General features: G+C 50.0%; 18 protein-coding genes and 3 pseudogenes across 55 annotated transcripts; 14 read left to right on the forward strand and 7 right to left on the reverse strand.

Moving 5' to 3' along the window:
* Nucleotides 1-852: 852 nt before the first annotated feature.
* Fcna (ficolin A) lies at nt 853-4258 on the reverse strand. Of its 3 annotated transcripts, XM_063284644.1 has the most exons (11): nt 4183-4258; nt 3874-4077; nt 3561-3674; nt 3403-3456; nt 3197-3232; nt 2868-2903; nt 2471-2506; nt 2194-2321; nt 1625-1754; nt 1404-1538; nt 853-1262 (listed from the first exon to the last, which is right to left on the reverse strand). In XM_063284644.1, exons 2-11 carry the CDS (start codon nt 3959-3961, stop codon nt 1012-1014), a joined length of 1008 nt encoding a protein of 335 aa, XP_063140714.1. In that variant the 5' UTR covers nt 3962-4077; nt 4183-4258; the 3' UTR covers nt 853-1011. The 3 variants fall into 3 exon arrangements, with proteins under 3 accessions (XP_063140714.1, XP_008759836.1, NP_112638.2); XM_008761614.1 differs by lacking the exon at nt 4183-4258 and having other exon boundaries at nt 853-1272; NM_031348.2 differs by lacking the exon at nt 4183-4258 and having other exon boundaries at nt 3874-4054.
* An 18619-nt stretch (nt 4259-22877) lies between these two features.
* On the forward strand, nt 22878-25862 carry Lcn8 (lipocalin 8). 2 transcript variants are annotated; one of them, NM_001128183.1, is made up of 7 exons: nt 22878-22992; nt 23878-24008; nt 24432-24502; nt 24804-24908; nt 24989-25078; nt 25171-25196; nt 25750-25862. In NM_001128183.1, the coding sequence occupies exons 1-7, from the start codon at nt 22900-22902 to the stop codon at nt 25759-25761; spliced, it is 528 nt and encodes a 175-aa protein (NP_001121655.1). In that variant the 5' UTR covers nt 22878-22899; the 3' UTR covers nt 25762-25862. The 2 variants fall into 2 exon arrangements, with proteins under 2 accessions (NP_001121655.1, XP_006233694.3); XM_006233632.4 differs by having other exon boundaries at nt 22900-22992; nt 25171-25862.
* A 2277-nt stretch (nt 25863-28139) lies between these two features.
* Lcn5 (lipocalin 5) lies at nt 28140-32152 on the forward strand. Its single transcript, NM_024136.1, has 8 exons — nt 28140-28279; nt 28500-28636; nt 30139-30218; nt 30709-30813; nt 30968-31069; nt 31158-31183; nt 31456-31481; nt 32051-32152. The coding sequence occupies exons 1-7, from the start codon at nt 28184-28186 to the stop codon at nt 31474-31476; spliced, it is 567 nt and encodes a 188-aa protein (NP_077050.1). The 5' UTR covers nt 28140-28183; the 3' UTR covers nt 31477-31481; nt 32051-32152.
* Nucleotides 32153-36574: 4422 nt separating this feature from the next.
* LOC108350548 (60S ribosomal protein L34 pseudogene) lies at nt 36575-36944 on the forward strand (annotated as a pseudogene).
* Nucleotides 36945-38949: 2005 nt separating this feature from the next.
* Lcn6 (lipocalin 6) lies at nt 38950-44514 on the forward strand. The gene is made up of 7 exons (NM_001001519.1): nt 38950-39072; nt 39247-39386; nt 42850-42920; nt 43510-43620; nt 43822-43923; nt 44159-44184; nt 44361-44514. The coding sequence occupies exons 1-7, from the start codon at nt 38980-38982 to the stop codon at nt 44361-44363; spliced, it is 546 nt and encodes a 181-aa protein (NP_001001519.1). The 5' UTR covers nt 38950-38979; the 3' UTR covers nt 44364-44514.
* Nucleotides 44515-45717: 1203 nt separating this feature from the next.
* On the forward strand, nt 45718-49271 carry Lcn10 (lipocalin 10). The gene is given in 6 exon segments (NM_001128137.1): nt 45718-45841; nt 46510-46649; nt 47073-47143; nt 47349-47456; nt 48103-48201; nt 48677-49271. Coding segments are annotated over 6 exon segments (549 nt in total). The 5' UTR covers nt 45718-45739; the 3' UTR covers nt 48706-49271.
* Nucleotides 49272-60840: 11569 nt separating this feature from the next.
* Nucleotides 60841-64208, forward strand: Obp2a (odorant binding protein 2A). 4 transcript variants are annotated; one of them, XM_063284543.1, is made up of 7 exons: nt 60841-61017; nt 61544-61677; nt 61923-61993; nt 62366-62476; nt 63031-63132; nt 63601-63627; nt 64045-64208. In XM_063284543.1, exons 1-6 carry the CDS (start codon nt 60931-60933, stop codon nt 63624-63626), a joined length of 531 nt encoding a protein of 176 aa, XP_063140613.1. In that variant the 5' UTR covers nt 60841-60930; the 3' UTR covers nt 63627; nt 64045-64208. The 4 variants fall into 4 exon arrangements, with proteins under 4 accessions (XP_063140613.1, XP_063140614.1, XP_063140612.1 ...); NM_001128139.3 differs by having other exon boundaries at nt 60900-61017; nt 64042-64206; XM_063284544.1 differs by having other exon boundaries at nt 63601-64208.
* A 3297-nt stretch (nt 64209-67505) lies between these two features.
* Nucleotides 67506-68265, forward strand: Bmyc (brain expressed myelocytomatosis oncogene). Its single transcript, NM_001013163.2, has one exon. It carries the CDS (start codon nt 67722-67724, stop codon nt 68226-68228), a length of 507 nt encoding a protein of 168 aa, NP_001013181.2. The 5' UTR covers nt 67506-67721; the 3' UTR covers nt 68229-68265.
* A 15734-nt stretch (nt 68266-83999) lies between these two features.
* On the reverse strand, nt 84000-84675 carry Eif4e-ps5 (eukaryotic translation initiation factor 4E, pseudogene 5; annotated as a pseudogene).
* A 1393-nt stretch (nt 84676-86068) lies between these two features.
* Paep (progestagen associated endometrial protein) lies at nt 86069-89409 on the reverse strand. Of its 3 annotated transcripts, NM_001135809.1 has the most exons (6): nt 89238-89363; nt 88500-88636; nt 88191-88264; nt 87395-87496; nt 87127-87228; nt 86069-86182 (listed from the first exon to the last, which is right to left on the reverse strand). In NM_001135809.1, exons 1-6 carry the CDS (start codon nt 89334-89336, stop codon nt 86163-86165), a joined length of 534 nt encoding a protein of 177 aa, NP_001129281.1. In that variant the 5' UTR covers nt 89337-89363; the 3' UTR covers nt 86069-86162. The 3 variants fall into 3 exon arrangements, with proteins under 3 accessions (NP_001129281.1, XP_063139012.1, XP_063139011.1); XM_063282942.1 differs by having other exon boundaries at nt 86069-87228; nt 89238-89409; XM_063282941.1 differs by having other exon boundaries at nt 86069-87496; nt 89238-89409.
* Nucleotides 86072-167214, forward strand: Paepl1 (progestagen associated endometrial protein like 1). Of its 7 annotated transcripts, none has more exons than XM_063284817.1 (9): nt 86072-86202; nt 87371-87498; nt 88478-88645; nt 163874-164057; nt 164659-164795; nt 165031-165104; nt 165797-165898; nt 166065-166166; nt 167101-167214. In XM_063284817.1, exons 4-9 carry the CDS (start codon nt 163959-163961, stop codon nt 167118-167120), a joined length of 534 nt encoding a protein of 177 aa, XP_063140887.1. In that variant the 5' UTR covers nt 86072-86202; nt 87371-87498; nt 88478-88645; nt 163874-163958; the 3' UTR covers nt 167121-167214. The 7 variants fall into 7 exon arrangements, with proteins under 7 accessions (XP_063140887.1, XP_063140890.1, XP_063140889.1 ...); XM_063284820.1 differs by having other exon boundaries at nt 163897-164057; XM_063284819.1 differs by lacking the exon at nt 86072-86202 and adding an exon at nt 87008-87212 and having other exon boundaries at nt 88467-88645; nt 163886-164057.
* On the reverse strand, nt 94668-97914 carry Lcn3 (lipocalin 3). Its single transcript, XM_063284814.1, has 7 exons — nt 97634-97914; nt 97158-97279; nt 96907-96977; nt 96566-96694; nt 95923-96024; nt 95718-95743; nt 94668-94824 (listed from the first exon to the last, which is right to left on the reverse strand). Exons 1-6 carry the CDS (start codon nt 97736-97738, stop codon nt 95718-95720), a joined length of 555 nt encoding a protein of 184 aa, XP_063140884.1. The 5' UTR covers nt 97739-97914; the 3' UTR covers nt 94668-94824.
* Obp2b (odorant binding protein 2B) lies at nt 117192-140211 on the forward strand. Of its 18 annotated transcripts, none has more exons than XM_063283195.1 (7): nt 117192-117376; nt 117938-118062; nt 137932-138057; nt 138659-138769; nt 139370-139471; nt 139685-139711; nt 140040-140211. In XM_063283195.1, the coding sequence occupies exons 3-6, from the start codon at nt 138021-138023 to the stop codon at nt 139708-139710; spliced, it is 276 nt and encodes a 91-aa protein (XP_063139265.1). In that variant the 5' UTR covers nt 117192-117376; nt 117938-118062; nt 137932-138020; the 3' UTR covers nt 139711; nt 140040-140211. The 18 variants fall into 18 exon arrangements, 16 of the variants coding, with proteins under 16 accessions (XP_063139265.1, XP_063139266.1, XP_063139262.1 ...); XM_063283196.1 differs by having other exon boundaries at nt 137945-138057; XM_063283192.1 differs by having other exon boundaries at nt 117202-117376; nt 117915-118046; nt 140035-140211.
* On the reverse strand, nt 117203-126702 carry Obp2bl1 (odorant binding protein 2B like 1). The gene is made up of 7 exons (XM_063284822.1): nt 126556-126702; nt 119618-119709; nt 119346-119416; nt 118637-118747; nt 117943-118044; nt 117703-117729; nt 117203-117374 (listed from the first exon to the last, which is right to left on the reverse strand). Exons 2-6 carry the CDS (start codon nt 119683-119685, stop codon nt 117704-117706), a joined length of 378 nt encoding a protein of 125 aa, XP_063140892.1. The 5' UTR covers nt 119686-119709; nt 126556-126702; the 3' UTR covers nt 117203-117374; nt 117703.
* Nucleotides 119993-122323, forward strand: LOC134486059 (von Ebner gland protein 1-like). Its single transcript, XM_063284823.1, has 4 exons — nt 119993-120119; nt 120324-120394; nt 120848-120954; nt 121976-122323. Exons 1-4 carry the CDS (start codon nt 120067-120069, stop codon nt 122072-122074), a joined length of 330 nt encoding a protein of 109 aa, XP_063140893.1. The 5' UTR covers nt 119993-120066; the 3' UTR covers nt 122075-122323.
* On the forward strand, nt 122619-129555 carry Prknl1 (parkin RBR E3 ubiquitin protein ligase like 1). 2 transcript variants are annotated; one of them, XM_063284813.1, is made up of 6 exons: nt 122619-126708; nt 127223-127356; nt 127565-127635; nt 128089-128199; nt 128799-128900; nt 129208-129555. In XM_063284813.1, the coding sequence occupies exons 1-6, from the start codon at nt 126622-126624 to the stop codon at nt 129231-129233; spliced, it is 531 nt and encodes a 176-aa protein (XP_063140883.1). In that variant the 5' UTR covers nt 122619-126621; the 3' UTR covers nt 129234-129555. The 2 variants fall into 2 exon arrangements, with proteins under 2 accessions (XP_063140883.1, XP_063140882.1); XM_063284812.1 differs by lacking the exon at nt 122619-126708 and having other exon boundaries at nt 126745-127356.
* Nucleotides 167215-168582: 1368 nt separating the features above from the next.
* Eif4e-ps4 (eukaryotic translation initiation factor 4E, pseudogene 4) lies at nt 168583-169207 on the forward strand (annotated as a pseudogene).
* Nucleotides 169208-170824: 1617 nt separating this feature from the next.
* Nucleotides 170825-175650, forward strand: Lcn15l1 (lipocalin-15 like 1). Its single transcript, XM_063284811.1, has 6 exons — nt 170825-171099; nt 171792-171928; nt 172675-172748; nt 172946-173053; nt 174296-174391; nt 175107-175650. The coding sequence occupies exons 1-6, from the start codon at nt 170953-170955 to the stop codon at nt 175160-175162; spliced, it is 618 nt and encodes a 205-aa protein (XP_063140881.1). The 5' UTR covers nt 170825-170952; the 3' UTR covers nt 175163-175650.
* Nucleotides 175651-182839: 7189 nt separating this feature from the next.
* Nucleotides 182840-193827, reverse strand: Glt6d1 (glycosyltransferase 6 domain containing 1). 4 transcript variants are annotated; one of them, XM_006233671.5, is made up of 5 exons: nt 193324-193827; nt 191181-191266; nt 187734-187781; nt 184093-184230; nt 182840-183699 (listed from the first exon to the last, which is right to left on the reverse strand). In XM_006233671.5, the coding sequence occupies exons 2-5, from the start codon at nt 191258-191260 to the stop codon at nt 183030-183032; spliced, it is 936 nt and encodes a 311-aa protein (XP_006233733.1). In that variant the 5' UTR covers nt 191261-191266; nt 193324-193827; the 3' UTR covers nt 182840-183029. The 4 variants fall into 4 exon arrangements, with proteins under 4 accessions (XP_006233733.1, XP_038960647.1, XP_038960648.1 ...); XM_039104719.2 differs by lacking the exon at nt 187734-187781 and having other exon boundaries at nt 193324-193469; NM_001106559.2 differs by lacking the exon at nt 193324-193827 and having other exon boundaries at nt 182842-183699.
* Nucleotides 193828-198526: 4699 nt separating this feature from the next.
* Lcn9 (lipocalin 9) lies at nt 198527-207494 on the forward strand. 3 transcript variants are annotated; one of them, NM_001106560.1, is made up of 7 exons: nt 199358-199467; nt 199784-199920; nt 200207-200280; nt 200641-200751; nt 200872-200973; nt 201114-201159; nt 201486-201712. In NM_001106560.1, exons 1-6 carry the CDS (start codon nt 199369-199371, stop codon nt 201128-201130), a joined length of 540 nt encoding a protein of 179 aa, NP_001100030.1. In that variant the 5' UTR covers nt 199358-199368; the 3' UTR covers nt 201131-201159; nt 201486-201712. The 3 variants fall into 3 exon arrangements, with proteins under 3 accessions (XP_063139536.1, XP_063139535.1, NP_001100030.1); XM_063283466.1 differs by having other exon boundaries at nt 198527-199467; nt 200872-207494; XM_063283465.1 differs by having other exon boundaries at nt 198527-199467; nt 200641-207494.
* A 10589-nt stretch (nt 207495-218083) lies between these two features.
* On the reverse strand, nt 218084-222405 carry Sohlh1 (spermatogenesis and oogenesis specific basic helix-loop-helix 1). The gene is made up of 8 exons (NM_001413659.1): nt 222201-222405; nt 221758-221892; nt 221234-221381; nt 220676-220800; nt 220318-220415; nt 219506-219692; nt 218945-219021; nt 218084-218450 (listed from the first exon to the last, which is right to left on the reverse strand). Exons 1-8 carry the CDS (start codon nt 222263-222265, stop codon nt 218248-218250), a joined length of 1038 nt encoding a protein of 345 aa, NP_001400588.1. The 5' UTR covers nt 222266-222405; the 3' UTR covers nt 218084-218247.
* Nucleotides 222406-236917: the final 14512 nt, after the last annotated feature.

The following is a 236917-nucleotide window of genomic DNA, read 5'->3' on the forward strand; positions in this document are numbered from 1 at the left end:
TTATTATGGGGCTACAGTGTAGTCTCCTCTGAACCTTCCAGAAGATAGAAATTAGTTTTTTAAGAATGAGCCAAGGGGGCTGGAGAGATGGCTCAGTGGTTAAGAGCACCAACTACTCTTCCAGAGGTCCTGAGTTCAAATCCCAGCAACCACATGGTGGCTCACAACCATCTGTAATAAGATCTGATGCCCTCTTCCGGTGTGTCTGAAGACAACTACAGTGTACTCATATATAATAAATAAATCTTTAAAAAAAAAAAAGAATGAGCCAAGGATGGTTCTCAGTAACACTCAGTCCTTTGGGCCTCAGTTTGCTCTTAGGTATGGTGTGACCATCTGCCCAATGTGAGCACCTGCCTAGGAGCCTCTGGGGCCTCTGGACTCCTGGCTGAGCCTCAGGCTCCCTAAGGCTTCCCTGTATCTGTCAACAGGACCCCTGTTCAGCCCACTGTCCTCCCAGAGTTCCTGAGGTCACCATCCTCCATCTATCTGCCTTTTGTTTTCTGGGACTAGACTATACTCAGCACTGGTCACTTAAATCTATGTCCCCTGTGCCCAGAGTGGCCATGGAGTTGCTGTGGTAGAAGAGATTCCAGGCCCTGTGAAACCCTTGCTGCACTTCTCTGTTCAGGGCTACAGCAGGCACTAAATCAGTGCCTTGTTGACCTTTCCTCTCACTAATGTGTTGCTGGAAGCAGGTTTTGTGAGGCTGTGCTGACCCCACCCCAACCCCCAGTGCTGCTGTACTGGTGGCTCCCTGCGCCTCAGCTTCAAGGTGGCCATGGATGTGGGCGCGTCCCTTGCCTGCTGCCCTTCCATGCTGCAGACCCTCTCAGCGAACAGGCTTTCACCTCTGCTTCTCTGACCTTTATTAGTGCATACTGGTCAGTGCTGGACAGTGTCCAGAGCACACGACATACAGCCACAGACCCCATCTTCTCGTGACCCCTTCCTTCAGTGTCCCCACATGGCCTGGGCATGGCTGCAGGGGTGGGTGGAGGCTGGGGCACCTTATGATGCCCGGATTTTCATCTCAGCAACCTTGTAGGAGTAGCGGTGGCCTCGGCCACTTAGCCAGTTGATGCCATCCGCATAACTTTCATGGGAGCCAGGCAAGTAGCGCCCGTTGAGGTTGGACTGGTGACAGTCGTGGTACCACCAGGCTCCGTGGAACAAAGCTGCACAGTTCTTCCCGCCATTCGTATCATTATCTTGGTCATGAGTTGAGAATGCCATGTTGTTGTGCTTTGTCAGGGAGTCTCCTGCAAAGACCTGTCAGCCCTCAGGACGAGGCAGAGCCCAGCCCTCAGGACGAGGCGGAGCCCAGCTCAGATGGGCAGGGACGGCTTGTGGGCCCCCTTTCACATCCCCACCAACAGCCTCAAGCTTTCTGTGTGATTTACCTGCAGTGCCCTCCAGAAACTGCCCCAAGGTCAGCTTGTATTTCTCCTGTTCTCCAGATACCTGGAATGAGCTGTATTTGGCAAAGGAGGTTTGACCTTGGAACTCTCTTAAGTCAACCCGGAGCTCTTGGTTCCCTAGCAGCATGGGTAGAAGGAAGGAAAAGGCTCAGGCCAGGCAGAGTAATGGAAGGCAGGTGATGGCCAAGAGGCTGCTTCCTCACCATTGGCTGTGAGCAGGTGAAGGTAGTCATTACCCAACCAGAACTCTGTGCCCAGGTTGCCAAAGCCTCTTTTATAGGAATCCCAGTCTCGGTAGAAGTTGATGGACCCATCCACTCGTCGTTGAAAAACCTGTGGGGTGGGCAGGGCAGTCTGTGGGTGTCACGATCCTAAGAGCGGGAACCCGAGGGGTACGTCCAGGTCTGGTTGTTTTTGTTTGGTTTTTGTTGGTTTGTTTTGTTTTTCCCACTCCTATAAAGAACTGAGTGAGAATGAGGTTTCAGGGGCGGGGGATACAGGGGATTGAGGGGCAATTGGCTGATGCTAGCGGCCCAGGGCTGACATGTTTCGATGCATCTGCTGTGACTGGGGTCCTGTCGCCCACTTAACTCACTTCATAGAGCTGTAGATCTGGCCTGTCAGTGCTTAGGGTGTCCTTGGAGGGCAAGGCACCACATTTTTCTTTTTTCTTTTTTTTCTGGCTACTCTGCCGCCTCTCTGCCTTTGGCTCTCCAGAGTGTAGCTGCTGTGTGCAAACTTCTTATGCCCCACACTGAGCCTCCTTACTCACGGTCCAGCCCCCACCATCCACATCCATGTCACAGAGCACAGTCAGTGGCCGGCAGTCAGGAAGATAGATGGTGTACCAGCCAGTCAGGAAGATCCCCCGTGTCAGCAAGTCTTTGCAGCTCCGGGGCCCTGTACCATGGGGAGGTGGGCAGGATTGGCCTGTACCTGGGGTATGCTCTGAGGTCAGACCTCCAAGCAGGGGATCCAGTAATGTGGGTGGGGTCCTGCTGTATTCTTGCTAGCAGGAAGTAGGAGGGGCCAGCTGGGAGGTCACTTACCTCTCCGGCACAGTGCGTCTCCCAGCTCCTTCTGACCTGGGCAGAGACTTGAATGTTATTTTCTTCCTTGGTCCCTTCCCAGCACATATAACTCCCCTAGACTCCATATTACACATGACATAGTCAGTGCTGTACCCCCCTGCTAGGGAGCCCAGCACACCCATCTGGGTTGGCCCCTGCTGGCTCAGGCTCCTTTGTGTGTTGGGCTGCTGCATATGCTTTGTCCGGTCTGTGACTGTATCCAGAGTTGGGATAGGTCAGGGTGCTGGCTGGGAGGCTAGCTGGGCCCACAGACTACTGACCATGCTACTCAGCCCCCAAAGCTCACTCTCCTTTACTAACAGCCAGAGGGAGAGAGATGCTGGAAAGTTTAGAAGAGGCTTTAGGGTGTACTCACCCAGTGGTGATGCAGTTCCTCTCTCTCCTTTCTCCCCTGGAGGAATACAGCATACCAACCTTGTCCCAGAGCTGGAATCCTGCCACATCCTCTCCTGTTCACCCCTCCCCCAGCTTTTAGCCTCTCCCCTGGTCTGTGAGCCCCCAACATTTTGCTATGCATAATGAGCCAGGGGGGCTTTGGGGATCATTTGGGGATGTTTCTGGGAACATCCACCCTTCTTTGTATTCAAGGCTCCCCTTAAGCCAACAACACCCTAATCCCATATTGCTCCTGGTGGAGCAGCCCTTTCTGGTCCCTTCCTCAGAAGCCTTGATTACCAGGCTCACCTTTGACTCCTGGGGGCCCCATGGTTCCTGGCTCTCCTGTAGATAGAAGGGGCGTTCTCATAGTGCCGGCCTCCACAAGGGAGCAATTGGGCTCCCTTGTTAGACAATTCTTAACGTGTGTGTGTGTGTGTGTGTGTGTGTGTGTGTGTGTGTGTGTGTGTGTCTGGACCTCAAGCAGGTAAACCCATGGGAGAATTCCCTCTTACCTTTGCTGCCGGCGGGTCCCATCTTCCCTGGGCTGCCCTGTAAGCCCCGTTCCCCTGTAAACACAAGGATGAAACTGGATCCCATCTCCTAGGTAGGATTGGAGAAAGACTGACCAAGGGGAGGTGAAGGGGGATCCCTTTCCCATCCAGATTGCTACCTCTCCCAGCAGGACTTCCAGGCTCCCCTTTGGGTCCAGGTGGGCCAGGAAAGCTAGGGCAACTTTGGATGACAGCCACCTTGTCCTGGGCCCCCAGACCTACGATCTTAACATCTGCATAGACAAAAAAAAAAAAAAAAGAGGGGTGGCTTTGAGTAGCATTAAAAAACCCACAGCTTTCTGTACCCACGAACACTCAAGCAGCCTCGGATGTGGCCTTAGGCTGCCCTCCTGAAGTGTCCTGTTCACTGCTGCCACATGTGCAGACACACACAGAATGTGTTTGTCCACCTTCCCGAGTGGACCCTCTCACCTGGACAGGCACCACTCTCCTGACCCAGGGCCTGGGAGGAACAGAGACAGAGCAGTACTGGAAAGGCCCACAGCATAGGCCACCACATTGCTCTGGACACAGCGGTCACTCCTTGGCGCCCTGGCTCTGGGCTGAGAGGCTGGTGAATGATGTATGAAGCAAAGACCCTCGCTGCCTGGACTCCTCACCAGCTCAGCTTTTCTCCTGAGAAGGAGCCCAAGTTATAAAACCAGGCGCACTTCCTGTGTGTCACCAGATGGCCAGCACCACACCCCGTAGTTCCCTGTAGCGCACGAACGCAATACTCACAAACTCAGCACACTTTCCCACCCCCATTTCTCAGCACGGGGGATCTGGGGGCACGAGGACGCCACCTCCTTCTCTTCCTTCTCCACCTTCCTCTTCCTCCTCTCCCTTCCTCTTTTGTTTCTCACCAAAGAAGTAGCTCAGAAAGCCAAAGCTTGACAAAGGGTCCTTGGAGAGTCACCTACTAAGCCCCCCAGAGCCACATGCTGGGCCTCCCAGCCCCCCAACCATGTGCATGGCAGACTTGCTGAGAGAATATGAGGCACTAGCTGGCCACTGGGCCATGAAAGAGCTGGGCCTGGCCCTCTGGGCCAGCAGAACCCTCGTTCTGACTGCCCTGCCTACCTTTTTTAAAGATTTATTTATTTCATGTATACAAGTGCTGTATCTGCATGCACACCTGGATGCCAGAAGAGGGCATCAGATTATTATAGATGCTAGAAGCCACCGCGTGGTTGCTGGGGAACCGGGACGTCTGGAAGAGCAGATAGTGCTCTCAACCTCTGAGCCATCGCTCCAGCCCCGCCCTGTCAGCTTAATACCTACCTACTGCAAAGTCTGGCACTGGCCTGACTAGGGCTCAGTAGTGAGCAGGGTATCCATGGGGACCTGAGTGGCTGGCATGGTCAAGGAACTGGTGATAGGAGAAGGGTGTAGTCAGGTGATGGCTACAGCTGGGGTGTAGAGTCCAGGTGGAGGCTGCTCGAGGTATGGCACTGAGCTCTGGCTAGCAAAGCCCTCTCTGCCAGGATCGACTGCCTGGCTCCAGTGCCTGGCTTCACAGACTGGCAACTATTGTGTCTGAAGTTCCCCAGGAGCCCCTGTATTTACTTCTGGTGATTCTCAGAGTATCTCCTCCTGTCTCTGGCTTTGTGTCCCAGCCACTAGAGGAGTTTGTTTGCCATTATTAACCCAGGAAGGAGCCAGGAGATTACACCACCAATACCCTCAGTCATTGGAACCAGCCAGGCCAGGTCTTCTCCTCTGGTGGTCCCTTACTTGCTGTGTGATGTCCAGGAAGTGCCTTTGGCTCTCTGTGTCTTAGTTCTCCATCTACTAAAGAAAGCAATAGAAATGACTAACCCTGACCTGATGGCTCAGCCATCAAAGGCTAGGCTCACAACCAAAACTGGAAGCCATCACTGCCTGTGCTCAGTGTTTGTCTGTGCCTATCATCGGTGGGACAACCCAGGGTCCGGGGTAGAGTTCTCATTGCCAACACTGTCCCTTTATAAAAGAACTTATTTTCTTCAAGAGCAAGACAGACCTGTGTAGCTGAGTTAGAAGATGCAGCAACACACAACGGCTGTTCTTAACTGCAGAGGAAGGTGGGAGGCTGAGTCTCTTTTTTGCCTAAGGGCCCCTTTCTTCTCCATTCCTTGAGAGAGATCCTTTTGCAGCTTCCTGCCTGCAGGTCAGACCCCTCAGCTTCATTCCTCGCCCCAGCATGCCTCCAGGCCACTGACTTCCTTCTTCTCTGTCCTCACTGGCACCAGTTCCTGCAGAATGTGCTCTTTCCTGTCCCAGGCCTGACCCCTGAGGCCCATCAAAAAGCCAGCTCTCTAACAGAGCAGTACCTTTCCCCCCATCTCCAACTGCAGCAGGCTGAGGCTCAGGCTGAGCACAGCCCAGTCCGTGGGTCTTTCAAAAATAAAAAGTCTAGGATTGTAAGTAAATAAATACTTGCTTTAAAAGCCATTAAACCTAAAAAGTCTAATGTGGAGAACATTTTCCAGTCACCTCCTTTCAGCCAACTTTACACCTGGGTCTTTTTTTTTTTTTTTTTAGATTTTATTTTTATTTCTGTTTAAAGATTACTATTTTATGCATGTGAGTGTTTTGCCTGCATGTGTGTCTGTGCACCATATGCATGCCAAGTGTCCATGGAGGCCAGGAGAGGGTATTGCATCCCCTAGGACTGGAGTTTACAGATGGTTATGAGCCTTTACGGTCCTCCGGAAGAGCAGCCAGTGCTCAGCTGCTGGCTCCTGCCTCTGGATTTCTGTTTTTTGGTTCTTTTTTTTTTTTTTCCCCGGAGCTGGGGACCGAACCCAGGGCCTTGCGCTTCCTAGGCAAGCGCTCTACCACTGAGCTAAATCCCCAACCCAGGATTTCTGTTTTTAATTGTGTGTGTGTGTGTGTGTGTGTGTGTGTGTGTGTGTGTGTGTGTATCCATCCGTCTGTCTGTGCATGTGTCTGTGTGCATGTACAGTGCCGGAGGAGGCCAGAATAGAGTGGCCCCCTGAAGCTGGGATTTCAGGCAGTCCTGAGTCACCTGACTTGAGCACTGGGACCTCTACAGAAGCAGTATTCACGAGCTGTCTCTTCAACCCTGCTAATCATTTTTCTTTCTCTCTCTCTTTTTTTTTTTTTTTTGGTTTTTGGAGACAGGGTTTTTCTGTGTAGCCTTGGCTGTCCTAGAACTCGGAGAGATCCACTTGCCTCTGACTCCTGAGCGGCGAGATTGAAGGTACGCATCAGTACCGCCCAGCTGCTAGTTGCTTTTCTACACTGTACAGTTGAATTTTAGTTTTTTAAATTTGGATAGGAATGGTGGCATATGCTTTTAATCCTGAAACCGGGGAAGCAGAGGTAGGAAGATATGTACAACTTTAAGGCTAGCCTGGTAGACATAGTGAGTTTCACGTCAGTCAGGGCTAAATAGTAAGACTCTATCTTAATTTTTTTAATTGGATTGGGAGTGTAGCTCAGGGGAAGGGCGTTCACTCAGGTACATGAGGCATTGGCTCTGCTCCACACTATTTCTAAAATAAGACAAAAACAAATTAAAAGCACCTCCGGAAACCTGTGAGAAGAAATTCCTTCCCGCTCGAGTTCTATCTACTTCATTTAGTGTTGGACGGTTCTAAGATCACCGTGGCATATTTTTCTGTAGTTGATGATTCTGTGTGTGCACGTAGGTGTGTGTGTATGCGCACATGTGTGTGGAGGACAACCTTGGGTGTTGTTTCTTCCCACATTATCAATTATTTGTTTGTTTTTTTTTTTTTGTTTTTCTGCGGCAGGGCTTCACTATGTAGCCTGCCTGTCCTGGAACTTGCTCTGTAGACCTTGAACTCAGAGTTCCGCTTGCCTCTGCCACCCGAGTGCTGCGATTAAAGGTGTGTGTCACCAGGCTCGACATCTGTCTACCTTTAAGATAAAGCTTACCGTCGTCTGTTTGTCTGTTTTAGTGTATATCTCTGTGTGGGGTGTGCTAAGGGATGCACATGTCATTATTCATGTATGGTCAGACAGCAGCTTTTGGGACTCTCGAGGTCACTCGTTTCTGCAGTGCTGTGTGCTGCAGGTGGCCTTACACTGCAGCAGCTTCCGGCTGATGCTCCAGCTCCCGGCTCCTTGCAGAGGCACTGGGACTGCAGACACATGCACAACTGCTTCTGGTTTTCTATGTGTGGGGCTCTGGGAGTTGAACTCAGGTCATCAGGTCTGCTGAATTGACTGGTTTTTGTTTTGTTTTGTCTTATTTTTATTTTTGAGAGAGGTGGGTGGATGGTGGGGTAGAGGGGCTCTAGAACCTGCCGAGTAGGCTACACTGGCTGGCCATTGAATCCAGGGACCTACCTGTCTCTGCTCCTCCAGTGCTGGGGTTGCAAGCACACATTACTTTTCTGGTGTGTGAGTGTGTAGGCCTGAGCCCGATATCCACATCTTATTTAATTACCCACTATCTTATTTTGGGGTGGGTTCTTATGTATTTTCCTCACATGTATATTAAGATCTCAGAATATAAACCTGTTGTTATACAAGAATACTTATCTTACCTTATATTTTGAGACAGGTCCAGCGACTTTGAAGATTTGGCGACAGACCCAGGCCTGTTTGCCACCTCAAGGTCAGGGTGGCAGGTGCTACTACAAAGAACCAATGTGTGATGGAGACCTGGGCATTGAGGCCCAGCCCCTGGCATAGCTGTAGCCATTTTGTTCCGTGCCCCCAGCTATTTCATATTGTTGCTGTAACATGCCTGCCAGTCACTGACACAGAAGTGACTTGACTCAGAGCAGGGTCATGCTGACCACATGCCCTGATATGTTCTTTATGTTCTGAGGTTTGTTAATCTTAAGAAATTCCAGAACCACAGGCTTCACTTAGGACCCATCAAAGTAAAGGTCAATATGAATTTTATGTCTAAAATGGCTTGAGCCAGGCCCGACCACTGGGTAGCACTTCCAGCACCTGCATATGAGCTCACTGTGCGTTTCAGTTGTAGCCTTTTTAAGCCCTGAGAAATGTCCAGTGCTCAGCTTTTGTCTCTCCAGTCTGCGCTCTCATCCTGGTTGATCAGTCTTGAAGTGTGCATTCAGTAAACCATCCCTGGTTAGCTGAGACCTGTGTTCTGTGGTTTGTGGGGCGACTCCTGGACCTCAACAGTGGGAAAGAGAAAAACATAGCTGTGCCTGCACTACAGAGAAAGGAGGGACTGGAGACGTGAAGGCAGGGACAGTGACAGTGACAGGAGGATGGTGACAGTGACACACAGAGAGAGATAGTGACACAGAGAGAGAGATGGTGACACAGAGAGAGAGAGATAGTGACACACAGAGATGGTGACAGAGAGATGGTGATAGAGAGAGAGAGATGGTGACAGAGAGAGATGATGACAGAGAGGTATGTGTGTGTGTGTGTGTGTGTGTGTGTGTGTGTGTGTGTGTGTGTGTGAGAGAGAGAGAGAGAGAGAGAGAGAGAGAGAGAGAGAGAGGTGGGGGAGGCGGCTGACGTCACTCATTGCCCAGCAGGATGGGTAGGATGTAGTGTAATAATTTATGAAGATGCCTTTGCTCTGCCCCAACAGGCTGCATGGCCATGGGATCCCCCTGGCAACAGAGCACCACTGTGGTCCAGGAGGCCTTGTTGGCATCTGTGGTCCACACTGCTGCCCCAGCAGTGATGAAGCCTGACCTCCATGTGGACAGCCCCTGCCACTGAGTGATGCCTTCATGATGTCCTTGGGAGACCACAGTGGAATCTGTCTGTTAGGCACCTCTGGCAGCAGGCCTCTGTGTTTTGTGGTTCTAGAGGAGGCAGGGGAAAGCTCAGAGGTTGAGCGGGTTGACTTCTAGAGTTGACCACCTCCCAGTGTGTCCTCACACGGCCTTCCTTGGTGGAGCCTATCTTGTGCCTGTCTGTTGTGGACTCTGGGTCTGCTGGCCTACTCTCATGTCATCTCCTGATGGTCAGCTCCCTGCAGACCGTCCCCACATGCGGCAGGGTGCTGTGGCCTCATCCAAGGACCTGGGAGAGCGCGGTTTGTAACACTGTCCTTCAGCCAGCCTAGCTCTGGCCCTGGGCAGGGAGGCCTTAGATGGTAGATGGTGTATAGTCCAGCAGTGCTGTTGAGTGGCGAGAGCTGACTGTGAGTTAAGCTGGCCCTGGACAGGGAGAAGGACTGTAGTGCTTTCTTGTTTTCAAGATTCCTGGCTACCAATAAATGGCGGCCAGACCCCTTATGACCTGGTCTTGGGGGTTTTCCCCCTGTTGGGGGGCTATCACAGGACACTCCAGAAGTATCTAGACCTACCTCTAGGGTGGGCCTCACAGAATTCCCATTGCAGCTCAAACAATCACAATTATGGCATGTCCCAAAGGTCCAAGGCACACAGTTCATACTTAGTTCTTTCTTCCTGTGAGTGATGGGAGGCAGGGAGAGTCAGGAGGTGGGAGGAATGGGGATCCCAGAAAGAGAGGCAGGCCAGAGAGCTAGAGGCCTGGAGCAGGCACTGCCTTTTTTCTCCATGCCAGAAGAGGGCACTCGTGGCTGGAGGAGTGAGGTGTCCTTTAGGCTGAATAGCTACCCGCCCCTCTGCAGAGCCTTTGGTCCGGCCCTGGCTGGCAGAAAGTAATGCCCTGGCACTTGTTGCACCTCATGAAGAGCCATACTGCATGGCTCACAGAGACCCATGGCGTGTGCTCCATCCAGTCTGTTCCTGTACTCAGCTTCCTGTCAGCAGGACTCCACCGGGACGCCCAGGACAGAATCCAGGGAGGTCTTTCTCCATCCTCCCAGAGATGGCCTCCTCTCTCACTACAACCACAGTGTCAATATTGTTTCGGTTCAACATCTCCCTTGGTGAGAAGGGAGTTCTTTTTTTTTTTTTTTTTTGGTTCTTTTTTTCAGAGCTGGGGACCGAACCCAGGGCCTTGCGCTTCCTAGGTAAGCGCTCTACCACTGAGCTAAATCCCCAGCCCCGAGAAGGGAGTTCTTATCGTTCGGGTTACTGCCTGTTCCCACATGAACCCCTTCCCAGTGGATCTGGGGGCAGGACTTTGTGCGCCCCTAAAATCACTGTCAGTCTGTTGTCTCCGCCTTTGTACATACAGCCCTTGGCTGCCAGCACAGAGGCTGTTTACAGAAAACACCCACTGAGGCTCTTCAGGTCCAAGTGTCTCCCACTCTGGCCCTGAGCCCTGCCTGCTGACCTGAGGAGAAAGCTGGCTTGTATCACTCTTCACTGCGGAGATGTGGCCATAGAATATATTGGAGGCCCTGTCTGTACCTCATGACCTGTGCTGGACACCAAGGAGAGGGTGCAGGGCTGACTGGCAGGGCTGGTGCTGGGGTCTGTAACATCATCTGCTCCGAAGGACAAGGAAGATGCTGCCACATCTGTCCGGTCCACTGCAAGTGCTACTGTGCTATAGAGACCCTAGACTTCAGCAACAGCAGGCAGCATCGCTATCCATCTACTGTCTGTCTGTCTGTCTGTCATCTGCCTGTCTGTCACCTGCCTCTCTGTCTGTCATCTGCCTGTCTGTTTATCTATCTGTCTGTCTGTCTGTCATCTGTCTACCTGTCATCTGTCTGTCTATCTGTCTGTCTGTCTCATCTGTCTATCTATCTGTCTGTCATCTGTCTATCTATCATCTGTCTGTCTATCTGTCTGTCTGTCTGTCATCTGTCTATCTGTCTGTCATCTGTCTGTCTGTCTGTCATCTGCCTGTCTATCTGTCACCTGTCTGTCTATCTGTCAGTCTGTCATCTGTCTGTCTGTCAGTCTGTCATCTGTCTGTCAGTCTGTCATCTGTTTATCTATCTATCATCTGTCTGTCTGTTTATCTATCTGTCTGTCTGTCAGTCTGTCATCTATCTATCTGTCATCTGTCTGTCTGTCTATCTATCTATCGATCGATCGATCTATCATTTGTCTTCTTCACCTGTCAGATTAGTGACTGGGGTCATGAAAATTCATTTTCAGGTCTATGGTGTGTGTGTGTGTGTGTGTGTGTGTGTGTGTGTGTGTTGAGAGAGAGAGAGAGAGAGGGAGAGAGAGAGAGAGAATGAATACAGAGTGCATCCAGAGTGAATTTATCACTCAACTTCCAGATGCTTTAAGCTCCTGCAGTCCTGACTCATGTGACTTCCGTGCCTCGATAGGCCTAACCCTTACGCTGTGAGTCAGATAAGCCCTTTCTTCTTCCTTAAGTTGTTCTTTTCAGGTTGCAGCTGTGGGAAACTTCCAGGGTGAAATGGCACACAAGAAAATGATCTCACTTGCTTTATAAACATCGAGACATAATTTACAGACAGCAGGACTTGCCTACCTGCATGATCCAGAGATACAGACAGAATCATGGAAGCATTGTTCTCAGGCTTGCAACAGCTCCCGCCCTTCCAGAGCTTCCTCACCCTTCTTTTCTCTCCAACCGTCAACGTCAGCAAGCCATGTCCCATAGTCCCTGTGGCTTAGCCTATTCTAGAGTGCCATATAAAAGGAGAAGGGCGATTGCAGACTTCTCAAAGTGGCTCATTTCCCCCAGAAGAATCATTTAAGATGCTGTACTGGCTGTTTTTTTCTGTCAACTTGACATAAGCTGGAGTTATCACAGAGAAAGAAGCCTCCTTTGAGGAAATGCTTCCATGAGACCCAGCTGTAAGGCATTTTCTCAGTCAGTGATCAAGGGGGAGGGACCCAGCCCACTGTGGGTGGTGCCTTCCCTGGGCTGGTGGTCCTGGGTTCATAAGAAAGCAAAGCTGAGCAAGCCAGGGGAAGCAAGTCAGTAAGAAACATCCCTCCATGGCCTCTGCATCAGCTCCTGCTTCCTGACCTGCGTGAGTTCCAGTCCTGACTTCCTTTGGTGATGAACAGCAGTGTGGAAGTGTAAGCTGAATAAACCCTTTCCTCCCCAACTTGCTTCTTGGTCATGCTGTTTGTACAGGAATAGAAACCCTGACTAAGATGGCCATGCTGCCATGCTGCCGTGCTTGCCAGACCGCCATGCTGCCCTGTTGTAGGGACTCCCTTGAGCAGCCTCTGCCACAGGGATGAACACAGTGCGGTCACTGTGAGGGCATCCAGCTGCTCTAGTTAAAGTGACTGTTAATCGGCAGTGTGCGATGGTTTGTTGTAAACTCTAATTCTCGTTTCGTTTTGGTAAACTCGCTGGAATTGCTGCTTTAGGGCTTAGGGGTTTCTCACGGCAAGTTTTCTGAATGTGACCATCTTGCTTCCCTCCGCAGCATGGGAGAGGTCCCATTGGTCCTCATCGTCACCAGCACCAGGCATGTCTTAGAAAGCATTCTGAGGTGTGCATCTGGCTCTCCCACTAGTGTCCACTTCCATGTCTCTGATGATGGACAGTGGGCATCTTGCCATTTGATCATTTCTCATCCAGATGTTTTCCTCGGTGGAAGGTCTTTGCAAATCTTTGGCACATATGCATGTGAATGTATTGACATTATATGTGTGTAGATATCTATGTATGTACCTATGCATTTGTATGTGTGTGCATGCAGAGACCAGAGGTTAATGTTGGGTCTCACCACCTTGCTTTTGGAGGTGGAGTCTTTCATTGAACCTGGAACTCACTAATGTGCCTTGGTCGGCTAGCCATGGAGTTCCACAACCCAGCTGCTTCTGCCTTTCTGGTGCTAGGACTATATGGCCCCTTACTGCTGTGACCAGTTTTTCATGCAGACCCTGGGGATCCAAATCAGGTCCTCATGCTTGTGTGGCAAGCACTTTACTGACTGAGCCATCTCCCCAGCCCTCAAATCTTTGACTTTTTTCGGTGACGTGCTTTCGGCTTGCTTTTTATTATTGAATCTCATGAGTTCATCATAGCGTCTGATCCGACTTCAGTCCCTTGGTTATCCTTTCCTGGAAGGCTTTCTCTGCTCTATCCTGTGACATTGGTGATCTCGTACCTCATGAGATGTCTCAGAAGTGTCAAGCCCTTGTCCCTCTCCCTCCATCTCTTAGGGTCACTGAGGGTCTTTCTCTGATCCAATGCTTTGTCTGCAGTGCCCTGGATGACTTACGGCTCTGGTCTCTCTAATGGACCCTGAATCCTGATTAGAGGGTTCTGGGTGGTGTGCTTGAAAGGTCACTTAGAGAGACCTTTCCTGGTTGCGGCCTTCACCAGCCCCGTGCCTCCCTGATGTTCATTTCCACATGCACACTTCTGAAACTAGTGATAAGGTAGCCATGGATACCACAGTCCACTTTAAGTGCTGCCTAGCCCCGCCTGCTTGCAGGAGGTCCAGCATGAGGTATCTGGAGGGAGGCTGTCCAAGGCTATCTCAGGGCTGTGCTTGTACAAGCTCTGCCCCAGAAGCAAGCCCAGAAGTGACCCCAGATATGAGAGAGAGGGGGGGGGAGGGGGAGGGGGAGAGGGAGAGGGAGAGGGAGGGAGAGGGAGGGAGGGAGGGAGAGAGAGAGAGAGAGAGAGAGAGAGAGAGAGAGAGAGAGAGAGAGAGAGAGGCAGGGAGGATCCGATGGTACCCAACATCCTAGTGGTAAGCACTGGAGCACTGCCAGGGCAGACCCACGCCTGATTGTTTCCCAGCAGCACCCTGAACCTAAACAGGCTAGAGGATGGACAGAGGTGTGTGGGATATACGTCCTGACAATATGAGAGAGCCTTTGCCATCTCTGTGACCTCAGCTTCCAAGGTGCCTTCTGCTCATTCCCCAAACCCAAATCCAAACCCAGGGTTGTGCTGGTCTAGAAAGCTGGTGCCGGGGTTGGGGATTTAGCTCAGTGGTAGAGCACTTGCCTAGCAAGCGCAAGGCCCTGGGTTCGGTCCCCAGCTCCGAAAAAAAGAAAAAAGAAAAAAGAAAAAAAAAAAAAAAGAAAGCTGGTGCCACTGGGGCTGGGCGACTTGGGTGCCAGGGCTGGAGAGCAGGTGTCAGGATGGGGGTAGTCCTGATGAGCTGTATACCGTTGTTTTTCTGAGGCTCAAGCTGAGGTCTTACTGCAACCTAAAAGGTACTAAGCCTCCAGCTGTGCCCAGGTTGGGAGGGACCCAGCTTCAGCTGAAGCTAGTCAAAGAAAGCGTTAGACCTGGACACAGGCCATCTGTGGGCCACTCTACAGTGAGAAATAGAGGCTCAAAGTGATCAGTGGTACCACCCTGGCAGAGACTCTCACTGTGCGACCTCACACAGGCCCCTGCTTCTCTGGTCTTCTGTTTGTCCCTGGGGTTTCTGGGCAAAGAGGTCTACGTGCAGTTACTGGCCTGTAGTCACAGAACCACCCTGAGCTCCGCAGGCCTTCAGTATGTCATTGCCTTGCTATTCTACTACAACGTCTTCCAGGACCCAAGGCTATGTGCTCATGGGGTTCCCAGCTTGTGGGCTGGCTGGCTGGGAAGGGGCCAAATACTCCAGCAGGAAGTGTGCCTCTATGTCCTTCTAGGGTAATGGCTATAACTAGGTTGAGGTTAATACCTGAGGATTAACCAGAGACAACTTCTGAGATTCAGATAGGTCTTGTTGGGGATCAGGAAGCCTTCTGGGAGTGTAGTAGGTTGGCCTAACACTGCTTGTATTCTAATGCTGAGTGCTGGCTTCCAAGATTTGGAGTCAGCAGTAGCTTTGGGAACCTGCCTCCAGTTCATTCTGATTGGTAAATAGAGACGCCAGCAGCCAATGGCTGGGAAGGAGAGACACATCAGGGGTTTAGGGCTCCCAGGCTTGGGACCAGGAAGAGGAGGAAGGAGGGAGACTCAGAGGTTGCCATGGAAGGGTAATAAGGTATAGGAAGGAGAAGCAGAGCCTTTCTGTAAAGGGACCAAGAGAATGTGGCTCAGAGGGGTCAAGGGCAGCCAAGATGAAACATAGAAATTAGAATGTAGTAACTTGGATTTATTGGTGGGAGGTAGATTCCAACAGCATTGAGGTTAGGCAGTTGCCCAGCTGTTGTGTTGCTTAAGGCATATTAAATATGAAGGCTGTGTGTGTGTGTGTGTGTGTGTGTGTGTGTGTGTTTCATTCATGAATGTAAACCATGGAGGTGGGTAGTAACCCTGTACTGGGCTTTATTTAAACTGTTAATACTACATGGGAACATCTGCTGGGCTTATATCAGGGACCCCTCTCCAGGGTCTCACTTGTGCGGTACAGCAGGGGTGGATCCAACTCCTGTCCACATCTTAGCTACCTATGCCACACCTATGCAGCCCTGGACTACCTGGATGTGTGCGTCTCTGATACTGACTGTAGCTCCTTTGCAGTGCTCTATATAATGAGGGGCTGGAAGGCATGCTTAGAACCATGGTACAGCTCTACAGCGAGAGGCCTGCATTTCCCCTGGGCCCACCTCACCTCTCTGTGTTCCCACCCCCATTGAACCCACTGTTTTCCCAGAATCCCCCTCCCCTCTGGCCGCGTTCAGCTTCTCCTCACTCCTTCCTTGCCCCCTGTTTAGGTCATGCTTGGGATTGTCCCACATCTCATCCATCTGGGACAGGCTGGCTAGGACAGGCATGGTGGGTGGTAGGTGGAGATGGGTGATACAGAATGCCAGGGGAAACTCCCCTCAGCTGTTTTCCAGGAAGGGTTTACTGCCAGGGGTCCCTGAGGACCAACCACACAGATACCTCTTTAGACTGGGAATCCTTCCTTCCTTCCCTAACACTGAGGCTGATTCTACTTTAATTTTCCCCACTTCCCAAACTGGAGAGAGGAGAGCTGGGGGCTGGAGGGTGTGTGGAACACTGCAGGGAAAGATATTTGAGGAGACAGGGCTTGGTGTAAACTGAGAGACTCTGGCCTCCATTAGGACCTTGTGCAAAATGAGAAAAGGCTGTGCAACATGAGTGTGTGTGTGTGTGTGTGTGTGTGTGTGTGTGTGTGTGTGTACACGTGCATATGTATGTTGACATAAGCCTAACCTGGAAAGGTTTTGGAAAGGGACAGTACACAGTCAACAGCCTTGTTGTCAGGGCTCCAGGAAGTGATATGAGGCTAGTAGACTCTTTTTTTTCTTCATTTTTAAAGTTTACTTTACATCCTGATCATCTCCCCATCCCTCCTTTCGTCCCAGTCCCACCCTTACAGGTCCCTCCTCCATTATCTCCTCCCCTTCTCCTCAGAGAAGGGTATGTCCCTCTTAGGTCCCCCACCCCACCCCACATCCAGTTGCAGCAGAACTAAGGGCATCCTGTCTCGATGAGGCCAAACCAGAAAGTACAGCTCGGGGAAGGAGATCCGATGGCAGACAACAGAGTCAGAGACAGCCTCTGCTCCAATTGTTAAGGAACCCACATGAAGACCAAGCTGCACATCTGCTACAAATGCGTAGGGGCCTAGGTCCAGCCCTGCGTGCTCTCTGGTTGGTGGTTCAGGCTCTGGGAGCCCCATGGGTCAGTTGACTGTAGTTATGCTTGTGGTGTTCTTGACCCCTCTGCCTCACTTAACTCTACCCCCAAGCTTTCCACAAGACTCCCCTAATTCTGGCTGATGTTGGATGAAGCCTCTCAAGAGACAGTTATGCTAGGCTCCTGTCTGCACAGTGGAGTATCATGAATAATGTCAGGACTGGTTCTGTCACATGGGGTGGGTCTCAGGTTGTGCCAGCCGTTGGTTGGCTGGTCACGCAGTCTCTGCTCTGTCTTTATCACTGCACATCTTGTAGGCAGGACAGATTCTGGGTTGAAGGTTTTGTGGGTGGGTTGATGTCCCCCTCCCTCCACTGGAAGTCCCTCCTTGCTACAGGAGGTGGCCACTTCAGTCTCTATATGCCCTGCTGGTAGGAGTATCAGCTAGGTTCACCCCCATAGACTCCTTGGAGCTTTCCCCTCCTCCCCTGCCCCAAGTTCCAGGTCTTCAGCTCATCCCAGAGATGCCACTCCCGACCCACCTCTCCCCACACCTGATAGCTGTACCCATTACTCTCCTGTTCTCCTCTCCCACCCAGTTCCCTCTCTCCATCCACCTCCGATGAATATTTTGTTTCCCTTTCTGAGTGAGATTCACACATCTTCCCTTCGACCCTCCTTGTTACCTAGTGTCTTTGGGCCTGTGGATTGTGGCGAGGTTATCCTTCCCTCACTTTATCACGTATGAGTGAGTGTATAGCACACGTGTCTTTCTGGGACTGGGTTTCCTCACTCAGGATGATATTATCGAGTTCCATTCATTTGCCTCCAAAATTCATGATTTCCTTGTTTTTGATGGCCGTGTAGTGTTCCATTGTGTAAATGAACCACATTTAAAACAATCCACTTCAGTGGAGGGATATCTAGTGTGTTTCTAGTCTGGCTATTACGAATAAAGCTGCTGTGACTGTAGTTGAACCAGCATCCTTGTGGGATGGTGGAGCGTCTTTTGGGTATATGTCTAGGAGTGGTATAGCTGGGTCTTGGGGTTGAAATATTCAGTTTTTTTTTGGGAAACCACCACATTGATTTCCAGAGTGGTTGTACTAGTTTTTACTTCCACCAGCAATGGAGGAGTGTTTCCTTGATCCACATCCTGATCACTTGAGGTGTTTTTAAGATTTTGTGTGAGTACATGGTCATTGTCCTCAGACACACCAGAAGAGGGCATCGGATCCCATTACAGATGGTTGTGAGCCACCATGTGGTTGCTGGGAATTGAACTCAGGGATTCTGGAAGAGCAGTCGGGTGCTCTTAACCGCTGAGCCACCTCTCCAGCCCAGCACTTGAGCTTTTTGATCTTGGTCATTCTGACAGTTGTAAGATAGTTGTTTTATTTTTTAGTGCACTAATTAGTTTAATGAACAAAGTAGACCAATATGCAATAGCAGCAGAGCAATGCAAGGAGAAAGATGGAAATACAATTAAAAGATCCCAGAGTCCCTTTGACTTGCATTTCCCTGATGACTAAGGATGCTGAGCACTTCTTTAAGGGTTTCTTGGCCATTTGCAACTCTCTTTAGCTCCGTACCCATGGCTAGGAGACTCTTTACTCACTCCTCTCTTGCCTCTGCCACAGTCACTGTGAAGGGTGCACACATAATCACTTCTCTGCAGCAGGCAGGTCTAAGACCTCAGTCCCCAGGTCTGGAAGGCCCTTTGAGACTTCTACCCAACAGTGGGGCTCTTGGGTAGCATGATGGTAACGCTACCCAAATCGGGTACTAGTTGAGCTGGCCCTCCAGACCACGTGCCTGGGCCAGCCCTTCAGTTCTGGAGAGTGTAGGTCTACATCGTCTAGGCCCCCTTCTACCTCCAGTGCAGGGAAGGGGCTCCTGATCCTTTAACCAGCTCTGTGGGGATTATAGGGGTGAATAGAACCCAAGCACCCAGGGGGTGTGACTGAGGGGAAGGAGGAAAATCAATGACCTTCTCCTGTGTGCTCCCATGGGCAAGGAGGTACTCAGACATCCCAAGTGACCAATGCCAACACATTCAGGCTAGGTGCAGGGTGAGTTCTCTTCTGAGCTTGGGACAGCAAGATCCTTGCTGCCTTTATCCTATCCTCGAAATCTGCTGTCGCTACTACCTCTCATGCTGTACACTTATGACTTTAGCTTGGATACGTCTGGTAGAAGAAGCCATCCTGGTTTCCTGGGACCGTCACAGTAAGCCAGGGCAAAGAGACAGAAAGAATTCTCTTCTGCTCTAGGAGGGTGAAGTCGGGAATCCAGCTGTGTGGAGTCTGGAAGAGGGCTCTTGCCAGTCCTTATCTTGCAGCTTCTGATGCGTCTTCTGTTCTGGATAACCTTAGTCTTGGCTGCATCACTAATTTCTGCCTCTTTCTTCTGCCCATCTGTGTCTGAATTCTTCCATCCGTAAGGATGCTTGTCTTTGGGTTAGGGTCACCTGAACCTAAGGATCATCTGAGATCCTTAACCAAGGTTTTTGTAGACAGTAAGATATTGTTTGGAGGTTCTGGGTGGGGGATACTGTTCAATCCAGTGTACCCCATGTTTTCCTAGCCTTTGGGTCTCCCCTTCCCAGGGCTTGTACCGTATCTTAATTGTATCATCCTTTTCCCACAGACCCTGAGAGGGCAGAGCTGCTTCTCATCTACTGCCCCACTACAGGGTTGGGGTAGAAGTCCTTAGGGTCTTGATACAGGCAGGTTTGTGGGGAGACCTACCCAACCAAACCATGGCAGAAAGCTGCCCAGTTCCACCCAAGCTCATTGCTAACAATTTTGGCATTCACAAAGTCACACTAGTAGATGGCATGTGAATGTATAAATGTCCTGGATAGTGGGGGTAGGGGAGTCACCTCTATGGTTTATCCCGGGATGGGGAGGGTTTGTAGTGTTTCTTCAAATCGGTAGCCCTGTCTTGTTCTCTTCCTAGTCTCCTAGTTCTCTGCATGTTGGTCCTTTGCTGGTCATGATGGGCTCTTCTCTCTTCTTACCCTCTCCTCTTGCCTGCTCACTCTGATGCCTGCTGCTTTGACTGTCCATGGATGTAAACATCTGTGCTGAACTTGTGTATTCTCTGCCATCAGGTAGTTTTAAAACTGTAAAAGGATGGATCAATGCCAAATCACCCTGTCATTTTTCCTATTACTACGGTCTCGGTCTCTCTGCCCAGGGCCTGACAGGGCCTAGGGGTTACTAGTCCTGTAAGAGCTAGGGATTCAGAAGTGCAGCTGGGGTCTCCAGGAAGCGCCTTAGAGAGGCATCTCTATTCAGGGGTTAGGGGCAGTGTAGGAGGGTTTTACTGGTTTGCAGAAGCTTTGGTGACAGAATTATCTTTCCTTGCCTTTGTGGGTTGGCAGCCTTGGAGGCAGTGTCTAGCTTGTGGGGAGTATGGAGGATGTTTGACAAGGGAGTGGCGATGGAGTGATTGCGTCCTTTTAGTGTAGGAAGAACTTGGGGCTGCCAACCTCAAGAGTATTGATCTCACTGTGATCTTTAGGAGCTGAGAGAGGCCCTCTTGGGCCCTACCTCCTTCCTTCCTGTGTCCCTACTCTTGTCCTGTTCCTTCTACCCAATAAACAGATTCAGCATCCACATGGCTCCTTGACTCTTTGGAGATGCCCTTGGGCGGAGCATAGTGGACCCTTTCTTCATCCCAGCCCTCTGGCCACTTAGGGTTCTTCTGGGAGAGTGGGCAGGATGTTTGATTCAAATTTAATGAAGGAAAGTCGCTGAATCCACGAGGAGAATTGAACATAGCACATGTGGCATCCATGGCTTCACAGTGTCTTTGGTGGAACTGAGATGCCTTGTAAGGGATGGTTTTAGGCTCTAGGCTCCCTTGGGTCTCCCTGGTTGGCTGTAGGAGCTGGAACAGCAGGAGGGCCATAATGCTGATCTTGTCTGGGTTTCAATTCCCATTCCGCCTATGATCTCAGGCGAGCGGGTTGGATCTCTGAGAGCCTGAGAAATAGGTTAGGGTAATGGCCGCTGTGCTCAAGAGACCTTGTTAGGTTAGCTGTCATGTGATTTCCATGACAGACCTCCTGGATACATATACACTCCATCCATTATTTTTTCTGAGATTGAGACACCGAGGCACAGAGGCTGGGCAGGTATTCCAGGTCACATGATGGGCACGGTGTAGTCTCTGTGCTGCTCTTGAACAAGATGTGGGGTACAGGGGTTCCTCTCCAGGAACCGCTCTTGCCTTCATGTCACAGAACTCCCATTCTTCTAGTGGGTCTTGTTCTACTTCAAAGGCGGGCGTGGGGATCAGGAAGGGGCTGGTTTTGCTCCATTGCTTCTCTGTCTGTGGTCCTCAGACAACAAGAACCGAAAGCAATTAGCCCTCACAGCTGCTGCCCGCATCCTGTCCCAGCCACCCAGAGAGCCAGGTGCTACCCACGCCATTTCCCTTTCCTTTACTCTAACCAAACCTGTCTCTGTATCCCCAAGGACCCCAACTTGTCAGCTTGTTGTTGGGGCCAGTGGGTCCTCAGCTTCCCTCCTGATGCCCTGATGCCCTGAGGTCTTTGGATAGTTCCTACTGGCACCCAGTGTGCTTCTTCTCCTAACTCATCCCTTACACCTTCCTTGCTGCCTACCCTGTTGTCTTCTGTAGTCTGGTTCCCTCTGGAGGGTGGGCTTCAGAGGCCACAACTTTCCTGTGAGCTGTCCAAGGCTTAGGCAGCTCCAGGTGGGTCCCAAAGATTGGAGACCATTTCTGCAGGAGGAGGGATGCTGACCTGGGTAGAGCTGTTTTGGGATACCCCAGGGCCCCGTCCCAGGCAGTCGGAGCATGCCTCTCTGCTGTACAAGCCGGGAATTAGAGATTTGGGTTGAAAGGTGACTAAGCACGCTTGGGAGTGTCAGTCAGGGAGGGCTTTGCATCCAGGGTGTTTCATGGTCCCAGTTTATCCTGTTGCTTTCCTTTTTATTTGGAAGAAATAGATAGTTGTGAGAAAAATTAATATTTTTAGCTTTTTTCCTAGAGAGTGAGAGACTTTGTTTTAGTATTAATCACAAATAAAGTTGATTTTAAAGATAAAAGTTGTCTGCCTTAAAAAAAATTCTCTGGGGCTAGAGAGATGGCTCAGTGGTTAAGAGCACTGACTGCTCTTCCAGAGGACCTGAGTTCAATTCCCAGCAACCACATGGTGACTCGCAACCATCTGTAATGAGATCTGATGCCCTCTTCTGGTGTTTCTGAAGACAGCAACAGTGTACTTATATATAATAAATCTTAAAAAAAATTCTCTGAGGTATTTGTTTCATATACTGAAAAACTGTATCATTGGGGATGGGAAGATGGTTCAGTTGGTAAAGTGCTTTCTTCAGAACGCATGTAAAAAGCCAGGCATGGTGGTGTGTATTTGAAATCACATGGTGCAGTGCTGGGCAGACAGAGGTAGGGGGATCTCTGGGGTTCACTGGTTGGTCAGCCTAGACTACTCAGAATGCTCCAGGTTAGTGAGAAACTCTGTCTCAAAAAATAAGTAACCAGCCAACCAACCAATGAACTAACTAACTAACTAACTAACTAACTAACTAACTAACTAACTAACCAAGGAAAATACAGTGACTTGTATTGGAGGAACAACACCTGAGGTTGAAATCTGGCTTCCATATCCATGTGAATATATGTACGCCTTCTTCCAACAAGAACAAAGACATGGACACTACCTACACAGACACAGACACGACACAGACACAGACACACACACACACACACAGACTGGAGGGTGGTCCTGGGAGTGCAGGATGTTGCAAGATGTGAGGTTCCTGGTCAGAGTCAATCCTCCTTGTCCAGTTCACTATTTTGTCATTGTTTTAAAGTTCTTGTAACAAATGGAGAAACCGGGATGAATAGTGGGGTGCCCAGGTCACAGCTCAGAGGGTGGTGCCGGATTTGGTTGGTGCAGTCTTACTGCATGGTCCACATGCTAGGACGGAGACAGCTTGACTACTGTCTTCGCTTGGTCCGATCCCTCTCTGGATGTGGGTTGATAGCATTCGAGCAGAATCTGAGTCTCTGAGCATTGCCCAATGGCATTGTCTGGGTGGTTGCACACTCTCCAAATATAAGCTCCTGCCTTCCATAAACAGAAGCCACAAGCCAGGCCCTGAGATGGAAGCCAGGCTGCTGGTTGTCGTCTGCAGACTCGTCCTGGAGTTCCTGCTGCAGGCAGAGTCTACCAGGGTGGAGCTGGTTCCAGAGAAGGTGGCTCTTTATTCTTGCCTCGAGGCACTGCTGGGGCTTAATGGGAAGTTGGACAGGGAGGGAACAGAGTGCACAACCATTGGAAGTCTCTCTTCCCTTCCACCCAACTCCTAGCTGGCAGGGGCTGGACCCAGTCTTGAGGCCTCCATCCCTAAGACAGCAGTCAGAGTGAGTCCTTAGTGAAGCTCTGAGCTCTGTGGATCTCTCCCCTCCCTGAGTTCTCTCATGGGCCACCTGTCCTGAGGCAGTAGTTGCTGTCCTCAGGCCGGTCACCTCAGGGTCCTTGGTGATTTACAGATTTGGCATCCCTTCCTGCTTCCTGGTTCTAGGGTTCCTAAGAGGGCTTCTCCAGAGCAGACAGCTCGTTGCTTGAATTCCTCCTTCTATGCTCCAACCCCCCATCCTTCCTGAGATTTCCAGACTCACACTCTAAACTCAGAGGGGTCAGGCTTTGGGGGACACAGATTCTTTTCTCTTTTAACAGCAATGAGTTTCTAAAAGTTTCAGGTGATGTCCTGTGCTCTGAGAACATTGCCACTCTGGGAGGTCATGATCTCAGGGAGCCTGAGATTAGTAGAACTGTGCTTCATTCAGTGTGAAAGCTGGATGCCGGGATACTTGCTCCCCACACACCTGTTGGAAAGCTTTGTCAGGAGTGACAAACCAGGAGCAAACCTTGTGTCAGCATCTTCTGGAAGGAACATTGCTGTCTGGTGTCCTGGAAGGTCCCTGGGAAGGAAAACTCGGCCGAGGACTGTGGATTGCTCCTCAAGCCCATCCACTGCTGCCCGAGTGTCCCTCAAACGCCCTCTACAGCCCAGGTGCTGGAGACCTAGTTTGGCTTGGTTGTGCAGAATCAGGGCTACCTCTAGTTCTGTTCTCTAGATCGCAGGGTTCTGGAAGGAAGTAGCTGTGGCTTCTGACCAAAACCTGGTGCTGAAGGCTCAAAGGAGGGTAGAAGGCTTGTTCCTTACCTTCAGTGGGAGGAATGTCACTGTGAAAGCCGTGTACAACAGGTAAGAGGCGTGGGTCACTGGGGGATGTGGCCTGCTGGGAAGGAAGAGCCAAATACGTAGTTGAATACAGACAAAGCTATACCTCTTATAGTGGTGAGATCATCAGTATGTGGGCTAGCCTTTTCCATGTCTATGTGCTTGGGTCCTCCAGCCCCAAAGCTAGATCTCAGGCTCCTGGATCTGCCTTTCTGCCAAAACATAAGCAAGGACTTTAGATAAAGCCCCATTGCTTTACAAGAGAGTGTGACTGGTAGTAGTTACCTGACTCTCTGCAGGTGAGAGGCTGGGGCAGTTCTGCCCCATGAATGGCTCCTTCTGCATGGACCCTAGACTCCAGCATGGTCATGAGCTTGACAGCACCTGTGCCCAGCAGGTGGAATGCAGGCTGGCAGGTTCTTAACAAACATCTATGTTGTTTTTCAGCTCAGGAAGTTGTATGACAGAAAGATCAGTGGGTTCAGAAAGAGACGCTGCAGGGGAATTTGCTTTTCCTGGTAAGTACTGTTGCCTTATTGCTAAAGGCAGCTGTCTGAGCTTGGACATCTCCCCTGGCCTTGCTCTCTGTGCCTGCCCTTCCTAGGATTCTCAGGCCCTGGACCCCAGGCCCCTCATCTCTACTAGTGTACTGGGTTGACCTTCAGAAGTTGTCCTCTCAGATGTCACAGGCAGGTCCCAGCACTAGGCAGAAACAGAAAGGAGTTAGACTCTGCAGACCCAGCCTTCTAGGTCTGCTCCCTGGTGTGTTCATGTCTGAGCAAACCTCCTTAATCCTGCCTGCCATTGACGCCCCTGAAGGCAACAGGGAGATCCACGTGATGGACACGGACTATGAGCGCTACACCATCCTGAAGTTGTCCGTGCTCTGGCAGGGTACAAACTTCCATGTGCTCAAGTACTTCAGTAAGTACAGCCTGGGCTGGGGCTCTGCCCTGCAACCGCCTTCATTCAGGCTGCCAGCCCAACACTGTGGTGCCCCACAGCTCGGAGCCTTGAGAATGAGGATGAGCCAGGCTTCTGGAGATTCCGGGAAATGACAGCAGACCAAGGCCTTTACATGCTGGCCCGACATGGTGAGGACAGCATCTTGGGGAGGATGCTGTATCAGGCCCCTATGATGGTGTCCGAGGCCCCCTAACTGTGCTAATACCGTTCCATTCTGCAGGGAGGTGTGCTGAGCTCTTGAAAGAGGTAAGCCCACTACCCTTGGTCTACACTGCAGCTCGGCTCCCATGAAGCCCCTGCTGGTACTACTGGATCCTTACTCTGGAAAGGAAGGGTGGCCCATCCCTTCCCTGATCAAGACAACCAACAGCCCCGCCTGGCAGCTTCTGATGCATCCATTTTGTAGTCTTTGTAAAGAGCAGTCTGCTATGTGACCCCAAGCTGTCATGCTGGGCTCTTGAGTATGGGACAGAACTAGGTTGGGGAAGAGAGGTTCCTTGTTTGCATTGTTCTGCACAGCAAGGCTCTTCAGGGTTTTGGCCACCTCTGTACCTTCATGTCCTGACAGTGTGATGGTGTGTTCAGCTCTTTTAGATATTTTGGGGTTTCCTGTGTCTGGCACCATGCTAACCCGCAATCTATACAACCTTGCCGTCACAGCCCATGCCTTAGAGGTTGACACTATAACCCATTTTGCAGATAGAGACTCCAAGGCTCAGAGAACCATGCTTTGCCAAGCCAGGCAGCTGGGGTACCAGGAGGCCATGCATGGCCCTGAGCTCTGGTGTTCTGTCTGCAGGGACTTGTCTGAGTTGCTTCTGCCCAGGCCTATGGCTGCAGCCCCACCTATCTGGCCTCTCTGCTCCTGCTGAAGAGCCTCTGCACCTGCTCCAAATAAATCCTGCTGCCAAATGCTGCCCAGTATTTTTCCTGGGGGTGGGGTGGGGGAAGTGGCAGCAGAACGCTTCTCTGGCCCAGGTAGAGGGAACAAGCTGACATTTTCTGGGAATGCTTGTAAATATGCCTCACCCACAGGGCAGCCAGTGCTGTACTCCCGTGAGAAAAGGTCCTGCTCCACCCTGTCCTGGGGAGTGGGTCCCAGTGTCCCCCTCTCATTCTGTGACAGTGTCACTCCTGCTTATAAATGCTGATGGCACCCCAGGATGCTACAAGCAAGAATGACAGCAGTCTGGAGCTTTGTGGGCAGCTGGGCAGAGGAGAAGCAGAGAGATGCTCCTCAGGAAGGCTGCCTCAGGGTGAAGACCATGCTGGAAGCATGGTCTCCAGGAGAGAAATGTGTGACTCGGGCTATCACGGGGCCTCCGACCCTCCCTCTGCCCACCTTGTCGGCTGTCGGCTGCACCTCTGCCCTGTCTCTACTTGACACCTCTGAAGTGTCTTGTCTCCGTTAGACAGCTGGGCAGCTGCCCTTCAGAGGGCAGAATCGAGTCCGTGCCAGGACTCCTTCCTGAAGCCGGTACCCAGTATCTGGCGTTACCTTCTGGAGATGGCAAAGGGGTTGCCATGGCTACTGTCTGGATCTTGAGGGTAGGTGTGGCAGCCTCCAGTTAGCAGGATCCTGAACAGTTTGTTTGTTTGATCAAAACACTCTTCTTTCTTTCTTTCTTTCTTTCTTTCTTTCTTTCTTTCTTTCTTTCTTCCTTCCTTCCTTCCTTCCTTCCTTCCTTCCTCCCTCCCTCCCTTCCTTCCTTCCTTTCTTTCCTTTTTCCTTTTTCTTTTTTTGCACAGGGACTTTCTTTCTTTCTTTTTTTTTAACATGAAAAGGAAGTAGTTTATTTTAGCTGACAACTTCAGAGCAAGATTCCATAACAGAAATAGGAACGGCGAAGTGACTGCTCACATTTTGTCTGTACACAGGAAGCAGAGAGCCACAGGGACTTTCTAAGATACAGATCCTTACTCCTGGTTATACAGCCCCCCACAAAACTTTTGGTGCCAGAGGTCCCAGAGCTTACTTTATTGGACTTCAGGGATCACTTCCAAATCACAAATTCTAGCATGAGAGTGTCAGCATCAGGACAGCTCAGTTCTGAACAGACCCAACATTCGTTTGAGGTTTTCAGAGAGGCCTGGCTGCTACTCTGGGGCTGGCTGAGGTGGGAAGGAGTCTGGCATAGCCCTAGTGGTCGCCTGACTTGATCTGGGCTACCTCAGAACAGCCGGTTGACTGGTTTTAAGAAGAGCTGGGAACACTGGCTTCTGTCAGGAAGAAAGAGGGTGCATCGGCCCACAAGCTGAGCTAGAAGATCCAGTGGGCCGTCACCTCTGTCTGCATTAGATGTCCCTTTCTACATTCTTATAGCCCTGAATCATTTTTATAGTCCCTAACTGTTTGCCATGCCTTCTCCCCGGGTCCTCTCTCTCTCTCCTTATAGTTTGAACACTGGCTGTAGTTGACAATACTCCCCTATCCTTGTCTGTGCCCTGAAGGATCGGGACCTGAGCTGCCCCTAGGGTGTGATATCACAAGAGGCTGTCTCTTTGCTGAGGACTCCAGGTGGCCTGGCCCTACACACTGAGCTGGAAGCTGGAAATTGTGGTCTCTGCCCATAAAGACAAATTTGTGGGCAAGATAATGCCAGGGCAACAGTGCTGGCTTCAGCCCGGGCATGCTGGCTGCTCATCTGGTGACCCTTGGCTGACTGCCATGGCTTCTTCAAAGTACTCTGAAAGACAGTGGTGGGGTTGGAGGGATTACAGTGTTCTAACCCACTCCTAAGAGTCTCAGTCTGCTGGACATAGAGCTGAACAGATTCAGTCATGCATGGCTCCAGTGCTCTTAGACCTGCCCTGCCATCTCCAGGCCTCTGATGCCAGGGTCACCTGCTACGGCTGCCACAGTTGTGCCCCTATCAGGTCTTTAGCTGCTCTGTGCCTATGACCAAAGCCTGCCAAGGGGCCTTGGTGGAACCGGCTCTGTCACCCACATGTATCTGAAAAGAATCAGCTCAATCACTGAGTGGATGGACAGATGCATACATGAGTAGACACCCAGAGGCAAGATCTGTGTACCCTGGAGGCGTTCCCCCGAGGCCCTGCTATCTAGCAGGTGGGTGATCCACTTGGCTGGCTTACAGTGTGCTTCCAACCCACCCAATGAGAACCTTTATGCCTATTCCAAGTATCCACGGGGAAGGATATAAAGTCCAGAGGCTCTGAGCCAAAGGCTGTGGCTTCTGGTTGGGGAGCCAGTGTGTCCTATTGCTATCCATATGGAGAATATCATGCCCTTCGCCTTGCTGGGACTGTGTGTGGGGCTGGCAGCTGGCACAGAGGGTGCAGTGGTGAAGGACTTCGACATAAGCAAGGTAGTCACAGTTACAGTGGGCCAGGGTCAGTGCTTTTTATGGGGATTGGGCCCTGCTGAGATTCAATCTTCAATGCTCTACCGTGTGGGGAACCCTTTGCTCCTAGACCTTTCTAGACTGTTGCATCCCTTGGAAAGGAGGGGGAGAGAATGATTCCCGGGTCCCAGGTCCTGAATGATGGCACACCCGGGCAGTTCCTTTATCTACTCCCTACCCCCAGTTTTTAGGCTTCTGGTATGAGATTGCCTTTGCCTCCAAGATGGGTACACCTGGCTTGGCACACAAGGAGGAGAAGATGGGAGCCATGGTGGTCGAGCTGAAAGAGAACCTTCTGGCTCTGACCACCACCTACTACAGGTGAGTTAGGGCTCTGACTACAGCCATAGAGGGAAGTTGGAGCAGTCGGTACAGTGCTGTAGGCCTTCCCCAGAGATGCCTCTACCCATGTCTGTGCTGCAGCTTCAGCTGCAGAAGCGGACGGGGAGGCAACTGTTTCAGATGAGACCAGACATCTTTGGCATCGTGAGTGTCCCATTGTCTATCAAGTCAGTTTAAGGAGTGACCAACTCTATGATCATGTTAGGTGTTTAACCTCAGACTGTCACCCCGGACTCTGAGCAAAGCAAGTGACTAACCAGACAGCCTTAAGGTCCAGTTTCCTAGCTCTAGGGTCATGAGTCATGCCAGCCTCTGACTGACAGATGTCAAGGCCTGAGAAGTGAGGCAAGGTTGACCTGAGTCATCTTGGAACTCAATCCAGCAGTGTGAAAGTTCGAGTGTTATTGATTGACCAGGAGACAACTTCGAGTTCCACAAGTTGAAGGCACATCCTTCCACAAAGACATGTGTGCATCCCTGTTCTCACAGTGTCCCTTTAAAGTGTGTACTTCTATCCCAGAGTGGCCCTCGGATGTGTGTACTTGTTTCCCTCAGCCATGCATGTCCCTTATCCCCAGGGAACGTGTCCTCAGATGTACATAACTGTGGTTCTCAGAGCGTGTACCCTCAGATATGCATCCTGTCACCTTAATGTGTGTCCCACAAGATGGATGTGCTTGTACCAGAGTACGTCCCTGACTCTCAGAGTACGGGTCCTTCAGACCCGAACATGTCTCTCCACCTCAGTACTGTGTCCTTCAGCCGTGTGTTACTCAGAGACTATGGACCTCACATATGTCTCTTTGCTCCTCTGCTCCTAAATATGTATGTCCCTCTACCACCAAGTGTGCTCCTCAGGAACTCTCCCCCCAGATGTGTGTCTCTTCGCTTCAACAAGTCTGTCTCTCAGATGTGTGTCTCCATGTTCCCGGATGGCTTATCCATAGCAGTGTGTCCCTCGGTGGCACTGAGTGGGTCCCTTAGTGCGTTTGTTCCTTCAGACATGAGTGTGACCCCGTTTCTTAGACTATCCCTCAGACAGGTGCGCAAACCGATTCTCAGCACTGGTTAGTAGGTCTTCAGGCGGGATCACTGGGGACATATTTCTACAACCACTTCCTCTTGTTACTCCAGCTCCATCTCCCTGGATAGCCACTGGGTAGGGGTCCTGTCCTCTGGGCTCACAGGCTCAGAAGACATTAGGCCAGCTGTATGTGGCTCGTCTCTGGACTCCTGCGTCACACACCCTGCTCCCTCGGGGCATGTATTATAAGGCCTGGTAGGCAGATGGCCGGTACTCTCCTGTCTTCCTTCTCCTTCCTTTCATTCTTTCCCACACTCCTCTGTCTGTCTGTCTAGCCCGGGCTGCTCTGACTTAGGTATATAGCCCAACTTGGCTTCAGACTGCAATCCTTTTGACTCAGTACCCTCACCTTCCTGTGGTGGGATTACAGGCTGGCCTGCCTTACTTGTCTTTGTAGTGAGGACCACTGTGTGCTGGAGAAGGTTACAGCTACTGAGGGGGATGGTCCGGCGAAGTTTCAGGTCACCAGACTATCAGGCAAGAATGCTATCTATCCTGAGATTGGTGGATGCTGTGGCTTCTTCTGGGCACTTTGGTTTACTTTCGATATATACCTACCACTGTTCTGGATGGGGTTGGGGAAGGACCCTGTGTCACTGGGGGTGCTGTCTGGTGTATCTTGTCTGATCTTCTGCAAGGGTGTGAGCTCAGTGCCATCCCCAGATGCCAGGAACCTGGGCAGGTGCTCCTGCAGCCACTGGCCTCAGCCTCTAATGTCTTTGCCTGGGCTTTGGCAGCCTCCTCTCTGAAATCCTAGGTGTGATTCAGTATTCATTTCTCTGGGTCCCTGGGGATCCCTGCCCTCCTCTCTTATTCGGAAAGTCACTTGGATTCTCATGGCCCATTCCAGGCTGTCCCAGTATGTTGCAGGTACAGGCTTGTGTGAGAGTATGTCCCGAGCAGAAGCACAGCTAAGAACAGAGAGCCCCGACAAAGCAGGTGAGAGGGAATTTTCCTCTGTTCCCAGGAAAGAAAGAAGTTGTTGTTGAAGCCACCGACTACCTGACCTATGCCATAATTGATATCACCTCTTTGGTGGCTGGGGCAGTCCATCGGACCATGAAACTGTACAGTAAGTCCAGCCTAGACTTATCTGGGGGTGGGGTGAGGGTAACTCCCCTATGCCTCATCTCATTGTCTGGGGTGGGGATAGGAGAGAATCCCAAGGTTACATCAGGGAGGGAGAATGTCTGTGATATAGAATCCCTGTCCCATCTCACCTGCAGGCCGGAGTTTGGACGACAATGGGGAAGCCCTTTATAATTTCCGGAAGATAACCTCGGACCATGGCTTTTCAGAAACGGACCTATACATCCTCAAGCATGACTGTGAGTAGGGCCTCACTGGGGTCAGGGCTTCCCAGGGATGGACCAGACCCGAGCCTGTGTGGCCCTTTCACTTGGCTTTTGTCCACAGTAACCTGTGTGAAGGTATTGCAATCGGTAAGTCCCTGAATGAAGCTGGGCACCCGGGGTGGGCGGGGGCTCCTTTCTGTCACATTGGCAAAGGACCACTTACACTGGTCTTGTGTCTGAGGGGAGCTGGAGTGTGTCTGATCACACTTCCTGGAGCGGGCAGATCCAAGTTCCAGAGCTTAGGCTGCCAGAGGGCCGAGAGGCCTCAGGTGTCCCCTCTGGGCACAGCAGCCAGGTGAAGCCTCGGTGGTGGGGTCTGGCACTCTCCTGCCTTCATTTCATGTTGCCTCGCCCTCCAGGCTGCTGAATCAAGGCCCTGAAGCAGGTGAGCACGCATCCTTCATTCTAAACTGCAGCCTGTGTGTTCTGACACGAGATCCTGGCCCCGGTGGTGTGTATACCTGTCCTCTGGTCAGGATGCCCTACGGCACTGCTTGACAGTTCCAGAGAGGCTGTGGTTTGGAAAGAGACGCCGTCTGTAACATGAGGCCAAGCTGTCAGGCTAAGTCCTAGAGGGAAGGGGGTGGGTGGATAGGCGAGCTTGTGGACATTGGGACAGAGCCGGCTGGTATGGCCCTTGTTCTGCTCAGCATGGACTACTTCCTGATTCTGTCCTTTCACGTGCTGGCGGGGGTTGGGGGGGGTCATGGGGAGGAATGGACCCTGTTGGATATCTTAGGGTTTTCTACACCAGCACTGTGCTCATCCACCACCAGTGTGACCTCATTACCACAACCTACTCCCTAGATATGACTCATTTTTCAGATAGACAAATCAAGGCTTTGCCAAAGCCAGCTTCTGGGACGACAGGAGCCTAGGCTGTGACCCTGGCCAGTGGGTGCCAGGATCCCTGGAGGCCACACACGGCTCTGAGCTTGCTTCTTCTGCCTACAGGGATGGATCTGAGGAGGAAGCAGCAGCTCGGCCTACCTGGCCTCTCCTTCCCTACCCAAGGGGTCCCCACACCTGTGCAAAATAAAGCTTGCTACCACCCGCTGCCGGCATCTTTCCTGAGGGCAGAGGGAATGAGGACAGATGGGTTGCAGGGGCAGGAGTGGGCTAGAGCATCGTGATCCCTCCAATCCCATGACTGTCTTTCTCGGTCATGAAGAAGCCATGGCAGTCAGCCAAGGCCCACCAGCCGAGCAGCCAGCATGCCCGGGCTGACGCCAGCACTGCTGCCTTGGCATTATCTTGCCCACAAATTTGTCTTTATGGGCAGAGACCACAACTTCCAGCTTCCAGGGGAAGAGCTGAGCGTGTAGGGCCAGGCCCCCTGTGCAAGCTCCGTACACGCCCACAGTGGCCCTGCTGAATGGGAACGCATTGCATTTCTCTGTGAATACCCTGCAAGGGACACAGCTCACATAGCTGGATCAGGGTCCGCACACTGATGGACTGACTCAGGCCAGCACTCTCGTCTTCATTCTGGAGCAGTCTCTTGTCTTCTTGTTATCTGGAAGCAGTCCTGCGGGTCCCAAGCAGAGATGAGAGCAGGTCTCCTCTGTAGTCTCAGTAGCTCTCTCAAAAGGAAGGGGGAGTGTTTCCTAGGGCTCCCTTCTGTGTAGCATTTAAATCCCAGCCACCATTTCCTGGGCCTTCCTGGATGTGGTGGCCCTCTAGCACCCCTCCCTCCCTTCCGTGCTCTGTGTCTTGTGGTGGCCCTGTAGCACCCACCCCTCCACCCACGATCTGTGTCTTCTGCCCAGCTGCACCTGAGTGCTCATCTCTGTGTCCCTCATGCCATGGCCTAAAGCCACTGCTGTCCGCTTGTCCTGGACTTGCACCATTGCTGCTGCAGCTAGAAGGCAGGAAGGACAGGAATGTGGGGTGGTCTGAGCGCCAGCCCCTCGGAGCACATAGGTTTTATTTGCAGAGTAAGGCAGCTGGAAGCTTCCTTTCTGAGAGTAGAAGCCCCGAGATGGAAGCAGACCAGAGATGCCTGTGGTACAACAGTGCTGTGGGGTGACGGAGAGGCAGCCCTGCAAGAGCGGAGAGATGTTACTAACACCCGGGCCTCTGAGCAAGACATCACAGTGGCCCACAAAGGGGAAACTCCACACACCTTGCCCCGCTCTAACCCTGAACCAAGTGCTAGAAAACCTCAGAGGAGGCATCCAGAGATGAAGTTCTGACATACCCAGGGGACGGGGGAGCAACGGGATCTCCCTCAGAGCCTCTGGTCCACACCCACACCAAGTCCTAGAGTTTAACCCGTGACTGGACGCCCTGCCAGGTTCAGTCTGCTCTGACTCCCATCCGTGGACTCCAGCCACAGTACGTCATTGCACAGGTTTGGAGCTTGATGTCAAGCTCACAATCATGGGACAGCAAGATCACATTCAGGGCTGGGGATGTAGCCCAGTCAGTAAAGTGCTTCCCCTGCAAGCACTCAGATCTGGATCTAATCTCCTTTAACCCATGTTAAAAAAATGCCAGTGCTGGGGAGGTGGACACAGCAGGAACCCTGGGCCTTGTTAGCTAACCTATTTAGTCAAGTTATTGGGCTTTCAGTTCAGTTAGAATCCCTGTATCAAAAAACAAGGTGGATACTGAATGAGAAAGACACCTGCTGTTGACCTTTGACCTTCATATGAATGTACACACACACACACACACACACACACACACACACACACACTAATTCGCACATGCTCACGCACAAGTATAAAGTCCACTTTCAGGTTAGGGCTCTCTTCCTGGCTGGTGGCCATGGAAGTGGGGGAGAGAGTGCCCCCTACTGTCAGTCTGTCAGCTCCCAGGGATCGGCTCCACTGGAGCCTCACCTCCCGGCTGTCCTAACACAATGGTAGGAGGGTCAGACCTGGATTCCACCGTTGAACCCAGTCGCCAACAAAGCCTGTCTTGCAGAGCGTCAGAATGCAGGACTTTTTATTATCTACTTGTTTCTAACAGGCTTTTATTTATTTTTTAAGTATTTTCATGTGTACGAGTGTTTTGCCTGCATGTATGTCTGTGAACCATGTGCATGCAGTGCCCAAGGAAGCCAGAAGAGGGTGTTGGATCCCCTGGAACTGGAGTCACAGTAGGCTATGGGCTCCTATGTGGGTACTGCAATTGAACCTTGGGAAGAGCAGCTGAGGCTACTGAGCCACCTTCCAACGGTTGAATATCGGTAGAGGTGTTGTAATGCATCATTAACCAGGCTTCGTAGGAAAGTTACTTGGTACACAAATGGAAAAGTGGGATCTATGGGAGAGAAACGGAGTGGTTAGTAAAGCCCGGTTCTGAGAAGAACCAAAGGACTTAGAACAGGAAGATCTGATGAAGCAGTGGGAGTAGGTTAACGAAAAAAGGGGAATGGTGGCATGGTGAAAAGAAAGGACCCACGGCTAAATGAATAAACCAGCAAGCAGAGAAGAGGAACTGAGTGCAATGCAGGACTTGAACAGAGTGCTACAGGGAAATCTCAGAGCTGAATGGCTGCCATATAGACAGATGGACATCAATGTTCCAGTCTGGGGGAGAGAGGAGAGAGGGCCGAGGCTATTTCAGAGGTCCTGAGTGAGAGCTGGACAAATTCTTCAGACACATTGATGAGCTCCAGGTTCAGTGAGCAACAATGTAGCCCCACCCCCACCCGAAGAAAAAAGTAGATGGCGATTGAGTCACCCGATAGCAGGCCATGCCCTCTGCGTGCACCTGCAAAGCAGCCGTCAAACAGACAGCAAGAAGCGTGTGGAAACCTATTTGAATCAACAGTGTCTGAGTTACTTTTCTTACTGTGACCAAACACCTGACCAAAGCAAACAAAAGACAAACCAACCGAACAGCCCAAACCCCCAACTCATGACTCTTGACCCGTGAGGGCCCTGTTGGACGTACAAGGGAAGGAAGGCATGGCAGCATTCAGGGCAGTGAGAACGTGCAGCTGGGACTCTGGGACTCAGAATCCTGACAGTTGGTGAGGCAGGGACTGTGGGATGCCAGCAATGGCTTCTTCCTTTCCTTCTTTGTATTCAGTCCACGAGGCCCCATGCAATGATGACCTCCAGTGAAAGCAGGACTGTTGTCTTCCGTCAAAGCTCTGTGGAGCACACCCCAGAGGTGTGCCTCGGCAAGAACCAAGGCATTCATTAATCTAATTGTTGACAAAGTTGGTCACCACTGATGTGTTTATAAAAAGATAAAGAGAGGGGGAATATGTTCTATGGAGGTGTAGTGAGGTGTGGGGGAAGGGGGTGCCTCTGTGGACCCATGCTGAGGCATCCCTTCCCTCTCAGGGACCAGCCACACGATGGTGTCCTATAGAATAGAGTTCATTCAGGGCTCTGGGAGGGGAGGGGAGAGAGAGAGAGAGAGAGAGAGAGAGAGAGAGAGAGAGGGAGAGGGAGAGGGAGAGAGAGAGAGAGAGAGAGAGAGAGAGAGAGAGAGAGAGAGGTAGGCTGGCCATGAGCCCATGGGGAGAATGGGGGTAAGGGAATGGAGAGAGAAGGGACAGAGGGGGAAGAGGGTAAAAGCAAGAGAGAGCAAGAGAGTGAGGAGGAGGGGGCAAGCAGCCCCCTTTTTAGCGTCAGACACACCTGGCTGTTGCTAGGTAACTGTGGGGTGGAGCTTAGACAGAATGCTAACATTCCCCCTTTTGGTTTAATTAAAAAATTAAAAATTCAAAAGAGTCGATCGTGGAGTAGGAATAGGGTCGTCATGATCTCTGACTGCTTCATGCTAGTTTTGGGGCAATGTGTTTCTAGGGACCCTAGAAAAGTGGGTATGGGTCTGTCTGTCCAGTCTTAGAGTTGGCTGTTTCCTTGCTGTCCAGGGTCTGTGGAACCATCTGAGGAGAGGTCAGAAGGAACAGGTCCAATAGAAGCTTCTGTGTCTGTGAGAGATTGGAGCATCTGTAGGTTGCTTCTTCCGAGCTGTCCTATATGCAGTAAACTCCTGGACTTGACAAGATGCTATAGCACACACACACACACACACACACACACACACACACACACACACACACACACACACACTTATTATAGTTAGAGTTTAAGTACATTTGGAAGAAAATTTTTCCTTAGATGTACATTTGAAACCCACAGGAATCCCGCCTCTGGAATAGGAAGTTAGTGGGAACTTTAGGCGGATGTACTCATCCAGGTGGAGTCTATTTGGTCTGTGAGAGGTAGGTCTGAGTGGGTTTCCTGTAGCTTATACGTTTACAAAAGAGATAACAACATGAGTTAACAGCATGAGCTTTTTGTGGAGCAGAGGAACAAGAATTTGTAATTATATAGTTGGATTTATGAGACATTTAGTTAATGAAAACCGAGGTATGATGGCCTGTTTCTGCTCTGTGGCTTTTCTGTTTACGATCTGTACCCATCCGAGGAGTTAGGCAGGTGTGACACCCTCAGGGACTGTGCTGTAGCTGGGGTTAGTGGTGAGGGACGAGGAGAGGCACTCGGGATGGTCCAGAGGTTGACATACGGTCAAAGACTTTCTTACAATTCAGCCTCTAACAAAACTAGGCTGTCTCGAATCCTGGCAACAGGACTGTTCACCTTTACCCCAGAAGGCTGGGAAAGCACCCAAGTCCGCATGTGGTGTGTGCCCAGGCAGACTGTGAGGGGTTCGTGCTGTGAGACCCCACGTCCTTCTGAGATTGTCTAAGACAAAGAAACACATCAGCAGGGCCTACGGTGGCTCCATGTGTGCCAAGTGTGTCCGTGACAGGATCAAGTGGGCTTTCCTTACTGAGGAGCGGAAAATCGCTGTGAAAGTGTTGAAGGCACAAGCAGAGAGTCAGAAGGCAAAAGAAATGTGCAGCTTTTTTTAAGTAATAAAAATCAAGACTTGGTCAAAAAAAAAAACAAAAACAAAAAAAAAAAAAAAGAAAAAGAAAAAGAAAACTGAGTTGAGGTTTCTGTCTCCCTTCCCCCTTCCTTCCTTTCTTCCTCCCTCTCCCCCTCCCCTATCCTGGTTTCTATATGCTTGGCCCAGGGAGAGGCTCTATTAGAAGTTGGGGCCTTGTTGGAGTAGCTGTGTTACTGTGGGTGTGGGCTTTAAGACCCTCATCCCAGTTGCCTGGAAGTCATTCTTCCACTAGCAGCCTTCAGATGAAGATGTAGAACTCTCAGCTCTGCCTACACCAATCCTGCCTGGATGCTGCCTGGATGCTGCCATGCTCCCACCTTGATGATAATTCATGAACCTCTGAACCTGTAAGCCAGCCTCATTTCCCCAATTAAATGTTCTCCTTATAAGAGTTGCTTTGGTCTTGGTGTCTGTTCATAGCAGTCAAATCCTAACTAAGTCTCTCTCTCTCTCTCTCTCTCTCTCTCTCTCTCTCTCTCTCTCTCTCTTTCTCCTAGAGATGGTACTGAAGGTATGGGCATCACTGCTGGGCAGTGTATTTCATGGCTAATGTGGCTGCGTGGTGGTCCACGCCTTTAATCTCAGCCGGTGGACGGCAAAGGCAGACAAATCTCTGAGTTTGAGGCCAGCCTGGTCTACAGAGTGAGTTCCAGGACAGCCAGGGCTTCACAGAGAAACACTGCCTCAAAAAACAAACGAATAAACAGACAAAAGACAGCATTGAGCTGAAGATTAGGGTGGGGATTTTGGAACAATTACCTTCCTAAGAGAAAATTTTCTTTTTTTAAAAATCAGGAGTCTAGAAGGGTAGCAGCCAGGAGCCATCTTAACCCAGGATCAAGGCCTGCCTCTGTGTTACTGAGCAAAACAGAACAAGTAGCTGACGTTTACACAGATTCTGATCTACTCCCGTTCACCATCATCCGAGAAGTCTGTCCCCAGCAGGGACTTGGGGAGCTTTATTGGATGTCTTTTCTACAGAGAATCAAGCTGTGGACACATTGCACCTGCAAGTTCTCAAGTCTGGCTTGAGTGAGGCTAGGGACGGGAAGGATGGGCGTGTGGAGGCAAACTTGTAAGCTTCAGTTTGCTCCGTGACGGCTGCCCACAGGTCTGGTGCTCTGCAGAAGTACTCAGAACATCTTGATGACGACTGAGCGAACAAATGGGCACATCTCAGGGAGCGTGTGGCTCCCTACCACCTCTCCACCCTTCAGTACGTTCCACCTATAACTTGTGCTCTCAACAGCTCTGATGATCTGATGGTAGATGGTCCAGGCTGCAGGCTGCCGTCGACGGGTCTAAGAGTCGGGTCCTTAGGTAGTTTCAGCTCAGTCGGACATGGATGGACAGACAGACCCAGACATGGGAACAGAGTGAGCAGGACAGTCTGGCTGCAGAGCTGGCTTCTGGAGCCAGTGGAAGGCCACAGGCCAGCAAAGCACAAGGTTGTGTGGGCTGGTGCGGGTGACAATAGAGACTTATGAAAGTCATGGAGGCTTATGAAAGTCATAGAGGCAGTTTTTTTTTTTAAGTGATGGGGCAAAAGATGTCCAAGACAGCAGCTTCTGGACAGACAACTTGAGCCTGCACAGCCAGGACTCGGACCTGACCTCCTTGGGCAAGGACAGTGCTCTGCCTGCATGGTCTGCTGGGGAGAAACAGACTCAGCTGGGGAGGAGGCAAGGCAGCCAGCTTATTCCTGAACTTTCTCTGGGAAGGAGGTGTGGGCAGACGTATGGAATTGGCACTGTACTATCGATTAGAACAGGCTCCTGGGCCTCTCTCGTCTCTGCCGTCTGTCTGAGCTGGCACTAAGGCCACCACAGTTTAACAGCGTCCTCCTCCACCCTGAGTAATTTTGCTTTGAGAGAGGTCGGGGTGGTATCTGGGCAGCTAGTGGCCACCCACACCGAGGCACTGGAGGTATAAGCTGTTTCTTGGTTGGAGACGGCACATCCTGGCCTGTGGTGTAGTGTGCTTGGCCCTCTGGGAGGATGAGGGTGGTTCTTCTGATTGCTGCTCTTCTTGCTTTGGTCTCTATGGCCTGGCTGCAGGCAGTGTGGCTGGGAAGGCTGGACCCTAAGCAGGTAACAGTCTTTTGGGCACAGGTCCTTGGGCAGCAGGTCCTAGGGACCAGGCCCCACCTTTGAGGCCACACGGCTTTTGGGTACGTAAAAGCATGGGTGGAGGGAGTTGGAGTTGTGTGACAGAGGGAGCTTTGAGGGAGGACAGCCAGGTGTCTTAGCTGATGCTTCCTCTAGCTCCTCGGGCCCTGGTACATCCTGGCCGTGGCCTCCCGTGCAAAGGACTTCATGGTGGAGAAGGACATGAGGAATGTAGAAGGTGTCGTGGTGACTCTTACTCCAGATAACAGATTGAGAGTTCAGTCCTCTCGGCATGGGTGAGTCGGTAATCCCTGTGTTAAGCTTCCTCACAAAGAGCACCATCACCTGAGGGAGGGGCTACAGGGTTGGTCTACCGGTGCGCTCCCGGATGCAAGGCAGGTACCCCATGTTCCCCACCCCACTGTGCTCTCCAGGGCAGGCTCCCTGTCCCCCTGGGCTCCCAGGTTACTCTCCTATCTCCCCTGAGCTCCCCAGACTTACGCTTTCTGCATCGGTTGCACTTCCTCTCCTCACTGGACTCTGGCTCATTCACTTCTTGCCAGCCTCTTGAACCTGTGTCTCCGGCCTCTATACTCTGTTGTTCTTGACGGCTTGGCTGGCCCTGGTCTGCATGCGGCTTTTTTTCCCCGTGGGTCTTCTGGAGTCTGTGAAGTTGGTTCATGTGCTCAGGGCCACCCGGTTCGTCACAGAATCAATCTCTTCAGCAAGAAGGTCACCAAGGCTTCATGCCAGTGGCTTGTGGGGTCAAGCTGTCCTTGTCTAGTTGGGATAACACATACAGCAGGCCCTGGAGGGCCTGGTAGGAGTGGTGGGGAGGTGGAATCTCTCTCTGTCTCTGTCTCTCCCTGGCTGTCCTGGAACTTGCTCTGTGGAGCTGCCATACTCTCTACTGACTGATCAGGCTGGCCTTGGACTGAGATGTACAAGTCCCTCTGCCTTTGGAGTGCTGAGATTTAAGGAATTTGCCACCACTGCCAGGCTAGGACCAATGTCTCTTACATGTGGCTCAATTGGTCTGACAGGCTGGCTGCTTGGTGAGGACCTGAGCCACTGAGACAGCCTGGGGCTCAGAGAAAGCCTTTCTTTCCTCCTGAGTAGTCTGCTCGAGAAGGGGGTAGCCGGGCCTCTTTCACTGTGGACCTGGGAGGGCACGGAGAAGCAGGGGCAGAGAGGTCTCATTTAAGGTACCTCTTCTGTGTAGCTTTTATGAACACCAGACCACATATCTGGCCAAGTTGCTCAACAGTGAATGGGTGGGTGGGTTCCTGTGAGGCCAGCAGAACAAAACACTCACAGGAATCTGGTCAGGCTTGGGCCCATGCAGGATGGGATGGGTCTCAGGGGAGCCAAGGGCTCTTCTGTCAGTTCTTTCTTTGTTGCTCTTTGAAATGTATTGGGAAGTTAAAACCTGCAGTCTGCAAAGGCAGGCAGCTGAATCCTTTTCTTCCACTTCGTTTCGGTCAGCTAGTCTTGTCCAGCCAGGGCTTTTGTATCGTGACTCCCACTTTGTAGAGTGTTTTGTCACCCTATGTCTTAGAGATCACTCTTGCCTCCTGCACCACTATCTTCCCAAATGGAAAGTTTATCCCCAGGAGGCAGCCTTCCATCACCATGACGAAATACCCAAGATAAACAATTTATAAGGATGGAGGTTTATGTAGGCTCATGAGTTCGAAGGTTCCAGTCCCTGGTTACCCACTGACCCTGTTGCTTTGAGACTATGGTGGCTTGGTCCATCATGGTAGAGGACATATGGAGGAGGAAGCTCACTTCATGGTGCTAGGAAGGGAGAGAGAAAAAGACAAGAGAGAGGGGGTAGGGAAGAAAAGAGTCATCTCAGTTTCACTTTGAGGGACTCATCTCCAGTGACCAGACTTCCTCTCACCAGACTCTACCTGTTCCCTCCAGTACTGGCAGAGGCAGGAAGCTTACACATGGCCTCTGGGAACATTCCAGATCTACACTGCAACATCTGGTACCACAGGTCCCCATCCCCTCCCCAGCCAATGAGACCTCCTCTGTGCTTTCTGTCTCCCCCCAAGGACTGGAGACCCCCGAGAAATCTTCCTATAGAGACTGTCCTGTTGTAATTGGTGCTGCCCGTGCCTCCACCTCCTCAAGACAGGAGGAGATGGCTCACCACCCAACACATGCGCCTGTCCCTGATACAGAGAGCCTCAAACGTGTGTAGGTTCTTTCCTAGTGAGCTCTCTTTAAATAGTATGTATATTTTTTCTATAATGTTTCTTACTTGTTTGTGAGAAGTGGGAATTTAAGCAATTAATTAGTCTGTTATTAAAAACTAGTTACAAATATTTATTTCCCAGTTTGATTTTCTGATGGGGGAGACTTTTTCTTTTTTTTCTTTTTCCAGAGCTGAGGACCGAGCCCAGGGCCTTGTGCTTGCTAGGCAAGCGCTCTACTACTGAGCTAAATCCCCAACCGGGAGACTTTTTCTTAACTGCTGAACTATTTCTCCAGGCCTGAGGGGAACATTTTTTCTATTAAATGCTTTTTATTTTTGCACTAGATATGTGCCAGCCTCTCTTCTGAGGGTTCTATGTGCCATGATGTAGGGAGGGGCTCCTTTCTCTTTCTGATATTTCTAGAATTTTGCCTGGGCTAGAAATGTGAGGTACACTCAGGTTGCTGTGCAGCCACACACTGCTGAATTATGACCTTTATCATAGAGGCATGTCCGGCAAATGTTCTGATTTTAGTTTTCTACTCTGTCTCTTGGACCTGTTGCTTACTTGGATATGGCTGGGGTTCCAGGTGTGCCTCTGTCTGCTGGAACCACATGTGCAGGGCAGCATGTGCAGTACCTCATGTGCAGAGCAGCATGTGCAGGGCCACATATGCAGTGCCTCATGTGCAGGGCCGCATGTGCAGGACCTCATGTGCAGGGCCTCATGTGCAGGGCAGCATGTGGAGGGCCCCATGTGCAGGGCCTCATGTGCAGGGCCTCATGTGCAGGGCCCCATGTGCAGGGCCTCATGTGCAGGGCCCCATGTGCAGGGCCTCATGTGCAGGGCCTCATGTGCAGGGCCCCATGTGCAGGGCCTCATGTGCAGGGCCTCATGTGCAGGGCCCCATGTGCAGGGCCTCATGTGCAGGGCCTCATGTGCAGGGCAGCATGTGCAGGGCCCCATGTGCAGGGCCTCATGTGCAGGGCCTCATGTGCAGGGCAGCATGTGCAGGGCCTCATGTGCAGGGCAGCATGTGCAGGGCCCCATGTGTAGGGCCGCATGTGCAGGGCCTCATGTGCAGGGCCGCATGTGCAGGGCCTCATGTGCAGGGCAGCATGTGCAGGGCCCCATGTGTAGGGCCGCATGTGCAGGGCCTCATGTGCAGGGCCGCATGTGCAGGGCCGCATGTGCAGCTGCTCTTTCAGAACTTCGCCAGCACCTGCCCCTGCAGGCATTTTTGTTCTCAGCAGTCTTTGAAGCCACTTGTTTTGCTCAACAGCCTCCTTGTACTTCTCTCGTGGCTTCTCACCTCAGAGGCCAATGCCATGGGGGTCTCTGGATAGTGGCTTCTCACATGAACTGTAGGCTGATGTCTCTTGAGTCCTCAGTACCCAACAGTGTGGGTCCCTTGGGAAATAAAGGGAAAAGCTGGTGCTTCTCAGACCCCAGGGTGGGGTTTCTGGGTATCCCAGGCACCGAGAAAGAGGTGAGGCCTTCCCCACTGGTGGACCGGTGTGACTCTGAGATGCCCTTCTCCCTTTTTTTCTAGGCCAGATGGGTGTCATCAGAGCATCGTGGAGCTGCTGAAGCAAGATTCCCGATGGGTGTTTGAGAATCCCTGTGAGTGTGGTGCTCCTGGGTCCTGCTCATCAGATGGCCAGGAGGGCCAGCCCTCTGTGCATTCACGCGCTGCGGTTGGCAGGAAAGGAGGCCACTCTGCTCCAGAGCTCTGGCACAGCTCTGTGGGCAGCTAATGGGTTCAGCAGTCAGGACGTGGGGGCCAATCCTCAGTGGGAAAGAGGCCCCTGAGCAGAGGTCTTAAGACCTTAATTCCCTAATGTGTGCCCAGATGCCCGTGGGTGATCCCTGGGCTCCTTTGTGGGTTCAGAAGGAAAAGAACCTGGTTAGTAGTGTTCTTCCTCCAATAGGATAGGACTGGGGGAGGGTGACCCACTTGGTCTTTAGTCACCCCAGGCTGAGATGGGACAAGCACTCAGCCGTCCATCTGTTGACCAGCAACCAACAACTGCTTCTTGCTGGCACAGTGTAGGGGTCAAGGACCTGGGGACAGGGCTTGAGACCTCTGCTGAGGTTAGATAAAGTCTTACCCTAAAGCTGTTCCCATCGTAATGGCCAATTCCAGTTTCACACCCGGTTGGCATGATGGCCCTGCTCCCCTTTACCCCAAGACCTTTCACTTGCTTTCTAGCTCTGGGAATATTGGATTATCGGGTACTGGGCACTAACTTCAAAGACTATGCTGTCATCTTCACACAGCTGGAATTTGGGGATGAGGTCTTCAACACAGTGGAGTTGTACAGTAAGTGGGGTCTGGCAAGGTCGCTCAGGGTCCTTGGTACTCTACACCCAGGTGAGTGCTCTGTGTCCTCAGCCCCTAGTGAGGAACATACAGGGCCAAACCCCTAGCAACCCTGAGGTTGGCTAGGGATTGGGGTAAAGAAAGGGGCGGGGTCACAGCCACACGCTGGTCACCTCTCAGAGGCTGCTCCTTCATGACCAGGTCGGACAGAGATAGCCAGCCATCAGGCCATGAAGCTGTTCACCAAATGGAGCCAGGGTTTGGGCTTCTTGTCTCAACAGCAGGCCCAGCTGCAGAAGGACTGTGAGTGTCACCACTAAGGGCCTCAGGGGAACACAGGGAGTTCTGGTGCACAAAAGGCATGACCAGGGTGGCGGCGGCACATCTCTCGCTTTCACTGATGTGTAGCGCTTCAAGGGATCAGCTATGCCTTGTCACAGTCAGACTTGCATGGACAGCTTCTTCAAAAGAGGCTTGTGGGTAGGGTCCTGGGAGCTGTTACAGCCCCATCCTCACAACCAGCTTGGTTCTTCCACAGTCACTTGTGCACACAAGATCCTCCAGGTAGGCCACCTTTCTGTTCATCACTCTCAGCTCCTTGGGGAGCAGGAGGAGCCTGGGCCTCTGGGTGGACCATCTTCAAAGGTCGTGTAGCCCATGGCTCTGACGGTGGGAAGGTGACAGAAGGTGGGGACGATGGCTATCACGAGCTTAATCCCAACACCTGCCCTGGTTTTCAGTGAATGCCACACCCTGGAGATAGCCCCACAGCATCCTGGTATTCTGGTGGAGATGGGCAGGCGCTGCCTTTGCAGTGGCTGCTGGCACTGGTGTTGGTTAGCTGCTCCCCTGGGCTCTTGCTTGGGTTGAAAATAAAGTGATTTCACAAGCAAACCTGCCACAATGTGTCTTCTCTGGGGCGGTGGGGGGCGTCCCCTGTGCTGTGGAAGAGGACATCACCAGAGATCAGACCATGGAACCACAGTGCCAGCTCAGAGACAAAAGAATCTGCAAGAATTCCCTTGCTAGAGTTCTTGAGCCTGAAGACAGGACTGGTAGGTTTTCACTGGGGGCAAGATATAGCCCCTGGAAAGGCAGAGGCTGAGGTGCCCAGCTAGGTAAGAGCTCTGTTGAGCCGGTCAGGACATTATTAAGGCAGCCACTGGGCTATCAGAATCCAACATCTATGCCTTGCATGGATGTGGACAGCAGGAGAGCACAGAGAGCAGGAGAGCACAGAGAGCAGGAGAGCACAGTAGCATTCTACAACAGCCTAGTAGGGGTTAGCATACTCAGGCTGCCTAGCAGGAGCATACAGAATCCACAGTCGGTCTAGCAGGGGAGGTCGGTATCTGTGAGCTTCCTATCAAGGGGACACAGTCAGGGCTCCAGCTCTTCTTTTTCTGCCCATGGCTTTAGTGGGCACGGGGGTCATATGGGGGTGATGGTGGTGGTATGGAACTCTCAAAGGCTTGAGGCTGTGGGCCTCATTATAAATGGGATATCAGGTCTGGAAATGGTGGAATGGTGTCATCTATTAGGAAGTAACACATAAAGGTGGGGTGGGTAAGAGGGAGTGAAAGCTTGTGCACACAGGAGTGCACCTCCCCATCTCTTCCCAGTCCAGGAAGAGCATCAGTATCGCCTCAGACTCTATACATAGCCTTGGGAAGGGAGTCCCAAAGTTTATGCCTAGTGGCCACTCCTTCCCTCTCTGCTGTCCTGTGTGCATGAAAGCCCAAGAGGCTAGTCTCAGACACTCTAGGCTTCTGCCTCTCACCCGGGCTAGGGTTATGAGAGTCCCAAGGCACCAGGGCTAGTTGAGGCCTTCCAGGTCGCAGTAGCTTTAGCACTTCAGTAGTGAGGGGTGTGAGGATCAGCCTCCACATGGCTTCTGAGAACACTGAGGTGTCCATCTTCAGGGTCCTCCCCACCAGCCAATGTCTGCTGCAGCCAACAATGGCCAGGCTGAAGCCCTCAGAAGGAGGGGCCAGCCTGAAGCCACACCTGCCCACCTCTTTCCCTCCAATTGAAGCAGCCCGAGGCCCCAGGGTGGATCCCATTCTAAGACAGCAGATGCAGTGAGATACAGGTTTAAACTGAGCGGTCCAAGCAAAGGATGAAGCTGGAGACGGCCCTGGCCATAGCCCTAGTCCTGGCTGTGGCATCTTGGACACAGGAGTTTTTCCCTAAGGAGGCCCAGACCCTCAACTGGAGCAAGGTGAGCCACATGCCTCTTGGCACCTTCATCAGTGCTAGGGTTAAAGACTGCAAGGACCCGACTCCTGCTGTGAGACCATCTGAGGTAATGTCCCCAGCAGGAGAACACGGCAGCTGTTGACGCCAGCCGTGTTGGTTACCTGTTCTCTTCCGACACTGGAACCCTGGGACCCCTTCACAGACACCTCTACAAAGGAGCTGAGGGCTGTAAGAGGAACAGCAGGGTGGAGAGCCAAGCGCTTGATGCGCCCTGAAGCAGGACTCTAGGCACAGTGGCTAGCCTCACAGTGTGAATAGCATACACAACCACAGAGCTGTTAGGAGCAAGGGATTTGCTGCAGGGAAGAACTAGGTGGCTAGTGGCTCAGAGACAAGTGGAAGGACTGAGCATTCATGTCACACAGAGGCCAAGAGGGAGAGAGGGGGCCTCTGAGGTGGGTAGGAGGGACCCAGCCCAGGCTTCAGCCTCTGCGGCACCTGACCAGCCAAGCACCGGCTCCTGTCTAGCCTAGCCTGGGACAGGGTAGCGCTCCCTTGTAGATACAGATGTGGTCTGGGTCTTGGGAAAGAATCACTTACTGGGTCTGCTGTCTGTCTGTCTGTCTGGGAGCTTGGACAGGCATCATGGTGTGGCAGCTCCGACAATGTCCTTCCCCCATGCCTCTGCAGTTTTCAGGCTTCTGGTACATTCTTGCCATCGCCACAGACACCCAGGGGTTCCTACCGGCTAGAGACAAGAGGAAGCTGGGGGCATCTGTGGTCAAGGTGCACAAAACAGGCCAGATCAGGGTGGTCATCGCCTTCAGCCGGTAAGGGGTTGTGCAGCTCAGGGTGGTCATCGCCTTCAGCTAGTGGGCAGGTGTGATGTGCGTGTGGTCCTGGCACGCCTCTGCAGGCTAGTCAGGTCAGTTCTCAGCCCAAAGGAAGCAGTGTGGAGTCCCAAGAGGAAACAGCCTTGTCAGACGCTTCCACTTCCTCTTTGCCCCCTAAAGCCCAAGGAGTGATTTAGGGAGAAATAGTGGGTGGCAGAGAGCAGGTATTGGGAATAGATCTTTCAGCTGTGGGCAGGCCTTTGCCCAAATTAGAAGATTCTTCTCCAAACTGGCTACCTTGCCTCCCTAAACCCCATCCCTGGGCTCTAGGGACAGAGGGTGAGTAGACTGGGAGAAGTTAGTGGTAGAAGGTGGCAGGCAGTAGATAAGTGGCTGCAGCTCACAGAATCTGTCCTCTAGGCCTCGGGGATGCCAGTCCAGGGAGGTGACTCTGAAGAAAGACAGGAAGAGACCTGTGTTCAGGAATGCCCGTGAGTAGGATGTCTGGGCCATGGAGAACTGAATACATGGCAGTCAGGCCAGACACCCAGGCCAGATGGGCAGGATGCCTGTGGTTCCAGAGCTGGCTGAGTTCTTTTGAATGGCCTGGCCTGGGAGGTGAGGTCAGTGAGGGCTCTGTACTGTGGGTGGGCACGGATGTGCAGGCACCAGTGACCATTTGCATCTCTCTTGCAGTCAGGGGGGTAAAGGGCTTCCATGTGCTGTCCACTGACTACACCTACGGCCTGGTATACCTCCGCCTGGGGCGTGCAGGCAGCAACTACAAGAGCCTGCTGCTTTTCAGTGAGTACCCTGTGCAGAGTCAGTCACCTTTGGGTGTCCGAGCCATGGCAGTGGGGTGCTCAAGGACCAGAGACACAGAGGTGGGGGAGGGTGAAGGGAAGACAAGGCTGGCCAACCGGGAGGGAGGATGTCTGGTGAAGGTGGTCTGGGAGGGGCTGTAGAAATAGAGCTTGTGTGTGCGTAGGACTGGAGATGGTGTCAATGGGGTAAGTCGATGGGAGACCCTGACCAGAGGAGGTCTAGATGTGAGAGCTGCAGTGAGACAGCCTTACGTGTGAGCGTTGGGGTGCGGCCCGAGAGGAGGCAGAAACTGGGAGTGTGAGTTCTGAGTTCTGGGAAACGGAGTGTTAGGATTTAGGTGGCTGAACCTGGTGGGGACAGGGAGTGTTAGGGAAAGTATTGGGGAGGGTGGATAGAGGTGACATAGCGGGGCACAGAGGGCACAAGCCTGGGCTACAGAGAGGGATCCTTGGAAAGAGCAGAGCAGAGGAATGTTTAGGGAGCAGCAGGCTTGGATGTGCCCAGGGATGGCTACGGTGGACTATAGGGTCAGAGTGACCGTGAGAGGGAGCACGGAAGATCAGGATGCAGCCCTCCAAATGTCACATGGGGACCCCTGCTGCGCCAATTCTGCCTCTAACTGCAGACAGACAGAACATCTCTAGCTTCCTGAGTCTGCGAGAATTCCTGGACACCTGTCATATTCTACAGCTCACTAAGCAGGCCACCATCCTTCCGAAAGACGGTACCACATGACTTTTACACTCTTCTCATTCTCTGTGTGTGTGTGTGTGTGCATGTGTGTGCATGTGTGTGTGTGTGCATGTGCATGTGTGTGCATGTGTGTGTGCATGTGTGTGCATGTGTGTGTGCATGTGCATGTGTGTGTGCATGTGCATGTGTGTGTGCATGTGTGTGTGCATGTGTGTGTGCATGTGTGTTTGTGTGTGTAACCATGCGTCTGCAAAATGAGCTGTGAAGATGCCCAGTGTCCTCATTCCCTGCTGAGCCTGCAGGCTTCCTCCAGCCCTGGGTAATCAGGGCTCCATGCAAACAGTGATGGTTCCTGGATTGCAATAAACTCTCTGACACTCAGAATGGAGGCTGCACACCTCTACCCTCTTTAGAATCCAGGGAGGGCGATGGGGGCAAGGGCCCTCATGTGGATTTGCGACAGAGTTGGCAGTCAGGCCTCTCAGCACCTTTGTCCTTGCCCACAGATTCCTGTGCACACACGATCCTGCCTTGACAGCCAGCCACCTTCTGCTTAGCCCTTTGACTTGAGAGTCCTCCAGATCCTGGGAATGCTCTTCTGGTTGGTGGCTGTGACATTCAGTGGCCAGTTCAGAGACATTTGGTGACTGTAGGCCAGTGACTGGCTGGCTGCAGAGAGCTTGAACTGTCTTGAATCTTCCAATCCCAGCAAACTTCCCCTGGGCTGCACTCATGGCCTTCTCTTTGGTCTACCTGCCCTGCAGGGTTCTGGACTTCACCAGAGGCAGAGTTTGGAATTTACCATTACTTTATCCTGGGGAGATCAGAACTGACCTCAGGCTCGCCCTGCTCCCATTTCCTTGTTTTCTTTGGAAAAGTCTTTCTTTATTTGCGGGGCTAGAGATAGCTCAGTGGTTAAGAGAACACATTGCAGAGAACTCAAGTCCAACACCAGCATCCATATTGCGTGGCTCACAACCGCCTGCAACTCCAGCTCCAGGGGATCCAACAGCCTCTCTGGCCTTTGTGGGCACTGCACACACATGTACAACCTGCCACATATACATATAATTAAAAATAAAGATCTTTTAAAAGTTTTCATCTTCTTATGTGCTTTTTTGTTTATTTTTGTTTTGAGTGAGGCCCCACCATGTAGTCCTGGCTGGCTTGGAACTTACTACTTAGCGGGATGGTGGTGGCTCAGGCTTTAATCTCAGCACTCGGGAAGCAGAGGCAGGCAGATACCTCTGTGTTGAGGCTAGCCTGTTCTACAGAGTGAGTCTGAAGATTGCCAGGGCTGCATAGAGAGATTCTGTCTAAACAAACAAACAAACAAACAAACAAAACAAAGTCCAAACCAAACCAAAACTTACGTAGACAAGGCTGGTCTCAAATGTACAGAGATCCGCCTGCTTCTGCCTCCCTAGTGCTGGGACTAAAGCTGTGCCCACATGCAAGCGTTGTTGATGTTATCATGCTCTGTTCTTACCCAACCTGTCCCCTCTCATTTTCCAGCTCCCCCTCCACTGGTCCCCATTTTTTTCTGTCTCTCTCTGTGTTTTAAGAATTTATTGATTTTTAATTTTATGTAAGTTGGTGTTTTTTGACTGCATATTTGTCTGTGTGAGCGTCAGATCCCCTGGGACTGGAGTTACAGACAGACAGTTGTAAACTGCCATGTTGGTACTGGGAATTGAACCTGGGACTTATGGAAGAGCAGGTGGCCAGCCCTCTTAACCACTGAGCCGTCTCTCCAGCCTCTGGTTGATCTCTTATATTTTCATGGTCTCCTATTTTCAACACACACACACACACACACACACACACACACACACACACACACACACTTTAAATCTGGACCTTGGGGCTGGGGGAAGTGGCTTACTGGTTAAGAATACTTGCTACTCTTCCAGAGGACTCAAGTTCAGCTCCTAGAAGCTAAGTCAGGTGTCTCACAACTGCCAGTAGCCTCAGTTCCAGAGGATCCGGCTCGGTCTTCTGGCCGCAAGGAGAGCTGCACATACATGTGCACACACACAAGCCTACAACAGATAATACAAATCATAATTAAATCTAGACTCTGCTTATGAGGGTCAAGATGCTGTATCCTTTTCCCATTTGGTTTATTCAATCTAACGCCATAATCTCCACTTCCATCTATTTTGCTGCAAATGTCACTGTTTCACTCTTGTTTACGACTGAATAAAATTCTACTGTGTGTGTGTCCCACCCTGATGTACCTGTGCCATATTTCCTTTGTTGGTTCATCTTGATGGGCATCCTGACTGGGCCTGTATCTTGCTCACCGAAGACGTGCATCAATAAACAGAGATACACATGTGTTTCTAGGAGAACTCAGATGGTAGTTTTGTATATTTTCTGTCTAGGAATCTCCATGCTGACTTCCACAGTGGTCATGGTCACTCCTCTCTATCCCATGACCACTCAGCCATGTTCAGCTACAAGGAGCTGGGACAGAGGTCACCTGGAGACCTCTGGGACCAGCTTGCCTTGTTGCTAGGCTAGCGCTCAGCTTTTCTGTCACTTGCTTTTCCCCAACACTCCAGGCCCTCCTCACCAAGGCAGGCTTTTGTACCAGAGAAACCACCTCAGGTGCTGAGCAGTCCTGTGTGGCCATGTACTGTAGCCGTATTCCACTTTGAACCCACCATGTGGGTAAAAGATCACAACAGTGCTGGCCCACAGACTTCTCCCCTTTTGAGATGTGGGTCCCAGGATGGGATTCAGGTCATAGGGCTTAGCAGCAAGCCCTTTATTTACCCAGTGGCCTCTCTGTCCTTCTAATTTGGCACATAGAATGAACAAAATTGCAGCAAGAACCAGTTCCACCGTCCAGGAGTTCTCAGGGTGCCTCCAGGCTTTGCCGCCTACACCCAAAGACCGGTTACATGGTTGCTGACTGGACTTTCTGAGTAGCTTCACACACAGCTAACTCACATGGAGTTAGCTTGGTCTTTTCAAGTCTTTCACTGAGCTGTTGCAGAACGGAGCTGCGTTTGGAGTTGGTTTGACCCCATTGCTTAACATGATGGCTCTCATTAGCCACGCTGTCACCCGGGGCACGAGGAGGTTTCCACACACTGCAGTGTGAATCCATCCAATGGCCACAAGGCTTGTTCTGCTGGTGGCTTCTTTGATAGTGGTTAGGTTTGCTTAAACATTTTTGGCAGGAGTATCAACGGTAGGTAATCTGTGTCCTTCGTGATGTGACTGATCATGTCCACGGACACAGGATTCTGTTCGTGCTATCTGTGGTGTTTACTAGGTGGCTCTCATGTAAGGTACTTGCCTGCTGTGTTCTTCAGTTCATTACTGTATGTGTGCCGTTCACCAGCCTTTTGGGTCCAGGGCAATTACACATAATTTTTGGCTTATGAATGAAAACAGAAGCCCAGGAGTCTATACTAGAGGAAGGCTGTTGATGTCAGGCATGGCTTCAAGATCTCCTGGTAAGGATCTAAAACCAAAGTATGATGGGAGGTTGGCAGTCAACATCAGGCATGGACCTAACCCTCCTGGGGAAAGGACCCAGGGTTCAAGTATGGTGGGGACTTAAGCACCCCTTATGGTCTAGGTGTGTCACGGGGAGCTGAGCTTGGGGTTCCTGTCTCTTCCTCTGATAGCTTAGGTCCTTAATATTTGACAGATGGTGTCCACTGCTGAGCGAAGAACAGCCATGCCTTGCCATCTAGTCTTAACAATCTCTAGATTATCATTTCATCAGTGGATAAGATCACTATGTTCTAGGGGCCTCAGACTCCTTGTCTTCCTGCCTGCTGGGCCCTAACAGAGATGGGAGAGGAGGAGAAGGGGTAGAGAGAGAAGGAGAAGAAGAGGAAGATGATGGAGGAGGAGGGGGGGTGGAAGGGGAGGAGGAGGAAGGGCAGGAGGGGGAAGAGGGAGAGGAAAGAGAAGAAGGAGGAGGAGGAGGAAGAGGAGGAGAAGGAGGAGGAAGAAGAGGAGGAGGAGGAAGAGGAGGAGAAGGAGGAGGAGGAAGAGGAGGAGGAGGAAGAGGAAGAAAAGGAGGAGGAAGAGGAGGAGGAGGAAGAGGAGGAGAAGGAGGAGGAGGAAGAGGAGGAGGAGGAAGAGGAAGAGAAGGAGGAGGAGGAAGAGGAGGAGGAGGAGTTGATGTTGGGAGGAGGGGACCTCGGAAGATCCCAGAGGTTGGAACATGAGTCACTTAGTGGGTCTGGATGCCTACATGTGCTTCACAGGGTGGACTCACAGAATCTGTCCCTTTACCCTTGACAGTAACCTCTCTTGAAGTAGCCAGCTAGGTGTGGGCAGAGTTGTCTCAAGTCTCACAGAGCCAGCCTTGCAGATCCCAATGCTGTGTGCAACAGCCTAACCTTGGTTCACACACGAGCCTGGTAAGGTTAGATCTATTGCAGGGTCCTGGGAAGAGATTCACAGTCGCTGTGGCCTCAGGAGCTTTTAAAATGCCATTTCCCTGACTCATTTCATAGAGGCAGCAGCACAGTTGGGATTCTCCCTGCCTTGTGGGGTGTGTGTGTGTGTGTGTGTGTGTGTGTGTGTGTGTATGCCTGTGTGCATGTGTGAGTATGTGTGTGCACAAGTGTGTGTATAAGCGTGTATGTGTGTGCATCTGTGTGTGCATGCACGTGTGTGTGTGTGCATGTGTGTGTTTGTGTGTGCGTGCATGTGTGTGTGAGCATGTGTGTTTGGAAGAGAGAGCCCCACATTACCAGGTCACGGGTGAGTCATGGATGAGCATATGTAACCATAATACCATATGCGTAACATATGCTGTCTGTTACTCCAGAGACTGATTAATGAACAGGGACAGGAAGAGAAGTAAGGGGAAAAGCGCAATGTCATAAATCTCTGAGACAAGGCTGATCACCTGGCCAGAAGGACAAGATTTTGGGGTGATTATTTGTCCCAAATAGTCCTTTGTCCCAGTTTTCTATAAAACATACCAGAGAGAGTAAGAGAGAGCAGGGGTGAGCTCAGGCAAGGCTGTCTCCCCTGGCTTCCGTGCTTGCCGCTCTGAGTAAAGTACAATTTAAAGAATCCTTCCTTGTCTCTGCTCATCGAGCGTGCAGTGGCAGACTAGGGCAGTTATTGAATTTGAGCAGCACGTAGAGGTGAACCTGTGACTGATGTAGTAACATGACAGATAAGGACGGGTACAGGGGACTCACAGTCGACCCCTCGTGTGAAGCTCTGGCCTGCAGTGATGATATGGGGAGAGTGCCTTACCATATGAGGACACACCCTGTCACCCTGTCATCTGGGAGGAGGCTTTCTTCAGAATTTCATCACATGGGAGCCTCTTGGACTATCGCCTCCAGAACTTTGAGACATAAATGCTTCTTAGGCCTCTGTCTAGGGCCCTTGGTTGTAGTATCCCCAGCTGACCTATACGCACAGGAGAACCATAGGTAACCCACAAGCTCTCAGCTTTGCCTGGGGACTTGGTCTCTGAGGGGAGGACACTCTTGGAGAGCCTCTTTCCACTTGGCCTTTCTGAGTGTGTGTGTGAGACAATGAAAGCCCTTCCTGTGGGAAGGTGGAGCAACTGGGCATGGCAGAGGGAGCCTCGCCCACAGGGCTGGAAGATCACCAGTGACCGTGCTCTGTAAAACAGACAGGGTTTATCCTGAGCTCAGCCCACAGGTCCGGAGCCTCTGGGATCTCTTTCTGCTTCCTAGATCAATGTGTTCCCCTGAACCCCATCCTTACCACCTGGCTCAGTTTCCCGAAAGTCCTGGCTACATCTCTCAGGTCTGGGGTTTCTGCACTTCAGGGCAGGAGCAGATCTCAATGACTTCATTCTGCAGAGACCGTAAAAGTGAATCGCCACAGACAGCTGCTGACACACACATTCACAACAGTGCACACTCATGTTGTGGGAGCATTGCACCCTGACAAACAGCTCCATTAGCACACTGATGTATGCACAGAATGCAAATTCTCATGCCGACACACGCTCCAGGATACATAATGCCCACACCCCATCTTGAGCACAGCATGCTTACCTGCATACACACCCAGTCATATGCATATATGCAGAATGTACATACGTGGGCTTGGACACCTACACAGGCACATGTATGTTCACAATGACCACACATGTATAATATATGCATATGTGTATAACATACACATTCATTCACATGCATGCATATTCACCCATACACACACATGCATGCTTACACATGCACACACATGTGTACATACACTCCTAGCTCCATCTCTAGCTCAGAGCAGAGCCAGCCATGCTAGCTTGCAGTGGAGGAGGGCATGTCTAGAAGGTTCTGTTTGCCCGTTGTAATCAGCATTCTGTTGGGTAGTGGGGGTCTAGGTTGGGGTAGTGGGTGTCTAGTGTAGGGAATGGCCCAAAGCCACAGTGGCAGAACCACAAGTTTGGTCAGTCTTCCTGTAGTTTCAGAAGGCACTTATATGGGCCCAGGCACCATAGAGGCCCAAGTCTCTGATGGTCCAGTTACTTTGATGCGGTCTTTGCTAAAGGGGGAGCCTAAGACAGCCTGATGGACCTTTCGGGGGAGGATCTGTAGAAGGAAACTTGATAGTGCCATAGATCTGAGGATGAGGGGCTAACTCTCAGGAGCATGAACCAGAGGGGCTGGTTAGCCTGCTGCAGGTCAGACCTGCCTGGAGACCTGCCCAGCCACTGCAGGGGCGTCCTGAGCTGCAGAAACAACTTTTACCACCTGGGCTGCTCAAAACAAGAGACATGTACACACTCCAACTCTACAGACTCCAAGGTGAAGTCTGGGGCACCAGGACTGTGCTCCCTTGTGGGGCTCTGGGGATGGTCCTTAAGGTTTCTCCAAACCCTTAGTGATGTCACAGGGTCCTCATGCCAGGGTCATTCGAAGTGGATTCCTGAGTGACCTGGATGACCTGGGGCCGAGGAAGAGCTGACAAGGAAGTCTTTGATAGCCCTTCCTCACTTTTGAAGCTCGAAGGGCTGGTTCATTCGCCTCCTGGGAATGTGCTTCCTGGAAGGCAACCAATCATATTGATTCTTGATTCAGAAGCCTTAGGCGCAGTTCTGGAAATGACCACTGGGGGCATCACTGTCTACAGTGCTCAACAGAGCAAGAGGAATCAGGGAAGAAGAGCCTTTGGGGCATACTGTGTGCCTGCCTCACCCAAAGGGACCTTTATCTCCAGCATTCCAGGGCAGGGTGATCCTCTCAGAGGTGGGGAATGAGTCCAGGCATGTACAAACAGGCAGTGTGACCTTGTTCAGGGTCAGAGCCGAAATACCATCGATTCCTTCCTCCTTAAAAGAGGTTCATGTTGCTTAGGCCACTGTTTTGGGGGTTCATTCATTCCCTCGTTCCTGCAACGATGACCCAGCCATCTTTTCATCTGCCTAATCATCCACCTGTCAACCGATGCCCTCGGGTTTCTGCCCTCTGTCCGGCTCTGTAGCTTGCTCTGCTGTCCTGACTCACAATGAGCTACTTTTTGGAATGCCTGTACACAAGAGGGGTGTGGTCCCAGGGTTATCAGGGACAATGGTTGCTGGAACCACTCATACTTAAATGTCAAAGATTGAATTGATACTTAAACTCACTGGATCAGTATGGTGAGACTAATTTTGGTCTGGCTTTGTAAACGTTTGCAGGTGGAACTTGAAGTGCACGTCTGTCAACAACATAGGGGCAGCCATAAGCGTTACCAAGCCCCTGGAGAAATGGGGACCCCTGGACTTTACATATGGGACTGTGAGGTGATGCAGTCACTGTGCCAAGCAACCTTCCAGATCTCCAGATGTCAGGGTGGAGAGAGATCCTGACTGGGCAGCTCGGTACCTAGGAGTATGGATACTGAGAATGTTAAGTCCACATGAATATGTGTATGTGAAGGTCCACATAGCACATTTCCCACGGTGGGATCCATGTTTGTCAACTAAAGAGTAGATGAGTACATATGGTTTGGTTTTTGGTTTTTAGTTTTTCGGAAGGGGTTGGGGAGGGCTTCAGTGAACAATAGGAAAGAACGAAGTTCTGCCACACACTAAACACTTGTAGGTCTGGAAAGTGCTCAGAGCAGAAAACCAGACCTGAGGAGCCACATGGCCGCTGGTATAAAGCTCTAAGTGAGCCTTAACTACCAGGAGAGCCCCCAAGTGAGACACGAGAACAGAGTTTGATGCAAACTCAAGAGGTTTATTTTCCGGCGCATCGGGGATGACCTTTAATCAGTACCTCGTGGCAAGTGACTGGAAGGTGAGCCTGAATGGCTATAACAAGCAGTTTTTATACTTTGTAGGGGTACAGGTTACACCAGCAAGGTTACAGTTTAAACTTATTGGCTAAGCGTATTGACCTTTGAATCTATTGGCTAGCAGCATACGACATGCTTTCGAACTCTATCTGGGACCGGACGGTCAGGTGACTATCAGTACATTCTGTGGTTTTTCAAGAATGTCCCTGCTCCTCCTGAGACCTGTGGGTGGAGAATGGAACTTGGCCTAACCTTGATGCGAGGTGGGAAGCTGATACTTGGCCTAATCTTGACCTGAGGCGGTGGGTGTAAAGCTGTCAAAAGCCCTTAGGGTCCTTCACAGGAACTCCATAACCTACCTACTTTCTACCAGGCTAAGCCTTTTAATAGCTCTCACACTTCAGTAGAACTAGGGCCCTTCACTGGCTTCCACCTCTGTGACAGGGCTTACCACAGGAATTGCCTGGCAACTAGAACTGGGGGCTGTGAACCAGCTCTTCCTTACAAGAAGGCTAAGCCAGATGAAGACAAAGTGAATAGTTCTCCATAGACAGTAGAAAATGGAATACATTGTCTGATACCCACTTCCCCGTCAAAGAGCCAAGCTGTCTGAAACCAGCATGGCAGAGATGTGAGGTTGGCTCTCTATGGGTACAGATAACTATGTAAATGGAAACTCGATTCCCTATAGAAGGGCCAAGCCATCTGAAGCCAGCATGTCCCAGACCTGAGCCTGGCTTTCATAGAAACTACTGCCCAGTGGTTTGGGGCAACGACTTCTACAGTATGGTGTGTCTTCTGATGAGTTTTGAAAGGTCAGTTGCTATAGCTTCAAAGGTGTATCTGTTGCCTGTCATGGCTCCTTCTTCCTCAGGCTAAGTCAGCAGTGGCCCTGCCCATGATGGTGCATGGCCATTTTGAGCTCCACGTGTCCCCTGACTCTTCACTATCCCGCACCTCCCTCTCCCTGACATCCACATCACTCTGACTGTTCTGAGGTCTGAGTGGGTGGTTGTTGATTCTCCCAGAGACATATTGAAGCCTGCCCTCCCCCCTTGGATTGTCTTTACTCCTTCAGGAGTCCACTGCCTTGCTGTCAGGTGCTCTCCCGATAGTTCTCAGAATCGTTTCTTACTTGAGGCCATCCTTCCCTCCCCTACATGAGGAGCTGATCCCACTCCTGTGTGGTCTGGGACTTTCCTGGCTGCTCATGGAGCCCTTGACAGACATTTCTGGAGTTCTTCCTGCATGTGGGGGTTTTCTCCCTGAGTTTCACATGTTGCAGTCATTGCTCTTGACCTCAAGTTCCACTACCATCCCCTCCACTCAGCCAGACCCTGGCCCTCCCTGCTGCGGACATTGGTGTTCAAATTCTCCACAGGTTTCAAGATGCTGTGACAAGAGTGACCACATATTGTTTGTCACCCCAAGGACTCAAAGTCTTTGTTGTTTGTGCTCCATGATATAAAATTGATGCTGCAGATTTCTTGTTTCCTATTTTCTTTTTATCGGTGGTGGATATATAAGTCTATTCTTTGTTTTCCCCTCTGCCGAGGTGGGTTACATTATACCCACATTCTGGCCTGAATCATTGACTGCAGCTTTTCCAGCTGTCTTCCCTGCTGTCTCCAATTCGGTCTTACTATAACAGGTGGAGGGACTCTAAACATGTGCCACATAGTGCTGGGTCAAACCTTCAGGTCTCCCTGTTTCTTCTCACAGAAAAAGCTAATCTCCTTACCCAGTAGCCCATAGCCACCCTCGCTGGTCTTGCCCTCTTAGTGACCGGCTTTGGCCGGTCTTCACAGGCATTGCCTGCTATGGACATCCTGCCCTTCAGTCTGTTCCTGGAGCAAGCCTGGCTCTCTCCCCCAGGTCTGTACGCTGTGTTCCTTCCACATTGAATGTTCTTCCACCATAGTAGTTTTTGTGTTCAAATGTCACCTTGGTGAGGTTGGCTCAGACAGTTCAATTTAACATTCAAACACCCACTGCATCAACACTGTCTGTACGACTTGTTCCATTTGATGTTCCACATAACATTTATGACCTTTTAAATAATTTATAATTACATGAATCAGAGTTCAATCAAGAAGCAGAACTTCACAATAGGTAGAGAAGAGGTGGCTTACGCAATGGCCACTGAACAACACAAAGGTGAAGACAAAGCTAAGACGAAGCTTAAGGGTGCGGGAGGTGGGATCCCCTCCACAACGCTTCCGTCAGACCTGCTGGGACATGGTGTGGCAGCAGCCCAGGGTGTCTGCCTGAGTCTGGGATGGTACGGTCAGGGAAGAGAATAGCAAACAGAGAAAGGCATACATGCTGCCCAGCAAGCAGAAGCCTGTCTCCCTTTGCGGGTGCAGGAGGGCTTGCTGGGGAACCTCCAAACCTCACTGGGAACCTACAGTTGTCTGCATCTTGATAGAAAGCCATTTGGGACCCACTGAGGCCAGTGTGACTCACATCCTGCATGGTCTTATGTGTTTAGAGTTCAGTAAGATAGACAAGAGTCAGAACTCTAGAGTAGACATGACAAAACAGATGTGTCCAAGTAAGACGAATGTCTATTCTCCACAAGGGAGAACTCGTGACATCTGTCTTTCCAGCACCCATTACTGCCTTCCTTCAGACTCCTCCTTCCTGCACTCAGTCACCCTTGGATACGTTCTGCAAATGAAAGAAAACATGCAGAATTTGTCTTTCTGAGTCTGGCAAGACTAGGCCAGAGCAAGACTTAACTGAAGGACACGTGTTCTCTGAAGGACTCATTTCTCCCAGCCCTGTGCCTTCATTCTGCAGAACACCCCAAAACAGGGCCACTAGTTGGTAACTAGTCTTCAACACGTGGGCCTCTGGAGGATGCCGAACATGATGGTTAAACTTCACCTCTGCTCACTGAGGCCAGGCGTTAGGAAAACACGGGAGCAGATGCAGCACTGGATTAGGAAACTGAGGCTTTCACAATGTCACAAAGTGTCTACCACAGGTTCAGGGAGCTGTGAGGTTCAGCCTTCGACTTTCAGCCCAAGTCAGCAGCAAAGTGACGGTGCCCCTGGCTCACTGTTGTTCTCCTGTCCAAGGACTGCGACACATGTGCCTCTGTGGGGACACGCGTACAGGAACTATCCAGGCATCGTATGAAGGACAACCTGACAGGTACAGAGACCTCGCCCATGATACGGAGCTGCTAACCTGCTTCCTGATCTCTCCCACAGAGCGCCGCCCCACTCGCTCACACCCAGCTCCTCAGGTTTCCTGCTCAGTGACTCCCATTCTCACATCAAGGCCGGGCCACGCCAGCTCCTCCGCACAGCCCAGCGCTTGTCAGAGTCCTCACTGATATTGTTTATGGATACTTGAGCCTGTCCACCTTTGATCCAGAGAGCACAAAGATGCCATTGTGGGACCAGCACCTGTCTCCAGGGCCATGGCGTATGGACAGCCCCGCAGGAAGTGAAACCCTCTCCAGAGATGACCTTCTGTGTCTCAGGCAGGTGGCTAAGTCCAGGAGCTCTAGAGTGGAGGGTGGAAGGCAGAGTTCCCATTGGGAGGGAAGCTGGGCTAAAGCCAGAAGCCAGGGCAGCCAGGGCGGCCAGGGCAACCTTCACTGAACTCAGAACACAGGCTGGCTGGTGGACTCATGGTGTCTCTTGTGTGCATTTGTCTGTAGGGAATGAGACCTGGCTCTGTTGAGAGCATGAGGGTCCTCAAAGCTAATGAGAAGGGAGACTGTGGACTCCAGAGGCATGGAGTTCATTCAATAGGAGCAGAGGGGTGGCTCAGGACCGGCTGTGATGGAGCCTGGTTCTCCATCCCACATCAGGACACAAGATGGCAGGAAAAGAATCAAGTGGACCTCAGTTGTACCAGAGCAGCCCCAGCTCTGCAAATGTCCTGTCCGTGGACCCTCAGATGACAGAGCAGCAGAAGGTCAAGTCTCCTTGTTGGAGATGAACCCCCTTGAGTTCACAGAGGTGAACCCTTTCACTGATTTCTTCAGGGGACACATACTCACGACCCTAATGTGTGGCTGGAATTCTTCATGCAGCCAGCTTACAGTTGAGATGTTTGGAAAGGGAACCCTCTTGGTGGTTGAGTAGATGAGCATTGGCCGGTTAGTGAAAAAGGACCAAGACATCTGAGCAAGAGGTGCTCTTACCTGGCCTCAGTGCAGGATGAAGTGGGTCAGGGGTCATGGTGTTCCATAGTGGCACAGAACTTTGTATTCCTTTGTGAGCACAGCACTTGGGTAGCACAGACCGTGCAGGGCATTGTGTGTCTTTCTTCATCTGCAGGTAGCACTGACTTGATATACATCAGATCCCAACAACAACAACCTTCGGCTCCATGATGGATGTGTGTTTGGCCATGGGAGATGGACAGGAGGGACCTGGTTAGTGCCAAGTGGGCACACGTCCCTCTCCATGGGGGATATAAAGGGAACCCTGTGAGGAACCAGAGCACACACTTCCAGGGTGAGCTGCCTTGTGTGAGAGCCCAGTGACTGGAGATGAAGAGCCTGCTCCTTACCGTCCTGCTACTGGAGCTGGTGGCTGTCCTAAAGGCTCAGGAACTCCTATTAGATGACCAGGAGGATGTGAGGACGGAGGGACAATGGGTGGTGGTTGGAGATGGCCTGCCCCTGCTTGACGCTGGTAGATTTATGTTAAGGTGAAGGATATCTTCTTGAAGGTTGAGTTTGACTCCATACTTCATCTCAGCAGTTGGATCAAGGGTAGAAGATAGGGGTCCTCCTGAAAACATGGGTCCTCCTAAGACCTGAGACAGAACAGAAAACCAGGTTTGGGTGAAGAATCCTTGTTCAAGTAACACCCAGAGCTAGAACATTGAGAGCAGGACATCCGGGGCAGAGGAGCCATCCAGTGCCCTCTTTGAGGGGCAGACATCAAAGAATACATACACTGAGCTCGGGGAAGACACTTCTGCCATCAGGGGATTGGGCAGCCCAAGTGCTGGTATCTCTTTATTGACCGCAGGTCTTGGAACACGTGGGGTTAGCTCACCTGAGTGGCTACACCCTGGGCTCTGCAGAGTCTATTCAGGAGCTAGCCTGGGGTAGACTTGGGAAGACCTGGGTGTGCTGACAGCTTCGTCTCCTGCAGTACTCTGGGACCTGGTACCCGAAGGCAATGGTACACAATGGGAGCCTACCCCATTGCAAGCTACCCACTAGGGTTTTCCCTGTGAAAGTGATAGCTCTGGAAGACGGAGACTTGGAGGCCACAGTTACAGTCTGGTACGTGTTCTCTGCTGGGGCTCTCTGCAGTTTTTCTCTTCCTTGCTAGCCATTATTTGAGTTAGGTATCTGAGAGATTCCTACCTTTGAGGGAACACAGTTCCTAGATAACACCTTAAAAGTAGAACAGGACTGACATAGAGTTTAAGGGGTCACCTGACCAGGACCGATGCACCAGATGAGCTGAACAAGTCTCAGTTATGAGAGAAACTGAGAGAAGCTGCCCGTGGGCTTGTGCTTTCCAGGAAGGATGATCGGTGCCATGAATTTAAGTTTGTGATGAGGAAAACGAAAGAACCTGGCATATACAGTACCTGTGAGTTTCTGTGCCTCAGTGTCCCTTACAGTGGCAAGCCCTGGGGTGGATGGGTCCCTGCCTGCTCTAGCTTCTAGGACAGGCCATCAGTCACTTCCTGTTCTAGGCTGTCAATCCTAAAAACTGAGTCATTTTTGTTCTCTTACCCGGCTCAGCTCTTGACCCACGAAGACCCAAAGACAGGAAAGCTAGACAGGGTGGTACTTGGGCTTAAGGGGCAACCTTGGCTCCCACTTCCATGAACTCCTCTGTTGGGCCCGGCAACTTCCGTGGGGACCACAGAAAGGCCAGGGCTAGACCAGCTAGGTGTCCTGGGTGACCACCTAAGAATCCCAAGGTGTTCCTTCACAAGCTATTTCTGCTCATCTGCAGTTCATGGCAAGAAGACTGTTCATGTGGAAAAGACATCAGTGGAGGGGCACTACATTTTCTACTGCGAAGGACTGCACAACGGGAAGTCGTTTGGGATGGGAAAACTCATGGGTGAGGTTCCACAGAGGACCCATGTCCTGTCCCTGGTCTCTGTTTCTGGTAGCCATGAGAAAGGCATGCGACATGCCTGGTACTGGTGCTGGACCCAGCCAGGACGTGGCCCAGGAAATGTGTGAGGTCCAAAGTGAAAAATAGGGAAAACTGGGTTAGGAATGGGGTTTGTGTGGCCTCTGGAGGCCTGAACACTCAGGAGAGGGTCCCATACCTGGAAGCAGCCAATACCACTCCCAGGCTCTCAGTCAAGAGTCACATGAACTTAAAAGGACATGTCTTGGTAGGGGACATTTTATTGTAGGTAGGAATCCTCCAGGGCAAGGAGCAGCCTCATGGCCTTGAGATTCAGGGGTCCGATAGGACTGTGTAGGCCCCGCAAGCCTGCTTGGGTCTGAGGATCAGTCGGTGTCTGTGGACGTCTACACACTGAACTTCCTTGTCTACCGCCAGGGTCCTCGCTGACTCCTGTGCTGGTTTGCACCTCTATCTTGTGTCTCTGGCGCTCTGCAGAGCTGAGTACCACCCCTCAAACCTGCCCCACCTCCTCACAGGGAGAAACCCTGAGGAAAACCCGGAGGCTATGGAAGAATTTAAGAAATTCATACAGCGCATGGAACTCCAAGAGGAAAACATGTTTGTGCCAGAGATCAGAGGTGAAAGCAGGAATGCCCATGCCTGTCCCCTGTGCGACTCTTGACTGCCTGTCTCCAACCCATGTTTGTGTGTGTGTGCCTTCTGTGTCCTGTCTGTGCCTGGTCCTATTATCCCTTATGTGTTATTTCCTATCTCTCCATGTCGCCTGTGTGCCTCTGTGGTATCCCCACAATATCCCCAGTGTCACCCATAACTCAGTGTCACAAAGGGGACATTCTGTTTTTGTGACCCTCTGTGTCCCCATGACCTCCAAATCTCCTGTGCTTCTGCTTCAGTGTCTCCCCAGGTCTCTCTGCATCCCTGGCCTCTGTACTGTCTGTCCCTTCAAGATCCCTTAGCTCTTACTGGGCCATCCCAGGGCTCTGCTTCAGAGGAAGGAGGGTCTTGTGGGAGGGTCTGAGCTTCACGTGTGATGGGGACATCTTACAGGACCCTTCTCACTCCTGGGCTTCTTTTGGTTTCTACAGATGAGTGTGTTAATGAAAGTGACTAGGGTAAGTCCCCCCTCTCCCAACCCCATCGCTCATAGGACTGTGGAAAAGTCTAGAATGCTGGGCTCTGGGCTCTGGATGAGGGTCCCCATCCCATCCACATAGACAAGTGTGGTCACTCAGGATGTGGCCCTTTGTATAGTTTCCATGATGTATAGGAATTCTGTTCTTCTCATGATCTCTCTGGTCCGGTCTCTACCTGTCCTGGTCCTTTTCCTTCTCCCCAAGGACGCTGAGATCTGGCTTCTTATGGAAGTGGTGCAGGGCCCCAGCTCCCAGCAGGGACCACACAGAGACGTGGGGAAAGAGGACCTCCGACCCATATCTGCCCTGTGCCATCCCTGTCCATGCCTCCCCTGACTGCTGCCCCTGAAAAAAACTGGGAGGAGGGTGCTTATCTCTCTTTCCCTACCACAGCAGCTACCCAGGTTTGCAACAGCTGAGCCAGCCTTGCTTTCACACCAGGCTGGGACGGACATCCCGGCACCACACCTCTCCTGGACCAAGCTTCCCACTGCCTCGCCCCAACCCCCATCTCAGTACCTGCTCCCCTCCCCAACTCCAAATAAAGCTTTCCAGCAGTACTCTGGCTCAGCCTGTCTGGGAAGAACCTTGTGTGGGCTCTAAGCTCTGCTGGGAGGAGACCTGGGGAGAGTTGCAGCGCTATTGCCTAACCAGCGCCCAAGGAGCATGGCATCTGGCTTTCCCGGAGCTATGTAAGGTCCTAGAAGCTACCTGGTGAGCTACTTGCTGTCAGGGTGGACTCTCACCAGTGTCTGAGATCTCTGGGGAGGCAAGACTGAGAAGCCACCAGGGCTTCAGATGGTGTGAATGTCACTTCAGGGGCCCTGTTCTAGCAAATTGGTTGAATACTGGGAGGACCCGGCTTTGAGGAGCTGAGCTCCACGACAGGGGTAGGACATCTTCTACATCTTCCCTCCGGGAAGACAGAAGCAGCTACAGCATTGTCCACCAGCCCTATTCCCCATTCCATCCCTCTTCCAGTTTGTCCAAGGATCAGGGCTTGGGCTTTCCCTGTCCAATAGGGCCACAGTGGGCCACAGTGAGGGAGCAGATGTCTCCTATCCCAAATGATCAGTAACAGCCTCAAAGTGCAAATGCCAGTGGAGGCTGGCTGTCCAGCTTGTCGCCTTTTGTGAGGGGTCACTGGGGCTCAGGCTGGTGTCCCTCAGCTCCGTGAGCCTCTGCTCTAACTCCCACCTGACTGACCCATCATTCTCTTGAATTCCTCTCCTATCTGGATCCAGTTCTTGCTTGGCGCTATCAGATGTTTCTAAGGTGGGACCTGAGGTGTCTAGTAGTCTTGGAGGGCGGAACGGGGCCAGGGAACCACATACCAGGCTCTCTTTTTGCTCAAGACAGGGACCACAAGTGGCTTTGAACGGAGGGCCCCAGACCTGCCCCAAATTCAAACACTTGATATTGTTCTCTGTTGCGTTCAGCACATGAGGAAGACTTCTAAGTCCAGCCTCAGTATGCAGAGAAGACATCACAACACGTGACAGCCCTCCAACCCCTTTCCCGACCTCTGGGTCCGTACTGAGGGTTCAGGTGTAGTACCTGGGAATTGGCATGATAGCTCAGGAGAGAGGAACAGAATTCCAGCAGGACAGGGAGTGGAGAGGTATCCCGCCTTTCTGCCGGCTACCCTGCAGGGGAGCCTTCTCTGAAACTCCTTGGGCTTAATTTCTGCTGGAAGGAAAGCTTCAGGGACTCTGTCTGTCCTTCTTGAACCCCGAGCCCAGTCTCTTCAAAGGTCTCACTGACCGACCAAGCATCTCAAGGTTTGCGGAGGTTTGTTTACCCCTCGTGACTTTTTGCAGTTGGTCTGGTCACATGTTAGGGGCTGGGCAGATAGCAAGATAGAGAATAAAAGTGTTGTTATTACACTACTTGTGTTTATGCAGATATGTACAAGCCTCTGCCTAGGTGTGGAGGTCCTGTCAGGACGGTATGCAGGCAGCTCTCTTTCTCTTTCCAATTTTACAAGGTTCTGGGGGCTGAGTCAAATGGCTGTGCATGGCCTGTGTTTGTACTCAGGGACCAACACTGCTGGCACCAAGTCAGGTAAAGAACAAACCATATCCGGTTTAGGTTTGGCTGTGTGTACTGGTTTGGTGGCTCCCAAATTACATCTCAAAACAGACATTAAAGGTTCCGGCAAAAAGACATTTAATAACTCCTCATTAAGTTGAAAACCTTAGGGTGTGGTGGCACACACCTTTATCCTCGCACACTGTTCTTGGTTGAGTTTTAGGTCAGCCTGCCCTACACTTCCTGGACGGCCAGAGCTGCGCAGCGAGACTGTCTTGGAAACAAACAAAAACAAACCAATTAAAGCTCTTTGGGTTGGAGAGATGGCTCAGTGGTTACGAGCACTGACTGCTCTTCCAGAGGTCCCAGGTTTCATTCCTAGCAACTCATCACTGTCTGTAACTCCAGTTCAAGAGGACACAATCAAACAGACATAAGTAGGTGGAAAAAAGCTGAATGTGCATAAAATAAGAATAAAGGAATCACTAAAAATATTTAAAAATTAAAACCCCAAAGAATTAAAAGTTAACACAAAATACTAAGTAACTGTTTTGGGGTTTTTTGTTTGTTTGTTTTTTTTAAGTTGGTCTTTTTGAACTTGTGGATGCTGGGAGTTGAACTGAAGTCCTCTGGAAGAGCAGCCAACGCTCTCTACCAGGGAGTGAGCTATCCCTCAGCCCCACTCAGAAGTTTAATGCAGACCTAAATATCTATAAGAAGATATTGTCCAGGAACCAGATAGACTGTATGCTCTTTAAATCGTTTATTTTTCCTTTCTAAACACTTGGTATAAAATAAGGAAAGAAAGGAGAAAATAAGCTAGATCTTTTGATTTTTAAAGAATTTTTAAAATTATGAATTTTATTGTATGTTTGAGCAAAGAACTCACTATGTAGGTCAGGATATCCTGGAACTTACTATGTAAGCCCAGCCCTGATAATCCTCCTGCCTCAGCCTTCGAATGCACGAGCTAGCTGCCTTGAATGCCTGGCATTAAGTAATATTATTAATAAAGAATTTTAGAAGTTTAGTTCATGCCTAAATTTAATAGCGTAACACAGATATTTGTGTCTACACTCTAGAAAAATTGCAGGAGCCATTTATAGATGCAAGCATCGTCTATTCAATAGAGATGTGTGGGGTGGCCCTGGAGACGGTCTCTGCAGAGGTCCTGGGGCTCAGTTCCCAGCACTCACATAAAGGCTCACAGGGGAGCCTCACTCAGTTCCAGGGGATCACTCATGGTCTCCATGGGCAGTGGGAATGCAGGTGCTGCACTTGCATATATGCAGGCAAATCACTCATACACTTAAAATAATATAAGTAAATCTAAAAAAATAGTGTAGCTTTAAGAAAACCCTTGAAGAAGAGAGGAAGCAAGTACACCACCACAGAGGTCCTTGAACGAGTGTTTATCATGGACGTTTTCACAATAGCTGTAATGGAACCAAGGTGCCCGTCAACAGAGGAACGGACAATAAAGATGCGGTTCATATGCGGAAATGAAATGTTTTCAGTCATAAATAAGCGCAAAGAATGTCATTTGCAGGACATGGATGGAATTGGAGATTATCATATTAAGTGAATTAAGTCAGTCTCACGGAAACAAAAATCTTTGCTTCTTTCATCGATTTTATAGATACATGAAACCACACACGTTACAGATGGCGTGAAAGTAGAAGAGACACTGGGCGAACGAAAAGGCCTGAGAGGTGGAGGGGAAGACACTAGCAGGAAATGAGTGGGAATATGCGGAGAATAGGTTATACGCGAGCACGGAAAATGTATCCTGTGCACGCACCACGCGGCGCCAGTAGCCCCTTTCCGTAAGGTGGCGCGCTACTTTGAGCGTGGCGTCTGGTGCCGAGCTGACGCCTCCTCCCTCCGCTGCAGCGGGAGAGCCAGCCTGGAGAAGGGACTGTCGGGATAGTCGGAAGTGAGGGTCTGGGAAGGGGAGTGGTTCGGGGCTGCTGCGCAGCGCGCCAGGTTTCCGCAGCAGCCCTGCACCCCTCCGGGTCGCCTCCAAACGCAACGCTGCAACCATGCCCCTCCACGTGAGCCTCGCCAACGGCAACCGCGACCTGGACTACGACTCGGTGCAGCCATACTTCATGTGCGACGATGAGGAGGAGGACGTGCACCAGCAGCCCCCGCAGCCGCCAGCGCCCAGCGAGGACATCTGGAAGAAATTCGAGCTGCTGCCCACGCCGCGCCCGTCCCCGGGCCACCCGGGCCTCTACTCGCCTCCCTGCGAAGCGGTCGCCGCGTCTTTCTCCCCCAGGGATCACGACGGTGATAGCTTCTCCACCGCAGATCTGCCCGAGCTGCCAGGAGACGCGGTGAAGCAGAGCTTCGTCTGCGACCCGGACGACGAGACCTTCGTGAAGAACATCATTCTGCAGGACTGTATGTGGAACGGCTTCTCGGCCTCCGCCAAGCTGGTGTCCAAGCTGGACCCCTACCAGGCTGTGCGCAAAGAAGGCGCCAGCGTGAGCCCGGCCGCCGACGTGGAGCCTGCTACGCCTCCAGACTGCACCTGCAACACCTGAGCGCACAGCACCGGGGCTTTGGACTGTAAGCTTCAGCCATGATAACGGCCTCAAATTCTGGGCATAAGAGAACCCTCCCTTCCCCCTTTTCTTTTTTAAGCTTGCCATCCTCCCTCACTCCCCTTATCAGATTTGTATTTGTTTAAAAAAAAGAAATCTTAAAGTATATCAATTTCCAACATCAGCTGGACCCTTAAATGTAAATAACTTCAATAAAACATTTTATCAGTTATACAAAATCTAAGATATGAAGTATAAAGGTATATTTTCCTTTTAAAAGCTGATTTTTTTTTTACTGATTTAAGAAAATCAAAATATTGGCAAATTTGTTGAGCCCATGCTTAAAAAAAACAGCTTTATGAAATTAACAAAATAAAGAACCAAGAAGCTACAGAAAATACTACTGCTAAAGGTAGGCAAAAAGTAAAAATGGGGAAATTTTTATGACCAAAAAGGAAAAATTAAAACGAAAGATGAAAAGACAAAAGATTGCCCAATAATGAAACAAACGCATAAACAAAATTAAATAGGCTAAGAGGTTTAAAATAATTGATAGAATTTTAAAAATAAAATAAAGGTACTACTGAACTATAGCAGGAGGGAAAAGGTGAATCATGAGAGGCAAGAGAAAAAGAACACTAAGGTATTTGTGCCTCTTCTCTCTGGGTCTCCTGTATTTAGACACTGCTGGGAGGTGGCGTGGTCAACAGAGACTCTTGTCTCTCCTACAGTTTAGGCCGGTGCTGAGCCCACAAGAAACAAGGCAGCAAGATCTCTTGGTACTTTGCCTGAGTGAGTACAGGGGCCTCTGCTGGCCGTACTTGGCTCTGCAGTCTGAGTCTGGGCAGCCCTCTTAACCCCTCTCCCTCCTGAACTTCCTCAGTTCCTTTTCCCAGGAGAAGCTGAAGTTCTAGCTGAGATGAGGGTAGTGTCTCCCAGGTGTATATTAAAGTGGAGTCTGTGACAGGGATGTGGGGTAGACCACTGCAGCTTCAGGGTCCTCAGACCCCACAGTGGGGGACACTTAAAACTAAGTGTTGCTACAGCTGCTGGCCCAAGCTCACTGCTACCAAGCTGCAGAAACCTCCAAGTTGATAAGGTCAGCTGCAGGCCACAAGGGTGGAGTTCCTTCCCCCATGCAGTGCCTGCGGAGCCCAGCTTCCTGCCACTGCGACCCTTTGGGCTCTCAGTACCAGGCCCCTACTCTCCACGGCTGCCTCCCAGGTTCTCACCATGGAGCTCTGTGGCGGTCCCTGAATGGCCATGGTTCCCTGTTCTTGCCCTCCAAGCTAGAACAGGTTTAAACAACAGGTTTCCTTTCAGGATGGCTCCTGGTCCCAGCCCAGAGAGCTGGGACACTGTTCTCCACATCTGGACCACCTGGCCAAGAGAGTGACTGTTCCTAACAAGAAGAGCAGCTGCATTTGAGGCATGTGTGAGGTGGGAGCTTGGCCTATGGGAAGGACCACCAGGCTCTGCACAAGGCCACCATGCTGACCTCTGCCTGAGGTTCTGACCCCTCCCCACACAGTAGGCACCATGCTGGATAAGGACCCTCCAAGCCAAGTTCTCAACACAGAGGGGATTATTTGCCTAGAGAGGCAAGGACTGGGAATAAGAAACAAAGCCAGGAGCTAGAGGAGGAGAGAGAAGCAGGGACAAGAACAAGGGAGAGGAGGAGGGATGCCTGTCCCAAGGCAGCAGGAGAATATGGGGGCACATGGAGGGAGATGACAAAAGGCTGCCTCTTGATACAGAGAGGACAGACATGTCACAAAGGCAAGAGGTGATTTATAAAGGTAAAGTGGGAAACTGGATGTCAGGATGGGGTGATTTTATTTAGATGTTTACTAGGGCAGCTGGGGGGGAGGGGGGACTTCAATAGACAGCTGGACCTTGGTGGTCAGCCTCAGGAGGAGGAGGAGGTGGACAAATTAGGGAATGGGCCTTGGTGTCCAGCTGTAGGGCTGTAATCCAATGGCTTTTAGCAGGGCAGAGGGAATGGGGGAGAGGGCCAGGCCTGCCTGAGTCACACTCACTCGCCAGGTGCGGGCTGGCTAGCGTTCCTTCAGCTCTCTGCCTTCGGGTACATGCTGTCCTCTGTTCCTACATGTCCCCATCTGTCCTATGACTGCCTTGGTGAGTGTCTGACCTGTCCCCTCTTTCTCTGTAAGAGCAGCTCTCTACAGAGACTTTTCCTTACCCTGACTCTTCTCGTCCCCCAGGGCCCATGAAGTCACCTGTCAGCCTTCTGTAACTGCAGGTCTCTCAGTTAGGTCTTCACCATGCTAGAGAATTGCAGTCGTTGCTGCTCAGCCATTGGTCAACGATTTCCATGTTGCCCATTAGTAATTAGTTCCAGTCAGTTTTGTTCCTGCTCTTGTGCCCTGTGAGCTCCTGGCTGAGGGCATCCAGCCGGCACTCTGGGAGGGGCACCTCAGAGTTTGACTTGGCTCTGAGAACAGACGAACAAAGGCGGTGTGGCTCATTAACAGAAATTGATTTCACAGTTTCAGAGCTGGGGGAGCCCAAGGTGAAGGAGCTGGCAGGTGTGGTGTTTGCTGGGGGACCACTTCCTGGGTCTCCGATGGCTGTGAGCCACTGTGTCCTTGCATGGTAGAAGGGAAGAACCCTGGTCCCCTCTGCTCACTTCCAAGTGTCAGTTACTAGGAGGCCTGCACCTCTGAAAATCCCCAGCCCTGACCCCATCACCTTGAACTTAGGTCTCCACACACAGAGCATAGGTGGACTCAAAAATGCAGGCCACTGTGAGGCTGGCTCTCTGAATGTCAAACGCTGTCTGAGCTGTGACAACCAAGACTGTCCCAGTGTCTTTCAGATCTTGGTGTCAGGTCGTATTATGCAGCCATCTTTAACTTTCCAGCAGTTTGGAGTTTCCTGGAGCTCTCCCAGGCAAAGAAGTTGCTCACAAACTGGTATCCTTGATGGGAAAAACTGGGAGAGGGAGAAGGAGAGGAAGGTACCAGAAAATAGGGGAAGGGCATGAAGAGAGGAAGACGGTGTGAGGAAGTGTGTGGGTGGAAAAGAGGGGGTATGAGGAGAGGGAGGAAAGGGGACAGCAAAGAGAGGATGATTTCCCCCGTAAGAGAGAGATGACCTCTGTGCTGCTCCAGGTTCTCCCTGGAGGCAAGAATGGCTGATGTTATAAATTGCTCCACAAAAGTAGACAGAATGATCAGAGGACACAAACTCCAGGAGCTCCAAGTCACCTGAGCAGTTGTGGGTGGAAGCCGTGAGATTCCTTAAGGTGGTGCTGCCCACTCCCTCAGTGTAACAAGAGGACTTCTGGGAGCTTTAACTGTCCTCACACCACATCCCCAGCACGGTGATCCCAGGATGCAGGATGACAGAGCAAACTCCTGCAGAGTTGCATGGAGTGGCCTCTCCTACCTGACAGAGGAAGCCTCAGGGCAATCTCAGCAGCTCCGTGAAGAGGGATGAGGTCTCTATTGCTAGCAGGGATGTCAGACTTCTGGAATGGCGGGGCCCAGAGTACAGGGAGTGGAAGCACAGCCAGGCAGGTGTGGAACGCAGAGCCCCTCTCAGGGCTGGGGCTTCTTCCTCAGGATACTTTCCTGTTTCCCACCCAAGGCCAGGGCTTTTGCTGAGCTGTGAACTTCAAACTTCTCGGTGCCCTCCACTCTCCCTGTCTTCTGCATTCTCTTCCTCCGGATCCTCCGCTCCTTGCAGCACGGAGCTGCTCAGTCGTCTTCCTGCAGTGTGTCCATTGTGTCATGGATGTGGTTGATGTCGATGGTGCAGGATGTCCTGTGCTGGTAACTTTGTGCTCTTCTGTTTGCATCAGAGGCCTCCAGAGAAAAAGCAGCTGTCTTCCACAGATGTCCCTGTTTCATCATCTCACAGACAGAGGATGCCTGTGTGCTGAGGAGATGACCCGCTCATCGTCAGGTGCTCTAGCAGGCTTAGGTGTTTTAAATGTTCAGAGAGGGGAGAAAGGATGGTAAACACGATTAGGGATGTGGTCCTGTTTAGAAGTAATGCCTTGGGACTCTTTTGACGAGAGAGAGGTGAGGTTCAGACCTAGGCCCCCTCTGAAGCCAGAACCCTAGTCTATCTGGTCTATTGATGTCTCAGATCGTAGCCTCACTTTCTGCTCCTTCCGTGCCGGGGCTAGGGAATCCTGGGAAATGAGACCACAAGGCAGAGGACAGTGGTGAAGAACAGAGCCTTCTCCAGAGTCTGCATTCCCAGGCAGCCCTCACGTACTCCTGGGGCTTGGGAGGCTCTTCTGCCTCCTTGGTCAGCTGCATTCAGACTCAGCTTCTTGCAGAGTCCACAAGGTGCTTGGCAGAGAGGACCAGGTCCTTCTGAGTAATAGCCGCATCCTGTAGGGAAGGGGAATGCCAGGTTTTGCATAAAGTTTGTTAAGACTTCAAGAGATCAACATTCCATGGTCGGTCCAAAGTGGCAGCTACTGGTTTTAGTCTGAAGAAGCTGAGGGAGAATTAGAAACACAGAAGATAGGTCTCATGAATAGGATGTGTTGTCCCCATTGGGAGAACTGGATGGGGCTCTCGGCAGTGACACGGAAGGGTTCGATATGAACAGAGCAGGGTTTTAGACCCACTTCAGCCTGTGTGCAACTCAGCCCCAAGAACCCCAAACTTTCTCTTGGTAGCTTCATCCAAGGGTGTCCTGCAGGACCCACTTTTTCAACTCAGGGCTCAGCCTGGTCACTGAGTTGTCCTTATAGAACCACTCTCCATGTCTTCCCCTTCCTGGTTTTCTCCTCCTCAGAGCACTGGCTGGGGCTGCCTGAGGTTGTTGTAACAAACCACCTGAACATCTCACATCTGCTCCCCTCAGGTGCGGAAGTAGGGTGTGAAGACTAGGTCAGTGCCACACTTCCCTAGCTTCCGGGGAGGCCCCTGTATTGACAGCTTCCTGCACTCCTCAACCTCTTCCTTGTTCCTGTTCTGCCATTGTCTTCACTTGACCCCTCCAGGGCCCCAAAGGTCCCTTTGTCTGACTGTGACAAGAACCCTTGTCAGTGCATTTAGGCCACCCGGACCCTCAACCATCTTATTCACTACTGCAAGCTCTTCTTGTGTTCTTGTTTCCAAGGTGCAGGAGAAAGCCTCTCTGATGATGGCTGAGCAAGGCACTCATCTGGGAGTATAGAGAAATGTCATTACCCACCAGTTTCACCTTGCAATATTGCTTCACAGTCACATGCCCTTGGGTCACATGGTTTAAAGGGCCACCAGTCAGCTATCCAGCATATGGCCTTCCCTGAAGAGATCTTAGTGATTTGTGGGTGTTCTCATTGGTTGTCTTCCTTCCTTGGACTCCGAGAGAGGGGCACCAGCAGAGGACCCCTGCACCCAGAGAAGTTCCCTCTCCCTGTGCTGGCTTTTTTGTTATGCTAAGTCACATCTCTCACCCTGTCCATGCTGTCTGTGTCCAAGCCTGTTCTGGGTGACATTCACTGCATGGCCTCTGCACTGACATTCTGCAGCTCTCTGAGAGAGCAGCCATGTTCTCTTAGCTCAGACCGTGGAAGCTCCTAGCTTTGACACCTGTCTTGGGATCCTGGGGCTGATCCAGCAGCTAACGGGATGCAATGTCTTCCTGCTCCTGGAGTCAAGCTTTGCTTTGCACATGACCTTGGGGGACAGAACATCATAAAGTGGCAGCTTGACCCAGTCGTTTTCCTGTGGAAAGTTCAGCCGAGCAGCCCCCTGCCCTCCTAGATGGGGAGATACAGGGCCAAGACCTGATAGACCAGGAATCAAGAAGCAGGTCCCAGTCTGGGGTGTGAGTGGGGTGTCACCCCAGCTTCCTGCTGACCCAGATGCATCCTACTTCTATAGCCTGTTGTCAGATGTCTAGACTATTTCTGGTATTATATTCTACAAAGACACAATTGGTCTCTTTGTTGTTGATGTTTTTGAGACTAACTCTTGCTATATGTCTTAGGCTGACCGCCCCCTATGCAGACCAGGATGGTCTGAAACTCCAAGATCCACCTGCTTCTGTCTTCAAAGTGAGAGGATTAAAGGCGCATGCTTAACTTTTGTTGTTGTTTGTTTTTGAGATAGACTCTTACTGTGTAGTTCTAGCCCTTGTATTATGCACATCAGGCTGCCCTTTTACTCAGAGAAATCAACCTTTGCTTCTCGAGTGCTAGGATTAAAGGTGTGCACCCTATACCACACATGCATGATATAATTTTTTGGTTTCAGGGGTAATTTTTTTTATGAAATAAAATTATGCGTCCATTACAGGATAGGCATAAAAATATATATCTTCATCTGTTGATTTAAAAAATTATTATTTTTATTACTTGCAACTTTTAAATATAATTTGATCATATTCTTACCTCCCCCAATTCCCTCCAGGTTCCCCTCCCACAAAACTTTAAGTTCTTTCCCCAAAAGCAAACAAAAACCCAGCACGACAAAACCAAGAAAACAAAATAAAAGCATACTCAAAAATAAAATAAAACAGCAAACTGTTGCCAAATAAAAGTGCAAGTGCGCGCGCACACACACACACACACACATATTCATACACACATACATACACATATGCATACACACATACACATACACACATATACATACACACATACACATATATACATACACACATATATACATACATATGCGTACACACATACACACATTCATACACACATTCATACACACACAAACACACATATGCATACACACATATACATACACACATATGCATACACACACACACACACACAAACTGGAGTGCATTCTATGTTAGTCAACTACTCCAGGACATGAGCTTTTCCTGAGTGGTTGACATGCTCAGTGTCAATTGGAGAAAACTGATTTTCTTCTCCCAGCAGGTTTAAGTGACAGTGCAGTTGTTAACCTTTGCCTCAGTGCCTGGGTTTTCATTCATTATATATATATATATATATATATATATATATATATATATATATATATATATATATATATATATATATATATATATATCAAAACCATCACACTGAAGTTGGACAAGAAAACCCAAGAGAAGGAAAGAATCAGAGACTTAGTTGTTGGCACTCTCAGGAGCCCCATAAAGACCCAAGTTGGAAACTGTCATACACAGGCAGAGGCGCAGTGCAGGCTGTGCATGCTGTTCCAGTCCCGGTGAGTTTGTGAGCTTGGCTTGTGCTCATTTAGAGTTGGGTTTCCTAGTGTCCTAATTCCCTTGGCTCATCACTTCTGCTGCCTCTCCCTTGGGGTTCTCCAGGTTCTGAGGAGAGAGGTTTAATGGAGCCGTCCCATCCAGAGCTGAGTTTTCTAAGGTCTCTTGCTCTCTGAATAATGTCTGGCTGCAGGTTTCTATATCCGTTTCCATCTGGTGCAGGAGAAAGCCTCTCTGATGGTGGCTGAGCGAGGCACTCATCTGGGAGTATAGCGGAATGTCATTGGTCGTCATTTTATCAGTACACGTTTGCCCTTTCTTTCAGACCAGTCTGATCCGGTTGTGTAGGCTCAGGTTCTTGGTCACACAAGCAGTGTTGGGTATGGATTCCATCTTATGCATGGGCTTTTAAATCGGTCACTGGTTGGTTACCCCCGCCAACTTCGTGCTAGTGTATCTTGCAGTAGATAAAGGATTGTGTCTGGCTTGGTGTTTACACGACTCTTTGGGTAGTGCCCACAGTACCTTCCTGTTAAGGAGGATGCTGGAAAGTTGAGGTGAAGGCCCTGGTTCCACATCTCCCTTTTCAATGAGTTATGCAGGTGTTGTTTTCAAAATGGAGACTTGCCATCAGTTTGTGGAGTCCAACCCAGAGTCTCGGCAACAGCCCGGGCTGTTTGGGGTTCCCATGGAACCTTTTGGCCAACAACTCAATTAGATGCACCCTAATCACAGTACTTGCTGGGAGCCTCCCTGCCCAGAGAGGGCTGTGGCAGGGATACAGAATAGGACTCTGACGATAGCTTTAAGGTCTGAGGGTCTCAGGACATTCTTGCTCTCTAACGGTACTGACATGCTGATGATAACCTCTAAAAATCCTAAAAAAAAAAAAAATTCTTGGTCGTTCTGAGGGTAAAAGGCTGCCGGCTTAGCCCAAGAGCAGGGGAGTAAATCATGTGGCCTTTGTTCTACCTCAGCAGGCCTGCGAGGCTCTAACTTTCAGCCTGTTAGTGGATGTCACAGGAAGAAAAAGGGACGCTTCGAAGAGTGATTATAGAGTTTATTACTAATTTGTAAAAAGTTTCCTATGAAAGCTAACTAAGGGGGAAAGTGGGACGATCCTAATCGGGGAAGGGGAAAATTTCTTCTGAGTGGGGAAAGGGAAAAATTTCTACTCTAAGCAGGGAAAAGCAAAAAATTCTCCTAAGGGGAAAATTTTTTTCTTTATCTAAGCAGGGAAAGGGGAAAATGTCTTATTCTTTTCTCTGGGTCCTCAGAATACATGATTACATGTTATAAAGTTCACACAAAAAAATCAAATCATAAATTGAAATAGAAGTGTACAACAGAGAATGTTTGCATGCATATCTGTTAGCAGGAATTATCCGGCTAAACGTCCATCACCTGTCATCGCCGCAGGTTCACTGCAGGTTGAAAACCATAAGTTGTTAGTGAAATTTTGTATTGATAAAGCCAGTCGATATTTTATCTTCTCTCCTGGCACCTATAATAAATCCTTAGTTCCCTTTCTATGACGTTGGCTAATTGTTTTACAACCTCTTGGAATGTGCCCTGAGTAGGAGAAAGTCTGGTCACCTTCTAAGAACAATTAGCTGGTGACACTTGGGAGACTGGCAGAGTCCTCACTGCAGTTTTGACTATCAGAGAAGGACCTAAGAGCAGCCCCACTATAAAAGAGCTTAGTAACCACTGATGTCATTTTAGGAATTCTTTTTTTAAAATATCTTATTAGATATATTTCTTTACTTACATTTCAAATGTTATTTCCCTTCCAGGTTTCTTGTCCATAAGCCCCCATTCCCTTCCCTCCCCCTCCCCCATATGGGTATTCCTCCTACACATCCCCCTTACTGCACCCCCCCAATTCCCCTGCACTGGGGGTCCAACCTTGGCAGGACCAAGGGCTTCCCCTTCCACTGGTGCCCCCAAAAGGCTATTCTCTGCCACATATGCAGTTGGAGCCCTGGGTCAGTCCATGTATAGTCTTTGGATAGTGGTTTAGTCCCTGGAAGCTCTGGTTGGTTGCCATTGTTGTTCTTATGGGGTTGCAAGCTCCTTCAACTCTTTCAATCCTTTCTCTAATTCCTCCCAAGGGGGTCCTGATCTCAGTTTGGTGATTTGCTGCTAGCATTGACCTCTGTATTGGACATGCTCTGGATGTGTCTCTCAGGAGAGAGCTATATCCCATCTCTTTCCTCATGCATTTTCTAGCTTCATTAGTCTTACCTAGTTTTGGTGGCTGTATATATATGGCCACATGTGGGGTAGGCTCTGAATGGCTGTTCCTTGAGTCGCTGATCTAAACTTTGCTTCCATATTCCCTCCTATGGATTTTTTTTTCTCCTTTTAAGAAGGAGTGGGAGCATCCCCATTTTGGTCATCGTTCTTCTTGAGCTTCCTGTGGTCTGTGGATTGCAACTTGGGTAATTTGAGCTTTTTGGCTAATATCCACTTATCAATGAGTGCATACCAAGTGTGTTTTTCTGTGATTGAGTTACCTCACTCAGGATGATATTTTCTAGTTCCTTCCATTTGCCTATGAATTTCATGAAGTCATTGTTTTGATAGCTGAGTAGTACTTCATTGTATAGATGTATCACATTTTTTGAATCCGTTCCTCTGTTGAAGGGCATCTGGGTTCTTTCCAGTTTCTGGCTATTATAAATAAGGCTGCTATGAACATAGTGGAGCATGTGTCTTTGTTATATATGTTGGGGCATCTTTTGGGTATATGCCCAAGGGAGGTATAGCTGGGTCCTCAGGTAGTTCAATGTCCAATTTTCTGAGGAACCTCCAGACTGATTTCCAGAATGGTTGTACCAGTCTGCAATCCCACCAACAATGGAGGAGTGTCCCTCTTTCTCCACATCCTCACCAGCATCTGCTGTCACCCGAGTTTTTTATCTTAGCCATTCTGACTGGTGTGAGGTGGAATCTCAGGGTTGTTTTGATTTGCATTTCCCTGATGACTAAAGATGTTGAACATTTCTTTAGGTGCTTTTCAGCCATTTGATATTCCTCAGCTAAGAATGTTTTGTTTAGCTCTGTACCCCCATTTTCTAATAGGGTTATTTGGCTCTCTGGAGTCTAACTTCTTGAGTTCTTTGTATATTTTGCATATTAGCCCTCTATCAATGTAGGATTGGTAAAGATCTTTTCCCAATCTGTTGGTTGTCGTTTTGTCCTAATGACAGTGTCCTTTGCCTTACAAAAGCAAGGTCCCTTTTGTCGATTCTTGATCTTAGAGCATAAGCCATGTTGTTTTGTTCAGGAAAATTTCCCAAGTGCCCATGTGTTCGAGACTCTTCCCCACTTTTTATTCTATTAGTTTGAGTGTATCTGGTTTGATGTGGAGGTCCTTGATCCACTTGGACTTAAGCTTTGTACATCAGCTTGGATAAGATAAGAATGGATTGATTTTTATTCTTCTACATGCCGACTTCCACTTGAACCAGCACCATTTATTGAAAATGCTACCTTTTTTCCACTGGATGGTTTTAGCTCCTTTGTCAAAGATCAAGTGACCATAGGTATGTGGGTTTATCTCTGGGTTTTCAATTCTGTCCCACTGATCTATCTGTCTGTCTCTGTACCATACAGTTTTTATGACTATTGCTCTGTAATACTGCTTGAAGTCAGGGACTGTAGGCAGAGGGTATTATCCTCTGACTTCTCAGGAGTATCCACACTTCTGAGGTTCTAGCTCTTTCCCCCACGGGACTTGGATGCAGGGAGGTGTTTGGCTGGTTCAGTTCAGTCCTGGGCACAGACCAGAACTGTGGGTACCGGCGGCTGTCTGTTCTTATATTCCTGTGTCCAGAGGCACTGTGCAGTTTTCCCTTGGACCAGGGATGTGGACAGAGGTATGCAGAGGTGGCAGTCTGTCCTGCAGTCTCAGGATGTCTTCACTCCTGGATGGTCAGCTCTCTTCCCCGCCAATTTTAGGAATTCCTATAGGATCATCATAAAGACTTAAGAAGTCATCTATTTGTCTATACAGCATCACTACGAGACAATACATCTTCATGGATTTGCAGAGATCTGCTCCAAAGGGGTGGGTTATTATTTAGTGATTGTTATATGAGTTTAATAATAACAGGAAAAGCATTTTAATAGCAGGAATCTTTCCTAAAATGAATCCCTTACAGACTTGCTTAATAAGGGTGAACCTGTCACAGATCATATAGGAATCTGAAGCAGGCCATCTCAGGGAGATCACCTGCTAGTTATTAGCTTGTCCCATTATGGCTTCTGACAAGTACTGGAAGCTTTGTTTGGTGCCAAGAGATGGCCCTTTGGGGCTCTGTCTCTCCCACTATCTAATGGTTTTATTTTAATCACCTTCATATATGTATATATTTTAGGAAGTTTCCATACTACCCCTCAGATATCCCTTAATTTTAGTTGTTTCTATTCCCTCCCACAACCACCTCTTTCTGTCAGTCCCCAACTTGATTCCTCCATTGCAGCCCCCTAATCTATATCTTTCTATTTCCCTCTCCTAACAAGATCTATTTATTCCCTATAGTCCCTTACTCTATACCTAACCCCTGTGGCTCTTTGTTATCAATGACGTCACTGCTAATATCCACATATAGCAAATGTAAACCATGTTTGTTTTTCTGAGTCTGGGATACCTCACCCAGAATGATTTTTCTAGTTCTTTCCATCTAGTCAAATTTCATGATGTTATCTTTAAAATACATAATATTCGTATTGATCACACCATGAACATCACATCATGAACCCTGATCACAACTCTCTCACCCTTGTGTCCTCCCCACCCTCAAGAAGAAGAAGAAGAAGAAGAAGAAGAAGAAGAAGAAGAAGAAGAAGAAGAAGAAGAAGAAGAAGAAGAAGACGACGACATGGAGGAGAAGGGAGAGGAAGAGGAGGAGGAGAAGGAGGAGGAGGAGGAAGAGGAGGAGGAAGAAGAGGAGAAGGAGAAGGGAGAGGAGGAGGAAGAAGAGGAGAAGGAGAAGGGAGAGGAGGAGGAAGAGGAGGAGGGAGAGGAAGAGGAGGAGGAGGGGGGAGGGAGAGGAAGAGGAGGAGGAGGAGGGGGAGGAGGAGAAGGAGGAGAGCCAGTTCAATTTGTGTTGCCTATACACTGAAGCATGGTCAAACTCCCAGTGACCAGTCCCTTAAAGATAATGTAGTTTGTCCCCATCCACCAGAAACGTCAACTGTGCAGAGCTCTGCTTTAGCATCCTTACTGCAACTTCTAAGAGTTCTCTTCAATCGATTTCTGTTTAGGCTGCCACTTTTTTGGGAGGTTGTAGGTAAGTGTTATCACAGAATCTTCTATGTCTCAACTGTGAATCCGAATTCATTGAAACCAGGACAAAAGTAGCTTCTTTGCCCTTTACAGTCAGCAGCAGCACAGATCATGGACATGGTTTCCACGGTAACATAGGCCTTGGACATCAACATGGCCCTCAGCGGCACCATGGCCCACAGACACATAACCATTTTTTAATGGAGAAGCAATACTCTATTATAGATTACCACATTTTCTTTATCCATTCTCCTGCTGAGGAATACCTAAGTAATTTGCAATTTCTGGATACTAGAAACAGAGCATCAAGTGTCCCTGTGGTAGGATGAAGCATCTTTTGATATTGTCTGAGAGCGGTGTTGCTGGATATTGAAGTAGATCGATGCTCATCTTCTTCAGGAACCACCGCACTGATTTCCACAGTGGCTGTATGAGTTGGCACTCACACCTGCAATGGGTGGTTGTTCCTCTCTCTCCACATCCTCCCAGCACAAGCTCTCACTTGTTCTGATGATTGGCGCCATTCTGACAGCTGTAAGATCAAATCTCAAAGTAGTTTTGAATTGCATTTCCCTGATGGCTAAGGAGGTTGAACATGCTTTTAAGTGTTTCTCCACCATTTGAGTTTCCTTTATTGACAGTTTTCTGTTTAGAACTATACCCTATTTTTAAATTTTTTTCAGGTGTCCCTTTTTAAAAATTAATTACTTTGCATCTCAGCCACAGTTTTCCCTCCTCCCAACTCTCCTCCCCCAGCTCTCCTCCCCCAGCTCTCCTCCCCATCCACTCCTCCTCCCTTTCTTTTCAGAAAAGGTGAGCTCTCACCTTTTTTAGTTCTTTCTTTTTTTAAAAGAGTTATTTATTTATTTTATGTATGTGAGTACATTGTAGCTCTCTTCAGACACACCAGAAGAGAGCATCAGACCCCATTACATATAGGTGATTGTGAGCCACCATGTGGTTGCTGGGAATTGAACTCAGGACCTTTGGAAGAGCAGTCAGTGCTCTTAACCGCTGAGCTACCTCTCCAGTCCTTTTTGTTCTTTATATATTTTGTGTATTAACTGTCTATCTGATATGGAGCTGGTGGAACTCCGTTGTATACACTCCTACTTTGTCAGATTGACAGTGTTCTGTGCCTTATCGAAGCATTTTGTTTCATAGGATCGCAGTTATTGACTGTTAATCTTGTGTATGTGCTGTGGATGTTCTGTTCAGGAGGTTGTCTCCTAGGCTATTCCCCACTTTCTCTTCTCTCGGGTTCAGTGTACCTGGATTAATGTTGAGGTCTTTATTGATCCACTTGGACTTGTATTTTGTGCAGGATGTAGATATGGATCCATTAAGATTATCCTACACGCAGACACCCAGTTAGACCAGCACCATTTGTTGAAGATGATTTTCTCCCTCTCCAGTGTGTATTTCTAGTCTCATAAAAAATCAGGCATTCATAGTTGTGTGGATTTAAATGTGGGTTTTCAACTTGATTCCACTGATTAACAATTCTGTTTTTATGCCAATCCCACACTGTCTTTATCACTACTGCTCTGAGGTAGAGCTGGAAGTCAAGGATGGAGATTCAGCCATGAGTTCAGCAAAGAGCAGCGGGTCCCAGCAGCAACCCATTTCTAAGAACACCCCAAGTAGTTCACTTCTCCTAAGAAGTTGCTGGCCAGCCTAGGTGACCTCCAAACCCTGCACATTCCAGTCTCCCCTAGGACTGACGCAGAGCCCAGTGCCACTCAAGTTAGTCACAAACATGGTGAGCCTGTTGGGGCAGCTTAACCACACTGCGACTCTGTCCTCGGAGCCCAGGGAGAGGCTGGTGGCTAGGCTACAGAAGACCGTAGGTGTGTCTGTTACCCCCTCAGGGTGTAGCCTCTTAATGGGAGGCCTGCCATCCTCCTAGTGTGTCTCAGCCACTGGCCACAAGAGCAGGAGTGAAAGGTCCCTTCTACATCCTTGTTCACCTCACACCCAGACAGTTCCTTCCTTCCCTGGGGCATGGGGAAGCTTGGGCACATACAGAGAGTCTCTCTGGACAGCACTTGAAGAATGTCAATGCCCAGCCAGTGTGGGCTGTTACTGTACCGATCTACAATGGGTTTTTCTCGGCCACCCTCACTCCCAGCTGCATGGCCTCTCGGTCCCATGCATCCAGGACAACATGAGCTGTCTACTCTTCTAGCATCTTCCTTGGCTTTGGAGTCAGCCCCAGCTTTGCTCAGTCCCTGATGCTCCTCACTTTATGTACATCAAAGTCTGGATTCACTGGCACCTCTTGCAGATTCTTCTGGGCCAGGCCTATATTGAAGGCCAATGTGGGGCTGTGGACTCTGAGCAACTTTGAAGCCGGGAGACCCTGAAGGAATGGGAGGAGTTTCACCTGCACCTGTGCGCCATGCCCCTGTCCCATAGCCTCAGGCCCCTGCCATAGATTTGTGGCCATCAGTCCCGTAAGGGCAATGCCCCAAGTCCTTCCACGTGTGGATAAGGCATCCCTAACATCTCAGACCAAGACAATAGGAAAAGAGACAGTGATGTGGTTGGGTAGGCTCAATAGAGAGAGCTCCATGCTAATGACATACCTAGAGGCCTGGAGACTTAGCCAATGAGCTTCCCTGCCCAGACGCTCCTCCCTGCAAAAGGCATTTCATCTTAGGCCCAACATGAGAAGTGGAGTATGGTTTTACCATCCACTTTCCACCACGACAATAAACGGTTGGGAACCACAGTCTATCTCTTGTCCTTTTTTCTTTTTTGCACAAATGTAATATTTATTCCACCTTTCTGTCATATTCATGGATCCTTCACCAATGTTACATGAGGAAGAAAACAAAATTCAAAACAAATGAAAAACTGAAATCGGAATCACTAATGTTATCAAGCAGGGAAGCAAATAAACTAACATCTAGCAGCCGTCATAAGAGGACAGCAAGGACAATGCTGTGACAGGAAACAGAAGGTTGCTAGAAAGCTGTACTCAGACTCTCACACCAGCAAATCCGCTCCTGTGTGCAGTGGAACAAACCCAGATCTCTTCCTGCTAAGGTGATAGAAATGCCCGTTCTTCTCTGAATACCGTGGAAAGGCAAGCGTGTGTGTCGTGGTAATTCTACCCGGCTGTTACAGAGTGGGCCAGGAGCACATCTGTGGGTTGTGGGGTGACGCGTACTGTAATTCTTTGATTGGGATAGTGGACACACTAGCAAGAGTTGGGGTGGGGGAGGAGAATGAACACAGAAGTACAAGCAAAGGCGAATGAGACTTCTCTTGTATCTTAGCAACACTTGGATGGGATCGGCTTCAGTACAGCTCCCAATCTCGATTGCGTGACACAGTCTCCTGTGAGGATACTCAGAAGGTTCTTCTTAAACAACAAACCTATTTTTAGTGGTGGAGCTGCTCTTTGTAGCTGTGTCTGCGTGGGACTGATAACCAATCACTATCTTCAGAGGACGTCCTAACCTTTCCTTGTACACCCTCCCTATGTGTGTGACTGCATCACTGTTCTCACATTCAGTTGTCCATATTGCTATCTTATCACCCTTAGCTCTAACACCAACAACAGCTCCACACAGGTCATCACTGCAGCCATCAGAGTGTTCTCTAATAAGGCACAGCAGTGTCTCTAGCTAAACCTGGTCGCGGTCACTTCTTCTCTGCTCAATGTAATGTAATTAGCCATCGTCCTCCCCATGTGTCTGAATACCACCCTTAAAAAGTGAGTAGTCACAGCCCGGCATTAAATTACTAGACAGCTGGATATGGTTGCATAGAGCCCAAAAGTCTTCAATGGTTTCACACTTAGAGATAAAGATTTGCTTGCTAAGTTTTGCTTTTATCATTTTTTAAAAACTAGAGTGCCCACCTGTTCTGAAGAGGGCATTTGAGATAGTGCTTTGGGTTAGCAACCTCCTGAGGAGGCACTGTTTTGACCTCTTCTGCAGATGGGGGATTAGTGGTAAGGGTGGTTTCCGGTTCCACAGTCACCATCTAGATTGTTCTGATCGCACAACCCAGACTGTCTCTTTTCATCAGGATCCACCCTGGGGAGACGTGGAGAAGGCCTTTGCCTACAGAGCTGCTGTCTAATCACCTGTTGAAGGCCTCCCTGCACTCCCAGCTACAACCAACACCATGCCTGCTGCCATTGAGCCAAGGACTCTCCCCATGGGACTAATAGGAGCTTCCCTTTCCCCATGCCTCATACCTGAACTAGACCCTACTCTGTTCTCAACACTTCCACAACTCCCAATGGCATCTGGATGTCTAAGAGCCTGAGAATCTCATGGCTCTGACTTATCCCAGGCCCAGGGAACCCCAAGGAAGCTCCAGCTTTCCCACTTCTCAGACTGCACTTCCCCACTCTGGAGAGATCTCTCCGTGCTCCTCTACTGCCCAGCATCCTTGCCCTGGTGACAGCATGGGGCAAGCACAATCAAACATCCCAAGTCCCCACTTCCCAAGCAGCCAGGCCCTGTGGCAGAGCAGATGTGGGACCCACAACCTAACAGCCAACGATAGCCCTCCCTAGTGTCCTGGTACCTGGGGCCAAGAGCAGCAGGTCTCAGCAGCTCCCCACCCAATTCATGCCAAGTGTGACGCCTTCTTCTGCACTGTCTGTTCCCCAGCCCTTTCCCCAGGCTCTGACCTATTTTGTCCTGCAGAGACCAGGTTCAGGGACACTCTAGAGAACTGCACAAAGGGATGGGCCCCACCTTTGGGTTTGGGGCAGGAATAGCTTGTGATAGGGTAACAAGAAGTCCAGCTTCTCATTGGTTGAGTTAGCTGACATTAGGCAGGTGCTTTCCTGCTCCTTGACTTCAAAGTTAAATTGATTTCTGAGGCAGGAAATGGTCACTCATCAGGAAAAGTCAAGCCCATCCAGGGAGAGCCTGACCTTACCTGCAGATCTTTCTGTGTATGCACAGCTCCCTGTGGCCAAAATATCTCTGGCTTTGAGAGACCTGATGATGAGTTCCTTGTGTCCTAGAGGACAGAACATTCCTTACCATGGTTGATCTGGTCGTGGCTGACCCCAAAAGTGCTGGTCCAGGGTCTAGGAGGGGAAGGTGGTCAATGACCCTAGCATGGTTACAATGATGCATAACTCATGCCCCCTTGGGCCATTCAAGTGTCCTCTCTCAGATATACACCAACGGGTCCTCTCCACATCTGTCCTGGAAAGATCAACCTCAGGAATCCCGATCTCCCTGTGGCCCCTCAGAGACCAGCTGCTGCCCTGGACAACAGATTTCTACCTGGGGACATAATCCCTTCCCCTCCTTGCCAGTGCTAGGGGGGGCACCACCCCTCTCTGGGCGACCTCCCTCTGAGCAGAGGAGCCCTGTGGCCTTTGGGTACAGCCAAGAAATCACTGGAGGCCTTGAGCAGATACTGAGTTTATTTATTACTTGGAGAAAAGTGGGTCAGTGTACGACGTCAGAAGCTTCAGGAGATGTGGGTTGTGGAAACGCTGACTAGAGTGTGTCACACTCACCTGGAGAAGGCAGATGCTCTGTGAATGATCTCCAATTGGTTACAGGAACTTGCACATTCTAGAGAGCTCATGGCTCTGGATCAGTGCCCTGGAGTTTCTCTCTGTTTCTTCCTCCCAGGGCCCAGCCTCCTTCCTGCCCTCAAGTTGCTGTTCTTATCTCCTAGGCCTTTCACACCCAGGTGAGCAACATGGTCAACCGAGTTTGCCAACAGGGCTATAATTTCCCAGATCCAACCACCCCTGAGCCCTGTCCCCACCTCAGAGTGTGATTCTTAGTGCCAGGGTTTTGAGGGACCTATGGAATGTCTGCACACTTTGTGCTGTGATGCTGGACCTGAGTTAATAGGGCTCACCCTGCTTTCTTGAGGATATGGATAGGCAGTCTGGGAAGTCAGGAGACAGAACTGAGGGGAGAGCCTGGACCAGGAGATCCCTGGGTCCAGGAATACAGACTGTGCGTACACACAAGATTTGTGCAGAGGTACATGTGCATGCACACACACAATGCCAATGCATGCAAGGGTGTGTGTCCATGCACCCCAATGCCCTGGAGAAATCCTGGGTCTTTCTGGGCCCCATTAATGTTCTCATTCAGGCTGGGCCCTGGGTGCAACACCTTTTAAAAACCCTGGCTAATATACTGGGGAGTTATATATACTTTACAGATGCTCCCTGGAAAATCTGTCTGCCAGAATATGGGGGATGAAGACCGGAAGGAGTCTTGTCACCTACAGAGCTCAGGAACTACACCGTGTTGGGGATCACAGTGGATGCAGAGGTCGAGTCTCCTTTTCCTTCCAGAGACCCCTCATCAGATCAGCCCTAGTTCTCCTAAGTCCCAGACAGACCCCTCCATCCCCTCAACACTGTGGCCTACAACAGGCATCCCAGCTACTGTGGCTCGGTCCCCACAGAGGAAGCTCTACGTAGGAAGGGAAGCTTACGAGAGAAGGAAAGGTCCTCAATGTCCAGTGGTGAGATGCCTCTTCTGCATGTGTGAGAGAAGTAGTAGTCCCATCCAACGTCACTTGTGGACAGACTCCTGGCTACAGCCAACAGGATTGAATGCACAGCGAAACCAAGAGATCAGTAGGGAGGGTAATTGGGGTAGGGAGGGTGGCTCCAGCCCCCATCTCCCCGCCCTCCCCACCCACCTCTCTAGCTTCAGACATTTTCTGCCTTCTTCAGGCTGTGGGTGGGAACAGCACTTACCATGGAGCTCAGTCACAATTAAGCTGCCCACTTTGCTTTCCAAATCTATGATGGTGTAATCCTCAGTAACATCCATAAAAGTCAGAAAGTTTTTGCCTTGGTCTGTGATGAAAAACCAAATGTTCATGGAGTTTGCTGGGATCCTTAGTGTCCTGGTACCCTGCACTGCCCTAGGTGGCACAGTGTGGCTCTTCCCCCACATGCTCACCACACCTCACAGAAGCCAGCACACTGAGGAGTACAAATCCCACCAGGTAGGGGCTGTTTCCTGCCTCTGCTTCTCTACCAGCCTCACCCTTGCTCTGCCTCCCCAGCCCTCTCTTCTCTAGCCTCTTGAGCTGGGTCTTTTTCTGGGTCAGAGAAGGGGCATTTCCAGCAAGGAGGAAGGGCTGAAGGGTCCCTCACTCTGTCTTCTGTCATCTGTCCTCCTCACCCACTGACACTGCCTGAGCGACATCTGTCCCAAAGGGAAGCCCTTACACAATACTCCAGAGCCTCAGATGGGTGAGGCTCCTGGGTCCCTTCTCCCTGTCAGCCTCCCCATCAATGCCTGACATCTGACAATGGGTCAGCTCTCTGCTGGGTTTCAGAAGGATTGTGGGAATCCCTGGGAACCCAAGGGAGCACAGTTTGGAGTCAAGGTTTTGGATTTTGAATTTCTGAAGATACAGCTGTGAGGTCTGTGGGGTTACTGTCCGTGTCATTTCTGCTCAGTCAGATCTGTACTGCAGCAGATGCCACAACTGTCCAAGTCACCATGTCACCCGGGGAGGAAGCAGTAGCTTCCTTCACTCACAGTCAAACGTATAGCGTCCAGGTGTCTCAGTCTTCTCTGCAATGTAGAATTTCTCCACACATTTTCCATCTTCTCTATGAGGAAAATAGCCTTTCTGAGCCATCCACTGTGGGAGCTGGGTCCTAAAGCGTCACCAGACTCTCCCAGATGGAGCCCCATATGCTTCCCAGGCTCTAGGGAGCAGCCCATAAGATCAGTATCATCAAGGTCTTCTCAGGGTCTGAGCCCTGAGTCACTGAGGATCTGGGGGGTGGTAAGGAGAATGTGTCCCCACAGAACCTCGTCAGAGGTCTTTCCATGCCAAAATACCTGTGCAAGTAGGTGACGTTCAGGGTACCATTGTCCAGGAGAACAATGCCAGTCATGAAGCACCGATAAGCATCTCCTTCCTCAACGACAGATGGGTCAGTGGCAGCCAGCTTGAAGGTATGCCAAGATCCTGTCACCTGCACAGAGTAAAGTTTAATCCTGGCCACTGAGCCTGGAGAATCATCTTCCTGTGGATCTCAGTGGATCACTGCAGGAGGAGCCATGCATGTCCTGCAGAGGAATAGAGTACAGGCCTCAGCTCACGTGTCACTGTATGCTGAGAAGGAACCTTCTGGACTACTAACCATGCTTCCACCTCACCCCAACCAAACAGGCCAGCACACTGCACCCATTGGCCATAAAGAGTACTGTTAGAGCGTGGTGGCTCTCTGTTCTCCAGATCTCTAAAGAGCGATGACGTCCTCTACCATATGGAAACCTTCGGGTCTCTGTGCAGTAGGACACAAAATAGAGCGTCTGGCTACCCTGTCTATCCTATTGGGTCCCTAGGTTCAGGCTTCTCCTGGGTCCGACCATCTTTAGTGGGGCTTTGAAGTGGCTCACACTCTAGGGGACCTGGTAGAGTGTCTCTGAGTCCGTGGCCTCAAGTAGAACCCCACTCCTTGGTCCCCATTACTGTGAGTTGCTGTCAAGACTTTGTAAGGTGATAGGGACCTGGAATAATAACTGAAGACGTGGGCTGACTCCCTGCCTTAGCCTGAGGCCCCGGAGCATCACCTGTTCAGGTACAAAGTACGGCGCCACGGGAACATTGGTTTGATCCTGAAGTGCCCAGGTCAGGCCCAGCCCCATACTGAGCAACAGCAGGCCCTTCATTCCTCTCCTGTGTCTTCTTGGACTGAGCACTCAGAATGTGGGTGCACAGAGGCTCCAACCTTCTGTATATATACTGTTCTGAGGCCTGAAGTCCATCTACCCCTGCCCCACCCACAGGAGCTAACACGTTTGGAAGAGCATGGAGTTCAGAGGAGGATGCTGTCAGCCCTGTGCAGGCCAGGCCTGGGACACTGTGTACCTTGGCTTCTGGACTGAGGCACCTTAGTGGGTAAGCCCGGGACACTTTAGATGTGGTACCTCATTGGCCTGGAAAAATAGCCAAGGGCTAAGCCCTGAAGTCTCAACAATTGAAGGCTATGCAGGGTGTGTGTTCCTCTGGGGAGAGACCAGGGCTTCACAGAACTCGAGGCCAACGCACTTGTGCCCATGGGTGTGACCTCTAACCTGATACAGTTATGTGGCTGTTGTCTCCTGAGGAAGCTGGGTCTTTAGGTCACTCTGTGGTGGTCGTGGGGCAGCTGAGCATGTACTTAGAGGAGGGTCGGTCTTCATGGCAACCTTACTGCCAACTTTAAGCTATCACCTAAATCTCTTTGCAAGATGCTGAAGGCTCTTACGAGGTGCTTTGGGGTACGTAGGTCAGGGATCCAGGCACAAGCAGGGCTGAGCTTTGGGGAGGACACCCCTCAGGGTACCCTCTGCCCTTTGCTCATGTCCATAGAAACCCTGTATGCCAGACACTTCCCTGCAGTCTCATCCCTAGGTCCAGCGTTGGAATGGGAGCCAGGCTGTTCAGCCAGCAAGACTAAAAGGATTATGGCTCTAAAGGTCAGAGAATTGAACACACATGCAGAAGGGGAAGGAGATCTGAGCCCCCAGTCTCCAGGTTGCAGGCTTTTGTCCCCCTTAGATGACAGAAAGGCCAAGGTAGGCCAGAGCTACTCTAGGGGTCTCAGTGGAAGTCCCACTGTGCTCCGTGATGAAACTGGGACCTCCAGCGAGGTTGTTACTCTGACTGTGGCTTTCTTTCAGTCAGCAGATGCTGCTCAGATTGGGTGGTATATATGCGTGCACATACACCAGCTTGCAGTTGTATACATTGTGAGAGAGTATACATGTTTATACGTGTACAGTATTTTTGTGAATCTGTGAGCTTATGCACTTCATCTTGTAAGCATGCTTACATGTGAGAGTAAGCACGCATGTCTGTGTGGACACACATGTACAGACATCATGAGAGTAAGCAGGTATGTCTCTGTGGACACACATGTACACATGTCATGAGAGTAAGCAAGCATGCTGTGTGGACACACATGTACACATGTCAGTCTTTTCTGCTCGTTGAGCACTGACTCTGTCAGGAAATTCATGACTATTGGAATGTTGTAGAAATTCTCACAATCACCCGGGGACACCATGGCCTTGTTCTCAGCTATGCCCTGTCACATCCACCAAAGTAGTGTGGAGGCCTGGCAGAGCAGCACAGTCTGGGGCTGATGTTGGCTCTAAGAAGAGAGTAGAGACTTTAGGTTGGGCGCACTGACACAGAAGCCAACAAGAGATGCACAGGGTGAGGTGAAGCTGAGATGTCTTGAGGGACCTATGGGAGGACAGATGTTGCCCCTCAACCCCTAGTTACCAAGGAAGAGCTTCCAGACAGGAGGGCTGGGACAGGGACCGTGTTCATCTAATTGTTGAATGCAGGACACCCAAGTTCCTGCATTAAGATGCTCCTCAGTGGACAGTGTCCCTCACAAACATGGTGTCCGCACCACCTGGTCTGTGACACGGGTCTGGCACCTGCGGGATGGCAGTTGGTGGGGGTCATGAAGCTCATCTGGGGATGCCCACACAGCCTCGCTTGACAGGATCTGGGCTATACTCACTTCCTGCTTCTGGGTGAGGTGAGACGACTGAAAGATCAGAAGAACAGTGTCCTCGGGGATGGGCCACAAGAATCCGGGTCTAGCAAGTACTGCCAAGTTGGTCCCCAAGGTGAGAAGTGTCACTGCGTAAGTTCACAAAGGCAGGCGGGGTAGGTCCTTGTGTTTATTTGTCCAAGACAGGGGATCTCTGGGCATCACACACTTTCTGAGTCACTTTCTCCTGTGGCTACAAGGGGATGTCCGGGCACATTTCCCAGCTATAGGCCATCATGTGCCTCCCTCTCATGTGTCTGAGCCTGAAGTCACATTCGGATTCCTCCATAGAGAGCACTGAAAGACCAGCTCATGGGAATGGCCTCACCTTGACCCAGCAATCAGGGCATCACCAGAAACCCCTCCTACAAAAGCCTTCGGAGGAAAAGGATGGCTGCAGTTAGTGCTCCAGACAGGGAAAGGAAGGAAGAAACCCAGAGAAGAGAGAACGGGACAGAGAAGGAAGGGCAAAGGCAGGTGGGGGAAAATGGCCGATGCCCAAGCAAGATGACCCTCATGACTGGAAGACAGAGTGGGAGCTGTGGTGGATCATGAGAAGAGATTATGACTGAGATGGGGGAAGGTGTCTGCAGGGAGAGCAGAAGGATCCAGAAGGATTTGGTTGTAACCCAATGGTAGATGCAGCATGACGCCCCCAGCTTTGCTGCTCTCTCCCCTGACAGCAGAGGCCAGCACTGGGGAGAGATGACCATGAGGTCATTTTGTTTTGTTTTTCACAACAGTGAATGTGGACCTATCACACGAAGGAACTCATTAATGAGTCCATCAAGAAAAAAGTCCAAGAAAGTTCTGAAACCTGATCAGTATTGGGCATTTACGGAGCCTGAAACAGCAGGGGGAGAAAACAGAAAACAGGGAGGGAGCAGGGAGAAGCACACAGAGCTCACAGCGACAGGCCTGACTCATAGCTGTGTCTAAGTATGTTCTTGTCTTATCACCTGGGCACCTGTCCATCCACCCATTCATTCACCAACATCTAAATATCCACCCATTTTCTGTTAAATCCACTCCACCTCCACCTGCTTTTTCACCACTGGCTTCTATCCAATCTCATCCATCCATCCATCCATCCATCAACCCACCCACCCATCCACTCACCCATCCATCCATCCATCCATCCATCCATCCATCCATCCATCCATCCATCCATCCATCCACTCATCCATCCATCCATCCATCCATCCATCCATCCATCTATCCATCCACCCCCCCATCCATCCACTCACCCATCCATCCATCCATCCATCCATCCATCCATCCATCCATCTATCCATCCACCCATCCACCCATCCACTCATCCATCCATCCATCCATCCATCCATCCATCCATCCATCCATCCATCCATCTATCCATCCACCCATCCACCCACCCACCTACACACCCACCCACCCACCCACAAACTCATCCATCTATTCATCCATCCACCCATCCATCCACCCACCCACCCACACACTCATCCATCTGTCCATCTGTCCATCCATCCACCCACTCACCCACCCACACACACACACCCATCCATCCACTCACCCACCTACCCATCCTTCCATTCATCCATCGAATGACTAAGCAACATGGAATGGAGATTATATGATTATGTGGTAACTCTGGCATTTTCTCTAATGACACTGAGAATCTAGTGTTTCACCCAATTGCTGTTTATACAGGAGCTCAAAACTGTGAAGTTCCTTCCAAACAGTCACTTTGACCTCTGAGGCTTTTAGAATGATTATGTAATTGTCATAACATTCCTGTGAATGTGGGCTTGGGGACAGTAATCAACGCTGATGGAAATCTGTCTTGGTAAGATGCCCACACACCGGGCTGTGCCACATTGTCCCATGGGGTGCCTGGGCACCACGTGGACTTCCTTCTCTACCACGCAGAAGTCTGTAAAACATAAGAGAGCATCCTGGCTGAACTCCACGAATGGCTCTGATCACCCAGGGTCTGACCTCAGTGTAGTCTCACTGTTGGAGGCTCACCTCTTCTGAGGTAGCCTTCTGAGGTAGCTCCTCACGAGGGTGACCCTCCTTAGAACGGGCTGCAGCACTGCAGCCAGCAGGAGCCCACGCATGCTCTGCATGGCCGCTCTGCTCTCTGGCCTTCTGAATCTGTTTAACTCATGGAGGAGGCCCTAGGGCAGCACCCTCCCCTCTCCCACCCACACAGAAGCTCTAGCCAGACGGGAGGCCTGATCTCAGTTTGGCTTGGTCCTCATAATTAGACAGAGATAATCTATAGAATTCCTGTCAGAGGGAGATCCCATCAGTGTGGGAAATGCTGCTTCAGGACTAGGAACCAAGAACTGTTCCAGGCCCCTTTCCCACAAGAAATACAGTTCCTGCGCCAGGCCATGCTCCCAGGCCTTCCAATTCCAGGCATGGCACTCAAGACCTTTCTAGAGCCTTTCCTTGGGGGCAGCATTCCATATCTATCCACATATGTGATCATGTGAGTGTGTATGTATGTCTGTGTACATGGTAACACCTAGGCATCAGTATGCTCATGTGTGTCTGTGTACACAAGCCATCCGTACGTCAGATTTCTGGAAATTACCAAAGCTGGTGTTTTCAAAACAACAGGTTGCTTGTCCCACACTGGAGTGGGGACTCCCTGCCAGTGGAGGACACGGAGCACATCCTCTTGAGGGAAGCCACAGAACTGTGTGAACCCCCTAAAGCCTCTGATGCTGGTAATCCCCATCAGTGATATCATACCCAGGACTGGGGAGGTTTGGGTAAGAGGGTTCATAGATTAAAGAAAAATGGCCTGGTTCACATCCCCCTTCCCATGGTGAGAGGGAGGGAGGGAGGGAGGGAGAGAGAGAGAGAGAGAGAGAGAGAGAGAGAGAGAGAGAGAGAGAGAGAGAGAGAGAGAGAGAGAGACTGGGTCCTAGCTGACCCCTCAGGGCACTCAGAGCAAAGTTTGAGAATGACCTGAGAAATAGCACTGAATGGCATCAGAGTGCTTTAGTAAGGTCGCTCCTCCACAGACTGTTTCTCCAGCTTGCACAGAGAGATTGCAAGTGTCCTGAACCCATGTGGACAAATTCTCTGTGTCCTACATACTGGATCTGGGAACCTACCCCAGGCCTGTGTCCTGGCCTCATTCCTACCTCGAGTCCCCAGGGGTCCCCACCTGCTTGGACTCTGTTGCTGCTCACCTGTGGCTTGGAGTCCCACCCTGTCATTGTCATGGACGTCCTCCTCATTTCACTCACGGCCTGAAACTTGGTCTCTGGGGTGCCACAACTACACAAGGATTCCAGAGGCTGGGGACCTGGCACCATCTCCAGCTTCCGTGCCTCCCCCAAGCAAGGCTGGGGGTTCCAGCTCTCCTAAGTTCTTCTCACCCCATCTTCCCCTCAGGTGATCACAAGGGAGAGAGATTGAGACCACCAAGGGTCTCACACACAGGCAGAGTCACCAGGCCTGCTGAAGCTCTTTATTGAGGCGATGGGGAGGAGGATGAGGAGAGAGAGGAGAGTCAGAGGGACCAACAGGGCACTCTTTCCGCCTCCCACAGGACAGAGATTCTGGCTGTGCTCGCTGCCTTGGGCTTCTTTGGAGCCTTGGTTCGCCATGCTCTAAAAAGGAGAGTTTGTGAGCAAGCAGGGTACAGTGACTGACTGGTTATGGTGGGGGGGTGGGAATGTTAGGTGCTTTGGGGCAGCATCACAGGCTCACAGAGAAGCAAAACTAGCTAGTGCTGGACAAGGAATTCCTTTCTGCTGAGTTCTCTCAGAAAAGCTCTGTCCATGTAGTGGTGACCAAGGGTGTGACTGACAAGTGGAGGCATGAAGGATATGGATATCATGACCCCACCTGTCCCTGGCCATCCTCATCCAGGGCCCAGGACTTTCTGCTCCATGGTCAGAGTAGGCTCAGGGACACAGGGATGGCAGGTATACACCAGCAGGTAGGAAATCCCCAGAAGCCCTGAAGGAGACTAAGGACAGGACGTTTGCTGGATGGGTGGCAACTGGGCAGTGTATGTCAGGGTATCCCAGCGTGTCCCAGCGTGTCCCAGCGTGTCCCAGCGTGTCCCAGTGTGTCCCAGCATGGCACAGATTACCCCAGCGTGTCCCAGCGTGTCCCAACGTGTCCCAGCGTGTCCCAGCGTGTCCCAACGTGTCCCAGCATGGCACAGATTACCCCAGCGTGTCCCAGCGTGTCTCAGCGTGTCCCAGCGTGTCCCAACGTGTCCCAGCATGGCACAGATTACCCCAGCGTGTCCCAGATTATCCCAGCGTGTCCTAGCGTGTCCCAGCGTGTCTCAGCGTGTCCCAGCGTGTCCCAGCGTGTCCCACTGATGGAATGAAGAAGGCAAGCAACCCTTAATGACCCAGGAATGAAGTTCAGGGCACATGGAGCCCGGGGACACAGAAACCAGGAAGTTCCTGGCTGCAACTGAGACCTCCACGTGAAACCTGAGGCACAGTGGAATACCAAGGTTCTTCTCTGTTAAAGGGTCACTTACCTAGTTACTCTCTGGTTCACATGTTTCTGTAGGAAGCAGAAAACCCAGGGATAAGAATGAGCCCTGGACAACAGTCCATGGCTCATTTCTTCCCATGACCAAGAACTGTTGCAGGGACCACACTGTCCTCGTTGGGGGCAGGGGACATGAGAGTGGCAGACTTACTGGGGACAGAGAGAGGATCATGGGTTGCATGTGCCCTCACCCATCTGTTCAGGTATGAGCAGGTTCTCTGGAACAAGTCTCTTTAGCTGTGTGAACTCCTTAAATTCCTCCAAGGCCTCCAAATCTTCCTGGGGGTCCTTCCCTGTGGAAGACGGATGGGTGAGCAGAGGGAGGTGACCACATGTTTAAAAGGAGCCAGTGCCACAAAGACAGGAGCCCGGCACCAGGTGCTTCCTCATGAAATAGCCAAGGGCTGGAGGTGACCTGGTGTGGAGGGTTATCACTGAGCGTGGAGAGCATCTGAGCCATCAAGGACGCTGGAAACCAAACCTCCCAGTGGAGGCCTGTAACTTCTTGCCTCCGACCTTAAGGGTCCCTGTGCTGAGAAGGCTTCAGTCAAGTCACCACTGTCCTGTGTTATAAACCCCGCATGACACCATGAGATTCCACAGAGCATCACCAACAGCCTCTGTGGCCAAGAGGCAATGTCTTCCTCTATCCTGGGTGCTGCCTGCCAGGCTTGGCAGTTACTGCAGTGGAGGCTCAGCAAGGTAGGTGTGGCCCGCCAGTACTGCTGTGCCCTGCCCCCTGCCCAGGAGAGGAAAGCTGCTCCTCTCACACGGGAGCCTAGAGGAATGATGGGGTTGGCATGGGAATGGTGAGCTTGAGGGGTGGAAACTTACCCATGAGCTGGGTCATGGTGAAGCTCATCTCCTCCACATCCCCCTCACAGTAGAGCATGTAGTGGCCCTTCACAGAAGATGGCTGCACCTGCACCTTCAGGTGGGTCTTACCCTCAAATGTGGGGGTCCCTGAAATGGCAAGGGCAGCTTACAATCTTGGGTCCCTCTCCTGACTGTCACCTCAGTCTCTAGTCCCAGATTCTAAATGACTACTGTGGCCTGAGAGCCAAGGACTAGGGATCCCAGGACTTGCCTGTGATCCCTCCTAGGGGTGGGGCTTGGCAGGAGGCTCTCCCTTCCTTGGGCTGCCAGCCACCCATCCCTGAGCTGATAACACTCACAGGCAGTGTATTGGCCAGGCACATCTGTTTTCTCCAAGATGATGGTCACTTCAAAGCACTGGCCGTACATCCTGAAATCAGAAACAGTTTGCAGTGGCCCTCTTATACCCAGCCCTCATACCGACTGGGGTCCTCACTCTTCAACCTGTTGCTGAAGTTCTTTCTAAGTAGGGGGACTTTTTAAAACTATTCATTGAGAGGTAATGGGGCAGGTAAGAGACCAACCAACCACAGGAGCCACAGACACTCACATAAATGTGACAGAAAACTCCAAGTCTCCGTTGTTCAGCACCAAGATAAAAATGGGTGAGACCTTGCTTATTGGGAACTCGTCTTCTGACACCATGGCCTTGTTGAACCACTTCCCGGAAAACTAGAAAGATGAATTTTCTCTTTGCCTAATGCCTGACCCCCCTCCCTGTGGAATACTTGCCCTCCGTCTACCATTCATGCCTGCCCATTCCCTCCCACCACCAAAACACAGAATGTTCATTTGATGGGGACCTGCTTACTCCGAGGGTACCAGGGCCTTCTTCTAGCACATTCTCTCAGACTCCACCACTGAGCACAGGGAGGCCTGAACATACATCGGGATCCCTCAACTCCAAATTGGTCTGTTCTGTTGAGTTACCACCACAGATCACGTTGGGATCACCCTGAATCCAGAACCCAGGTCTTCCTGCACCAGTAAAAGCTGAGAGTACCCTGTGGCCCAGCGCTGACTCACATTCACATTATTGAAAGCAAGGAATGAGGAGTCCTGGGCCTGCAGGGCAGCAACCAGACAGAGGCTAACGGTCAGGAGCAAAGCCTTCATCTCTAGTGTCTGCATTCACAACCAACCAGCAGGTAGCAGGGGGAGGCGAGCCTATACTGGCCCCTCACCTCACTTGACTGCCTTTATACAGACCCATACAGCATCCATGGGGAAGTTGTCAAAGAAGACCGGTTCTTCTGGGTTATGTCTGCAGCCAGCTGGCAAGGGGATGTCAGTGTTTTGTGTAACAGCTTGTTAGGACTTCAAGTAATCAAGGCCATTGATTGGAGTGGCAACCACAGTTTACAGTTCAAAGACCTGAGGGAGAATTGGAAACTCAGAGGAAAGGCCATGTGACCCACGTGGTCTGATACTTTGTTGGGTCTGGAGAATTGCAAGGACCACCCAGCAGTCCCTGGGGAGGGGTCAGAATGGGGAGAGAGCGGGATTTCAGACCCGCTCCACCACAAGTGCACCAGCTCAGCCCCTTGAGCCTCGTGCCTGCTGTTCTGTTGGTAACCTTATCCACGGGTGTCCTTCAGGACACAGCTTTTCAACTCAGGGCACAGCCTGGTCACTGAGTTGTTCTTCTAGAAACAGTCTCCATATTTCCCTTCTTGGCTTTCTCCTCCTCAGAGCACTGGCTGAGACTTCCTAAGGCCGCTGTAACAAACCACCTCCAACCAGGTCTTCACCACCTCACATCTGCTCCCTTCAGCCATGGAGGCCAGAAACTGGTTGTGGAGACTAGGCAGGCCAGAGCCACACTCCCCAAGGCTCTGGGGAGGACCCTGGGTGATCGGCAGCTCCCCATGACTCTCTTATTGTGTTTCCTTACCCACGTTCTGCTTGGCTTCACCTAGCCTCTGCTCAGCCCCGAAGGCCCCTCTGACCACTTGTGACAAGGACTCTTGTCAGAGGATTTAGGCCACCCTAGTTCTTGCTGACCTTAGTTGAGATTGTTAATCTCTGAAGCAAGGCTTCGCTGTCCATAAGAGCTCACAGTCACACGTCAGTGTACCACATTGGCCTTCTGCACCTGGGCATCTCCAGACAGTTTTCTGTGGTTTTTATTTGCCCTTGCAGGTTGAGAGAAATAGGTCTGAGATAGGGGACCAGGCCATAGTCACCATTGCACTCAGGAGGGCTCCCTCGGCTGTCCTCATCTGCTCCTGGCACTTAATCATACAACTCCCATGCCCCACACTTTTCCTTCTGTCTGTCTATATCTGTGTCTGCGCCTTCAGCACCTCGAGTGAGAGCATCAGTCAGCCTGCTTTGGGTGGCATTCACTGCATGGCCGCTGCACTGAAGTTCTCCAGGTCTCTGAGAGAGCGGTCATGTTCTATTAACTTGAACAATAGAGGCTCCTAGATTGGGTGTCTGTCCTGGGACCCCAGACTGACCTAGCAACCCAGCGTGGGATGCAGCATCTTCCCAATGGAGTCTTTGTGTCCCGGGGCTGGGACTGTGCTCCACATGCTCTCACTGACCTTTGGGCTCAGAATAAAAGGTGGCAGCTTGACCTGGTCATTATCCTGTAGGAAGTTCTGAGCCGCCCCTGCCCTTCCAGGTAGGAAGGCACAAGGCCAGCACCTGTCAGGCCAGGGACCAAGAGGTGGGTCCCAGCCTCCCGAGTGGAAGTCTCTGGCAACCCTTCTGTGTTGACCTTGTCCTGGTGACACACAGGCACCCTGCCAGCTGCCTAAAGAGTCCAGGTATTTGTCTGGATCTCTGAACGCCCTCCATGGCTGCACTGCGTGAGCCACATATTCAAGGACATCTCAAGGGTCCAGGGTGCACTTCTGTTCATTGCTCAGTATGGTTGGTCAATGTGAGGGAGGCTTCAGTTAAGGCCCGGCAGTCCACAGAGGGACAGGAAATGTCTTAATGTCCCTTGTACATAATGTCAAGTCAGGGACACTAGAAAGGTATAGACACTTTTATCTCCCACCTGTCCTGTCCTAAAATTCATAACGGAAGCAAAGCTGCAGCTTCCAGAGCAGAAAGGGGATTCAGAGCCATGAGGGGCTGAGGGCACAAAGATTTCCCTTAGGATGGGGTCTTAAGACCCCTTCATGGTCTGCTACTGTCGCATGAAAAAACGCCAGTGTAGGTGGGGACCTCACCAGTCCTGTGGACCCCACGCTGAATGGGGTGGATCTAGTGTCCCCAGTGTAGGCCACCATAGCCCTGTCTTTTGCATGGGTCAACAGCTCCATGATCACTCTGAGGCTTAGCCAACTCCTGAATCAGGGATGGCATCACAGATACTGAGACAGATTAGGGAATTCATCACCAGTGTCGAGCACTGAAAAATATTGTTCGTATTGCTATTAATGCTAATGGAAAATTACTAATATAAACACTCCTTCTGATGTTAATTTTTCTGTGGAAATGCTGGGGGGTGCGGTGTGACTTGCCCCCCATTTGAGAGCTGTGAGACTCTTCCCTGGTGTCCTGTGTGCCTTGAGAAAAGCGCTGTCTGTCAAGCAGTCGGCCACACTTCCTTTTGCCAACCACAGATGTCTGGAGGACGATGCTCAACAATTGCAGGACGCGTCACTCGAGCACCGCTCTAGCTCCAGGAGGTGAGGCCCAGCTGTGCCTGTTTGAAACAGTTGATGGCAGACTTTTCCTCTAACACATCCACCCCAGCCGGAGGAGCAGCAGCTTTCCTGGTGGCCTAGCAGGGGGAGAGCCATGCCTGGTGCAGAGGGATAGTGCCCTGCCCAGGACAGATGCAGCCCTTACTGTGTGTGAATGTTTGCTATGGTGGGTACACACACCCCTTTTCTAGAGGCAGGGTGGATTCCTGAGCTCCCTTTGTGAGCTAAGGGGTCTCTTACTGTCTGCCCTGCTGTGCCTGCTGTCTTATGTTTCAACATTAGATTCAATAAAAGACTTCTTCAGGGGTTTGGCAGGATGACTCATTGGGTAAATGTATTTGGCATCAAACCTGACAACCAAAGTTTGATCCATGTGAGGCTCACGGTCGTGAAGAACTGCCTGCTGTAGTTGTCCTCTGACATGCCCGGCTATGCCATGGTACACGCACAAGCCCTCACACAATAAATGCAATCTAATGAAGAAGAGGTGTAAGGGATGTCTCATTCGGTCAAGTACTTGCCTCATAGGTATTGCCCCACTTGGTATAGTTCTATGTCTCATGCCTCTGAGCTCTGTTCCCAGAACCCGTGTGAAAGCAAGGCACAGTGACAAGTGGTAAGCGCCTGTGATCCCTGTGGTCAGATAAGAGGCAGACAGGTGGATCCCTGGAGATCCCTGATCACCTAATCTAGCAAAGTTCAAGGGCAGTGAGAGACTGTCTCTCAAACAAAAGATGGAGGACGCCTAAGGACTGACACTAAAGGCTGTCCTCTGGCCTACAAATACACACCCACACGCCCCCCCTGACACACGCAGATACACACAGACACACTCACAGAGAAACACACAGACACACACATACACAGAGACACATACACACTCACAGAAACTCATATGGACACACATACACAGACATACACATACATACAGAGACACACACAGACGTACACAGACCCAAACACAGACACATTCCCAGAGACACATATGGACACACACAGACACAGAAACACACAGACACACGCAGACATACACACACATTCAGAAACAGACACAGACATACACACAGATGACCCAAACACAGACACACAGAGTCACACACAGACCCAAAGACAAACAGACAGACAGCAGACACATACACACACACACACACACACACACACACACACACACACACACAGAGTTGTATGCAGACACAAAGAGAAACACACACAGAGATATACACACAGAGAATTATACACAGGGAGACACATAAAGACTCACACAGAGAAACACACACAGGGAGATACAGATTCACAAACACACACACACACAGAGACACACTCATACATACACACATACATACAACAGAGAGTTGCACACACAGAGACACACACAGTCACATACAGAGAGACACACAAAAATACACAGAGACACACAGACACAGACACACAGACACATACAGACTCACATACAGAAACACATACACAGACTCACAGAGACACAGACAGACAAACAGATACACTCAGAGCCACATACCCACAGACACACACACACAGACACACACAGTCACACACAGAGGAAACACATATACAGAGACATACTCACAGATACATGCACACACACACACACACACACACACACACACACACAAGAAGACAACACAGGCAGTAGGTGGTGTGTTCCTGCCTATTTTCTTTCCCCATCACGAATAGAGTAGAATGAGCTGGTCTAAGGAGTGGCTAAGATTTGACTTTTGTCGGACAATGGCTGAAAAGCCACAGCAGCTGAGAAGCAATGGAGAGAGAGGCAGGGAAAGCAGGAGTTGGAGCCCTGGGGGAGACAATAGCCACTCCCAAGACAGGAGCCAAAGCAATAACAGTCATGTGGCAGCATGGCAGGGGTCATACAAACAAGAAGGAATTAGAAGGTCCCGGTGGATGGCCAGGGCAGTGCTAAGATCGAGTGCAGAAGGAGAGAAATTGATAAGGCTCTTAGATCGAAGGACGGAAAACTGTAAAAGCCAGAGAAGAGGGACTGCAGACAGCAGTGCGAGAACAATCCTGAGAGTGGCCAGGATGAAGGCCAGGGTCTCGGGCAATCAGGTCTAGAACCGTCGTCAGTGGATGGACAGTCCCGCCCTTCTGGGCCTGAGCAGAGCTGTCACACATCACTGTAGGGCCAAAGGTTTCAGGAGCCATGAGCGCCCTAACACTGGGAAGTGCCACTTGCTCCTGGTTCCATCTACTGCTGCCCCTGCCACCCATTGTGACCTGCAGCTTAGAAATACAACAATTGCCCCGGGACCAGCTTAAGAAGAGCTTCTTCCTGGCCACAAGTTCTATCCATCTGGGAGCATTACCAGACCCAGGGGCAACCTGGACAGCTCCTGACAGCAAGAGGAGTCCTTGATTCTCAGGGGTCAGACACTTAGATCTGGACTACAGAGGGGAAGAAGCCACAGGGTGTGACTGACACCAGCACAGCCTGGGACTCTGTGGCCGGAAGATCGTCCAGTCTCCCCGAGTCCCACTACAATACAGCGGCTGCTGCCGGGGTCCTCGGGATCCTGAGATCTCAGTTCCTTCCAGGCCCCTCTAGGCTGTGTTTCCTGAATTGAATCTTCTTCTAAAGAGCGGCTACAGTTTGCCCACAGCTTCCTGTGGCTGTGCAGGATCTCCTGAGATGCTGTGACCAGGAACCACGTGGAGTCCTCACCCTAGCTTCCTGCTGACACACAGAGCGATGCTACTAGAGGTTGTCAATAATGTCCTATTCTGGAAATATTCAAATCTTCTTCTAAAATCAGCAGTAAATTTGCTTGGTTTTCTTCTCACACCCAGCACACAGTGTTTTAGGCACCATCATATGGAACTTGAGAGTGTGGGTTTCAGTCTGTCTTCTTTCCTGCTGCAGTCGTCCCAGTGACAAGGCTCCAGGTCAGCTGTGACAGCCGCACCTCACAAATGTCATGTGCTCCACAGGAAACCCTCAGGGCTGACGTCAGAGAGATCGGCACCATCTCTGTTTAACCCACAGTTGGGCTGGTTCCATTCGCAGATGAACCGCGTAGATTTATTCTACAAGACAAACCACCCTTCAATCCAGCGGTAACCCCACTCCCACCACATGTCACCCCCAAATCCCAGACTGCCTCTCCTTCAGGGTCACCTAGTCCTTATTTCACAGCATCTGGGAACCAGACATCCTTCCTCTGTGTATGTCTCCATGGCGTATTACAGATGAAGCCTACGGGCTGTGACCTGTCATGACGATGCCGTGACACCAATGCTCAGTGTTCTGTGTATCTGCAGGTTGTTCCAGGTCAGTGCTGGGTAGTGACTCACTGTGGGGACACTCTATAGATGGCCCCGCCATTCCTAGCTCTAGGTCAGTATGAAGTAGGCCTCCCTGTTGGTTATAGTAGAATCCTTTGCTTGCCTTTTTGCACGGATCCCTGACAGAAACTGCTACACAACATGTTGACTATTTACACCTACATAAAGATGTCACAAACTGTTTTCCAAATGTATTTACAGACATTGTGTTTCTGCGTCAGTGCACTGAGTTCCTATTATCTAAGAGCGCCTGGCTGTTGTCGTGGGCTTGTGTTGTCTTCTTTCCTGGGTGGCTGAGACGTTCCCCTGTGCTTGTGAGCTTGGCTGCCACACACCTGTCATCATCGGCCGAGTCTGTTCTAGACCTTTGCTCGTGTCCGCTGGTGATTTGCTGGCCTGATGTCAAGGGTCGCTGCTTCCTCACTGACACTAGTGTTGTTCATGTAACTTGAAATGATCTCAAGGCATGGCTTGTTTTTCCGTCCAGCTAGGCGTGTCCTACCTACATAGCTGTTCTAAGTGTGAGGAAGTCAACGCTCTAATGTCCCTTTACAGGGCTGTTCCTTGCTGGCAGATCTCAGAGCTGCCTTGCCACCCAGGTCATGACAATGCTTTCTCTGTTTTCCCTTCATTCCTTTGAGATCAACAGGAAATTGAGACCTGTAATCCTGTCAGAGCTGACTTTGACAGGAACACCCAAGCTCAGGGTCTGCCTGCTGACCTGCCTGTGCTTGGCCGTTGACCCAGTGCCACGGGAAGGAACGATGCAGACTTGCTTTTGTAATGATGTCAGAAACTAGGTTGATTTGATAACAGGTACTTTAATGAAATGGATAGCATTGTGAGCAACTGGGATTTGTCCCTCCCTCAGCATCAGGGTGGGGCATTCTATGTTATCTCAAGGGGGAAGCAGAAGCCCAGACCCATTATCCTCTCAGTTTCCATCCCTGCAGACTGAGGCTGTGTTAGCCAGATTTCCATCACTGGGTTAAACACAACACAGAACAAAGTGAGGGAGGGAGGATTTATTTTGGCTCCAGGTTTCAGAAGCTCTTCCCATGACCGATTGGTCTCATGGCTGTGGGCCTGTGGTGAGTCAGAGCCTCATGGCAGAGAAGGTTCAGTGGAGGAGGAGGCCATCTATGGTCTCAAGGTAACAGAGAGAAGGGGCGAGGGGCCATAATGAGGTAAAGTTGAAGGAGGCACTAACTGCTACCAGCCTCAGCCTCATTCTGCAGCCTCCCAAAACAGGACCACACTTGAGATCCACAGAGGACAGTGAGTTTATTAACCTCACACCTGTTTTTCAAGACTGTGTAACAGAGAAACACAAAAGGAGACACAGGCACTGGTCTGGGAAGCCACTAGTCCCTCAGCCTGTTAGGCAGTGTCAATTGCAGTCACACGGAACTCTAATGTCACCCATCAGCACTTGCAGCAACAACCCACACCTGCACAGACACCTGAGGAGACAAATCCAGTCCATTCACAACTGCATGGGCTCTGTCTGCTGCCATTGAGTTCCGGCATGCATAGGAACATCACCGACGACACTGGGGAAATGCAGCTGCTGAGACACAGGCAGGAGAAGTGACCAACAGAGACATCCGGAGAAATCCATGGTTTCCAGCCAAGTGAACCCCTGGCTCACTGTTGTTCTCCTGTCCAAGGACTGAGACACATGTGCCTCTGTGGGGACATGCGTACAGGAACGATCCAGGCATCGTATGAAGGACAACCTGACAGGTACAGAGACCTCGCCCATGATGCGGAGCTGCTAACCTGCTTCCTGATCTCTCCCACAGAGCGCCGCCCCACTCGCTCACACCCAGCTCCTCAGGTTTCCTGCTCAGTGACTTCCATTCTCACATCAAGGCCGGGTCACGCCAGCTCCTCCGCACAGCCCAGCGCTTGTCAGAGTCCTCACTGATATTGTTTATGGATACTTGAGCCTGTCCACCTTTGCTCCAGAGAGCACAAAGATGCCATTGTGGGACCAGCACCTGTCTCCAGGGCCATGGCGTATGGACAGCCCCGCAGGAAGTGAAACCCTCTCCAGAGATGACCTTCTGTGTCTCAGGCAGGTGGCTAAGTCCAGGAGCTCTAGAGTGGAGGGTGGAAGGCAGAGTTCCCATTGGGAGGGAAGCTGGGCTAAAGCCAGAAGCCAGGGCAGCCAGGGCGGCCAGGGCAACCTTCACTGAACTCAGAACACAGGCTGGCAGGTGGACTCATGGTGTCTCTTGTGTGCATTTGTCTGTAGGGAATGAGACCTGGCTCTGTTGAGAGCATGAGGGTCCTCAGAGCTAATGAGAAGGAGACTGTGGACTCCAGAGGCATGGCGTTCATTCAATAGGAGCAGAGGGGTGGCTCAGGACCGGCTGTGATGGAGCCTGGTTCTCCTTCCCACATCAGGACACAAGATGGCAGGAAACGAATCACACGGACCTCAGGTGTACCAGAGCAGCCCCAGCTCTGCAAATGTCCTGTCCGTGGACCCTCAGATGACAGAGCAGCAGAAGGTCAAGTCCCTGTGTTTGAGATGAACCCCCTTGAGTTCACAGAGGGAGCCTCCTCACTGATGCCTTCAGGGTTTACTCTGCCATATTGGAAGCTAACTCTTCAGTTCACCTACTCATATTGGTTGGATGCATGGTTTAGTATTATTTTTTCCATTAATTAACTTATTTATTTACTTTGTACCCCAAATGGAGCTTCTCCTCTCTCTTCTCCTCCCATGACCTCACTCTCCATTCCTGTTCCCTATGCCCTCGTCCTTTTCTCCTCAGAAAAGGGGAGATGTCCCACGGATATCAAACCATTTTGGCATATCAATTTGTAGGACTGGGTACATCTTCTACTGAGGCTAGATAAGACTGTCCAGTTAGGAGAAAGGAATCCAAAGGCAGACAACAGAGTCAGAGACAGCCGTTAACAGCTCCTGCTGTTCATGGGCGCACATGAGGACCAAGCCACATATATGTTACATGTGTGCAGGGGATCTAGGTCCATTCCATGGGTGCTGTCTGGTCGGTGGTTCTCTGTGAGCCCTTATGTGCCTACTTAGTTGATTTTGTAAGTTTTCAGGTGGTATCCTTGTCCTCTCTGACTCTTTCAATCCTTCCTCCCCTTCCACAAAATTCCCTGAGTTCTGCCTGATGTTTGGCTGTAAGTCTCTGCATCTGTTTCCATCAGCTGCTGAGTGAATCTCGGATGAGAGTTATGCTAGGCTTCTGTCTGCAAGCAGAACACGATATCATTAATAGTGCCAGAGGTAGGCTTTCCTGGCATGGGAGGCAGGGTGGGCCCGTTATCGTTTAGCCATTCCCTCATTTTCTGCTCCCTATTTAGCCTTGCACCTCCTTAAGCAGAGAAAATGGTGGGTTGAAGGTTCTGTGGCTGGGAATGCAAAGTTGTACCACCACTTTGGACATCAATTTGACAGTTTCTCAGAAAACTGGAAATAGTTAAGGCTCAAGGCCCAGCTATACCATTCCTAGGCGTATGCCCAAAAGATGCTATACCATCTCACAAAGACACTTGCTCAACTATGTTCAAAGCAGCTTTATTCGTAATAGCCAGACATTGGAAACATAGAATTCCTCAACTGAAGAACGGATAAAGACTATGTGATTCATTTTCATTTACTACTCAGCTATTCATCATGAAAATTTTAAGCAAATGGACTGGACTAGAAAAGATCATCTTGACTTTGGGATCCTAGACCCAGAAAGACAACATGGTGTTAAATATTTTAAGTAATTTATGTATTCTATATGTCGTTCCCCTGCTGGCTGTCCTGTGGCAAAGGCTTCGTGCCCTCTGTGGCGCCTTTCACTGCTGATTGCTTGCTTGGCTGTGCAGGAAGAAGAATTTCCATTTCACACAGCTCTTGTTGTCTTGGGATTATTTCCGTGTAATTCCAGCCCTATCCACGAAGTCTTGTCTCTGTCTATCCTGAGTCACCCAGCTGACTTGTGTCTGTGTCCTGTATCCTGTCACACTGACTCATTCAGTGTCATACCGGTTAGTGACTGCAGCCCTGTACTGTACTTTAAAACTAGGTGTTAAAACGCTTCCAGGTCTCGACCTTCTCTGCTCTGTATGAACAGCAGGATTATCTTCTATTTCTGTGAAGGCCATTGAAGAAATTTTCACTGAAGCTGAAGCTTGATTTTAGTAGCATTGCCGTGTTCACAAAATCGAGTCTCCCAATCTGGGAATAAGGTGTGCATTCTGCTATTCGTGCTCCCAAAATTCCTTTGTGCTTTTCAGGTTCTATAGGAATTTAATCTGAACACGTACTTCCTTAGGTTTATTCCTCAGTATATTTCGATTTTTTCTCTCTTTCTTTCTTTCTTCCTTTCTTCCTTCCTTCCTTCCTTCCTTCCTTCCTTTCTTTCTTTCTTTCCTTCTTTCTTTCTTTCTTTCTTTCTTTCTTTCTTTCTTTCTTTCTTTCTTTCTTTCTTCCTTTGTTGTTGTTGTTGGTGTTGACATTGGTTTTGGAGCTGGTGTTGGTGTTGACGTGACTTGGATCATCTTCACACTGTTGTGGCATGTTTGTTATTGTTATTAAATCTTGGTAAATAGAAAGTAAGTTAATGTGCCCATAACCATAAACTTGACCTTTCACTGCCTTTGCGGTCATTTTGCTTGGGCTAAGACTTTGAGCTCTGTACTGAAGAGAAGAAGAGAGGGATCATACTCTTGTCCTGCGTGGGGACCCGTCTTCCTACGTTCAAGGCCTGTTAAAGTGGAGTCTGTGACAGGGATGTGGGGTAGACCACTGCAGCTTCAGGGTCCTCAGACCCCACAGTGGGAGACACTTAAAAGTAAGTATTGCTACGGCTGCTGGCCCAAGTTCACTGCTACCAAACTGCAGAGACCTCCAAGTTGATAAGGTCAGCTGCAGGCCACAAGGGTGGAGTCCCTTCCCCCATGCAGTGCCTGCGGAGCCCAGCTTCCTGCCACTGCGACCCTTTGGGCTCTCAATACCAGCCCCCTACTCTCCACGGCTGCCTCCCAGGCTCTCAACCTGGAGCTGCAGGCCACAACAACACTGTTCTCCACATCTGGACCACCTGGCCAGGAGAGTGACTGTTCCTAACAAGAAGAGCAGCTGCATTTGAGGCATGTGTGAGGTGGGAGCTTGGCCTATGGGAAGGACCACCAGGCTCTACACAAGACCACCATGCTGACCTCTGCCTGAGGCTCTGACCCCTCCCCATAAGTAGCTACCATGCTGGAGCTTGGCTGGCTCTTGTATAAGGACACCGCAAGCCAACTTCTCAGCACAGAGGGAATTATTTGCCCAATGGGCCAAGGACAGCGAATAAGAAACAAAGCCAGGAGCTAGAGGAGAGAGAAGCAGGGAAAAGAACAAGGGAGAGGAGGAGGGATGCCTGTCCCAGGGCAGTAGGAGAATATGGGGGCACATGGAGGGAGATGACAAAAGGCTGCCTCTTGATACAGAGAGGACAGATGTGTCTCAAGTGGTGATTTATAAAGGTAAAGTGGGAAACTGGATGTCAGGATGAGGTGATTTTATTTAGATGTTTACTAGGGCAGCCAGAGGGGGCTTTGATTGACAGCTGGACCTTGGTGGTCAGCCTCAGGAGGAGGAGGAGGTGGACAAATTAGGGAATGGGCCTTGGTGTCCAGCTGTAGGGCTGTAATCCAATGGCTTTTAGCAGGGCAGAGGGAATGGGGGAGAGGGCCAGGCCTGCCTGAGTCACACTCACTGGCCAGGTGCGGGCTGGCTAGCGTTCCTTCAGCTCTCTGCCTTCGGGTACATGCTGTCCTCTGTTCCTACATGTCCCCATCTGTCCTATGACTGCCTTGGTGAGTGTCTGACCTGTCCCCTCTTTCTCTGTAAGAGCAGCTCTCTACAGAGACTTTTCCTTACCCTGACTCTTCTCGTCCCCCAGGGCCCATGAAGTCACCTGTCAGCCTTCTGTAACTGCAGGTCTCTCAGTTAGGTCTTCACCATGCTAGAGAATTGCAGTCGTTGCTGCTCAGCCATTGGTCAACGATTTCCATGTTGCCCATTAGTAATTAGTTCCAGTCAGTTTTGTTCCTGCTCTTGTGCCCTGTGAGCTCCTGGCTGAGGGCATCCAGCCGGCACTCTGGGAGGGGCACCTCAGAGTTTGACTTGGCTCTGAGAACAGACGAACAAAGGCGGTGTGGCTCATTAACAGAAATTGATTTCACAGTTTCAGAGCTGGGGGAGCCCAAGGTGAAGGAGCTGGCAGGTGTGGTGTTTGCCCGGGGACCACTTCCTGGGTCTCCGATGGCTGTGAGCCACTGTGTCCTTGCATGGTAGAAGGGAAGAACCCTGGTCCCCTCTGCTCACTTCCAAGTGTCAGTTACACTAGGAGGCCTGCACCTCTGAAAAGCCCCAGCCCTGACCCCATCACCTTGAACTTAGGTCTCCACACACAGAGCATAGGTGGACACAAAAATGCAGGCCACTGTGAGGCTGGCTCTCTGAATGTCAAACCCTGTCTGAGCTGTGACAACCAAGACTGTCCCAGTGTCTTTCAGTTCTTGGTGTCAGGTCGTATTATGCAGCCATCTTTAACTTTCCAGCAGTTTGGAGTTTCCTGGAGCTCTCCAGGCAAAGAAGTTGCTCACAAGCTGGTATCCTTGATGGGAAAAACTGGGAGAGGGAGAAGGAGAGGAAGGTACCAGAAAATAGGGGAAGGGCATGAAGAGAGGAAGACGGTGTGAAGAAGTGTGTGGGTGGAAAAGAGGGGGTATGAGGAGAGGGAGGAAAGGGGACAGCAAAGAGAGGATGATTTCCCCCGTAAGAGAGAGATGACCTCTGTGCTGCTCCAGGTTCTCCCTGGAGGCAAGAATGGCTGATGTTATAAATTGCTCCACAAAAGTAGACAGAATGATCAGAGGACACAAACTCCAGGAGCTCCAAGTCACCTGAGCAGTTGTGGGTGGAAGCCGTGAGATTCCTTAAGGTGGTGCTGCCCACTCCCTCAGTGTAACAAGAGGACTTCTGGGAGCTTTAACTGTCCTCACACCACATCCCCAGCACGGTGATCCCAGGATGCAGGATGACAGAGCAAGCTCCTGCAGAGTTGCATGGAGTGGCCTCTCCTACCTGACAGATGAAGCCTCAGGGCCATCTCAGCAGCTCCGTGAAGAGGGATGAGGTCTCTATTGCTAGCAGGAATGTCAGACTTCTGGAATGGCGAGGCCCAGAGTACAGGGAGTGGAAGCACAGCCAGGCAGGTGTGGAACGCAGAGCCCCTCTCAGGGCTGGGGCTTCTTCCTCAGGATAATTTCCAATCCTCCTGAGCTAAAGAGCTGGGCTATAAAAGGCCTATAGGCTGTGTGACTGTTTTCTCTGAGACTGGAACATTCCATCCTGCAGGAAAACTCTTTAAACAGAAAAGTAAAACTGCTCAAAATACCTCACTACCTCAAATAGGTTCAGGAAGTCCCTGAAATGTAGCAGATTCTTGCAGCCCCTTTGTCCCTGAGTAACCAACAAAAGCTGAGAGTCCTCCTCAGACAAGACAAGTTGCAAAGAAAACTGACAGGAAATCAGGTGCTGGAAGAAGCAGAATCCAGCAGTGCTGAGTCTGTGATGTGGAAACACTGGCTCCATTTCAAACTGAGTTTCATCTAAGTAAAAAAGAACAGGATAGGATTGACAGCAATCTACAGAGGAGACCATCCAGGGCCACCTTGCTCGTCTCCCTGCATTGTGAAGCTTTTATTAAAATTTTCACCAGACCCTCAGTCTGCTGCTGTAATCTCTCATCACTGCACTGTGCTCTGAAAACAAACTAGCAAACCTGATGATGCCTCATGCAGGAGAAAAATCCCCCAAATTGGTAACGTTGGAGTTTGTGTCTTCAAGAACTCGTCTGTCTTCCCCCTTCGAAAGAGCTCTCAGAGTGTCTTTAGAAGCTACCTCTTGCAACAATTGTTGCTATAAATAACATAAAATTGTGCATTCATCATTTAAGTTTAAATTTTGTTGGTGATCGTTGCCTGGTGATCTCAAAGTCCACAGCTGGGAGAGGTTTAGACCAGTGTCACTTGAAAGGAACATCCTCTGTTGAGCTCTGCAGACTGTGCAGAAGCTTCAGGTTCCCTGCTTGTGCAAGCTGCATGGTGGGAGTTTGGCCACACTGCTTTGTGCTCCTGGTGCATCATACCCACGTACCCACCATAGCCACAGCTATCTTTGGAGCTGTGAATTAAAGACACACACCTTAACTTATTTTTTAAAAGCCTTCACTACCTCAAAGGCTGGGCACTCCTAAATCATTCCCTGTTAAGTCATTCCCATTCCATAGGAAGTGGCCCATGTCCATTTACCTGAAATCTCACATGGCTCATTTCCTGCTGGTCCTGCATCCCACCCTTATACCCTGAGATATGGTGATTCTCCTGTTCCTCTCTGTGTTTTTGCCTACACAATTCTGTGTCCCAACCCGTGTGGGCCATTGGCCGTTGGCATCCTTATTGGTTGATCAAAAACTATTTGGGGACAAGGACCTTTTAGCATTTGGGCATGCAAGTTCCCAACTGAATCAAAGCATTGGTACCAATCTCCAAAACCTCACCTTTTCTGGCCAAATTTAATAATAGTAGTAATAATAATAATAATAATAATAATAATAATAATACACTCTTCTCTGAGACATAAATTGAATATAACCATCACAATTATATAAGCCACAGAGTCTGGTATATAATTAACATCCAGTTCATCATATCTGTTTTGGCAGACTCTCTTACATCTGTTTGTGTTTTGGACAGTATTTTCTCTGCAGGTAAAATACACAATTTCAGCCCCATGGCTACCTTGCCATCATAAACATCCTCACGAGGAGGTAAAGATGCTCAATTCTTCTTCAAAGGAGAACGGGGAAGCTGTCAGGAGTAGACGTGACATTGTCAAATCAGCCTTAATACTGGAATAACGTTAAATGTCGCATTCTGTAGACTTCTGACGTTTTGAAGACTACCTATCTATGTAAAGCATATTTGAACTGAAAAACCTTGGCTGCTGTTAGCACTTCCCTGGCTTCTTTTTCTTTTTTATAAAACATAGCAGCTACTCTTAGCCATTTCTATTTGAGTACATTGAAATCACTTTAGTATAATTAAATTAACATCTAAACTAACCATAGGAATAGTATCTGGCCCTTAATTTGCATTACTTAATCATTCTAAGCAGTTGGTAATAACAGCTATAAAAGGACTGGGTCAAAGTCTTGTGTTCTCAAATGAGTTGCAGGGGCACAACGCCTATCTAAAGAGTAACAGTATTAATTTCAAATTGTGTATCAATATCCAAATTTATACCAACGAAAAACTTAATTCTATATCAATATATAAAGTCTCTATCTGTACCAATGTAAGAAATTATACTTCAATTTTACATCAATTACAAAGATTTTTACCAATGTAAGATTATGGTTTCATAGTGCCTTTTTCAAGAATAAATTTAGTAATCCATCCCATCTTTTTCCTCTCTGTTCAAAATCATGACCATTCCTAAATTATCCCTTAAAATGACAACCAATCTATAACTTGTAAAATAACCATAACCAGATACCCAAACCGAAGGAATCTGCCTGACAACTCTCCATAGCTTCTACTTGCTGAATAGGAACAAAGAGAAGTACTTTAAAGGGATGGGGAGGGGTGGGAAGTTAGAAATTTGGTTAGACTTAAGAAAGCTAGCGCTAGCATCTGTTATCCAGTCTTTGCATGCTTAGAAGGCTCAGGGCTTGACTGGAGATCTGACTGAATCTGTCTGAAAGGTTGGACGAGGCAAGATCATCTGGTATCAGTAGCAATTCCTAAGGCTGTTCTGGAAGCAAGTCACTTGAAACAGCCTCAGGAAGCAGGGGGCTGGAACAACAAGTCAGTTCAGCATCTCTGAGGATGAATCTTGTCAAAGCTGTACATTCTGTAATACATGAATCTCACAACCAAAACTTTAGTGCCATTAAGATTTTCATATGGATTGTACAGGGTGCACAGATCAGTTAAGGATGAAATATTGCTCCTTGTTTGGGCAGGTGAAAGACTACAGACCATTTTATGAGTCAATTCATCAATAACCAATTGTAATACATCTTCATTTATGTGAAGGGTGTCATGATGAGTCTTGAGGGTTCCATAACCAACAAGATTCATGACTTAATTTAGGGGAAGTTTTGGCTAGAGACATTTTTATGTCTAAGCCAGTTTCTGGGCTGTTCCCAAGTAGAGAAATCAGCAAATCAATTTACCTGCCTTGTTTGGTTTTTCTCTAATTTTTCGAGATCCTCAGATGGTCTTCCCCTGTCATATCTCATCCATATCACTCTGAAAAGACTTTCCTCCTCTCCTGTCAACACAAATACAGAAACTCTCCCCAAAAATAGCATGTGCTTGGTCCAGTAAATGGGAATCACCAAAGGTGTCGCTTGGCCTCCCCAGAGGGTTTAATGCAAACTTGTAACCATATGCATTTTGATAATTCAAACAACTCAAAGCAATTAGGGCAGTCTAGGCAAGTATTAGCTGTTGAGACAGTGCTTCTTCACCACCTCCTGATTTTCACCCTATAATGTAAGTTCAAAAGCCTCGATATTTTACACATTAATGTATACCTAAATGCCCCTGCTATGGAGATTAATATCTCTGTGGGTGCATATTGTAGTATGCCCCTTCCTTTTTATACACCTTGAATTAACATAAGTTTCCGTTATCTGTCTGAGGCAAGTTTTTTCTACCTACCCCTGCTCTTTGTTCTATAATTTGAGATCAAAACCTCAGCTTATTTATTCAACTATGTATTTAATTTTAATTAAATTCCCTTCTACTTACTGTATAAGCCTATTTCTAGGCTCTAATTTTTGTCATCCCAGAAATCCACTGTAGACAGCATTCAAAGATTCTGGGAATTTGCCTTGGTAAGACTTTTAAATATCTTTAAATTATTTGCTCATTCATTCTCCCAACCTTCTCCCTTCTGTGCAGCATGTCTGCTGTGCCTACAAAATGGCTGTCTGCCTCTCATTTTCTTTTTCAGAGCACTCAGCCAGGCTCTTTGCACAGCAGGGGCTCCCAGCCTCTCAGCTTAGGCTCTTTGTATCAGTTTTGAACTGAGGGAAGAAATCCTCAAATAATTTGGGCAAAATCTGTGTATTCCTTTCTATCCTTAAAAACAATGAAATCACATTGTAAATCTCTATCCTTTATTTATCTGGTTGCTACAGGAAGGCAGCTTTTATTCTTTGTTTCTTGCTGTCTTCCTCCTGGCAGAGGGACCAGGATAAACACCTGTCACTGCCAGCGGCTGTGTTCCTTTGTTCTAGTTTCAATGTTTGTGCAGAAACCGTGTGACTCTAGATGCAGCTTTGCTGGCTGAGAAACCAAATCTCTTCTCCTCCTGGTGCATGTGTAGTCTCTCTCTTATTTGGGAATATCTAAATTATTTTAATAGTGTGTACTTGCCCACTACCTTGCATGCCATCTATAGTGGAAGCTCATTGCAGATTACATGCATGCACTCTCCCAGAAGCTATCTTTACATCTATGAATGAAAGATACACACATTAGCTTATTTTTAAAATGCCTTGGCTACCACAAAGGCTGAGCAATCCTAAACATTTCCCTGCTACCCAGGGCCAATTGGGGAAGTGGCCACTAGTTGGCTTTGTTTCCTGTTGCTCTTGTATCCCCTCAATCTACTCCGAGTCATGGTGAGTCTCCCATTCCTCTCTGTGTCCCCACTGGCACAACCCTAAGTATCTAATCCTATGTGCAGCCATTGGCCATTGGCATCTTCATTGATTGATCAAAAATCAATAGGGGACAAGGATCTTTAGCATTTGGGCACACAGATTCCTGGTTGAATCAAAGCAGTAGAATCAGTCTCCGGCAGAGCTGTCACCCATGCTGGAGTGGGCTTGGTGATGCAGTTGCCTTTGAATCACTTCTGCTTCCATACGTAACCCCTCACCCATCCTTTGTAAGTGATCCCAATACAACTCTGACTCATCAGGACGGCTGGTGGCATCTGTGCTCTGGGCTGTCATGAGATCCCAAACTGGAGTGAGTTGCTTCCCTGCAGGAAAAGATTTGTCACACAACATTATGTGACACCAGATTGCTGTGTGCCTTTTCCTCCTCCTCTTCTTTTTCCCTCCTCCTCTTCCTCTTCTTCCTCCTCCTCCTCCTCTTTTTCCTCTTCCTCCTCTATCCTCTCTGACAGAACTGTTCACACAGCTTCCTGTCCCAGATCAGCAGTGAGTTAGATGTATGTGGTTAATCAGCAATCATATAAGTGATAACTTATTTCTCCCCAAGTGAAACGAACCAATTCAAGCCACATTCAAATACATAGAAACATGGGTTTATTGGGAGGATGCTCTCAGGCAGGCAAGTTAAATGGCTCCAAGGAAGGAGGCCAGGGATATCAACATGGGGAAGAGAAAGAGAAAGCATGCACATGAGGAGAGATGGAAAAAAAAGAAATGTACAAGGAAGAGTTGGGGAAAAAAAAGAGAGATGGGAGTCGAAAAAGAGCAAGAGAAATCAAAATGTTTGGGTTATATAGGAAAGGGCCTTTGGGGGAAGGACAGCCCAGCTTCTGGGCTGGAAAGCTTAGAGTTGGAGACAGAGAATGCCAGGGAGGAACTGAGGGATGCTGGGAGTGCAGGTCTGTTTTGGTAAGTAAAATACACACCTTGGCCCCCTGTCCCAGGTTCTGAAACTCAGCATCCCAGCCTTTTGTTGATTAAAAAAGGAAGAAGGGTGACATAATCTTATATGAAAAAGCCTTCCTCCTGTCATTTGGCTGTCATTATGGGGGAGGAAGGCTGGAAATATTGGCCAAGTCCAGGTAGAGCTGGTTGTTTCATTGCTGTCCAGGTTGTGAGACAATCTGGGTTAGGAGTGTATAGGCCCATCTGAAGCAGTCTGTGAGGCTGACCAGAGCTCTGTAGGTAACTACTTTGGAACTTTCCTGGATGCAGGTTCTGAGGGAACACCTAGACCTACAGGATGCTGGAACAGACATGTATGTTCATATATGCTGGAACAGACATGTATGTTAATATACACACGTGTGTGTGTGTGTTTGTCTGTGTGTCTGTGTGTCGTCTGTGTGTCTCTCTCTGTGTATGTGTAATGTTCAGGAGTTTAGGAACAACTTTTTCTTGAGTATACATTGGAAACTTTTCGGCCCATGTCCTTGGCAGGTTGGGGTGAGGTCCCAGAACCAATTAAAGTGTACTAGATCCCACCCTTGGGGACAGGCAGTTGCAGAGGGAAACATGCTGTTGATTGACAGTATTTACTGTGGGAGGGGGATTCAAGAGGATTCCATGAAGCGTATAAGAATCATTTTAAGTTGACTAAAAGACTTGCGTTTACCAACCCCAAATATCTTTCCTGTGACGCACGTTCTTCATTCCTCCTAAATACCTTAAATCACTTTCTGGTCACCACCAAGGGTTTTCCACACCCTCTAGCCTCCATAACTTGCTTTATCACCTTCTGTGACCCACAAACACCTCCCTAGACCCTCAAGCAATTTCTTAGAAGCTTGCTAATGCAAGACCCCCTGCAGACAAGACTGAGACAGAAGGATGTTGAAGTGCTTTATTAGGAGAAGCTGTGCTGGGGTGGGTGAAGCCGAGGTGGAAGGGAAGTCCATCCATGAAGGTGAGGAAAGTCGTCTGGAGTTCGGGAGCTCCCAGGATGTATCAGAACTGAGTCAGCATTAGGGCAGGATCAGCAACTCTATCCCTGATGGGCAGCTGTGCTAAGGAGAACAGAGGGGAGTGGGAGACACTGGCCACTGTGCTTCTACCCTGAAGCCTTTGCAGTTATTGGTGGACAGTCACAGGCATGAGAGAGACTCTGTTTCTTATACCCGTGACCTGTAAAGTGTCTGCATGTCCCTGGGTTTGGGCGATTCGGGGATACAGCCACACGGAGAGCAGAGGTCAGGGATTGCATGGGGGGGTCACTACTTGAGTAGACTATTCTGCACAAGGGGATGAGAGGGGATTGAAGCTCAGGGACCCTCCCACTACAGAACCAAGGAGTTAGGCTTTGCCATGGTCCTTCCAGAAGGCCACTTACCCTAGTCACTGCCAGGCACACACTTATCTGTAGAGAGGAAGGACAGGGCAGGGGTGAGGAGGAGCTTTAGTACAGTGACCCATCACATCTGCAGCTCAGACCCTCCCAAAGCAGAGACTTGAAGCTGGGCTCTGATGCCCTTATGAGTGAAACAAAGTCAGACAAGGAACCCAGAGGCATACAGGGGCATGGAGAGAAGTGAAACAAACTAGGTTTGGGGGTGACATTATCAAAGCTCACCCAACAGCTCAGGGACAGTAATGTTTTCTTCTCTGAATCCCTTGCTCTTTACAAATTTCTTGAATTCCTCCATGGCCTCTGGGTTGTCCTTAGAGTCTCTCCCTGTGGGGAGAGGGCCAGGTGAGCAGGGCAGCAGCAATGCAGCGCTCTGCGGGGAACCAGGGACTGAGGCAGGAGCCCTGACCAGCACTGTGGCTGCCAACCTGGAGAGTGAGGACAGGACAGAGGAGGACCTGCAGGGGACATGCTGCTCTGGGATGAGGTCTCCCAGACACTGAGTGTCCCCATCAGCCCTCTGTGACCTTTACAAAGCTTTCAGGGCATCTCCTGTACCTTTAAGGGACCCAGAGCTCAAAAGCATGGAGCTGTCTCTGGGGCAGGAGAGGGGTTCTACATATCCAACAAACCGTCTGTCAGGTTATTTACCTTCTTATTGACTGGCACATGGCCGAGAGCCATAGAAATGTCATTTGCCAGCTCCAGAGTGGAAACCCCTCCTGAGTGCTCAGACCTCCAAAGGTCACATAAGCTGGGTCCTCTCCCAGTTGGCCTACTTTTCACTTTGGGTAGTACATACTGTCTGGGCAACATGTTGAGTCTCCCCAGTCCCCAGTGCCCAACAAGGCTGCTGCTCCCTGATAGCTACTAGAAGCAGAGGCTGTGGACAGGACAGGGGGCCTCAGTGTTTCCTCACCCACGAGTTTCCCCTTCAGATATGATTTCCCATGGCGCTGGCCTTTAATGTAGAAGATGTAGTGGTCCTTTACAGGAATCTCCTTAATATAGAAGGTCTTCTTGCCTTTGACTAAGGTGAACAGAGAAATTAACAGCTCTTATCATTTCATTTCTTTTTCTTTTTTTTGGTTCTTTTTTTTTTTTTTTTTTTTTGGAGCTGGGGACCGAACCCAGGGCCTTGCGCTTCCTAGGCAAGCGCTCTACCACTGAGCTAAATCCCCAACCCCATCATTTCATTTCTTGAAAAGCATTTGGTCTATTTTCAAAGAAATATCCAGGAACACTTGTTGTGGTTGATGGCTTAGAAGACCCAGCCTGCCCAGCCCTAGTCTTTCTGGGTCGCCATAACTGGACAGAAGCCATCTTCCAGGACATTGCAGATTCTGTTTAGGATTCCAAGCAAGGTAAGGGCTAAGCTTGGTGCCAGGCCCGACCCTCCCTTCCCTGCTCTCCTGTTCTTAGCAATGCTAGGAGCTTAAGGGTCAAGAGCTATAGTGGAGGGCCTGAGGGATAAGTATGGGAGAGCAGTTAGTACCTGGTGCATCTAACCCATTACCTCTAATGTCTGGTACATGGAATATGAGTGGGTGGCCATAGGAGGAGCTAACCAAGGCAGGCAGCCTCCATGGGAAACCCCCTGCAGGAGCCCCGGGCTGCATGGTACTCACAGGTAGTGTACTTGCCAGGCTCATCAGTTTTGTGCATTGTAATTCGTCTCAAATGACAATGACCCTTCCCCCTGTAAAACAGGAGCCATGCTCAGCACACCCAGCATATCAGCCTGACCAGCAACTCTGAAGATTTATATCAAGTTAACCCCAAAATTTAGAGTACGGCATGGCACCAAGCCCGTCTAAGGCAAGACATCCAGTCACTTATACCAAAATAAAAATGGAAAAGACCAAAAAGACACCTGCATAGGCTTGGTAGGGACACTCACCGGAATGTCATCTGGACCTCTAAGTCCCCTCCTTCCAGGGCTGTCACAGTCATAGGGAACACTTTCATGAATCTCTTCCCATCTGTGTGTGTCTCACAGCATGTGAGAGTTAGGACAGAGGTCTTCTTCTGAGCTTACCTCTGACTTCCAAGAGCAGAGACATAGAAAGCACAGATCCTGTGCCTTCACTGTGCAGAGCACTCAAGCTTGGGCTCTCCCTCCAGTGGGCATGTGTGGGGATGTGTGGGGTCAGATCTCATCAGAACTACAGCCGAGGCTCTGGACTGTCCTGGCTGCAGGCTCAGGCACTAGATCCTGGGAACAATAGGAAATGGTCTGAGGTGTATTCTGGGCTCTGTCTTCTGCAGTTCTCTGGGAAGTGGTACACAAAGGCCACAGTATCTGACAGAAACCTTACCGTTGGGAACAACCCAAAGAGAACTCTCCCTATGATGGTTTCCAACATGGATGGAGGGGACTTGTATGTCAAAATAAAGATTTGGTGAGTGCACCCCCTGGGTTTCTGCTGCCATCTATGTGGTCTTTACCATTCTTATTTGGTTATGGGTGACTGAATGCCTGGGCCTTTGAGAGGGCATGGTACCATGCCATCCTCTAAGTCTTGGACAGGGCCGATATAAAATGTTAGAGTTGCCTGGGATGGGCTGATAAACCAGGGGAACTGAGTATGGCTCCTGTTTTGCAGGGTTACTGGATATTGTTATAACATAGAAGTTCACTTGAGAAAAACGAATGAGCCTCTCAAGTACACGGCCTGTGAGTGTCCTGCCGACCAGGGACTCCTGCAGGGGCGAGTTCCTGCATGGAGGCTGCCAGCACTGCTCATCTCCCATTTTGGCTTTCCATTACCATTCCATGTAGGAGACATCAGAGTTCACGGGTGACTGGTACACCATCACCAAACCCTGACTACTCCTGTTTAGGTCTTGACCCCTAAGGAATGATTGGTAAGAACAGCAAAGCAGGCAAGAGAGGTGTTCAGGTCTGCTGGGAAACTCGGCCCTTACCTTCTATTGGGATTTGGCAAGGCCTGGCAATGTCCCAGGAGATTGCTTCTCTCTAGTTACAGAGATCCCAGAAAGAGCAGGGCTAGGCAGGCTGGGGCTCCTGTGTGATTAACTACAAGCGTTCCCGAGTATTTCTTTGAAAACATTCCAAAGGTTTTTCAAGTAATGAAATGCTAAGAGCTATTTCTCTGTTCACCATCAGTGAAGGGTACAAGTGTCATCTATATTGTGAAGATCCCTGTGAAGGACCACTGCATCTTCTTCTGTGAAGGCAAGCGCCACAGGAAGAGATATTGCAAGGCGAAACTGGTGGGTAAGGAAACACACACCCAGGGTCCTGCCCAGTCTCTGTTTCTAGTAGCTATCAAAATAGGAACAGCCATGCTGGACACTGGGGACTGGGAAGCTTCTAAGTGCTACCCAGGCAGTAGGTAGGATCCAATGTAGAAACTGGATCAACAGAGAGGACACAGCTCATGTGACCTTTGGAGTACGGGCATTCCGGAGAGGTTGCCACCTCTGGAGCTGGCAGATGACATTTCTATAGATCTCAGCCATGTGCCAGTCAATATGAAGACGAATGAATATCCTGACAGAGGCCTTGAGTTGTTGGTCAGATGCCCCCAGGTTAGGCACAGCCCCATGCTTCTGAGATCCAGAGCTCATAAAGCTATTGCAGTGACCCTGACCTTAACCAGAAAGCCCTTGAAGGGTCACAGAGGGCTGATGGGGTCACTCAGTGTCTGGGAGACCTCATCCCAGAGCAGCATGTCCCCTGCAGGGTCCTCCTCTGTCCTGTCCTCACTCTCCAGGTTGGCATCCACAGTGCTGGTCAGGGCTCCTGCCTCAGTCCCTGGTTCCCTGCAGAGCGCTGCATTACTGCTGCCCTGCTCACCTGGCCCTCTCCCCACAGGGAGAGACTCTAAGGACAACCCAGAGGCCATGGAGGAATTCAAGAAATTTGTAAAGAGCAAGGGATTAAGACTGGAATACATCATTGTCCCTGAGAGAAGGGGTGAGAGCAGGCTCTGACCATGTCTTCCCTTTACCCCAGCTAGTTTCTCTTCTGACTCTCCCTGAGAGCACTCCTGGTCGGGTGTTTGTCTCCACATTCCCAAACATCCTGAATGCTCCTGTATGCCTCTGGGTACTTTGTGTGTCACTCGGTGTAATGTGTGTCTTCTTGCTTCCTCTAAAGCCTCACTGTCCCCTCATAAGAGCACCAGAGCCCAGCTTCCAATTTTGGCTTTGGGAGGATCTGAGCTGTAGATGTGACAAGTCCTTCTCCAAGAGCTCCTTCTTACCCCTGCCCTGTTCTTGTCTTCTACAGAACATTGTTAACTTGGCTGTAAATAAAGTAAATGACTTTCATGGAAATCCACCAAAAATCCATCATCCTGTATTCTGGAGTTGGACGTTCCATATTTAGATCCTTTCTCATCTACTTATGTAGAAATGATCTACTCAAGAAGCGATCCCTGGGGGTCTGGAGAGATGGCTCAGCAGTTAAGAGCACTGACTGCTCTTCCAGAGGTCCTGAGTTCAATTCCCAGGAACCACATGGTGGCTCACAACCATCTGTAATGGGATCCCATCCTCTGTCCTGAAGACAACTACAGTGCATTCACATACATAAAATAAATAAATAAAACTAAAATAAAAAACGATGAAGAAGCAATCATGTGTGTAATCCCTGAACTCTGCTCTCCGCATGGCTATATCCCCTCATCTCCCAACCCAGGGACATCCAGACACTTGACAAGTCACTGCTGTGAGAAACAGTAACTCTCATGCCTGTGGCTGTCCACCAATAACTGCACAGGCTTCATGACAGAAGCAGAGTGGCCAGTGTCTCCCACTCCCCTCCATTCTCCTTGGCACAGCTGCCCATCAGGGATAGACTTGCTGGTCCTGCCTAATGCTGACTCAGTTCTGAGACATCCTGAGAGCTCTCCTCACCTTCACAGACGCTCTTCCCTTCCACCTAATGAAGCACTTCAGCATCCTCTGTCTCATCCTTGTCTGCATCGGCTTCCTAAAAGCTCTCATGGGTGCGGACATGGGCTTCATCAAAAGCCATTCCCTGAAGAGCATCACTAACTCTATTTTAGTCAGCGTTCTCTAGGGAAGCAGACATCATAAAATGAGCCTACATAGCCAAAACCAGGAACAACTGTTGCATCAATGGCTGTGTCCTGGTGGGAAATCCAAGAATCTAGTGTTGTTCGGTGTGGGTGAGGCTGGATGTCTCTGTTGGTCTTCAGCATGTGCAAGAATCCTGAAGAAGAAGAAGGGAGAGAGGGTTGGACTTCCCAATGAGAGTGAGGGCAAGCAGGTGAAGAGCATGAACCTCCGTCCTCCATGTCCTTATACCAGCAGACACCAGAATGGGTGGCCCATGATTAAGCTGGATCTTCCCACATTAAAAGATCTGGGCTTAGGTTTGGTCTTCTCACTTCAAATCATTCAGTCAAGAAAAGTATCTCACAGGCTTGACCAGGAGCCTGGCTTTAGTAGTCACATTGACAAGCAATAGCCTCACAGTATCCATCATATAGGGACATCCCCAAGCCCCAACTGACCGACAACTGCCTCACATGGCTTGTCCCACATGGGCTATCGAAGTCACTTATCAATACTACATCCAGGTCTATCTGCCCCTCTGTGCTCGTTTTATGACATTTGGCGCACAAGTATTTGCGTCTTCTTTTGAAACTTTTTTTATGTGTATGAGAGTTTGTGTGCCTGTTTTATGTATTGCCCCCAACAAGACAAAGGATGAACATTGGATCCTCAAAACTATCTTACAGATGAATTCATGACATCACATGAGCCCTGGGAACTAAACCCGGGTGTTCTGCAAGAGCAGCCATTGTTCTTACCTTGGCCAGCTCTCTGACTGATTACTGCGTCTTCCTCACACACCGTTCCCTTTACTAAGACGTAGTGGCCTTGTGCATCTCTTCCCGCTAATCTTTGTTGAGATACAATGTGTCAGGGGAAGTAGAAACCCTTCCTTGCTCACTTCTGACTCCCACATGCACGTCGGCCTGTCTGCCTCTCCCCTGGAGCCATGTGCTTCTTTGTCAGTGAGATGTGTCTGCAGCAGCAAATCCTCGGGCTGTGCGTGTCCGTTCACCCTGCAGGTGGAGAGTTAAGACCTTTACAGGTCACGCTTCTACTGAGAGAGATTTGCTGACCTCTCCAAAGTTGTTACTCTTCTTTCTTTTAAAAAGATTTGTGTTTTCAGTTATGTGTGTTGTGTGTCTAGGTGTGGTCATGAGTGCACATGTGTGGGTGATTGTGAGGCAGGAAGGGAGTGCTGGATTCCATGGTTCTGGAGGAGTTGCAGGAACTTGTCAGCTGTCTCCTATGGGTGCTGGGAACAGAATCTGCAAGAGCACTGTAGACCTGTGAGTGCTGAGCCATTGCCCCAGGCCTGATTTCTTGCCTTAAAGCAAACAAAACAAACAAACCAACAAACCAACAAACCCACCTTTCACAGGAAGTTTTTTTAGTTTACCCCAGTGGACACCACAAATGGATTTTTTCCTGGCTCTCCTGGTTTGCCTAGCCTTCCTATGAAAAGTATTCTTTCTTATGCTCTTGGGAATGAACCTGCCTGTCTTCTCTCTCTGTTACATAGTATTCTTGAAAGTATCTGCTGGGGACACTGGCTGAGTGCTCCTGAACTCCATTAGTGGGTGCTTAGCCCAGAGTTCCTGTCTTTCTCCATCCGTTTTAAAGGCTAACACGACTGGCTATGGTGATCCTGATTGGCTGTTACTGAAGGGTTAGAAACACCCTGTCCCATGCTTCACTGGACATCGAGGGTCCTGAAGAGAAGGGTGATGTTGTTCTGATGGGCTTCCCCTCATGAACTGGTATTGTTGTTTCCTCTTGCAGCCTTCACTGTTGTGTCTGTGCTCTGCTGACATAGTATTGTAGACACAATGTGTGATGCATGTTTCTTCTCTGCTCATGTGTGAGAGATCCTAAATAACTCGTGTGATGGAATATCTGGGATTTCTCTAGCTTGGAAGAATGTTGGGCTACGATTCTGTTGTGCAAATTTTTTTCTCATCAATTTGTACCTCAGTCCCTTCTTTTTCCTCTGTGTATTCTCAGTCTCTTCATCGCGTCAGAGTCGGCCAAGCCCTTGCCATTCCTATGTGGTTTTGTTTTCTTTTATTTGTATCTGGATGTATGTGTCTTCTAGGCTATCAGTGACGGTTTGTGCTGTGTTTTGTGTGATTCATTTGTATCTGCAGATTTACTGCCTGTTTTCATCACAATCTCACCTGTGTTGTTGACTTTCTAGCCTAGGCTCTGGATTTATTTCCAGACTTCACCCATGTGCTTGTTTGTACTGGGGGAAGGGTAACCATCATGTCTGCAAGGAGAGCGTGAATGCTCTCCTTGGCAGTTCAACCATTTCAGTCTCCTTGGAGTCTGAAGATCTGTCTTCACGGTTTGTGTGTTTGTGAACACACATTGAAATAGATAATTCTTCCAGATTTGTTTCAGGCTCTCCTTAGTGAGCACCCTTCTCTTGAAACCACAACTCCAAGTACCTCTCAAAGAGGAGAAAGATTCTCTCATGACGGTGCATCATGAAGCTCTCTGGAAATACACTCAAACCAAATAAAGGCAATTGCTCTGCTACCACAAACCACAAAGAGGAGAGCGGGAACACGAGAAAGAGTGGGCTCTGAAGTAAAATTTACCTATGGTAAAAGTAGAAAGCATAGTTGAATGAAGGATGGCTGGGCAGGCTGGGAGGGCTAATGCTTGGCCAGAAACCTAAGGATCCAGGAATGAATCCCTAGAAGCCACTGAGGAAAAACCGGTTGGTTCCAGAAGGTCAAAATGCAGTGGGCTTATGGGAGGGGATGTGGAGTCAGATTCCCAGAGGGGTGTGGGCCATCTGCCCCATTATACACATCAGAAACACTACAGAGAACCTGGGTCACACAGGTTGGAGGAGCGGACTGATATTCTGTTCAACGCTGTTCTCAGGACTCCACAGTTTGTATATGTTGTATGCCTAGTTCAGGCACAAATACACATGGGCAAGTGCGTGCTCACGCATGCACACACATACATAAACACATATATACATACCATTTATACTAAACAAATGGATATTAGACAGATAAAAGAAGGAAGGAGAAAATGTTGTGAAGTAGGAGTGCATAACCAGAAGAAATTTTAAAAACATTATTTTACCATAAAAATAGTATGCATAGACAAAATCAAAGAAACATAAACATTAAAAATAAAAGGAAGGGGTTGGGGATTTAGCTCAGTGGTAGAGCGCTTGCCTAGCGAGTGCAAGGCCCTAGGTTCGGTCCCCAGCTCCGAAAAAAAGAAAAAAAAAAAAAGAGAGGTAGAAGGAGAATCAGAAGGATGGAGTTGGGGCTTGAGAGATGGTTTAGTGGTTAAAAATAAAAGGAAGTCTTTTTTTTAAAAATCAAAAAAAAGCATACTACAAAAGAAAATCAAAAAGAACAAAAAAATTAATGACACAGTCTAGGGGTCTGAGGCTGGTAAGTTGGCTCAGCAGCTAAGAACATGAACCAAGTCTCAGGGAACAGAGCTCAGGGCAGCCATGGTCAGATGCGGGGCAGGGGTGTGAAGGGAAGCCTGGTCCTCCCCCCCTTCCTGCATCTGAGTTCCTCATCCCCTGGAGCCCTTTGTGAGCACAGCACTTGGGTGGCACAGACCGTGCAGGGCACTGTGTGTCTTTCTTCATCTGCAGGTGGCACTGACTTGATATACATCAGATCCCAACAACAACAACCTTCGGCTCCATGATGGATGTGTGTTTGGCCATGGGAGAGGGACAGGAGGGACCTGGTTAGTGCCAAGTGGGCACACGTCCCTCTCCATGGGGGATATAAAGGGAACCCTGTGAGGAACCAGAGCACACACTTCCAGGGTGAGCTGCCTTGTGTGAGAGCCCAGTGACTGGAGATGAAGAGCCGGCTCCTCACCGTCCTGCTGCTGGGGCTGATGGCTGTCCTGAAGGCTCAGGAAGCCCCACCTGATGACCAGGATGATGTGAGGACGGAGGGGCAATGGGTAGCATAGGAGATGGCCTGGCTCCTCTCGGTGTTGGTCCACTGCTTCCAGTGGTGTCCTTGAAGACTGAAGTCTAACCCTGCACTCCAGCAGGCAATGGTCAGAACAGGGACACCACTGTTTTACTAGCAGTGACTCTCCCACAGCACTGGCCTGGAGCAGGAGAGTGGTATCAGGCCGAGGTTCTTTGCTTGTGTGACATGGGATAGCAGAAGTTTTCATAGCATGTGAGAGTTAGGACAGAGGTCTTCTTCTGAGCTTACCTCTGACTTCCAAGAGCAGAGACATAGAAAGCACAGATCCTGTGCCTTCACTGTGCAGAGCACGCAAGCTTGGGCTCTCCCTCCAGTGGGCATGTGTGGGGATGTGTGGGGTCAGATCTCATCAGAGCTACAGCCGAGGCTCTGGACTGTCCTGGCTGCAGGCTCAGGCACTAGATCCTGGGAACAATAGGAAATGGTCTGAGGTGTATTCTGGGCTCTGTCTTCTGCAGTTCTCTGGGAAGTGGTACACAAAGGCCACAGTATCTGACAGAAACCTTACCGTTGGGAACAACCCAAAGAGAACTCTCCCTATGATGGTTTCCAACATGGATGGAGGGGACTTGTATGTCAAAATAAAGATTTGGTGAGTGTACCCACCCCCTGGGTTTCTGCTGCCATCTATGTGGTCTTTACCATTCTTATTTGGTAATGGGTGACTGAATGCCTGGGCCTTTGAGAGGGCATGGTACCATGCCATCCTCTAAGTCTTGGACAGGGCCGATATAAAATGTTAGAGTTGCCTGGGATGGGCTGATAAACCAGGGGAACTGAGTATGGCTCCTGTTTTGCAGGGTTACTGGATATTGTTATAACATAGAAGTTCACTTGAGAAAAACGAATGAGCCTCTCAAGTACACGGCCTGTGAGTGTCCTGCCGACCAGGGACTCCTGCAGGGGCGAGTTCCTGCATGGAGGCTGCCAGCACTGCTCATCTCCCATTTTGGCTTTCCATTACCATTCCATGTAGGAGACATCAGAGTTCACGGGTGACTGGTACACCATCACCAAACCCTGACTACTCCTGTTTAGGTCTTGACCCCTAAGGAATGATTGGTAAGAACAGCAAAGCAGGCAAGAGAGGTGTTCAGGTCTGGTGGGAAACTCGGCCCTTACCTTCTGTTGGGATTTGGCAAAGCCTGGCAATGTCCCAGGAGATTGCTTCTCTCTAGTTACAGAGATCTCAGAAAGACCAGGGCTAGGCAGGCTGGGGCTCCTGTGTGATTAACTACAAGCGTTCCCGAGTATTTCTTTGAAAACATTCCAAAGGTTTTTCAAGTAATGAAATGCTAAGAGCTATTTCTCTGTTCACCATCAGTGAAGGGTACAAGTGTCATCTATATTGTGAAGATCCCTGTGAAGGACCACTGCATCTTCTTCTGTGAAGGCAAGCGCCACAGGAAGAGATATTGCAAGGCGAAACTGGTGGGTAAGGAAACACAACCCAGGGTCCTGCCCAGTCTCTGTTTCTAGTAGCTATCAAAATAGGAACAGCCATGCTGGACACTGGGGACTGGGAAGCTTCTAAGTGCTACCCAGGCAGTAGGTAGGATCCAATGTAGAAACTGGATCAACAGAGAGGACACAGCTCATGTGACCTTTGGAGTACGGGCATTCCGGAGAGGTTGCCACCTCTGGAGCTGGCAGATGACATTTCTATAGATCTCAGCCATGTGCCAGTCAATATGAAGACGAATGAATATCCTGACAGAGGCCTTGAGTTGTTGGTCAGATGCCCCCAGGTTAGTAACAACCCCATGCTTCTGAGATCCAGAGCTCATAAAGCTATTGCAGTGACCCTGACCTTAACCAGAAAGCCCTTGAAGGGTCACAAAGGGCTGATGTGGTCACTCAGTGTCTGGGAGACCTCATCCCAGAGCAGCATGTCCCCTGCAGGGTCCTCCTCTGTCCTGTCCTCACTCTCCAGGTTGGCATCCACAGTGCTGGTCAGGGCTCCTGCCTCAGTCCCTGGTTCCCTGCAGAGCGCTGCATTGCTGCTGCCCTGCTCACCTGGCCCTCTCCCCACAGGGAGAGACTCTAAGGACAACCCAGAGGCCATGGAGGAATTCAAGAAATTTGTAAAGAGCAAGGGATTCAGACTGGAATACATCATTGTCCCTGAGAGAAGGGGTGAGAGCAGGCTCTGACCATGTCTTCCCTTTACCCCAGCTAGTTTCTCTTCTGACTCTCCCTGGGAGCACTCTGGGTAATGTCTGTGTCTCCACTGTCTCTCACATCTTGTATGCTCCTGTATGCCTCTGGGTACTTTGTGTTTCACTCGGGGTAATGTGTCTTCTCGCTTTCCTTCAAGCCTCACTGTCCCTTCATAAGAGCACTGGAGCCCAGCTTCCAATTTTGGCTTTGATCTGAACTTGGATATCATGGGTCCTTCTCGAAGAGCTCCTTCTCACCCCTGCCCTGTTCTTGCTTTCTACAGAACACTGCTTCTCTGACAGTAAATAAAGTAACCGGCCTTCATGGAAATCCATCAAAAATCTATCATCATGTATTCTTCAATTGGAGGCTCCATATTTAGATCATTTCTCATCCAGTTATGTAGAAATGGTCTACTCAAGAAGCGATCCCTGGGGGTCTGGAGAGGTGGCTCAGTGGATAAGAGCAGTGAGTGCTCTTCCAGAGGTCCTGAGTTCAATTCCCAGGAACCACATGGTGGCTCACAACCATCTGTAATGGGATCCCATCCTCTGTCCTGAAGACAACTACAGTGCATTCACATACATAAAATAAATAAATAAAACTAAAATAAAAAACGATGAAGAAGCAATCATGTGTGTAATCCCTGAACTCTGCTCTCCGCATGGCTATATCCCCTCATCTCCCAACCCAGGGACATCCAGACACTTGACAAGTCACTGCTGTGAGAAACAGTAACTCTCATGCCTGTGGCTGTCCACCAATAACTGCACAGGCTTCATGACAGAAGCAGAGTGGCCAGTGTCTCCCACTCCCCTCCATTCTCCTTGGCACAGCTGCCCATCAGGGATAGACTTGCTGGTCCTGCCTAATGCTGACTCAGTTCTGAGACATCCTGAGAGCTCTCCTCACCTTCACAGACGCTCTTCCCTTCCACCTAATGAAGCACTTCAGCATCCTCTGTCTCATCCTTGTCTGCATCGGCTTCCTAAAAGCTCTCATGGGTGCGGACATGGGCTTCATCAAAAGCCATTCCCTGAAGAGCATCACTAACTCTATTTTAGTCAGCGTTCTCTAGGGAAGCAGACATCATAAAATGAGCCTACATAGCCAAAACCAGGATATGTTGCATCAATGGCTGTGTCCTGGTGGGAAATCCAAGAATCTAGTGTTGTTCGGTGTGGGTGAGGCTGGATGTCTCTGTTGGTCTTCAGCATGTGCAGGAATCCTGAAGAAGAAGAAGGGAGAGAGGGTTGGACTTCCCAATGAGAGTGAGGGCAAGCAGGTGAAGAGCATGAACCTCCGTCCTCCATGTCCTTATACCAGCAGACACCAGAATGGGTGGCCCATGATTAAGCTGGATCTTCCCACATTAAAAGATCTGGGCTTAGGTTTGGTCTTCTCACTTCAAATCATTCAGTCAAGAAAAGTATCTCACAGGCTTGACCAGGAGCCTGGCTTTAGTAGTCACATTGACAAGCAATAGCCTCACAGTATCCATCATATAGGGACATCCCCAAGCCCCAACTGACCGACAACTGCCTCACATGGCTTGTCCCACATGGGCTATCGAAGTCACTTATCAATACTACATCCAGGTCTATCTGCCCCTCTGTGCTCGTTTTATGACATTTGGCGCACAAGTATTTGCGTCTTCTTTTGAAACTTTTTTTATGTGTATGAGAGTTTGTGTGCCTGTTTTATGTATTGCCCCCAACAAGACAAAGGATGAACATTGGATCCTCAAAACTATCTTACAGATGAATTCATGACATCACATGAGCCCTGGGAACTAAACCCGGGTGTTCTGCAAGAGCAGCCATTGTTCTTACCTTGGCCAGCTCTCTGACTGATTACTGCGTCTTCCTCACACACCGTTCCCTTTACTAAGACGTAGTGGCCTTGTGCATCTCTTCCCGCTAATCTTTGTTGAGATACAATGTGTCAGGGGAAGTAGAAACCCTTCCTTGCTCACTTCTGACTCCCACATGCACGTCGGCCTGTCTGCCTCTCCCCTGGAGCCATGTGCTTCTTTGTCAGTGAGATGTGTCTGCAGCAGCAAATCCTCGGGCTGTGCGTGTCCGTTCACCCTGCAGGTGGAGAGTTAAGACCTTTACAGGTCACGCTTCTACTGAGAGAGATTTGCTGACCTCTCCAAAGTTGTTACTCTTCTTTCTTTTAAAAAGATTTGTGTTTTCAGTTATGTGTGTTGTGTGTCTAGGTGTGGTCATGAGTGCACATGTGTGGGTGATTGTGAGGCAGGAAGGGAGTGCTGGATTCCATGGTTCTGGAGGAGTTGCAGGAACTTGTCAGCTGTCTCCTATGGGTGCTGGGAACAGAATCTGCAAGAGCACTGTAGACCTGTGAGTGCTGAGCCATTGCCCCAGGCCTGATTTCTTGCTTTAAAGAAAATGAAACAAACAAACAAACAAACAAACAAAACAAACCCACCTTTCACAGGACATTTGTTAGTTTACCCCAGTGGACACCACAAATGGATTTTTTCCTGGCTCTCCTGGTTTGCCTAGCCTTCCTATGAAAAGTATTCTTTCTTATGCTCTTGGGAATGAACCTGCCTGTCTTCTCTCTCTGTTACATAGTATTCTTGAAAGTATCTGCTGGGGACACTGGCTGAGTGCTCCTGAACTCCATTAGTGGGTGCTTAGCCCAGAGTTCCTGTCTTTCTCCATCCGTTTTAAAGGCTAACACGACTGGCTATGGTGATCCTGATTGGCTGTTACTGAAGGGTTAGAAACACCCTGTCCCATGCTTCACTGGACATCGAGGGTCCTGAAGAGAAGGGTGATGTTGTTCTGATGGGCTTCCCCTCATGAACTGGTATTGTTGTTTCCTCTTGCAGCCTTCACTGTTGTGTCTGTGCTCTGCTGACATAGTATTGTAGACACAATGTGTGATGCATGTTTCTTCTCTGCTCATGTGTGAGATAGTAAATAACTCGTGTGATGGAATATCTGGGATTTCTCTAGCTTGGAAGAATGTTGGGCTACGATTCTGTTGTGCAAATTTTTTTCTCATCAATTTGTACCTCAGTCCCTTCTTTTTCCTCTGTGTATTCTCAGTCTCTTCATCGCGTCAGAGTCGGCCAAGCCCTTGCCATTCCTATGTGGTTTTGTTTTCTTTTATTTGTATCTGGATGTATGTGTCTTCTAGGCTATCAGTGACGGTTTGTGCTGTGTTTTGTGTGATTCATTTGTATCTGCAGATTTACTGCCTGTTTTCATCACAATCTCACCTGTGTTGTTGACTTTCTAGCCTAGGCTCTGGATTTATTTCCAGACTTCACCCATGTGCTTGTTTGTACTGGGGGAAGGGTAACCATCATGTCTGCAAGGAGAGCGTGAATGCTCTCCTTGGCAGTTCAACCATTTCAGTCTCCTTGGAGTCTGAAGATCTGTCTTCACGGTTTGTGTGTTTGTGAACACACATTGAAATAGATAATTCTTCCAGATTTGTTTCAGGCTCTCCTTAGTGAGCACCCTTCTCTTGAAACCACAACTCCAAGTACCTCTCAAAGAGGAGAAAGATTCTCTCATGACGGTGCATCATGAAGCTCTCTGGAAATACACTCAAACCAAATAAAGGCAATTGCTCTGCTACCACAAACCACAAAGAGGAGAGCGGGAACACGAGAAAGAGTGGGCTCTTAAGTAAAATTTACCTATGGTAAAAGTAGAAAGCATGGTTGAATGAAGGATGGCTGGGCAGGCTGGGAGGGCTAATGCTTGGCCAGAAACCTAAGGATCCAACAACGAATCCCCAGAATCCACTGAGGAAAAACCGGTTGGTTCCAGAAGGTCAAAATGCAGTGGGCTTATGGGAAGGGATGTGGAGTCAGATTCCCAGAGGGGTGTGGGCCATCTGCCCCATTATACACATCAGAAACACTACAGAGAACCTGGGTCACACAGGTTGGAGGCCCAGAGGCCATATTCTGTTCAATGCTGTTCTCAGGACTCCACAGTTTGTATATGTTGTATGCCTAGTTCAGACACAAATCCCCATGGGCAAGTGTGCAAATGCTTGCCCACACACACACGCATGTATAATTTATACAAAACAAATGGATATTAGACAGATAAAAAAAGGAAGGAGAAGTTGTGAAGTAGGAGTGCATAACCAGAAGAAATTTTAAAAATCTTATTTTACCATAAAGATAAAATGCACAAAGAAAATCAGATAAACATGAACATTAAAATTAAAAGGAATTCTTTTTAAAAAAAAATACCCAGAAAATCATAGTACAAAAAAAAATCTAAAAGAACAGAAAAAAATTAATGACACCGTCTAGGAGTCTGAGGCTGGTAAGCTGACTCCGCAGCCGAGAACATGGCCTGTTTGTCCAGAGGTCTCAAGTTCAATTCTCAGGAATCACAGGGCCTCTCACCACCATCCATACGGGGATCTGCTGCCCTCTTCTGGCAGGCAGGGTGCATACAGACATAGCAGGCACATAAACAAAAGAAGATAAACTGAACCGGAACGCATTCCTGGATCCCTAACACTGAAAATACACACAGAAAGACAGAACAGGGAAAATCAGGAGAACACAGAAATTTTAATGGGAATCAAGCAAACAGCAGTGCCTTCTTGCATCCTGAATGTTGGAATCCTGTGGGTCCACAGTGTTCTGTGGAGGTTGAGCAGCTCACCATTCACACTGCCCATCCTGGTGCTGAGCCTGGCCCTGACCCAGGGTAGTCATCCCACAGAGCTTCCTTGGCACTCACAGCCTGCTTTTACTGTGTGCCTGACACCCCTTGATCGCTGTGGGACACAAAGTCTCACTTGCTCCAGAGACTCTGGCCCTACACTTGATGTGGCTGCTGTCAAATCTAAGCTGTCTGTCTTGTCATTTCACTGTACAGTACAGTGGGGAAAGGCAAAGAGCTGAGAAATACAACAATAGCCCCGGGACCAGCTTAAGAAGAGCTTCGTCCTGGCCACAAGTCCTATCCATCTGGGAGCATTACCAGACCCAGGGGCAACCTGGACAGCTCCTGACAGCAAGAGGAGTCCTTGATTCTCAGGGGTCAGACACTTAGATCTGGACTACAGAGGGGAAGAAGCCACAGGGTGTGACTGACACCAGCACAGCCTGGGACCCTGTGACCGGAAGATCGTCCAGTCTCCCCGAGTCCCACTACAATACAGCGGCTGCTGCCGGGGTCCTCTGGATCCTGAGATCTCAGGTCCTTCCAGGCTCCTCTAGGCTGTGTTTCCTGAATTGAATCTTCTTCTAAAGAGCGGCTACAGTTTGCCCACAGCTTCCTGTGGCTGTGCAGGATCTCCTGAGATGCTGTGACCAGGAACCACGTGGAGTCATCACCCTAGCTTCCTGCTGACACACAGAGCGAAGCTACTAGAGGTTGTCAATAATGTCCTATTCTGGAAATATTCAAATCTTCTTCTAAAATCAGCAGTAAACTTGCTTGGTTTTCTTCTCACACCCAGCACACAGTGTTTTAGGCACCATCATATGGAACTTGAGAGTGTGGGTTTCAGTCTGTCTTCTTTCCTGCTGCAGTCGTCCCAGTGACAAGGCTCCAGGTCAGCTGTGACAGCACCTCACAAACGTCATGTGCTCCACAGGAAACCCTCAGGGCTGACGTCAGAGAGATCGGCACCATCTCTGTTTAACCCACAGTTGGGCTGGTTCCATTCGCAGATGAACCGCATAGATTTATTCTACAAGACAAACCACCCTTCAATCCAGCGGTAACCCCACTCCCACCACATGTCACCCCCAAATCCCAGACTGCCTCCCCTTCAGGGTCACCTAGTCCTTATTTCACAGCATCTGGGAACCAGACATCCTTCCTCTGTGTATGTCTCCATGGCGTATTACAGATGAAGCCTACGGGCTGTGACCTGTCATGACGATGCCTTGACACCAATGCTCAGTGTTCTGTGCGTCTGCAGGTTGTTCCGTGTCAGTGCTGGGTAGTGACTCACTGTGGGGACACTCTATAGATGGCCCCGCCATTCCTAGCTCTAGGTCAGTATGAAGTAGGCCTCCCTGTTGGTTATAGTAGAATCCTTTGCTTGCCTTTTTGCACGGATCCCTGACAGAAACTGCTACACAACATGTTGACTATTTACACCAACATAAAGATGTCACAAACTGTTTTCCAAATGTGTTTACAGACATTGTGTTTCTGCGTCAGTGCACTGAGTTCCTATTATCTAAGAGCGCCTGGCTGTTGTCGTGGGCCTGTGTTGTCTTCTTTCCTGGGTGGCTGAGACGTTCCCCTGTGCTTGTGAGCTTGGCTGCCACACACCTGTCATCATCGGCCGAGTCTGTTCTAGACCTTTGCTCGTGTCCGCTGGTGATTTGCTGGCCTGATGTCAAGGGTTGCTGCTTCCTCACTGACACTAGTGTTGTTCATGTAACTTGAAATGCTTCTCAAGGCATGGCTTGTTTTTCCGTCCAGCTAGGCGTGTCCTACCTACATAGCTGTTCTAAGTGTGAGGAAGTCAACCCTCTAATGTCCCTTTACAGGGCTGTTCCTTGCTGGCAGATCTCAGAGCTTCCTTGCCACCCAGGTCATGACAATGCTTTCTCTGTTTTCCCTTCATTCCTTTGAGATCAACAGGAAATTGAGGCCTGTAATCCTGTCAGAGCTGACTTTGACAGGAACACCCAAGCTCAGGGTCTGCCTGCTGACCTGCCTGTGCTTGGCCGTTGACCCAGTGCCACGGGAAGGAACGATGGAGACTTGCTTTTGTAATGATGTCAGAAACCAAATTGGATTTATCAAATGTATTGTATTGAAGCAGATAGCATTGTGAGCAACTGGGATCTGTCCCTCCCTCAGCATCAGGGTGGGGCATTCTATGTTATCTCAAGGGGGAAGCAGAAGCCCAGACCCATTATCCTCTCAGTTTCCATCCCTGCAGACTGAGGCTGTGTTAGCCAGGTTTCCATCACTGGGTTAAACACACCACAGAACAAAGTGAGGGAGGGAGGATTTATTTTGGCTCCAGGTTTCAGAAGCTCTTCCCATGACCGATTGGTCTCATGGCTGTGGGTCTGTGGTGAGTCAGAGCCTCATGGCAGAGAAGCTTCAGTGGAGGAGGTGGCCATCTATGGTCTCAAGGTAACAGAGAGAAGGGGCGAGGGGCCATAATGAGGTAAAGTTGAAGGAGCCACTAACTTCTACCAGCCCCAGCCTCATTCTGCAGCCTCCCAAAACAGGACCACACTTGAGATCCACAAAGGACAGTGAGTTTATTACCTCACACCTGTCCTTCTAGACTGTGTCAGAGAAACTAAAACGTAGACATAACCGTGTGTCCATATTTATACCAGGAGTCTGCTCAAGGGTAATGAGGAAATGAACGTGCTGGGGGGCTGATAACCCAAGAAGTAGAATGTCAACAGGAGCTCAGGTGTGATGGATCCTGATTCTCCATCTACCATATGGCATAAGGTGACAAGAAACCAACATATGTTCCTCTACCGTATCGGGGAAGATCTAGTTCTGCAAACATCCTCTTAGCAGGCCCTCAGGATGGAGCAGCAGAAAACGAAGTCACCTTGTTAGACATAAACCCCCTTGAGCCACAGACATGAATGTCTTCACTGATTTCTTCAGGGGACACACACTCACGACCCTAATGTGTGGCTGGAATTCTTCATGCAGCCAGCTTACAGTTGAGATGTATGGAAAGGGAACCCTCTTGGTGGTTGAGTAGATGAGCATTGGCCGGTTAGTGAAAAAGGACCAAGACATCTGAGCAAGAGGTGCTCTTACCTGGCCTCAGTGCAGGATGAAGTGGGTCAGGGGTCATGGTGTTCCATAGTGGCACAGAACTTTGTATTCCTTTGTGAGCACAGCACTTGGGTGGCACAGACTGTGCAGGGCATTGTGTGTCTTTCTTCATCTGCAGGTAGCACTGACTTGATATACATCAGATCCCAACAACAACAACCTTCGGCTCCATGATGGATGTGTGTTTGGCCATGGGAGATGGACAGGAGGGACCTGGTTAGTGCCAAGTGGGCACACGTCCCTCTCCATGGGGGATATAAAGGGAACCCTGTGAGGAACCAGAGCACACACTTCCAGGGTGAGCTGCCTTGTGTGAGAGCCCAGTGACTGGAGATGAAGAGCCGGCTCCTCACCGTCCTGCTGCTGGGGCTGATGGCTGTCCTGAAGGCTCAGGAAGCCCCACCTGATGACCAGGAGGATGTGAGGACGGAGGGGCAATGGGTAGCATAGGAGGTGGCCTGGCTCCTCTCGGTGTTGGTCCACTGCTTCCAGTGGTGTCCTTGAAGACTGAAGTCTAACCCTGCACTCCAGCAGGCAACGGTCAGAACAGGGACACCACTGTTTTACTAGCAGTGACTCTCCCACAGCACTGGCCTGGAGCAGGAGAGTGGTATCAGGCCGAGGTTCTTTGCTTGTGTGACATGGGATAGCAGAAGTTTTCATAGCATGTGAGAGTTAGGACAGAGGTCTTCTTCTGAGCTTACCTCTGACTTCCAAGAGCAGAGACATAGAAAGCACAGATCCTGTGCCTTCACTGTGCAGGGCACTCAAGCTTGGGCTCTCCCTCCAGTGGGCATGTGTGGGGATGTGTGGGGTCAGCTCTCATCAGAGCTACGGCCAAGGTACTGGACTATACTCAGCTTGCTGCAGGTTGAGGCACTAGAGCCTGGAAACAGTAGGGTCTTTGGTGTATCTGGGCTCTGTCTTCTGCAGTTCTCTGGGAAGTGGTACACAAAGGCCACGGTTTGTGACAGGAACCACACAGATGGGAAGAGACCTATGAAAGTGTTCCCTATGACTGTGACAGCCCTGGAAGGAGGGGACTTAGAGGTCCGGATAACATTCCGGTGAGTGTCCCTACCAAGCCTATGCAGGTGTCTTTTTGGTCTTTTCCATTTTTATTTTGGTATAAGTGACTGAATGTCCCTGCCTTAGACGGGCTTGGTGCCATGCCGTACTCTAAATTTTGGGGTTAACTTGATATAAATCTTCAGAGTTGCTGGTCAGGCTGATATGCTGGGTGTGCTGAGCATGGCTCCTGTTTTACAGGGGGAAGGGTCATTGTCATTTGAGACGAATTACGATGCACAAAACTGATGAGCCTGGCAAGTACACTACCTGTGAGTACCATGCAGCCCGGGGCTCCTGCAGGGGGTTTCCCATGGAGGCTGCCTGCCTTGGTTAGCTCCTCCTATGGCCACCCACTCATATTCCATGTACCAGACATTAGAGGTAATGGGTTAGATGCACCAGGTACTAACTGCTCTCCCATACTTATCCCTCAGGCACTCCACTATAGCTCTTGACCCTTAAGCTCCTAGCATTGCTAAGAACAGGAAAGCAGGGAAGGGAGGGTCGGGCCTGGCACCAAGCTTAGCCCTTACCTTGCTTGGAATCCTAAACAGAATCTGCAATGTCCTGGAAGATGGCTTCTGTCCAGTTATGGCGACCCAGAAAGACTAGGGCTGGGCAGGCTGGGTCTTCTAAGCCATCAACCACAACAAGTGTTACTGGATATTTCTTTGAAAATAGACCAAATGCTTTTCAAGAAATGAAATGATGGGGTTGGGGATTTAGCTCAGTGATAGAGCGCTTGCCTAGGAAGCGCAAGGCCCTGGGTTCGGTCCCCAGCTCCAAAAAAAAAAAAAAAAAAAAAAAGAACCAAAAAAAAAAAAAAAGAAATGAAATGATAAGAGCTGTTAATTTCTCTGTTCACCTTAGTCAAAGGCAAGAAGACCTTCTATATTAAGGAGATTCCTGTAAAGGACCACTACATCTTCTACATTAAAGGCCAGCGCCATGGGAAATCATATCTGAAGGGGAAACTCGTGGGTGAGGAAACACTGAGGCCCCCTGTCCTGTCCACAGCCTCTGCTTCTAGTAGCTATCAGGGAGCAGCAGCCTTGTTGGGCACTGGGGACTGGGGAGACTCAACATGTTGCCCAGACAGTATGTACTACCCAAAGTGAAAAGTAGGCCAACTGGGAGAGGACCCAGCTTATGTGACCTTTGGAGGTCTGAGCACTCAGGAGGGGTTTCCACTCTGGAGCTGGCAAATGACATTTCTATGGCTCTCGGCCATGTGCCAGTCAATAAGAAGGTAAATAACCCTACAGACGGTTTGTTGGATATGTAGGACCCCTCTCCTGCCCCAGAGTCTGGGGACAGCTCCATGCTTTTGAGCTCTGGGTCCCTTAAAGGTACAGGAGATGCCCTGAAAGCTTTGTAAGGGTCACAGAGGGCTGATGGGGACACTCAGTGTCTGGGAGACCTCATCCCAGAGCAGGATGTCCCCTGCAGGGTCCCCCTCCTTCCTGTCCTCACTCTCCAGGTTGGCAGCCACAGTGCTGGTCAGGGCTCCTGCCTCTGTCCCTGGTTCCCTGCAGAGCGCTGCATTACTGCTGCCCTGCTCACCTGGCCCTCTCCCCACAGGGAGAGACTCTAAGGACAACCCAGAGGCCATGGAGGAATTCAAGAAATTTGTAAAGAGCAAGGGATTCAGAGAAGAAAACATTACTGTCCCTGAGCTGTTGGGTGAGCTTTGATAATGTCATCCCCAAACCTACTTTGTTTCACTTCTCTCCATGCCCCTGTATGCCTCTGGGTTCCTTGTCTGACTTTGTTTCACTCATGAGGGCATCAGAGCCCAGCTTCAAGTCTCTGCTTTGGGAGGGTCTGAGCTGCAGATGTGATGGGTCACTGTACTAAAGCTCCTCCTCACCCCTGCCCTGTCCTTTCTTTCTACAGATGAGTGTGTACCTGGGAGTGACTAGGGTAAGTGGCCCTCTGGAAGGACCATGGCAAAGCCTAACTCCTTGGTTCTGTAGTTGGAGGGTCCCTGAGCTTCAATCCCCTCTCATCCCCTTGTGCAGAATAGGTCTACTCAAGGAGTGATCCCTCATGCAATCCCTGACCTCTGCTCTCCGTGTGGCTGTATCCCCAAATCGCCCAAACCCAGGGACATGCAGACACTTTACAGGTCACGGGTATAAGAAACAGAGTCTCTCTCATGCCTGTGACTGTCCACCAATAACTGCAAAGGCTTCAGGGTAGAAGCACAGTGGCCAGTGTCTCCCACTCCCCTCTGTTCTCCTTAGCACAGCTGCCCGTCAGGGATAGAGTTGCTGATCCTGCCCTAATGCTGACTCAGTTCTGATACATCCTGGGAGCTCCCGAACTCCAGACGACTTTCCTCACCTTCATGGATGGACTTCCCTTCCACCTCAGCTTCACCCACCCCAGCACAGCTTCTCCTAATAAAGCACTTCAGCATCCTTCTGTCTCAGTCTTGTCTGCAGGGGGTCTTGCATTAGCAAGCTTCTAAGAAATTGCTTGAGGGTCTAGGGAGGTGTTTGTGGGTCACAGAAGGTGATCAAGCAAGTTTTGGAGGCTAGAGGGTGTGGCAAACCCTTGGTGGTGACCAGAAAGTGATTTAAGGTATTTAGGAGGAATGAAGAACGTGCGTCACAGGAAAGATATTTGGGGTTGGTAAACGCAAGTCTTTTAGTCAACTTAAAATGATTCTTATACGCTTCATGGAATCCACTTGAATCCCCCTCCCACAGTAAGTACTGTCAATCAACAGCATGTTTCCCTCTGCAACTGCCTGTCCCCAAGGGTGGGATCTAGTACACTTTAATTGGTTCTGGGACCTCACCCCAACCTGCCAAGGACATGGGCCGAAAAGTTTCCAATGTATACTCAAGAAAAAGTTCTTCCTAAACTCCTGAACATCACACACACACACACACACACACACACACACACACACACACACACACACACACACATATGTATATCCCTAACATACATATCTCTTCCAGCATCCTGTAGGTCTAGGTGTTCCCTCAGAACCTTCATCCAGGACAGCTCCAAAGTAGTTACCTACAGAGCTCTGGTCAGCCTCACAGACTGCTTCAGATGGGCCTATACACTCCTAACCCAGATTGTCCCACAACATGGACAGCAATGAAACAGCCACCTCTACCTAGACTTGGCCAATATTTCCAGCCTTCCTCCCCCATAACGAGAGTCAAATGACAAGAGGAAGTATTTAGAAGATTATGTCACCCTTCTTCCTTTTTTAATCAACAAAAGGCTGGGATGGGGAGTTTCAGAACCTGGGCCAAGGGACCGAGGTGCGTATTTTACTTACCAAAGCAGACCTGCACTCCCAGCATCCCTCAGTTCCTCCCTGGCATACTCTGTCTCCAACTCTAAGCTTTCCAGCCCAGATGCTGGGCTGTCCTCTCCCCGGAGTCCTATTCCTATTTAACCCAGACATTGTGATTCGTCCTGCTCTTTTTCGGTTCCCATCTCTCCTCATGTGCATGCTTTCTCTTTCTCTTCCCCATGTTGATATCCCTGGCCTCCTTCCTTGGAGCCATTTAACTTGCCTGCCTGAGAGCATCTTCCCAATAAACCCATGTTTATATGTATTTGAATGTGGCTTGAATTGGTTCGTTTCACTTGGGGAGAAATAAGTTATCACTTATATGATTGCTGATTAACCACATACATCTAACTCACTGCTGATCTGGGACAGGAAGCTGTGTGAACAGTTCTGTCAGAGAGGATAGAGGAGGAAGAGGAAAAAGAGGAGGAGGAGGAAGAAGAGGAGGAGGAGGAGGAGGAAAAAGAAGAGGAGGAGGAAAAGGCACACAGCAATCAGGTGTCACATAATGTTGTGTGACAAATCTTTTCCTGCAGGGAAGCAACTCACTCCAGTTTGGGATCTCATGACAGCCCAGAGCACAGATGCCACCAGCCGTCCTGATGAGTCAGAGTTGTATTGGGATCACTTACAAAGGATGGGTGAGGGGTTACTTATGGAAGCAGAAGTGATTCAAAGGCAACTGCATCACCAAGCCCACCCCAGCATGGGTGACAGCTCTGCCGGAGACTGATTCTACTGCTTTGATTCAACCAGGAATCTGTGTGCCCAAATGCTAAAGATCCTTCATTGATTTTTGATGAATCAATGAAGATGCCAATGGCCAATGGCTGCACACAGGATAAGATACTTAGGGTTGTGCCAGTGGGGACACAGAGAGGAGTGGGAGACTCACCATGACTCGGAGTAGATTGAGGGGATACAAGAGCAATAAGAAACAAAGCCAACTAGTGGCCACTTCCCCAATTGGCCCTGGGTAGCAGGGAAATGTTTAGGATTGCTCAGCCTTTGTGGTAGCCAAGGCATTTTAAAAATAAGCTAATGTGTGTATCTTTCATTCATAGATGCAAAGATAGCTTCTGGGAGAGTGCATGCATGTAATCTGCAATGAGCTTCCACTATAGATGGCATGCAAGGTAGTGGGCAAGTACACACTATTAAAATAATTTAGATATTCCCAAATAAGAGAGAGACTACACATGCACCAGGAGGAGAAGAGATTTGGTTTCTCAGCCAGCAAAGCTGCATCTAGAGTCACACGGTTTCTGCACAAACATTGAAACTAGAACAAAGGAACACAGCCGCTGGCAGTGACAGGTGTTTATCCTGGTCCCTCTGCCAGGAGGAAGACAGCAAGAAACAAAGAATAAAAGCTGCCTTCCTGTAGCAACCAGATAAATAAAGGATAGAGATTTACAATGTGATTTCATTGTTTTTAAGGATAGAAAGGAATACACAGATTTTGCCCAAATTATTTGAGGATTTCTTCCCTCAGTTCAAAACTGATACAAAGAGCCTAAGCTGAGAGGCTGGGAGCCCCTGCTGTGCAAAGAGCCTGGCTGAGTGCTCTGAAAAAGAAAATGAGAGGCAGACAGCCATTTTGTAGGCACAGCAGACATGCTGCACAGAAGGGAGAAGGTTGGGAGAATGAATGAGCAAATAATTTAAAGATATTTAAAAGTCTTACCAAGGCAAATTCCCAGAATCTTTGAATGCTGTCTACAGTGGATTTCTGGGATGACAAAAATTAGAGCCTAGAAATAGGCTTATACAGTAAGTAGAAGGGAATTTAATTAAAATTAAATACATAGTTGAATAAATAAGCTGAGGTTTTGATCTCAAATTATAGAACAAAGAGCAGGGGTAGGTAGAAAAAACTTGCCTCAGACAGATAACGGAAACTTATGTTAATTCAAGGTGTATAAAAAGGAAGGGGCATACTACAATATGCACCCACAGAGATATTAATCTCCATAGCAGGGGCATTTAGGTATACATTAATGTGTAAAATATCGAGGCTTTTGAACTTACATTATAGGGTGAAAATCAGGAGGTGGTGAAGAAGCACTGTCTCAACAGCTAATACTTGCCTAGACTGCCCTAATTGCTTTGAGTTGTTTGAATTATCAAAATGCATATGGTTACAAGTTTGCATTAAACCCTCTGGGGAGGCCAAGCGACACCTTTGGTGATTCCCATTTACTGGACCAAGCACATGCTATTTTTGGGGAGAGTTTCTGTATTTGTGTTGACAGGAGAGGAGGAAAGTCTTTTCAGAGTGATATGGATGAGATATGACAGGGGAAGACCATCTGAGGATCTCGAAAAATTAGAGAAAAACCAAACAAGGCAGGTAAATTGATTTGCTGATTTCTCTACTTGGGAACAGCCCAGAAACTGGCTTAGACATAAAAATGTCTCTAGCCAAAACTTCCCCTAAATTAAGTCATGAATCTTGTTGGTTATGGAACCCTCAAGACTCATCATGACACCCTTCACATAAATGAAGATGTATTACAATTGGTTATTGATGAATTGACTCATAAAATGGTCTGTAGTCTTTCACCTGCCCAAACAAGGAGCAATATTTCATCCTTAACTGATCTGTGCACCCTGTACAATCCATATGAAAATCTTAATGGCACTAAAGTTTTGGTTGTGAGATTCATGTATTACAGAATGTACAGCTTTGACAAGATTCATCCTCAGAGATGCTGAACTGACTTGTTGTTCCAGCCCCCTGCTTCCTGAGGCTGTTTCAAGTGACTTGCTTCCAGAACAGCCTTAGGAATTGCTACTGATACCAGATGATCTTGCCTCGTCCAACCTTTCAGACAGATTCAGTCAGATCTCCAGTCAAGCCCTGAGCCTTCTAAGCATGCAAAGACTGGATAACAGATGCTAGCGCTAGCTTTCTTAAGTCTAACCAAATTTCTAACTTCCCACCCCTCCCCATCCCTTTAAAGAATTTCTCTTTGTTCCTATTCAGCAAGTAGAAGCTATGGAGAGTTGTCAGGCAGATTCCTTCGGTTTGGGTATCTGGTTATGGTTATTTTACAAGTTATAGATTGGTTGTCATTTTAAGGGATAATTTAGGAATGGTCATGATTTTGAACAGAGAGGAAAAAGATGGGATGGATTACTAAATTTATTCTTGAAAAAGGCACTATGAAACCATAATCTTACATTGGTAAAAAATCTTTGTAATTGATGTAAAATTGAAGTATAATTTCTTACATTGGTACAGATAGAGACTTTATATATTGATATAGAATTAAGTTTTTCATTGGTATAAATTTGGATATTGATACACAATTTGAAATTAATACTGTTACTCTTTAGATAGGCGTTGTTCCCCTGCAACTCATTTGAGAACACAAGACTTTGACCCAGTCCTTTTATAGCTGTTATTACAAACTGCTTAGAATGATTAAGTAATGCAAATTAAGGGCCAGATACTATTCTCGTGGTTAGTTTAGATGTTAATTTAATTATCCTAAAGTGATTTCAATGTACTCAAATAGAAATGGCTAAGAGTAGCTGCTATGTTTTATAAAAAAGAAAAAGAAGCCAGGGAAGTGCTAACAGCAGCCAAGGTTTTTCAGTTCAAATATGCTTTACATAGATAGGTAGTCTTCAAAACGTCAGAAGTCTACAGAATGCGACATTTAACGTTATTCCAGTATTAAGGCTGATTTGACAATGTCACGTCTACTCCTGACAGCTTCCCCGTTCTCCTTTGAAGAAGAATTGAGCATCTTTACCTCCTCGTGAGGATGTTTATGATGGCAAGGTAGCCATGGGGCTGAAATTGTGTATTTTACCTGCAGAGAAAATACTGTCCAAAACACAAACAGATGTAAGAGAGTCTGCCAAAACAGATATGATGAACTGGATGTTAATTATATACCAGACTCTGTGGCTTATATAATTGTGATGGTTATATTCAATTTATGTCTCAGAGAAGAGTGTATTATTATTATTATTATTATTATTATTATTATTATTATTATTGATAAATTGGGCCAGAAAAGGTGAGCTTTTGCTTTGATTCAGTTGGGAACTTGCATGCCCAAATGCTAAAAGGTCCTTGTCCCCAAATGGTTTTTGATCAACCAATAAGGATGCCAACGGCCAATGGCCCACACGGGTTGTAACACAGAATTGTGCAGGCAAAAACAGAGAGGGATGCAGGACCAGCAGGAAATGAGGCCAACCAGCCTTGTGAAATTTCAGGTAAATGGACATGGGCCACTTCCTATGGAATGGGAATGATTTAGCAGAGAGTGATTTAGGAGTGCCCAGCCTTTGAGGTAGCAAAGGCTTTTAAAAAATAAGGTGTGTGTGTGTGTGTGTGTGTGTGTGTGTGTGTGTGTGTGTGTGTGTGTGTGCCTTTCATTCACAGCTCCAAAGATAGCTTCTGGGTGGGTGCATAGGTAGGATCCACTGGGCACACAAAGCAGTGAGGCCAAACTCTTGTTACATTGAGGGAGTGGCCAGTACCACCTTAAGGAATCTCAGAGCTCCCATCCGCAACGGCTCAGGTGAGCTTGTGTCCTCTGATCACTCTGTCTAATTTTGTGGAGTAATTCATAACACCAGCCTTTCTTGCCCCAGAGAAAGTCTGTAGCAAGACTGAGGTCATCTCTCTCATGTGGGGCAAGCATTCACTCTTCGCTGGCACCTCTCCCCCTTCTCCTCCTGCCCCCTCCCTTTCTCTACACACACTTCCTCCCATCCTCTTCCTTTCCTCATGCCCTTTCCCTACTTCCTCGTGCCTTCTCCCTCTCCTTCTTTGCCTGGGAGAGCTCCAGGAAACTCCATACTGCTGGAAAGTTAAAGATGGCTGCATAATACAACCTGACACCAAGATCTGAAAGACACTGGGACAGTCTTGGTTGTCACAGCTCAGACAGGGTTTGACATTCAGAGAGCCAGCCTCACAGTGGCCTGCATTTTTGTGTCCACCTATGCTCTGTGTGAGGAGACCTAAGTTCAAGGTGATGGGGTCAGGGCTGGGGATTTTCAGAGATGTATGTCTCCTAGTGTAACTGACACTTGGAACTGAGCAGAGGGGACCAGGGTTCTTCCCTTCTACCATGCAAGGACACAGTGGCTCACAGCCATCGGAGACCCAGGAAGTGGTCCCTCAGCAAACACCACACCTGCCAACTCCTTCACCTTGGGCTCCCCCAGCTCTGAAACTGTGAAATCAATTTCTGTTAATGAGCCACACCGCCTTTGTTCTTTTGTTCTCATAACCAAGTCAAACTCTGAGGTGCCCCACCCAGAGTGCCGGCTGGATGCCCTCAGCCAGGAGCTCACAGGGCACAAGAGCAGGAACAAAACTGACTGGAACTAATTACTAATGGGCAACATGGAAATCGTTGACCAATGGCTGAGCAGCAACGACTGCAATTCTCTAGCATGGTAAAGACCTAACTGAGAGACCTGCAGTTACAGAAGGCTGACAGGTGACTTCATGGGCCCTGGGGGGATGAGAAGAGTCAGGGTAAGGAAAAGTCTCTATAGAGAGCTGCTCTTACAGAGGAAGAAGGGACAGGTCAGACACTCACCAAGGCAGTCATAGGACAGATGGGGACATGTAGGAACAGAGGACAGCATGTACCCGAAGGCAGAGAGCTGAAGGAACGCTAGCCAGCCCGCACCTGGCGAGTGAGAGTGACTCAGGCAGGCCTGGCCCTCTCCCCCATTCCCTCTGCCCTGCTAAAACCATTGGATTACAGTCCTACAGCTGGACACCAAGGCCCATTCCCTAATTTGTCCACCTCCTCCTCCTCCTCCTGAGGCTGACCACCAAGGTCCAGCTGTCTATCAAAGCCCCTCTGGCTGCCCTAGTAAACATCTAAATAAAATCACCCCATCCTGACATCCAGTTTCCACTTTACCTTTATAAATCACCACTTGCCTTTGCGACACATCTGTCCTCTCTGTATCAAGAGGCAGCCTTTTGTCATCTCCCTCCATGTGCCCTCATATTCTCCTGCTGCCCTGGGACAGGCATCCCTCCTCCTCTCCCTTGTTCTTTTCCCTGCTTCTCTCTCCTCCTCTAGCTCCTGGCTTTGTTTCTTATTCCCAGTCCTTGTCCCTCTGGGCAGATAATCCCCTCTGTGCTGAGATGTTGGCTTGGGGTGTCCTTATACAAGAGCCAGCCAAGCTCCAGCATGGTAGCTACTTATGGGGAGGGGTCAGAGCCTCAGGCAGAGGTCAGCATGGTGGTCTTGTGTAGAGCCTGGTGGTCCTTCCCATAGGGTAAGCTCCCACCTCACACATGCCTCAAATGCAGCTGCTCTTCTTGTTAGGAACAGTCACTTTCCTGGCCAGGTGGTCCAGATGTGGAGAACAGTGTTGTTGTGGCCTGCAGCTCCAGGTTGAGAGCCTGGGAGGCAGCCGTGGAGAGTAGGGGGCTGGTACTGAGAGCCCAAAGGGTCGCAGTGGCAGGAAGCTGGGCTCCGCAGGCACTGCATGAGGGAAGGGACTCCACCCTTGTGGCCTGCAGCTGACCTTATCAACTTTGAGGTCTCTGCAGTTTGGTAGCAGTGAACTTGGGCCAGCAGCCGTAGCAATACTTAGTTTTAAGTGTCTCCCACTGTGGGGTCTGAGGACCCTGAAGCTGCAGTGGTCTACCCCACATCCCTGTCACAGACTCCACTTTAACAGGCCTTGAACGTAGGAAGACGGGTCCCCACGCAGGACAAGAGTATGATCCCTCTCTTCTTCTTCTCTTCAGTACAGAGCTCAAAGTCTTAGTCCAAGCAATATGACCGCAAAGGCAGTGAAAGGTCAAGTTTATGGTTGTGGGCACATTAACTTACTTTGTATTTACCAAGATTTAATAACAATAACAAACATGCCACAAAAGTGTGAAGATGATCCAAGTCACGTCAACACCAACACCGGCTCCAAAACCAATGTCAACACCAACAACCACAACAAAGGAAGAAAGGAAGAAAGAAAGAAAGAAAGAAAAAATCGAGATGTACTGAGGAATAAACCTAAGGAAGGACGTGTTCAAATTAAATCACTATAGAACCTGAAAAGCACAAAGGAATTTTGGGAGCATGAATAGCAGAATGCACACCTTATTCCCGGATTGGGAGACTCGATTTTGTGAACACGGCAATGCTACTAAAATCAAGCTTCAGCTTCAGTGCAAATTTCTTCAATGGCCTTCACAGAAATAGAAGATAATCCTGCTGTTCATACAGAGCAGAGAAGGTCGAGACCTGGAAGCGTTATACACCTAGTTTTAAAGTACAGTACAGGGCTGCAGTCACTAACCGGTATGACATGGAATGAGTCAGTGTGACAGGATACAGGACACAGACACAAGTCAGCTGGGTGACTCAGGATAGACAGAGACAAGACTTCCTGGATAGGGCTGGAATTACACGGAAATAATCCCAAGACAACAAGAGCTGTGTGAAATGGAAATTCTTCTTCCTGCACAGCCAAGCAAGCAATCAGCAGTGAAAGGCGCCACAGAAGGCACGAAGCCTTTGCCACAGGACAGCCAGCAGGGGAACGACATATAGAATACATAAATTACTTAAAATATTTAACACCATGTTGTCTTTCTGGGTCTAGGATCCCAAAGTCAAGATGATCTTTTCTAGTCCAGTCCATTTGCTTAAAATTTTCATGATGAATAGCTGAGTAGTAAATGAAAATGAATCACATAGTCTTTATCCGTTCTTCAGTTGAGGAATTCTATGTTTCCAATGACTGGCTATTACGAATAAAGCTGCTTTGAACATAGTTGAGCAAGTGTCTTTGTGAGATGGTATAGCATCTTTTGGGCATACGCCTAGGAATGGTATAGCTGGGCCTTGAGCCTTAACTATTTCCAGTTTTCTGAGAAACTGTCAAATTGATGTCCAAAGTGGTGGTACAACTTTGCATTCCCAGCCACAGAACCTTCAACCCACCATTTTCTCTGCTTAAGGAGGTGCAAGGCTAAATAGGGAGCAGAAAATGAGGGAATGGCTAAACGATAACGGGCCCACCCTGCCTCCCATGCCAGGAAAGCCTACCTCTGGCACTATTAATGATATCGTGTTCTGCTTGCAGACAGAAGCCTAGCATAACTCTCATCCGAGATTCACTCAGCAGCTGATGGAAACAGATGCAGAGACTTACAGCCAAACATCAGGCAGAACTCAGGGAATTTTGTGGAAGGGGAGGAAGGATTGAAAGAGTCAGAGAGGACAAGGATACCACCTGAAAACTTACAAAATCAACTAAGTAGGCACATAAGGGCTCACAGAGAACCACCGACCAGACAGCACCCATGGAATGGACCTAGAACCCCTACACACATGTAACAGATATGTGGCTTGGTCCTCATGTGCGCCCATGAACAGCAGGAGCTGTTAACAGCTGTCTCTGAGTCTGTTGTCTGCCTTTGGATTCCTTTCTCCTAACTGGACAGTCTTATCTAGCCTCAGTAGAAGATGTACCCAGTCCTACAAATTGATATGCCAAAATGGTTTGATATCCGTGGGACATCTCCCCTTTTCTGAGGAGAAAAGGACGAGGGCATAGGGAACAGGAATGGAGAGTGAGGTCATGGGAGGAGAGGAGGGAGAAGAAGCTCCATTTGGGGTGCAAAGTAAATAAATGAGTTAATTAATGGAAAAATAATACTAAACCATGCATCCAACCAATATGAGCAGGTGAACTGAAGAGTTAGCTTCCAATATGGCAGAGTAAACCCTGAAGGCATCAGTGAGTAGGCTCCCTCTGTGAACTCAAGGGGGTTCATCTCAAACACAGGGACTTGACCTTCTGCTGCTCTGTCATCTGAGGGTCCACGGACAGGACATTTGCAGAGCTGGGGCTGCTCTGGTACAACTGAGGTCCATGTGATTCGTTTTCTGCCATCTTGTGTCCTGATGTGGGATGGAGAACCAGGCTCCATCACAGCCGGTCCTGAGCCACCCCTCTGCTCCTGCTGAATGAACTCCATGCCTCTGGAGTCCACAGTCTCCCTTCTCATTAGCTTTGAGGACCCTCATGCTCTCAACAGAGCCAGGTCTCATTCCCTACAGACAAATGCACACAAGAGACACCATGAGTCCACCTGCCAGCCTGTGTTCTGAGTTCAGTGAAGGTTGCCCTGGCCGCCCTGGCTGCCCTGGCTTCTGGCTTTAGCCCAGCTTCCCTCCCAATGGGAACTCTGCCTTCCACCCTCCACTCTAGAGCTCCTGGACTTAGCCACCTACCTGAGACACAGAAGGTCATCTCTGGAGAGGGTTTCACTTCCTGCGGGGCTGTCCATACGCCATGGCCCTGGAGACAGGTGCTGGTCCCACAATGGCATCTTTGTGCTCTCTGGATCAAAGGTGGACAGGCTTAAGTATCCATAAACAATATCAGTGAGGACTCTGACAAGCGCTGGGCTGTGCGGAGGAGCTGGCGTGGCCGGCCTTGATGTGAGAATGGAAGGCACTGGGCAGGAAACCTGAGGAGCTGGGTGTGAGCGAGTGGGGCGGCGCTCTGTGAGAGAGATCAGGAAGCAGGTTAGCAGCTCCGTATCATGGGCGAGGTCTCTGTACCTGTCAGGTTGTCCTTCATACGATGCCTGGATCGTTCCTGTACGCGTGTCCCCACAGAGGCACATGTGTCACAATCCTTGGACAGGAGGAGAACAACAGTGAGCCAGGGGCACTGTCACTTGGCTGGAAACCATGGATTTCTCCGGATGTCTCTGTTGGTCACTTCTCCTGCCTGTGTCTCAGCAGCTGAATTTTCCCAGTGTCGTCGGTGATGTTCCTATGCATGCCGGAACTCGATGGCAGCAGACAGAGCCCATGCAGTTGTGAATGGACTGGATTTGTCTCCTCAGGTGTCTGTGCAGGTGTGGGTTGTTGCTGCAAGTGCTGATGGGTGACATTAGAGTTCCGTGTGACTGCAGTTGACACTGCCTAACAGACGGAGGGACTAGTGGCTTCCCAGACCAGTGCCTGTGTCTCCTTTCGTGTTTCTCTGTCACACAGTCTTGAAAAACAGGTGTGAGGTAATAAACTCACTGTCCTCTGTGGATCTCAAGTGTGGTCCTGTTTTGGGAGGCTGCAGAATGAGGCTGGGGCTGGTAGCAGTTAGTGCCTCCTTCAACTTTACCTCATTATGGCCCCTCGCCCCTTCTCTCTGTTACCTTGAGACCATAGATGGCCACCTCCTCCACTGAAGCTTCTCTGCCATGAGGCTCTGACTCACCACAGACCCACAGCCATGAGACCAATCGGTCATGGCAGACCATCTAAACCTGGAGCCAAAATAAATCCTCCCTCCCTCACTTTGTTTTGTGTTGTGTTTAACCCAGTGATGGAAACCTGGCTAACACAGCCTCAGTCTGCAGGGATGGAAACTGAGAGGATAATGGGTCTGGGCTTCTGCTTCCCCCTTGAGATAACATAGAATGCCCCACCCTGATGCTGAGGGAGGGACAAATCCCAGTTGCTCACAATGCTATCCATTTCATTAAAGTACCTGTTATCAAATCAACCTAGTTTCTGACATCATTACAAAAGCAAGTCTGCATCGTTCCTTCCCGTGGCACTGGGTCAACGGCCAAGCACAGGCAGGTCAGCAGGCAGACCCTGAGCTTGGGTGTTCCTGTCAAAGTCAGCTCTGACAGGATTACAGGCCTCAATTTCCTGTTGATCTCAAAGGAATGAAGGGAAAACAGAGAAAGCATTGTCATGACCTGGGTGGCAAGGCAGCTCTGAGATCTGCCAGCAAGGAACAGCCCTGTAAAGGGACATTAGAGCGTTGACTTCCTCACACTTAGAACAGCTATGTAGGTAGGACACGCCTAGCTGGACGGAAAAACAAGCCATGCCTTGAGATCATTTCAAGTTACATGAACAACACTAGTGTCAGTGAGGAAGCAGCGACCCTTGACATCAGGCCAGCAAATCACCAGCGGACACGAGCAAAGGTCTAGAACAGACTCGGCCGATGATGACAGGTGTGTGGCAGCCAAGCTCACAAGCACAGGGGAACGTCTCAGCCACCCAGGAAAGAAGACAACACAGGCCCACGACAACAGCCAGGCGCTCTTAGATAATAGGAACTCAGTGCACTGACGCAGAAACACAATGTCTGTAAACACATTTGGAAAACAGTTTGTGACATCTTTATGTAGGTGTAAATAGTCAACATGTTGTGTAGCAGTTTCTGTCAGGGATCCGTGCAAAAAGGCAAGCAAAGGATTCTACTATAACCAACAGGGAGGCCTACTTCATACTGACCTAGAGCTAGGAATGGCGGGGCCATCTATAGAGTGTCCCCAGAGTGAGTCACTACCCAGCACTGACCTGGACAACCTGCAGATACACAGAACACTGAGCATTGGTGTCAAGGCATCGTCATGACAGGTCACAGCCCGTAGGCTTCATCTGTAATACGCCATGGAGACATACACAGAGGAAGGATGTCTGGTTCCCAGATGCTGTGAAATAAGGACTAGGTGACCCTGAAGGGGAGGCAGTCTGGAATTTGGGGGTGACATGTGGTGGGAGTGGGGTTACCGCTGGATTGAAGGGTGGTTTGTCTTGTAGAATAAATCTACGCGGTTCATCTGCGAATGGAACCAGCCCAACTGTGGGTTAAACAGAGATGGTGCCGATCTCTCTGACGTCAGCCCTGAGGGTTTCCTGTGGAGCACATGATGTTTGTGAGGTGCGGCTGTCACAGCTGACCTGGAGCCTTGTCACTGGGACGACTGCAGCAGGAAAGAAGACAGACTGAAACCCACACTCTCAAATTCCATATGATGGTGCCTAAAACACTGTGTGCTGGGTGTGAGAAGAAAACCAAGCAAGTTTACTTCTGATTTTAGAAGAAGATTTGAATATTTCCAGAATAGGACATTATTGACAACCTCTAGTAGCATCGCTCTGTGTGTCAGCAGGAAGCTTGGGTGATGACTCCACGTGGTTCCTGGTCACAGCATCTCAGGAGATCCTGCACAGCCACAGGAAGCTGTGGGCAAACTGTAGCTGCTCTTTAGAAGAAGATTCAATTCAGGAAACACAGCCTAGAGGGGCCTGGAAGGAACTGAGATCTCAGGATCCCGAGGACCCCGGCAGCAGCCGCTGTATTGTAGTGGGACTCGGGGAGACTGGACGATCTTCGGGCCACAGGGTCCCAGGCTGTGCTGGTGTCAGTCACACCCTGTGGCTTCTTCCCCTCTGTAGTCCAGATCTAAGTGTCTGACCCCTGAGAATCAAGGACTCCTCTTGCTGTCAGGAGCTGTCCAGGTTGCCCCTGGGTCTGGTAATGCTCCCAGATGGATAGAACTTGTGGCCAGGAAGAAGCTCTTCTTAAGCTGGTCCCGGGGCTATTGTTGTATTTCTAAGCTGCAGGTCACAATGGGTGGCAGGGGCAGCAGTAGATGGAACCAGGAGCAAGTGGCACTTCCCAGTGTTAGGGCGCTCATGGCTCCTGAAACCTTTGGCCGTACAGTGATGTGTGACAGCTCTGTGCAGGCCCAGAAGGGCGGGACTGTCCATCCACTGACGACGGTTCTAGACCTGATTGCCCGAGACCCTGGCCTTTACATCCTGGCCACTCTCAGGATTGTTCTCGCACTGCTGTCTGCAGTCCCTCTTCTCTGGCTTTTACAGTTTTCCGTCTTTCGATCTAAGAGCCTTATCAATTTCTCTCCTTCTGCACTCGATCTTAGCACTGCCCTGGCCATCCACCGGGACCTTCTAATTCCTTCTTGTTTGTATGACCCCTGCCATGCTGCCACATGTTGTTTTTGCTTTGGCTCCTGTCTTGGGAGTGGCTATTGTCTCCCCCAGGGCTCCAACTCCTGCTTTCCCTGCCTCTCTCTCCATTGCTTCTCAGCTGCTGTGGCTTTTCAGCCATTGTCTGACAAAAGTCAAATCTTAGCCACTCCTTAGACCAGCTCATTCTACTCTATTCGTGATGGGGAAAGAAAATAGGCAGGAACACACCGCCTACCGCCTGTGTTGTCTTCTTGTGTGTGTGTGTGTGTGTGTGTGTGTGTGTGTGTGTGTATCTGTGAGTATGTCTCTGTATATGTGTTTCCTCTGTGTGTGACTGTGTGTGTCTGTGTGTGTGTGTGTTTCTGTATGTGAGTCTGTATGTGTCTGTGTGTCTGTGTCTGTGTGTCTCTTTGTATATTTTCGTGTGTCTCTCTGTATGTGACTGTGTGTGTCTCTGTGTGTGTGTGTGTGTGTGTGCGTGTGCGTGTGGGTTTGCATGTCTCTATGTATGTGTTTCCCTCTGTGTGTGACTGTGTGTGTGTCTGTGTGTGTGTCTGTGTGCGTCTGTGGGTATGTGGTTGTGAGTGTATCTGTGTGTCTGTATCTCTGTGTATGTTTCTGTATATGTTTCTGTATGTGAATCTGTGTGTGTTTATGTGTCTGTTTGTCTCTTTGTGTATTTTCGTGTGTCTCTCTGTATGTGACTGTGTGTGTCTCTGTGTGTGCAACTCTGTGTGTATGTATGAGTGTGTCTGTGTGTGTGTGTGAATCTGTATCTCCCTGTGTGTGTTTCTCTGTGTGAGTCTTTATGTGTCTCCTTGTGTATAATTCTCTGTGTGTTTATCTCTGTGTGTGTTTCTTTTTGTGTCTCTGCATACAACTCTGTGTGTGTCTCTGTGTGTGTGTGTGTGTGTGTGTGTGTGTGTGTGTGTGTGTGTGTGTGCATGTGTCTGTCTGTCTGTCTTTGGGTCTGTGTGTGACTCTGTGTGTCTGTGTTTGGATCATCTGTGTGTATGTCTGTTTGTATGTCTCTGTATGTGTGTGTATGTCTGTGTGTGTCTGTGTGTTCTGTGTCTGTGTGTGTCCCTATGTGTCTCTGTGACTGTGTCTGTGCTTGGGTCTGCGTGTAGGTCTGTGTGTGTCTCTGTATGTATGTGTATGTCTGTGTGTGTCTATGTGTGTCCATGTGAGTTTCTGTGAGTGTGTATGTGTCTCTGTGTATGTGTGTCTGTGTGTTTCTCTGTGAGTGTGTCTGTGTGTATCTGTGTGTGTCGGGGGGCAGGGTGTGTGGGGATGTGTTTGTAGGCCAGAGGACAGCCTTTAGTGTCAGTCCTTAGGCGTTCTCCATCTTTTGTTTGAGAGACAGTCTCTCACTGCCCTGGAACTTTGCTAGATTAGCTGATCAGTGATCTCCAGGGATCCACCTGTCTGCCTCTTATCTGACACAGGGATCACAGGCGCTTACCACTTGTCACTGTGCCTTGCTTTCACACGGGTTCTGGGAACAGAGCTCAGAGGCATGAGACATAGAACTATACCAAGTGGGGCAATACCTATGAGGCAAGTACTTGACCGAATGAGACATCCCTTACACCTCTTCTTCATTAGATTGCATTTATTGTGTGAGGGCTTGTGCGTGTACCATGTCATAGCCGGGCATGTCAGAGGACAACTACAGCAGACTGTTCTTCACTACCATGAGCCTCACATGGATCAAACTTTGGTTGTCAGGTTTGATGCCAAATGCATTTACCCAATGAGTCATCCTGCCAAACCCCTGAAGAAGTCTTTTATTGAATCTAATATTGAACCATAAGACAGCAGGCACAGCAGGGCAGACAGTAAGAGACCCCTTAGCTCACAAAGGGAGCTCAGGAATCCACCCTGCCTCTAGAAAAGGGGTGTGTGTACCCACCATAGCAAACATTCACACACAGTAAGGGCTGCATCTGTCCTGGGCAGGGCACTACCCCTCTGCACCAGGCATGGCTCTCCCCCTGCTAGGCCACCAGGAAAGCTGCTGCTCCTCCGGCTGGGGCGGATGTGTTAGAGGAAAAGTCTGCCATCAACTGTTTCAAACAGGCACAGCTGGGCCTCACCTCCTGGAGCCAGAGCGGTGCTCGAGTGACATGTCCTGCAATTGTTGAGCATCGTCCTCCAGACATCTGTGGTTGGCAAGGGGAAGTGTGGCCGACTGCTTGACAGACAGCGCTTTTCTCAAGGCACACAGGATACCAGGGAAGAAGAGTCTCACAGCTCTCAAATGGGGGGGCAAGTCACACCGCACGCCCCAGCATTTCCACAGAAAAATTAACATCAGAAGGAGTGTTGATATTAGTAATTTTCCATTAGCATTAATAGCAATACGAATAATATTTTTCGGTGTTCGACACTGGTGATGAATTCCCTCATCTGTCTCAGTATCTGTGATGCCATCCCTGATTGAGCCTGGAGTTGGCGAAGCCTCAGAGTGATCACGGAGCTGTTGACCCATACAAAAGACAGGGCTATGGTGGCCTACACTGGGGACACTAGATCCACCCCATTCAGCGTGGGGTCCACAGGACTGGTGAGGTCCCCACCTACACTGCTTTTTTTCATGCATCAGTAGCAGACCATGAAGGGGTCTTAAGACCCCATCCTAAGGGAAATCTTTGTGCCCTCAGCCCCTCATGGCTCTGAATCCCCTTTCTGCTCTGGAAGCTGCAGCTTTGCTTCCGTTATGAATTTTAGGACAGGACAGGTGGGAGATAAAAGTGTCTATACCTTTCTAGTGTCCCTGCCTTGACATTATGTACAAGGGACATTAAGACATTTCCTGTCCCTCTGTGGACTGCCGGGCCTTAACTGAAGCCTCCCTCACATTGACCAACCATACTGAGCAATGAGCAGAAGTGCACCCTGGTCCCTTGAGATGTCCTTGAATATGTGGCTCACGCAGTGCAGCCATGGAGGGCGTTCAGAGATCCAGACAAATACCTGGACTCTTTAGGCAGCTGGCAGGGTGCCTGTGTGTCACCAGGACAAGGTCAACACAGAAGGGTTGCCAGAGACTTCCACTCGGGAGGCTGGGACCCACCTCTTGGTCCCTGGCCTGACAGGTGCTGGCCTTGTGCCTTCCTACCTGGAAGGGCAGGGGCAGCTCAGAACTTCCTACAGGACAATGACCAGGTCAAGCTGCCACCTTTTATTCTGAGCCCAAAGGTCAGTGAGAGCATGTGGAGCACAAGTCCCGGCCCCAGGACACAAAGACTCCATTGGGAAGATGCTGCATCCCACGCTGGGTTGCTAGGTCAGTCTGGGGTCCCAGGACAGACACCCAATCTAGGAGCCTCTATTGTTCAAGTTAATAGAACATGACCGCTCTCTCAGAGACCTGGAGAACTTCAGTGCAGCGGCCATGCAGTGAATGCCACCCAAAGCAGGCTGACTGATGCTCTCACTTGAGATGCTGAAGGCGCAGACACAGATATAGACAGACAGAAGGAAAAGTGTGGGGCATGGGAGTTGCATGATTAAGTGCCAGGAGCAGATGAGGACAGCCAAGGGAGCCCTTCTGAGTGCAATGGTGACTATGGCCTGGTCCCCTATCTCAGACCTATTTCTCTCAACCTTCAAGGGCAAATAAAAACCACCATCCTTCCATCCATCCATTGAATGACTAAGCAACATGGAATGGAGATTATATGATTATGTGGTAACTCTGGCATTTTCTCTAATGACACTGAGAATCTAGTGTTTCACCCAATTGCTATTTATACAGGAACTCAAAACTGTGAAGTTCCTTCCAAACAGTCACTTTGACCTCTGAGGCTTTTAGAATGATTATGTAATTGTCATAACATTCCTGTGAACGTGGGCTTGGGGACAGTAATCAACGCTGATGGAAATATGTCTTGGTAAGATGCCCACACACTGGGCTGTGCCACATTGTCCCGTGGGGTGCCTGGGTACCACATGGACTTCCTTCTCTACCACGCAGAAGTCTGTAAAACATAAGAGAGCATCCTGGCTGAACTCCACGCATGGCTCTGATCACCCAGGGTCTGACCTCAGTGTAGTCTCACTGTTGGAGGCTCACCTCTTCTGAGGTAGCCTTCTGAGGTAGCTCCTCACCAGGGTGGCCCTCCTTAGAACGGGCTGCAACACTGCAGCCAGCAGGAGCCAATGCATGCTCTGCATGGCCGCTCTGCTCTCTGGCCTTCTGAATCTGTTTAACTCATGGAGGAGACCCTAGGGCAGCACCCTCTCCTCTCCCACCCACACAGAAGCTGAGGTAAAGGCAGGCACTGGACAAGCAAGGAGGGTCTCATCGCGCCATACCTTATAAGCCCAGCCCTGTGACCTAAGGAAGGGAGGCCTAAGGCTCTCAAGTGAGCCAGACATGGAGTTAGCTGACAGAATCCAGGGCGCTAGCTATGCACTGGGGTGTGCCCACTACCTCCTCCAGCTGGCTGGCCCGTAGCCACCCGTGCTTTAAAGTGGCCTTTTGCAAGATGGCTGACCCCATCCTGTTTCCAGCACTTTCTGGCACAGCATTGTGCTGAGATTCTAGCTTTCTCCTTCTATCCGCATATCTCACCCCGGGGCAGACCAATTCAAATGTCACTCCCTGAACAACGTCATAGCACACAGGTTTTCATAGAAGGCACACGGAGGCTTTCTTATGTGTGTGTGAAGACTATTCTCCTCTTTAATACCCTAAATGACTATATAAAACATGAAGGAGTATTTAAAACCCTCATTTTACTTGAGGACAGAGCAAACCCAGACTCCTCCTGAACTCTGGGGAACACCACACACCCTCCTCCCTGCTGGCCAGAGGCTAAGGAAGATCTCTTCTGCTGTCACTTGTTCTGCCTTTCTTCTGGTTGTCACACTTCACTCAGTCCTGCTAAGTTTTCTCTGGTTGGTCATCAGTTAGACACAAGAACATCACCAGTGTCCTTCCAATGGCCAGTTTTCTTTCAAATTGTAAAGACACTTTTGAATAGGTAGCTCATTCATTGGATTAAAAAAAAAACACCAGAGGAGAGATCTGTCTTTACACACATTCACAGTTATAGGAGGAGAGGCTTCAGGATTTTCCAGAATCCAGTGTGTAGACAAGGCCCTAAACTAAGCCTGGCCCTTGGTTACCATGTTCTCTCTCTCTCTCTCTCTCTCTCTCTCTCTCTCTCTCTCTCTCTCTCTCTCTCTCTCTCTCTCTTCCTCTCACCCCCTTCTTTCCTTCCTCTTTCCCTTTCTTCATAAGAACCACCTCTGGTAGTGTGGCACTCTTCTGAATGGGTCTCTGGTGAGGATTAGATGGTGAGAAAAATCTTGATGAGATCCCTTCCCGGTTAGCTTTAAGTGTCAGCTTGACTCAATTCTTTAGTTGAGAATTACCTAGACCAGATGGGCTGGTGGACTAGGGAGAGCTGCTCTGGTTATGAAGTGATGAAGGTGACAGAGCCCAGCTCATTGTGGGTGGCACTATTCCTTAAGCAGGTGGTCCTGGAGAGTATCAGAAGGCTTGTTGACTGCAGGGTAGCTTTCTGGCCAGCCAGCCAGCAGCACTGTCCCGTTCCTGGTGAGGTGCTTCAGCTGGGAAGTCAGGTCCTTGGTCAGAAGTGATGCTGTGTGGTACAGAAGTGGATCTGAGACACAGCAGCTGTGCAGACCATCGTATCTATAGTGGTTCTTCCCTTTCCACAGGTAGCAACAGGCTCCCTGCTGAGACAGTCATCGAGTCCCTAGCTTGACAGAATTTCAGATGCATCTTATCTGGGATGGAAATATACATCAAGAGTGGTATATCGATGGCCACACATCCTGTGTACCCTAAGCTCCAGAGGCTGACAAAGAGATTCCGCTTCTGCCAAGTAGGCCCCAAGTCCTCTCCTCGAAGACTGAATCATGCTCTTGTCTGACTATATGTCTGACCATGGTATAAAAACATCTTCTGATGTCAAGGAGTACTCTCTGTCCCAGCATCCCCTCCTGAACAGGACAGGCTTCCGGCCAAGAGCATGTGAAAGAACCTCTGAACGGGGTCATGGAGGATGTGAACCCTGGAAGAAGGGCAAACATCTCTGCTCTTCAGAACTCTCCCCTGATTACGATTAATATTAGCTATTTTATTATTGAGTATATGTGTACCTTAGGTGAACATGCCGTGGTACGTATGTGGAGGTTCGAGGTAAGCTGTGGAGTTGATTCTCTCCATCACCTTATGTGGGTTATAGATATTGAGCTCGGGTCACCAGGCTCGCAAAGCATTTACCTTTACCCACAGAGCCATCTTGTTGGCCCCTCCTCGTATCATAAAGTTATCTCAATACAAATCTGTCGAGCAAGCACACATCTGCATAGGTGCCTCAGCAGGTAAGTGTGATCAGAGGCAGTGAGGAAGTGCAACTGAGGACTACGAGCCTCTGGAACTAGATACATTCCCAATCTTGTCTCAAAAAGAGAGGGATCTCTCAGTTCTATCAGCAGCCCATAAAAGGAACATATGCGATGATTCATAGGAAACCATCCAATATCATGAGGAAGTGGAGTTGCCAGGGCTGACCCAGTGCCTCTCAAAGGGGACACTTTGCTCCCAACCAAGGATTGCACTTGGATTTTAAAATGGCAAAGAGGGGTCAATGGCAACAGAAAAGTGGCCCTGGAGAGGTCTCGGATATGACACTCTACACCAAGGCATAAATTGCTCCATGAGCTAGCAAGATTTATTTAATGCCATGGACAAACAGACAAATAGCAGCAAGGACTCTGAAGAGAGGAAACAGGGTCCACTTGGCCAGAGTGGGAGTTCCTCCCTATACCTTTCTAAGGAGGCTGGAGGTTTCACCCCAACCTGTAGCCAACCTGATTCTTAGGCAGGAGGGGGACAGGATGTGTGGCCACCGATACCCTGGTGAGAGATGCTGGCACCAGAAAATTTGCTAGCCAACAACTCACAGGAAATGTCTTTGCAGGGTTCCATGAGAGGGGACAGGCTGTCGCGAGGTATGATGGCCTAACAGCTAGCTGCTAGGATTGCAGCTCCTGAGTTAGTCAGTCATGTCCCCAGATGGCCACTTCATAGATAGATAGAGGCTGAGTTCTCTTCTTCTGTGAAAACTGGGCTCAGATGCTCCACAGCCGTCCTTAGCCTATCTCGCATTTCGCTGTGTGGCTCACAGCCAGAAGAATCATGGGAGAGTACTCAACCACAGGACATAGACCAGACCCAGAACGACATGGCAGGAACACGCCCACTTTTACAGGAGAACTATTTCAAGGCCTAAAACGTTACTCAAGGAAGTGAGCTCTAGGTCCCCCAGAACTGAGATGCCCCTTGTTAGTTTGGCCATCATGGACCCTGAGATCCCTGGATGCACTAAGCCACCCACTAAGGTAAGCGCCATGAATGACACACAGTGGATTCAGCTCAGAGTTAAGAGATTAAGGAGATGTAGATATCCTCTGGGCTCTGCAGCTACCTGTCCAGCTTAGGATAAACATCTAATCCAAGACTCTCAGATCAAGAAGTTTTTGAGCTACAGAATGGGAAGTCAGGCCGTGAGAAGTGGCTCGGCAGTGAGGAACACTGACTGCTCTGTCAGAGGACCAGGGTTCAATTCCCAGCACCCACATGACAGCTCATATATGAATCTGTCTGTAACTCCATTTGCAGGAGGTTTTTTTTACACCCTCACACAGATGTTGGCAGAACACCAATGCACATAAAATAAAAATGAATAAAATCGTTTTTGAATTTATAAAGAAAGAGAGTGGGATTCCATTGGAGCATCAGGCCCATCTCTGGCTGCTGGTGGGATTATTCTGTCCCAGGAAGGCAGGCAGTGGGAGGGGTTTCTGGTGATGCCCTGAGTGCTGGGTCAAGGTGAGGCCATTCCCATGAGCTGGTCTTTCAGTGTTCTCTATGGAGGAATCCGAATGTGACTTCAGGCTCAGACACATGAGAGGGAGGCACATGATGGCCTATAGCTGGGAAATGTGCCCGGACATCCCCTTGTAGCCACAGGAGAAAGTGACTCAGGTAGTGATGTGTGATGCCCAGAGATCCCCTGTCTTGGACAATAAACAAGGACCTACCCCGCCTGCCTTTGTGAACTTACACAGTGACACTTCTCACCTTGGGGACCAACTTGGCAGTACATTCTAGACCCGGATTCTTGTGGCCCATCCCCGAGGACACTGTTCTTCTGATCTTTCAGTCGTCTCACCTCACCCAGAAGCAGGAAGTGAGTATAGCCCAGATCCTGTCAAGCGAGGCTGTGTGTGCATCCCCAGATGAGCTTCATGACCCCCACCAACTGCCATCCCGCAGGCGCCAGACCCGTGTCACAGACCAGATGGTGCGGACACCATGTTTGTGATGGACACTGTCCATTGTGGAGCATCTTAATGCAGGAACTTGGGTGTCCTGCATTCAACAATTAGATGAACACGGTCCCTGTCCCAGCCCTCCTGTCTGAAGCTCTTCCTTGGTAACTAGGGGTTGAGGGGCAACATCTGTCCTCCCATAGGTCCCTCATGACACCTCAGCTTCACCTCACCCTGTGCATCTCTTGCTGGCTTCTGTGTCAGTGCACCCAACCTAAAGTCTCTACTCTCTTCTTAGAGCCAACATCAGACCCAGACTGTGCTGCTCTGCCAGGCCTCCACACTACTTTGGTGGATGTGACAGGGCATAGATGAGAACAAGGCCATGGTGTCCCCGGATGATTGTGAGAATTTCTACAACGTTCCAATAGTCATGAATTTCCTGACAGAGTCAGTGCTCAACGAGCAGAAAAGACTGACATGTGTACATGTGTGTCCACACAGCATGCTTTCTTACTCTCATGACATGTGTACATGTGTGTCCACAGAGACATGCCTGCTTACTCTCATGATGTCTGGACATGTGTGTCCACACAGACATGCGTGCTTACTCTCACATGTAAGAATGCTTACAATATGAAGTGCATAAGCTCACAGGTTCACAAAAATACTGTACACGTATAAACATGTATACTCTCTCACAATGTATACAACTACAAGCTGGTGTATGTGCACACATATATACCACCCAATCTGAGCAGCAGCTGCTGACTGAAAGAAAGCCACAGTCAGAGTAACAACCTCGCTGGAGGTCCCGGTTTCATCACAGAGCACAGTGGGACTTCCACTGAGACCCCTGGAGTGGCCCTGGCCTACCTTGGCCTTTCTGTCATCTTATGGGGAGAAAACCTGCAACCTGGAGACTGGGGACTCAGATCTCCTTCCCCTTCTGCATGTGTGTTCAATTCTCTGACCTTTAGAGCCATAATCCTTTTAGTCTTGCTGGCTGAACAGCCTGGCTCCCATTCCAACGCTGGAGCTGAGGATGAGATGGCGGGGAAGTGTCTGGCATACAGGGTTCCTATGGACATGAGCAAAGGGCAGAGGGTACCCTGAAGGGTGTCCTCCCCAAAGCTCAGCCCTGCTTGTGCCTGGATCCCCGAACTACCTACCCAAGGCACCTCGTAAGAGCCTGCAGTATCTTGCAAAGAGATTTAGGTGATAGCTTAAAGTTGGCAGTAAGGTTGCCATGAAGACCAACCGTCCTCTAAGTACATGCTCAGCTGCCCCACGACCACCACAGAGTGACCTAAAGACCAGCTTCCTCAGGAGACAACAGCCACATAACTGTATCAGGTTAGAAGTCACACCCCATGGGCACAAGTGCAGCTCTGCTTTGGCCTCGAGTCCTGTGAAGCCCTGGTCTCTCCCCAGGAACACACACCCTGCCTAGCCTTCAATTGTTGAGACTTCAGGGCTTAGCCCTTGGCTATTTTTCCAGGCCAATGAGGTACCACATCTAAAGTGTCCCGGGCTTACCCACTAAGGTGCCTCAGTCCAGAAGCCAAGGTACACAGTGTCCCAGGCCTGGCCTGCACAGGGCTGACAGCATCCTCCCCTGAACTCCATGCTCTTCCAAACGTGTTAGCTCCTGTGGGTGGGGCAGGGGTAGATGGACTTCAGGCCTCAGAACAGTATATATACAGAAGGTTGGAGCCTCTGTGCACCCACATGCTGAGTGCTCAGTCCAAGAAGACACAGGAGAGGAATGAAGGTCCTACTGTTTCTCAGTGTGGGGCTGGGCCTGACCTGGGCACTTCAGGATCAAACCAATGTTCCCGTGGCGCCGTACTTCGTACCTGAACAGGTGATGCTCCGGGGCCTCAGGCTAAGGCAGGGAGTCAGCCCATGTCTTCAGTTATTTTTCCAGGTCCCTATCACCTTACAGAGTCTTGACAGCAACTCACAGTAATGGGGACCAAGGAGTGGGGTTCTACTTGAGGCCACGGACTCAGAGACACTCTACCAGGTCCCCTAGAGTGTGAGCCACTTCAAAGCCCCACTAAAGATGGTCGGACCCAGGAGAAGCCTGAACCTAGGGACCCAATAGGATAGACAGGGTAGCCAGACCCTCTATTTTGTGTCCTACTGCACAGAGACCCGAAGGTTTCCATATGGTAGAGGACGTCATTGCTCTTTAGAGATCTGGAGAACAGAGAGCCACCACACTCTAACAGTATTCTCCATGGCCAATGGGTGCAGTGTGCTGGCCTGTTTGGTTGGGGTGAGGTGGAAGCACGGTTAGTAGTGCAGAAGGTTCCTTCTCAGCATACAGTAACACGTGAGCTGAGGCCTGTACTCTATTCCTCTGCAGGACATGCATGGCTCCTCCTGCAGTGATCCACTGAGATCCACAGGAAGATGATTCTCCAGGCTCAGTGGCCAGGATTAAACTTTACTCTGTGCAGGTGACAGGATCTTGGCATACCTTCAAACTGGCTGCCACTGACCCATCTGTCGTTGAGGAAGGAGGTGCTTATCGGTGCTTCATGACTGGCATTGTTCTCCTGGACAATGGTAACCTGAACGTCACCTACTTGCACAGGTATTTTGGCATGGAAAGACCTCTGACGAGGTTCTGTGGGGACACATTCTCCTTACCACCCCCCAGATCCTCAGTGACTCAGGGCTCAGACCCTGAGAAGACCTTGATGATACTGATCTTATGGGCTGCTCCCTAGAGCCTGGGAAGCATTTGGGGCTCCCTCTGGGAGAGCCTGGTGACCCCATAGGACCCAGCTCTCACAGGGGATGGCTCAGAAAGGCTATTTTCCTCATAGAGAAGATGGAAAATGTGTGGAGAAATTCTACATTGCAAAGAAGACTGAGACACCTGGACGCTATACGTTTGACTGTGAGTGAAGGAAGCTGCTGCTCCCTCCCCGGGTGACATGGTGACTTGGACAGTTGTAGCATCTGCTGCAGTACATATCTGACTGAGCAGAAATGACACGGACGGTAACCCCACAGACCTCACAGCTGTATCTTCAGAAATTCAAAATCCAAAACCTTGACTCCAAACTGTGCTCCCTTGGGTTCCCAGGGATTCCCACAATCCTTCTGAAACCCAGCAGAGAGCTGACCCATTGTCAGATGTCAGGCATTGATGGGGAGGCTGACAGGGAGAAGGGACCCAGGAGCCTCACCCATCTGAGGCTCTGGAGTATTGTGTAAGGGCTTCCCTTTGGGACAGATGTCGCTCAGGCAGTGTCAGTGGTGAGGAGGACAGATGACAGAAGACAGAGTGAGAGACCCTTGAGCCCTTCCTCCTTGCTGGAAATGCCCCTTCTCTGACCCAGAAAAAGACCCAGCTCAAGAGGCTAGAGAAGAGAGGGCTGGGGAGGCAGAGCAAGGGTGAGGCTGGTAGAGAAGCAGAGGCAGGAAACAGCTCCTGCTGTTGGGATTTGCACTCCTCAGTGTGCTGGCTTCTGTGAGGTGAGTTGACCATGTGGGGGAAGAGCCACGCTATGCCACCTAGGGCAGTGCAGGGTACCAGGACACTAAGGATCCCAGCAAACTCCATTAACATTTGGTTTCTCATCACAGACCAAGGCAAAAACTTTCTGACTTTTATGGATGTTACTGAAGACTACACCATCATAGACTTGGAAAGCAAAGTGGGCAGCTTAATTGTGACTGAGCTCCATGGTAAGTGCTGTTCCCACCCACAGCTTGAAGAAGGCAGAAAATGTCTGAAGCTAGAGAGGCGGGTGGGGAGGGCAGGGAGATGGGGGCTGGAGCCACCCTCCCTACCCCAATTACCCTCCCTACTGATCTCTTGGTTTCGCTGTGCATTCAATCCTGTTGGCTGTAGCCAGGAGTCTGTCCACAAGTGACGTTGGATGGGACTACTACTTCTCTCACACATGCAGAAGAGGCATCTCACCACTGGACATTGAGGACCTTTCCTTCTCTCGTAAGCTTCCCTTCCTACGTAGAGCTTCCTCTGTGGGGACCGAGCCACAGTAGCTGGGATGCCTGTTGTAGGCCACAGTGTTGAGGGGATGGAGGGGTCTGTCTGGGACTTAGGAGAACTAGGGCTGATCTGATGAGGGGTCTCTGGAAGGAAAAGGAGACTCGACCTCTGCATCCACTGTGATCCCCAACACGGTGTAGTTCCTGAGCTCTGTAGGTGACAAGACTCCTTCCCGTCTTCATCCCCCATATTCTGGCAGACAGATTTTCCAGGGAGCATCTGTAAAGTATATATAACTCCCCAGTATATTAGCCAGGGTTTTTAAAAGGTGTTGCACCCAGGGCCCAGCCTGAATGAGAACATTAATGGGGCCCAGAAAGACCCAGGATTTCTCCAGGGCATTGGGGTGCATGGACACACACCCTTGCATGCATTGGCATTGTGTGTGTGCACCTCTGCACAAATCTTGTGTGTACGCACAGTCTGTATTCCTGGACTCAGGGGTCTCCTGGTCCAGGCTCTCCCCTCAGTTCTGTCTCCTGACTTCCCAGACTGCCTATCCATATCCTCAAGAAAGCAGGGTGAGCCCTATTAACCCAGGTCCAGCATCGCAGCACAAAGTGTGCAGACATTCCATAGGTCCCTCAAAACCCTGGCACTAAGAATCACACTCTGAGGTGGGGACAGGGCTCAGGGGTAGTTGGATGTGGGAAATTATAGCCCTGTTGGCAAACTCGGTTGACCATGTTGCTCACCTGGGTGTGAAAGGCCTAGGAGATAAGAACAGCAACTTGAGGGCAGGAAGGAGGCTGGGCCCTGGGAGGAAGAAACAGAGAGAAACTCCAGGGCACTGATCCAGAGCCATGAGCTCTCTAGAATGTGCAAGTTCCTGTAACCAATTGGAGATCATTCACAGAGCATCTGCCTTCTCCAGGTGAGTGTGACACACTCTAGTCAGCGTTTCCACGACCCACATCTCCTGAAGCTTCTGACGTCGTACACTGACCCACTTTTCTCCGAGTAATAAATAAACTCAGTATCTGCTCAAGGCCTCCAGTGATTTCTTGGCTGTACCCAAAGGCCACAGGGCTCCTCTGCTCAGAGGGAGGTCGCCCAGAGAGAGGTGGTGCCCCCCCTAGCACTGGCAAGGAGGGGAAGGGATTATGTCCCCAGGTAGAAATCTGTTGTCCAGGGCAGCAGCTGGTCTCTGAGGGGCCACAGGGAGATCGGGATTCCTGAGGTTGATCTCAGATGAGAGAGGACACTTGAATGGCCCAAGGGGGCATGAGTTATGCATTATTGTAACCATGCTAGGGTCATTGACCACCTTCCCCTCCTAGACCCTGGACCAGCGCTTTTGGGGTCAGCCACGACCAGATCAACCATGGTCAGGAATGTTCTGTCCTCTAGGACACAAGGGACACATCATCAGGTCTCTCAAAGCCAGAGATATTTTGGCCAGGAGTAGAGGGTAGGACATCACCAGGGAGCTGTGCATACACAGAAAGATCTGCAGGTAAGGTCAGGCTCTCCCTGGATTGGCTTTTCCTGATGAGTGACCATTTCCTGCCTCAGAAGTCAATTTAACTTTGAAGTCAAGGAGCAGGCAAGCACCTGCCTAATGTCAGCTAACTCAACCAATGAGAAGCTGGACTTCTTGTTACCCTATCACAAGCTATTCCTGCCCCAAATCCAAAGTAGGGGCCCATCCCTTTGTCTCTAGAGTGTCCCTGAACCTGGTCTATGCAGGACAAAATAGGTCAGAGCCTGGGGAAAGGGCTGGGGAACAGACAGTGCAGAAGAAGGCGTCACACTTGGCATGAATTGGGTGGGGAGCTGCTGAGACCTGCTGCTCTTGGCCCCAGGTACCAGGACACTAGGGAGGGCTATTGTTGGCTGTTAGGTTGTGGGTCCCACATCTGCTCTGCCACAGGGTCTGTCTGCTTGGGAAGGGGGGACTTGGGATGTTTGATTGTGCTTGCCCCATGCTGCCACAGGGCAAGGTTGCTGGGCAGTAGAGGAGCACGGAGAGATCTCTCCAGAGTGGGGAAGTGCAGTCTGAGAAGTGGGAAAGCTGGAGCTTCCTTGGGGTTCCCTGGGCCTGGGATAAGTCAGAGCCGTGGGGTTCTCAGGCTCTTGGACATCCAGATGCCATTGGGAGTTGTGGAAGTGTTGAGAACAGAGTAGGGTCTAGTTCAGGGATGGGGGATGGGGAAAGGGAAGCTCCTACTAGTCCCATGGAGAGAGTCCTTGGCTCAATGGCAGCAGGCATGGTGTTGGTTGTAGCTGGGAGTGCAGGGAGGCCTTCAACAGGTGATTAGACAGCAGCTCTGTAGGCAAAGGCCTTCTCCACGTCTCCCCAGGGTGGATCCTGATGAAAAGAGACAGTCTGGGTTGTGCGATCAGAACAATCTAGATGGTGACTGTGGAACCAGAAACCACCGTTACCACTAATCCCCCATCTGCAGAAGAGGTCAAAACAGTGCCTCCTCAGGAGGTTGCTAACCCAAAGCACTATCTCAAATGCCCTCTTCAGAACAGGTGGGCACTCTAGTTTTTAAAAAATGATAAAAGCAAATCTTGGCAAGCAAATCTTTATCTCTAAGTGTGAAACCATTGAAGACTTTTGGGTTCTATGCAACCATATCCAGCTGTCTAATAATTTAATGCCGGGCTGTGACTACTCACTTTTTAAGGGTGGTATTCAGACACATGGGGAGGACGATGGCTAATTACATTACATTGAGCAGAGAAGAAGTGACCGCGACCAGGTGTAGCTAGAGACACTGCTGTGCCTTATTAGAGAACCCTCTGATGGCTGCAGTGATGACCTGTGTGGAGCTGTTGTCGGTGTTAGAGCTAAGGGTAATAAGATAGCAATATGGACAACTGAATGTGAGAACAGTGATGCAGTCACACACATAGGGAGGGTGTACAAGGAAAGGTTAGGACGTCCTCTGAAGATAGTGATCGGTTATCAGTCCCACGCAGACACAGCTACAAAGAGCAGCTCCACCACTAAAAATAGGTTTGTTGTTTAAGAAGAACCTTCTGAGTATCCTCACAGGAGACTGCGTCACGCAATCGAGATTGGGAGCTGTACTGAAGCCGATCCCATCCAAGTGTTGCTAAGATACAAGAGAAGTCTCATTCGCCTTTGCCTGTACTTCTGTGTTCATTCTCCTCCCCCACCCCAACTCTTGCTAGTGTGTCCACTATCCCAATCAAAGAATTACAGTACGCGTCACCCCACAACCCACAGATGTGCTCCTGGCCCACTCTGTAACAGCCGGGTAGAGTTACCAGGACACACACGCTTGCCTTTCCACGGTATTCAGAGAAGAACGGGCATTTCTATCACCTTAGCAGGAAGAGATCTGGATTTGTTCCACTCCATGCAGGAGCGGATTTGCTGGTGTGAGAGTCTGAGTACAGCTTTCTAGCAACCTTCTCTTTCCTGTCACAGCATTGTCCTTGCTGTCCTCTTATGACGGCTGCTAGATGTTAGTTTATTTGCTTCCCTGCTTGATAACATTAGTGATTCCGATTTCAGTTTTTCATTTGTTTTGAATTTTGTTTTCTTCCTCATGTAACATTGGTGAAGGATCCATGAATATGACAGAAAGGCGGAATAAATATTACATTTGTGCAAAAAAGAAAAAAGGACAAGAGATAGACTGTGGTTCCCAACCGTTTATTGTCCTGGTGGAAAGTGGATGGTAAAACCATACTCCACTTCTCATGTTGGGCCTAAGATGAAATGCCTTTTGCAGGGAGGAGCGTCTGGGCAGGGAAGCTCATTGGCTAAGTCTCCAGGCCTCTAGGTATGTCATTAGCATGGAGCTCTCTCTATTGAGCCTACCCAACCACATCACTGTCTCTTTTCCTATTGTCTTGGTCTGAGATGTTAGGGATGCCTTATCCACACGTGGAAGGACTTGGGGCATTGCCCTTACGGGACTGATGGCCACAAATCTATGGCAGGGGCCTGAGGCTATGGGACAGGGGCATGGCGCACAGGTGCAGGTGAAACTCCTCCCATTCCTTCAGGGTCTCCCGGCTTCAAAGTTGCTCAGAGTCCACGGCCCCACATTGGCCTTCAATATAGGCCTGGCCCAGAAGAATCTGCAAGAGGTGACAGTCAATCCAGACTTTGATGTACATAAAGGGAGGAGCATCAGGGACTGAGCAAAGCTGGGGCTGACTCCAAAGCCAAGGAAGATGCTAGAAGAGTAGACAGCTCATGTTGTCCTGGATGCATGGGACCGAGAGGCCATGCAGCTGGGAGTGAGGGTGGCCGAGAAAAACCCATTGTAGATCGGTACAGTAACAGCCCACACTGGCTGGGCACTGACATTCTTCAAGTGCTGGCCAGAGAGACTCTCTGTATGTGCCCAAGCTTCCCCATGTCCCAGGGAAAGAAGGAACTGTCTGGGTGTGAGGTGAACAAGGATGTAGAAGGGACCTTTCACTCCTGCTCTTGTGGCCAGCGGCTGGGACACACTAGGAGGATGGCAGGCCTACTGATAAGGGGCTACCCCCTGAGGGGGTAACAGACACACCTACGATCTTCTGTAGCCTAGCCACCAGCCTCTCCCTGGGCTCCAAGGACAGACTCCCAGTGTGGTTAAGCTGCCCCAACAGGCTCACCATGTTTGTGACTAACTTGAGTGGCACTGGGCTCTGCGTCAGTCCTAGGGAAGACTGGAATGTGCAGGGTTTGGAGGTCACCTAGGCTGGCCAGCAACTTCTTAGGGGAAGTGAACTACTTGGGGTGTTCTTAGAGATGGGTTGCTGCTGGGACCCGCTGCTCTTGGCCCCAGGTGCCATGACACTGGTGAGGGTGTGGCTACTGGTGCTGTCGTTCAATATAGACCTGGCCCAGAAGAATCTGGAAGAGGTGCCAGTGCAGCCGGACTTTGATGCACATAAGGTGAGTACCATGGCCAGGCCAAGTCAGTTCTGGGATGAGGACAGGATGCAGGGCCACACTGAGGGTGTGCTCCAGTCGGGGGCAGAGGCTTAAGCAGCCTGGTCTTCAGGTGCTGTGGCAGACACAAGGAGCATTAACTCTGGGGTCCTTTCTTGGGCAATGGAATCTTTGTGCAATCTCAGTGGCTGTTGGGTCTTGGCTATGGACGCAGAGCCACAGCTAGGGTGATAGGTCCCTGCTAGGATGACATGTAACAGGCACAAAGTGTGTCTGGTCTCCTGTCAGCTTCTGCCTCTCCATGCTGGGGTCTTGGTGCCCAGAATGAGATGTGAGAGCTGTGGGTAGTGGCAGGCTGGGAGGGTTAGTGGGAGCAATTCCAAGCCATGATGACTCTGGGGAGCAGGGCTCAGAGCAGAGGTGAGGGACGGAAGGGGAGAGGAGGGGAGAGGGGAGGAAGACTAGAAGACAGTGTAGATGGCTGTGTGGATGACTGTTTCAAGTAGAAAACCACAGCTTCTCCTCTGACCTGTGACCCCTAGAAGCTCACTGACATTGGGGGTGGGGTTAGCCAGTATACATTCTGGGAATCTGTGCTCCCCTACTGACCAGGCTTAGAGGTATCTTGTCTGTATATTGAGACTGGAGGCTCTGAACTAGCTCTCTCTCTGGTCCCCATGCCCTCACTCCTGCAGGTGGAAGGACGTTGGTTTACCATCCAACTGGCCACAAGCCTCAGGGACCTAGTCTTGCCCACTGACCCCCTGAGACTTTCTCTCCACTCCATTTGGACCAGAGACAATGGGGATGTGAACTTTGTGCTGTTTGAGAAGTGAGTCTATGTGGTAACTCTTATCTCATGCCCAGAGCTCAAAGCAGTTAGTTAGCACTGGTGGCCAGAGGGACCGTGGTCCTTAGTCCTGGGGCTGAAGGCTGTAGCTTGCAAAATGCAGGACCCAAGACTTAAGAGAAGAAGCTGGCAGGAAAAGGCAGGCACACAGCTAGCTGCCTAGTCTGACTGACACTCCCTTAGGAGCAGACTGTGTGGCCCTGCCTCTGGCCATGGAGGGAACCTCAAGTCTGGTTCTACAATCCTTGCTACATTAGTGGTGGACTTACCTGAGCCTGGTGGCTCATACCTTTCATCCCAGCATTTGTGAAGTAGAAGCTGGATGGTCTGGAATTTAAGGTCACCCTTAGCTATATAATGAGTCCAAGACCAGGCTGCCCCAGGACACACAGACACTGTCTGGTGAGAGCAGAAACAGCCAGAGACAATCAGGCCAGGGTCCTGGTGCCAACACCCAACGCTCAGAGGACATTCTGGACTCAGCGTCTTCTGGGAGGTCTGGCTTCATCCGATTGTGAATAAGACCCCATCCCACTACTTCCTGCCTGTGGCTACCACCCTCTCTCTTCATCTGTCTAACCCTAACAAAGGCTGTTCCCAGACACTGGGAGCTGAGAACCCTTAGGAGGCCTTCAGGGCTCTCAGCCAGGATCACCACCAACGTTTCTCTATGTCCTGAGCCAGCTACACTCTCAGCCAGAGGTAATATAAATGCCTCTTCTTTCTAGAGGAGAGGGGTTGTGCACAGGATTTAATGTTACCGTCCATCCAACTGGGCTCCAAGGCCAGTACCAAGGAACCTGTGAGTACTTCATGGGAAACCTGGGTCCCCTGTGGAAGAAGCCCCCAGCCAGGGATTCTTCAGAGACAAACACCTGGAGGAACTGCCAGCTTTGGGCAGGCCACACATCTTTTTAGTAACATCATGTTCTCTGTGGGGAGGCGGTAACCTGGGGACAAAAGGCAGAGGCATTATGTGTCACACCTGGTTCTCCACAGTTGATGGGGGCAAATTGCACGTGCATTTCGTCAGCACTGACTACAACCACCTCATTCTTTATGCACGTTTTGAGGACAACGAAGTCATCAACCTGTGGGCACTTCTGGGTAGGTGGTGGCTCTTCCTAGCTCTGGCTTCTGTGTCCAGGTCCTGTGGGGAGGTTGCGGTCACTCCCTAGTCTGACCAGAGACTGTCTGTCTGGAAGGGTGAGTCTCACACTGGTTGCTGAGGGTGTGGGCAGCTCTAAGCTGCAAGCAGGCATTCCACCGAATGGCGCAACACTCCCACGCATTCATTCACTCTCTCATTCACCTCACAAGCACCAAACATCTGGTGCTACCATGTACCGATGTGCTGGGGGTTCGGATCGGTAGAAACTGGGCCCGTTCAGGATGCCCCAAAGGACGGTGTCAGGGGAGAAAGGCCTGAGGAGCTTGTGAGGTGCTTGTGAGGAAGCGCTAGTTGTTGCATTCTGAAGACTGGAGGTACGTGGGGTTGGCCACAGCCAGGGTCCTGGGTGACACTGAGGGTAGTCAAGAGCCTTGAGAAGGATGAGGGGTGGGGTAGTGTGGATGTGAGTGCAGGGGTGAGGTTGGGCTCTCTGGGCTCTCTGGGGTCTCCTCGCTGTTTGTTAGAGAAGCATTACCTGTGCTAGAATCAGACCTATCCCTGCCCCGCCCCCTTTTCCTTTCTTCTATGTTGGGAATAAAAACCATACTGCATGTGCTCTCTGTAGAAGTTAGGTCTGGTTCTTCCACCTGTGCTACCAGAAATAAGACTCAGATTCAAAATGTATTTACCTTGACCTTATAGCTAGGCTCTTCTCTGTCTAGATCAGAACTTAAATATACTATTCATTTTAACCTACCTCCTGCCACGTGGCTGGTTACCTATGCATCCATCTTGACACATCTTCCTTAGGCGAACCTCTCCTCACCTGGTTCCATCCCAGAATTCTTTCTGCCGCCCGCATGTTCCACCTCCCACATCCTGCCTAAGCCATAGGCCATCAGATCTATTATCGACACGTGCCACATCCACACAGATGTTAAGATATTCTCTCTACAGTTTTCTGCCAACTGGGCCACACTGGTGGCCCCAGATGCACTTTTAGAGGAGACAACAAAGGGACTGTTGTAACCACTAGCAGAGGGAGGTAACTGGGGAGGTGGCACTGCCATCCAACTGACCCTGTCATATGCTCTGTACCTCAGAAGCAGACCAGTGTCAGGCAACTGACAGCCAGGGCCTCTGTCATGCTGCCTGGGCTCTGCTCCCTCTGTGTTTCCCCAGAGTTAAAGCTGAGAGCGTAGAGGGCTTCACCCTCACTGCCAGCCCTCTAATTTCAGCGAGAAGAATGCTTGAAGATCCCATGTGGCTGGGCAAATACCTGGGATTTGTAGAGAAATTCTACCTTCAAAAGGCCCTCGTCTTCAACATAGCTGGTAAGAGGGGCGTTCTATCTGCCTCAGGGCTGTATAAGGAGTTCCTCCCTTTCTCATCCACTCTGTGATTCAGTAACACAAGGACAGCCTTCACCATGTTGCTTTTCTGGCCAGACCTGTGGTAGGTGGCTTCCCTGCCAGGCTTCCTATGGTGCCTTGACATAGTGATGGGGCACATACTGACTCTGTGCTGTGGCTGTGCCCTAGAGACAGTCCCGAGTAAGGGAGAGGGAAGAGGGCCTGGGTGTGGCCCAGATCTTGGGGTCCCATGACCTCAGCACGGAGCCTTTTTGTTCCACCATTCAGGGTGTCATTTAATTGATCAACATACACACAGCCGTGTCTGTTCTGAGAATTTGGCAACACACAGAACAAGACAGGCTTACAAAAGTACAGGTCATACCTCATCAGACAGCAGCAGCAGACGAGCCAGGCTGGGCTGGGCTATTTGTCAGGAACACAGGCTGCAGGGGCCTCTTACATATGCAGGGGTCGTAAGAGAAACTCGAGGCCCCCTGGAAGAGGGACCATGCTGGGACGTGAGGGGGTGAGCCATTACCAGACCACAGACTATTTGGCCATCGTGGGGGCTGAAGGGCAGAAGGCAGGGCAGTCTTGGGGACTCAACATCTTCATATTATGATTGGTTTCTTGGCTGACGGACTTGAAAGCAAACAAGCAAAGACTTTAATCCCACCTTTTATGTCCTCCACAGACCAGTGTCCCCCAGACAGGGCCTCGATGAGCCCACTGCTTGAGGCTTCCACATGAGCCCCTCAACCTTCTGCCGCTCAGCCTCCTTCGGTTTTCTCACCAGGGCCAGCAGCTCAAAAAACCCCTCTGTCCCTCCTAGGGGTCTGGATCCCAGAGCCCAGAACTCAGGGCCTGCAGCTGACCCCTTCCGGCTTTGTCTTTCCCCACCCACTTTCTGTGGTAATCAATATTATCAAACAACAGGGACAGACATGCAAGGCTCCCAGCCTGGCCTGTGGCTTAGGATCTATGGGCTTGCAAAGGGGTGAGCAAAGCTCTGTGTTCAGAAAGCTCCCCGATCTTGCACACAGAAGTGTTTCTTGAGGAATGAGGGGAGGCCCAGGCACAGGATGCTTGCCTAGCACACTCAAGACCTAGCTTCCCTCCATCTTTGGTAACAAATGAAGAGTGATTTGAATACATAGAGATGTGACATCCCTGTGTAGCCTTCAATGTTTTAGGAAGCATGACCCTCACTCAGTAATAAATAAAACTGTAAAAAGTAAGACTGCCTCGGTATTTTAATATAGTGTTCTGTAAAAAGGGGGACTCTAGTGTGGAGAAAAGGGCCAAAATGGTGTCTTGGTGTCTTGGTGTCTTGGTTACTCTTCTATTGCCCTGAAGAGACACCACGACCAAGGCAATGCTTAGAGAAGCAAGCATTTCACTGGGGCTGGCTTACAGTTTCAAAGGCTTAGTCCATTATCGTCCCAGTGGGAATCAGACAGACATGGCACTGGATAGGTAGCTGAAAGCTAGCTACATTTTGCTCTGCAAGGAAAGAGGCGGAGAGAGAAGCGGGACCTGGTGTGGGCTTTTGAAACCTAAATCCCACCCCAAGTGACACACTTCCTCCAAGGCCAAACCTCCTAATCTTTCTAATCCTATCAAGCAGTTCCACGGCCTACTAAACACTCACACGTGCGAGCCTATGTGGGTCGTTCTTATGCAACCCTCCACGCTTGGCATGTTGGTCGGGCGTGAGGTAGTTTAGTTTCTGGGTATTGTTAGTTTTTGAGAGAGAGAGAGAGAGAGAGAGAGAGAGAGAGAGAGAGAGAGAGAGAGAGAGAGAGAGAGAGAGAGTGTGTGCGCGCGCGCTCCACCATCAAATACCACAAGAGATTTTCTGATGTCCCGGAGCAGGGGTTTACACTATGGGTGCTGAAAATTGAACTCAGGAGCTCTGCAAGAGCCGCAAATGATCTTAATCAAGCGAGCTCTCTCACCAATCTGAGAAAATGGTTTTTAAAGTCTCCGGTCACAAGAAACTCTACGCCCCCTCCCCCAACTCTAGTGACTGACGGTCTTTGCCTTCATCTGGCTTGCCCCACTCCTTCCCAAATTCTCCATCCTGTTGTATCAGGACACAAAATCATATCTAGTGAAAATCTGCCCCTTTTCTGACTATGGACTCGGTCATGTTCACAACTTGCCAGCTCTCCGGAACGAGCAGCAAGCATTAGCTAGAAGGAACAGGGGCCTGGAGCTCACCTGTATCTGTAACTCTGTGAGCGCTGCCATCCTGTAAATGGACCATGACGACTTATTTCTCACTACATGATAAAGATTTAATAACCCTCAGGTTACTCCACACACTAAGTAGTCCAGTGTCCGGTTGAAGCACTCTTCCTGACAAAGAAGGGAATAAGATCTACCCACTCCTCACAAGGTGCCCATGGCAAACCTGAGCTCAGCTGTCAAGGCCTACGCAAGGGGACCCACAAATGGCTTTAGAGCTCATGGAATACAGCTCACTGATTAGCACAATTACGATGGGTGTGCCTCACAGAGGCACGGCCCTTAGGACTATGTGTTGTGGAGTTTTGCCCTACTTGCTGCCTTTACATTTCCCTGAAGTGGAAACTTCTAGTTTCTTTACAAAGTTGGTTGTATCAAGTGATGTTTTGCTGGGGCCCACAGGTGAAAGGCTGTTTGGATACAGCAGACTCATGAAAGGAGGCTTGATGAAGGAGTGTAAATATGACCTCACAGACAGTGGGAGACCGGTCTCACAGACAGTGGGAGACCGGTCTCACAGACAGTGGGAGACCGGCACTGAGCCTTGGTTTGGTTTGCTCCACCTTGCTATATCTTGCTAAGGACATACATGTATTGGTTCACCTTACATAGCATTGTTGAGCTCAACTTGTGGTAATGCTGCCACTGAGGAAAACTGGAAGCAGCTTCTGCAGCCTTGCCTCAGGACAGTTGGCGAGCCTAGCAATTTCTCCAGGATTGAACTACAGCTGCCTGGTGTCTGCTTGCCGAAAGCACTGGACTGAAGCTGCCAGTCTGTGCCTGGTGTCTGCCTGCCTGGAAGACTGCTCTGCAGGCACTGAGTCGTATTTGGTGTTTGCTACGGCACAGAACTGCTGCCCAAGGAGATCAAGCTCACCCACAAAGAACTACTGCTGAACAGGTCCACTCCCCCACATCCTAATAACTTTTCTCTTCTACTACCTTGTTGCAAGTAGTTTTAAAATCGCTACGGCCTTTCCCCAGGATGCAGGGCCCTCGACTGAGCAACCACCCCTCCCGGCTTTCCTTTTGTTCCACTCAGCTTAGCTTCTCTTTCTACCCACCTTTGCTCCAAATACCTTTTTGTATGCTATCAGCCCACTCCCGAGACCCTGGAATCTGCAGAAACACACACACACACACACACACACACACACACACACACACACACACACACACACACACACAGCCCTGTTACCTTTTAGCTGGCCTGCTAAGTACAATTGCTGGGCACAGATAATGGCAGCCTAGAAAGGCGTGCCCTTAGCAATTTATTATCTCCGTTTCCCCTCCTGCCCTTGTTCCACCTGGTCCCTGCCAAACATCTCGGGCCACGGAGGCCACTAGGTCTAGCTTCCCCCAAGGCCTTACATGGTTGCTGCACCCTTTTTCCTCTAAAGCATGGCAGAAAAGCCCCTCTCCTTTCTTGCATCTACCTTTTCGTCCCGGGACCCGGAAGTGCCACCTGTATCCTCCTCCCATCGGCCTCTGGCCTTCTTTATTGACAGATCAAGAGCCAATTGGTGGAATAAGGTTAGCAACAGAACCTCCCCTACTACTGCCTCTGCCGGGTGGTGGGCTAGAAGAGAGGGTGAACCCTTATTAAAAGTGGGTTACAAAAAAAAAGTATGCCTAATCTCTCTTAATCTAAGGATTGCATAAAAACTCTAAGGGCTTCCAGCACCTCACTGGGCAGCATCATTGGCACTCACTGCTGCGGGAGCGGATTAATGATCCAGTCACCACCCTAGGAAATAATTTAGAGTTATGGATTGTCAGCAATGGCCATCCTCCTTAGGACGAATTTGGAAACATAGTGAAGCTAGCTGAAGACATTTTTGTTCGTGACTTTGATGAGGAAATTCTTAGAGAACAATTTGAAGTTCAGAAAAGCACACTCTCATAGTTGAGCTAGGGAGTTTTGAGGTCAGGGGTCAAGAACAATGGCAGTCTAACTAGCCCTGGCTGATGTGACTCTTACTGAAGCCAGGCTGGTGGTTTAGATGATAATGATTCATTTCTGGTGCCCATTTCTGCCCTCAGCTTCCTGATAATGCTCGGATACCAGCTGTGGACGAGGAGGCGCTGGCAGGGAGGCGCTGGCGGGGAGGCAAGCGCCCTAGGATTTTTCCACATGAGCATTTAGATCTGTGATTCTTTGAAGATTTCCATAAGATTACTATTTAAGATAAATAATAAAAATAGTTGATCCCTTCTTTGTAACTGCAATTTGCTGCCTGCCAGTAAGAAAAGCTGGCTGGAAAGTTTATCTTGCTTGCTCACACTTTGCTAATTTATAATATGTTGCTTAGTTACAAATGTACATTGGTTCTTGAGGATAATTTGTTTTCTTTACCTGTACTCCATAACGTTTTTCATATAAAGGAATTGGGGATCATACTGTTTTTTTGTAATCATTCACTAAAAGAAAAATAAAATGTAATCACATTGTAATTTCTATACGTCTTGAAAGATTTTTCTGGGATATATAAGCTGTGGGATAAAATTAAGGCTGTGGAGCCTACTTGTTGGAGCCTGCTCCATCCACCATAAATGTGTATGTGTGTGTGCGTGTGTGTGTGTGCGTGTGTGTGTGCGCGTGTGTGTGTGCGTGTGCATGCGTGTGCATGTGTGTGCGTGTGTGTAAAGAGGCCAGAGCTTTGTTTGCTCCATCCACTCAGTGAGTGACTGTGCATGTATCTGTCTATGCATATGTGTGAAGTTGTTGGTGCTTTGCTCCATCCATCAAACGTGTACGTGTGTATGTATGGATGTAAACTGGTTGGCACTTGCTTCTAAGAGTTCCCTAAACCTTGCTTCATCCACAAAGAGTATGTGAGCATGCCTGCTTCCTATCATTGCTGACCTCGCATCCCCTCCTTGGATACTGTCAGAGCCTGATGAAGAGAACTGATGAAGGAACTTAAAGAAGCATGGGTGGCCCCAAAGTATCTTCAAAAGAAAGTCTTTACCCCGTGCGAATGATGCTTCCCATAGCTACATAAACAGAGCTCCTCTCAGTTAACTTCCTCCCCCATATACTCTAGCACCTCTTAAGACCCTGACACCTCATACAATTAGAACAGTACTTAAAGCAAATTCCTGGAAGGGGTAGCTGAATTCTATAGTGTGGGTCCAATAACACACACACACACACACACACACACACACACACGCACGCACGCACGCACGCACGCACGCACGCACGCGCGCTGCAACTCTGTCTATGAAGAAATGGCCATAGTCATCAAGATCAACTGTGAAGGACCCTTGTAGGTAGGCACAGCTAATCTGATGAATATGATAAGACATTCTCCCTAAATTGCAAAATGAACCTGAAGTTTACATGAAGGTATAAAAATTTTTAAAGTTTTAAAAAGAAAAGCAGTGCATAATGAACCACACTTCCAATCTAATGTAGAGAGATGTGCCAAGAATAACAAGATGTCAGTTCAGGACAGAAGAAAGACCAATGGAACCAACAGGATGCTAAGTCATGAACTCATGAGATAATGGGACACCAAGCCATGAGCACATAGGATGATGGGACACCAAGCCATAAGCACATGGGATGATGGGACACCAAGCCATAAGCACATGGGATGATGGGACACCAAACCATGAGCACATGGGATGATGGGACACCAAGCCATGAGCACATGGGATGATGGGACACCAAACCATGAGCACATGGGTGTAGGGAGCGGTGCGACAGCTGTATGATAATGAGGTGAATCTGGCGCCCTCCTAACAACAGTACTGAGCATGCGTGGAGTTTTGCACCTGACGTCAGTCTGGCTGGGGCAGTACTATGCTAAATGGGAGTTCATGCCTTGCCAATCTCTGGAGGACAAGTAGCTGGGATGGCAGTGGGGTGACTCGTGCCCCACCAATCCCTGAAAGAAGATTAGCATACTGTTGTGTATATAAGCCGAGCGGCTTTGCCGCTCGGCGCGGTAACACTTAAAGCTGTAACACTTGGAGCTGTAACACTTGGAGCTATAACACTTAGGGCTGGCTGCCGCCGCCTCCCTGTATCAACAAAGAAGGTCTCCTGCAGTAAAGGCTGTTGAGAAGAATCCAACCGTGTTGCGTCTTCCTTGCCGGACGAGGTGGGCGCGACACATGGGATGATGGGACACCAAGCCATGAGCACATGGGATGATGGGACACCAAACCATGAGCACATGGGATGATGGGACACCAAGCCATGAGCTGACTCATCATGGGACTGAAGCAGCCATCAGAAGCATTCAACAGACAGAGCTGAAGGAATGAAGGCAACACATAGAAGAGATAAAATTGGCGAGCTCAACAGACACATATTAAAATTACTTTCTGTTCTCAATTTACTCTCCCATATATCGCATCAATATTGCAGGACATCTGCAGACTTTTTTGTAGTTTTAAGCTGTTGGCCTTTTGCTGGGGCGGGCTGTCATCTAACCCATCTAACTTGACTGGACTTATCCACCCTTCCATCTCCCCACGTGGTTCTCACTGCCTGCTTCCAGCTCCATCTGTCTCCCTCCTCTGCCTTTTAGAGAATCCCACATCTCCTCTTTCTCCCAGCCCAGACATCCTGCCCTCATACTTCCTGCCCCAGGTCTAGTTGTCAATTCTTTATTTGACAAAACCATATTTCAGTCTGAACCAATCGACAGCAAAGTAACACCTCCTTCTCCAACTCTCTGGGTTGCCTTTAGACAATGAGGGTTGCCTGACCTTCAGTTTTTGTGCAGGTGAGGAAGGACAAGCATTCACAAATAGAAAACTCGGGATGGACCATAGGAACAACCATACCGAAATCCTGCCAGCACTCAGATCACTGCTGATGCAACAATCAAAAATCAAAGTATGGAGACTCCTCTTCCTACAGTGGAAAGGAAGGCCACCTCAACAGACTGTTTCTCCTCCCTTTTCTCCTCCAAACTCTGTCCTTGCTCCTTATCCACTCCTCCTCTGTTTTCATTCAGAAAAAGGCAGGCCTCTCAGGGATATCAACCAAACATGGCATTTCAAGTTACAGTAAAATTAAGCATCTCTCCTCATATTAAGTCTGGATAAGGCAACCCAGTAGGCGTTCAAGGGCTCCAAAAGCAGGAGAAAGCATCAGAAACAGTCCCATTGCCTCTGTTAGGAGTCCCATAAAAACATCAAGTTACACAAATATAACATACTACAGAGTACTAGGTTAGACCCATGCAGGCTCTGTGATTGCCAGGTCAGTCTCAGTCTCCGTGAGCCCCGTGAGTCCAGGTTGGTTGATTCTCTGGTTTTTAGTCCAGAACCCAGAAGCCAGGTGGCCCAGAGAACTACGATAAAAACCAAACATGCCTGGCAAACAGCCAACCAAAGCATATTGCTATGTTCTCCTCACAGACAGGAGCCTGGCATAATCACCACCAGAGAGCTCCGCCCAGCAACTGATGGAAGCAGACACAGAGACCCACAGCCAAGTGTTAGCGGCACAGCCAAGTGTTAGCGGAAGTCAGTGAATCCTGTGGAGGAGGGGGAGGCAGGACTGTAGGCGCTAGAAGGCTAAACTTACTTTCTTTAGAGAAAGAAAGAAATACAGAAATGTCTATAACACAAATCTAAACTTTGGAGTTGAGCTGGTGGCACCAGGATGTAAGACTCAGGGAAAAGAGGGTCACCATCAAAACTGTTTTCGTTCATCAGGATTTAGGGAATGAGGGACCAAAGATAGGGTGCTATAGACCAGGGCTTTTGAATTTTTTTCTCCTTGAGTTTTTATTCATGTAATTAACAAGAAGATGCCACTGTGTAGTTCTGGTTGGCCTAGAACTTGTCATAAAGCCTAGGTTGGTCTTGAGCTCACAGGCTCTACCTGCCTCCGTCTCCTGAGTGCTGAGATCAAAAGCACGTGCCACTTTCCCTGACTATCAGAGTTATTTTCCCACAACTTCAGGTACACATGCATACATTTTGGACAGACTGGGACTGTAGGAGGAAGAAGCTGGTCACAAGTCAGCATCTCAGCCCATACTTGACAGCTGAGTGGATGGACATTTAATTTATCTCTACGTACTAATAGTCATTGTGTGAATAGATTTTTATTTGTAAACCAAAGTCTTTCTCTCCATTCAAATGAAATATGTTCTGTGTTTCACTGATGTCACACTTTCTACAACACAGAGCCAACAGCATTACATGTATGAACATGAAGTGCCACATTTTATTCGTCCTCGATTCAGTCAAGTTGGACAATTTGAAATTACAAGAAAGAGCAATTGATTTTGGAAATAATATAGATTATTGGGTCTCTGAAATGTGGGTGTTTAACATGAGTCTGTGTCTCTGAGGCACTCCTGTGGTTGGCTCTGAGGTCATCAACACTGCTGCATCATAAGTCGTCTGTGGGGTAATGAGCAACCTTGACATAATGCACTTGCTGAGGGATGTTGAAGGTTTGGTCCCAACTATATTCTGGGGATAGGAGCTTGGTGGGTTTGTTGAGGAAAAAATATTTGTTGAGGTACTTTTCATAGGTACTGTTAACTCCATTTTCTATATCCAAAATAACACTTTTCAAGTATTGATGAGTGAAGTCCAAGACCTGAAAGGGCACTCCACCTATAATGGCACCAGCATAATAGAAGTCCCCCAGGCCAAAGGGGATGTAGGCCGCTGATGTAGGTCTCCTCTCATAGGGGAGATGCGTCGTCTTTCGGAAATACCACCAAGCATGGAGCTGAGCCACAGACGTGCTCAGAGTCTCCACCCCAAACACATTCTGGAAGACCATGTTGACACTCATGACGAAGAGGAAGTCCACTTCAAACCTGATGTGCTCCCGGATGTGCTTGGACAAGACTGTCATGCGCATGAGGTCAAAGTCGCTCCACTGCCTCTCCTGGCTTACTACGAGTACTTGGAAGGACTGTAGAGGGTTGTGCCCCATTTCAGGTAACTTCAGGGACTTATCCACCATGATGTAGAAGATCACCCGATAGCCAGGCATGAAGAACTTGCTGGCCGATTGCAAGAATGGGTCCAGGTACTGGCCATTGAAACTGGGAACACACAAAACAAGAAACACGTTTCTAAATGGAATGGGTGCGCTTGGATGTGCTAGCAAGAAAAGTGGCCTTGATATTAAGAAACCCAAGAAGTCAGGAGAGAGATGGTGGGTCCGATGATGCACCAAAATGGTTAGTGAGTCCACAGGCTGACAGTGGCCATGACATTTGAGAACTACTGAGTCAAAGCTGAGCGGGACATTAGTTAAGAATTCCCAGTGGACTTATAGGCCCAGCCTTGGTACAGAGACTTATAGCAAATGTCTGTTTGGTGTGCTCAGAAGTAGTGGTCACAAAAGAGGACGTGCTGCTCTGTGGGGTCAAGACATCAATGCATGCTGAAGCACATTTCCCAAAATAAAAGAGGAAGCACCTCACAGCGTCTACCTGCTGACAGCAAACACAGTCAAGCCCATGGTGATGTTCTGCTTATGGTAATATTTCTCCAGGACCTTTCTGTCAAAGGTGCCTTCCCATATGACAGGGGCCAGCCAGTCTGTGGTCGTGATAACATCCAAGCGTCTCCTATGGGACACACAAAAGCAGAGATATCATCCAAACTGGCACGAGCCACCACCGTGTCACAAGCTGAAGTACAGCTATGTGTTGGGTGTCACCACGTGGTAGCAGCGGTGAGCACCCAGCAGCAGATGCTAACCTGAGATGGCGCTGACCCTCACTGGCTCACATGACCCTGAGAACGCCCCTCTCTGGAGGACGGCTAGTTTTCTTCTGTTCTTCATGTGGCACCCATCAGTGAGTGGCTAAGCTGGCAACACTGCCACAGCCACAGCCAGTCAAGCCTCAGACTGCGTTCTCTTCCTTCCAAACATGGCCTACTTATCTTGAACTCTGATAACAGCTTAATCAAAAATAAAACAAAACAAACTAACGAACCAACACACCAGCCTTGGGTCAGAAGCCTGGGATATCTCGGTTCTGTCTGAAGCCAGCACTGTGGGGCGGAGTATGGCCTCCCTTCTGTGCCTGCTGAGCCCCCACTCTTTTGCTTGCTCTGTGTGCCCTGTGGTGTTCTGAACACATGGTTTGAGCCATCTGTGCTATTCAGTAAGAGAGAGACTTGCATTAGTTACTATGGGGGGTTAGGACATGCCAAGGAGGTAAGTCCTAACAGAAACTGAAGAAAAATCACATGCCCAATCACTCAACACAGGGCATTACAGAATCTGATATCCATTCATGATTGAAAAAGAAACTTCCAGAAAAGGATGGGAATGGAGAATGGGAAGAATCACTTCATCTTGACTTCTAAAAGAATCTGCATGGCCAGCGGGTGTAGTGGGGCACACCTTGACTCTCAGAGGCAGAGACGAGATGGATCCCTCTGAATTTGAGGGTAACCTGGTCTACATAGCATGTTTCCTGGCTACCCAAGACTACAGACTGAGACCCTGTCCCAAAAAAATCTATGACAGTCCTATATCTAGCATGTTTAATAATGAAAGGCTGTCTTCTTCCTCCCTGGTGTCAAGAATGTGACAAGGATGCGTGTGCCTCCTCCTGCTCTTCTACGCAGTGACAGACGCTTCACCATCGCAGGAAGAAAAGGAATTCAAGGCATCAAATCACAAATGAGAAAAATAGTACTGACCATAATACAATCAATTATACTTTAATCACACTCCTTAAAACCGCTGGAAAAAAAATCACCTGATAAGTGGATTAGAGAATATAATTTACCAGATAATTCCAAAACATTAAGCCTCTGTCAACATATCAACAATGAGTATGTAGAAACCAGAACTAGAAACACAAAACGTGCTTGCTAGGATCCAGGTTCAGATCCCAGTATCCCTATCAGGCTACTCACTCCTGTAAGACACACATGCACACGTGCACACACGTGGTGTGTGTGCATATAATTATAGATATAAAATACGCTATTCACACTTGTCCCCAAGAAAATGACATATTGTGGCATGTCTCTGTACCAGACACCAGCACCTGGCTCCTTGCCACCTCTGCAATGACTAACATGACCTTCGTCCCTGCATATTTGCCTGCTATGAAGGCGTTTCTGAATGCAACCCCACCCTGTTCCTGGAAGCCATTTTGTTTGCTCTGCCATCAGTAGAGGAACATTGAGTTAATTTGCCCCGAGATACACTAGGGATGCTGCTCCCCTGAAAATTTTCTGTGAACACGTTTTGGTTGCCTGGGGGGTGGGTCTAGAGGTAGAACCACTGTGTCCTGTTGTGATTCTGTAGCTCACAGTGGTTTCACAGTGCCACAGTTGGACCTGTAAGTTCGACTGCCCTACATTCTAACACTTTTTCCTGTCCAGTTTTTCCATTTATTCATCTCGGACTCTTCCCGTGGTGTTGGAGGTGAACTGGTGACTCGGTGTGGTTTTGATTTGCAGTCCCCTGATGATGAAAGTTGTCAAGGACATTGTTGGTCTTTCTTGGGTCTTGACACATCTTCCTTGAGGAAATGTCTGTCCAGTTCTTTGCCTATTTTTCCTGCTTTTTGTTGTTTCTTAGTAAGAGTCGTTTATCAATCCAGAATACTAGGCTTTTATCAAATAAGTAGCTTGAAAAATATTTTTCCTATTGTACAGACTGTCCCTTCAGTTTTTTGTTTTGTTTTGTTTTGTTTTTTGAGATAGAGTTTCTCCTGGCCTCACGTCTTCATATAGTCAACAGCGTTTTTGTTTTTGTTTTTTTCTTTTTTCTTTTTTTTCGGAGCTGGGGACCGAACCCAGGGCCTTGCACTTGCTAGGCAAGCGCTCTACCACTGAGCTAAATCCCCAACCCCGTCAACAGCATTTTTTAGTTCAGATTAAGCCCAAATGATCTGAACTTCCTTCTGTGTGTGCCAGACTAAGAAAATCCCTCCCCTCCTAGAGCACTGGGTGTCTATACCATAAAAAGGTGTTGAATTTTGTCAAATTTTTCTGCATATATTAAGGTGGTTATATTTTGTTTTGTCTTGGTTTTTTTTTTTTTTCTTTTTTTCAGAGCTGGGGACCGAACCCAGGGCCTTGTGCTCGCTAGGCAAGCGCTCTACCGCTGAGCTAAATCCCCAACCCTTGTCTTGTTTTTTAATTCCACCAATATGCTATTTGGGGTGATGCTGTCCATCGAGGTCCCTGGCTCTCCCGTCTGCGGACTCCAGCAGCGGAGGTCCTCTGTGGATTTCCTCTTCTGCTTAGCACACTTTCAGCTCCGGCTCTCCAGACTGGGATTCCATGCGCTTAGTGCTATCAGCTGTTTGGTGGGCTTTGTTCTCACACCCGGCCTCAGCTTTTGTGTATAGAGAACTGATTCACACTTGTCCGACAATGTTGGGCTGCTCCGGGGATGGTTTCTACTGATTCTTCCCTCTCCCCCTGTAATTTTTGTTAAATTAAATTTTGTTAAATTAAAATTTGGACTTTTAAAATTAATTTTTGAAAATTGAATGTGCTACTCAAGAGATCAGCTTTTGCTTCCCATCTGAGTATTTTTCTTTTGTTTGTTTGCTTGTCAGTTAGCTATTGATGGGACAATTTTCCATAAATCCTTGGGATCCCTAAATTTGCCCTTTCTGCTGGGAGGCCCTGTGCACAAGCTGAGGTGTGCCATTGTTTCAAGGCCAAGCTGTAGAGGGAACTCTGCCTCAGCTCTCACATACTGCTTGCGCTGAGCCTATGTCAGCCAGAGGTGGGCAGCAGCAGGGGCGACAGATCCTTCTCAAGGTCTTTTCTGAACACACAGCTCTCCACATGCATGGCTTCCAACCCTGAGTATTGAATATTCGCCAAGCTTTCCTAAGCCCCCATGGATAATTCCAGAAGAGCTCTTCCTCTTGAACCCTTTGCTTGATCACTTGCTTCACTACCCCACCATTTCAACGGTTAAACTAATGTCTGTTCTCAACACCAGGACAGCCTGTCTCAGGGAGCTCTTTGGGCTTTGTGTCAGAATGGGGAGAACAAACTCCTGACACCAGATGCCCTAGAAGAACCACAGTCTTTGACTGTGCAAGACCCATCACTTCTAAGTGATCTGTGTCATTGCCCTTACCTGGGGTCAAACCAGTCTGAGAGCGGAAGTTCCTCTTCCTGGTGGTTCCTGTACAGAGAGCAACAGGTTACTGTGGCATCCCACACCCACAGAGCCCACACAAGGCAGTCTCAGCTCTGTGGTTTTCACCCTTGCCACCTAGCCTCAGCCTCCAGGGGAGACAGAGTGGGGCCGAGGACTCAGCTGAGAGAGGCAGTGTCTCCTGGTCTGGAAGGGGACAAGCTGGTCTAGGGGACAGATAAGGGGATTGGGGGAGAGGTCAAAGACAACAGCAGAATGAAGAGGAAGGTTCCTTGGTGGGACGAGAAATGGGGTAAACTCAAAAGGGTTATTTATGTGGTGTAAGGAGGTTGGGAGGAGCATTTGATTCCCACTCCTTTTGCTATGAGACAGGGTCTTAGCATATAACTGACCCTGGCTGGCCTGGAACTCACCATGCAGTCTAGGCTGGCCTAAAACTCACAGAGATCCATCTGCCTCTCCTCCAGAGTGCTGGGACTGAATGTGTGCGCCACTCGCCCAGCTACCTTGATTCTTTAAAGTGCAGCTGTTTCTTGCTTACTGCAGGGCGACAGTGAGATGAACATACCGAGACACTGTCTGGAAAGCAGTCTCACACGGAGATGATGGCTCAGCTTAGCCCAGCTTCAATAGGCTCAGAGCAGTCAGAGGCCTGCAATTGAGCAAAGCCTCAGCGGCCACATTAGAAAGTGATAAAGGATTGATGGCTTCCTGCTTCTGGACCAACAGCGGTATGGAGGTGGGGGGGACAATGGCTGCCACTTTCCTACCACAGGTGAAGAGTCTGGGCTGTCACTCATGTTAACTAGTTTAATCACCAGCCTGGCAGCTTCCCGTGTACCACCAGGGTGTTCCGTAACAGAACTGAGCAGGGGCTCTTGCCTTTCTGATGGGATCCGATGTGGCCTTGGCACAGATATCCCATCAGCAAATAGACTGCCTCCCAGGACAGACAGTCAAAAGTCCACGGGGAGACCCTCATCAGACAACACATGACCAGTGGGGAAATTGCTAAAAACCCATCAAGTTGGGGGTAACTGGGGAGATGGCTTAGAGGTTAAGAACATCAGGACCTCTGGAAACCATCAGTGTTCTTAACCTCTAAGCCATCTTGGTCTCCTAGAGGAGCAGAGTTCACTTCCCAGAGCCAGGTCAGGTGGCTCACAATTGTCAGCAACTCCACAGCATTCAAGACCAAAGTCGCAGGCACCTGTACTTGGGATACATGCCCATATCCATATATAGTCACACACATGTACACACACACACACACACACACACACACACACACACACACACACACACACGTGTGTGTGTATTCACATGCATACTACATACCTACCAACCTATGTCTTGGCCATATCTACAGACTTGTTTAATCTTTTGTCCCCAGCTTCTATCATTCTAAGAACCTCTGTCCCTGACAATTTTGCCCTCCAGTTTATAAAGCGTCCTCACAGTGATACCTTAAGACAGCACGTTCTCTAAGAGCGTCTGTCAGAGAAAATATTGGACACCCACAGAATGAGAGTTTAAGGAAAGCAGTGCACGGAGCCTGCACAGCAGTTAACAGAGTTGCTCTTCCTGAGGACCTGGGCTCAATTCCCAGCACCCACATGGTCTGTAACTCCTGCCGCAGGGACCTGAGATGTTGTCACCTCTTCTGGAGCCAGGCATGTGTGTGTGTACAGACATCCATGCAGGCAAACACATGAAATAAAAACAGATGAAGGGTTAGCACTGCATGTGTCAAGTGTCTGTATCTCAATTCCTCATGGTTCACTCCTGTGAACGTGATTAGCATTTGTCAGAGGTGCAGCCATGGGGCTTCTGTTTCCTAAATACATCGACTCTTCAGTGAACAGAGTAAAGGGCATACACCTCAAATAGAGCAATCTAATTAAAAATAAGGTGGGCAAAGGGATCAAATGTCTGTTTCATCATAAAGGATGTAGAAAAGCCAAATACTTGGAGCTGGGGAGAGGAGTCGATTTAAGACATTCTCTAACGATAGCACTTTTCTTTCTTTCTTTCTTTCTTTCTTTCTTTCTTTCTTTCTTTCTTTCTTTCTTCCTTCCTTCCTTCTTTCCTTTCTTCCTCTCTTCTTCCTTTTTTCCTTTTGTCCTTCCTTCTTTCATTTCTTCTCCCCCTCTCTGTCTGTCTCTCTCTCTGTCTGTCTCTCTCTCTGTCTCTCTCTCTCTCTTTTCCAGGGTAGTGGTGGCACATGACTTCAATCCCAGCAACTGGGAGGCAGAGACAGGTAGATCTCTGTGATTTCAAAGCCAGCCTGACTTACAGAGCTAGTTCTAAGACAGCCATGACTATGCACAGAAACCCTGTTTCAAAAAACTAGAGGTTGGGGGTGAGGGTGAAGATGAAGGGAGGGAGGGAGGGTTAGTCTCACTGCGCATCTGTAACAACCTTTGCCCATCTGCCAGCATTCCTGGCAGTCAGTGGCCTACTTTCCCCGAGGCACTTAAAAACACTGTGTTGGGGCTGGAGAGGTGGCTCAGCGCTTAAGAGTGCTGACTGCTCTTCCAGAGGTCCTGAGTTCAATGCCCAGCAACCACATGGTGGCTCACAACCATCTGTAATGGGATCCAACAGTCTTTGTGGTGTGTCTGAAGACAGCCACAGTGTATTCATATACATTAAATAAATAAATCAATCTTTAAGAAAGTTTAAAAAAACACTGTGTTACTTATAAATAGATCCAGGGAGAGGCATAGAAGAGATAGGTTAGGAATTTATAGGAAAAAAGTGTTGGCAGGTTAACCGATATTACTCTAACAGGTCAATTTCAGTCATGTCTACATAAGACACAAATCTGAAACTCTTTGTTTAAGATTTATTTGTTATGCACACAGCATTCTGTCTGCATGTATGCCTGCAGGCCAGAAGAGGGCATCGGATCTCATTACAGATGGTTGCAAGGCACCATGTGGTCGCTGGGAATTGAACTCAGGGCCTCTACAAGAGCAGCCAGTGCTCTTAACCGCTGAGCCATCTCTCCAGCCTGCAAATCTGTCACTTTTACTTGGTTTATAATTGATGTAACTATAGTTCAGCCTGGTGGCTGAGCACCGGACTGGCTTGCTGGAGACCCGGGTCTATACCCAGGACAACAAGAGTTGTCCCCTGCCTGGCTCCATTTTCATGACAATGTCATATAACATATGATATTCCATTGTGCCTGAAGTACCCCTGCGGGCAGGGCTGCTATTTTTCAGCATCTGGAATGGAGCCTGGGACAAGATACTCAACAGATGTCTGGCATCTGGAGAGGAAAGCTTTAAAATGTGCATACGGTGTCCCCTAGAGAGGAGGTAACCTCTGGTTCACCCATGTGTCAGTGGCATCTTTGGATGACGTTCAGTATTTAAGCTTCCTTGACCTTCCCAAAGGTTGTGGCTCATTGGTATTTACCTCAAGTGGATCTTAGCCAGCAGCAGCAGCAGCAGAAAAAGGCAGGAAGTTAGCAATAAAATCCTCCCTTTGGCCTTCATTCCTTCCTGTGGGTAGGAAAACGAAGAAGGTACTAAGTGTGGGTTAAGCCCATGCACCCCGACATCCTAACAGAGAGCAAGCATCTGTACACACTCAGACAGCAACTCAACAGTTTAGTGGAATACTGTCTGTAAGCAGGTGAGGTCAGGTGACAGATAAGGCTGGAGCCTGTGATTGGGCAGTGAAAAAAGAAGGCGGGGCTAAAAGTTTTAGAGAGGGGACATAGACAGAGAGACCGAAGGGCCCGGAGAGAAGATGGAGGAAGAAGATGAACCAGATCCACGTGGCCTGAAATAGCCACAAGTAGTCATGGATGTCATAGAAGGGTAACAGAATTATGTGGGGCACATTTGTCCAATCTAGGTATGTGACTTATATCAATATCAGTTGAGTTTTGTTTCTTTGTGTCGGCATTTTGGGGGGTTGAAAATTTACTGTTATAAATCATTGTACGGGGTTAGGGGTTTAGAGCCAGAGGTAGCCGGTCTTGGCAGGCTAGCTGCAGGGGACGGATGGTTTGGGAGTGTGGAGCAGTTCAGAGGCAAGCCAACCACTAGAAGCTGGGAAGACCGAGGCTTGCAGCTCCCAATGGGGGAGGGAAGACTGCATTGCCGGTGCATAGCCAACAATAGCGAGGATTGTTTTTTCTAATAATTACATGTTACACCTACAATATTTCAGAGGGAAGGACTAAGGTTATCTCTGTTCTGTTTAAAGTGTCTTTGGAGAGATCCTCAAAGATGTAGAACTTGCTGACCCTCTTCTGTTCCCTTGGGGAAGCAAGTCCATCTGCGTGCGTGCGTGCATGCATGCTGAACAGCAAGGTTGATGTTGGTTGTCGACTTGCTCTCCACTTTATGTTCTGAACCAGGGTCGCTTTGAGCCTGGAGCTCCTCATGTGGCATAAGCTATCTGGTTAGAAAGCTCTAGAATCCACCCATCTCAGCCCCTTTTGTGCTGGGCCTCCAGTCATGTGCCACACCCAGCTTGTACACGGGTCTCCTGCTTTCAAAGCACTCACCCTCTGAGCCATCTCCCCAGCCTGCTAGCCCCTCCCAGAACTAACCACCATGAATCCCTGCAGTGAGATCATGAGGATTAGGTCTTCCTAAGATGAGGTGATAAACTCTGCCCTCAAAGTTGACCTTGTCATTTCTTCCTTGGCAAGCATAGTGAGACAGACCAACTGGGCCCTTGTTCTCAGGGACTACAAAGAGAGGCCATGCCCACATTGAAGGCAGGAAGGAGGCTCCAGAGCTGAATCTGAGCCTCAGACATCAGGCACACTGGGCCAGAGGTCCCACATGGATGTTTGTGTATGTGTGCAACATGACGGCACGACAGCTTGAAGTGTAGTTCTGATTTCTTGCTGCTAAGACTCATTCTATAAGGTCCTGAGGCAGGGGTTGGGAGAAGGGTGGGGCTGGCCCTGAGTTGAACTGGGCTCTACGTGCACCGAACTCACCAGCTTTGGAAGCCAGGCACAGCCTACCAACACAGGGTCTCTTGTAACCTTACATTGCTTATTTTCTGACGTGACTCAATCTGGACACCATGAGACATCTAGATGTAGAAACTCAGGAAACAAATGTGTAAAATAAATTCATCAGTTTCTTTTGCCCTTTGCCACATGGCTACTAGGAAATGGGGCTTTACTCATACCCTGACCCCACTGGTGATTCCTCATGAAACATTTCCCTACTCAGAGATGCCCCTGCAATTTGAAAATCCTTTAGACTCAATACCCCTGGGAATATATGAATGGGTCAGCTGTAGGCCAGTCAGCTAGCTGCTGTCTCTGGCTGTTTCCCAAAGATATCTTGGGGCAGTGACAACAAATTCAGAGGCCAAGGTCAGGATATGATGCCTATACACAATATTTAGTTTTCTTTCCTGAAAGAAACTGAAAGAGTCTCATTGTGATGTCCAGGTTGATCTTTAACTCAAAACAATCATTCTGTGCCAGCCTCCCGATGCTGGGATTACAGCTGTGTGCTGACAACCCTGGCTGGCGGACGTACGTGTCTACACTCCCAACAACTCTCCTTCAGAGGCTCCGTACCTTGTATCAGGTTGGTATTGGGAGACAGCCAAAAATATCCCTGGAGGACACATGTTTCCCAGGGAGTATAGCTCTGGGACTTTGCCAAGAGAAGTAGCTGCTGGTACCCAGTGTTAATGGTGATGTCACCAGCATCACAATAGCACCTCTCTGGTTAGCTCCCTTCACTGCCAGATGACATGGCTTGGTTCCACTGGAAACATGAAAGGACCTTTTAGAGTATTCTGTTGCTCTTGCTTCTTTTGTTGTTCTTGTAAGGATTCTTCCTTGTACAGAATTTTTTGGATGGGGTGTGTGCTGCGTGCCTTATAACAGAGAGGTGCCCCTGCCTTGCTCCCCCATCCTGTGGTAGTCGCTACCCTAGAGGGTGGATCCCTTCTTATGCTTTCTCAGAGTCGTGTTTCTGTATTCTCTGCCCACTGATCTCAGCACAGGTTTTCACTGTAACCCTCATATGAGTCCACTATTGCCCCATGGTTATACAAGATTATAACATAACCTTGTGTGCATTTGTTTGTTTGTTCGTTCCTTGAGCAATAAGAAAACCCAACATGTGAGGTTTGTATATGCTTGGCCCAGGAAGTGGCACTGTTAGAAGGTGTGGCCTTGTTGAAGTAGGTGTGTCACTGCGGGTGTGGGCTTTAAGACCCTTATCCTAGCTGCCTGGAAGCCAGTGTTCTGCTAGCAGCCTTCAGATGAAGATGTAGAACTCTCAGTTCCTCCTACACCATGCCTGCCTGGATGCTGCCATATTCTTGCTTTGATGATACTAGACTGAATCTCTGAACCTGTAAGCCAGCCCCAACTAAATGTTGTCCTTATAAGAGTTGCCTTGGTCATGGCTTCTGTTCACAGCAGTAAAACCCTAATACAGGGGTTTAAACACATCCTTAGGTTCCAGCCAGCATCCACAAGAAAAGAAAGAAAGGAAATAAGAATTGTCACATTCTCTCAAGCCTGGACTCGGAAGGGTAGGCAGACCCAACAGAAAAGAATTCTTGGAAAGAAAAGTGTGATATTCTAAGGTGAGCCCACATTCCTAGGGGTGGTTCCCTGAGCCAGGTCCCTGACCTACCCACAAAATCAAACCTTAAAGGAGGAGACCAGGGTGTGTCTCCACCTAGTGGTGAAGTCCATTCTCCCTCTCCAGCTCCCCACACTTGGTTTTTTAAGACAGGATTTCTCTCTGTAACCCTGGCTGTCCTGGAACTCGATCGGTAGATCGGGATGGCCTTGAACTCAGAGAGGTCTGCCTGTCTCTGCCTCTGATGTGCTGGGACTAAAGATGTGTGCCACCATACACTGCTTGGATTCTATTCTTTACCTTTGTGTCTGACGTTGGGAAACAGAGGTGAATGCTAGTATCCCCACTCAATACTCAATCCCTCCTCAGGGGGTTGGCCCTTCCATGCCAGTATGTGTCTGATTCTCACTGCCTCATATATCCTTGGCATCTCTCAATCTCCCTCCCCCTCCTTCTGGACACTCTTCTAGTAGAGATCCTGAGATCCACACTCCTACACGGGCTGCTCACCCCACATCCCCAGCCACAGGACACTTAAGCTCTGTCACCCCACAGCAGCAGCACATGAACAAGTCCAGCCACAGCACGAGGTACAACCTTGGCATCTCTGGAACACAGCTCTCAGAAAACCCTTCCCAGAGATTTCACCTCAGTGACGCTGGTCTCCTTCTTAGCTCCAGCTAACCAGCATCAATTGTCCCAGGAGTCTCCTTCTCCTCTTGGATATAAAGCCAGAGACACATGGCTGAAGCTGCTGAGTTTTGCTGCTTGAAGGATCTGGAACATGACCCCCTTGTTCTATTACATTATCACTAGCTTCCTCTTTTCTAACTCCTTCACTGTCTAAGCTGGTCTGTCCTGGATCTTGCTCAGTACATTGACCTTGAATTTAGAGATCTGTATGCCTGTCTCCTGGGGTTAAAGGTTTGTACTAAGTTGCCTGGAGCTAACTTAGCTGGGTGGAATCTTGCCCCAAGGTCATTACTTCCTTAACTCAATTTAATATCCTTGAACACAGGATGCAGCTCCATTTCACTTCCAGGTGCCCCCTTTAATACTTGAACCACGTATTTTGTATTTTCCTTTCTCAACTTCCCTTTTTTCATTAAAATGCTCTTCATGAGACTTTACCAGAGAAGGAAACTATGATGGGTGTTTCTGAGACTTCCTTTGTCAATGTTATTAATCTGAGTCTTTTCACCCTATCCTCAGGCCAACTCTTCAGACAAGGACAAAAAGCAGCCACATTCTTCACCAAAATACCACAAATATAGTCTTTACAGCACATACCGAAATTCTCCTCTGAAACCTCTTGGGCCAGGCCTGCACAATTCAAAACACTCTTAGTAATAAAGACTTCCGCATTCCTACTAAGATGGTCCATTAAGTCCCATGTAAAGCATTCTACTCCTTTCCAAATCCAAAGTCCCCAAATCCATTCTTCTAAACAAAAGCATGGTCAGGCCTCTCACAGCAATACCCCACTCCTGGTACCAGCTTCTGTCCTAGTTAGAGTCTTATTGCTATGAACAGACACCATTACCAATGCAAGTTTTATAAAGGACAACATTTCATTGGAGCTGGCTTACAGGTTCAGAGGTTCAGTCCATTATCATCAAGGTGGGAGCCTGGCAGCATCGCAGCATCCAGGCAGGCATGGTGCAGGAGGAGCTGAGTTCTATACCTTCACCCTCAGGCAGCTAGGAGGAGGGCCTCCAAGCCCACCCCCACAGTGACACACTTCCTCCAACCAGGCCACATCTTCTAATGCCACTCCCTGGGCCAATCATATGCAAACCATCATAAGCTACTTGAGGTTTTTGTCTTACTGTCTTTCACTTGCTTGGTTAGAGTTACACTAACATTTTGTATTGTTTGCAGCTATTATGAAAGTTGTTTCCCTGATGTCTTTTTCAGTCCTTTTCTTATTGGTTTATAGGCAGAGTACCAGTTGTTTGTTTTTTTTGTTTTTTTTTTCTTTTTTTTATCAGGAGCCAGGCCAGTTTCCTCTGTCTCTGTCTCTCTCTGTCTCTGTCTCTCTCTGTCTCTCTCCTTCCTCACCAGTTGTTTTTTTAAGGTAATCTTGTTTCCAGCCACTTTGCTGAAGTGGTTTATCAGATGTAGGAGTTCACTGGTAGAATTTTTGAGGTCACTTACATATATTGTCATATCATCTGCAAACAGAAGTACATTGAAGTCTTCCTTTGCAGTTTGTATCTCGGGATCTCTTTCATTCACTTATACTTATTGCTGCATGCACCTTTGACCCTTGAGCTGGGCTTTCATCCTAAAGCAGACCCAGGGTGCCTGTGTTCCTTGGAGTTAGATGAGTAGGGATATAGCAGAACAGTCTGACAGAGGCTGTGGAGGAACCCCTGTGGCCACACGAAGGGAATGGCTTGCCCACATGAATGTTCATCACAACATGCTCTCCCACCACAAACACCTCCCCACACCTTCTCACAAGACCTAGAAGGAAAGTGTGGACATTTTCTTCTAGGAAGAGAGAGAGAGAGAGAGAGAGAGAGAGAGACAGAGACAGAGACAGAGACAGACAGAGAGAGACAGAGAGAGACAGAGAGAGACAGAGAGACACCTACTCCGTCTTCTGACAGAAAACCTGGGTTTGCTTGGGAGAGGGCCACACAACACAGCCTTGCAGAGTGGGCTGTGGGCTTCTGCATACTCCTGGGGCGTCTATGGCTGTAGACACAGGGAACAAACCACTCACTTTCCTTCCCTCGAGATGGGCCACGGCAGGCACCGTTTCTGAGACTTCTGGGCCTGCTGTAAATCATCTAGTTGGACTCCTTTTGCTCTACTGTACAGTTCAAGAGCTGGTCCTGGCACTCTGTTTCTCTGAGTATGTGTTTCTCTGAGCAGTGAGGGAAAGCAAATACCAGCTAGGATCCACAGCAGGTGGCGCCCTCTAGTGTCCCAGCTCTTGGGAAGCTTTAGGTAGCCGGACCTAAAATCCTTCCAGTGTTGTAGCTTTGTGCAGCTTGTAAAGTAAGGATTCTGAGCTCCTGACCCTGGGCAGTATCCCAGCTTCCTTCCTGTGTCCTGCGGCCTTTGCAGCTCTTAGGAACATGTCTGCTGCCCTTAGACTTCAGTGACTCTTCTCCGCCTCTTTACAGCCTTTTGTTCTTTAGCTTCAGCCCTCCATCTTCCTTCCATCTCTTCACTTGTTTCTCACTAGCCCGAGTCTGCAGATAGCTCAGGGCCTCCTGTTACTATGGCCACTGTCACAGCTGTTGCCATGGGGGAAGGATGCTGCTGCTGCTGCTGCTGCTGCTGCTGCTGCTGCTGCTCTGCTGCTGACCACTACCTACCAACGTGGATGCTTTGCAAGTGTCTATGCAGCGCCGATGTCTTTGCAGCTTGGCCTGCGCACTGCTCAGCAGGTCACAGTCGACTGTGACGCGGCTGGCTGCGCTGCCATTTCTGCAGTTTGCTGTGTCAGCCCTGCTGCGTCTGGTGCCATTGATGTTCCATTGTCTCTCCCGCTTCTCTTTCTGCGTGACTGAGCTAGACCCTCACTGAGTATAGGCAAGAGCAGTCAAACAATGTGCTCGAAATGCCAGAATGGAGGCAAATGATCAAGAATTCAAGGTCACCTTTGGCTACACGAAACCTTGTCTCAAACAAAGTTACAAACCACAAAAGTCACATGCGTGAGAAGGTTTTTATTCAACTGAATGCTGCAATACCAGGGTAGGCGGCGAAGAGGTAGCAAGGCAGACAGTCACCAAGCCAGCTATGGGGTGCTCTGCTCTAGTCATAGCAGAGTCGTTATGCAAATGAAGGTTTGTACCAATCACATTCATTGCTTCTTTTCTACGACCCGCAGCAGTCCATCCACTAGGCCACCAGGGCATGTGGACTCACCAGGAGTACCCCAAGGCTTGTGATGGGTTGCACTAAAGCCAGAAAGGGCTCACCGGCCTGTGTGGAGTAATACAAGGTGGTTGGACCGATAGCTTTTTTGCCGGAAGCAGCTGGGGAGCAGAGGAGAGGTCAACAGCACTGGGGTTACACTGCCCTGCCCTAACGTCGTTACAGACAACGGCCCTCAGAAAGGATGCTTAGACGTCAAACAGCCGTCACTGATCGTGTGTGATTCTAACAATGTGTAATGCCTGCCTGGTACCTGGCGACTGTTGGGTTCCCACACTTTATCTCAGAACCACATCAGTCCAGGCAGAACTACCCACGTAGGGAAGTGGCAGCCAGTGGGTGTCTGCCCTCTGGGTTGCTGGGTGCCGAGCTCTTCCGGCCCTGCCTGCCAAGCTTAGCTTTGTTCATTCAGAGAGATCATCTTTCTTTCAGTGCCACCAATGCACTGGTGCCTGGAGGCAGTGGGAGCCAGCATCCTGTGACACGCCTGGTGAAGCTGTGCAGACATTTCCAGAACACATTTCACCCCCACCTCCCATGACCAGACCCCGCATCTGTGTTCCTGAACCACTGTACCCTCAAACTCCAGAGCATGGTTCTCTCAGGACCCCTCAACTCAGAAGCTGAGGCCACGAGTACCTTCACTCAGGGTCTTGCCTGGAGTTTTATAGCCATACTCTAAATTCAGTGAGATCCTCTAGGCAGGGTGGCTGCCTCTGCTGCAAACTCAAACTGCAAGCCCTACAGATGGCCTGAGAGGAGCCAGGCAGCCTCAAACAGAAACACCGAGGCCAGACGTTAGAACTCAAACACTGGGGCTTTGGGTTTTAGCTCCTAAGCTTAGAGACACACAGCAAGTGCTCAGAGATGCCCACATGGTCTCAGCAGGCTGGCCCGGGTCCAGGGAGCTGGTGCCAAACCCTTTTGGTCCCAACTTCCCCCCGGCACTTTCTGACCCAGCTACTCAAGTCAAGTGGGTTCTGTGGCCAGCTCTAGAATGTGACCAGTTAAATGGGGGCCTCTGGCTGCCTTCCAACAGGACACAGGATGTGTGTGGACAGGCTGACAACCGCAGGGCAGAAAGAGGCATAAGGGGATGCCAGCCAAGGTGTCCACCAGAGACAATGGTGCTGGTGGTATTAGTGCTAGGCCTGGCGCTGGACCTGGCCAACGCGCAGTTCAACTTGCACATTGCCGTGGGGAAAAACTACAATATGGCCAGGGTGGGACAAGCCTTCTAGGGCTGGGCCAGGCTTCGTGAAGGGCACCTGTCCCACTTTACTGGGGAGGGGGGGGGGGAGAAGCTGACCTGGAAGAAGACGGTCTGGGCCATGAGAGTCTCCCACATTCCCAGCCATGATGGCAACCAGAGGGTGCAGAAGGAGCTTTGGGAGAAATGGGGCAGAGCGAGGGATGAGAAGGCAGAGGGAGGTCCCAGCTTTAGAGCTAGTGTCTGGGGACTCACCCAGGAGTGAGGCCAAGAGGGCCAAGCAGCCCCAGGGATGGTCAGGACTCCCGCCACTGAGCCTTTCCTTCCAGATTTCTGGGGTCTGGCACCTTGTTTCCATGGCCTCAGACAACATGACGTACATTGAGGAAAAAGGAGACCTGAGGCTCTTCATCCGGAACATCCAGTTTTTAAACAACAGCAACCTGCAGTTTGACTTCCACATCATGTGCGTATCGCCCTCTGTGCTGAAACCAGGGGGAGAATATGTTCCCATGCCCCACAGGACCTCCACGCACTCACACATCTGCGCTTGGGCCAGCGGTGTGGACTGCACCAGCTCTCCCCTGCGGACCTGCATGGTGGAGTCAATGGGTGCCTGGCCCATTGCTGTGTTCTGTGCTCCTCCCAGTGAGTTGAGCTGAAAGGCCTCCTCTGGAGTGGTTGGAAGCCACGGCAGGGGGAAGGGGATGGTGCTTGCTCTGAGCCTCTCCCCTTCTTGTCCCCCCCCCCAGGATACACGGAGAATGTGTAGCCGTGACCGTGGTCTGTGAGAAGACTAAGAATAGTGGGGAGTTCTCCATTGCCTGTGAGTGGGACCCTGTTCTTTCCGATCTGATAGCCAGGAGTCGTTTCTGCTGAGGCCCTGCCGATCAGTCTGGGTACAACTCGACAGCCCCCATCTGGCCCTCTCTCTGGACATTACCAGCTTGGAGCTACCACAAAACCAGGGTGCTGTGCTGAGGCCTGTGGGGGCGGCACACAGACGGGGCCATAGCACCCTGCCACCCACCCTTCCGTTCCACGGTCTCCCGAGCTAGCCCTGGCATCCAACTCACAGTCCCTCCAGTGCTCGCTCTAACAGAAGCTACATCAGTCACACGGCACTCATTGGAGAAGTGAGGAATCCCAGTGCCAGGGCAGAGGGCTAAGCTCTGTCTCTGTGCAGATGAGGGGGAAAACAAGGTGCTGCTCGTGGAGACTGACTACACAATGTATGCCATCTTCCACATGCAGAACATCAAGAACGGGACCAGGACCCAAGTGCTGGCGCTCTATGGTAACCTGACCCTATCTGCTTGGGAATCCCAGCCTCTGGCAAGGCGTCTTCCATGGGTTCTCGACACGTTATGGAATGGTGCCTGCTCTCCCAACAAAAAAGTCCCAAATTTGTCCCCAGGGCGCTTCATGCAGATTGACGAGACTTACCAGGAAAGATTTGAAAACATCTGTAAACTGTACGGGCTGGGCTCACAAAACATCATCGACATGACAAACAAAGGTAGGGTCCCCTTCTCTGACGCAGAGAGGCCCGGAGAAGGCAGCTTACCGCCTGGTGTGGCTTGCACAGGTGCCTTGAGGATTGCGGTTGGTGGTCAGGGAGGGGCTCGGCAAGCCATCTGACACCCCCTTTCTCCCCAGATTTTTGCTATTTATAGACGTTAAGAGGAGCCAGCCAGGCCTTCTGGTATGTGAATTTTGGTTTGAGTACAAGACAGCAGCTCCGGGGTGTTGGGAATGGGACAGGGTAGCACGGAGCTGGTGTCAGAAGCGGGGGGAGGTCCACCTCAGAGTGACCGTGAGCTGCACATCTCAAAGCTTATACTCCGCCCATCACTGGGTTGTCCTGCTGGAACACCCAGCTCTTTGTAGAAGACTGCGTATTGTATTCCCAGAGTCAGGGTTGTAGTGGGGCCTTCATAATGTGTCTGAGAAGAGTGGAAAGCTTGGCCCTGTGAAACGACCCTGGACGCCGTGTGCGGCATACAAAGCTTGGGGTTTACTGCCTTGCAGCTTTGCACCCCAGAGACCTGAGATCCAGGCACTGTGGAGCCAGCCCTGGGCATCCTCTCTCCGATGCTGGCCTGTGGTCATCTGTCCATGGCCTCGGTCTCGGTCTTCACAGGACCCTGTGTGTCTGTATTTCTTCCTCTGCCTTTAGATGTAAGCCGCCCAGGCATCCAAACTGATCTTACCTCATGTACGAAGACCTTTGCCAAATAAATTTCCTCCTTTAGTTTCAGAAGGAAGACTGGCACGTGTTTAGGGACGTAGCACGTGGCACTTGGAGATCCTTTCTTGGGAACAGGCCTCCATGGTAGCAAAGATCATCCTCAGAGTTTCCAAGAGACTAGCCCCTGTTAAAGCATAATAAAACAGGGCACGGCCGGTTCCTGTGTCACCGCTCCACGTTGGACCCCTGGGACTCTCAGACCCAGGCAGTCGCAACCTGGTGTTAGTTTGGTCACTGTAGAGCCTTACAGAACTAACCTTAACGTATCTCAGTGGCGGCTGGCTTCAGTGAGGCACCACACCACGTTAGCCTAGCTATCTTCTGGCCCCAGTGATCTCTCCACTCCCATTGCTACTCACCCTGGCCAGCAGGAACTCTGGTCTCAGCTACCGGGCAATATCAAGACTCAACAAACTGTAACCCAACAACCAGATGCTAAATACTCAATGTACAATACAGCTGTACAATATACAGCCAATTGATACAGATATAAACCTCCCACCTAGATAAGATATAATTTGCTCATCTAGAAACACAAAGTCCTGTACACATCCATCCCTTAAGAATATTCATAGCAACTTGTAAATGTGCAGAGAAAAATCTTAACATTGGCCACCATGTTCTCTTGGCTGCCCCCTCTCCTCGCTCAGGTGTCCTCTTCCTCTCTAAAACTTTTCTCCCACCCATCCTTCCTTCTCATCCAATGACAGGCCTTGTTCTATCCTGTACCTGCATAATGACATCAATCTATACGCCCCAGAGTCACCTCTTAAAGGACCCTGCACACAGGCCCATGAGGTTCTATGGAGACAGGGCCTGGAAGACCCAGTCTTCAGATGAGAGGCTGAGACCCTGTCTGATGAGCTCTGGGACTAGATTCCCTGGGGACTAGTGATAGCCACCCACCTGGGATAAGGGCGTGTCCCGTGTGCTGGTGAACAGGCAGGATAGAAGTTACAATGTTTTATGGGCTGGGAGTGACTCTCCTGGGCTGCAGCAGAGATGTGAACAATGTATCCACATAGTCTGTAAAGACGTTCACATGTTCATGACCACAGTCTGCAGCCGATGACACATTCTAGCAAGCCAGGGCCTTGGGCCTGGGGCCAGCATATAAAGGCGTGATGGCGAAATTGTAGAAAAGGGGCCAGATTAGAAGACATGGAGTCAGGGAGTGAGTGTGGCTCCTGAGGGGCAGCACAATGATCCCAGCTGCACTGCCTCCATAGGACAGAGCAGTGCATATTCAGCCATACACAAATGACAAAATGCTCAGCACCAAACACACATTCTCACACACAAACACACCCACATACACAGGCATACATGAACATGCACATGCTTATGTGCTCAAACATACATGTGTTCATTCATATGTATGTGTACAATGCATGCTTATATACAGGATCACTCACATACACATATACATGCTCACATACATACGTACATACATACATACATACATACATACATACATACATACACATATACACATGCCCACTCACCATGTGCACACATAGGAGCCTAGTGCCTACTTCAAGATATTTCTTAGGACACAGTCTCTTACTGGAGTACTCCAGCTGTGGGACAGCAAGGCCCGTGGGTCTGAGTCACCTTCTAAGGACTGGTAGCAGGCAGAGTGGTCAGGTGGAAGGTACCTGGCACCCCTAGGCAGCCCAGCCTGTGGACTATTTGGTGCAGCCTGCTTAACCACAGCACAGATGTGCAGGAAGCCAGCCCCATGTTCAGGGCCCTCCAAGGAGGAGAGACGGCACTGGTGCTTTTGTTAGCTTCCTTGTACCTGCAGCTGTAAGGGTCCATGAGTCACTGAAGAATGATACGGCAGACTCAAGGAGTGAGCAAAAGCAAAGACCACTTTATCCTGCAGAAGATCAGCATACTGGGGTCTCCCGTTACCAAGATGGAGACACACCGGTGAGTTTGCAGACCCAACTTAAAGTACAATAGGGGAAGTCCACAGAGGGGTAGGTGACCTCTATGTTAGTCATTGCTTCTGTCTCCAGGGACATTCCAGAACCACTGCTGGGGAGTTGGGGGGTGGGGGGACTGGAAACTGCTGCTGACCCATTCTCCTTGCCTCAGGCCAGGTGAGGGAGCAGCTTCTGAGGCCTGGACTTGCCCAGTTCTTGGAAACAAAGATTTAGGCCTAGTCTCCTGAACTGCCAATCTGAAGCCTGTCGTGGAGTCAGCCTAGCCTGTCTCGCAGCAAAGTTACCCTAAGGAAGAGAGGGTTTATTTTACGTCACACAGGCAAGGTTCCTTGTGGTGGGAAGGGAGCAACAGCAGGGGCCTGAGGCAGCTGTCACTCAGGAGGCAGAGAGAGGTGGGTGGTGGTGCCTATCTACCTCACTTTTTGATTCCATCCTGGACCCAGCCCATGGAACGCTCCCTCGGATATGTATAGTGGGTCCTTCCATCTCATTGAGCTCAGTCTAGAAACTTCCTCACAGGCATTCTCGAGGGTGGTTTCCAGGAAGATTATAGATACTGTCAAATTGACAGAATTGATCATTACGTGTGGGAATCAGAGTAATGGCTGGTCTGAAGAGTGGCAGGAAGTAACTGATGAACACATGCAGACCACAGAGAGACCTCTGTCCTCTCCTACAGGGCTGCGTGAAGGACATAAGCCCATAGCCACGCGTCCCCAGGTCCCCATGTTCTCTTCTGCACAGTCTAGGACTGGTCTTGCCTTATGGGCTCTTGTTCTACACCCGCCCCCATAGATAAGGAAACAGGACAGGAATCTTAGACATCTGCCTCCCCACCCCACTGGACTCCAAATAATGCCACTGAGGTAGAAGGCCCTTGAATTTTACCTGTGCTTGTTTCCCATCCTCTGAGGAGCATGGTGCCACCAACAAGTCCAAAGTGGTGGCCACCACCTGCTCACCTGGTCCAATCAGCATAATGTCATCAATAGAGTGCACCAATGGGATATTTTATAGAAGAGACAAATGATCAGGATCCCTCCCAAGTTGTGACACAAGGCTGGAGGGTTAATAAATCCTTGAGATGAAACTAAAGGAGTACTGTTGGCCTGGCCAGCTCAACGTGAATTGCTTCTGGTGAGTATTAAGGGTGGACACTGAGCATAGGGCGTTTGCTCCATCAATAACTGTGCCGTGTACCAGGCTATATATAGGGCACAGGGGCTGTGCTGTCAGACAGGTATGAGAACTGGTAAGGTGAGGTGTGATCAAACCTTGGGGATCTCAGAGATCTCAGACAGCCCTCCCTGCCCTCTGTGCCTGCTCTGGAACGTGTAATGATGAGCCCAACCTGAGGGGACCACTGGGAGTCAGTCATGTAATGCAGCACCTGGAGCTCCTCTCCATGTTAATGAAGCACCTCAGTAGCCTTAGCCTTCAGCCAATGAGCTTCCCCCCCTGGATATTCCCATGCCCTTCCTTAAAATTATATAATCCCGGGTTTACCCCGAATAACTTGTATGCATTCACAACCACCCCAGTAAAGAAATATGAGGAAGCCAAGGTCATCTCAGAGAGCTGATTCATTAAAGATTCGCATGGGGAAGGAAGGCCTTTACCTAAAAGAACCCCAACACTAAGATTCAAGAAGAAAGCCTTCTGGTACTAGCTGTCTCAGCTCTGCTCTCCCTTTCAAGTGGCATACAATGACGCTTTTGTGCCCCAAGGGGAGACACAGACCTCGGACCCTGCTGCTGATGTCCTCTCTCCAGGCCAGTACATTGACACTGCCTGGGCACCCTGAACTACGGCGTTCGTCTCCTCCGGTCTGATGTGTAGCCGCATTCTCAGACCACGAAAGGAGAGCGTGGGCTGCAGACTCCTGTCCCAGATTTTGCCCTGCTGGTTCATTGGCAGAGTCCAGACACCACCAGCAGGCAAAGAGAGGCAGATCTCAGGACCCACAACAAACCCAAGAACCACACCAGGAGATGTGACAATGTGCCCAAGTACACACACCACAGTAAAGCAGCTACAGTCAGAGACACTACATGATTGAATTGTCCATAGTCAATTGTCATTCACGACCCACCTGTCTTCTGCACTGCCCGGATAGGAGAGTTAAAAGGGGATGTGGGACCACCACCCCTGCATCGTTCAAGGCATTGATGGTGGCACTAACTCCTACAGTTCTTCCAGGGATGCGATACTGGTTTTGATTCGTTCTTTTCCCCAAATGAGGCAACCGAAGGCTTCCGTCTAGCCTGTCCAACCATAGCAGCCCTCACTCCACAGGCCAGGGAACCAGTGTGAGGATTCTGTCAACTTCTAAGTCTATCCCATTTACACATTCTGGGACCAGGGGAAATGACCACAGGATGAATTCAGGGACTCACTAGACCTACTGTGAGTCAGACTTCAGCCAAAACTCCATTCATCACCTGTCCTCCATAAGCCCCTACTTTAACTGGGGGCCACAGTGTTTCTTGGGATCTCCCAGAATCAGTGTCATTTCACCACCAGTATCCAGTAGACTCTGTAGAGTCTGATCGTTCCATTTCCCCACAGTGTACAGTTACCTGACAAAGGCCATACAAAGGTCTCTCTGGGCAAGGACTGGAGAAAGGCTAACAATAAAACTTCTAGTTACTTTATCAAGATCCTTCCTCAGGGGAATCTGGGCGTCCCTACACTTAAGGGGTTCTGTGTCTGCAAACTGGCTCAAGTCTAGAAATTTATTCACAAGCAAGATTCTAACTATTGCCATGATCCGATGTGGCCTTCGTTTGTTTTATAATTTTTTCACTTATACAGATCAAACAAAACTTCAGTAGGCTTCTTATCCATCCCACGCCTGGAAACACCATGACTGATTAGCCAGCACCAAAGGACCCGACGAGTGATGCCACCACGGAGTTCACTTTGCCTGTCCTGGCCATTACGGTCGGCCATTACTCAGGGTCAGACATTGTTTTGTCTGTGCTGCCCATTAGGACATCTACAATCAGCTCGCCTTTCACGGTTCACTGCTGCCATCTGGCCCCTGCTACCTTGGGTCCAACTAAACCTGCAGCATTAATTCATTCAACCGGGCAGCAGCCCCTCCAGCCCCAGAGTCTGGCACAGGAAAAAGGGCGACCAAGCTCCTCAGATGCTGGTGCTCCTGTCGACATTTTGCATCTTATAGGATTCATGAAGGGCTTTCTTCTGGGCCTTCCACTGTGGACGGTATAGTTTCACACACTGTACCAACTGTAGCCTTGCAATTTCCTTGAACCTTACAATCCCTCATCAACACTAAACCAAGGGATAACAGGTATCAACAGCTCCTTGTCAGTAGGCTGTCTTCGGACAAACACTTTGGACAAACCTTTTTTTTTTTTTTTAAACTGTGTGTGCTTCCAATTAAACCTAGAATTTCCACTAAAAGGGCCCAGGTCAATAAACTCGGTCTCCAGTTTATGTTTCTTACAGTAACAAGGGCTGCAAATTGTCTACAGTGACTCCATTTTGTCACCTTAAATGAACTTTGTCTTGATAAAGTACCAGCAACTGTAAGGGAGTCCAAGAAAAACAATTCCAGGAAGAAAAACAACTCAAGGCCTTGACCTGACCTAACAGGCCTAGGCCTGACCTCCCTACTTTTGCTAATCTCGGTCTGGCTTTCTGTAACTGTTTGCTTAGCCTGTAGCTGTAGGAAGGGAACCATGAGGGCTTTCCAGCCAGGACACAGTTTTCTTGCTTAAATAGGACTCTGGGGAAGGCTCACTTCTGTACTTGAGTACCAAGTCCCCAGATGTAGTCGCCAGCTGGCTACAATAAATACTTTCACTAGTCTCACAGTTTCTGAGTGATGATCTCTGGTGGGAGCCCCACAACGTGGCTATAACAGGACCCAGGCCTTAGCACAACTGACTCCAGGATGAGAGGATCATTCGGGCTGTAAAACTGAGCACACAGACAGTGCCGACTGCCAAAAGGAAAACAAACACGTAATCCATCAATGTCCATAGTTCTGGTAAAGTCTTCACGTGTACTGGCCTCTGTCGTTCTGCTTCTGGCTTACTGTTCTCGTCAACTGAAGTCTGTCAACCCAGGACAAGGGTTTTATGCTTAAAAGCTCACCCAGGGAAAGGTTCACCGCAACCCTGGCATCCCAAACACCCGGTACAGTTGCTGCCTGGCTAATAAAGACTTCTATTGGCTTGCACTCATATCCAGGCAGTCTTCTCTGGTGCCTACCCCACAACAATCACCCTCAGAATCCATCCGCATATGTACTCCGCAGACTTCTGCTTGAATGAGTGCTCCTTAGTAGTGGGGCCCCCTTTCTCATGGACTGCACTTTCTACCTCCCCTCTGGGCGCTTTGCCATAAGTCTGGCTATAGGTCTAGAGGAAAGCGTTGGTGGGCCCCGAGGGACATCAGTATGGTCGAGCCTGGCATGTCCTGCAGAGAAAGTCACTGCTGGCTTTGCAGACAACAAAGGGTGGATTTTCTCAGTCAAAGGTGAAAGGGGCAACAGTTCAGAGGGTGGGGCTGTGAGTTTGCCGTCTACTGAGGGTGGAGAGACTCCCTCCTCAGGTGAGGTAAACCCTTGAGAATCCGAGGGTCCACCGTTCTCGGCTGCAATAGGTCCCCCCAACATCCCCACCCAGAGTCACCGGGTCCCTACTTTACCCACCAGTCCCTCACTGTGACCACCGACACCTCCAAGGTGGGGCTTGAATTTCCACTGTAATTCAGCCATCTTTATAGTGAGTGCTTCAGTTTGACTTCAACTTGAGCTCTGTGGCCGCTGGAGAGGAGATTCTCTTCCAGGGCACACTTGGAAACATTAGACTGTTAATGTGCATGGAGCTGGTTAGTTTTATCAGTGAGTGCCTTCATATATTCTGCAATGCTAGAAGTTTGTGAATTTTTCCTGCAGTTCATCCTTTTCCTCTGTCAGTTTATCAAACGATGCTAGGACCAGCCAGCACCATCATTTTCCTTATTTTTCCACAAACTGTCAGAAGCTTTATATGCAGTCACCAAATCCATGGCCCTTCACGATCGGTGAGTCGGGAGAGTCAAGCGCATTTGTCTCCCTAAATCTGTAAACAGTTCGCACCACGGGCTCTCAGTGCTCTCCGAGCTTCCAGGAGAGGCTTCAGTACCTGTGGGTGTTGGCAAATTGGAGAGCCTATTCCGGATACTTAAAAATTCATCCTTATACTCCTGTTGCTCTAGAACCACTCCTGGTACCAAAGTCTGTATTAGTCTGGGTTCTCTAGAGGAACATACATATTAAATTAATTAGAATGTCTTTCAGGCTGTGGTCCAGCTAGTCCAGGTACCCAGCAGTCACTCAGTTCACAAGGCTGGAAGTCTCAGCTCAGTATGTGCTAGAACCCCAAAACGTACAGGCTCCAATGCCAGTGAAAGAACAGATTTAGTAATCAAAGAGAGAGCAAGCTTCCTTCTTCCCTATCCTTTATATAGGCTGCCAACAGACGATAGGGCCTAGATTAAAGGTGGATCTTCTCACCTCAAAAGATCTGGATTAAAAGTGAGTCTTCCCATCAGGTGATGGTGGTGCATGCCTTTAACCCCAGCATTTGCAGGGGTAGAAGCAGGAGGATCTCTGAGTTCAAGGCCAGCCTGGTCTACAGAGCTAGTTCCAGGTTAGCCAGGGCTACACAGAGAAACCCTGTCTCAGAAAACAAAGAACAAAAAAAGTTCTTCCCACTTAAAATGATTTATTTAAGAAAAAAAATCCCTCAACTGGTGGTGGTGGTGCACACCTTTAATCCTAGCACTGCGGGGGTCGGGGGGGAGGTGAATCTCCGAGTTCAAGGCCAGCCTGGTCTATAGAGTGAGTTCTAGGACAACCAGAACAAGAGACAACTATACAGAGAAACCCTGTCTTGAAAAACTATCTCCTTCATAGGTGTTTTACTTAATTCCAGGCGTGGCCAAGTGAACAGCCAAGGAAAACGTCCTCCTTGGGCTGATAAATCCCAACTCTCCATGGGATCCGGAAGAGCAAGATGTCGCCCCTTCTGCTGCTGGGCCAGGCACTGCTCTGTGGCAGAGGAAAGGTCTCCGGGAAACTAGAGACAGAGCTGTCAGAGGAGAGGCGGCTGAGAGTCTCAGCAGGGGTAGCCCAGGATCCGGGGGTGCGGTGAGGGAGGCATCAATGGGTCTTACCTAGGTGATCACCGTGAAAGGGTAGAGGCAAGGACGTAGAACGCCTCAGTATTCCCAGCCTGGACCCCTGGGATGGAGCTGTCTCAGCCTGGAGCTGTGGACCGTCATATCTGGGTGCCACCCTAGGTAGTGATAGACGCCACAACCCTGCTGGACTAGAGCCAGATTTCAGGCTCCTCAGGCCAGGCCAGCCCTGAACATGGGCTGTGGGAGAATCCCAAATGCAGCCAGCATGTGGGGTGCCGCGTTTGCTGTGTTCTTAGAAAGAATTCATTCCTTTTGATCAGACACCAAGGCTGCTGGCTTATGTCAGGAGAGTTTGGAACCCAGAACCCCTGTCCTTCCCTGCATATTCACGCTGGCCACCCAAAGGGACCAAGAATGGCCAGCCATATTTTTTAGGAGGTAAATAGGCCAGGCTGAAATCCGGGACCACCCTTCTGAGCAGCACAGTCTAGAAAGCAGCAGGTGCCAACATGGGTGCAGGAGATGTGGATGGAGCAGGACCCTGCAGAAAGCACAGTGTCCCTTTTGATACCTGCAGCTCTGGGAGCTGCCACCAGGTGGCACTGGTCTCCAACAGTTAAGTCTCACTAGGCCTGGTGGACACCTGTGTGCTATCCAGTCTCTAAGACCTGCTTCCTTGTGTCTTGGCCCAGCCCATTCGCAACAGTCTCCAAGCCACACCTGTCCCCTGTGCAGTTACTCTAGTCGATCCCCTACTTTCAAAGCCCGACGTCACACCAGAACAGAGGCATGTCATGATCATACGGAAACCCACAGGAAGTGTAAGACTGACAGCGGCCATGGGTGACAATGACATTTGTAGGCTTAGATTTTAAAACCTGCTTTTGATAAGGGTTTTTTTAAATGCTTCCACCCCCTTCTTGTCCAAAGGTAGGGGAGAAAAGGACAAGAGGATGTGGACCTGAATAGGAGCAGTTCCTTGAGGCAATTCCAATCTCTGTCAGGATACCAGCAGCCCAGCTCAGTCGTGTCAGGATACAAACAGGGATCAGCAGCAGGGGTATGATCCAGTAGAAGCATCCAGGCCTCTGCCGGATCAGCACGGGTCACCAGGACCATCCACCCAGGAGAAGTTCTCTGCTGTGCCTCTCTCAACAAAGCAAAGACCATGGAAGGCTGAGGCCAACAAAGCATTGGGAAGCCACCTATGCAAGCAAGCACGCCATCCATTGAGTCCTAGTTATACTCGTCAAACACCACATGTCCTCCCGTGGGTCCTGCCTTAGCAAAGCACCACGCGAGTCTGCATCATTGACATATCCAGGAACTTCCACTTCAGCCATGCCAATGTAGGCTCAGACACTGCAACCAGTAGGCCATGCTAGTGGGGCGTGGGTAAGGAAGACGCTGTATACACTCCCCAGTCTCACTACGAGCCTCCTGCCTCTTCCTGCAAACACACCTCTCATCACATCTAGGCGTCCAAGCCATCGGGGTCATCCCAAGGCTCTTAGTCGACTTCAGATGCTTTTTGCATCCGAAGTCACATTTTCAGAGCACCATCCACCGAGACTTGGTATCATCTAGCTCACAGACAATGGTAGGGATTAGATAAAAAGTCAGTAGACACCAGGCTGTATTGGTATGTGCCTTTAATCCCAGCAGTTAGGAGGCAGAGACGGGTGGATCTCTGCAAGTTCGAGGCCAGCCTGGTCTGTAAAGAGAGTTCCAGGTCAGGCGAGGCTACACATAGAAGCCCTGTCTCAAAACAACAACAGAGTCAGCAGGTGTGAAGAAACAAGGAACAATCAACATGCAGATTCTCCACAAATGTAAACCCGTCCGGCCGAGAGAGAGCACACACCCTAGGAGCTCCCGGTACTCGGACCTTAAGTACCCACAGATGTCTGCAGCCAGCTGAGAGGAGCATGTATCCCAGCATCCCTCACCACACCACGGCACTGTTGTCTATCACTGAGGGAAGGTAGGGATTCAAGGCACAGCCTGAAGCAGAAACTGTGGAGGGATACCACACACTGGCTTATTCATGGCAGCTCCTGCAGCCAGAATTCATAGAAACCCGGGTCTGCCAGGGCAGCGATGTCACTGCCCACAGTAGACTGGGTCCTCCTGCATCGATTTGCAATCAAGAAAGTGAACTATGGACATCCTGCCGGCCAGTCGGAGGGAGGCCATGCCCTGAGACTCCCTCAGATAATTCTACTCTTCATCAAGTTTGCAGAAGCTAACTGTGAGAGGGCTACGGTAGACAGACAGCCAACACTCAGAACTCACTGTACAATGACAGAGGATACTAGACTACAACCGTAGTTACAATAGCAGCAGAGCAGAAAGGACGAGGAACAAACTTAACCAAGAAGGCCAAGTCTTCTGTGGCACTGAAGTCATAGAATGTTGCAAACAGAATATAGGGCATAGCTAAACAGAAGCCCCTCTGCCACTGGGACCCGATGCTGCTGACAGCTGGACACCACAGAGGGACCTGCAGCTTTACTGCAGTCCTTCCCAGAATCCCATTGAAGGTTGGGGAATAAAATCTCATTCCAACATTCCAATGGGACCCCGAAGGGCCCTAGTCAAAAAAAAAACATTTAAAAACTTAAAATTAAAAAAAGAAAACCACCCTGACTTCTAAGAATATTGCAAGCTGGATTCTGTGGCACACACCTTTAATTCCAGCACCCAGGAGGCAGAGGCAGGCTCATCTCTGTGAGTTCCAGGCCAGCCTGGTATATAGAACCCTATCTAAAAACAACAACAAAGCAAACAAAAAAGTTTAAGCAAAGAAAGCGTATTACAAAGCTACAATGATGAAACGGTGTGGTAAAGACAAATGCCTGGACTTTCGAGGCAGAGTGAGGAGCCCAAAATAAACCAGCAAGGGTGCTGAGATCAGTTAATTGGTAACTCTGCAAACACGGGAAACTCAAAGCCCACTATATTGGAATAAAGGGAAGATGTTTTGTCCGCCACACCCCCAAAGTCAACATGAGTCAAGCCTAGACCTAGACACCAAGGCTTTTGAATCCTCAGACAACAATGGAGGGAGAGTTTGTGGTGCAGAGCTTGTTAGAGGTCCCCCACAGACAGCAGAAGTGCCGGCAACAGGAAAGACAAACGGCTTCACACAACTGAAAGCTTGAGGCTTCAAAGGATCCTGACAATGGAGTAAAGCGGCAACTGCCTGGGGCCACTTGATAGCTCAGTGGGCAAAGGAGCTTGCGGCCAAGCCTGACAACTTGAGTTCAAAATCAACCCCTATGAGTTTTAATGATCCCGACATGTGTGGTATTACACACTTACACATACACACACACACACACACACACACACACACACACACACACACACACACACTAAATTTATTTTTTAAAAACCAGCCCACAGAATAAGAGATACTTTTGCAAATTGTATCTGACCCGAGTCACCATCCCCAATCGCCCACATGGTGGCTCACAACCAGCTGTCACTCCAGTGGCAGGAAATGTGTCACCTTATTCTGGCCTCTGTGGCCACTGCATTTATGTGGTGCACGGACATACAGGCAGGCAGGCAAAACATGCATACACGTAAAATGAATCTAAGAAACAAAGTAACAAAATTCTGACATAAATTTCAACGTGGACCAATCACAAAACACAAATTCAAAAAAAAAGTAAAAGTTAAAAGTGCGAGTTAGCTGGGAGATAGCCCAGTTGGCAACCACTGATTAGCAGTCTCAAGGCCCTGGACTTGATCCCAACCCTACCTAAAGTGGGTGTGGTGTAGGGTAACTGTAAGCTGGGCGCTAGGGAGGGTGGATGCAGAAAGGTCAGCAAATGTCCTGCTCGGACACACAGTCAGCTTGAGGTCACCCTAGGATAATAAGATACTCTCAAGAAGAAGTAGGCATTCAGGCAAAAGGAAGGGGAAAGTTGGGGGAGGGAAAGAGGATCTGACAAATGAGAAAAACGTACTGAAAACCCGGTCCCGGGAGAGTTTGCCCATCTGATGTTTGTGTAAATTTCAAAAACGGAAAGTCCAGTGTTTAGGAACACAAATTATATAAACGTGTGAGGAGCAGTGAGGTGGCTTCTGTGAGGTTCCACTGGGGAGGAAGAGTGTGATCATGATGGTGGTAGAAATCGCTAGGCCACACTGGGCTTCATCAAGTACTGAGTGAGCCGGCTGAGCTGTGACTACTGAGGGCGGGCCTCGGCAGGTCTGAAGCCTGTCTCCCATGCAGCAGCTACAGTTCAAGTGAGTGTGGCTGCCACCTGCAGGCGGCCAGCTCAGGACACACACTGCTCTCTCAGTGGAGCAGTTGCCTAGGACACAAGTGCACGTGTGCGCACGAGACACACACACACACACACACACACACACACACACACACACACGGAGGGATGGGAAGAAGAAGAGAGGGAACACCCTGGCGCTAGCCTGTCAGTCCAGAAGACAGACAGACAGACAGTCCTTCTTCTGATCAAGTGATGTAGGTGACACCAGCTGAGGTCAGGTCAGGAAGAGCTCAGATTTGAGTTTGGGGACCAGTTATTTGAGAGATGACCTCAGGGCCACTGGAACAATCCACTAGTATGAGCTAGTGAGGATGTGGACTGGACCCCAGTTGACCTCCGGCTTCAGGCGTGGGTAGCCCCTAGCTGACCATCTGCCTCAGGAGCGGGTGCCCCTCACTGACCATCTGTACTCCCTAACTGTTGCAGTGCCAAGTTTGACATCCTTAAAGCTCCTGACTGCTGATTCTCTGTCTCCTGACCTGTGATTTCCACAAAGCATCGGGGTAGGTGAAGTGAAGCAAACCAGAAGTCCATGCACACTGGGGCTCTCCGGACAGGGTTGGCAAGGCCGTTTTCTGCTCCAGCTAGAAGGTACTGGCTGGCTAGTTCTGGGCTAGACAGACTGTCAACTCTAACAGCTATAAGATTAGTTCTTGGGAGCTGGAGGTGTATTAACTTCTTTAGGTAGGTGCCAGGGTGCTAGTTACTGTAGTCCATGGTGCTAGTCAAGCTTGGGGGAGGGGCTTGGGAGGTGCAGCTCTTGGCAGGGAGTACCTGATGACCAGGAGCATTCAGGCCCATCACCTCTGTCAGGTTAATGTCCTCTGCCCTCCCTCCCACACTGCAGTCCTTCGTGCTCCATGGCCTGACCCAAGAGTCCTGAACGAAGGAGGTCAGGCCGTATGAGGGCATCAATGTCACTGTCTGCACTTAGAGCTGTCCTCCCTCAGCAGGGAGAGCTAAACCAGTGTCACCTACCAGGAAAAGCCAAGATGGGCGGCAGGCAGGGATGTGGAGGGCCTGGCCCATGAAGGTCAAAGCTTCAAAAGAGGCACACCCACGGACTTCCTGACGGCTGGCCACATCGCCTGACTGCCACATCTGTAAAAGCCAGGAAGCATCCAGAAATCTACCACTCTGGATGCCACACTGCAGCCAAGAGTGTCATCCCTGGGCCTCTGTGACTGCTAATCTCTGTAGGGCATCCTTCCGCCAGAAATGTCACTGGAAAAGTGCTGGGTGCCACAAGCCCCTAGACCATTCTTCAAGCAACCCCAGGGCCACATCTGGTTGGCTGAAGTCATGGGAGGACCTGTAGAGCTTGGAGAGCACTGGGCAGGGACACTGGAGAATGACCCCAGGGGATGGCCTGAAGTCAGGGACAACTGGGGCCCAGGAACCAGAATGCAGAATTCCGTCTCTCCATCTGTGGTTTCAGGTGCCAGTATCCCAGTACAACAGCCAAGAGAGGGCAGGACACGGAAGCACAGCCCAGAGGGCACACATGCGCACACACGTGCATATATCCATGTGTGCCCGTCAGACATGCATATTCCTGCACGTGCCCCACAATGCACACACACCTCTACATCCTCACTCCTCTGCCAAAGGACACACTCTGAGCTTCCAAAATTCCAGTGTCTGTTCCTGTGGGGACCTCCCAATTGTGTCAGGAACATAGGCAAACCTGTTCTTCCCCATCCCTCATTCTGAGCTCTCTGTATGAACATAGCATGTTTGCACAAAGGGAACACGAGCCTCGTGAAAGCAGGGGTGAAGTTGGAGAGGTTTGGGGGGTGTCGAGGCACACTTCTAACTGCCCTAAACCCCCTTCCTACAACCATCCTTGAAGTCCATGACTGCAAAGACCCCACAGAAGGGCCCCTGATACTCTTGTGCTGTCACATGGGTCAGTTCTCCTCACAAAGCACACAGGCTTTCTTTAAACCAGTGTTACGGCCCAGACAGAGAAGTCCTAATGCTACCTCAAGCCTCTGTCACAGTCTCTGGGCACAGATGAGTTCTCAAAATGGACTGAAGGCACACACACCTAGGCACTGCCGCTCAAAACCACTGGGGGTTCCAGAGGAATCTGGCAGTGTGAAAGTTTCCAGAGAGAGCCTTACGTACCTTTGGATGATTCCCGGCTCCCCTGCAAAGTAGCAGACCCCATGGCCAAACATCTGAGCCAGGCAGCCCTTTTCATATGCTCTGTGGGATGCCTGGAAGTACTACTGAGAGAAAGCTGACCTCAGTCCCAGGACCCTGGGGGACTGTGGCCCCTGCTGTCCTAAGCCCTGTGGTCTCCCATCACCTGCTCAGGGTCTGGCACCTGTTACTGCTTCTGCTCACACGCCAGGCTGGGCCTCAGGTTCATTCTAAGCACTGGCTCAGAAAGGAGAGACCACCTGTCCTCTGGCACTTTTGTGGGAAATTCTTCCATCCCCCAGGACCTAGGCCATGACTGTGAACAAGGCTCTCCCTCTCAAGTGCCACAGTGAGGTGACTGCAGACACCTAAGATTTAAGGTGTCCAGGGGAGTACCTGCATAGATGGCCAAACACATTCAGTGTATCTGCAGGAATGGCCAAGACCAAGACAGCTCCTAAATCATCCATGACCTGCCTCCGGGTTGACAAAACCGGAAAGAGCTGCAGGCCAGGACTAAGGTTGTGAATTGTGGGACTGTCCCAGGACAGGGGAGCAGTCACACAGTAGAACAGGTATAGATGTTGTGCCTCCAAAGACCTTCATAGCCTACCTGCACACATCAACACATGCATGCCCTAACATGCATGCATGCACACACACCTTCATGGGCATGCAAATGCCACACAGACACAAATGCATACACGCCTTATGGATGCACAAACACACATGCCTGCATGCATGCCTTAGCATCCACAGTCTGCACACAAGCACGCCAACATGAAAATGCACACATGCAGATGTGGCAGTCTCCTAGAAGACATGTGGATCCAGACAGTCGGAGCTGACGGATAAGCTCAAACATCAGACAGCCAAAGTGAGGCTACAATTCCTGTGCTCAAGGAACCTGGTGTGGGTTTGGCGCACTGGCAGGCGGGAATCTGGAGGCCACGCCCTCCCCTGAACAAGGTCTTCAGCCCTGTAAACCACAAGAGTTGGTGGTGGCAAGGACCCGGGGTTGGGAGGGGGATAGCTCTACTCAGCACCCACCTGGAACACAGTGTCCAACACTTAGACCCTCCTGGCTACCCATGTGCCCTCCTCAGCTCCTGGGGTTGTGTGATGATCTCAACGCTCACAATCCCAAAGTGCTTCCTCCCACGCCACCTGCTCCTGAGCTTGTCTGCAGTGACTCATGGGAATTAATGAACATTCCAGTGGATGTGGGGGCAGCCTGGTGGGAGCTCTGATCTGATTCAAGGTTCTTGGAAGAATCAGGCTGGGCTGCTGTAGCCCAGAACAGGGACTCACAGCGGGGTGGGGGGTGGGGGGTGGGGGGTAGGAGTCCCAGGGACCTGGAATGTCTCCAGATGTTGACAGAAGAACAGGAAAAAGACACCTACCAACCTTCAATCCGCCCACAGCAGCCCAGTGTGAAGGGGTGTAGGCCAGACCCGGAGGGTCCCCAAGAACACAAGAACAGCAAGTACAGGGGTGACTGGCAGTAATGGGATAGCAGACCTTCCCTCAGGATATGCTGCACTGGGGAGAGGACACTGGGGTCCCTAGAAAGACACCACCCAACTCAAACACCCAACTCCCGGGAGGAGGAGGAGGAAGAGGAGGAGGAAGAAGAGGAGGAGGAAGAGAAGGAGGAGGAAGAAGGCAGGCACTGGGAACAAGGCACAGAAGCAGTTTATTCAGGGATCCTACCCAGCTGAGAATCTCTCCACAAAGATCCAGGCAGCTGCCTGTGCTCTGAATGGACTGGGGCAATGTGCCCAATGAACTGGATTAATTACTCAAAAGCCAGGGAAATTTTGCTTCTGCCAGAAAAACCACTTTTCTCTTTAATACAAACTCCACTCATAGTCCTGCCAGCCTTCCTCAAATTAGGCTGCAGCTGCAAACCAAACCCAAAATACAACACCCAGGCAAGGGATAGCTCTCCCAGCAAACTAAACTATGGGGCAACTAAGCCATCAGGGGAAAAAGTCAGGGAAGATGCTGTCTGCTTCATCCTTCAGGGCCAGGCCAGGGCTGCCAAAATCCAAGCCCCACAGCTCTACGGGGCCAGCCTGGAGCTCCTGGGAGCAGGGCTCAGGGTCTCCAATGTAGATTGGCTCTGCCCCATCCACTGGGCTGTTCCTGGCAAGAGCTGGTCCTCCTCTGCCCTCCACTGACCCTGGGAGGAAAGGAGACATCGGTAAGGCACGTGCCCCAGACACTGGCAGAAGACTGGCCACAGCGTGGTAGGGGCTCCCGTGCTGCCACCACCGTGTCCATTCTAGAACCCTCTCTTCCCAGTGAGATAGGATGAGGCCAACTCTGGTGGCTCCTGCCTTAGGAGATGCTTTCCATGCTGGAACCACAGCAGTGTTCATTCAGCACCGGATCCTAAGTGTGGTCAAGGGGATGCACAACACGTGACTTGTCCTGGTGACCTAGGAACATTACTGAAAACACCCAGGACTCACAGAGCCATCTCCAGTATCACGTGTTTGTGTGGTGGCACATGTCATCCCGATCATCACCAGGCAGGGGTAGATGATTCGGGGACCTTGGGTCAGAGAGTAAGCTGGGGTTGGGTACAGTCTCCTGGTCCTGTCAGGTTGGACACAGGCCCCAGAGCCAGGGCCGGTGTGGGGAAGGGCAGCCTGGGCTCACGGCCCCACTCACCCAACCACCAATCAGGATTGGTGGTCAGCAGAAAGGATGCTCCGTCCACCACTTCGGACCCTGCCCCTGTGGTGTACCTGGAGATGAGAAGATCCCCGAGTGGCCACAAGTGCACCTAGACACTAGAAACTCAACAGAAACCCAGCCCAATCCTGCAAAGGCCCACAATCCCACGGAGGCTCACTCCGAAAGGACCGAGAGAAGACACCACAGCCAGGGGCACAGACCATAGCTGCAGTGCTCTGCTGAACAGAGATCTGTGCTGGCTTCTCCAGCCACTGCCTCACCCCTCCCTTTGCCTCCCACACCCCAGCTGGTGTGTGCTCCCCAAACACAAAATTATTTCACCATCAGCCCAAACAAAAGACAATTAGGAGACAAAAATGTTTTAGAAACACATATCAGAAAGCCACATGGTGAGTCTGGCTTGGGCCTGCTGCCTGGGCCTCCTCTCAGTGTGGTGTAAAAAGTCAGAAACAGAAGCTTCCAGAAGTGGAGAAAAGCAGAGACTAGCGGTGGGCTGAAGGCAGGCCAGTGACACACATTCTCAGAAGCACCCACCTGGCATCAGGCACAGATGCCAAGACCAAGTTGGCCTCCTCAGCCAGCATGCCCGGAGACTCAGTGTCCCCGGCCAGGGATCCCACCTGCTGTGATCCACCAGAAACAGCGTCACTCGCCTCGGGAGTGGCTGGCTGCCATGAGTGAGGAGGCCAGGGTGGGAGCCCAGCACCCAAGCTGGAGGACTCTGACAGGGAAAAGATAGGTTACCCACAGTTTAGGCCAAGTACTGTCCTACAGTGTGTGCATGTGAAAGCCAGAAGTATTTGACAACAGATGACCACGCAGGGGCGTGACCAAAACTAGGTGTCCAACTCTGGGTCAGGGCAGGTTCCTGGAAAAGGTAGCCCCTAGGCCTTGGGTCACTCGAAAGGGCTCCAATCAGGAGTTCCCCTCAGCACTGCTCCTATGACCTTGAACTCCTTCCTCCCTCAGACCAGCTGCCGATCCCGACCCTATGTCTGTGGTTGCTTAGAACCCGTGCCAGCCAGCTGAGACGTGCAGACATAGCAAATATAACCGAGGGGGAGACCAAGCATCCCGGAAAGGCAAACTGGCATGAGAAGCAGCCCAGCTGGTAACTCACTGGTATCTCCTGACTGGGGCATGGCATTGGGGAACAAGACCCCATGCATGCACTGGAGGAACAGCTGGAAAAGCTGGAGGCCTCACAGCCACCCGACCTCGGCACAGGCAGAGGTGAGAGCCAGCTGTTCTAGACTCTGCCCAGAGGAGGCACCCCTTTCAGCAAGGGTCATTTCAGGGTCACAGGTCACCTGACTCACTGAATGACAAGGAGCTCTGGCTCTTACCAGGGCAGGAGGAAGGCCTCTCCAGAAGCTCCGACGCCCTCTCAGTAGCTTGGCTCTGGTCTGTATCCAGCATGCCACAGCATGGGGGGTCCTGCACCCTGAAAGACATTAAGTGTAAGGCATTGAGGAGTTCAGAGCCCCAGAGAGCAGAAGAGCCAAGTAACCCCCCTGCTTCCCAGTGCCCCGAGTCTGCAGACAAGATCACCCTGGGTTATGTACTGTGAACAGCAGGTCTCAAGGGGCCATCTAAAGACATCTGAGCGTGAAGTTATGTCATAGGTGTGGGCATACTATTACGAAGTTAACATGACTGCTCAGACAGCGTCCAGGGCCCGGGGATGGCCCCAGGGAGACTAACCGAGCCACGGCAGATGCTTTTGCTATCCCGGAGTCTGGCTTGCTGTCTGCAATCTGATTCGCAAGGGTTACCTGCAGAACATCGCCCTGCCACATGTGCCACATCTCTTGAGGAGGCTGAGGAACCTGAAGTTTAAATACACACAAACTAGCCAGAAACTCAGGGTCGCACAGGGAAAGGGTATGCATGGACTGAAGCCTCACTCCTCTAACACCCCACCCCTGCTCCTGAGTCAGGCTGTATCCACCCAGGCGTCACTGAGAGTCAGGCAGCAGTCTTGGGAGAAGTCTGAGTGTGAGTGTTCTTGGTCAGAACTGGACATGTGGAGACCCTGAAACTCCCACACACAGGTATCACATACGGGAAACTAATCAATCCATATTGGGAAGACACAATGGACACTTGCCCCTCAGAAGAATGCCAACTGGTATGGTTTAAATGTGTCATGGTACAGAACACACAGTACCGAGAAGACAGGGGTACGATGATCCCAAACCAGGACATCCCATAGTAGACAGGCTGCAGGGGCCTGACAAGGCCCGCCTGCTTAGGACTCACAGAGAGCTGCTCCCAGCTAGGATCCATGCTGTGGGCAAGCTGGAGGAAACACACAGACATCTCCAGGACGGAAGCCATGTCCTCCCGACGGCCATCAAACTGAGGCAGTAGTGCCCGCAAGCGCTCACAGCTCAAGGAGATCCTCCTCCTGCTTCCAGACAAGGGGAAAATAATCCAACCCTCACCAGAGAGCCAAAGAACCTCTGGAACCCACCACTGAGCAGCCCCCAAGGCCTCCCTCCAGAGCAGCAAGGCTCAGGCCGCAGCAGCCTATCCCGTCGGAACCCTTGAGACACACAGTAACTCTGGGCTGACGGCACAGCCCTGAAGCAATTCTGTCCCGGTATATGAAAGGGTGACTCCAAGTCAAGCTGTAGGAACACCCCGACCTAGTCCACAAACCTTACTTGGGGATCTGGTTTGAATCCTGGTCGGTCTAGGCGGGTATAAGCTAGTTAAACCATAGACAGACCTAAAACTCCTCCACCCCACTGGCATCCTGCCCACCACGAGGCTGCCCGCACCTGCGTTCTCTCTCGCTGACCACGTTTCTCCGAAGACAGGGGCTCCAATTTGCAGCAGCCACAGGAGCTGGGCAGAGGGCTGAGCTTTGTGAGGGAGTCTCCAAGTTCTCCTGAGTCTCAGTCTGAGGAGTCTTGCTACAGAGAAAGGAGCCAAGACCACTTGTGAACCCCACAAAAGATACCAGTGCCCTACACAGAGAACTAGGGCATTTGGTGTGGATGTCTGGAAGAAGTGAAGACTGGCCTGGGTTATCCAGGAATACCACCTGGCCAGCTCAGGACCCCCTCCCCCTCCTTCTCCCCCCTCCTCCTCCCCCTCCTTCCCCTCCATGCCAAGATGGGGAGCTCTGCCCAGCTGTCTCTGGTAAGGTGAGGATGTAAGTAAACCCTAGGCAAAGGCCTTGGAACCTGACTCTCCCAGAGCCCGTCAACCCAAATTTTACCTGCATCCCGTAATGTCGGAGACTCCGTAATCCTCAGTAGCCCGCTCGTGGCCACCGGACGCCATTGGAACAAAGTTGGAGGGAAGCAACAAGCTGGAAGCCACAGATGGCCCTAGCTCTGCCCACCTGCCCGCCCTCTCGCCCACACTCTGCCTACCCACAGGAGCTCCGCATCCAACCAGCGCCTGGCTGCCCACTCTCATGCAAGCGTCTCGCCACCCCCCTCCCCCTCCCAAGCCTGCCCACCTCGTGCTGAGCTTGCCCCGCCCCTCCTCGTGTTTGACTCACTGCTTCACGTGCAGCCCTTCAGACCACGTGACCTGATCACAGCCCACGTGATTGCTTGCAGCTCTGCTTTTGGCCGCTTTGCCAGAAAGTAGCTACACGGTTCTGTTCAACAGGTCTCTAGCAGATTTCTAGGGGCCCGGCCAGCGGGGTGCCCAGGCCTATGCTTGCTCTTTTTGCCAAGCGTTTGTTCCTTCCCACCCAAAGTGACTCTGCCTACAGCTCTTTGGAGCAGACCCCAGAGCTATTTGGAGTCCAGCCCTGCCCTCAAGAAGCTTATAACCTAGTTGGGAGAAGAAGGCTCTTACACAACGTAAGTGACACCTGTGGGACCCTGGCCAGTCTCCGCAGGACTGTAGTGTGTTCAGGTATGCTCCCTCAGATTGTTCTTCCTAAGTACATAGTTATCACCCAGCCTACCGGGTCACCAGAGCCACGCAGCACCTGGCCTTCCCTGGTGAGCACTCAGGTGGCCTGCCAACCCGTACCTAAGTGACTGGCTTCACTCACCAGCAAACAATGAACCACATGAGCCCCAGGTTCTGCTCCGGCAGCCAGAAGTGCACCACCTGCATCCCTGGTCTGGGCCCCTAGCAAGGTTTGGAGACCCCCGATCTGAAGCCCCCATCTGGAGCCTGTCTTCAAAAGCTCAGTCCTAGGGGGCAGGAGTCCCTTGGCAGATAATCCTTGGATGGCAGGAGGGAAGAGAGAGAAAACAGGGAGGGGCCTGAAGGCACACATAGTGGTGAGTGGTGGGTTCTAGGGTTTCCAGCGGGGACTTCTCCTGGGGATAGTTAATGCAAACCGTCGCACCTCTCCAGGGGACCTGCAGGTAGTGCCACAGATGAGGGGGTGCACAGTGGGACTTCTTGCCTCTGCTTCCAGTTGAGCGGCGTCCTGAGTGAAGGGCTGGGATGAGCGGTGAAAGCTCATACGTGGGCATCGTAAGCGGAACAGCCACGCCCCTCTCTTCATCTTGCTCTGCCCAGCCACCAGAAAAACACATTGGCTGACCGAAGCAAGGTGAGAGCCCTGCTGACATGGGCTCACAGGCTCAGGCTGCCTTGGTGGAGAGGCAAAGCCTTAGACGAAGGAAAGGTACAGACTCTGGAATGGGGTGTGGAGAAAGAGCCAGGGGGTTAACTCTTTGTCCTGGAGACTCGACTCGGGGCTAAGGCAGTCCACCATTCCCCAGCCCAACGCAGCAGCTATGGTGCTTCAGGAGAGACACGGGGTTTTTTGGTTTATTGAGAGCTTGAGATGGAACTAGGGACCGAGTTCTGAAAGCACTGTGGGGCCCGGGCTTTCCCTGGGGGAAGAAGAGAGGAGGAACATGGTGGCTCCACGCAGGGAACTGACCCAGCAGGACCTGATCACAATGGCCCTCTCCCCTCTTACTCAGGCAGGAGAGTGAAGGCAGCCTGCACTCTGGGACTTGGGTCTTCCAGGGAAGAATGTCACCAGGTATTTATTTATAGTGCCCTCCAAAATGTCACTACAAAACTCCAAAATGTTGCTATCTCTGATAGCCTAGTGTCGTGGTGAGGGTTTTACTGCTGTGAACAGACACTGTGACCAAGGCAACTCTTATAAGGACGACATTTAATTGGGGCTGGCGTATAGGTTCAGAGGTTCAGTCCATCATCATCAAGGCGGGAACATGGCAGCATCCAGGCAGGCATGGTGCAGGAGGAGCTGAGAGTTCTACATCTTCATCTGAAGGCTGCTAGCAGAACACTGGCCTCCAGGCAGCTAGGATGAGGGTCTTAAAGCCCACGCCCACATTGACACACCCACTCCAACAAGTCCACACCTCTTAATAGTGCTACTCCCTGAACCAAGCATATTCAAACCAGGACAGCCAACAAGGTCACCTCCCTGCTGGACCCTAGTCAGTTCGTGATATAAACCCAAGTAGGGTCTCCCTGGGTGATGGTCTGGATCCCCCTGGTAGGGAACCTGCCAGAGGGGGCAGTGGCTGTTGGGTAGCAAGTTCTGGCAGGGGTGTCCTAGGGCACTGGGGCTCTAGGTGCAGGCCTCTACCCGACTGAGCACTGTGGAAGGAGAAGAGAAAGGGAAAAGCTGGCAGGACACAGTAGCTGTGTGATTCCATGGATGCTTGCCTGCTTTAAATGTGGAGGCCCTCCCCATTCCCAGTGTCCCACATAAGCCCCATGGGGAGAGAGTGCAAGGGGCGACCAGCAGGGGGCGCTCGAGGACAAGCGACTGGACGGGAAAGACAGGTTTTGTTCCTGGGGCGGCTGCTGCTGCTGCTGTAGCTTCTGCTGCTGCCGCTGCCGCCGCCTCCGCCGCCTCCTCCCACCCCCACCCCCATCAGTCTTGGAAAAAAAAGTGTTTAGGGGCAAAGTGAAGAGAGAGGTGATCGCGGTTTCTGACTTCTGCTTCACCAAGTCCGCATGCCTCTCACAGACACCACCCCAAACACCGTAGGTAGCGCCCTCCTGTGGGAATTCCACAGGCCCCCGGCAGAGGCCCCCGGCAGATGCACCCTGCAGGACACGCCCTCCGATCCGCCATGATAGACTTCTCATCCTCAGGACCCTCTGCAGCCTTCTGGAGAAGGAACATTTATTTGAACCAGTCTACTGGCGCCCAGAACTCAAGACTGTCCAGACATTTGGGGGGATGAGAGTGTGTCCCTTCTTCACACCCTCTGCAAAGAGCAGCTCCGGTGCAGGCATGGGGAGGGACCCACAAGGTGTCTCCCCGTAAGAGTAGGTAGCAACACTGGGACCAGAAAGAAGTGCAGTGTGCAGAAGGGCAACCCCTCTCAGACAGAGCCTCTGGGAAGAGGGTGGGTGAGCTGCTACAACACCGGTCACTGGTGGTCTTCTGCTGGCCACTTCTTTGCAGTTGATGACTGTTGATTCTTGTGAGGAAGGGCTTCCAGTGACCTGCGAGCCAGCCCTTCTACAGCGAGAACACATAGCTCCTACCTACCCAAGTGACCACATGTCATGCAACACAGGTGGAGGGCTCAGGGTCAACAGTGCACATTGGTGGCATTGATCCTGGTCCTGGTCCACCATGCTCCCTTCCCCGTCCCCTTCCAGCCAGTCTCTGCTTTTCTGAGGCCAAGCGCACTGGAAGGTAGTCAGGAGACACCACTGTTGATGGGGGACTCAGTTTCCCCTGTGTAAAATAAGAGGTAGAGCTGTTCTTTGAGGACCGTTCTGGGTGGAGGCGAAGGTTTGCACCTGGAGCTTTAAAGGACAGGAACACTCCTTGAAGTACTGAGGAAGGCAATGTGGGGTTGGGAGCACATGCTTCAAAAGCAGACAGTGTCCTTGAGAAGTAGACAGTACCTGGCCCTCCCCTGGCTTCTCTAGAGCCAATCTAGAGCTGCCTGTCAGGCAGAGTAACCCCAGGAGAGCTCTCTGGTTTCTGTGACCTTGCTGTTCTAGGACCCTCTGCTACACATCTCTGATTTGGTGTCACAATTCACTACCTGGGTGCGGTCCAAGCAGGAACACCGTGTCCTTGCAGTCTGGGCTTCAACTCCAGGACTAATGGCTTCTTCCACCTGGCACTGCCCACAAGTCCTCTGTCCCAATCCCATCTGGGCCTGACCTCTGTCCCTGTACTGGTTTGCTTTCAAATCTGCAGGAAGGGCTGCGGCCAGGACTATAGGGCTGGTGTCAGGGGGGCGTGAGGAAGGCAGGAAGGGAAAGGGGAGGCGAGCCCTGCTGGACCACAAGCTGGCAGTTCACAGAGGCCTCAGCAGTGGACTCGGGGTGGGACCTGAGAGTCCTGAGTGGATCGGCCTTGAATGTATTAGAGGGGCTGGGGAATGTGAAGGACTTTTCTCAAGGGAATTTGAGTCTCACGGTGTCTGTGGGCTCATCTACAGCCCTGCCGGTTACCGATGCTGCTAACATGCCCAGACTTCATAGCTCAGAAGTAGGGTCCAGAGAGGAGTTCCTGGTCCTCCTAGGTCACTAGACATTGTCATCTTCTGTCATACCCATGCATGACAGCCCTGAGAAGACAGCCAATATGGCAGAGGGAGGGACCATGACATTACTGTCTTTTTTTTTTGGTTGTTAGGCTGTGTGTTATTTAGGACAGGGTTTCTCTCTGTAGCCCTGGATGTCCTGGAACTCATTCTATAGACCAGGCTGGCCTTAAAACTCAAAATCTGCCTATTTCTGCCTCCAAGTGCTGGGATTAAAGGCATGTACCACCACTGCCTGAGCGAATTTACTGTCTTAAAGCAGAGAATTCCTCTCTACCACTCAAGTGCACTTCCCACCAGAGCAGGGCCCTTTCCTGGAACTATGTGTTCCAAACAGCCTGGATCCCAGCCATCGTGGGACCCTCTGGTCCCTGAAGACTAAGGAACAGAACTTTATCTTGGCCTCCAGCCAGAGTACATGCCTGGCTAGCCCTCTGGGTCTGTTGTTAAGAAGTGGTGCCTCTGGGCTGGGGATTTAGCTCAGTGGTAGAGCACTTACCTAGGAAGTGCAAGGCCCTGGGTTCGGTCCCCAGCTCCGGAAAAAAAGAACCAAAAAAGAAAAAAGAAAAAAGAAAAAAAAGAAGTGGTGCCTCCAGGGCAGCAGGATGTGGCCCAGGCCCCATGGGAAAGATTTGAGGGCCCATATGCAGCCCCAGCTGGCAAAAGGGACAGTCAGACAGCTCTATAGTGAAAGCTGGAGGGAGCTCAGGATACCACATGCATTGGGATTCAGCAGCCACTCAGGAGGGCAGAGGTGGGAACAGGGGGCAGAATGGTCCCCGGGATTCCAGTGCCAACTGTAGATGTAGCCTAGGTCCTTGCTCAGCATACCTGAGAGTGCTGCCTTGGCCTGCAGTGATGTTGCTTGGACATTCGTGGCACGGCATAACTCTGTCCTATTGTCCTGACTCATCTCCTCAGAGTGTCTCCTAGTGTGGTTACCCTGAGGTTTCTTGACCTGATTTCCCAAGATGTGGAGAGATTTTTTGGGTATCACCAGAAACAGAGGGAGCAGAGGGGGCTTGGGGGCTCTGGGAGATGCAGCCAGCCCACCCTTCAGCACTCTCAGTAGCTGTGTGAGCCTTGACAATCACGTCAGCACTTAGGGTTGGAGTGGCTGTACTTCCCTCAGACTTGGTAGTGAGGCGTGGGTCAGCAGTCCTTGCATCTGTACAGTGTTATCTTAGCAATTCTGGGAAACACATCCCGAACACAACGTTTCTCTACTCACTTCCCTGCTGTGGATTTTTAAGGGTGGAATGGCCAGGCAAAAGGAGTCAAACATTGTTAAGGGTTTTTCCAGGTAGGCCCCTGGAGAAGAAACCCCCTTCATTCTACTGGGTCCCAGGGCACAGTGCCCTAGCATCAGACTCGGGTGGAAAGAACTGGCTCCTGGGCCAATGGGTGACTTACCCACATAGTCCTTCCCACATCTTCTGACTTTTTAAGTTTTACCAACTGTAGAGGGGACGGGGTCTTTTAAAAACGAATTTAGAGGGGTTGGGGATTTAGCTCAGCGGTAGAGCGCTTGCCTAGCAAGTGCAAGGCCCTGGGTTCGATCCCCAGCTCCGAAAAAAGAAAAAAAAAAACTAATTTAGAGCACACACCTTTAATCACCAATGAGACAGAGGCAGGCAGATCTCTGTGAGTTCAAAGCCAGCCTGGTCTACATAGTGAGTTCTAGGACTGCCAGGGTTACATAGACTCTGACTCAAAAAAACTATACCCACTGCAGTGGCTGGATTTGTGTGTCAACTTGACCCAAGCTAGCATTATCACAGTTGAGGAAATACATCCATGAAATCCAGTTATAAAGCATTTTCTTAATTAGTGATGACTGTGGGAAGGCCCAGCCCATTGTGAGTGGGGTCATCCCTGGGCTGGTGGTCCAGGGTTCTATAAAAAGGCAGACTCAACAAGCCAGGGAAAGCAAGCCAGTAAGCAGCAGCACTCCATGGCCTCTGCATCAGCTCCTGCCTCCGGGTTCCTGCCCTGCTTGAATTCCTGTCCTAGCTTCCTCTAGCAACAGACTATGATCTGGAAGTGTAAGCCCTTTCCTCCCCAGCTTGCTTTCTAGTCATGATGTTTCCTCACAGCAGTATAAACCCTGAGTAGGACGCTCACCTAGTTTAGATTTTTAGTTGATAAAGTTAGATTGTATGAGTTTGCTGTCTTTTGCAACTTCTCCTTTTGGTGTTCTCGGTGTCCAGACAGGCAAGGCCACATTCCCAAGGCACAACCAGAACCAGGGAGAACAAGGTGGAGCCTGTGTGTAGTTAAGCAGCCTCAGTGTCGGACTCTGCTCTCAGGGGCTCCCTTGCATTGAATTGCCACCAAGCCAGTGTCTTAGGGTTTCTACGCTGTGATGGAACACTGACTAACAACTTGGGAAGGTCTGTTTGGTTTCGTACTTCCAGACAACGGTCTGTCACTGCAGAAAGGCAGGGCACGAACCCAAAAAGGCCAAGAACCTGGATGCAGGAACTGAAGCAGAGGTCGTGGGGGAGCACCGTCGTTGGCTTGCTCCTTGCGGCCTGTGCAGCTAGCTTTCTTATATCATTCACTAGTGTACCTCCCGCCGTGGCCCAGGCTCTCCCACATCCACCATTCATCATCAGACTTGCCCACAGGCTTTTGTAGAGGGGCTGTTTTCTCAACTGAGATTTTCCTCGTTCCAATTGACTGGTGTGTGTCACGTTACCGTAAAACTTACCAAGGCTCCCAACTTACTGAGTTCAATCCCTACGAAGCACATGGCAGAGAGAAAGATCCCACACAGATACCCTCTGACCTCCAATGAGCACCATGGCTTGTTCACACCCCCTCCAGATAAATTATAAACGTCACGAGCAGCCTAGGCCCACATAAGGCCCGTGTCTCCCTGCGGCTGCCAGGACACCTCTCTTCCTTCCAGTTGGTTGATACAGAAAGATGCCTCCAAGTGCCACTTCCAGTGTCTCTCTAGCTCCAGTGCTGATCACCTGAGAACTCTGGGACGCTGCGTGTGCTTCAGGAGATCTCAGGGAGCAGCCATGTGAGACATAGATACCAAGCTCCCTTTCCTAGGAACAGCTACCCACCCTGCAGCCTGGCAGCTCCAACGGCCGTGACATTTTAACTGTGCACGGGAAGCAGGAGACTTTCTGCCATGGTTAGAGAGAGTGGCTGCTGCACCAAGTCCTCACCATACTGACACTGCAGTGTCGCCTTCCGGACTCTCTCAGGAGTATGCAGGCATGCATGCATAAACACACATAAACACACACGTGCAGATGCATATCCAAGCACACACAGGCATGCATGTCTGGCTTTATAGATGCATGTGCACGTGCATCTGCAAGTATAAATCTGTCCATGCACAGTACACACGTGGAAATGTACACAAAAATGAACCTGTCAGCTGCACAAACTCAGAAGCACACATTTATATGTACACACGGAGAAATACACACAGTATTCCACATCTATGTACATAAATGCAGGCATGCACACGCATGTGCATATACCCATACATGTACACCTATGCATATTCTGTACACAAGAACATGAGTGCACATTTCATGCACACCTCTGCACACATGTGTCTGTATATATACAGGATGTATCCAGTCAGCCTATCAATCACCGATCTACAAGGTGAATCCCAGCAGAGTAAACGCCCTTCCCACAGCCGAGGATCCCATCCAAGCACTAAACACTTTAGATTCTTAAAAGGAATCTTGCAAGGAGAACAGCCCCCTGCTCCCCCGCCCCACCCCCGGCACACCTTCCTGGTTAGTCCTGTGGAGAAGTCCTTGCCTTCCTCTGAGGCCCACCTGACTCTGCTTTCTGAGTGCTAGGATTAAAGGTGTGCACTCTAAAGGTCTGTCAAGGAGGAAGGAAGTTGTCAAGCTTAGTGGCAAGCCCTTACCTTTTAAACCATCTCTCCTGTGCCTAGTGCTTTGTTTTGTTTTTTAATGGAATCCTATTAAGAGACTCTGTGGGCTCCTGGGGAGCTATGAGTCTGAGGCAGAGCTCCTCCTGAGTTACTCCATCAGGTCTCTGCAGCATCAGACCTTAGAAATAAGGCTGTAATGGAAAAAGAAAAACAAAAACCTTGTGCAGGCCTCCTCGGGGATAGGATGAGGAGGCCTCTGTGATACTCCTGACGATGATGATGATGACAACGACGCCAGCATGTCCACAGACCCATGTTTCCCACCATGCTATCTGCCAGCTCTGTCTTGCTGCCCTGTGATTTTCCCATCAGCACGGAGGCAGAATGTCTCTTCATTTTACCTCCTTATTAAATTATTTTCTCATCTTTGGACAGTCACCCGCCCAGGCTGCCTGTCACTTTCTGCTGGGTTGCTTCTAGTTCTCTGTGGCTTTGCGGTCAGTGAGGTGTTCTTGTGTCTTGGTCATTTCTGTTGTGGACAGTGTCATCCCACAGCAGAAGAGGTTTAGAGTCGGTTCCTCTGTGCCTTTGGGGGTTTTGTGTATTTTAAAGGCTTCCCCTGTGCTAGGCTTTCTCTGCATTGTCTACAATCTTTCCCCCAGCTCGAGGCTACGAAGGAGGTCTGATTTGATTCCACCGTATCCGACGGCAGCCATGCAGCCTTAGGTGTGTGGGCTCTGGAGCCAAGAATCTGGACTCCTGCCACTGACCCTGCCAAGGACAAGGGAACAGCAAGTCCTAAGGCTCCATCTTTAAATGTAATGAGAGAACCCAAGCTGAGAGTGACACCAAGCAGGGGCAAAAAAAAACCCCAAAAAACAAAAAACAAAACAAAAAAAACCCCACCTAAACAAATGTACAGAGCCCACCCCAGCTGTGGTTCAAGGGGGCCAAGCTACATCTTCCATGGGCTACATAACTTGGCTTTAGGGTCAATGGCCACACCCTGAATGTCTCTCATCTCATCTTGGAAGTTAGGCAGGGCATGGCCTGCTTAGTACTTGGATAGGAAATCTTGACTTTATCATCCATGTGGCACTGGTTCTGTACTAAGGAAAGATGTGAGACTAAAGGTCACAGAGACTTGTACCAAGGTTCCAGAAGGCGGCTGAAGCAGGCCAGGGAGTGTGTGGCAAAGTAGAATTCACTTGCTAGGAAGCCTTGAGAGACCGCTGTTTGAAACCTGAGCTGCCGTGGAGACCCCAGGGTGTTGGAGGTGCCAGGACCACAGGATCTTAGCTGAGGGACGCTGAGAGGCTGGGTGTGCCTCAGGCAGCAGAGATGGGGGCGGGCGGCTACCTTTGCACTGCAGTTGATTCCATGATGAGCCTCAGGTGCCCAACATGGAGCTGCAGGGTTTGGTGTGTCCCCGACTGCCTTTAGACTCAGTTTGGTCTGATCATTCCTTGGTGTGTTCCCACCCCTTTACAGTGTGCCATTGTATATTTTAAGCGTCTGTCTGTCTCTGTCTGTCTGTCTCCCTCTCTCCCTCTCTCTCTCATTACAGGAGTTCACAATTAATAGATTGCCTCAAGTCTCAGATGAGACAAACTTTCAAGAAGTTTTGAAACTATCAAATACCATAGGGACTTTTAGAGCTGAAGTAAATTCATTTTACATTATAAGACAGTTGTAAACCTACAGGGACAAGAGGAGAGAGGTGTGTGGCTTAAAATGATATGTCTGGATGTCAGGCAGACAAGGAGTAGACTTGTGATGTGGTTAACATTGATCGTTAACAGGATCTAGAATCATCTAGGGGACAACTCTCTAGGCATGTCTTTGAGAGAGTTTCTAGGATAAGTTAATTAAGGTGGGAAGACCCACCCTAAGGGTGCGCATCAGGGCTCACTCCATGAGCTGACTAAGACTGAATAAAAGAGGGGAAAGTGAACTTAGCACCAACATTACCTCTCTCAGCCTCCTGACCGGCTGCCTTGCCTCCTGCAACCATGTCTTCTCCATTGTGATGGCCTCTACCCTTCATCTGTGAGCTACAGTAAACCCTTGCACCCTTAAGTTGCTTTTGCTGGGTACTTTGTTACCAGGATGGTTGTAGCATCAGGAGCCTCTGGTCTCTGCCCTGGAGTATCCTTGAGCTTCCTATACTCCTGAATCCATGTCCTCACTGGGAAATATGGTCCAGATCCAGAACTAGGTGTCAGCTTTGTCCAGTGTTTTCTGAGAGCTATCTCCAAGGGGTTTTGAAAGCACAAGCTCTTGACCAAAAGAGGACAGGGATGTCCCAGTCCAGCCATCTTGGCCTTTGTCCCAAAACCTGTAGCCTAACACTCCCCTGTATAAGGTCTGGTAATAGTCCTGCTTGGAGATGTTCTTATTCTGTGCTGACATGTGGCCCCTGAAGGTGCCTACTGAAAAGTTATTCTCCACCGGTGAAATGAGCCAATTCAAGACAAATTAAAGTGTATAAAGGCGGGTTTATCAGGAAGCAGCTCTGGAGCAAGTTCACCAATCACAGAGGTAGGATTCAGTTACGTTGCCATGGGGCTGGGGAAGACCGGGCAGATGGGAAGAGAAGAGAAAGAGGAAGCACTCATGCAGAGAGAAGAAACTAAAATGTCTTCATTATATAGGGAAGAGCTTTTGGGGGAGGGGAAGCCCAGCCCCTCAGCTAGAAAGTTCAGGAGAGAGGGCCAGGTATGCCAGCCATGCCCTGTAACAGGTAGGTTCTGAGGGATGCTGAGAGAAGGGAGGCCATGTCTGCTTTGGTGTGTAAAATAGGCACCTCAGCTGTTGGTCCCATGTCTGAATTCCAGCACCCAGCCTTTTGTTGATAATGAACGAATAAAGGGCAGCAGAATAGTCCGTGATTACTTCTTCTTGACACTGGGGCATTGTTGCTGGGGGTGGGCATCCAGAAGGTCAGAATGCTGGCCAGGTCCAGGAAGAGCAGCTGATGTCCAAGCTCTGCAGGACTATCTGAGGTTGAGGAGCTGAAGGCCAGGTTTGAGCCTACCCAGGGAGCACCTGTGGAGGGCCACTTCAGTTCTGTCATAGATGCAGATTTTGAAGAAGCATCTGGATCTGGCAGGACGCTGGGACAGATGTATATGTTAAGGGTAGAAGACAAAGTTCAGGAGTTTAGGGAGAAAACTTTTTCCTCAGATGTACATTTGAACCTTTTCGGCCCATGGTCTTGGTAGTTGGAGGAGGGGTGAGGTGTGCTTCCAGGACCAGGGAAAGGAGAACAGACCCCACCCTAAAGAATAGGCAGGTGGGGCGGGAAGCAGACTGTTGATGGACAGTACTTAGCCAGGATCCATTCGGCCTTAATCAAGATGGTGGTAAAGCCCTGGTTCCGCCTTCTTTATTCCATAAATGAGATGGCGGCCGGCCTCACGCTGTTTATAGCTGTCCTGCCGCTGGCTGTGTGTAGTCACGTGGCCGTGGGGATGGGGATGTTTAAAGGTGAGCAGGCTGCTCCTTCCCCACCGCTGCTGCCTGGGAAGGAGGCGGGGTGGGGGTGAGGCCGGGCAGCACCTAGAGCTGAGCGTGCAGAGGTGCTCAGCTGCTAATGCTGGGTTGCAGTGATGGGGAGGAGGTGAGAGCATGGTTCCAAAAAAAACTGGACATAGGGAGTTCAGACAATTTGGATACGATTTTTGTGTTTTGACCTGGTGTTTGCAGGAGACCTGAGGAACTGTGGAACATCAACCCACCCAATACCCTGGGGTCTAACAGTGGTGGTGGGTAAGCCTCAGACTTTTTCTGGCTTGGGACAAACAGCCGAGATGCTCATAACCATAATTTTCAGAAGATAATGCTCTTATCTCTGCTGTGGGTTGGAGAAAAAAAGAAGCAACATACCTGGCTTGGTGGTCTTGATGCTCAAATCTTGTAACACAATAATAACCTGTTTGGTGTTGATTTTAGAAACATTAAATTGTTTACACCTGTTAGAACTTGGGTTTTGTCTTCTGAAAATTATGATTAGGATTATGGATTCAAAAGTCTTTGAACCCAAGGCTCCCTGGAAAAAAGCCCTGGTCTTTGTTCTGGAGCAGATGTACTTGTCCTGGCCAACCAGCTCTTGGCAGGGAGACTCGGGAGAGCACCTATCCAAGGCTACTGGGAGGCAGGTACTCATGGAGTCCAAACATTGAGTCAGACAGAGAGAAGAGGGGGGAGGAGAGGTCCCACACGGCTTCAGGGGGACTCCACTCCCCGCGCCCCCAGTCTCAGCACCAGGTGAGAAGTTAACCTCTGCCAGTGAAATGAGCCAATTGAAGACAGGTTAGAGGATATAGAGGCGGGTTCACTGGGAAGCAGCTCAGTGAAATGAGCCAATTGAAGACAGGTTAGAGGACATAAAGGCGGGTTTACTGGGAAGCAGCTCTGGAGCACACAGGAGGAGGTCAGTGAAGTCGGGGAGACAGAAGGGAGGGGAGAGAGAAAGTGTGGAGAGGGAGAGGGGAGAGGGGAGAGGAGAGAGGTCTGCATTATATAGGAGAGACTCTGGGGAGGGGAAAGTTCAGGACAGAGGGCCAGTCATGCCCTGTAACAGGTGGGTTCCAAGGGATGCTGGGAGAACCTGGAGGCCAGGCCCGCTTTGGGATGTAAAATATGCACCTCGGCTGTTAGTCCCAAGTCTGAATCCCAGCACCCAGCATAGGGTCAGACACGTTTTCCTGTACTCAGTGAGCACCCTTCCTGTCCTTCATGCTAGGCTGTGTCCTCTTTGCCCTGTTCTCTCTAGATTGATCACCTAGACAGTGACCCACCCAAGCCTAAGCTCTTCTGGATAACCTGGATAGGGCCCCTGAGGCCCAACTTGAACTCTGTCCCAGACCAGGCACTGTTGTCATTCAGCGGAGTGGCACAGAGCAGCTTGAGCCTACCGACTTGTCACTGGCTGTCTACTGCACAGTCCCTGTGAGGATAAGCCACACAGGCGTTCTCATTTCCAGAAGAGGAAACAAAGACTCTGGTAAAAGGACTTGCTTAGGCCGCCTACCCATGCATCTAGAACTCTTGACCACCCCTGGATTCCAGAGAGTCCCTGAGAGAAGCAAGCAGTTTCAGTCAGAGCTGTCACACTTTCCTGAGAGAGCACTTCACTTGGGGTGGGGGTGGGAGCGTGTGTCTCATAAGTCGAACTCTGTGGTAGTTTGAATATGCTTGGCCCAGGGAGTGGCACTATTAGGAGGGGTGGCCTTATTGGAGGAAGTGTGTCACTGTGGAGGTGGACTTTGAGAGATCTTTCTCCTGGCTGCCTGGGAGCTAGTCTTCTGTCTGCCTTCTGTCTGCCTGGACACTGCCATGCTCCTGCCTTGATGATGCCGGATGAACCTCTGAACCTGTAGGCCAACCCCAATTAAATGCTGTCCTTATAAGAGTTGCCTTGGTCATGGTGTCTTTTCACAGCAATGGAAACTCTAAGACAAACTACCTTGCCTTAAGGGGTAGGCCTGGGATGTGAGCGACTAATTCGAGCCACAAAACATTGAATTCTTATGAAACAGGTAGTTCACTGACATAGCCATCTCAAAGGAGAGCGAATAACTCTGGGTCCTAGTTGCCTCCTGGGCTCTCCTAGGGTCACCCAGGGAAAGAATGAGAAACAGAACAAGAAGTGGTCCCCTGAATCCTGGAAGCTGGGCTAGAGCCATTTCTGGCTCCAGTTGTCCCCACATTTATAGAATCCCCTAGTTGCCCTTCCCTGCTTGCCCCAAAGTTCTTCCCAACATGGCTGAATCCCCCACTATCCCCAAAGCCTGGGCTATCCAGTGAACAGGAATATTGACATATTTCAACCATAACACTCCTACCTAGAGGTTCTGGGGGCCCTGGTCTCCTCTAAAGTCAATTCAAGTTCATAGGGTGTAGAAGGGGTAGGCACAGGAAGGGGAGGGTACCAGGAGGTCCATGGGATGCCCATCACAGTGCCTGCACACTTATGTGTTACAGCAACACTCTCAAGGTTGCAAGGACAGCCTGCCTTGTCACTCCTCCCAGCCACAGCTGGGTGGGGGCAGGGCGGTGTCTCTGACTCCAGGTGCATTTCTTTTTCCTGGGGCCTTGAAGTAAGCAGAGGTTCTCCCCCCAATGGCCCCCCTCGCAGCCCTCCCTCCTCCCCCCATCTTGAGGCCAAGAGAAAAAATTCAGAAGTGCCCAAAAGGTCAGGGCAGCAGAGAGCTCAGCTCCTAGGCACCTGGTGGTTCTTGAGGGGCTTGCCAAAAGAAACAAGGCCCTGACCCCTGGCCACGTGGTTCCCCACCTGCCAGCACCTCCCCAGGCCCAGCCAGCTTGTGACTAAGAAATAACAATCAACTCCGCTGAGGCTAATAGGAAAATGTTATTTTTCAAGTTCTGCCAGATTGGGGAGGTTGAATCTGTGACCTGAGAAACACGTGAGTGTTGCCACTGGCAGCCATGGCCTGAGACAGCCACCGAGCATTCTCAGCCTCCAGAGGGAGGGAGTACCCACACTTGTAGGCCTGCTGGTAGGCTGGGGGAGGGAGGCCCAGGGAGTACACCCACTCTTCCCAACTTGAGAAT

Source organism: Rattus norvegicus, chromosome 3 (genome assembly GCF_036323735.1).
Source record: "Rattus norvegicus strain BN/NHsdMcwi chromosome 3, GRCr8, whole genome shotgun sequence".
Taxonomy (NCBI): domain Eukaryota; kingdom Metazoa; phylum Chordata; class Mammalia; order Rodentia; family Muridae; genus Rattus; species Rattus norvegicus.

Coding starts and splice junctions, on each gene's coding strand:
- Fcna (XM_063284644.1), bottom strand. CDS start 3,961: ATGTGGTGGCCTATGCTGTGGGCCTTTCCAGTACTGCTCTGTCTCTGT. Junction 3,233..3,402: donor GGGACCCGCCGGCAGCAAAG/GTAAGAGGGAAT, acceptor TTCTATCTACAG/GAGAGCCAGGAACCATGGGG. Junction 2,322..2,470: donor AGACGCACTGTGCCGGAGAG/GTAAGTGACCTC, acceptor CCCATGGTACAG/GGCCCCGGAGCTGCAAAGAC.
- Lcn8 (XM_006233632.4), top strand. CDS start 22,900: ATGGAAGCCAGGCTGCTGGTTGTCGTCTGCAGACTCGTCCTGGAGTTC. Junction 24,009..24,431: donor GTGAAAGCCGTGTACAACAG/GTAAGAGGCGTG, acceptor GTTGTTTTTCAG/CTCAGGAAGTTGTATGACAG. Junction 24,503..24,803: donor AGGGGAATTTGCTTTTCCTG/GTAAGTACTGTT, acceptor ACGCCCCTGAAG/GCAACAGGGAGATCCACGTG.
- Lcn5 (NM_024136.1), top strand. CDS start 28,184: ATGGAGAATATCATGCCCTTCGCCTTGCTGGGACTGTGTGTGGGGCTG. Junction 28,637..30,138: donor CTGACCACCACCTACTACAG/GTGAGTTAGGGC, acceptor TTGTCTTTGTAG/TGAGGACCACTGTGTGCTGG. Junction 30,814..30,967: donor TCGGACCATGAAACTGTACA/GTAAGTCCAGCC, acceptor TCTCACCTGCAG/GCCGGAGTTTGGACGACAAT.
- Lcn6 (NM_001001519.1), top strand. CDS start 38,980: ATGAGGGTGGTTCTTCTGATTGCTGCTCTTCTTGCTTTGGTCTCTATG. Junction 39,387..42,849: donor GTTCAGTCCTCTCGGCATGG/GTGAGTCGGTAA, acceptor CTTTTTTTCTAG/GCCAGATGGGTGTCATCAGA. Junction 43,924..44,158: donor GGCCCAGCTGCAGAAGGACT/GTGAGTGTCACC, acceptor GTTCTTCCACAG/TCACTTGTGCACACAAGATC.
- Obp2a (XM_063284542.1), top strand. CDS start 60,931: ATGAAGAGCCTGCTCCTTACCGTCCTGCTACTGGAGCTGGTGGCTGTC. Junction 61,018..61,543: donor TATTAGATGACCAGGAGGAT/GTGAGGACGGAG, acceptor CGTCTCCTGCAG/TACTCTGGGACCTGGTACCC. Junction 62,477..63,030: donor TGGGATGGGAAAACTCATGG/GTGAGGTTCCAC, acceptor ACCTCCTCACAG/GGAGAAACCCTGAGGAAAAC.
- Bmyc (NM_001013163.2), top strand. CDS start 67,722: ATGCCCCTCCACGTGAGCCTCGCCAACGGCAACCGCGACCTGGACTAC.
- Paep (XM_063282941.1), bottom strand. CDS start 89,336: ATGAAGGGCCTGCTGTTGCTCAGTATGGGGCTGGGCCTGACCTGGGCA. Junction 88,637..89,237: donor CGTACTTTGTACCTGAACAG/GTGATGCTCCGG, acceptor TACTCTGTGCAG/GTGACAGGATCTTGGCATAC. Junction 87,497..88,190: donor TGGACGCTATACGTTTGACT/GTGAGTGAAGGA, acceptor TTTTCATCACAG/ACCAAGGCAAAAACTTTCTG.
- Lcn3 (XM_063284814.1), bottom strand. CDS start 97,738: ATGCAGACACTAGAGATGAAGGCTTTGCTCCTGACCGTTAGCCTCTGT. Junction 97,280..97,633: donor TTGCTTTCAATAATGTGAAT/GTGAGTCAGCGC, acceptor TCATCTTTCTAG/TTTTCCGGGAAGTGGTTCAA. Junction 95,744..95,922: donor GCTCATACCTGAACAGATGG/GTGAGGGCACAT, acceptor TGCTTCCTACAG/AAACATGTGAACCAGAGAGT.
- Obp2bl1 (XM_063284822.1), bottom strand. CDS start 119,685: ATGAAAGTGTTCCCTATGACTGTGACAGCCCTGGAAGGAGGGGACTTA. Junction 118,045..118,636: donor TCTGAAGGGGAAACTCGTGG/GTGAGGAAACAC, acceptor CTCTCCCCACAG/GGAGAGACTCTAAGGACAAC. Junction 117,730..117,942: donor TACTGTCCCTGAGCTGTTGG/GTGAGCTTTGAT, acceptor TCCTCTCTACAG/ATAAGTGTGTGCCTGGCAGT.
- LOC134486059 (XM_063284823.1), top strand. CDS start 120,067: ATGATGGTTTCCAACATGGATGGAGGGGACTTGTATGTCAAAATAAAG. Junction 120,120..120,323: donor TATGTCAAAATAAAGATTTG/GTGAGTGCACCC, acceptor CCTGTTTTGCAG/GGTTACTGGATATTGTTATA. Junction 120,395..120,847: donor GCCTCTCAAGTACACGGCCT/GTGAGTGTCCTG, acceptor GTTCACCATCAG/TGAAGGGTACAAGTGTCATC.
- Prknl1 (XM_063284812.1), top strand. CDS start 127,094: ATGTGTGGGGTCAGATCTCATCAGAGCTACAGCCGAGGCTCTGGACTG. Junction 127,357..127,564: donor TATGTCAAAATAAAGATTTG/GTGAGTGTACCC, acceptor CCTGTTTTGCAG/GGTTACTGGATATTGTTATA. Junction 128,901..129,207: donor CATTGTCCCTGAGAGAAGGG/GTGAGAGCAGGC, acceptor TGCTTTCTACAG/AACACTGCTTCTCTGACAGT.
- Obp2b (XM_063283185.1), top strand. CDS start 137,513: ATGTGTGGGGATGTGTGGGGTCAGCTCTCATCAGAGCTACGGCCAAGG. Junction 138,058..138,658: donor GCCTGGCAAGTACACTACCT/GTGAGTACCATG, acceptor TGTTCACCTTAG/TCAAAGGCAAGAAGACCTTC. Junction 138,770..139,369: donor TCTGAAGGGGAAACTCGTGG/GTGAGGAAACAC, acceptor CTCTCCCCACAG/GGAGAGACTCTAAGGACAAC.
- Paepl1 (XM_063284817.1), top strand. CDS start 163,959: ATGAAGGTCCTACTGTTTCTCAGTGTGGGGCTGGGCCTGACCTGGGCA. Junction 164,796..165,030: donor AACGTCACCTACTTGCACAG/GTATTTTGGCAT, acceptor TTTTCCTCATAG/AGAAGATGGAAAATGTGTGG. Junction 166,167..167,100: donor TGAGGACCTTTCCTTCTCTC/GTAAGCTTCCCT, acceptor TGCCTTCTCCAG/GTGAGTGTGACACACTCTAG.
- Lcn15l1 (XM_063284811.1), top strand. CDS start 170,953: ATGGGTTGCTGCTGGGACCCGCTGCTCTTGGCCCCAGGTGCCATGACA. Junction 171,100..171,791: donor CGGACTTTGATGCACATAAG/GTGAGTACCATG, acceptor TCACTCCTGCAG/GTGGAAGGACGTTGGTTTAC. Junction 174,392..175,106: donor CCTCGTCTTCAACATAGCTG/GTAAGAGGGGCG, acceptor TGTCCTCCACAG/ACCAGTGTCCCCCAGACAGG.
- Glt6d1 (XM_006233671.5), bottom strand. CDS start 191,260: ATGAAGGCCAAAGGGAGGATTTTATTGCTAACTTCCTGCCTTTTTCTG. Junction 187,782..191,180: donor CTGGCTAAGATCCACTTGAG/GTAAATACCAAT, acceptor CTCTCTGTACAG/GAACCACCAGGAAGAGGAAC. Junction 183,700..184,092: donor ACTGTGTTTGCTGTCAGCAG/GTAGACGCTGTG, acceptor GTGTGTTCCCAG/TTTCAATGGCCAGTACCTGG.
- Lcn9 (XM_063283465.1), top strand. CDS start 199,120: ATGGTCTCAGCAGGCTGGCCCGGGTCCAGGGAGCTGGTGCCAAACCCT. Junction 199,468..199,783: donor AAAACTACAATATGGCCAGG/GTGGGACAAGCC, acceptor CTTTCCTTCCAG/ATTTCTGGGGTCTGGCACCT. Junction 200,281..200,640: donor TGGGGAGTTCTCCATTGCCT/GTGAGTGGGACC, acceptor GTCTCTGTGCAG/ATGAGGGGGAAAACAAGGTG.
- Sohlh1 (NM_001413659.1), bottom strand. CDS start 222,265: ATGGCGTCCGGTGGCCACGAGCGGGCTACTGAGGATTACGGAGTCTCC. Junction 219,022..219,505: donor GCATCTGTGCCTGATGCCAG/GTGGGTGCTTCT, acceptor TCTCATCTCCAG/GTACACCACAGGGGCAGGGT. Junction 218,451..218,944: donor CAATCCTGATTGGTGGTTGG/GTGAGTGGGGCC, acceptor CTTTCCTCCCAG/GGTCAGTGGAGGGCAGAGGA.